Source organism: Lonchura striata, chromosome 1A (assembly GCF_050655825.1).
Source record: "Lonchura striata isolate lonStrDom1 chromosome 1A, ASM5065582v1, whole genome shotgun sequence".
Taxonomy (NCBI): domain Eukaryota; kingdom Metazoa; phylum Chordata; class Aves; order Passeriformes; family Estrildidae; genus Lonchura; species Lonchura striata.
Window position 1 is genome coordinate 49,847,887 of NC_140741.1, and position 288,358 is coordinate 50,136,244.

The 288,358-nt window shown below is 39.0% G+C and overlaps 6 protein-coding genes and 1 long non-coding RNA gene across 30 annotated transcripts; 2 read left to right on the forward strand and 5 right to left on the reverse strand.

The window, feature by feature from the left end:
• Positions 1-18,587: 18,587 nt before the first annotated feature.
• Positions 18,588-32,317, reverse strand: LOC146763478 (uncharacterized). Its single transcript, XR_014951984.1, has 3 exons — positions 31,109-32,317; positions 20,725-27,212; positions 18,588-19,025 (listed from the first exon to the last, which is right to left on the reverse strand). It is a non-coding gene; the product is annotated as an uncharacterized LOC146763478 (long non-coding RNA).
• A 28,231-nt stretch (positions 32,318-60,548) lies between these two features.
• KCNC2 (potassium voltage-gated channel subfamily C member 2) lies at positions 60,549-160,725 on the reverse strand. Of its 10 annotated transcripts, XM_021528160.4 has the most exons (6): positions 160,084-160,723; positions 158,651-159,408; positions 69,934-70,864; positions 67,395-67,562; positions 62,704-62,798; positions 60,549-61,671 (listed from the first exon to the last, which is right to left on the reverse strand). In XM_021528160.4, exons 2-5 carry the CDS (start codon positions 159,281-159,283, stop codon positions 62,737-62,739), a joined length of 1,794 nt encoding a protein of 597 aa, XP_021383835.1. In that variant the 5' UTR covers positions 159,284-159,408; positions 160,084-160,723; the 3' UTR covers positions 60,549-61,671; positions 62,704-62,736. The 10 variants fall into 10 exon arrangements, with proteins under 10 accessions (XP_021383835.1, XP_021383831.1, XP_021383830.1 ...); XM_021528156.4 differs by having other exon boundaries at positions 60,549-63,607; positions 158,651-159,404; positions 160,084-160,725; XM_021528155.4 differs by having other exon boundaries at positions 60,549-63,607; positions 160,084-160,724.
• Positions 160,726-177,399: 16,674 nt separating this feature from the next.
• Positions 177,400-210,864, reverse strand: CAPS2 (calcyphosine 2). Of its 12 annotated transcripts, none has more exons than XM_085569086.1 (18): positions 210,756-210,864; positions 206,145-206,254; positions 203,808-203,854; positions 201,790-201,835; positions 201,559-201,666; positions 198,692-198,847; positions 196,294-196,413; positions 192,325-192,392; positions 189,895-190,014; positions 188,756-188,830; positions 187,174-187,269; positions 186,975-187,068; positions 185,619-185,734; positions 183,494-183,570; positions 181,735-181,889; positions 181,112-181,231; positions 179,923-180,019; positions 177,400-178,677 (listed from the first exon to the last, which is right to left on the reverse strand). In XM_085569086.1, exons 2-18 carry the CDS (start codon positions 206,220-206,222, stop codon positions 178,502-178,504), a joined length of 1,749 nt encoding a protein of 582 aa, XP_085425212.1. In that variant the 5' UTR covers positions 206,223-206,254; positions 210,756-210,864; the 3' UTR covers positions 177,400-178,501. The 12 variants fall into 12 exon arrangements, with proteins under 12 accessions (XP_085425212.1, XP_077639648.2, XP_021383829.4 ...); XM_077783522.2 differs by lacking the exon at positions 210,756-210,864 and adding an exon at positions 207,364-207,943; XM_021528154.4 differs by lacking the exon at positions 210,756-210,864 and adding an exon at positions 206,928-207,217.
• On the reverse strand, positions 209,022-217,106 carry LOC110469426 (uncharacterized). The gene is made up of 6 exons (XM_021528152.4): positions 216,896-217,106; positions 214,245-214,450; positions 213,046-213,112; positions 211,983-212,073; positions 210,756-210,865; positions 209,022-210,143 (listed from the first exon to the last, which is right to left on the reverse strand). The coding sequence occupies exons 1-6, from the start codon at positions 217,062-217,064 to the stop codon at positions 209,854-209,856; spliced, it is 933 nt and encodes a 310-aa protein (XP_021383827.2). The 5' UTR covers positions 217,065-217,106; the 3' UTR covers positions 209,022-209,853.
• Positions 217,107-222,331: 5,225 nt separating this feature from the next.
• LOC110469438 (glioma pathogenesis-related protein 1-like) lies at positions 222,332-228,935 on the forward strand. 3 transcript variants are annotated; one of them, XM_085569663.1, is made up of 6 exons: positions 222,332-222,621; positions 224,795-225,040; positions 225,487-225,599; positions 226,308-226,390; positions 228,144-228,170; positions 228,255-228,935. In XM_085569663.1, exons 1-6 carry the CDS (start codon positions 222,481-222,483, stop codon positions 228,479-228,481), a joined length of 837 nt encoding a protein of 278 aa, XP_085425789.1. In that variant the 5' UTR covers positions 222,332-222,480; the 3' UTR covers positions 228,482-228,935. The 3 variants fall into 3 exon arrangements, with proteins under 3 accessions (XP_085425789.1, XP_031359562.3, XP_085425788.1); XM_031503702.3 differs by having other exon boundaries at positions 222,339-222,654; XM_085569662.1 differs by lacking the exon at positions 228,144-228,170 and having other exon boundaries at positions 222,339-222,654.
• Positions 228,936-230,310: 1,375 nt separating this feature from the next.
• On the forward strand, positions 230,311-241,111 carry LOC110469434 (glioma pathogenesis-related protein 1). The gene is made up of 6 exons (XM_021528168.3): positions 230,311-230,699; positions 234,873-235,118; positions 237,065-237,174; positions 238,927-239,009; positions 240,126-240,152; positions 240,236-241,111. The coding sequence occupies exons 1-6, from the start codon at positions 230,520-230,522 to the stop codon at positions 240,385-240,387; spliced, it is 798 nt and encodes a 265-aa protein (XP_021383843.3). The 5' UTR covers positions 230,311-230,519; the 3' UTR covers positions 240,388-241,111.
• Positions 241,112-242,922: 1,811 nt separating this feature from the next.
• On the reverse strand, positions 242,923-247,711 carry KRR1 (KRR1 small subunit processome component). 2 transcript variants are annotated; one of them, XM_021528151.4, is made up of 10 exons: positions 247,586-247,711; positions 246,938-247,113; positions 246,331-246,465; positions 245,900-246,025; positions 245,719-245,802; positions 245,074-245,130; positions 244,411-244,581; positions 244,165-244,242; positions 243,943-244,036; positions 242,923-243,553 (listed from the first exon to the last, which is right to left on the reverse strand). In XM_021528151.4, the coding sequence occupies exons 1-10, from the start codon at positions 247,695-247,697 to the stop codon at positions 243,411-243,413; spliced, it is 1,176 nt and encodes a 391-aa protein (XP_021383826.2). In that variant the 5' UTR covers positions 247,698-247,711; the 3' UTR covers positions 242,923-243,410. The 2 variants fall into 2 exon arrangements, with proteins under 2 accessions (XP_021383826.2, XP_021383824.2); XM_021528149.4 differs by having other exon boundaries at positions 246,938-247,116.
• Positions 247,712-288,358: the final 40,647 nt, after the last annotated feature.

Sequence of the window (288,358 nt, forward strand, 5' to 3'; positions counted from 1 at the left end):
TGCCAGCAAGCTGTAGGATTGCTGGGAGGAGTCCCAGTGAATCCTGTTCCCAGTGTTTTCCCTGTTTGTGTAAGTGTGAACGTCCATCAGGCCTGCCTCTTTTTTTCCTGGGTTTCTTTTTTTCCTGTTCAATTTAGGTTAAAATTTGAAACTGGAATGATCATGAAAAAGTTAGTCAGGAAATACTTCATAATTAAATCAAAAACATAACAGTAGAGGAGAGTAAAATAGAGCATCTTTTATTAATTGATGATCTGAGGCTGCCTGACTCCCTGTAAGATAATATGTGAATCAGTGGAATAAGCCCCAGCAAGCACAACAGAGAGATTCATTAGCCAGGGAAACAGTCATTATCAAGCTGCTGGAAAGCTGTCCTGATACCGAATCTTGTAATGAAGTGTTCAAACTTCTAAATTATTTGAAAAGAAAAAGTAATGCAGAGACCAAGAAGTCAGAGAAATTTCTGAATCTTTAAATGTGCAAATGCGAACATAAAATACACAATTGCTCCATCTTTCACCTTTCCTTTGTCACTTTATTTTTCCTCTGCCATCTTTGTGATCTTCTCCATTGTCTCAAACCAGTGTCATGACTACATAGAGGCTGTTGCTTTTCAAGGCTTGCTGATGGATGTCCTTTGAATCCCAGGGACCCTGTACCCAGTGGGGTTGCACCAAACAGGCTGCACAACCTGCAAGCCAGGCACATGTTAAGGAGCAGGATAAAAAGTGTCATACCATGGAAAAACCACTATATGATCCTTCAGTACCCATCCTCTACTGCAAGTGAAACTGCCCCATTTCAGAGTAGCATGTTCTAAGACTGTAAAGAGACCAATAGCTTTATTCTTCTCTGAGAAAAATTGCAAGAATATGTTCAGCCATAGTTTACCCCTAGGCAAAACGATTACAGTACTAAAAAAGAGTAATTCAAATCAATGTGGACAAACCTTAGTAGCATTTAGTCTCTTATAAGAACATTAACATAAAAAGAACACTACAAATAATTCTGATTATCATTAAGGCCATTAAGGAAACATGCACAGTATTAAAGCACATCTGTACACTTATGCCTACAAGCTGCTGGTTATCTTATTTTTGTGAAGAATATTACTTTTTTCCAATCTTTGCATAACAGCTGCTGCTGGAGCTTGTGCAAGGGCAGCCGGGGCCCAAATGCTGATGATATCTTTGTCCCTAATGGAGAATCAGGAAGCACATCATTCCAGCTAGCTGCTGGCAGGAGAAAGGGCATACCTAGATTTAGATACGTATCTTCCTGACAGAACAAAAGCTGTCTCCTTGCAAAAAGAAAACTTTCTTTTCTAAGCAAATATTATTATTTCACTTTCTATCAGGCTACAGCACTACAGAAAATGTTTCATAAAGACGGACAGGGAATTGTTACTCTCCCTCTGTCAACACAAAGAGAGTTATGCAGCCTGATTCCACAGAGGAGAGATGTGAGCTAAGCATGGATAATGCTGATATAGATACTACATATAAGTTTAAATAATTTGAGAAGGGAATTTATTAACCAAAGCCAGTTGCCAGCTTGGCTAGCAGACGTGTGCCCTGAGTGCTAATAGGAAAATAATTTAGTGTGTGCAAGTGCAGAGCACAAGGAAGCTATGTCACCACTCAAAAAACATGAGTTATATTTACCAGGCATGAAGGCAATGTTGGTGTCTTTGAAATCAAAACATGAAACAGATAACAGGAAAGAACCTGATCTCAATATGCTGATACTGTGTTCCCCTCCTTTGATTTGCTAGAGCAAAGCAAACTGGAGAAACATTTACAGTGTTAGTTCACCTCTGTGGGTTAGTGGTCCTACTCCCTGGATTGTGAAAAGACAGAACTTGAAAACAAAGAACAAATAGGTTTTGACAACTGCAGAAATTACTTTTATACACCCTTGGTTTCAACAGTGTTAAGAGGAAAATAATAATTTCATTTAATGCCCAAATTTGACTGGGGATCAAGAAATATCTGATTTTTTTTCCACTGGCCAAAAAAAATTTGTAATACTTTATTGATTTAACTGAAAGGGATGCTCTAATGGATTGTTCTTTATTGTCTAAGGATGTCCTTAACACTGGTGTCAGGGAAATGTGTCCCCCTTATCCATTCAGATAGGAAAAAACTTGATTTCAGGAAGCTCTGGGTTGCTAATGACCAGCTAACTCTGTTTTGCTTTACTATATGGTTATAGTTTGGTCTTCTTCATCATTGCCCTAATGAAATACTTTGTGTCCTTAGGACTACAAAGTGAGAAGTCCAGGTAGGCAATACGAGCACCTCCAGGTCAGCAACCAAGTGTTATTTATACCTTCAGCACTTGCAGAACCAAACCCAAAAGTACCAAAGAACTGCTGCAAGAAAAGCAGATAGCAAACCTGAACTTGTCTCTGGCTCAGAAAATGAGTACCTCAGAAGAATGTGAAAAACAAGAGGATCTTTCTGTTGTTCAACAGAAACTCAGAACAGTGAGGGCTGCAGGCCCACCCAGAATGAAACTCCAGTTGCAAAACAGAGCAGCAAGTGCTGGATGCTGGTGCAATTATGGGGCAGTTAGAAAGAGCCTTAGATCTTGAATCAGGTAAACAGCAGTGTGAGACTGGGCAATAATGGACAGTTAACACCTTCATGACTAAACAGAAATATTGACAGTATTGATTTTATTTGAGTTCACTTTATGCATGAGGTTTTTTGCTCATGGCATCAGGGTGCACAGGACTTAGGACCTGAATTTCTTTGTAGCAGTGATTTCAGCTCTAATTAACTATTATCTCTTAAGCTTTGAAGTTGGCACCATTTTTGGTTCTTGGACTTTCTTTAGAACAACATGTTATGCTGTCATCATAATGCAATTTTTGAAAGTTCTGTCTTTTGTAAGAAGTAGAATGCATTTTAACTCACTTTTGGATGTACTCATTCAGTGTTTTTTGTTTGAATCGTGAAAAGAATTTAAACCATTATCAGTTTTGATGCAGAGAAAGCAAGCAATCTATTAACATTCTTTTCCATACTTATATTAAAATATTAACACAATTAAATAGTTCATAAAAATAAATTATTATTGCAAATTAATACCAGGTTATGTTTACTTATTCTGAGCAGCTTTTTTTTTTTTAGCAGGGATATAATAAGAGTCACTCTTAACTGTTTTTCTAGCTTAGGCAGGTCATCACAGTAATATTTTAAAAACCCACACATGCTCAGAATTCTATTTCTTTTTTATTTCTATTTTTTTTTCCTGAGTAGAGCTGTAGTAATTGGATTTCTTCACTACTCCTTTTACATCGTTCTAGGTTAAACAAACTAAGGTGATTAAAATGAAATGGAGCAAGTAATTGCTAAAGAATTAGTATCAGCAGAAATGAACACTTTCACTGTACAGTGTATCCCTCCCACCACTTCAGGAGAGCTTGAAGTCTGCTGTTGTACAGAACCACTATGAAATTTGATGCCTGACACAATTATGATTATGTTTCAAACAGTGAGTGCTTTTGACTTATTCACAATGGACAACAGCCTCCACAAGCACACTAAAGGCTTTTCCAGGAGAGAAATCAGGTGATTTGCAATGTGGAAAGAACTCTGTTTGAAAGGACTTTAACACGCCCAAACATTCTTCTTAATTCTCCCTTTACTGAAATGGTGAATACTTTCTCCCTAGGAGAGTGTTCAGATTCTTCATATGAAAACCTCACTCAGACCTGGGCATTGGAGAATCTCTCTTGGATAGTCTTTATTTCCTGCATTTCAGACAGAATATGCCTTCACAAATGCTTTGTCAGAGATTCATTTATAACAATGTGTAAGAAAATTTTTATATTATGGATTTAGATTAGCCATGGAGATTTTGCAGGTTTCTTACAACTTGCATTGGATGCTTTAGGGAAGGGCAGACAGCAGCACCCACAGCCAGAGCAAACACTGCCACCCTCACAGGTTCTGCAGGATGCTCCAGCTGTGTTCCCCAGCAGTCACAGCTGTGGGTCAGTGGATTAACTTTCATTAGCAGCAATCTGGGACTAGCACAGATGTTGCAGGTCTTGCCTCTCTTGGTTTTGGTACTAATCCTTGTGTTACGTTCTGCTGCTCTAGTCCCATTGATAGCCAGGAGAAGGATCAGGTCTGCAGACTTGAGGATGTTGGGAGAAGAAATCATAGGAATACTTTGATACAAGGATTTTCTACTATTTCTTTCTCATTTTTCCATCTCCATACATCTCCACTGGATACACAGGATAGCCTCTCTATCTCATTATTTATTGCTGTCTCAGATATTCCAAAACAAACAAACAATCAAAACAAACAAAAAAATAACCCAAGTCTCAATTTACCTCTAATTTCTGAACTATGAAAAAAGACTGCTTAGGGATTTAGTCTGTTCTTTTGATCGACCGGTTGGATCTTCCCAGGACACATGCCAGCTTCTCTTTATCTGCACTCTCCTATTTGTGAGAGCCCTGTGACCTTGGATGGTACAGGACTGAGAGTACTTCTTGTGAAGGCTTCACCTTTTTCAAATACTTTACAAGCTATGTATATCAAATAACAAAGCACCAAAAATAGCACATCCCAAATCAGAGGGACGTTTACCAAGAACTGAACTCAGCTAAGCATTTTTTTTTCCTCTGATAAATGATCATTGACTTTCTCTGATAAAATATCTTTTTCTTTTAATCCATAATCCATAATATCCACTGAATAATAGTATCATATGACAGTCTCTACTGCTTAAAAGTTAATTTGTTTGTATTTATTTATTTGGTTTTATCCTGCTGGAAAATATATAAACACTAATGAGACTGTCAGCTGCAAAAAATCCAAGTTCTGTTCTTGATGCAGCAGGTCAAAGATAATGTCCAAAAGCAAAAATGTTGCTCCTCACCAAAAAGGGTACTTGGGAACTCTGAATATCTATCTTTTTTTTTTTTTTTTTTTTTTTAAAAAAAAAAAAAAGTAATACTTAGATGCTCAACGATCTAAGCATTCCTAGGAGCAACTCAGTGCTAGACAATCTTGTCTCTGAAGCACTGAAAAAATACATTTATTCAGTGATGACTAGAGACCATAAACATTAGCAAGAGTAGGCAACTGAAGCCCAAGTTTCATCACTTCCAAATGAGCGTCCCAACCATAGGTATAAAGAACCGTGGCCTTTGTTTTTTGCATCCATTCATATGATGTATGGTAATGACCCACACATGAAGGAATTAAGCAGAAGGAGAGGGCGTTATAATGCTGCTGTTTATATCAAGCTTTTGGAAAGTGGTAAGCATGAAAGTAAATACTAATGCAGAAGGAAATTCAATCTCCTGCATCCCACTATCATGCCTGACCTATTAGCTCATAAAGGGGCATCACCAGACAAAGGCCTAGGAACCTCATTTTGTGATGTCTTATGTATCCTGAGTGAAGTGCTAATATAAAGGCTCATATAATACACTCAGATCCAATTCTCTTCACACTTTTTATCCTTTCTGGCTAGTGCATATCTGCACTCCTGTGCTGGCTCTCCTGGGCTCCTCCCTAGTTTGGGAACTGTACAGCCACACCCTGGTTCTGAGGGGCAATGGGTGCTGATGCAGAGCCAAGTGCCTAAAATAAAGATGTTACAATAAAAAGTATTGCCTTATCCATTCTTCTTAATGGATAGAGCTCTCAGGAATAGATCCCAGATCCCCAGATATCTCATCACCTTAGAAATTCAGGCACTTCAGGGCATTGGCACTAGTAACAGCAACTGTGAGGGAATTTCTTCCCAGGAAAGGAGGTACATTACCTTTTATTTATTTGGGGCACCACAGAAAAGAGTTGAGGCTACAATAAGTGATAGCGGGAGCTTGCTACTGTAGAGGAACTGGTTTACATCTAAAAGCCTTTATTTTAGGATTTTGAATGGAGATCAAAAAGGCTTAGTCACAGAGTTATTTATTTTCCATTTTCAGGGAAAATGCACAAAGTGAGAACCTTAAGTGCTGCTACTCCTGTAGCCTAAGACTTCAAACTAAGAATAAATAACCTTCCAAATGTATTGTTGCACAGAGTTTTCACATGATTGGCTACAATGAATCTAGTGATCTTTTTGAAAGCTCATTGACATTTGCCACCTTCCACCACAAGAGAAAGCAAAAAAAACCCAGATTTTGAGATATTTTTTTCTTTAATATCATATTAAATGACAAAATTCTGTTTTCATTCCACACAAAAGTGTCCATCACTTTTGTATTGTATTCAGCTTTTTAATATTGTTTTTAATGTGATTTTAGGAGACAACATGAGGAAAAATGTATAGAAGAATATTATTTAAAAAGACATGCTTTTTTCCTGACTTAAGTACATTAATGACTGAGGAGATACAAAGATATATGCATAGACATATTTTGTATACTTGTATATATAATTGCACTGTTAATGTTCAAGTAATAAATATCACACAATCACATAGAGTATACATCAGTAAGTATTCAGAAGCAGGAGAAACTATGCTTGGTCTGAATAACATTCCCTGTCCATCCAATAGCCAGGAGGGTTGTGTGCCAGGTTAAGCAAACACATCTCATTAGACTATTTTGCTCTCCAGATTTTGCCAAAATTGGTTTACTAAATATATGTAAAGACATTGTCACTTGCTCAGATCAATGGAGAATGTGAGTATTGCCAGACACCTGGCAGGGGCACTCAGCTTTTCACAAGTGTCCAGCTGAGCCCTGACTTCCTGTCCATACCACAGTGGGAATCCCAGCACATCTGTAAAGCTGCCAGCTTCTTCTGCATTCCTGAACAGCTCTGGAGAGGGGCAGAGTGATGCCAAGTATCTGCACATGGGCCCTACCCAGCAGCCAACCATAGGGAAGAACTGAGCCCATAATTCAAACAAATGCACAATCACAGCAAAGACCTCTCACTGGCAGCAAGCCCAGCACTGCTCACCCTGCAGTAAGAGGGATGTTTCCAGGGCAGCTGGAAATCCAGCCTCCATAGGGTGAAGTGTGACACACGACTCCACCTTCTGTGGGTCCTGCCAACACTCCAGGAGGGAAGGCAAGAAAGCAAAAACACAATGATTTTTCCATTCTTTCATCTCACACCCATTTCTCATTTTTTACTTCTCTTCTTTTTACTTGCCAGACTAGACTTCTATGACATGCAAGGTGGACAGCTTTTACTGCTACATCACTGAAAGGCTGCTGGTTCAAGTTTCTAGAATAAGTGAGCATAGCTCAACAAAATTTAATTGAATTTTGCTGAAGTTTATGGACAAAAGCTTCAGTGCTGTCTTTGGACCTTATAAAATATCCCAGCATGCCCTCTGTTGTGGCCACTGTGTCTTAGGTCACATCACCATGGGATGCCCCTTTTTCCATCCGTACTCTGTATACCGCTGGATTTCAGTAGCTGATGATGCCTTCAAATATATTCACCTGCTCAAAGTCAGCTGAACCTATTGACACTATAATGGATTTTTAAAAAAGAAAATGATATTTTATGTTCTTCTGTTGGATTAATAAACTCTGGTGTTCTGTGGTTGATCTGAGATGATACACAGGCAGTAAGTGATCTAGCTAAGAAAATCATATTATGGTGTCTAAATTATTAAAAGGAAAATATAGCTATTGACATCACTTAAATAATTACCTGCTGCTGTTTCATTTCTATGAGAGGAAGATATTTTTATGCTCTACTGAAGAAAGTTATCACAGCTTTCTGTTCCCCTAAAATGTGAAGAGACTCCAACATATGATCACCAACCACTGTATGCATATTGGCATTAAAGCAATGACCCACTTGTACAGTAAGTAATTTCTGACCAGCTATGGAGTCAAAGATGAAGCGCTTAAACTAAGATTATACTAACAAGGTCAGCTTAGAGACAGGACACTGTAAAGGTCCTGGTGGATTTGCTGTTAACCTCTGTGTACAGTATTGCAATGAGCAGGCATGGGAAGGCAGTACTGGGAACATTTTAGCTCCTGAAGCCCAGATGAGAAATTCAGGCTCCTGCTGCGTGTACCAAGAGCAGTCATCATTCTACAGTTTTCCTCTGTTTTAGGTGTCCTACCAAAATTTTTTCCGGGCCATTAACCATTCATATGCAAAGTTCAGAAACATAAAATACTGTCAGGCACAACTAAGAGAATAACATCTGTGAGATGAATCCAAAGAAGGAATCTTGGCTGGCTGACGTCAGAGGTGAAAACACAGAGCTCATATCTTTATAGCACCTCTGCCAGCTACTGACAAGCCAGGGAGTTAATAAGGAAAGTACCAATTAGTTGATATTGCTAAAGATCTTCATGTTCCTCACAGCCAGCTTTAGGAAGCAAAACTGATTCCTTGTAATTTTTTTTTTAACTAAGGACTTGGATTTATCATTTTCTTGACTCCAGCAAATAGTTTAGCAACATTAGTCCCAAGGGAATGAATAAGATGGAATAATTTTCTGCAAGTGCCTGTGACTTGAAAGACTAATAAGCAAGAAAAGTACTCAAATGCTCTGACATGTCCACAGCACCTCCCAATTGCCTTCTCCAGCAGCTGGAATTTGTGAATCCCAGGTCACGGACCCTCACAGTTGGGTTTTTAAGTGCTGTATTGTGAGTACTGCTAGATGTTTACAATGTTAAAAGATGCTGTAATATGACACATTGCAACATCCACGTTCTCTCTATAGATGCTCTGAAATTTGTGTTATAGCCTTCAAGTAGTTCAACAGCTCTACCCATGCAATCCAAAATCCCTGTGAAGGAGTATCTTTCTCTCCATGCTTGCTGGCTGAATCCCTTCCACCTGTCTCTGTTCTTTGTGTCGAGCTTCTCCCATGTCCTCTCTGTCCTGAACACTTCTTCCACAGAATTAAACTTATTAGAAAACTTGAGATGTGCTTATGGTAAAGCAGTCATGTAGGTCATTGTCCTAATAGCTAGTTCAGCTTCAGAGCCTATTTGACAGCAGATTTATAGAAGGGTTGAATAGCCCATACATCTTGTTAAAAAATGGGAAGATTTCTTGTTGATTCAGAGAGAATATAATGAACATGGAAATTACTCTTCATTTCTCGTTTTATTTTTGTGAACTGGTTTGTGATGACCAGTCCAATATGAACATAGTAAAGTTTCCTGTCAGCTCCATCTTGGAAGTAGCTAATATCAGGGGAATGATGCTGGGGCTATAGGAGCACAAGTACAACCTCTTCAATTGTTACAGCATCTCTTCCATAAAGAACCAAAGCATATAAATGTTATTTCGCAAAAAAGTAATTCAGCAGTCACAAGGTAAAAGGGACATTTAAAAGGTCATCATGAGAGCTAAAAAAAGAAAAAATGAGGCAGTACTGCATTAAGAATACTTTTAGGCATTCAAGGACAAGTTAGAAGCCTAAAGAGATCCTTGGATCTGGGGCTTAGAGTGCTAAAAACAAAGGTGACGAAGGAGATAGGATTGTAAGTTGAATAAAGAAGCCCTATTTTGACCTAGAATATGCAAGAGCATGCTTGCAGGCAGTGGGACAGGAGCCAACAGAGTTGAAGGTGAGGCTGAGATAATGAGAACAGAAATAAAGGAGGAAGGAGAGCTTGAAATAGCAGGGACTGAAGCGATGAGAGGCAGATAATAGTCCACAGACCTCAGAACTGGAGACAGGCTGTGACAGGAAAGGGGAAATTAATGGTGGGGGATGGAGCAAAAGGATGGGGAGAGGTAGAAACTCTAGTAATAAAGACTCATTTTTGTAAGAGATAGTAGAGTAGTATGAGAGGGAGGCAATACTGTCTAGCAGCAAATATTGTCAATGAAAACTATAAGAAGTAATATTTGTCAGACAAAATACTTGCTCATAACTTACTGTATCAAAATATAATCTGTATCACCATCATTAGAAATAACAGTGGAAGGCAATTCGCTCTGATTATCTGACATGTGACGCAAAAACATATGCTCAGAGATATTTACCTACAAAAAGAATAGAAAGCTTTCTTGCCACAGACCATTTATATAGCCTCTTTTATCTACTCCCTATTTTCTTCCTTACAGACCTTTATTCTTTCTAAGTGTCTCATGAAAATCTTCTAAAATTTCCCCTCCCTTATTGTCAGAAATCCACATTATTCCAACCAGTGTTGACTGTAGTGATTTCCTGTCAAAATACCTTAGGGCCAGCTCTGAAGAGCACAGAGGTGACTGCCCAGTGTTGTATCACATAAGGCAGGTGTCTCAAATCGTCATTCAAATTCAGTGATTCTCAGGCTTATAATTCACTCAGGCACTTCAGAAAACCTAATGTCCTCATCTTTTTCCATCAATATTCACGCTGTGATGATTATAAATGCCTTTGAAAACATTCTGTTCTCTTTTCTTTGTATTCAATGTCTTTAAGTTGAGCAATTTGTCCACTGACTTTGAGTATAAATTTTACTTCCTTTCAGCACAGAAAATTATACCAAAACCAAAATAGGAGTCTGTTCTTCCCACTTCTCCCAAGGATCACCTATTCCCAGGCATGGAGGCATTTAAACTTCTCATTTATATATTTTTTTTTTCTTAACATAAACTAAACAAAAAAATGTTTTTTACTTTTTCCCTTATGAAATATTTGCAGTCCTCCTCTGTATTTTTACAAAAAAGGTTAACTAATAAGTATTTTGCTTATTTATTAAAGAAGATATTTTATATGGAAGACTTGACTACAAGATGATGCCCAGTGAAATTATTAACCATCAAACAGAACATTAGAAACCTAAAGCATAAATTATATTTTGCCAGATCCTGTTACAACCTGAGTTGAGACCATGACAGCTAAATGAGCTTCCAGAAGCTAAGCAGAAATATAACCCTTCAGGTCACAAGCCTGAGGCAACCAGGTTTTACACACAGAATATCCATCTTACTCCTAGGAAAGACTGGGAACTGTGTTAAAAAGCAGAATTCCCCTGGCTGTGAAAATAAAGTGGAATGAGACAAAAAAAAAAAAAAAAAATCAAATGAAATAAAAAACCTAAAACGTGTGAAGAATGTAGTACCTCTGACATAAACCAGGGATTGAAACACTGGATGTGGAATCCTGGCTCTGGTCAGATTGGATGTTGACTTCAGTGACTTGAGGCTTTTCTCTGCATTTCTACCACAAGGTAAGGAAAAGAAAGCATCTGCTTGATGCTTTGAATTGTTCTCTTTCAAGTTGTGTTTTGTTTGCTTTGTCTTTGATCTTTGCATCAATTGCTTGTTCAATTGAACCTGCTTCTCTTTTGTTTCACAATCAGCAGTATCCATTTGATGCAGGGCTCGCAGAGAGAGAGAGAGAGAGAGCAAGGCCGGTTGGGCACCTGCTCCTCCTGGGCTCTGCAGAGGGCTCAGAGAAGTTTTTGAGGCTTCCAAAGCCATGAGGAGTAAAGATAAACATCATACAACTCTTATTGTAGGGAAAGAGGCTTGAGAACATCATGGAGAACCGACATCAGACGGCACTACTTCACAAAATATAGTCTGGGAGTGCAGGTCCCAGCACAGCACCCATGCAAGAAAGCCTCTCTTATACCAGGGCATGAGACAGTGTGGGAGCTGTGCTATTGTCTCAGCCCACATTGCATGGGGAAAATGGAAGAAATGCAAGTAATTGCCTTTACCCAGAGACATGGATAGCTGGCGGGAGGGTGCTGCACCCAGGAGGTGCACGGAGCCACAGGCCAGATCTTCCCAGTCTGGACAGTGGGAGCGGAGGGCAGCAGCCACAGGCAGGCACTGCTGCAGGGCACATGCACAGCTGGAGAGTGCTGTTGGAGGGCAAACATCAAGAACGGGACTGGGAGAAGTGAAATAGCCACCTTGCATTTGAAAGAATGGAATGGAAGGAAGCTGAAAAGGTTTGGTTGAGCCTGCACATCAAGAAAAGTCTCTGTAGAGTTAAGGAGATTGGTACAATGATTTTTCTAGGACAGCAATTGCAGCCTAATTCCCAGAGACCATTCAAAAGTGGCATGGGGCCCTTTGTTATGGCTTAAGCTAATGGGCAAGTGTTTTAGGAAGGGTTTGTGTCCGCATCAACAGCAGCTTGGCCTCTGAAACTCAGCGAGAGTTTTCTGTGCCCTTCTACAGACCCCTGCCCTACCACAACAACCTTCTTTTAATAACATTGGCTAAAGTGTATCAATCCCTATTTAGTCTTTACATGATAATGAGCCTAAATAGGCAATCTGGTATTTACCTAAAGCTCCCACTGATTTCAGTGGCAGCTGGGATTGCTCAGCAGCTCTGAAAATCAGGCTACTTATATTTAGCTATTTAAATATGGAGTTAGAAATCTAATTTTAGGTGCTCAAATTTGAAAATTTTGACCCTAATATTCAAGACCAATTCATTTTCCATCATTTTCAGCAAAATTTTGAGGAAAAAATTAGAACATTATGAACAAATGATGAAATTATGTTTTGTTCTCAAATTATTGCATATATCACTTTGATGACTTTTAAAAATAGCTGCTTTCCAAACCAGTGCACTCAAATTAACCATATACACTGGTTATATTAAGGAAAAATATCCAGCCAGTTTTATTTTCCCAGGTTTAACTTCAGAAAATTTTAATTTATTTTCTGTGTAATGCAAGTTTGACCAGAGCTCCAGGCAGAGACATCATATCCCTTGGCTTTCAAACAGAAAATATATGATTATGATTTATTTCTCCCAGAAATTATGGTACCAATCAAAATGTAATACACGTTCTTGGTCTAATGCATCTTTTATTTTTTACTCTAGTGGCTTAATTGTATTATAGCTCAGAGAACATTTTTCATACAATAATCTAACTGAATTGTTGAGGCCCTCTTCTTCACCCCTGCGGCTTCACAGATATTTCATATAAAGACCCTGAAACAGGGATAGCCTCCTGTAAATGAGTTAGTTGTGCTGCAGTGCAATTTTCATTTGGTTCTCCCATGCTTCACAAACTGAGGATAAAAAAAAAAAAAGTATTTTTTCAATTCTTTCTTAATAAATGGATACAAAGTATGGCAACATCCTAAAATTGCTCCCAGTGAAGAAACATCTTATTTATTTGACTGGAATACCTCATGTCACCTAACAGACATATGAGTTCCTCAAAAGCCTCTGAATTGTTGTGACAGTTCATTACTAATCTGCCAGAGGTCCCCACTGTGCTGTCTGGTGGGACTTTGTACATGGACCTTATCTTCTGGACCTGCAGTCTTAGTGATGGTGCATGGACCTGTCTGTTTATTCTTCATGTGTGTGAACCATTTTTGCTTTACTCACTGTGTGCATGGATTGCACCTACTTTAGTGAGAAGTCATGTAGGTAAACTCAAGTTTATCACTCCTGGCCATCAAACCCAAACTGCCAGATGGCCAAAGGGATGAAGGAGCCCATTGCTGTTGTATCTGCTTTGCTGGGGCAGCGGGGCTGGGCAACTTCCAACAGAAGATGGTAAAAAGCAGCTCCCAGGCAGTAAAGTTTTAAATCACCACAGATCCTAAATAAGTAGACTTATCTTATTGATTCCTGTAACAAAAGAAGTACCACCATCAAAAGAACAATCAGAAGCCTTATATATTTTTCCTTTGGTCTTTCTTTCTCTTTCAGATTTGATATTCCCTCTACAGGGACTGCTACTCCTTTCTTCTATTTTTTGTCACATTCCTGATTTTCTGGCATGATGGGTGATCAATCAGCAATTCTTTGCCTCGATCTTTCATTGTTTCCCTCTCTTTTGAATAGTCCATTTCTTCATGTAAAACTAATCCCTATTTCATTATTCCTCTCATTCATCTAAATTTAAGACTATTGTAAGTCTTCCTCATGCACAAAAGGTACCCAACCTGGCTTCCTTTAAAAGTCATAAATTTGCAGGCTTCCCTTTACCCTGCCTGTAAACCCTTGTGTATCACTGTAAACCCTTGTGTATCACTGTAAACAAAATCCTGATCAGAGCTTTTCATGAAGCTCTGGATATATGCTCAGTCATGCAGTAGCAGTCATGAAAGTGGTGTGCATATCCAGAAAGGAATTGTTAAACATGGCTGGAGATGAGTGGAATTGAGGGAGAGAGGGAAGAGAGATGGTCAGTATGTTAAGAGCCTTGGTTGTCTGCTCAGAGAAGCAGGATTGCCCAAAGTCTGTCTTGTGAAATGGGAAGAGAGCAAAGCAAAGATGGGATCAGTTTCAGCTATGTATACAAATACACACAGAACTTTACCCACACCAGTCAGAGCTCAAAGACCTTCAGTTGTTCCCCCAGTTACCAACAATTGCCAGGTTCAGATTTCTAAGGTCATATTTTAAAGAAATACTTAATCTATTTTCTGCAGTGCATGAGGCAGTGAGAAAGAAGTTTATATTTTAGCTTAAACTAAGTTAACACCTTGACATGGAATTTTTTGGCAAAGCTGAGTTGTTTGTGAGCAACCCTGTGATTTTTGACGTACAAAGTACTTTTCTTCAGGTTTTTATAACTGCTTCTCTCCTTCACTGTCTTTCTCATGTTTTCAGTGTTTGAATTGTATAGAACCTCTAACACTAATTCATTTAACAAATAAAGAGAGATCTGACCTCTCCACTTAGCATATTTAAGAGGTAATCTCCACACAAATATGGCACAGGAAATAAATTTATAGAAAACAGGTTTATGCTAAATCACATTGAAAGAGGTATAGAAATTATGCATGTGATTTTCACTGAGAACATACAAAACAAATAGAAAATGTATGCATCTTCTTCCCAAACACATTGAACATAGGATTACCAACAGCAGAAAAGTGATCCCAGTATGACTATTTCATCTGTGGTACCTTCTCTCTTGGAAAGAAATCTCTTATTCTTAATGACTGGCTTTTTTCAGATGTATATTTAGTGAATAAGAATGAACATGTAATTCTAAATGAGAAAAGAAAAAATTATGTGAAGTTGCTCTACTTTCATGGGTGTATATGTTGTTTTTATGGGCAGTAAACAAAGTACTCATGCAGTATAAGATGTGTTGCTCTGTAGGTCCATATAATTACAGGAAAGAGGAACAAATATATTCTTGAAAGAGACAACTATTCTGGCAGCCCACAGGAATACAATAGCAGACTTTCAAATACTGGAGTTATAGGACTGCTCAAAGACCTATATTTTTCCTTTCCTATTTACAGAGAGTCAAAAGTCATCCACTTAACTACTCCCTACAGCTTTTTCTGCCTTCTCCAAGCTGCCAGACTGCAGTCAGCTGCCAGCAGTATAAGTGACAAGAGCATTCATGTTACAACCTTAGGCCAAGATTACAAACTCATCTTATGAGTTCCCTAGATGTGCTGATTACAGCCACAATGTTTCAATTGTTTTCAACACACAAAATGCCGCAAGTGCAGTAAAAACTACATTGCCACTCAATCACCTCTCATCCCTGCTGGCGTCGATCAAAGTTTTATTTGTAGCCATCTCCAACGCCGAGATGAGCAAAGGGGAGACAGCAATCACATTCAATCTGATGCGCCTGTGCCAGTCATATGTGTGAAGCTGTAGTGTCACTTCTCCAGCACTGTCTGTAAAGGTGCACAGTAAGAAATGCCAGAGTAGGTGAGCTGGTCATTAACTCAGAGTCTCTCTCAATTCAAGTTCGGTTAGATCCTGAAAGAGCACATAGGGTTTTAAGTTAAGGGGTTTATCCCTGTGGAAACAAACCTTACTTACTAGGTATATATAGAAAGAAATATGTGCACAGAGATGACCAAAATTTATCCTCAAGACATGATTACCAGAAATTTAGCTCAAGCTCTGTTTCTTAAACAACCTGTAAAATTGTCCATTTGCAGAGAAAGCTTTTAAATCAAGAGAGCAGAAATGTTAACTGCAACCACAAAACCTCCAGAAATAATTTTCTCAATGACAAATCACTTTAGATATTTCATCTTTTTACCACCCAGCAAGCAATACAAAGAAAAATTCAAATTGCAGCCTCAATGCCAAAGCAGCAGAAAGGCTAAGCAGTATCCTGCCTTTCTTTGCTGCCTACCTAGCAGAGTTTCTAACAATTGCTTTAAACATCTTCAGAGGCATTTTGGCACAGCCAGGGCAGAGCTGGGATAGCACAATCCTTTCAAAGCTTTCTAGCCAAGAGAAAAGTTTTATTCCATCAGCTGTTCCTCTTTGGAACAAAAAGGGGTTTTGCTGACAAGCCAAATGCTGGCTGCAGTGGCTGCTGCCTGAATTCCTTACAATGGGATTGATTGTGTGTGTTGAAATACATTTGAATTTCAGCAGACAGTAGTAAAGATGTATAAGAATACTGGTGTTAGGCTTTCTGCTATTGAAAGAGCAGCTAGTGAGGAGCAGCTGTGGTTATCTAAAAACACTCATGCATAGAAGAACAATTTTTGTTTCAAAATCTGAAAGAAATTTTAATGATGAATCATAGGCAGGCTATAAATAAAACATGACTATGGATTTGCAGACCCAGAAACATTCTCATTAGAGAATGTTGGGTTTAGGATCAAATTGCCTCCTTTTTTTTTTTTTTTTTTTAATCTATCAGGATCATTTTGGAATAATTATTTCTATGATGTCAAATCCTTTGTAATGCACAGTGAAGTTTGTGGCAAGACATGTGACAAGCATTAAGGTTAAGCAAATGAGCCTGGCTAAATATCTGTTAATCAGCATGACTCACCAGCCTGATATACATTCCCAAATTTACATCCTCTTTCTATAGATAATAAAGGAGGGAAGGCTAGAGTTACCAATCTCAGCCCTCTTTGTGTCTAAATGATGAACAGTTTCCTGAGCCTCATTTTATAGTCTGAAAAGTTGAATATAATTTCTGTGTCTAGTGAACAGGAAAGATTTGGGGAAAATGTAACAGTATGCTGATGACTAGTTTTAATAATTAATGGTAGTTATAATTAGCAATAGCACCCATTCTTCACAGAATCACAGAATCATCAAGATTGGAAGAGATCTTCAAGATCAGTCCAGCCATCAGCGCAGCACCACCATAATCATGCCTAAACCATGTTCCCTAGAGCCACATCCAGACAATTCTTGAGCACTTCCAGAGCTTTCCAACCCCACCACCTCCCTGGGCAACATCTTGCAATGCCTAACATTTCTTTCAGTGAAAAAATGTTTCCTAATATCTAATCACTTGTGCAACTTAACGTAATTTCCTCTCATGCTTTCATTTGAGACATGGCAAATTAGATTGTCCCCCACCTCACTAGAACCTCCTTTACAGTAGCTGCAGAGAGCAGAGGTTCTCCCAAGCCTCCTCATATCCAGGCTGATAAACCCCAGCTCCCACAGCCTCTCCCAAAAAGATTAGTGATCTAGACCCTTCACCAGCTTCACTGCTCTTCCTTGGACGTGCTCCACCACCTCAATGTCCTTTTTCAGGTGAGGGGCCCAAATTTGAACACAGGATTTGTGTTGTGGCCTCACCAACACCAAGTCAAGAGAGACAATCACTGCACTGGTCCTGCTGATCACAGTATTCTTAATACAGGCCAGGATGCCACTGGCTTTCTTGGACACCTGGGCACACTGCAAATTCATATGCAGCTGTGTAACATCATCCCCACAGTTGTCCCTCAGGCAGCTTTCCAGCCACTCTGTCTGCAGCCAGTAGTGCTGCATGGGCTTGTTGCAACCTAAGTGCAGGATCTAGTACTTCACCTTCTTGACCCTCATACAATGGTCCTGGGCTGGACAAGCCCATCAATCCAGCCTTCCAGATCCATCTGCAGAGCCTTCCCACCATCCATCAGAACAACACTCCTCCAGTGTCTAAACTGCAGACTGACTGAGGATGCCCTCAATCCCCTCACCCAGGTAGTTGATAAAGATATTAAACAGGACTGCCCCCAATACTGAGCCTTGAGGAACCCAGCTAGTGACTGATCTTCAACCAGAATTAGTTCCATTCATTACCACTCTTTAGGCCTGGCCATCCAGACAGTTTTTCACCCAGCAAAGGGTACACCTGTCCAAGCCTTGGGCTTCCAGTTTCTCAAGGAAAATATTTTGGGATACAGTGTCAGGCCTTCATGAAGCTTAGTTAGACAACATCTACTGCCTTGCCCTCACCATATTAAGTAGGTCACCTTCGTCATAGGAGGAGATGAGTTAGACAAGCAGGACCTGCCTTTTACAAATTCATGTTTTCTGGACCTGAACTCCTGGTTGTCATGAGTATGCCACACAATGACATTCAGAATGACCAGCTCCATGACCTTCCCTGGTACTAAGGTCAGGTTGACAGGCCTGTAGTTCCTCAGGTTGTTCTTCTGACCATTCTTGTAGATGGGCATCACAGTTGCCAATTTCTAGTCAACTTATCAATTTAACCGGGACTGGTGGTAATTGATTAAAAGTGGCTTGGCAAACTCTTTCCCTAGCCTCTAAATTGTTCTGGGGTGCATCTTTCTAGAGAATATGAAATTATACCCCATATGCTTGTGGAGAATCATAAAAATTGGGATGGATGGAACCTGAAATTCATCAGACTTTACGGGATTGGGTAGCTGGACGGCAAATGACTGAATTCTCATTCACTGCATGCATTTTAGCCTTGTATAGGACTCAGAAACAAGAGACCCAGAAATAATTTAATGATGTTTTGAAGACAGGCTTTTATTAGTGTTTTCCACCATAATTTGCATAGATTCCTTATTGCCCTCAGGAGGCCACCAAAGTCTTCAAGACAGTATACAGGTGCTGCAATGTGTGTATTCAGCATTTACTGCAGGCACAAAGTGGTTGCAAATAACCAGCAATGTGCTCAGATATCATGTTTAATTTGAAAGGAAAAAATTAAGCCTGAAAAGAAAGTTCTGTTCTCAATTTCTTTGATAATCCAGTCTTACTATAACTGGTTTATTCAGTAATGAAGTGTAGCAGTAAAAGCACAACAGTTTGACATCAGACTGTTTTGATTTTTTACAGGTGAGTTCAGGTATATTTTCTCCCAGACAGATTCCTTAATGTCATATGCAACCTTTTCTCCTTTCCTTGTTCCAAAGATGACATTGTCTGTAAAAGAAGACAGTAATTGTTTGTTAAACTGAATTAAAAATGTGGATGACTGCAGAATTTTTAATATATCTAAACTATTTATGTATAAAAAATTATATATTTATTTATTTATTTCAAACTATATATAAACTATTTATATTTAATTTGCCATTTCATCAAATATGCAGACACATGTTTATTCAGCTAAGAAATATTTAAACTGAGCTCTTTCTATTACTTTCTTTTTTTGGTTAAAATAAAGAAATATTTTTCAATACTTTGTATGTCAACAAGTGAGAGAGATTGAACTTGTCATCAATTAAATTCCATTAAAATAACGATCTTTCATATTCATACATCTTCTTTCTTTGTTTTCAAACATCATAGCCTTGCTATGCTACCTTTCAAAGGGAATGGAAACTTTCTGGTTTTAAATGAATGGTGAAAATACATTTAAAGTTTTCTCCATGGATAAAGTTGGCTTCTTCCCAGTTCTCCTGTACTATAAGACTTCCAGGTAGGCTTCCTCCTGTGTAAGCAGTGTGATCCCTGTGCCACAGCAGGTAATACATCCTCAGCTACAACCTTTCCTTTATGCCTGGAGTATCTCCGCTGAGAAGAGTTTGCAGCTCAGGAGCAGTAACCAGTGTGTGAGCTGAATGCTTAAGCTCTTGTGAGGGATCGATAGACAAGGGATGTTCTTGCTCTGATTCAGAAATCTTCTCTACCTGGGCACATACCTACTGTATTAGAGAAATTTCACATCCTCAGCAGCCTTTCTGAAATGACATGGGCTTTTTGCTACTGCACGACTCTGATGTCTGTCAGTGCTAATGACTGGGTGGTCGAGCAGCTTCAGTAATGGCATTTTCTCTTAGCCAGCTATTAAATTAGTAAACCGTTTATGAAAAGTTCTTTACTGGAGTTTGAATGTCTTTTTCCTGTTCTTAATTTCTATTTATTCAAACCCTCAGAGAGTTTCCGAACGTGCTGATAAGTTGATGTTTCTTCATCTCTTCCCTCTCTCTCTGGTTATTTGCAGCTAAAACCACAAGCTGATGGCATAAAACTGCTTATGTTGTCATCTGAAGCATAAGTGAGATACATAGCGTACATTCTTCAACTAAAAAAAATTTGGGTTTTGCTCCATTGGGATCCTATACAGCATTCAGATTCAATCTACTTGCTTGCCATATGGACAAACCCTGTTTAAAGAGATGCCATCTGTTGAGCTATATGCAGACATGTGCTCATACTTTCTATTTTAAGAATTCATCCCAATTTTTAATGTTTTTCTTTTGGCATTGGATTGGTCACCTGATCAGTTATAGTAGGTTTTATAAATTAGTCAGATGCCAGGTATGTTTTACCAACAATGCTATGGCACGCTGATGACATAAACCCTTGTGGGAAGCCTGATGCACTTGGCTCCTAGCAATGCTGGGAGGGCTGTGGGGTCTGTGCCTCTAGTGGTCTAGGTTCAGAATTTTTTTCATGAGCCAAAGTGAGTGTTTTGCAGGTGGACCAGTTCCTAAAATAAAAAAAAGTGACCATGAATGATCCACAGCATGGATCCGTTCTAGCTTCTGAAGACAGAAGGCATAACACTCAATATTGAATTTTACCTTGAATAAAAGCTAGCACTGATCTGTATTGTGAACCACCCAATTATTTCAAAAAGAGATTATATTTTACCTGTTATTTCATCAAAACTTACCAGAAAAAAACACTGACCTCTTGCTGTTTTAAAAATATCATTCAGTTGAGCTCCCAGATGTCCCATGACAGAATTTCTATTAAACTGCAGGCTGAGAAGGACTTCTTAACACAGTTAAGCCTTTCATGCTTTTTCATGTTGTTATTTTTGGAAAATGGGCTGTCAACTGGGACATGTCATTTTCTCAGCCAGTCTTAGAGGAGGCAGTCAATGGAACAATTAAATGTTAAGGGAAAGGATTTTACTTGATAGACATGTTTTGCGCCATCAGCACAAAGACAAAAGACAGGTTACCTGTGTAAAGAAAGAAAGCTAGGTTGGAGGGAAACAGCAGCATTACAAAGATCTCTAGGAATAAACACATACAATCAGCAAAAATAGCAACCTGTTCAAAAACTTCCAGTCAGATTTCTTCAGTGAGAAGAAACAAATAAACAAATGAAGAAGATAAAAACACATTAATACTTCTCTCTAATCGGAAATTGTCTGAAAGCATGCATACTGCAATGAATTTTGCTTTCCTCAATTCTGAATATGTTCAGATAATCTGGGGGACAGCAATTCTTCTAGTATGATGGTGGGTCAGCAACAGGATATCAGTTATACTTTTGGATGAACACAGGTTTCTGGATGGAGTTGCTGAGATATTTAGGAATCTACATGGATCGGGAACAAAATACCCAAAGGGAAGTTTAAATGCCACAATGCACTTATGACCTCTTGAATAAAAAGATGTCTTTCTGGCCCTCCTAAATTGAGTAAAATCTTTTGATGATCTATCAGCCTGAATATTACCAAAAAAAAAAAGAAAACCAGCAACATGTTCTTTGTTTTGTATTTCAGATCTATGATTTCTCAGATTCTTTGTATGATTTTTTTTCTGTCCAAATATTTGGACTTTTCAACCATCAATCTATAATTTTGAAGCATTTTAAGGAGTTAAAAAATTTTCTTAATAATTCTGGAGTTTTTCTGTGATATTAGGGAGGAAAAATTGAAAATTATGTGCAAGTCCTATATTGACTTTGTTTCCTTCTCTTTTAAATGCTTGTGTTTTTAGGGTCATGTTAAATCTTTCAAAAGCATATAAACCAGAGATCTAGGATTATGGTGTTCATATGTTTTGAGAAAAATGTCTCATGACCTTTATACAAAAAATCCAAGAGGAATCATTTATGTCACTAAAAAGTACAGAGACTTGGTGCTTAGTTCTGATATGTAACATGGTTTCAAATATTACCAGCAAATATGATTTTGGTTCATATTTATAAGAGTAAAAAGTAGCAAGACACTGACAAATGTTATTCACACCTCCATAAATTAAAACATGGTAATTTTGCCCTGCTATAATAATGAGGAAGATGAGTAGAATTAAGTGGATGACTAAGAATCAATTTCCTTAAACTTGAGAGATCTCAGGCAGGCACTGAAGTTTCCACCCAGTGTCAGCTGCTCCTGGAGTGCAGGAGAAACCAAGGTGTGCACAAACTGGGTGACCATGTGTTCTGTCACACACCAATCTGGCATGAACATGTGAACAGGCTGACTGAGAGAAGGGGCTACCTGACCCTAGAGAATTCTGTATTCCCATTTCAGGGACACATCTAGTATTTTGATGTTTTATTAGGATGGAGCTTTGTAAAGCACATTTGGGGCACATTTTCTCTGTCTCTCTATCTTCACCCCAGTGCAGTTACTCCCTGTAGACACCTCCTCATAATTACAAATCCGAAATCTTTCAAAGAAATTAACATGCTTCCAAAACATTCCACAATGTGAAGTTTTGCAGGCTGTAGAAGGACAATTCCCTAGATGACAGGGACTTCATAGAGAGGAGATTAATACATTTTAGTCTTAAAGCATGCTCCTGTATTCTCTGCTCTTTTGAGATTTCTCCACCTGTTGCCATGGTTTCCAGTGACAGTTACATCTTTGTCTTGTATTTCTCTTTTTCAAAATATATATTTTTAAAGACAGGTTTATGGTTCCTTGTTCTGGACAGTCTTGTGGGGTCCAGAGAGTCTCTTGGACTGCTCCCCAGACACACTTAGCTAATTAAATTTTGTCCTAATGAGGCTTCTGCAAAAAACACAAGTGTCTATATTTTTAAATGTGGCTATATTTTTAGCACTGCTGTTCATGCTGAAATACATTGCTGAAAAATAAAATTTCACATCAGGACAGCTCTGTCTAAAGCAGAATGAAAACTTCATTGGCCCTTGCCAAAACCATGTACCTATCCTGGGCCCAGCATGCTACTTCACTCCTTTGTCATGGAATCCAAGAAAACCAGCATAGAACAGACTAGTTTCTCCCCTTTCAGATTACTACATCCTGTATCACTCATTATAAGCTTATATTGAGTCAAAATATCTTTTTTGCCTTTAGGATTTTTCTGCATTAATTTCACAAAGAATTAGGCAAGATGAATATCATAGTTTATTGGCAGAGAGCTCAGCCTAAGAATTCTCACTGAACAGATAATAAATCTTCCTGCTCATCAGGATGATCTCAAATTCCCTATAGTTACAAACATTCAGTATAAGCAAGATCAAAATATAGCTAACTCCCTTTGACAGTTTCTTTTTTGAAAAACATTATAAATTAGAAACTGGATTGAAAGTCTCTTAAAGATGTTATTTACCTGCTGACAGGGGCCTAGTGAGGATTTGTTATATTGAATTCAGAAATTAGTACTAGAGAAATCCCACCAGCTAGAAACTGACCACAGCATCAGGTAGTCTCCAGACATATATATTTTCCTATTTTAAAAATATATGAATGAGAGAATAAAAATTATCTACATGGAAGTAAAAAAAGTTTGGTGAAAAAAGACTAAACTGCTGTTGGTCTCCATAATGTGCATTCCTACATCAGTTTCCTGTTCAGGACACCAAAGTATAATATCTGTACAAGGGTAGATTTTACAGAACTTAGGAGGTGAAATAAGTACAAATAGACAAGGTTTGTTATCAAAAGGACAGGAAAGTGGAAAAGGTAGGGGTGAGGTCGGAACTTGTTGTGAAGACCACATCTCTTAAAGTATAAATACATTTTTTAAAAAGGGTCTACAAACTAATGGCTTGAGATCAAACTTTCAGAAATGCAAATATATTTATCTGATATGTTCACACTTAAAACTGATTTTAGATGTATGTAGTGATCTGCTGTACAGCTGAAATTACTAATGTACACACAAAGATTTTAAAGCCCTAGTGGTGAGTCCACAACTTCATCTGAATTCATAACTAGTGTAGTCTTCTGAACAAATAGACATATGAATAGGCAAAAGAAACAGAGAATAAAAAAAGAGAAATAAAATCACACATGCCTGTCATAAACAGGCATTTTTTCAGGGCACGTTATCTTATCTGGTGGAGACGATATGTTTGATTGACAGGACTGAAAGAAGTCTAAAGGGTTACTGATACTTCTTGCGCTCAAACATCTGTATTAAATTATGTTTTTCTCTCTTTTTGTCAACAAGCTGGCAGGGTGCACACAATATGTCAGCTCTGTAACACCAGCACCACTGTTGGAAAAGCCCAGTGTGAATGCTTGTTCCTGTGAATAGGTGCCTCTAACAAGTGAAAATACAGCCAGTCATGAAGAGAATCAACAGGTGATGCGTGTCAAAATTATACCTAGGCCTTATAATGCACAAGTTCTGGCTTTGTCCAGATATTAGCTGGCAAGGAGGCATACCCACAGTCTCAATCATAGATGTTTGCACTCCCAGTACCAGGAATCCCATTCCCACAATGTTTTCAAGCAGACACTCTGTTCCCTGCTGCCTGGCTGGTTAATGATGCAAACAGCACACGCACCATATGTTTGCTGAGGCACTTCAGAATAGCTGTGTTGGTCCTGGCCTAAAACAAGGAATGAAAAGCCATGGCAAAAATTTAAAAGAAGCCTTACTTCAGATTGTTTACCTTTACAGCGGGTTGTTGAGACAGGTATTGTGCAATCATCTTGTGTATTCTATTTAGATACTTCTGTCCATTTTTACTCTGTCCTAATGCCTACAGAACTACCTTTTGCTCCCAGGAGTAGCTAGCCACAACCAAACTTAAAGAACACCAAATTTTGAATATTATGTTCTTATAGCACCTGCAAGACTGCATTATTAGGCTCCAGTCCAGTGTACTGAATACCTTCTTTGCACCTGACAGTGGTCAGTGAACACTCTCTGCAAGGTGCTCCTGTTCTCAGTTAACACTTAGGAGAAAGTCAGCACAAGGGGTTTTGCTCATTCTCAGTGAAAAAATGATAAAGAATCACAAGGAATGCAGCTCTGCAAGTATGGTGGGAGTCCTGGTAGAAAATGGAATAGGCACAGCTGAGAGAAGGTTAGAGCTTTTGCCATGTAACCATCATGACTACAGAGGAGGTGACTTCTGTGACAACAACCAAGAAGGCAACTGCATCTTGTTTCTGAACAGAAAACCTACTCTGCCCTCGATGGCAAAGTGGATTAAAAGGATGGCCTGAGATAAATGATCTGTCAATCAGAATATTTTAAACAGAATATTTTTTCTTGATGAAGTGGTATACACACCCACCATGACATGTTTTTAATATATGTCAGTATTGACAGCCTTTCATTTAGGAAAGAAATGCAATTATATAGATAAGCCCTGTTTTAGCATTTTTGAAAAGCTGTTTTAAAGTAAAAATTATTAGAGTATTTCTTGAAAATATGAAATTTAAAATTAATTGTTTTACCTCCCCAAATCAAAACCAAAAATTCAGTAGATTTATTACAGTTTTTGAAAAGCCTGTTGCTCTTCTGTTACTTCAAAGCAAGTGAAAAATCAGAAAACTAGAATTTTGAATGTAAAATACATTCCAAATTCAATTATTCATCTTACAATGCAAATCTGACAGCCACTTGAGTTCATGCATACATTAGCATAGGTTTTCACATATTCTGCATGCACATCTGGAAATATTTTGATATTGCCAAAGCTGTTTCACCTTCTCATAGACTATTATAATCTTCCCTCATGAAATATCTTGGAAAAGGAAATATTGTTGATATCTGAATTTTAGCTATCTCTCCCATGTATTAGATAACATGTGAAATTTTGCCAGATTTTTCAAAGCAACATTGTACACTTGGAGTATTTTTTTTTTAATTCCCTAGAAAAGGCACAAGAAGTTAATTTATAATAATAAACGTAAACGTTCCTTTGGTGGGTTAGCCTTGGCTAACACTCAAGCACCCACCAGATGCTTGATCACACCACCCCCTTGGTGATGTGGGGGAGAAAATAAGAAGGAGCAAAAAACCTCATCAGTTAAAAGACAGGGAGTTCACTTACCAGTTACTGTCAAAACAGACTCAACTTCGGGAAAATTAACTGAAATGTTAAAAAAAAAACCCAAAAAAACCAAACAAAAACAAACCACCAAACCCCAAAACATAATTGCTAATTCTAGTAATGGAAAAATGCAAACATTTAAAAACCATTTTTCCATCCCCTTTTCTCAGACTTAGGTTCTCTCCACCCTCTTCTCTATTGCTGCAAGCATCACAGAGCTGGGTTATTTTGGTCAGTACACAGCAGTTGCTCTCTCTGTTCCCTCCTTCTCATATTTTTCCTTTGCTGCAGTACGAATCCTTCACAGGCTGCAAGGGATATCTGCTCTGGCACCTGAAGCATCTCCTCCTCCTCCTGCTCATATGATGTTTTGTGTTCTCTCTGCTTTTTCTCACAACTTTGTTCCTTCCTCCTCTCCCTGAGGCGTTCTGCCCTTTTTTAGACATGTTTTTCCAGAGGAACTGACAGCTTGGCCATGTTTTGCCAGAAGGTCTGCTGGAGTCTGTTGGGATGGGATGGGCTGGGTAGCCCCTGATCCCTTCTCACAGAGGCCACCTCTCCAGCCCCTCCGCTCTGACATTAACACCCAACAGAGTGACTCATTTCAATCTGAGCTGTCATATTAATGAGATTCAGCTCACTTAACTTTCACCACTTAGAGGTTTGACTAAAAAAGATGTTTTTCTTTATGATGAGGATTAACATCTTCACAGAACAACACACCCCATCTTTCTGAAGTGTTGATTTGATCCTTTGGATCTTTCTGTATCTTGAAATGAGGAAACCCCAGATGCCACATCTTTCTTCAGTATTGGTTGAGATGAATCCCCTCCCTCAGCACAGCTAATTATCCAAACTCTCCTTCTCAACCAGAAGAGAATATATAAAAAGCAGTTTTGGACTCCAAAGATGGGAATTGTCTCATTTAATCTGGGGAATAATCTTATCTTTAGGGATCAAAAACCCAGACACATAGTGCAAACTTGTAATCTGATCTCCTCTACAGTTGATGAAGGAGAGTCATGCACCTTGAAAGGCACTTTAAAGCCCTGTATTTAGATGAAAGGCATGACCTACCTGAAGTATGAACTCTTTCCCTTGTCTGTAGAGGGGATCTTGGTGACTGAGATGACTAAACATCTCTTCATTGGATGCGTCATCCTTAAATTTCAAGACCATATGATGAAATTAATGTGCCATTCTATATCAGTCTTTGTAGTTTATCTGAATACTGTTACTAACAGAAGTGTCTGATAGGTGAAGAATAAAAGCATTTAGTAGAAACAAAATTAGAAATGGAAAGCCAGCTAAAGAGCTGTCTCTGCCATCAGGCAAAAAAGATAGATGAGAGCAGCCACTCTTCAAACCACTGAGCAAAAATACCTCATCCTGGAGAACCAGAATAATTTACAAATTTAATCTCTGTCTTTCCTTAATCTCTAGTCTTTACATGTAATAGCTAAATTGATTTGGCACTCTAAAATTTAGATATTCTATCATTCTCTTACAATCAGTTGAATATGCCTGACTAATGCTAGAATCCCAAAATAAAAATACTGGTATGTATCTGTGACAAGAGCACCTAGAAGACCTTTGCAAGGGATGCACTACTAAAAAAGATACCAAATCGGTAGGTGATGCTCTTTTTTCCTCTACACAGATATTCTAAAATCATATTTAATAATCTACCTAGAGTTTTGATGAGGAACTGTGTTAAATACTCCAAAGTTTTCTTGCCAGTGAACATTAAGTCCCTCTGTTGTGTTAGACCAATACCTGATGACACAGCTTTCACACTTTCAGAACAAAGTGTTGAATTGCCCCAATTGCAATTATAGTTGATAACGATAAATGGCAAAGTACTTGTTACCAAATGTTCCTTCTGAAGAGACAAATCCACAAAGCCTGCCATCCCAATGTCTGCTCAGCTGATTTTCACTCTTTTCTGTATGTCAAGGCAAACTTCCATGAACTGGTTTTCAACATGTTTATTTACACTATATGTTGAACAATGTATTATCTTTTAGTAATGTTTATGTTATTCTCCCCAGGATTTAATACCACACTTCATAAATTCTGTCTCTTATAATTAGCAAAGGCTAAAATTTTCACAACTCTAATTTTTTTGCTTTTCTCTACACACAAATACTCTCCTCACCTGTTAGATACAGCTGTGTTTTTTTTCTATTGCTCTATAGATATGTCTCACTATACAGTTTACATATTAGAAGTAAGCTAACATGTTTAAACTCTAAGATCACACAGCCACTCCAGCTAATGAAGTTTTGATGTTTCTCCTGTGCAATTATACTAATCAAAGGTGAATAAGAATACTAATCTATTTTAAACAATAAAAAAACCTGAAAACTACTTCAGCATATGTGAAATCTGTGCAATTTATCTCCTGTAATTTATTACTTTGACTCTCCTGTGGCTGATACTGGGTGCACCAAGCGGTTAAATTAGTGTTCACTCTCTCATAGGTATCTGCTTCTGAAAAAAAAAAAAAATACAGGCTCCACTCCATTTAAAAATATCTTCTATTCCACAGCCAAAGAATGTGTAATTTCTCAAAATCTTGGCTTATGCATTTGTTTTTTCAGGTTATGTAAAATACTGCTCCCTACACATAGCCCAGGATGGTGTCTGTGCCTAAGTGCACTGGGTCTGCCACTGACCAGCAGGGCTGTACAAATCATGGGTGGAAACATAGTGAATGGTATTTTACCCCATCTGATTCTCTGTCTACCAGAGACCTGCAGAATTGAACAACTAAAAGTTGGAAGACCAGTGACTGCTTTTTTCCTTCTTTTCTCGTGACGGTGCTTCTTCTTGACTCACTCCATGGTTACAGTTAGATGCACAATCTCTTTTTACTTCTTATTACACAGCATTTCTGTAGGCTGATAAACAGCTGTTGGATAGTTTCTATGCCAAAGAAGATCACAGCAGTGATGGGGAGAGTGTAATTCTTACAAAATAAATGAGACATTATGTAAATAAAACACTTTTAAAGCCTCCAGGCTGCAAGGTGCTATCCAAATAAATATCACCCACACCCTCATGTGCTGCTAAAAAAATCAGGGTTAAGTGTCAGTTTAGATGTGCATTTCAATGAGGGTTAATAGTTCCACAATAAATGACTCATGCAAAAGCATTTGTTTGGGGGCAAGGCAAGAAACACATGAATTTCATCTCCAAGGGAGATGTGTTTGGAGGGATTATTTTGTACATAAGCCTGATGCTTGAGCAAAAGAACTTAGAAATTGTCTGCATGATTGGAATAAATATCCAAGCAGCTTAAAGCATTTTTTTTCAAATACTTTTTCCAAAATACAATTTAAATAAGGTGGCAAAAATTGTAGCTCTTCTTAGAAGATGAGGCATAGGGTCGTGTATTTTTCCTTTAAACCTGCATGCAGTTATGTGCTCTTTCTTAAATCTTTTAACTTTTCTTTTTTCTTTTTGGTTCTCACTGAATGGCTTTGTCATTCTTATGTAAAGATTTAATTTTTTGATGCTTGTAAACACTATATGTTTCAATAGTAAGTGATCAGGCAGACAGAACAGAATACCAGTGTTGCACAAGAATGGGGCAGCAATTATTACCCTCCTTTGAAAATAATTTTGCAGTATAGATGCCATGTAAGAATTTAGAGTCATATCCTGGAAACACAGGTCAAGGGGTAAAATATTTTTAAATATGTGGCTGTTGGTCCTGTTTGTTAGATGCTAACAATATGAACAGTTTGAAGGCATAATAAAAAAACCCCATACTCTGAATAACTAGTAAGAGGAGATACAGTCAGAAGGAGGATCCAAGTGCTGGGTGTCAGCTGAGTAGCAACTGCAAAAAAGACCTTTACTTCCTTTCCTTTTTTGACTAATACAAGCATGTTATCTTGATGATGGAAGGTTTAAATATACCTAATAATTTACAAAAATATGTCTGTGGTACCTTTGAAGGGCTTTGATAACTCTATCATCTTCAAAGGAATCTAAAGCAAAATAGTATTCATTTCTATGGTTTACCCAGAGTGTAACCATGAGGTATAGCAAAAGTGAGATTATGCAACTTGGTGAAAAAGCATAAGGGTTCTGCTAAGGAAGCAGATTATATTTAAAGCCATCATGAGCTTAAAGGAAAAGCAAATCTGCATTCAGCCTTGTCTAAGGGTTGCTACTGAGCAAAGAAGAGGCCAGGAGAAACTCTCACACAGTAGGAAAAGGCTGTAACAATTAATCAGCAGGAAAAGATTTTGTTATTGCCATTTTCATGGGAATGTAATGCAAAGAGATCTGAAATAGCTTTTCATGGCATCCTGCCCTGCTGCCACAGACATCTGCAAGGTTTTCTTTCCAGGAGGGCACTAACACTGAGAGCAGACTGGGCTGTTAGCATTTTCCCCTGAAATAATGTAACACAGCCACATCTTTTTGCTAAGGAAGTATTTAGGTTTCTGCAAAATGTGCTTCTTATCACCCCGTTGGAAAACAGCTTTGCCGTAAAGGACCTGGGGGTCACATTGTACACCATGCTGAACCTGAGCCAGCAACATGCTGTTTCTGAAAAGGTGATTAAGAGTGTCTTAGATTTCACTAGCAGAAGTGCTGCTAGCAGGCCGAGAGAGGTGATTGTTCTCTCCTACACAGAGCTGGCGAGGCCAAATCTAAAACTCTCAGTCCAGTTCCTGGCTCCTCAGTACACAAGAAAAATGGACCTACTGGAGAGAGCCCAGTAATGAGTTACAAAGACAACCCTGGAGTGACAAACAACTGACAACTAAGTAGATCTGCCCAAATCCCATCATATTTCATAATAGCAAAAGTGTTATTTTTGGGAATTAAAAATAACTTTTTCCTTAACATTTTATATTTTAAAAAATTGTCTGACTGAAAAGCCTCCAGACTTTCAGGGAAGAGTGCTAGGGGAAGCAGGTATGAATATCTGAAGGAGTTAATAATTTTGACAGGAGTATTAACTATTATGGCAGAGGTTTGAAAGAGAAAGGAGAAGTGGGGCTGTGGTTTGCAGTATGACTGCAGTTTTAGCTTACCAGTCTGGGCTCTGGTCCACCAACTCCCTGGGGCTGCTGCCTCAGCTTGAGGTCTTGAAGAAAAACACCATAATTTTCCAGGTTGCTTGCAGAAGAACAGGAATATCAAAACAAACTTTTAATCTGTTCTGATGTTTGCTACTTCTGGGAGAAGAAAGCATTTCATTCACAGTTAGAAAATATGACTGGAATCAAACAGCTTCCCTCTGAAGTCTTCCAGAACAATTACTACTGGGGTTTGTTAGATGGTGACCTTAATTTCCAGGAGCAGGAACAACAGTGTAGAAATATAGAAATGCAACATGCAGTGTTGCACTGATCTGCCTTGCAAATTTGAAGTTTCTTTCTCTTCCTCATTTATATTGCCCATGTTTGCTGGTGTCATGAGTCCTGATTTAGGATCCTGCTGACTATGCCGAATTGTATTGGATGAGTGATCTAGATCACTTAAAGAACCTCCTTCACAGAGATTAGCAAAAGTTGTTTTAAGATCATGCTACAAAAGCATGATATAACAAATTCTGATGGCAAGGTTCACTCCACTCCTGCTACATGGAAGAAACATACAATGAAAATCAAGTTATAATCAAGCCAGAAAGATTTACACAAAGACCAGAGCTGCAAAAGTTCAATGCCCACTGTGTTATTCCACTTCTTTTTGGGTTTCCTAGAGAGGTTCTTGGCCCAGCTACGGAACATGGCTTTACCTCCTTTGGAGCTTGTACCAAAACACTGCTGGTTTTGTCAAGGGGTTGAGTGCATCCATCACAGCTGGTGCTTCATTAATACTCAGACACAGTCCTGTCCATCTTTAAGGACAGCTGACACTACAGACTGGATTTAATTCACTCACAGAAGACAGAAAGAAAAGCCATAAATTCTTCATAACAGCCTTCCTCTTGCACATTTATCTCTATTCTAGCACTGCAAATAAATACTGCATGCATCAACGAAGGGTTTTTTTGTATTGGATCACAATGAGAAACGTGCAATTCAAATAGATTCATGAATATTTAGGAAGTGTAGACAAACCACATACACAAATTTAAGTACCTCTTCCTTGGCAATGCAGTTTGTGTTTTGTAAACTGGTCCCAACAACCTGCTTCAAACACTTAAGCAATAAAACTAAAATTTTTAATAACATTATCTTCAATGAGATATCACAATATTTTTGCATTGCATTTTATCTACTTAAAACCCCTTAAAATTAACCAACCAAAGATTTTTGGCAGTAGAATTCTAATGAGTAATGCCAACGACTTCCATGTCAATTATCATTTAATTTGTGGGTTATTTTATATGGTTTTAAAAGTTTGGTTAGTTGGCAGGTTAAATTAAGTACATTTCAAATCAAAGAATTTTATTTTGGTTAGAATCAATTACATTCAGGACAACTTATTTAACATGATAGAGGGGAAAAGCCTAGATCAACCAATTAAATGACATTTCTTCATTAAATCAAAATAGTTTTATTCTATTATTTATTCCATAATTTTATTCCATTATTCCAAAGGAAATATTTTCTCCATTTACTCTAGGATCATCTCATTTAATTAAAAAAAAAAAAAAGAGATCCTGTCTTGGTAAAGAAATTGCATGCTTAATATGGTCTGCCTATATAGAGGTGATGTAATTTTGTTCACTCTTCACTTTTTTGAAAGGAAAATATTTATGAACATGTTTCAAAATATCAAAAAATGCATGTCAAATCTAATTTAATGATATGATTTATTTTTATTGCCAATGGTCAGGTTGCTGAATAGTAAAGCAAATTGTCAATGTTGTGTTGAATTGCCTTATTTTATCATGAGGAATGTTTTCTATTTTGAAGTATTTACCCTCAGAATAGTTAGAGTCTGACAACAGTGCTATTATATTAAGCACAGCATTAAGTACAACATTCTACCAATTAGAGCACCTACAATGTCTGAATCAAGGGTTGGGAATTTGTGAGGCTTTACTTTGGTTAAAACATTTTGACTAAGAAGGCCATGTAGGCCATTTTAGAGGTTCTCCAGCCAATACTAACTCCAAGTACCAAACCAGATATGCATTTGAGGGCTGGCTGAACACTGATATCCCCTATTACAAAAGCAGACTATTCTTGCCTTGAATGGGAGAAACCAGAAAGATTACCAAAAAAAGTACTAGAAATTACTCATTCACTGAGTAATAAATACTGCTTATTTAAAAGAACAGGCACACTGCAGGCCTATTTTCCTGCCCTGTGGATAGTTGGGCAGAAGGGAAGAATTTCTGTAGACAACTTCAATTCTCAAAGCAAGGACAAAAGTCTCTCAACATAGTCCAAGATGAATCCAAATGGAGAGTTCTCTCTGATCCACTTCTGAGGACTATACTACCCTTGAGCCAAATATAGTTGGCTCAAAAGGAAAAAAACCATTGGGTGATATGATTAAGTTGTTCCTTCCTCAGTTCTGCTGATCACCTAGGATCCAAAACAGGCATTTGCATTTAGAAGACCTACAGCCTGTGGCTTTACTTTAAGGGTTGCTTTTGCCATTTGTTTCAACACTAGAGAGTATTTTATTCCCAAAAAATGCAGTAGTGTTCATATGTGCTATTTTGCAAGGGTGGCCCACAGTCAATTTCTATCCACTAAGACAAGTGCTGTCACTCACTGTGGGATGCACATTTCCAGCTTGTCATACAAATGAACCAAGGGTGAAAGGAGTGGAAAAAATACAGCACCATAACAGAAAATGATGACTCATGACCTGATGAGATCAAAATATGTAGACTAAAATTGAAAAATCCTTTCAGAATAGTCACAATTAAATTAATTTGATTGATGTATGTGAACACCAGACATCAGCCTTGTGTTAAGAGTCTTGGCCTTTAGTCACCATCAGAAAGGACACATTAGTTTATTATTTTCCTCAAATGGATTCATGATATAGACTAACCCTTTAAATTTGTTTTAGGATATTACGATTAGTATTACAATATCTGCAAGCTATTATATGCCATTGTATTGGGTTTGCATGGCCAAGTTTTGGTAGCATGTGGGCTATAATGGTGGCTTCTGAGAGAAGCAACCAGAAGCTTCTTCCATGTCCAGCAGAGCCAATCCTTGGCAGCTCCAAAGACAGATGTGCTCCTAGTCAAGGCTGAACCAATTAGAAATGGTGATAACACCTCTGTGATGACAGATTTAAGAAGAAAGAGAAAGGTTATTGCACAGTTGTAGTTGTGGCTAGAGAAGAGCAAAGTGAAAACATGTGAGAGATACAACTCTGTAGACAGAAGGTCAGTAGAGAAGGAGGGGAAGGAGGAGCTCCAGGCACCAGACCTGAGATTCCTCTGCAGACCCTGGTGCAGACCATGGTGAGACAGCTGTGCTCCTCCAGCCCAGCCCATGGAGAACCACAGGGATGCAGAGATCCACCAGCAGCCCATGGAGAAAACCCACACCAGAGCAGGTGGATGCCTGAGAGGAGGCTGTCACCCTGTGGGAGGCCCATGGAGAGAGGATCCTTAGCTGGAGAAGCCTTTCTTTGCAGAACTGCACCCTGTGGAAGAGTGACCCACACTGCTGCAGTCTGGGGAAGACTGCTGCCCGTGGGATGGACTCCTGTTGCCACTATACATGGAGAACTGTCTTCCATGGCAGGTACCCCATAGTGGAACAGGGCAATGGCTCCCCTCCCCGAGCAGCAGGAAAAACAACAGATCATAAACCCCCATTCCCTTCTCCCTGTGCTGCTGGGGAAGGAGGTAGAGTTGGGAAGGAGGGACGGGTAGAGGGAAGGTGTTTTTTTACTTCTCATTATCCTGCTCCGATTTCATTAGCAATAAATTCAGTTTATCTCTAATTCAAGCCTGTTTTGCCCATGACTGTATTTGATAAGTGATCTCTCCTGGCCCTTATCTCAACCCATGAACCCTTATTCCTTCCTATTTTCTCTTCCTTGTCGAGCTGCAGAGGAGAGTATGAGAGTGGCTTTGGTGGCTCCAGCCAGGGTCAACCCACTACAGCCATCTATTCCTCTGCTTGAATACTGATAAACCTAGAACACTGTAAGAATTCACTATATCTCAGATTGAGGAAAATCTCATTGGTTATCAGTTTCACCAGTCCACATGTCACTCAGGGAAAAAAAAATTATATCATTTATGTTAGGCCTACACTCCTTTTAAAAATTCTGTGCCTACAGCTTGGTCTTTTCACCACTGCCAAGACCTACCTTATGAAGATGCCTTTGTACAACCCAGTGAAAATCTTCTTTCATGCAGTGGTACAGCCAGTACAGAAGTGTTTTGAGCTAAACGAGTAAGAAAGGAATCTCTACTTATAAGAAAGAATATTCAGTTATGAACATAGGAAAAACATTAACGTCAATATCATGACTCAATACTTTATGTGTGAGTTTAAAACAGATTTAGTGGTGGCTTTTGGAGCAATTCCTCTAGTGACTACTGCTGTGGTTGTCACTCATCTTGCTTCTGACAAATGAGACATATCAGAAACCTCTTATGTTGTTACAAATAATTTTGATGTTGGCCGTGAAATCAGCTAGCTTGTTGGAGAGCACTCTGTTTGGGTTCCAGGAGAGAGAAAGAAGATTGAAGCTAAGCCCTGGGGCAGTGACACTTGCACTTTGAACAAGTACACAGTGTGAGACAAACTGTTCCAATCTCTTTTTGAGGAAAATGGACTTACCAAGAAATGTTCTTCTACAATCTCAAGATTTTAGATCTTCTTGAAGAAAAGACTAATTTCACTAAAGCATCTTTCAGAAGCATCTTCAATAAAAGACAAGGCAACCAACAGATAAATATTTGCCAATAATGCTGGAACATAATGAACTACAGGAAATATATATGCATCCCTGCTGAGTTTTCCCGACTGAAATATAAAAGATGTGAGAAAATGCTTTATTTCAGGCATCCAAACTCATGTTATAAGAAAACACACTTCATCTGAGTCTAAAAAAATCTGCCATATCATCAATAACTACATATTAACTGAAATATATGGATAAATATATATGTTGCAGCATAGTACAATGTCTTAATATTTTGCATGCTTTCTCGTAACAACGTCTTCTGAAATCATAGATTAACAGACTGTCTATTTAATACCTACCCTCCCAAGCTGCAAATTAAAACTGGAAAATCCACAGGTGCATAATAGGAAATAATTAGCACATTTATTATTTTTAAGTACTCATTTTTAAGACATCATTCAAATGGTTTGGATTCTGATTGATGAATTCCGAATATTTGGCTAAGTTAACTCCAGGGCTTAGATATCACTTCATGTAGCAATGGGCAATGACTCCAGATGTCATTACTTCTCTCTACCATGTGTTTTATTCCAGCAGGAGAATAAGCAGTAGAAAAGATATGTGATCACTACTTTAGCAAAGTCATACATCTCAGAGGCCAGGTCAGGCCACCAGACTTCACAAAAACAATTGACAAGTGCTCACATGGCCACAGACTGCGCTGCAGGCACAAGTGCTGTCAGGGAGACTGGAACAAGCAGCCGCCGTGTGCCAGGCTCAGAAAGCACATATTCCCCTTGCTGTGTTGATGCAGTTGTAAGCCCAAAGAGAAGCATGAAAGCATGCAAAGAAATAAAAGCAGGATACCAGAATTTGCATAAGGTTTGTTTATCCCAATGCTGACCTCCCCACCATTAGGCTGAGGAAGGATACAGAAAACAATATTCAGAAGGCAGCTCATTTGTGAAAATAATGTAGTTACATATGATCCTCCAGTTAATGAGATCCCAATTTTAATACTCTGTAGTTTACTGTCATAACTACATGGTAGTAAACAAGGCTGCATTTCTGAATGCTGATAAAGAAAGCAGTAGAAATTTTACCATCTGAATCTGTGCTGAGCAATGTCCTGCTCCAAGATGCACTTCATTGCTGGAGAAGAAAGCTGCTTCTGCTATAAGAAAAACATCTTTCTCTTCTATTTCCAAAGTCATTGACTGGATGACTCAAAAACAATTTATTAGAAAACATTTAACACATTTTTAGGTATTTATATTATTTTCAGTCAGATAGGTAAGACTGATTTCCCAGTGCGTCAGGACAAGTGACATTTTACTCTAGTAACACTCTATGTAAAAGCTGAAAATGAGACACTGAAAGGCATGCAGAGCTCACCAACAGAGAGAGATTGACATCCAAACAGTTGCATGAGAAACTCTTTGCCATTACCTGTCTTCAGCATGTCTTCAGCACTGCTGCCATAAGCAGTGTCTGACTGTTGTAAAGTTTTTTCCATGAATGTAATTAACAGTAATGATGGCTGATAAGGTTGGACACCTAGCTGTCATCATCTTAAAGTCTGATATCTGGTCTAAGGTACACATTTCTGTTCTTTAAATTCAATAACATGGCATCTGAAAGCAAGTCATCCTGTTTAGCTTTCAATTCTTTTCTTAGGGGTGGCATGAATAGGAGTTGCCTATGTCTCTCCATTGCCTCTAAGGAGCACCTTGATAAGTGGTCATTCTCATTCTAGTATTATTTAGTTCATGATTAAAGACTGTTTTATTTGCTTAGTTTTGAATGTTTAAGCTTAATGACTTATTTTGGGTTTGATTTGTTTTTTTTAATTTCTTTCTTTTTGGGGGTTTTTGGTTTTTGGTTTTGTTTCTTTTTTTTTTTTTTTCTGAAAGGAACATTCAATGGCATTTGAAAATTAACAGTTAAATTTTGTTAGAATTTAATATAATTATATCTTTCAGTAATGGGAAGCACTTTTTCTAATAGATAGCAATAAAGCATAATTTTTGAGGCTGATGAAAGTACACAGACTGAAAAACAGCTGTAGCTATTTGAACTTCATTACTGTGAGAACACTATGATTATCTATATATTACTAGTATTTTGATTTTAGAGCCAGGCTAAATAAAATTTACTAAGGGAATGAGGACATGTAAAAAGAATGGTTGGCTACAACAAATAGCTTAACAGTAAGATGAAAAGTAATAATAAGAATTGCAAGCTCTCTTATGTCCTGGCATAGAGGAGAACAGGTCTGCAACATATTTCAAGAACTTAATCAGGAGAAACCAACTGCTGCGGGTTAAAATGCAGAGTCATCGTTTCAAGCAAGAACTGAAATTTTGGTAAACCACAGAAGTAATCTGTCATATTTAATCTTGTCACAAATATTTTTGCTATGATCTCATAATCATGAGGAATGTTTGAAGAGCAATGAAGGGGACGAGTTACTTTGTAGCCACTCCAATTTAGACTTGGTACATTCCCCAAACACATGCATTTCAGTTGGTTGCAAGTATAGGCTATACAAAGAACACCCCCAACTCCCAACTCTCTCCTTACCTTCTCTTAAGCCCTTGTAAACACTTCACCTTAGCAAACTTGGGATTTCCTCTTCCAGATAAATTGCTACAGCTTATGTATGTGTTCAGCAAACATGGGAAAAAGGTCAGCAGCTGGATAAAAAGACTGTCATTAATATTTGCTGTGCAAAGGGGAGCATGAGTACAGAAGTAAAAGTGAAGGTCTTTGTCCATGCCGTGTCTACAATATGAAGACGGGTGTGAGAAGGCCCTGCAGACCCCAAGTGGAGAAGAGCCCTTCTGGTCAGGGCAGTTCTCCTGTGCAGTGGCCATCACAGGGACTGTGGCTCTCCTTGCCTTGTGGCTCTCATGGGTGCTCTGTCCTGCAAACCTCAGCCCCGACAGGCAGTGGCTTGGCTTCTCTCCATGCTGAAAGAGCTCGTGATAATGGTACCTAGTTGAAAACTGGGCACACAGGTGGAGTTTGATGCAAGAGAGCAAATTCTCTCAATCGGAATATCACAGTTTCACTGGACAGATAGGCTTGATAGACAAACAACCTCCTGAAATCTCCTGAAATACTGTTTGCGACCTCTCCAAAAGCATCCCCTATGACGTGTGCTTGCAAACCAATAGTTGCTTTCAGCTATAGAATAAAATTTGCTGAATTTTTCAGTTAAGTTACAAGCTATACATTTTACTAAGTCTAGTTTTGCCTATTTTGTTTCTTACTTAAGATTCTTTCTTGGAAGGCATAAGCTTTGAAAAGTTCAGCCAATTTGTTTACAACCAGATACCACAACTTTTCTTCCAAAACATGGTGGTTTGTTGTGATTTACTAAAGAAATAATGTGTGACACTCCTCCTTCATAACAGAATTGAAACATGGACTGTTTACAATTACTGTCTCTTTTCTGCCTAAAAGAACCCAGATGAGTGAGTGATCCTCATCTAGACATGAAAAAATGAGGCTTTTCTGTGGCTTTGCTTCTTTAAATGGTCCAAATACTCTCCCTGTAAAATTAGAAACAGTAGATCTAGTAAGAGGTTCAGTTTTATGTCCAACTTTTTCCAATGGTAAAGAAATTCAAACAGCATTAGCTTGTGGCTTTCTAAATCAACTGCCTACAGAAGTTGTTCTCTAAGGTGTCTCCATGTTGCAATCTGGACAATGGTGAAGCTGAAGACTCAGTGGTTTCACTTTCAAAAGAGCAGATGACCAATTTTATGTTGATTTTCTGTAATTTTGCATTTGATCTAGCACTAATTGCTATTAGAACTTTCTTTTCTCTCTAAAATATACATAAAATTTTTGCTCATGATACCCTAAAGCAATTTACAAAGAAGACCTGAACCAATATCTCTGTTTTCACAGATATATAAAATTAAGGCACAAGTTACTTGTACTATGTAACTGAACATCTCAAGGCTGACACAAGCTTCCTGAGCATTTGAGATCGGATTAGATAAATCTGAAAAACAGAGTTAGCAATGTTACAAGTCATGACCCCTTGTCTGGAAACCAGACTTCTCACCTGAGGCATAGTATCTGCCCATAATTTGTGCACAGCCCATTGCCATGCTCAATAAAACAACTTAACTGGCTGGCACTGAGGATGGCTGAGGCTGGAAGGGTCAATACTTCCAGCTGAAGAGGCAGAAGCTCAATTAAAAGCAGTAACTTCATGGCTTGGGGCTTCTTGGTCTTCCTGAGCCCCAGATGCCCTGTGGTTTCCGCACTCAGAGTACTGCCTGCCCCCATGCTCTGCTCCCACCTCTGCGCTGGCATAGGTAGCACAGTGCACCTCCAGCTTCCTTTCTTTTTATTAACACTGCAAGTTCTGGTGCATATTTTAGGTTGTTGCCAACCTCCTGAATAAGGACAAATATCCTCCCTTTCCTAGCCAGGCTTTTCTGGCAAGATTTGACTCTGGACACATAAATGCAGGGGCTATCTACATGTAAGCTGGGTGCCAATTTATCTTATTTCCCAGTATAGCCAGTGAAGAAAAGACAAACTGTGGTGCCTAGGCTGCAGGATACAATTTCAAATTAATTTAACTGCTTCAACTTAGCCTTCTGGTGCCATCTGAGATGGCCTTGGGTCTGCCTTGCCTCCAGCAGTTACTACAGGTGACCCTGTAGATCCTGCAACCTATCTGACAGCCCAATGGAGACGTCTAGATTCCTCAAAGGCATTGTGAATGACATCTGAATCATGCCTTGTGTTTTCTTTGGAGATAACTGAATCATTCTCTAGGCTCCACTAACTGCTGACTAGTTCTAAATCCACCAGCGTGGGAGTTCCAGCACCCCACTCATATGCAAATGTCACATGAAACCCAGGTTTCTGCTGCCTTGTCTAACTCTCACTGCTCTGTTATCTTTCCTGAGACACGTACTTGGGCTTTGCTTAATTTATTCTACTGTTCTGCCGATAACAGTCAAGTATGGCTACTTTACTTATAAATAAATTTCAGGCTTAGTACAAAAATTTCTTCCAAAGAGAAGTAGGGCCATTAGAAGCTATTAGAAGCTGTGCCAATAGCTTGCTAAGACTTCACATATAAAGCCTCCACATTTTCTTCTCAGATAAAGGCTCTCTCTTGGTGTCTTAGTTCAAGAGGTCTGCATGTTCTGCTGAGCTATAAAAGTCTACTTTTCAATCCTAATACTCTTGCCTCCTACCTTTTCTTTTTCAAATTAAATGATGAAAAATCTTCATAGTTCTATAGGAGGCTGGATTTTTTTCTGTTTCACAAACACAGCGTTTGTGCGGCTCCTTTTCATCCCCTCTTCCTGGGTCAGGATGCTACTACCTACACCAGTGCCCAAGTCATTGAAATACTGAAGGAAATGCAGCATGGGACTCATATCACCATTTCTGCCCATCCTGACTTGACAGCTCCATGGCAGAGTGCTGAACAGAGGAAATGGGACTGTGTCACTGCGGCTGGACATCCAGGGCCGAGGCAGTTGTTGATGTTGACGCTCTCTCCCATCTCTGTGTTGAGGTTTTCTCCTGAAAACTCTACAAAGGTTAGCATTTTTTCTGCTTTGTTTTTCATCTAAGTAATTTACTTCCCTTAATTTGGAAGCAGTGTTTTCTTCCCTGCTCTTACTGTCTTTTAGCAGTAGAAAGCCTGGAAATGGATGACCATGAAAGCAGAATGTGTTATTGGCATGGGCGTTATTCCCCATGTACTCAATGCAGAAATCCAAGTGAGGGCAAAGTCAGGTCAAACTAACAGATAAAGAGAGCACCAAAAGGAGAGGAGGAGGCACAACCCTGCCTCTTCTGCATCCAGCTCCTGCATAAGGGTAGCATTTCTGAAAACAAAAATGGACCCTTATAATTGGGAAAGCATTCTCCCTGCCCAACCCTTTCAGATCCAAGTGAAAGCTGAGTGAAAATATCCAGAAACACTAAGGCAGGGAAGAAATGTCCAGAAAAAGGGAGCAAAATTCTTATCCTAGCAACAACAGCATCTGAGGGAGGAAAACACCTGGTTGAATGAGGGTGTCTTTTTTGAGGCTGGTGATGCTCCCCATGCTTGTTAGGTCACAGGGCCCTCTGAGTGATGTGGAAGCTGCCATTTCCTTGGCCTTTGCCACTCTCTGACCTAGATTTAGGGAAACAGAAAGGCAATGAATAGTGGGCAGGCATTCCAATAATTTCTATGGGCCCAAAGCCACCAACATGGCTCAGGCAGGAAGCAGGAAAGGAGTGTCCTGCCAGCATGAAGTATTCACACTTGGCAGAAGGGAGGTTACAATTCTTGAGGGTCCTCAAGCACTGTCTCAACAGAAAGGTCTGTATGTGGAAAGACAAGGACCAGAGTTCAGGTTCAGAACTGCAAAGCTGTTCTAGTCTCTCTGCAGTGAGAGGATCTCTACTAGAACTCACAGGGGGGAAGCAGGCACCTTTATCTCTGTTACCCAGAGTCCCTAGGGCCACCTAGCATGCTCCAGAGCTGAGTTCCAGGCTCTGGGGAGGAGCAAAGATACTTTGTACTCAGAAGGAGATTTTTGAAGATAACTAAGAATTTAGCAGTACTTGCACTCCAGCATAAGCAAATCTCCCTTTTCCCTCTTGAATACCAGATGTTGCCTGCTACCATTTCTCCTATTTCCAGGGCACAGGCAGATCTCATTAAAACCATCTCTGTACTCCTTACAGGCATGGTGGGTTGATCTCTGGTGCCCACCAAAGCTGCTCTATCACTGCCCTGCTCATCTGGACAAGGGAAAGAAAATATAATGAAAGACTCTTGAGCTAAGGACAGGGAAAGATCACTCCTGATTACTGTAATGGGCAAAGCAAACTTGACTTGGGGAAATTAGTTGAATTTACTACTAATCAAAAACAGAGCAGGATAATGAGTAGTAAAACAAATCCTAGGAGCACCTTTCCCCAACATTTCTCCTGCTTCCTGGCCTTAAGTTTGCTTTGATTCTCAATGTCCTACATCACAGCAGCACAGGGACACAGTGGGAATTGGGCTATGGTCAGTTCATCACATGTTCTTTCTGCCACTGCTTCTTCCTCAGGGAAAGGAGTCCTTATTCACTGAGCTTGGTGTCTGCACAGTTGTTTCTCTCACATATTCTCACTCCTCTCTTCTCTGACCTCTATTAAAAAGAAAGAAGCAAGAGCTTCTTTTTTCTTCCTTTTTATCACCCATAAACATGCAATCACAGAAGTGTTACTAACACCTCTGATTGGCTTGGCCTTATTTGCTGGCAGGTCTAGCTTGGAGCTGAGTGGCACTGGCTGTGTCAGAGTCAGGGGAAGTTTTTGGCAGCTTTTCATGGTAGCCACTCCTGTAGCCCATCACTACCAGTACCTTGCTACACAAGCCAAATACCACAAGAAAAGGATTATATGGAAGGTTTGGGACAAAGGGAGATCTGCAGGCTCTGAGGGAATCAGAGTATGTGCTGTTGTGACTACACCCCTTGTCTACCTCTTCCTGCCTTCTAATGTAGGAGGGAAGATTTGAAGAAATCCCTCCAGATACCACTTGCAACACATCATCCTTAAGGTTAAGTTCAAATATGAGTATCTAGAAAGCTTCCACTACTTAATTTATTTTTTATAAGATGAGTGGGTTGGATTTCTGGGGACAATGTGACTTCAGTTAGAGGTCTTTAATTCCAGCATCAACAGTTTTTCCTTTAAAATCATTGGACATATTCCTGGTGATTTTTGGACCTATAACCCACGGCATATTTTTTATTATTCCATCACCAAAGAGACTCGTACATCTGATTCTGAGGCTGGAGGGAAGTGCAGAACTTAGCAGTAGGTTGAGTTCCCTATGATATATCCTGTGTAAGCAGCCCTGTCATTGTTCATATTTTTTTCTCCACACAATTTGCAAGAGTAATGACAGTAATCTACATTTCCTCTAAAACTATTATCATTTTGCTATGGCACTAAAATTCATCTGCCCTCAAGAAATGTTTCAATAGGAACCTCCATGTATAATGCATGTTTTCAATTTATTATTAATGCACTTCAATCTGAATCACAAATTCAACATGATGTCTGGCTTTTTTCAAACTCGTTCTGTTCCATGTCAGCTCTTATAACATGTTCTTCATCATAGCATCTGAACAACAGACAATGCATTAAGTGATGGACTTGAAATTCAGTCACACACTGTTTAGCTTCTCAGCTTTGCCCCAGAGGTAGAAGTCTGGACCATCTGGAACATTCAGTTTTGAGGGGATTTTTGGTTTAGTCTGATGCATGTTTTCTTTTAAAAGATTTGTATTTGAGCCACTCAAAGCAATGGCCTTTAACATCAGAGTATGTGATGGTCAGGTTAGCGACAGTTCCTGCACAATTAACTTCACAGTCTTGGCTTAGTCAGGCCCGTGCCCAGGACTGACAGCCCTCACCCCTGTGACAAAGCACCAGTCATCCCTTGGCAGTTACCAGCTTTTGTCTTGACCCCAGCATGTCAGGACATTTTGTAGATGGGCATAGGCTCAAAATAAAGATTAGTCTAGCAATTAGCTGGAAGCTCACTGGTTCGTGTTTATCCTTGGGTTACCCCACGGCCAGGGGATGCTGCAGCAAACCCCCAGGCGAGGGATCCTGCAGTGACAACACAGAACACTCCATACACAAGCCCTGGAGAGAGGCTGGGTTTTGTTAGGACATTGCCAGCATTCCTCTTACAGACTGCAGTGCACGGTCTCATGAACACACAGCCACCACAGAGCTGCATCAGGCATTCTCACCACGTAAAATGGTTCCTAAATCTTCTTGGGTCCCTTCCCAGCACTACCCATGGAGTAGTTTTAGAGAGCTCCCATGGAGAGGAGTTTTAATAGCCCAGTTACCACCTGGAGGGGATAACAGCTGTGCCACAGGACATGCAGAGCCAGTGGGACTGTTGAGGGATTTCAACAAACCCCTTTGGGAAGCTGAGAAAGAGGGGGAAATTAAGCCAGAAGCAAGCACAAGGTCACACACTGTCATTTCCCTTTGCAGAAATCTAAGGAGCTATAGGGAATTGTAGATTTTAGAAATGGTTATCTCTTTTCAGGAGCACAGGATATTTTGCTGGTTTTTTTTCCATTTATGACTGAAATCTGGATATCCAGCTCCTGTGTGTTGTTCAAAAGGCACCCCTCAGACTACTTCCTCAGGCAGTCAGTAAAATAGTAAAAATCCCACAAGACACAATTTGCTACAGAAACACAGACACTATGAGCTATACAGCAGCTGGAAGGAGTCCATAAAATACATCAAAGCATCCCTTTTGAAGTTCTTTGAGAACATGAATGGCAAGCTAGTGCTGAACAACTTTGCATCCAACCATGGCAAATGTGAGATTGCTTTACTTGAAAGGAACAATCTAGCCAAATTTTCTTTCAAACCTCTGAAAAGAAAAAAAAAATCATGTGAGTAAGCGTTTCAGAAGAATGAGTCTGAGCCAAATAATCATCATTCTGACATTCATAAAACTCACTTTATTAAAGACATCAGCACATATTACAATACTAATGCAGCTATAAGAACTGGGGAACAGGCTGAGCCAAACATCTCCCAGAAAGTCAGAATCAAACCTGGGAAGAAAACTCAAAAACTCTAAATTGCAGGCTTCTTGTGTATCAGGCTACATCTCCCCTTTTAAAGAGCTGTGTTGCCATCTCTGCAATATATCCCTGGGTGTCACAAAGCAGACTGCAGGCCCCAAAAACCAAGGATGGGAAAGAAAAGCAGTTTGCACCCCAAGAGTCTGATTGCTTTCTCTAGAGGTGAGCCCATCAAAGGGCAACCAGGTTATATCTACCTTCAGGACAGACAGCTTCCAGGACCCCATCCTCATCACATCTGTGCAAACTGAGCCAAGATCTTGTCTGATCTGAGGCAAGGCATCATGAACAGATAGGAAGTTGAACTAAGAAGGAAAGAAAGAAGGAAAAAATACTACCAGTAAGGTAATAGTGCATTTACCACAGTGGACTGAGAAGGGGTGTACAGAAAAGCAGGTCTTGGGCAACAGATATTTGATAAGTATGGAATACAAAGTAAATTTTAAGAGGCTGTATTCCCCTTACAGGGTTAAATTCAGAATTGCACTCAGAACAAGGTAGAGAAAGCACAGCACCAGCTCTTACTTAGCTGCTGTAAAAATATTTCTAAGGAAGGAGATGGGTCAGTGCTCACAGCAGCAAGCCTGACACCCTGTGAGTTTCCCTTATGACTGAGATTTACATGCTTTCCATGCCTGTGAATCCCTTGTGCCCAGACAGCCTTTCCCCAAAATAGGCCAGCCTGATCACCTCTTTTCTCCAAGCTAAATTTCTGTTCATGAAAGCCAGCTGTCACTCAGGTGTTCCTATTAAATTTGCAGTTCAAAATGGTGTGAGTATTTAAAAAATTTACCAATGTTCTATTTGTGGGAAATAGCTCTATGATATTCTAAGGAATTGTATTTTGGTTTATAAATATTTTATTAATGCAGCTTCTGAAATATTACCTTATCAGCTTTTTCTCTGTGATACACACCCTTATCAAGATTTTAAGATCAAAATATTTAGAGAGTGCAATGTCTTTCTTTAGAGAGCATAATTTAGAGAGCAAGGAATCTCAGGGAAGTCTGAAAGGATGGATACTTGAGGACATGGGTGAGCCACTTCCATGTGCACAGAGGCAACTTATGGTCCTCAAGGTCTGACAATCATACCTCCATCAACAAATCTGACCACATGAAACTCTCATTGCAAAACTGGGGAAGGGTTTCAGCCTCCCAGTTGCTGCTCTGCCAAAGACAAAGAAAGCAACTGGCACACCCAAGGCAGTTGTGCAGGAAGCTGTACAGATTTACTCCTGGTAGTGCTGAAAAACTAGACCTCTTCAGGATTAGGCAAAATAGTGATGTCTTGGAGGCTCTGGCTGTTGGATGTAAGTGTTGATGGTAGAGGGGGCAATTCAGGTGAGTACCCAAGTCCTTTCATGCCCCTGAGCTACAGGTGAGACCAGAAAGGGGTATGGAACATTCTTAGGTGGTGGGTTTCATAAACTGCACATAAAGGTATGAGATTTCCGAAAGAAAAATTTTATTGGACAAAATCTTACATATAATTATGTTAATGAATAACCCAAAGATGTGCAGTCTCCAGAGCCATTCAATATTTAATGCTGCTATTTTCAGGTTAATTTATGCTGGTTGTTTTGGTCTTTGTTCTTGCTCTCTGACTATCACTATGCAGAGGTGACAGTAGCCTTTGAAAGACAGATTCAGTTTGAAACTGCCAGAATTCTCCTGAACTGGTTAAAGCTTTCCAGCAGATATTTGTGAATGATCAGAAGGAGCTGAGTCACCTTACTGAAGAATTAGAAATAAAATTAATCTTTAAGCAGTTTTTCACAGAAATACCTTACAAGATCTTAATCTGCTCAAAGGGCATTACTTTGAAATCTGGATTTTGATCAAAAAGGTGATTCACTAAGACACTCAAAGACATGGTTTAAGCACATCTGAAATCAATGGTCTTGCATCAGTGCATGCATTCAAGTGTACCTACTTACTCTGCTGGGAAGGGATCATTTCTCAGAATGAAGGTTTAGATATTAGCCTTGACATTCATCTCGGTGGTCTGCAGTCATGACCAAGAGTTTCTGGCAGAAACACGCACAGTGAAAAGCATTTACACATTCAATCTCAGAAGTAGGTCGCCTTATATTGGAGAGAGTTAAATTATGGATATGCCAAAACTTTACAAAAAAGGATAAAGCAGACAGCTTCCAGATTGGCTGCAAAAAACTGATAAACAACATGGGGTCAGGACTGCTGTGAAGAAAAACATCCATGATGGAAAAACACAGAGGTTAAAAAGTTAAAATTCTGGTGCCCTCACTAGAGCGTGTGTCACCCAGGATAGTGAAGGAAGGATGCCAAAGACTCTAAATATTAGAGAAGTGAGGGGTTTGGGGCTGACTTCCCTGCTCAGATTGCCAGCATTAAGAGCAATTACAAGGCAAAGGCTTTAAGTGGACTTGGAATGAAAATTTAAGCAAGTGTTCAAGAAGCTGAAGGAGTCCTGAAGTTTTGTGGCAGCAGAATACAGTGACAATGACACAGTAAGTGATAGCAAGAGGCTATAGAAATTCTATCAGGTGCTGGAGAACACATAATTGCACTATTCCAGTCTCCTGAACAGGCTAAATTTTGACTGATTTCATTAAATCTTACAAATGCCAGATAGAACTTTAAACACCAAGATGTGCTATGTAGATAAACTCTCAGCTTTCCATGGAGAATTGGACAACTTTTACAACACTGTGAAGAAAATTGGAGATCAGAATGTTTCTGGATACTTAAACATTCAGATAATGAAGACCTTTACAAATAATATTAAAAATACTGGGGCACTTCCTAGCAGAGAAGTATTACCAGGAAATGACCAAAGCATTCCCATTCCCAAAGGGCAGTACTGACTCCTGCACTTCCAGACAGGTGAGAGTTGAAAGTGCAAGAGGGGCTCAGTGGTCACAGGTACCTGTACTTCACGTGCAGCAAACAAGGACCAGTACAAGATTCTCTGCTGTCTGATGAAAACTGAGCCAGAGCTCAGATAAAAAGGGTGAGGCTTGGCAAAAGGAAACTGAAGAAATTAGCACCCCTACAGAATGCTGCCTGGGCTGTGTTCTCATCCTCTTGCACCAGTGAGAGGCAGAGTTCTTAGTAGTGGCATTTCTTTGATTTTTTTTCTAGAAGCAGAATGGTGCATCATTTCTAAATGCTTACAGAAAAAAAATTGCATTTAAAAGGCTCTGTGAGGGTCATTCAGGGATTGAAAAATTTCAGAGGGGAACTAGACATATTTTAGATTGACCTCAGTTGACCTCAGATGAACTGTGGCATTATGGAATGTCTAAAGGTTTTCTCAATGTGGCAAAATACAAGACAAGACAAGTGAAATAACCCATATTGGTGGTACAGAGAAGGCAAAAAACTTGCTGCCTGGAGCAAAGTAAGCATCAATTTGTTCAATCTGGTGGAAAAAAAAATGCTTCTTGTTTATAAATATTTTTCTAAACTAGCAGACACTCCTTTCTAGTCAGAACACATGCTTTCAAATATTTTGCATGAGTCGTCATATATTTTGTAATGCATTTATTAGAGTCATACCCATGAGCATTTTTGAATTGACAAACAATTTTGTCATTGAATATTACTGGAACCTCCATTTAATTTGAGTGAAACCCATCTCTGCACAGACTATGATATAAATTCAATGCACTATTTTAATAATCACAAAAGAACAACTTCTTTTAGGATTGTGAACATTTACTGCACTGGTCTTTGATGGAAAATGTTGTGCATGTAGACAACTGTAGAAAAACAAACTTTCAATTCCCACATAGTAATTTTTATTACAGAAATATAAGTCCAGTAAGGGATATGATTGTTATAATCAATCACAGATGACCACAGACAGATGAAACATGGGTCACTCACAGACACCGTAGACTCAACACTCACAATAAGCCATATTCAGATGTGCTTTCATATGTTAGATAGTATTCCCAAATTCTATAAATATGAATATTTTTGGAATAGGAGAAATCTTAGAAGAAAAATAATTAGGTCCAGAATATATGCCTAAATTTTAATTCATAGACTTTAAATACAGTAAAGAATATTTTTTCCCCCAGATCCACTCTCAGAAATCATTTTCCACATCTACTTACATCATCAAAAGCAGTAAAAAAAGACTAAGCTTTCTAGTTTAGTCCTGAATTATTACATTGCCATTTATTCCTTTACTGTTTTTCACTTGGGCAGATAATCTAGATTTCCTTTCATAGTTAGATTTCTGGGACATTAATCTTTTCAGGGCCAGACTTCAGACAAGTGGATTGCAGTAAAAATTTGAGACTCAGCATGTTATTCTTCTCTTGCATCTTTGCTGTTTTTTCCTGGTCTGCACAAAGACACCTTCATACTTTGAAAATGCCTACTCTTGGCACATTACATATTTACCAGTGGCTTCTGATATCTTTACACGAAGGCATTCACTAAGGCTTTTTCCATCAATTCTATTATTCTTAATCTTAAGGTTCAATCTTCTATTATAACTAATAGATAGTTATTTCATCTTGCATTAGGACTCTTCATACTTGTGCAATTTCAAAAGACAATTTCACAGGGTCACTCTGGTTTGAAAATATGAAGGCAGATGCCATTTTGCTGCTTTTTTGAGAAAAAAGGACAAAAATGTGCTTGAGGCCAATCTGCAAATCAGTGTGCACCTTCATGTGAGTTTTCTGGAAAAGTCATATTTCTAAACTTATCTTGCTGGTGGTGAGGCATACATGCAATGTGGGCAGAAGCTCAAAGGCTGCATGTAAAGCAATATGGAGTATTCACTGCTCATCAGTCTGACTGATTCTATCAAAACCATTTATATCCTTCCTCTGGTGGCCCAGAGAGCTCCATTTGTAAGTGTCTTCCATGCTGAGAGGCAGAGTGAAACATAAAACCACATAAACTGAAGAAAGATTATTGTCCTTATACTTCCCCTTTTTCTTATTTTTCAGTTGTTCTTTCTGCAGTTCAACTTCTCCTTGACCATGACCATGATGCAAAAGTCTGGGTCTTCTCACACCTGCAGTTAGAGGCCAAAGAAGGAAAGGAACCATGGGCACCCATGTCAAAGGCCAAGATGGATCTTAATCTGATGTGTGCTGCACCTGGTCTCCAAGTTTTCTAGTCAGTGGGCCAGTGCCAACTCTCTCCACTGGCCAGCAGTCACCAGGTTTCTCCTTCATCAAACTGCAAATGTACTCCTGCTGTATAAAATTTACATGATATCATCTTAATAAAGTTACAAGAATAAGCTGCATGGAGATTTGAGTAAGATCAACAGAAAAGCAAACCTTTCTAAAATTTTTCACAAGTCCCCAGGTGGAGGGCTGGGGTTTACCTTTTTCTCTTTTTACCCCAGACTACATTGACAGGTTTGTTGATATTATTCCATGGGAACAACCCCACCTATGGCTGATTTGGGGTTTTTGTTCTGCCCTGTCAAGTGCTCCCCTCATCTTTCATCCCTCCTGTCACTGAGAAGTGGGCAAGCATTGTGTGTTCTCATGGTTGTCGTACCACTTTCATCAGCAAATTTCAATACCTTATTTTGAAACTGTGCTCCCAATCCTACTTGGCAGGAAGAAATATCTTCCCTAAAATGAGACTGGTTATGATATGAATAGAAGAACATAAGTGAACATGTTTGTGTGTATCACACATTTTCAGCAGAATAATTTCTCTCTGTAGCACTCATTGTCTTCTCTCTGTGTGGAGGGTCAGTGTGACAAGTGAGGTTTAACCTCTGCATGCTGGAACAGGGCTGATGTGCCGTTCCTCTTCAGAATGTGCACGTGTTTGCAAAGGCGACCATGCCAGAAGCAGCTTACCCAGAAACTCAAGCAGATTCAGGAAATGTGTCTTAAGGACAGCCAAACATAGCCTCAATGGAAAGGACTAATAGATATGGAATCTGAAAGTAACTTTGTTGAAACAAAAATCTGACAAAAACTTTTTAAACAAGGTACTTTCAGCTTTCCATCGTAACTTGTTGTGATGTTAATTATATTAATTAGTTCATGGTAATATCACCTTACAATGGCATTCATTAAGTGTTTGAATTTGTATGAAATTGGGGAAAGCCAAAAGGTTAAGAACACTTAACTCTGAACAGGACACACACAACACAACAGCTGCCATAATCACTTTATTATTGTCCAGTAAAAATGTTCTGTTTTCACTTCTCCACATGCTAGAAGTACAAAATTAGTTCTAGTTCTAGTTAGTTCCAACATACAGTAGTCTCTGCACTCCACAAGAAAAAATCATATTTTGATAGTGTTAAAAGAAAGATTTAAAAATTTATATTTTTTATTGAGATGGGAAAAAATTAACCCAGTGTGATCAAGATGACAAAAACACAATATCAGTCATTTGAGATTATTATTGAAGAGATTTACTTTTGTTATTACTTTAGTTTTATTGTTTGTAAACAGTAAATATTAACATTTTTTATTAATGACTGAGGAAACAAAAAGTAAGAAAGTGCACTAATCAACATCCATTAAACTGTATTAATTTTTCCAAAGTATTTTTTTCCTGGGATTTACTTGACAACACTACTTTAAGACAGTTATTATATTAAAGAAGTGTTCTAAAGATATACAGAACTACTTTGTAAGTATAATAGTACTGCTTTTCATCTTTGTTGCTTTTTTTATCAATCCTTGTCCATTATTCTCCAGGAAAAAAGGAAAAAAGAGAGTGCTGGTAAATAAATTTGTAATCAACGTCCACAGACTAAGGCTTCTAAATGCAGAATGAGTGTCTGAATTAAAGGCCAGCAGAAGACTGTAAAGTGCCCATACACTGAGGCAAAGGAGCCTGGGGGGATGCTGCCCAAGAAACAGCATGATGAGAGAGCACTGTGCACACCAAGCCCCAGAGCCATCTAACAAACCTTGACCACACCATGTGGGCTGGTTGTGCTGACAAGTATATTGGTACCACCTTCGTTGTGACAATGCACTACATAGAGTATCAGGAAGAAAACTGCATTAGGACCAGAAATGCAGAGTTTTTTCTCAGTTTCCAGCTGCTGGGGATGTATGAGGTGCAAGATGGGTCAGGAAGAAGCTGATGGTAGTGGTGCCCAGGAAAGGAGGCTCTCATAGCTAGAGCACCCAAGGAGCAAATGCTTTTCTGTGCATGCATCCTGGGGGATGCTCTCTGCTTTCCTTCAGTGTGTAGGAGCCAAGACAAGCCCTAAAAGAGAAAACAAGGGGACTGGGAAGGAGCAAGGTAGGAAGGACATTGTGGCAAAGCGGCCAATGTCTCTGGCTGTGAGCAGGAGAGGACATGCAATGGGTAATGGTGCACCCAACCAAGGTGCCCCATACTTGTGCCCAGGCCCTGGCACAGCTCTCCCCACTGACCTGCCCCTCTGCAGTGTCTGCCTCCCTATGCAGCACAGCTCACTCACTCCCTGTGCCCCAGCATATAAGGACCAGCAGGATTTGGACACTGAGACTGATTTGGGGTAGGCTGTTTCAAGCCCTCACAGCACAGTCTCCATCCAACAGATCCCTTGGGTCTTGGTGCAGACAGGCTAGTGCACAGGCACAGGGACCAACCAGTCCACTTCTGTCCTCCTCCCACTGGGACCTGTATAATCCAAATCTACCCACCTACTCAACAGGCAAAAACACGAACTCCTCTATCTCTGAAAATAAAATCACCTACAGCTGAGCTCCCAAAGGCACACTCCCACAGAGAGATTTGGAGCAGATCCTCTGCCTCCCACTGCCTTGTGCCACGTGGTACAATTTGCAGCTTATACCAAGCACATGATATTGTTAAACACTGATATGTGCATTATACAAATATTTCTGTGATGATGTGACTATTCTGCAAGGCCATGGAGGCAAAAGGGAATGTGAAGGGGGCTGTGATATGTTTGGTACTCACTGCACAGCTCCGCTTCCCTACCAGCAGCCCAGTGAGTGAAGCCAACCACAAAGGGAGAAAACACCCCTGTGAAATCCTTGGGAGAAGGGACATAGACACATACTGCAGCACAGTAGCATGGTGGCTGTCACAGAATACTGCTTCTTGGACAGGCAGCGTGTTCCATCTGACTCCCTAAAACTTTTGTCAGGAATTGTACAGCTTAGTATAGAGGTTTGGATACTGCTATACTTACCCTACACACCACTGCTGGGTCCCAACCAAGGCAGCCAGCTGCAGGGCTGAAATCAGATCCAGAACCCAAAAGGGTGTTGGCAGTGCTGCTGGCAGTGCAGCTGTAACACCAGGGCTGTGTCCTGCAGAGAACAACCACACTGCCCAGTGGGCTGGGCTTTTAGGAAGACAGTGAATCAAATTCCAGTGCTGGCCATAGACAGATGCTTGCACCTTTCTGCTCTGTGTGCTGAAACTTCCATAGGGAATCAGCTGCAGTTCCAACCCTTGCCTTTAGCTTAGACATGGTAGTAACATCCCCACAAAGAAAAAGCCAGGTCCACAGATTTCCCCAGGGACCTACTGTGAACTACAGACCATAACCTGGAGCATGTCTGTTGCAAGCATATGCCTGCCTGCCCTGCCAGCTATTACAAAACATCTCATCTGAAACCTTGGATAAGCATATAACATAGTTTGTTTAGTATTTTTAAAAAGACACAGACAATGCAGGAATGATTGAATAAATAAATGACCTGTTACTGTCTAAAGATTTAAACACAGATAAGTGAAACAGGCTTTCCAGTAAGAAGGACAATAGAAGTCTACAAATTATGACCTAGTTGAAGGGTACTGAGGTATTGTAAATGCATTTCTTCCACTGGGAAGAAATTATGATGTCTGACTCCAGTTCAGAAGGCTGAATAATTTATTTATTATAACTATACTATAATACATTAATATACTATTTAAAGGAGGTACTAAACTACATACTGACTTTTTCTAACTACCATATCTAACTAACTCACAACTCGTGACCCTCTCGCCAGAGTCCAGACACAGGCGGATTGGATTGGCCATCAGGCTCCAACAATCCTCACCAGAATCCAATCAAGCAATCACCCCAGATAAACAATTCTCCAAACACATTCCGCATGGAAAAAACAAGGAGCAGAAATAGAAACTGTTTTCTCTTTCTTCTCTCTGTGCTCCTCTATGAAAAAATCCTGAGAGAGAGAAGAATGTGCCTGCCACACTGAGGATTATGAATAAAACTTATTTCAGAGATTCTGTCTAGGACTAGAATATAAAAATTTATCTTTAAGTAACTTCTTGTAGTTACCTTTGAGGAATATTTAATTCCTGACCTTAATTTAGCTAATGAACCTTTTTTGTTATATTTCTTTTCAGATCTGAAGGAAATTTACTATTTCTGCCCTTTAAAAAGGAAGAAAGAATCATGACAGTATTTGTCATTATTTTTGATAGTGTATGATATATTCAGCACTCCAATCGTTCTGCTCAGTACTATCATATTGATTGGTAAATGAATAGTTCAGTGAATATGTGGTTGGAAAATCTAATTTCTGAATTTGGTTTCTAAGCAATCATCTCTTTCTGTTGTTTTGGCATGTCCCTCTGCAGTGGCCCAGGCACTGGACATATTCCAGTTGCAAACTGCTTTTCACTGACAGCTGTGCTGCTTTTTAGACAGCATTTTGTGGTTACAGAATTTAATGTTCCCAACTGTGGCAGCTATACAAAAGATGCTTCAGAGAACTGCAAACTCATTCCAAGCTGGGCTGGACCTAACTGCAAAAGATGACATCTCCAAAAAGTTTTAGCTGGCTTAAAAAGAAGCCTCAGTCCTGTGCTCCTCTATCCTTGTGATTTTGGTGCAGATTCACTTACCTTTTCCCTTCCCAGCAGCTCTCATGCAGGCTACAGCTGCCCTGTAATGAGGACACAAGCAAAGGAGGCATGTGGGTAAGTCCTGAGTACACGATGGGCAGCGTTGAAGCTAGGAAAACTGCAGAAGACAGAAAGCAGTGAGGGCACATGCAAAGAAAAGGGAATAATCTACATAGTGGGTTCAGTAGGCTGCAGAAGGAAAAAAATAAAAGCAAACTGGTAATATGAACTCTGCTTAAAGCTTTTAATATAGCCAAATGCTTTCCCACTAAGAATTCTTGAAGTACACCTGGAGCTCACATGACAGGATGGTTTCACCAGAGATTTCCTGCAACACCAGAAAATGAGAAGCAAGCTCAGGAGTCAGTGTGGGAACATGTTCATCCCATGTGCACCTGAGCATGAGCTGCCTCTCAGACAGGCTCTGATTGCACACTCCTTTCTCAGAAGAGCATAAGTGCTGAAAATAAAACTGTTTCTGAGGCAGTAGAGGGGAAATGTCCATGTCTTGGCACTGCACATCTGCAAGAGTAAGCAAAACACTGTGAGAAGCACTGGAGCGGGGCCATATTACTTCTGTATTGGCCCTCAGTCCCTGCTCGAGGAGACAGATCTGGGTATTTTTCTGTTAACAGACACTCACAAAGATCAATTTATCAATTTGACCCATAATGGAAGAGGCATCTAAGACAAAGTTAACATCAGTTTATAGACATGAACCATCCATCTTCTTTATCTCTGGAGAAAAAACCCAAGCAGCTTGCTTAGAGTTTGCACCAGGTGTGCACAAAGCAGAGGTGCTCCCAAACACTCTGCAGTTTTAGAAGATGTGTAGAAGATGTGTGGCACTTAAAGTTAGTCTAGTGCTGGACTTGAACTTGCTGTGTAATCAGTTGGATTCAATGATCTTAAGGTTTTTTGCAACCTAAACTCTTCTATGATTCTATGATGTTGGTGATAAACATCCTGGAAATGCCCATGCCATAAGCCAGTTGCTTCCTAAGACATAGTCTTGCTTATGTAAGCCAAGGAAAGTTTTTCAATTCATGTTAGAGAGGTTATTTGACACTGGGACCTTGTTCAGATAATGTCCTGTACTGAGGAAACACTTCAGTAATTACTGATGAAACTATTAAATTTGTGTATGTGTTCTTCTCTGAGCACAGTTCTCATGCTCTTAAGGTCTCTAGTTGCTCTGTTACTCAGAAATTTAAAGCATAGTTCTCAAAGTTTAAGTAGAGGTTATAAACAGCAGTAACTAAATAAATTTTGTTGCTATAATGTCCAAACAAAACTAAGAGGAGTTTCAGAAATGTAAGAGTTACAGTCAATGTTATAACACTGACATAGGGAAAGGTGTGTATTTTTATTTCTATGTGGCCACAGCTTCACATGGCAGATTTCATAAGAATTTAAGAAAAGCATGTTGTTCAGTGCTCCCTCTACTCCCTCTTTCCAGTGTTCCAGCTCAGAAAAAAACTTATTTTTACACTAGAAAAATGAAAAAAATGCATCTAAACAATGGCATCATCTGAAGACAATCAGACTGCCAAACTTCATTGTACCAAAAATATTCAAAGGCATGAAGAAAATAAGATTTTTCTAAAGCCTTGCTGCTGCATTTAGTCACAAGCAAGGAAATCCCTGTCAGGAACTGAAAATCCTTACTATATTTAGCATCATCTTAATAGGATAATGTGGCTACAGTTTAGTATTCTTCAGATTGATGGAGTTTTGCATTGTTTCACTGAAAAGGCCAGGCTTCTTCAAGAAGTCTGATCTTGCTACTTTGGGAAATAAGCTGCCTTAAGATCAAGGAGAGCAACTTCCACTTTCCTCTTTTGATAGTTCATTGTCTTATGCAAGTCTAATACTGTTCTTAGGAGGCCAACACAAAATTGTCTGCTTTTCGTGTTTTAAAAAAGGTGTCCATACCATTCTGCAAAACAAAGAGTTGTTAAGCTACAGTCATCTTTTATAGCTTCAGTATTTCCCAGGGACTATCTTTTTCTTTCATGTTTGCAATCCTATAAGAATCATAGAATTACTATGTTTGAAAAAGACCTCTAAGATTATCAAGTCCAACCATTAACCCAGCACTGCCAGTGCCACATCTACATGTTTTTTAAATACCTCCAGGGATGGTGATCCCACCCCTTCCCTGGGAAGCCAGTTCCAATTCCAATTTAAAATAGTGTTCTCTTACTTGCTCTAGTATCTTATCACAAAATCCCATTTGAGGAGAAAACAGAGAGCTTCATGTGATAAGAAAATCAGCAATGCTCTAACCAGATGCAGAACATAAAAGGAAAACATCCTAAAAGTTTCAGAATTGCCTAGCTGTGCCCTGGGTTTAAATTGATCTCCAGTCTTCCACCTGCAAATAATACAAGAGATGTTAAATGAAATGCATAACATTTTTGTGCCAAATTTTCAAAAAATGTCCACCTCCAACTTCATTTTTTAAAAATATACTAGAATATTGCCATCTGTGAATGTGAAGCTGTGAAAGCATGAATCTGAAATCTGTCAGCTGTTCATCAACAAGCTGGTAATAAAAAAAATGCAAGTGACAGAAGGTTGAGTTTTGGGAAGGAGGTTGTGAAGGGTGAGAGAATCGTGCCTATTTTGCCAGAAGGCAATGAGAAGCCACACCTAGACCCAACTCAGAATGCTTCTGCAGAGCCAGGAGCTCTGCACCACTCACGCCTGGCTGAAAATCATCCCAGCCTCCCCATGGAGACAGCATGTGACAGATCCCTGTCTCTGGGGCTAGAAATCAGACACCTCTGCAATTTCAACATGTCCCAGGGATATGCACTGAAGTAGGAGAGAAATGCTCATAATGGCACACCAGCTAGGTACCCAACACCCAGCACTAACAGCTCAGTATTTGCTCTCAAACCAACTCTTGACTTTTAAAACCCACCATTGTTAAAATAACTTTTCTCTTGGGAAATTAAATAAATAAAGTTTCTTTCCAAGAGGAAGATAATGTATTATAAAAATATTAATAATTCTGATAAGTTTGACCTGGTAGAAACCTTTCTGCTTTTTTTGTCATTTCTTCTCATGCAGTTGGTGTTCAAAGGCTTTATTATGGAATTGTTCATGCCATTGCTTGTAATACAGAATATTAATGAATTAATTTTCTCTTTCTAATAGTAGTTTTCTATTCCAATTTCCTTTATCTGACTTCTGCATGTTTTTTTTCAGATGATAAAATGCTCTCTTTCATATAGTTAATTTGTTCATGACTTTTAAAATTCATATTTCACATAACTAAGCTGGTGAGTTTGCTCATGTTAGATTGATCCCTCTCCCCTATAGTTTTCAGTTACCCATCTGAAGAGAGTCCTTAAACTTCTCTCTCTTTTAGAAGCTTTAATTTAATTCAGGCCTTTTGTAAGAGAAGTTTTATGAATAGTAATTTTTTCACACATGAGAAAGCCCCCTTATCATTAGCTGCATGCTTCTTAGCAATTCTGGCACCAGTTTGCAGTACACACCTATAAAACGTCATAATGCAATGTCTCAAAATCTGCTGGAATAACATTTTCTCAGTGCTGAATGAGGCCTCATAAGAACAACTGCCTTCAAAGTCCAAACATCCCATAATCTGCTCCTCTCCAAATGCATTGCAGCTTTTGATCTCTTCACAAACCTTGCTATTGTATTAGCTCATCTTTCAAAAGGATGCTCACTTTTGACATCTTGACTTCACAAACTTAAAAGGTGAATGAGTAACAGCGTCTCCTAAATTGTCTTAGCAGATACATTGTTTGTGAATTCACAGCTTCTTTTCTAGTTTTGACTTCTAATCCTTACGTAATACTTAAACAAGGATTAAATAAGTTATTAGACTCCTAAGTCAAGTCCAGAGATGGCCACAAGCACCCTTTGGTGGGTATTTGATCCCCAGAATACCCACACAGCACCTTCCTGCTTCCACCAAAACTCCTCTCTCCTGGTGCAATTTTGCTTCTCATCATTCATCTATTTTCCTTTAAAACATGGCTAAAATAGAAGTGAATGAGAATGTGCAGCCCAGTCTTTACATTGTATCTGAGACGCTGCAGTACCCTGAAGAGTGAGGTTTACGTTCAAAGCCTTCCTCAGCCTGAGAAAGTTAAACCTTGATGTTCCACCTCATAAAAATGCCCTTTCACCCTTTTCTGGGCCCAGAAACAGGTGAGGAACAGGAGGGGGCTGGTGGTTAAGCCATCTTTTTCTTCTTAGAATAGTCAGAGTTGTGTTGTAGTTTCAAGACACATGAGCAGTTACCAGACTCACCATCAGCTTGTCCTGCAGGTGTGTTTTAAAAGAAAGCATTTAAACATGGGCTTGGTTCTCTAGCAGAAAAATTATACCGAGTCCAGGATATTCTAGACTCAAAGTCCTGAGTCGGTGGAGATCCATCCAGGCTTCTTACCACCCAGAGACTGTAGAAAATATCAGACACCATCAGTGTTTTGTACAATCTTGACCAACTAAATGCACCCCCTTGTCTGCATCCCATTTGGGGATCATCACTGTCCCTGTGTAGCACTGAGGAAAGTCAGGCACCTCTCTCTAGGTACTTGGGGCAGACATCACCCTGCGTGACTGGAACTGGCTGTGAGCCTTGTGCTGGCTGACCATTACACCTCTTCTTCCCTTGGGTACAGCTCACAGTCACAGTACAGGCAACTCTTAACCCTTGGGCAAACATCACAGTGAGCTTTCCTGACATATCATTATAACACATTTTCTGAAATTGAACACCTGTTTTCTGATCCTGTTTTCTGGAACCTTTCTTACATTACAGCACATATGCCAAAATACTGTGTTACAGCCTCTCAGATAATTTGTAAAACTGTACTAGCTGCCTCGCTGCTCTCAGACAATCTGTTTGTGTATTTGGGGATTTCTGGTTGCCACAAATACAGTATATTAGAATCTTAGGCAACCATTTATCACCTACTTTTTTAGGTTTGACTTCACTCCAGGATGCAACAAAACTCCCCTCAGATTTAAAATACCAGCCTGACAGAAACTTCCACATGAGGCAGAGGGTCGTTAACAAGCTGATAAAATTTCAATTGTTGCAGAATCCAGCTCATGTTAGCTTTTGAATTAGCTCCTCAGGCATTCCAGGAGGCTGATTTGAGAACTGGGATGGCCAGTAGCAGGCAGGGGACCGATACAGCTAAAGAAAGCTCATGAGCCAGTTCAGAAGATATGTTCCAAGTTCCTCCCCAGGTCTTTTGCCTTTTATTCTCCAATTCAGGTATTACATTTCGACTGGTTTCCACCAGGATTGTGCATGCACCTTGACATGTTCACAGAAGTTCCACGATACAGAGTTTCACAACTGGGATAGGTCCCTACAATCGGGACACCAGGGTGACAAAACAGATTCTGGAGAATTTCCCACTGAATAGGATGGAGAGAACATAATTACCACATTGTAGCACTATAATGTCTTATAAACATAGAATAGACTAGATCCATTTACCACAAAAATCACAAAAAATAACTTATCAAAGAATATATATTTTATGTAAAATATACATTTTTAGAATATAATTTAATACAATTTTTATACTTATTGATGTTGAGTTTGCAACACTTTGAATTTAAAAAAAACCACAAAATATTCTTGCTGCCAGAATTTTATTTCTGATAATACTTATAGTTTGAGGTAACAATGAAAGAAGACTGTGTGCTGTGAACAAAGTCAGTGATGTTTGTCTGCAGTCACATTTTTGTTATCAAAGTGAAAAGTAAACTTAGGACTTGGCAGGTACACTACAATTCATAACAATTTAGGTCATGGTAAACTGAGAAAGCAAGTACTTATGCAAACCTACTCTGTTCAAATTTGTGACTTTTGCAATATATGCCATTAGTATGACAGAAGTCAAGACAGATGTAGTTTACATCACTATCATTATTAAGCATGTTTCTTTGTATGATCCACAGCACAGCTTACTGCAGGAACCAGTAATAATAAACACGGGGTGGGGGTCTTTGCATGGAGCCTTAGCAATGATGACATGAATTCAGCTTTCCTTGATATAGATAAAAACTGATTTTCCATGCACATACGTTTTATTTACACTGACTCATCAACAGTGACTAGTCACCCCTTCCTCTGGCAGCAGTAATTATGAACGGTCTTTCATCTTCTTTAACAAGCTCTGCTTCGCACGCAAAGTCTCAGTGACCTCCTCAAGGTGTGAGTCGTTTATCAGGGCCCATTCAGCAGCAGCAGTCTCTTTCCAGTACAGTCCTTGGTATGGCTAAATTCCATTGTCCCTTTTTCAGCAGTCAAAAATCCATGATAAATTCTGTACAACACTGTAGTTAATATAACAGCAGCACCAGATATTATATTAATTAATTTGCTAAAAGCTGTTTGCAATTATCTCTATTGACAATATTTTACCAAAAGTAAATCAATGTACATCTCTAAATATCAGAAATGTATATTTGATAAATACATTATTTTACAAGAATTCTGACATGCAGGTCATGCTGTTGGGCTTAGCTATATACAGAAAAACATGTTACATGGTCAACAATAAATTTAATTTCTTTTCCTAACAAAAAAGTAAAACATGACAGTCAGGTATTATTCAACAATTTCAAGGATCATTTAAGATTTCAGTCATTATGGTCTTCCCCATGTATCTCTAAAACTCTACAGTTTTAGGGTAATTTTTCCTCACCAGCCCAGAACCTCAAATTTGCCATTGCATTTGTCCTGTTGTGTAAACAGAGGTTAGTATTGAATGAAAAAGCCATTAGAGGAGGAATAGTTTTAAAATTGCAATGAATGCTGGTTGCTAGGAGGAAGATTGATGCAATAGGCAACCGGTCAGTGCTGAAAAGCCACTCAAAAAATCTTAGCAGTGCACACGAGTTAGTCTAGACAATACTAACTGCACTTGAAAAATATGTATATTTCTATCTATATTTGCATGTGTAGTCCATATGAAAAAAAAAGAGAAAAGGAGAAAAAGTGTTCTTAGTTCAACTTAAAAGAGGGGGGCATTTTAACAGTATCTCTGTGCTTTATGGAGACAGATGGAGAATACAAGGAGACAGGTTGCAAAACAGACAGACAAACAACATATAGGACAAAGCACCTCAAAAAACATTGATTGAAGAAATTTTTGAAGCCCACTAGCCCAGAGGTATAAGGCTGGTCAAAAACCCAACTTGAGAACTACTACCCTCTTACAATGGTAAAAAAAAAACCCCAATATTTATTTCAATTTTACTTGGTACTCAGCTTCTGAAAATGTTGAAGAACCCTGGAGTAGAGAAAATACTACAGTACCAAGCAGCACTTGCTAGCTTAGAATTGCAAGTCTGGATGGCGTTTACCTTTCTTGCATGTTTTGTGCCTTCCCCAAGCCATTAAGAAAGAGATCTGGCTTCTGCTTGCGTGTAACCAGTAATGACAACCTCTTTGCAGTTATCTGTGTGCAAACAACCGGAGACATTCAGAACTCTGATACAGCAATCCAGTACCGAAATAAGTTAATTGCAAAATAAAGTCGTTTATCAACAAGTAGATAGTTAAAAAATAAAGGAAAAGGTTAAACACAGAAAAACAATCCCACATGCAGACCAGTTTATCAGTGCTTTCATTTCAGCAGGATGGTAACAATGTGAGAACACACATCCAGAGCCCTCTGTGGTCTCCACGATCCGCACACTGCTTGTCAGGTGATGGAGACAGGATGGTCCATGCAAATGAGCAGACCCTTCAGAGCAGACATCTTCAGAATGGATTAGAGTCACAAGAAATGGAGGTTCAATGGAGTGACTGATAATTACTTGGAAGCACATTATTTTAAGTAAATCTCCCTGAAAATATGCTTATTTATATGGACAACAGCATCCACTAACTGTCCTTTTATTGCCACAGGAAAGTAGGACAAGATAAAAGAAGAAATGCTACCTGAAGTATATTTAAAAGCCAAGACAAAAATCTTCAGGTACCCAAGTGGCTTTTCTTACTACTGACAGTTGTATCATGCAGGAGTTAAACCATATTTGTGGAGCCTATGCTTAATGCTACATTTATTTCCAAAATGTGGTAAACAGTATTTGATTTAGTACTATGTAGCCGATTGATGCCATCTGGTTTACAAGATGGAAGGGATGGGAGACCGAGAGCGCCTTAGAGGACAAGGTGAGCTGTAGGGTGATGTTACTGGAGACAGTCGCAGAGCATTGCCTGTCAAGCCAGCTATGTTGTTTAAGCTTCGAGATTTTTCATAGCCTTGTATGAGAAAATGCACAGACATCAGTTGAATTCAGTCAAAAAATAGACAAAGACAAACAGTACAATGTAATGTAATCCAAGGAGCTATCAGGGACTCAGAGGGAATCTGCCTGCAAAAGAACTCAGTGCTGAGATATATTACTACCAAAAGATACTAATAAATAAAATTATTTACAAATTAATGCATTCACTTTTTCCCCAAAAAAATTAAACAGACCACCACACAAGAGGTCTGACCTGCTCTTCACCATCCCATCTTGCACTTAGTATCACACTGTGGGCTTCAGCAGGGCTGCACAGAGAGCAAGATAAGGAATCCCACCAGGGTGACTGAGCTATCTGGCTAAGCATAATCAAAACCCCATTAAGACAGACTACAGAAACTGTCAGAATTACATAATCTCTGCTACATCCAATTCCTAATAAAGTACATTTTTTTTCTTTAAAATAAATAGACCAGAAACCAGATAAAATTTATACAGAATGTGTAAATCAGTTTTGCAGAGGACTGAATGAATATAAGAAGCTTTATCTTCAAAAATATTAACCCTTAGGCTTTGCTTCTAATTTTGAAGTCTAATAAGACTGCAGAGCTTGACGTATTTGTAAATGCCTCCTGAATGGCAAACTTAAAACATTGAATTTGTGCTTCTTTTCCGGATTTGAACAAAATCAACGGTATTAATCCATATAAGCAAGTAGTAAATTTTTAATCATTAAATGAGGCAACCACATAATGCTTCACAATTTGAAGGGAACATTGCACTTGCAGATATTCCTGTTCACATACACTGTGAGTTCTGGCTACTTACTTTTTGCCACTGTGGATTGTTTTCACTTTGTAGAGGCTATGACGTAAACCAACAAAAAACATTGCTATTCACTGCATCACTATCTTCATATTCAAGTATTTTCAGCAGCTGCTGAAAATGGAAACGTTAGGAAACTGATCTGCTTGTTGGCCTGAAGATATCAGCAAGGAAATACAACAAAGATTAAGCCAGGCAAGAACTTGCTCCTGAAGTACATGGGTACATGCTTCAGTGCAAGCATGAGAAGTCTCACTGATTTCAGTGATACTACTTATTTCCTTGAAGACAAGTATGCATTTAAGCATTTGTCAGGTTAAGATATTCAGATCTAAATGTCTTATAGGGAAATAATAAGACTTTTTCCCACAGAAACCTTAAAATACCAATGACAGTAAAGCTACATTCCACCACATGGAATGTCGGCAAACTTCTTCTTTTTTTTGTTTTTTTCTGATTGAAATGGTTAGTGGCTCAAATGCCAGATCTCTAGGTAACAGGCAGTTAATGGCATCTTTAGGAAAAATCATATATTAGACTCCCCCCTTATGACAAATAACATATTTTTTACCCACTGAAACCTGCATACTGTAAAACCATACTTAAAGCAAATGTATAACCTCATGTCTGCTAAAACATTCTGCAATGTTCTCTCCAGATGGCAAGGGCAGGCTAGACTGTAATACTACACAGAATTCAGATACATTTCTGAGACAGCCTCCAGTTTCTGAGTTTCTATCAGTATTCACACAGACTAGAAAGAATTATGTTTGAAAATGGAAATAAAGAGAAGCACAATGCTAGTTTATATATTTAAACTCCCCGTAAACATAAAGCTTATTAAAGAAAAATCAAAATAATCAGATAGCTTTTTTACATAGAAATTAGGAAAGTAGTTTTTAAGATTATTTTCTTGCTACTCTTCTAATGATAAAAGGAAATAACTGATAGAGGAAGATGGTAAAGATTATAAATAAAATAGAAACTCCTAAAAAATGTAAACCAGATACACAAGATGAATAGTGAAAGAGGCATGATCCAAAATCAGTATTTTTCAGGTATTTTAGGGGATCAGCTTGGAATCAGTATCATCTTGGAGACTGACATACAAAAAAGGTTAGAATAAATTATAATTGAACAACCAAGAATCAACCAAGGAACAAACCAAACAAGAAGAATGTACCAAAAGAAGGAAAGAAAGGGTAAAAATAAAATGTAAAAGTAATAGACTTGATGTGTGAATGACATTCAAGCATTCAAACCCATCTGTATATTATTTGAAGGTATTTTCTGCTTAGGGGCTAACTTTCCTACTCTGTATAAAATACACTTTAAAGCCAGTGACTAAAACATTTCAGCCTCAACTAAGATTATCATCAGAGCCAGGCAAAGATCACATTTCTCGTCAAAAAACTGTCCATTCTGAACTCAAGCCCCAGTTTTATAGTAAAAACTATAAAACCATTTTCTTTTAAATCTAGATTTACAAATCAAAATGTTCTAGGATAAAATAGGTTTTAATGTTATATAAATATGTCTTTAGTAGCTGATGGGTAATTTCTTTTAACTTTCTGAGTGAAGTCAAAAAGCTGGTCATGCAAGATGCCATGGTACTCTACCTTATCCAGGTGTTCTTGACCTCCTCAAAGACTCTTAGCATTAGAGGTATTTTAAATAATCCTAGTTTTTGAGAAGACAGTGAAATATACACTCAGTGGAAAATGTAGTAAATTTGCGCAAAAACATGCTTGCAATGATTTTTCATTTAAGCTAAACATTATATATAGGAGTACGTAAAGTGCCTGAGCATAGAAAGTCATACTCTGCAAATGCCATACACAGGGAACTGGTTGCATATCTGCCTTCACTGGTTTAATCTACTGAGCTTATGCTTTGAAGAGAAAAAAGAGCATTTGCAGAACAACCCAAGAGAATTCCTTTAGATATATGGCTGGCTGGGACAGCTATGTTTGCTATACACCAAGGAAGTTTAAAAAAAAAGCCAGAAAAATCTTGGACAAAAATATTTGTCCAGTGCCACAGAGCTACTTCAGATGAACTCTGAGGAGAATAACTACACTTCAGCACTCTGAAATGTAAAATCTGTCTGAATGATACCAAGTCAGAGGAATATAATTTGCCAAGAAACAAAAGAAGTTCCTGTCTAAGGAAATGGGAAGACTACCACTGGCAAACTTATGTTAAGGCTATGTCCTGATGTTAGGTTTGCAGCCACAGCCAGATGTGGCCTGCTGGGGCAGAAACAATCAGTCGTGGGAGATGCAAGCACGAAACAGTTTTGCAAACTCCACCTGGGCACTCCCATCCTACTGAGCAGCAAGTAATTACATTTGGAGAGGCTAAAGAACTAGAAAGACATTTTTAACACTTTGCAAGGTGTTAAAAGGTGCATTGTTTTACTCCATAGCTGAATTATGGCTGGGGTAGACAGTAATCTTTTAGTATCAGTGGCGTGTTTATTGCCAAGGAAGAAAAATATATTTTGGCATTATAAGCTCAAAATTTTTTTTGAAAGAAATCTAAATAGTGTCTCAGAATATGCTTTTTAGTGTTCAAAAATGTTGCTTACTTCTGACATGTCAATCTTTAAAATTTATTCAGCTGTAAATTTTACTAAGTTATAATATGATTAATTAGTCTTTTAGAATGACAAGTTATATTGAGTGATGAGTGGCTGAATGAGCAAGATCTGAATTGCAGGCTTTTCCACTAGAGATTACAGACAAATGAAGACACAAGTGCAATGAGGGTCCCACATCAAGCACGTTTTTTTGAAGACTAAAGGGGATGAGTGTTTCTAAAATGAAAAGAATGACTAGGAGTAAAGAAAAAAAGATACATTGTGAGTACAGTCTTTCCTCTTAGAGCATTGTGCACATCATTTTACTCTAAGATTGTTTTTCACAAGCACATTGCTGAGTAACCTTTTATGATCTAATGAAAGAAGTCCATACCTTTCCTGATCCCTCCATCAGTAGCACACGTGTAATCACCTGTTGTCAGTAGGAAACATGTTCCCCCTCTTCTGTTTTTGTCTCTTGTACTAGAACGTCTGATGGGAGGGAGCCTTTCACCAGGTGAGAGTGGCTGCTCACTTCCTGCACTGTCTTCACCTGATAACACTGGTTAAAGCACCATGCCCATTTACAGACAATAATGAATGAGGAAATGAGACATCACAAAGAGCTTATGCTGAATGCCAGATATTCCCATCACTCAAAAAGTAGATATAAAGTAAATCATTAGAAGAAAACAAGATTGCAATTCATCATTAATCAGTACAAAATGGCAAAAGATATACATTTTGTTCAAGAATAAATGATCCTTTGACTTTCCTGTTCTCCTAAAATTTGTATAAAATTAGATTAAACTAACATGAACTAAGAAATAATCAAACCAAGGCTCAGTTAGTCACCTACACTGAACTGTAACTTGTCAGAATACAGTCAGCCTTGGATATTTCAAATACTTATTTACTATTTTGGTTATCATTTTTGCTAAACAAGATGTCACATTAGGAATTTTTGTTTAGAATATATAGTTTAATGTTTTAAAGACAAGTCCTCACCCAGAAGGACTATATTTTCAATATTTGGCACTATACTCTGTTTATTAACACACTTAGCTTTCATTTCCATATGTATTACACTTGCACTGCTTGTCATCGTAAGTTTCCAACATTAAATGCTGTCTCGGTCTCTGCACTTTATTTTGTCAAATAGAAAAACCTGTACCTCTCCTGATTTGTCACTCCCAAAGGACTCTCTTTTAAAATTATCTACCATTTCAAATTCGGGCCACACTTCAAGAAAAAGATCTCTTCTCAGTACAGCACATGACTTCAGCTTTACCTTTGCATATAAACCTGAGCATGTTTTTTTTTCTGAACTAGGAATGCAAAGGGCAGAATTCAGCCTTGAAGTTTTGCATGTAATTCATAGTGACTCTAATAACATTCTCTACTAGAAATAAAGCTACAGTGCGTGATGTAAGTGGTAGCACTACTGAAAAGAAAGATAACACTTTGAAATGGCTCCTTCTTGCATGTCTGCTTTCTCTCTAAATTCAAGGATTATAACCCCTTGTAAATAAAGCTGTAGACACAAAAAACCCCGTGTCTTTTAGGGAGAGACACAGTGATCACACTGAGCCTTCTGCATTCACAATACCTTTGGTAGGACCTGATGGCATGGAAAAGCTGCTATCCTTAACAATTTGAAGATGCTATCAGTCAAAGCACTGAAAAACTAACTATATTTTACTGTCAGTCTGAGTCTTTTCAAGCATTTCCATCCTTTTAAATACATTTAGGATGTTCAAAAAACTGTTAATTTGTGAACAGTAACTCAGAGAGTGAAACCAATCTTATTTGAACATAAATGCTATTCAATAACAGAGCAACAGACTGAAGAAGGCTATCGTTCAGAGACGGATTTTCCAGACTCTTTTTTTTAAAAACTATATTTCAATTACTGAATTACACCAGTCATGAGTGGCTTTGTTCTTATTATTCTTTAGCAGTTTTACAGCTGGAGTCTCATGACTAGTATGTGAGCTTTTAAACAGATTGTGCTTGGCTTAAGAATAAATACACTTAAGAAACAAAAAATATATTCTTGCTGCTAAACTAATTATACTGAGAGGTAAAATTTACTCTTTAATTGCAACAGATTTGGAATATGGAGCAGTGGCTTGGAGGGACTGAGGCTATCATTGGATATGCAATTTCACTGAGTAAAGCACAAAATACTCCTTATTCATCATTTGGAAGGCTAACAAATAAGGTAATAGAAATCACAAAAATCAACTGTAATAGCAATGATTGTGCTAAGGGCTGCCATTTTCTTTTTTCTTGACAAGATTTACATCAGCTATGCTAGTGTAATTTAATGAATAGTAAATATCATGCAATGTCTCATCTAACACAGATGAAGGAGATTCTTTTAGCCAGGGAAGCAGAATGCCAAATGGAAAGAAAAGTAGAAAGAAAATTTCTTCCTATTTCCTTTGAGTGCTGGGCTTTGGATGTAAAGCACCTGCTCCTTTTAAATGACTGCTTCTTTGTAGGATCTTGCTTAACAGGCCACGATGTGGCACGGGCAAAGCTGACACAAGAGACAGACACTGAGGCAAAACACCATGGAGTCCAACAGGGTGGGACACGGTGGCTGCTCAAATAGTCACAGTCATGCAGAAAAACAAGAAACATCCATATAACGCAACAAACAACAGGCAAAAGAAAAGGTTGATATCATCAGCAGGAAAGCATTCTCAACAGAGCAAGCAAAACTGTATAGACCAGCTACATAGAGGTTTGGGAACATCACTATACCTATTTTTGTCCTCTATGAGACTGACACGCAAATGTTGGAGGGGAGAAGGGTGGGAGCTACAACTTCTCCTGGCAGAAAGACTGGCTGCTTTCTGACCCCTACCAAACATACTGGTCTATAAAGTGTTTTCAGAGGACATGCATTTCCAGTAGGGTCCTACCTGATGATCTGTTGTGTTCCATCAGCTGGTTGTCCTTGCCCAGGCAGATGTCACCCTGTGTGCTATTGCAGGCCATGTTCAAATCTGTCTTGCAGAAGGTGGGTGAGCTGGCTTGAGGAGCAGGAGGGATGTGCTTCTTTCGCTTCCTTGGCAGTTTCTGCTTTGCCATGGCCAGGGAGTAGTACATCCCAAAATTGTTAACTATCACAGGCACGGGCATGGCTATGGTGAGCACTCCTGCCAGTGCACACAGGGCTCCCACCAGCATGCCTGACCAAGTCCGTGGATACATATCCCCATACCCCAGGGTGGTCATGGTGACTACAGCCCACCAGAAGCCGATAGGGATGTTTTTGAACTGTGTGTGTTCACTCGCTGATGGGTCATTAGGCTGGGCTCCCACCCGCTCTGCGTAGTAGATCATAGTGGCAAATATCAAAACACCGAGTGCCAGGAATATTATCAGCAGCAGAAATTCATTGGTGCTGGCTCGCAGAGTGTGGCCCAGCACTCTGAGGCCCACAAAGTGCCGGGTGAGCTTGAAAATCCGGAGGATCCTGACGAACCTTACCACCCTGAGGAAACCAAGCACGTCCTTAGCAGCTTTGGAGGAGAGCCCACTCAGGCCCACTTCTAGGTAAAAGGGCAGGATGGCCACAAAGTCAATGATATTCAAGAGGTTTTTGATGAATTCAAGTTTGTTGGGAGAAAAAATAACACGTACTAAAAATTCAAATGTAAACCATACCACGCAGACTCCTTCCACGTATGTCAGTGCAGGATCTGTCTCAATCTCATACTGTAACACAGCTTCTGTCCCGTTGATGACCTGCTCAGTTTTGTTTATAATGGTGTTGAAAGCCTCGTGTGTTTCCAGGCAGAAGGTTGTTATTGAAACTAAGATGAAGAATAAAGAGGCAAAAGCGATGAACTGAAACACAAAGAGATAAAAGGGACATCAGAACCACACAGCTCTTCACATTAATACAAATGATGTCTGCGTTTATAGTAAAACTTTTACTCATTCTTTCCCAAATGGCTGACAAATTCATACACATAAAAATTTCCATCTAGGCCAGAGAAGAGCAGCAAACAGCTCTCACACACAGGTCAGGATCTAGATGCAGAAAAAGTCTTGGCAATGGATATCATGACAAAATGCAACTCATTAAGAAAGTGGCAATGAAATCTTTAATCTGTACTAAACTGTCTGAATTTGATTCAGATGTCAAGGTTCCTTTCAAGCAGTCCCCATAGACACCAAGCACAGCAGTATTTACACTGGTCCAGCTCTCACATGGTGGAAAATGTGGGCTGACACTAATGGTCTTGAGATTATGGTTCAGAATTCACACCTATCTTGAAAAGCACCTCACAGGGATCTAGGAGCAGATCCAAACTCAATGTTTCTTTTAGATTTTCAATGATTTTCAATGATCAGTAAATATCCTCTACAAATACACATTATCTACTGATAGAAAATGTCTTCTGTGTTACAGATAGAGTTGGTTGTGTAGCCTATTATGTTTGTAGTCATCCATCACTGATTCTCTAGGGCAGCACTAAAAGTAAACCTTGCAGAACCTCACACACTGTGGTGGCAGAACTTTGCCACAGCCTTAGGATCTACAATCTTGCTAACTACATTACAAATGTAAGGCAATCCAAACAGAAAGGGAAATACAAATTCAGTTCTAGTAGGGGCAGGTAAATTGATAAAATACAGGTAAATAACCTGGAAACAGCCATCACAGAAGATTGTTTAGGACTTAAAAAGCACATAGTGCCTGATCTTTAACTCAGCTATCACAGTCAAGCATTGAATAACAGAGAACATCCAGGACAGGGTCTCAAAAATTAACATTGACCCAAAGAGCTAGAGCAGGAGATAGATTTTCTTCCCACTAAGGACTATGCACCAAATGAAAAGGTGTTTTCATTTGTGCACATATATGAGGCCAGTTGTTCCTTTGCTACAATGGTCAACTTATTTTCAATGACATTACAACCATATTAGCTAGCATTCCAACAGCAGTGGCATGGTATATAAATAACAATATTTTTTTTATTTTGAATTTGCATCTTAATAAACATTTTATAGCCAGTATTATCCTGGGGTAAAAAAACCTTCTGGGGACATGAAGATTTTTGAATTGTTAGGAGCTCAAGGAGGCAAAAGATGCCTAAACAGGCTAAAATTATCGGGTATCTAGTTACCATACTGAAATCTTGAATGTCATTGATAAAAATCTAGTTGCAAGGCAGACAAAATAACAGCCATAAGCCACTTTAATCTAGGATACAGCATTGTGCCAGAACTGATTTTGTGTACTTCGGATATCAATGATTTAATTTAGTATTAGCATTCATATTTAGTGTTATGTGCCACAGGAACTTATTTGGGCTTGCACAATACTGAATGCTGGTATTTTTCTAACACAAAACACTTGTTAGACAACAAAATATTGTCTCCAGAACCTGTAAAGATAATTCCTTTTATTCTGGATACAAGCTTAAATTTGCAGTGCAGGTCTGGCAAATTTATTACATTCAGATTCATGAGCTGGATCTATGAAAAATTCCATATAACTTCCTATATCAGATATTTGTAGGTTTTTTATGGCTTCCTTTCCCCAGTCAAGGAAAGAAAATTTATTACACCATACTCTACAATTGCAAACACTAAATCTGTTGCCTTTCAAAAAGTACTGACTCAGAGACTGAACTGAACACTTATCATTCAGTCTGGACTTCTAGCCACAAGCTAAGCAAACAGTCTTACACTGTCTGATTTTTACTGAACAGGCTTTTCTGCCTTTGCCTTAACTACAAAACTGCTGCATGCTCATAGCTCAAAGCACCTGACACCAACACACACAAAAGAGCTTCAATCTTGTGTGAGACAACTAGAGTCAGCAAATACAACCAGATTTATACAACCTAAGTGAATTCATCTCAGCAGATCTTTGCAAAACTTCTCCACAAGAAAGACAGAGAATGTATCAGACTCTAAGACATTGGTGGGCTAAGAATGACTCTTGGGTGTCTCCTAGAGCATCCTCCAGAATCCTTCTACAGTCAAGGATGGAAAAAGCAAACAAATCAATGGAGTCCGAGTCACCAAAGCTAAGTCAGCACTGTAGTTTGTAATTTGGGAGGGAACTTTTGACAGATAAAATATTGGGCAACCTCTTCAACGGCAACACTGGTGATTTCAGAAAACTGATTTTTTTTTTTTTTTTTGTCTGAAAATAGAAGAAAACTACATTCAGCCTGACCAAAGTAAAATTTACCAACAACAAAATAACTTACCAACAACTCACATATGACAAGGATTAACTGTATATTCATCAGTGCAGTGAACCCAACAGTATGTAAATAATTACTGCAGTTTTCTGGACTGTATTTCAGAGCCCACTCAGGTTCAGAAATCTTCTAAAAAAATGTCAAATACTAAGAGAGTAACTACAGGTAGAACTGCCTGACAAGCTATTTATTACTGTTTTGCTTAACATTGACACTGCATTGACATTGCACTTGGCAAGGCAGATTGAAATTTTTAGCTGGGCACCTCCACTCAGTGTTTTACTGTCCCTAAAGGAAAAGACATTAAGTCATGTCCAAAAGCTACCCTAAAGACAGTCATGTTCCAGAGATTAGAACAAAGACAAGAAAACACTATCAATCTGGTGACAGATTTCTTGGTAAACCTGCAATAAGCATTCATAGAAATGTAAAACAATAAAATGTAAACATTTTGCCATGCATATGCATGCCATCACTGACTTTGAGCAAAAACACACATTCCTTTTATCTCTCATTGCATTTAGTTTTAAATTGCCAGTTCCTTGGATCAGGACAGAGCTTGTATAGCACCTAGCAAGATGAAGCCTCATACACAAGAGACCTACACTGTTATTGCAAAAATCAAAAGATTAAGAGAACATGCAAGAAGCAGATACAAAGACCAATGCAAGCAGACACATTTTATCAGTCAAAAAAATGCTTAGAGATTAACCTTATATTAACAAAGATGCATCCTTAGTATTATATTACATAATTCCAGGCAATGTATTGAAAAGTCTCTATCATGTCTTTTCATACACAGCTGCAATTATAGAAACAAAATGAAGTCATATGCTATCCCCATTTTTTTATTCATCCTAATTCCAGCTTCTCTAAAATAATTAGCCTCTAAAAATGCATCCATTTTTGTCATGTGGGCAAGCACCACATTTTGAATAAAGACAGTACAGTTTGTAACTCAGATTCTTTAGTGGATGTTACCAACCAAGTCCCATTCCTCAGTCCTGCAATAGTTCCTCAGTCCACAATAGCCAGGGTAGAACACACAGCTTTTTGTTTCCTTTTTTCCTTTATAAATCACAAAATTCTAAAAGGAGTTAGCCTGATCATTATTTCAGAAAGGTTACACCAAGAGACAATTTTCTGTTTGAATCATTAGCAAAGTTTTACTGTGAGAAGTTCTGCAAACTTTCGTTTTGACTAGTTGCAAGACAAGTTCAGCCAATGTATAGAACAAAACATCTTATTCACCCCTTTTTTAAACCAAATATTGCAGCCCTAACAAATTTTTTGAGAGTCTTCAAAAAAAAAAAAAAAAAAAAAGATGAAGAAAAAATTTTAAATAATATCCAATAATCATGATCTTTTCCTAAAAAGGGGCTGGTTTGGGTTTTTTTAAAATAATTGCTTCTTGTTTGCTTCAGTGGATGTGATAAAATTAACTTTCTTCATTTAAGTTTTCTTTTTTCCTCCTGAAGGAACTATCTTTCTAAGTGACAGAATGGTTGTAGACACACTCTGGGACCACTGCTTTCAAGACTGAAATTAACACAAATTGAATTAATAAAAAGTTCAGTCCATTTTTGCCAGAAGAGAGCAGTGAAAAGTTACAAAAATGTTCAGTATGTAATACACAGCATGTAGAGCACTCCTCATTAAGAAGTTAAAGCTCTCAGTAGGCTGCTGATTCCCTCTCCTCACAGTTTGAAGGCAGTGTGCACCCAATTTTGTTCTTGTGTGTCAGCATCACACGTTCAGACAGTAGTGATTCCATCTTCCAGCTTGTCTAGTTGACAGGATCACCAGCCAAGCTCTGTTCAGCCAAGTTCTACTAATATTCACAGTAAGTGGATTCATAATCTATAACTCAATTTTCAATGAAGCACATAAATCTAGAGTGTGAGGTGCCTGCAGATAACTTGCTGGAATTAGAAAATTTTATGGTTCATACTTTGAATTCAGTGTCTCATGGGGGACTGAGTAGCTCAGAGTTTAAGCAATTTCAAAATTGACAACCAATTCTAGAACACCAAATTGAGCAGTCTGTGGATTAGCAGAATTTTTTGAGTCCACAGTCATGTTTCACCTTGCACATAACTCCTTAAGCACCTTGAAAAATTAAGGTCACTAAAAACTGTGGCTGCAAATGACCTGGCAACAGTCTTACCTCATAGGCCATGTCTGGATTTCCCAGTAGAAAAAGAGACAAGGTCAGAGGATGCTGTGGCTCACATCTGACCCACACACACACATTTCCTTTCCAAGCAAACCCAGACCTGGACTTGTTGTTGTCCTGGGATGGAGCCAGGGCCTTGCTGAGCCATTCTACAGCTCAACAGCTTTGACAGAGCCCGAAGAAAGCAACAGCAGAGCTGGAAATCACCCTCATGCTCAGATGTATTATACATATTCATAAAATCAGACTGACCCTACTCATATTTAAAATAAGTTTCTTCTTTCAATCCCACGCCCTTAAATAGGCAATTTTTTCTACACAATTATTTAGTGTTCCAAAATGGACAGGTCATAGTCAGTGAAGAGGTTAATGCACAGCGAAGTGTTAATAGTCACAGTCATCCTTACTTCTTGCTTCACATTTAAGTTTTGAATAAAATCTCTCACCATATTTCAGCTTTTTCCCAAAAAAAGTTTGTATCTTGTCTGGATACAACTTGTTCTGTGGTTGGACAACACCTCCCCTTTCCCCTCGCTGTGTAATGTATATTTTCTACTGTGAGCACTTAATAGCAGCTTTTAAGAATCATTTAGTTTGAGTTACATTTCAGGACACAGAAATTTTGCCCTTGACATACTTGACAATGGAAAAAGAATATGACTGAATATTTAATAAGCCCTTGAAAATACAATACTTAATATTCTCTAATGCAGGTACAGAATTGCCTTTAAAGAAATGAGATTAAAATGTTGCTTTAAATAAATTTCTTCACAGGCACATTATGAGATTTAATACATGTGTGTTGCTAGAACTTAAAACAATTTTTAAAAATCAATATTCCTCCCCACCACACTCATAGACTAAAAATACAACTATAAAGCAGCCAAGAAAAGAGACTGTGATGTTTTTTTTTCTAAAGAAACTAACTCTGATGGCTTGCTCACTATTATAACTAAAATCCTGCTTTCATTACAAAAGGTAAGAGCTTACTGAATAACTTAATTTTTCTGACCAAAACAAGAGTAGAAGAGTTTCCACTCATGGGTTCTTTGCTTTCCCAGATCATTCATGTTAACCAGAACCCTAAAAACCAGGTAACTTCTGTAGGATAACAGAAAACTTAAAAGGAAATAAGTATTTTTTTATAGTGACATACTCATTTTGATAAATAAAAAAAAGTCCGAATTTTAGAGATTTAAAAATTATTCCCAGTGATATCTGTTCATATTTGCTAGTTTAAGCCTCATCTTTTCATATTTCAGAATATAAAACAAATTATTTGAAAAAAATAACTGATTCAGTTTCTTCCTCATACTAACCCTCTGACCACAAAAATGTAAGCTTCTCTATGCATTACATGCTCCACTCTCACTGACTACGAGAATTTAGTCATATATATGCATAACAAAATTGTATTTTACAAATTTTATTCACATGTATTTTAAGACTCATAGATCTATTTCTTAGGCTAAAACAGTTAAATAGTTTTTATACAAAAATTATATACTCCCATCATAAACATTATAAGCTGATATTGGTTTTTTTCTTTTTTTGTCTCTCTCAAGGTTCAGAAAATAAAAGTATTTTTTTCCTGTAACTCTTCCATAATTTTTTCCTGTAATATTTTCCAGAAGCCTTTTTATTCTTTCAGGAATTCAAACTGTTGGTTTCTGAAAGCCCCCTAGCTCTGTAGGGGGACTGAATGAGACACAGTCAAACAGGAAACAGAGCCAAAACCACATACTGTTTCTTATCAGTCCTAACTAACTTGCAATGCTGATTTTTTAATCTAGTTTTATAGCTGCTTAGCCATATAAAACCAAAGTCTCAAAAAAAAAAAATCCCATAAAAAAATCCAATAAATTTGAAGGATTTGGGTATTCAATGAGAATATGACTCAACTCTGAATGTTACTTATGCAGAAAAAGAAGCTGCATTTATAAAGTACATGGCATGCTTCACTCAAAGTAGCAACTAACCTTGGCAATGAAATCACAGAATTAGATCTCACTTCCAGCTTTAAGGAGAGTTCTTTTTGTTTAGATTTGACAGATTGTCCTCATTTCTTATTTCAACATGATAGATTTTTTTCCCTCTGTTTAATTCCATCTGGCTATCAGGAGACTGTTAAAATCATAATGTGATTTCAGAATGAGCTCTTGTGATGACTTACCTCTCTATATAGTTTAATGTTCTGTGTGGCAGAACTTGAACATTAATGTGCATTTTACATAAACCCAAATACCTCACCAAACATACCATCAGTCTCTTCCCAACTCTTTTTTTCAAATCTGCTATTCTTCCTTAGCTGTAAGTTACCTTTGCAAAACTATCATTTCATGAAAAAAAAGAAAAAGAAGGCAAAGTCACAAGTTTTTATGTCATGATGCATTTTCAGTGCACTGTATCTGGATATACTTAGTAAGAAAACAAATACCATCAAAACCTATTAACCAAACTACTGGCATTTAAACTATAAACTCAAGGCAAACATATTATCAATTTACTTCACCACTCATAAATCATAATCTCTCACATTATTCTCTCCAAAGATTAAGGAATTGATACAGACATAGTATTTTAAATAAACTATCAAAGGATAGAAAAAAACATGGTACATAAAGTGTGACATTCACAATGTGAATGTCACAATAAAGCATCAAGCACTAAGACCAATTGTATGTCTCTAGAAATCTGTAAGGCATCCTCCTCCTGGGGAATAATGTGGAATGTCAAAATTAAAGTGTTTTTTTAAATGTCTACATAAAGTTTTAACAGCCCAACCTTAGCATCCTAATTGGGAAACTCTGGCCATCATAATATCTCAATCAACATCAAGCCACAGTTAGAACGGTTCCTGCCAATATTTTTGTTTTCATACTACAAAAGATAAGTCTACTCTTTTCAATTTACCAGTACAGTTCTACCTCATTTTACCCTCTCCTGCTAACAACATTCGGCATTCAATTTAACAGTTAAACTGCTGCTGTTACAATTCTACACAAATTCATAATGAATGAAAAAAAAACAAAACTGTATGTCAATACATTTTTATTAGTATACTGTCTAAGAACTGCCTATAGCTAATGTTCAATATGTAGATTTATAGTGCAGTAGTATTTACAGCTGAGAGTGGCTACTATCTGTATGTAGTAGTGAGAACACAAATGTTCTCTTGCTTGCTCATTCTTTTCTCATTTGTTATAGTTTTAAAAATCTGTTGTTTTTCATTACCAGCTGGAGCACAAATAAAAAGGTTATTAATGCATCTTTTCATATTTAGAAATCCAGGCAAAAAATTAAGTCACTGTAACTAAGCTGTTAGGTAAATCAGCAGTCTAACACCAGTTTGACCCAGATACATGTCTGACTCAACAAATCTTAATCACATCTACATTTTAAAGGAGATCATAAAGAAAACCAGAGTTACAAATCATTCTGCATTTTAATTGCCTTTAAATGATATATATCTTTCTAAAGAATTCAAAACTGATTTACAAAGTACCCTGATTTAGACATATGTTCTCCTGATCAGCATGGAAAATTTTTTCCTCGGCCAAGTAACTGGAAAGAAGACTTGAGAATGAATTTCTGTGGCAGGACCACACCTCATGTAGTGGGATTCCTGGGGACAGGACTGATCTGCTGCCCAGGACATTCCCTCATATTCCATCCCTCATTGCCTACCATCTAAGAAGATTACTAATTTCCTAAATGACCACTGTTGTTTCCCAATAGGCAAATCAAAATCATCTGACTTTTTTGTCCCATGGAGCAGCTAAGTAAAACATGTCATACCAACACACAACATACATTGCACTGCATGCTATTGCCTCTTGGGGACTCAGAAGAAGTCCTTGAACAGCAATTACACTGCCTCCAGAAGCTTCTGTTTCCATTCACTTGAATTTAAGAAGCTTGCTTCACTTTTTTCTGGGCTGTGGCTGTTGCAGCAATGTTTTTGGTTTAGTTGTGTGCATTATTTTAACTAAACTTGGCATTTATATTCTAGCAATCATTTTTTAAAAAGGCACACAAGGCTCACTTTGCCCTTGTCTTACTGAAAAGGCTGCATGGCTATGTGGCTTGATAAGCAAACCACTGCCACTCATTCATTAAATATTGCTATAAATCAAGCAGGCAAAATATTTATAGCAGCTGCAAAAACGCAGTGGATGTTCTTCCCAGAGTTAAAGCAAAGGTGAGAAAAAGAGGAATTCACAGCTTGTATTCTGGCCTTGTATGAGATATTCAGGTTTCTTATTACTAAAAGAGCATATTCTAAAATGAGCTAAAATTGTCTGAAGGGAAGAAGAATGCAGATTTTGAAGCATGCATTTCAGCCAATCCCAAATTTACATAATGTGTCAAATTAGCCTCTCAGTGTGCTTTGTTGCCCTTCTCTAGACTACCTGCTGTTCACATCATTACAGGAAAGATTAGGCTCTGGGAGCTGGCAATTTGAAATACTACACAGGCAGTATCTTTCTTTCTGCACTTGATTTATCATGAGAAGTTCTCCTTTGGCTCAATAGGTCAAAACTGGAAAAAAATCTTCAATATAATACTATTTATTATTAATAGACTTTTACACCCATGCAGACAAATGGAGAAAAGAGAAACATTCTTAATATAAATTAATGAAAATTCTATTATAATGTAGTTTGCCCAGTACATAAATCTCACGTCCGTTAAAATTACAGAAACATTTTCATCTCTATCATCTCTGCCTCACTTAAGCACTCAGGCTCATTTATGTCTATGTTTCCTCTCCCTGAAAACAGGTCTGATGGCCTAATTTAAAATTACACTTGGGTGAATTCAGAAGAGATTTTGAGGCTTGACATCCATTAAGATTTGTCATAGAGCCGATCCCAGCTTTCATCAGAGAAACCTTTTAACCAACTCATGTAACCTCTTTTTGTTATCCTGAAGCTATTCAAAACATTCTGGAATTATTTACTAGTGTTCCAGGCCTGTGTCTTCCTGTACAACATAATAAGACTTCTACTGCCAGTGCTGGAAAGAAAACTTAAAGCTTTAACTTCTTAAAAATTGAAGCCATTTCCTTGCTACTCAGAAGTATATGCAAAGTCCTTAAACCACTGATTAACAGGTCTCTTTTGACTGGAAGCTTTTCCTTCTGTGCACTATATAAGTAGCACTGGGTTAGTTTTTCATACCTGCACCACAGTAATAAAATAGATTTGATAGGAACTAGCACTAGCACCTAGCATGATTGCAACTTAGTTACGGGAAAGCAAAACCATAAGGAATAGGATACCCAGGCTGTGGCATTGCCTAACCCTTAGTTGCTTGATAGGGTAGTCCAAAGGATGAGCTTCCAATGGAGCAGGCTTTGTGGAGTAATCTAGACTAAATTAAAGCAAATCATGAACACAGAAACTTCAGCCTGCGGCCTGAAGTGCCACGGTTGCAATCCCGTAGAGAAAACCTCTCTGCCATTCGCACTAGCATGGCAGCCAACAGCTGGAGTAGTTTCACTGGCTCATGGCAGAGCATACAGCTCTCCAGCTCCCTGCTTCTACCTTGAAAATCCTCTAGGAAGTACAGACTTTTTTCTCTCTCAGATGTCCAGAGTTTCTTCATTTTGAACTCCAATGTGTCACTGCCATGGTACTTTCTCTTCCTGTCTTTCCCTCCCTTTCTCAGCCCCAGCTCTGTTCCTCAGATTCATTGCTGGATCCCAGACTTTTTTCCTCTCTTCTTCTGAGCAACCTGTTCTTACATTATTTGCACATCCATGTCCTATACTTTTAATCATTCTATATTTCCATATGCAGGTCTCTTTCCAGAGCTGATGTGCCTCTGCTCTTCCAGGCCCCAGATTCAGCCTTTACCTCACAGGCTACCTGGCTATTTGTCCCAGGCCACTTGCTCAGTTAGTCTTCTCAGCTTGTTACTCTCTCTGTATCTTTCTACCTCACTCCACATTTCTGGACCTTCAAGCCCTTGTCCTTTGACATAAATCACAACCACCTTCCTGTTTTCCATCTCCAAAAGTAAGAGACCTTCCTTCTGCTCCAGTGCTGATAGCACTCCATGGTCCCCTGGTCCAGCAACGCACTGTCATGTATCTTTTCTCCTCATCTCACAACCTCATCAGGATTTTTATGCCAGCCTACACTCCCTGTGCAGTTTCTGTGACTTTTATATTTGTTTCTGAAGGGCACATGTGCCTGGAAACTCATCTGATTTTTCCAACCGAATTACTGGCCTAATGAAAGATATTTTTTCTTTCAAACCTGGTTTGACTTTGAGATGAAGGCTTCCTCCCCTGCATCAACTAGATTCCAGGAAAATGGAAGGGAGCATCTATGCTGACCCTAATTTAAAAAATCTACCTTCTAATAAAATTAAAACAGCTCCTCTTCAGAGAAATATTTACATATTTCTATCATTAAATCATTAGACAGTCTATAAAACAGAAACAGTAACTCATCTTTACCCTTTTCCTAGGCCAGACAAGACAGCGTCCTTGCAACTCCTCCATGATCTCACATGAACCTCTAGAAAGTCCTAGTATTTAAAAAAAAATTCTTTGAGATACCTAAATCAATGCACCTTAACACTCTGGTACAGCTGAAAGAGTGATGCACTTGGAGAAGAATTTCAGGTCAGAAGGGTGTTTTTATGAGAGAGAGAAGGATAAGACTGCTGAAACTCCTGGGCTCGATGTATGTGAGTATGTTTCAAGTTCACAACACAATCACATAGATCAAAGCTAAATTTAGAGACTGTGAATTATTCATTGCAACTGTTGTCAGCTAGGCTTATCTGAACCCTGAGGAACCAAGCATATCACCCAAGACATGGTATTTTTCAGACCTATCTTTTGGCTCCACAGTGCAAAAAAATTGCGTTGTTGGTCAACCAGTTACCCAGAATCTTGTTGAAGGTTTTTTGAAAGATAGGTAAATAACTATATGTAGGTTACTTCCACTTTGTAATACATTAAAATTCCTTTTAAATTTGTCTCCGGGAATGCAGAAGTGATAGCTCAACTGAACAGAGAAAGCAAAAATAAGAAAGAAAAAGGGCACCAGTGCAACAGTTATTTGGTTACCCAGACAACTGTGACATTCAGATTTCATTCTCTGTTCAAAGCAGACACTTGAACTGAGATGAACAGTAGTTCAAGGCTCTCCTCCAGAACCTGGGAGAAGCATATGAAAAAGATTACACAAGTTTATGAGAGGGATTATATGACATTGGGCCTGTGATAAAAAAGGATTGGACTTAGAGACTCAAGAGGTTCTCCTAGCCTCTTGTCCTATGAACATTTCCAAATCCAATTTACACATCTATTTAATACATAGATTATGTTCTAAGCTATTGCCATTGCAAACATTAGCACTAACTCTGTGAACAGCATCATTTCAAATGTATTCCTATTATCTAGCTTAAACATTCTCTTAGAGCTTCATCACCACTTTGCCTGAGGGACTGACACTCATACTTACATTCAGGGCTGGACTAACCAGCACAAGGACAAATATCAGCAATGTTGTGCATCATCCTGCTGAAGATTCCTTTATTCAAGAGCTTGTTGTTGACAAGCAGAAGCCTGCTAGCAGCAGAGGGGGAACCATACAGGACTTGTTTTGTGACCTCAAGAAAACCCAGCAATTGATCCCTGTGTCAAACCTGTCAAGACACCATGGCATATATATTTCTTCACAATCAGGTTCTGATATGGACAAGAGCATTTATCCCAATCCAGTAGGCTTCAGAAGAAGCCTCCCCAAAATGCCAGGGAAAGCTACTGTCTGTCTACTGCTTATGATAACTCATCTCTTTCAGAGGTATAACAGCTATTCAGAAAGTTAATATCTTTATCTTTATCCTTATGATTCCAAATGCCACTTATTTTTTAACTTACATTATTAGCTTAGTTATGAAAAAAATCAATACTGGAATATACACAATGGAGCCATTCCAGGATCTTTTAATTACATTCTCCACACAGAGAAGTGTGGGAAGAAGTATAAACTTAATATAATAAAAAATTGGATGATCTGGATGTCAAAAATTCACCTACAGTAAAGCAGCCAGCAGTAAGTACTCCAATTATCATGTATATGTCAGAGTGAACATGCCGTTGAGTTGGCTGGGGGAGATGTTTTTCTGTGCAACTAGGATTTTGGGCAAGCTAAAGGCAAAGAACTCTGCACTTGCTATCTTTACAATGGGCTGGTATTTTTATTTCTTTATTTATATAGTTTATTTCTTATTTGGGCTGATGTCTTTACAATGATTCTCAATGAAAAGCAACATTTGCAGCATTCAGTGGAAACTTTGCATTAAGGGAGTTCTCTAGGGAGCATTTCTGTGGTGAAAATGGAGTTAGGAAATCAGGATCTCCAGTATAAGTCTGGAGATCTTGCTGATGATTATGCACAAAGGGGACTATGGGAGAATGAATTGACACTGCTGCCACTACCAGGAAGATTATGCTCACTAGAGACCCTTCGTGAATGTAATCTGCAAAAGGAGTGGCATGCAATGCTGCACTGAGGCACATTTTGCAGTTTCCATTTCCAGTTTAAGATCTACATGGTATATTTACTTTTGGCACTTTCCATTCAAGACTAGTTACATCTGCCTGCGTACTTCTCTTTAAAAAAGAGCAAGTTACTTGTAGATGGAATTAGAAGTGTTGTCCCTGATGAAATATGCATGTGACATACCAGCAGAAGTTGGTCACTGGTGGTGTTTAAAAGGCAAACCAAAAAAAATTAGCAGGATGCCAGTGTACTTACCAGCCTCCTAAATCCATTTCTTAACCATTAAGATTCTTTGTTCCTTAAGATGTCCCTTCAGAACTATAAAAAAACTGCATTACAACATCAGCTGTGGGTTTTTTCAGGTGGAGTGGGGGGGTGTTTTTGGACTGAAACTACTTAGACAGATGATGATCATTAAAATAGTTTAAAACTTATCACTTGCAGTGTTCAGGATTACTTTGCCAAGCAAAAGCAGAGACACATTAATAGACTGTATGTAACAAACCAGGAAGATTGGGATGTGGGAAACAGAAGAAAACTTCAATACATCAAATGATTCTTTCTAGTTTGCAGCATATAGCAGACAGTGTTCCATTTTAGGAATAAAAGGCTGATTCTTCCTTTACTAAAGGAGATGCTATGATATAAATATTAGCCCAGCCAGTCAGCTAGTTCCCCCGCCCTCAAGAGATGAATAGCTCACAGCAAAATCATTCAAGATTTTGTGTGCACGATATACCAAGTATTCTATGTTTATAATTATATTTGCAGTACAGGTTACTTATACATCACTGTGTTTGACCTGCAGTTTTAAATCAGGCTGCTCTGGGGCATGTCTCTCAGTTCAATTATGAATTTGGCCCCTGGGGAAAGACAGAAGATGACTGGTACCAGGTGAGCAAGGTACCAAGGTTGAGAGTAGCATCTCTACCCAAGAAATTAAAGAATCCTGAGACAAATGGAATTTTTAGCACTGAAATAAATACATTCATCTGATTTCACAGCAACAGTAGTGACTCCCATCTGTGAACCCAGTCCTCTCCTCCAAACAATGAAAGGAGAAGTTACTTTCTAAATTAGTAAATAAAGAGATCTATACTGATACTGAATATTTTTCATCCTCCCCAGCTCAAGTACTCCAGAAAGATCCATGATACCACATGTACTCTGTGGGCTTGGATTTTGAATCCCATGTGTCCATAATGCTTCCTGATCCTGAGCTCAATTCCATCCCACCAGAACAAGAGCAGGCAGCTCTCAGGACACAACACTATTATAAATTGTCCCAGTACCAAAACAAGGACTATTTCTAGCTTCCTTATATAGAACAGAGATGAAAACCATCAAGTTCAGATAAAAATAACCTGTCTCCCACATCTATGCAGTTTGGTTGCTTCCCAGACCTTCAGGCCTCTCACTTCTCTGTCATTGCATTCATTTCATCTAGAAGTGAAAGCTTCCTAAACTGTGAATGACATCCAGTTATATGTGAGGGTGTTTTGATAAGTCACTGTGCTTCAGTTTCTTTTTTTTTTCTCTTGGTCCTTCACCTTCATTCATGTGAAGTTGAACCCTCAATTTCTGCATCAGTATCACACAGCAGACACAAAAGCAGTGCCTGGTGAAAGCCATTAGCAATTCCAGTACATTTCCAGTTTACTGTGAACGTTTGGAAGGACAGCACTCTGCATGGCATGCAAGGTCTTTCACTGCCAAGTTCTTGTGTAGAGACAAAGCTTCTGTCTCAGGCAATACAATATATGCCCTCCAAACCTACAGACAAGAATAACACTTTTCTAGTAATATCTTTCTTTATGCTCAATGTGGACATTGATACAGACTTAATGCATGAATAAGGCACTTAAATATTTCAAAACTTTCTGTGGCAGTGGATCTTCCAAGAACACTGAAAACTGTCAAACTTCTTCCCCCCATAAGTCTCAATATACTTCTGGGTGGGAGGACATAAAGAAGCGTTACACAATATCTGGAAATGTTCCAGTTTGAAAAAAAAAATAATGTCTGGTCACCTCCCTTAGTTCTAGCACATCATCCGCACACTGCTACTTTGATTTCTAGAATAATGTAATCCAAGATGTGAAAAGCTGCGATTATTAAGACAAGAACTGCTCATGACATTTTCATTGGGGATTCCAGTCTCTTCAGGAGAGAATTTAATTTCTTCTGTCTCACCTGCCATGAAAGAGGTGTCCCACCAAAAAAAACCAGTATCCAGGGATCCAGATGATCACAGGGGAGATGAAAGACCATGTTTAAGTTTCTCAGCAGTCAATGTGTGGCCAAACTGCAGCCTTGGACTGGTGAGAAGTCCACCCTTCCCTGCTTTCCAAAGGGCTAAACAAACTTCAAACCCCAACATTTATTAAAAAAAAGTTTTTGTTTTCCAGTCAGCCATAGCCATTATTTTATCCCAGTTCCCAGTGAGTAAGATTTTCTAACTGTAACACCCCAACATATTCTCTCTCATTCTTTTCCTTTCCATCTCTTCTTTCTGCATCAAGCACCATCTGAAGTGACAGACAGGCAGAAAATGCACCAGCCTTTTCAAATCCTACTGGGAAGCACATGTGAAAGGGAAGTATCAAAACCATCCAAAACCACACACAAAATATAATAGCACACAATTAATTAACCTGTCAAGAGAGAAGCAGATATTATTGTTCTGGTGAGCTTTTTAGATTGTAGGTTGTTTCCTCTTGCCAGGTGCAGCTGCAGTGATAGCAGGGGGAAGCTCACAAAAATACTATACTGCCAGTCCAGAACAAAACTGGCCTTAAGACAAATAGCCTGGCCAGGGACTCAACTCAACTCAATACCAGAGCTTTGCTCCAGAAGAAATCAGACAAAGCAAGGGTAAGCTTTTGGTATGGGTTTGGGGTTTTTATTTTCCATTTTGCACAGCTGGCACCAATATTATTTCTACTGAAAAAATAAAAAAGGTATCTGGAACCCAAATGGAACCAAATATATGTAGCTATTTAGGCTCAACCCTATGAAATGCTGAGCACCTCCTGCAGTGGAAACTGGGGATACTCTCTAGAGGGAGAGATAAGCAGAACACAGACTGCTCTGGTGAGGGCTGTCTGCCCAGCCTGCCTGTAGCATGCATCTGAATGTGAGAATCTTTGGCTTTATGGAAAATAAACCCAACAGAAATATCAGTTTTTTTCACTTTGTTTCAACTGACACTCTTGAGCTTTCATCTTCATTTCTGCATGGGATTTATAGCAAACTTTATGCTCCTCCTTCTAGAGCTTATGCCTTGTCACAGCTTTTGTAAGTTTTTTTCTCTTGGTTAATATTTCATGTTTTTCTTTGATTACATAATGTCCTAATGCAGCTCTCACTGTTACCCACATTAACATATACAGATTTCTCTTTTGGCCCAATCTGCAGAAATTTTCTGTGATTCAGAAAATTCTCTGTTACATGAGGTTACACACTACCAAGATTAAGGGGGTGTATTGAATGTGGCCATTACACATGCCTCTTTATTGTGAGGACTTTCTTGTTCATAAATTCACTGTAGTTTATTCATAAGGTAAGTAGGAAACAACCAATCCTTCAGATACAGATAGTTGTGGTGCAAAGAGCAGATTCATTGGTGGAGGGGGATGTTTGTTTTTGGTTTGGGGTTTTTTTTAGATTTAAGCCATAAAATTTCAGCTGAATATCAATAGGCATCCTGGGGAAGAGATACACAATACAGGCTGGGAAAATATTCTAAAAATTAGAAAATTATGGATAGCAAGAGCTTGGGAAGCAAGAAATATTGCTTCTCTTAGCAGACTACCAATATGGAACAGGTTATGAAAGCACTTTGGAAAAACAGGGTTATGACCCCAACTGAAATACATGTCAGGACAGCTAAGATGGAGTTTTGATCACTGAGTATGCATCCACATTATAGCACAGCAACAGCACACACAGGCAAGGATATTCCTCCCTTGCTTCTTGCAAATCCAGGCTGCCTGTAAGGCTCCCAGTATCAATGACACTCTTTCAAAAATATAAGAAATATAAGCTGATTCAGGCTTGTAGTCCTTTAGTGCTTGATCATCACCATAGAAGACCTGATTACAAATGCAACCGCACTGATATAATAACAAAATAACTTAGTACAACACAATGAAGTTTCATGCTGTTGGAATGGAGAACAGAAACAACCAAATCTCTAGAACTGGGGAAACTAGAGAGTAGGCTGGCAGTGTAACGACCTGAGACACTGACTGCACTTCAGAGTTTGCAACAAGGCACATGATTAAGAATCTTGCTAAGATAGCAATAAGCACATAGATTTTGGTAATGTGACACTGACTCCACGTGCCCACATATGCATAAACTCACTCAGTGTGTACTGATACTATACTGGTCTGCAGCTACGAGGTGCAAAAAAGTTATAGAGAAGCCATACAACAAAACCTGACATCCATTGCTCAGAACAGGGACTTTAGGATCTTTCTTTTACTCTAAATAAATCTGGAAAAACTAATTTAATTTCAAAGTACTTAAAAAATATATTCAGTACAGGCTTGTAAGATATATAGACACACGGCAAGATTCTGATCTATGTGACAGGATATGTAAGAAAGCTCCAATTCTCCCAGGTGCCGTTAAATATCTCCACTAAGCTAATGGCATGGTAGAAGTGTTAATTGAATTAAATCTGGATTATATGTATGCATCAAACCATTGGAATCTTTACATACCAAACCAGCCAAATTTAAATTACTCGGTTGTCACTATAAACCATGAGTAAGTGATGTAAGGCATGAGTGGATAGGTTGCTGTAACAGAAAACATCAATAAAATAAAACTTACCCATGTGTCCCCAAAGGACTTTTAAGACTATGACACTGACTTTTTAAAGATTACTAGCTGGAATGACTTATAGGAGACAAACAGTTGATGCTATTTCCAAACATTATTTTCATAAAGTGAGTCCTAATTTCTAAGAATAGTGCTAATAATTATGCCACATAATGTAGCTCAGTACAAATGAAAAAATAAACACAGCCTTATTCAACCTCTGGTGATATTCTTAACTTAGATACAACAGAACTTGATGAAATGCCAGCAGAAATGTTTTGAATTAAAGGCTGATTAGAAGCCTCATTTTGATCTTCAGCATGAATTTACTCTAAACCTCAGGCTAGACTTGAGAGCTGCTATCATATGTGGGCTGACTAGCTCATGGAGGAAACAGGAGGAATTCCCAAGTTAGGAGTGAAAGGAAGGCTTGCACACTTGATACAGAAAAATGAAACTTTTTTTCAATTCGATGTCCTTTTATTTACTTTTTAGTAAGTTATATGCAAATAGAGTGATTTATTTCAGAGACTTGCTGCCACCATGCAGCTAAGGAGCACTTATTCAGAATTTCCTGTTTCTCAGATACATGTAATTTGGATAGTTGATCTAAATCACAGGTAAAATCACAGTGAGGCAAAGGTTTAAGTTTTCTGAAGGTCTTCGTGTTCTGGGTGTGTAAGCGTTCTTGCGTGTGTTTGAATATTCTGTGCAATCGTAACAGATTTTAGATTTTCAGCCTACATTATCACTAAAGAGAAAATACTAAGAAATTAAGAAAATGTAAGAACCAAGAAAATAAAATAACATATTTCACGTTTTGACTACTGTAACAGAGATTTTCTTACAATCACAGAAAGACTAAATAAATCCCAGGCTTCAAAAGTTTATTTTCTCATCTGGTAGACTCAAGGAAGAAATAAAGAAGAAGGAAGAACCACCAGGATCTCCAAAAGTAACATTTGATATTGGAATGAAACATTAAAATAGGAGCCAGCCTACCTGAGGAACATATCAAAAGTAGGACCTGGAGGGTACCTTTAAATTCTTAGCCCAGCAGCGTAGAGGTACACCATAAATAACTGTAATTCCTTTTCTTAGAGCTGACCTTCAGTCAGATGATTATTTACAGTTTTAGCCCTGGGAGTAGTATCCTGATTCCTCAAGTAGGCAGCCTGGCTAAGGAAAAATAGGACATGGACAGAACATATGTTCTGATCACTACTACCTATTTAACATAATTAGCCCTTCACACAGGTTTTGGCAGTCACCTGTACCACAAACAAAACCAAGCTTTCCATAAACATCAACAACCTCCCACAGAAAGACTGGGTTTAGATGTGTAGTTTAGACTCAGACTACTAACTGTGTGTAGATGAGATCAGACACTTTTAGTATTGCACAGGCATGTCCACAAATGGTGAATTAACACTGAAAATTTGTGAGGAAGGAGCTGATCACAATTACCATAACTGGAAACCACTGAATGAAATGTTTCCTCCTGTTGGTGTAACAGTTTTGGGAATTGCTCTTGTAACAAAGGACAGAGAGAAAGAGCTGCTCCTTAGAAGACAGGGTCTCTCCCTGGCAAATGTACATAACTGAAAACATGCCATTTCTATGGGCTGCTCTGGAACTTCCTCAGCATGCTAGATCCTCTATTCAGGATGGTCCTAGATTACATTTAAAGAGAGACCATATTTTCACCAGGAATGTTAAAAAATCATCTTGTCTTTAATCTGATCATGCAATAGACAATTAATTTGCCTGTTTTCCTAATGAAAATGTAAATAACTATGCCATAAACATTCAACATGCAATCTTTCTCTCTTGCCAGTAGGTAGAAGGTTTCTCATAGCAATAACAGCCGTGCCATTGAGTTACAGGCCACTTGAATTACTGCAAGCCTGGACTCATTCCACTGAATGTAACAGTCCTGTATCTTCAGTCCTTCATCATAGCTGTGCCCCTGGTGCCAGCTGGAAAGGCTGGCTCATGGTGGTTCAAGCAAAACAAAGGGCAGCAAACAGCCCTGGGCATAAGGTCCTAGTCCCTAGTGGGATGCCCCAGTCCCTCTCACCTTCCCTGGCTCACCTCCCTTGCATGCTGCTCCTACAGGGATGCAGGAACAAGTGGAGATAAAAACAGATAGCTACATGTGCTCCAGAAACCACTGAACAGAAATATCTATGCAACAGTGAAAAACAAGGGCAACAGAAACCCAGGTTGGTTCAGCAACTTCAGAAGTCCAGATTCAAAGTGGTGTTTCAGGAGCAGCATCTGACCCACCATCAGCTCACTGTGATGATATTAAACCTTTTATTTGTAGCCCCTACTACATTCTTCCTTTTGGCCATCAGTTGTGTAAAGTACCTGATTTCATTCTGCAGATTATCAGACCATTTATTGGTGAAGCAATTTTCTGCCCATGACCTTCTCCTTAATATCTAGTTGACCTTGGTCAAACTCCCAATTAAATATTCCTCCTTCATCAGAAAACTCTTTATATACCATGTTTTCAGCATAATAGCACATCAGTCAAGATGCCAGCAGTCGTTAAATGCAGGTTTCATGCTCCACACTAGGTAGCTGTTTGTTCCTCTAGCTGCCTATAAATTTCACAGCAACTAATAATGCATGAAAGCAGCTAAATAGGAGGAAAATTATAACAATATGAACTATAATGAACATTTTATTGCAGTTTACATTGCCAATGTCTGTAATTCTAGAAATATTACTGATCAAAACACTATTATTTCAAATAATTGCACATAATACAGTGAATTATTCCCACTTAATATCTGACTGTAAAAGAAACTGTCTAGATAAACTACACACAGCATTCCAGAAGACACGGATTTAATCAGAAATCAATCAGAAGATATGCCCTTTGAATTTAATAATGAAGAACTGTCAGTACAAGCTGAAAATTTCCCAAGTTAGATTTCACCATAGTTACTAGCCTGTTAGAAGAATACAAAATATGATCTTAAAAATCCCTGTAACCAATTGACTACATGTGTCAACTTGCCTTGAAAGATTAACTTAATTATGTAGAAGGGGAACTAGAGCTTGTAGGATTGGCGGGATTAAAAACTCTTTGATGTATGTTTCTTATGTGCTGAAATAGGGCAGTTGAAACCACATATAATACTATGAAAATGTACTTTGAAATTCTTTGAGACTATAAAAGGCTACATAGCTGCTATTGCAATTACTGTATCTAAAATGTCTATGCACAAACCATCTTTGAATGGGAAATGTTACAAAATCCTTAACCAGGCTGGAAGTTATCTAAAAGAGGTGCTTTTAAAGGATGTTTTCTAACATCTTGTAAGTTTCTGCTATTGTTGAAATAATAAATCTCACAAAGTTAGTGGAAAAATAGGCTCACATTGAAAATCTAGTACTTCCCTATTTTTCTCAATTGGCATCTATGGGCCAATTCCTTCCAAGCTAAAGACCTCTACCTTTCTCAGGTTCCTAGGTTAATAAGGCCAAATTCAGAGGTAATAGTCACATGTGACCATGTGACTTACAATCCTCAAAACTATCAAAACTATTATATAAAAGAATCTCCTTATCTGTCCTCTGAGCTTGGAGGTGCACAAAATTACCAGCTAATTCTTCATTGTTTCTTCATATTTTCTAGGAAACATACATGTTCTCCTTATTCAGAGCTGTCCCACTTGTGGAATTTTAAGGTCTATGTTCTCATTAAGCTCACTGGGGCGACATAAAATAGATATTCTCTGACATTTGCAATGAGTCTGCACAGAATTCTTACCTTCTAGCCTCTTTTTATAGTCAACAGAAAGAGTGGGGCAATTCTAAGTTACCATTCATCTGGTCCATGAAGAAGTCTCCTTTAGAACAGAACCACAGGGCATGAGAGTGGACATTTGACTGTGGATTATTGAAGTAGATCAGTCTGAACAACTTTGTGCACACCAACATTTGAGAAAATGCCTCCCATCTTTACTTCTAATGCCCTTGGGATACAAATAACATTGAAACAATCTGAGGATGCTTCATATTCAGAGAGCAGATTTCTTAAGACAAAAGACTAATAGTGACAGCAATTGTACTTAGAACTGTTAGGCTTCAGTTACTCTAGTTTTGAGGAGAGGGAGATTATATATGTAAAGTCTGCATAACATGAGGAGATTCTGAAACACTGAATATGAGATTTTATATTGGAGAGAAGATTCAAAATGCTTGTAAAATTTCATTTTAAAAAATCAGTGAAATTATTTTACCGCTGAAATAATTTCATTATGACCAGATAGTATTCTTCAGATATCTTTGAAAGTCCATTATTTAAAAAAAAAAATTCAAATCTAAACTTTTGCATCAGACCTTGAAACACAACAGAATAATTTCTGCTTGCTGCACCTCAGACTATAGTTATACAATAGCTATAAAATTATGTCCCAAGAAATTTCTGCTAAGTTAGGCATTGATGGAAACTGTAATATAAGAACAGGTTTTAAAATACTTTTTTCCCTATGTACTGTTAAAATCAGATCAGAAGAAATTTTTAGCAAGAGAATGACATTGCAATTTAATCAGGAAACAAAGTGTGACATCTAAATTTGATCTTGAGATACAGTCTATTTGGTTGAATAACTGGCCAATTCCTTCTGTGTAAAAGCAGTTATACAACCTAGGGTAGAGAAAAAATCAGTTATTAATAAGTCTACAAATAAACTTCTATGTTAGGGCAATGATACACTGTAATGAAGAAGCCTTCTTACTTTAAATACAAATTGAGAAATACTTTGTTCTAGAGAAACAGTGCACAGGAAAGTTTAAGAGAAAAGTATCTCTGATACTTTTAAGTATGATTTCAGTATGATTTAAGGAGAGCCTATAACCCCAGAGACCAGTGACTTATCCTGTTACACTAGCAAAATTCTATTAAACAGAGGCAAACCCATTAAACCAGGGATTTCCTGGCTATTTTTCAAGCTAGACATCATGACTAGAAGAACATGAGTTCTGAAGGTCTCCGAGAGACCTACTAACAAGACTGGATTTTCAGAGATCACTTCATTGGAAATTCAAAGGTGTCTTACACACTCAGGTGAAACCTTTCAGAAGACTTCAGGGCTGAGGGTGGGCTCTTCAGAGGCACTGAGAGCTGCTGAGTGCAGCACAACAAACACAAACACACAAAGTGTTGTGACTGCAACACAACAAACCTTTTCCACAGACATTAGCTAACCATCACAGCACACCTCTTTTGCATCTTTCCCTTAAAAATTAAGAAACTGACACTTAATAAAGTGAAATGAGTTTACTAACAGGAGGTTGGAGTAAGAGTTTCTCTTCCATCCCATGCCACGCAGCCAGGTGTAGCAGCCTCACTAATCACTTATATAAATTTTCAAAAGAATGTCTCTAATTCACTGAAACTGCCATCACATTTTCTGCTTTACCCAAATCCAGTCTAATCTGGCTACTTCCCATTCTGAGTACAGAATACTAACAAAGCTTAATTCTCCCCCATGTTCCCAAGACAGAATGCCACTGAATTCAAAGATTAGAAAAGTAATTATAGACCACACAATTTCTTTTAAGAGAAAAAACAAAAAAAAAGCCACTTTCTTTTTCAAAAATATTCTTCATGTTTTCTCCATTGTATTAATGCTTTGAAGACATGCAATGCTACATAGCTGCTAATACAATTATTGTATCTAAAAATAAGCTATTACAGTATCATAGAAAAGCTAATTTAGAAATATATATATATACAGCACAATACTCTAGCTCTATAAAAAATGCACTCCTAAAAATTTTTATGAACTTGTTTCACAAAATACATATACACAGCCAGGATACATAGAGGCCAATGTTAATATTCCCCTTCAAAATATCTGATAAATGAGTCAATAATATTCACAACCAATGTTGTGTTTCCCAGATGCGTTATCATTACTACATTTTCCTAAGTTAGATATATTTTACTCTAGCATATTTTGCATTTCTTGTTTCAGGACTTTATATGTATGTAAAAACAGTAAAAATAAACAGATTAATAGAAAACGGTAACCACTTTGATACACCCAAAACAGGTGGATGATTATTTTGTTGCTTGTGGAACTTCTCCTGTGCAAGAAATAGCAGCAGGTATAAACTAAGATAAGCAGATTTATAAGCACTGAGTGCAAGCATTAACTGAAATAATGTCCCTGTGGATTGAAAACTTAAGTTTTCAAATTGCTGATCTTGGGAATCACTGATAAATTCATCTATTTATACCGCTAGGATTTCAGCATATGAAGAGAAAATCTTGACTTGCTGCTTGGCAGATGCACCTTTAGCCTCTGTGTTCTCTTTCTTGTTCCAAAAATATATGAAAAATAGTAATAATAATGAAAGTTCAAAAGAAGCAAAAATTGTACTGTAGATAGCTCTTTAAATCTTCAAAGCCTATAAATTATTAGCAATTAGGAATTAAAAGCATTTAAGTTAATGAAATTCAAGTAAAAATTAAAAAATTTTTATAGTCTTTGAAGGCATTATTTAACTTCATTCTCTAACAAATAAATATGGTTTTCATATACTTAAAAATATCTCTGATACTTTCCTTTTTGTTTTTATATCCTTAACTATTGCATCTTCCTATGGAATTATGAACTCAAGACAAAGCAAGGCAAAACAAAAATCTGGTAAATGCTCCTTGGTTAAAGAAAAAAAATCAAAGCAAAAATTCAGTACCTGATTAACTCCTTTCCCTATTGCTTCAGAAGTAATAGTGAAAAAGAAGGCAAACACTGTTCTTTCATTTGATTCCACCAGTAAGCGTCCCACTGGGAAGGGATGTCTGACTCATGAACTAACGCCTTGGGAGTTCTCAGAATTCTTAAAGTATTTAGTTGCCTTACTCTCCTCATCCTTCATCCCTCAACGTCACACAATGTTAAAAAATTGCCTAAGTACTAACAGGTGGGTTACAGCTTTCATTTTTTGAACTTTTACAGCTTTCATTTTTTTCTCTTTCACATACCAGAGATTAATTATCAATATGATGTAGAGACCTAGAAGCAAAGTCAATTTAGGGAAGTAAATGATGGTGCAACATTGTTTGGTTTGACTTCTAAATTTGCTTTCAGATAATGAAAAGTTCTTCAGTGGCATTTTCATTTTAACTGTAAAGTTAAGTTCCCATACATTTATAATTCCAAGAATTTTTTTCTATCTCCAAGAAGGATTATCTTTATCTCGATTGCATGAACTGTGTCCACCTGCTTACAAACATTTAACAATAATTAATTAGATATTAAACCAGGCGCCTTCCTTTTGCAGCTCAAAAATTTATCAAATTGTGCTTGCCCTTGAGATGTTATATGTCAAAGAGGCTCTTCAAGGACACTAAACAAACAAGGATCAGAATGTTCAGCTCACATTTCACATGAAGAGCAATGATATTTGCAGCATGCTTCATCAGCCCACTTATTATTACCTTTCTCAGCGTTCATGGGGTTGAAGGTGGTATTTCTGACTCACCACCAAAACCAGGAGGAAGCCAATGGAAAGGAAGAATTCCATCAAACATGTTCTCATATAATGTAAAACAGCATTCCTCCCCTTGTTTCATCTGCCACCATGCAGTTAGAGGGCTGAGAAGTCTCCATATTTCACTGATCAAAGCTCAGAAGATGATCATGGCAAAGCCCTCCCTGAACCTTCTCAGTATTTTCCACCTCTTTGAGTTAAAAGGGCAAATTCATTTGTTGCTTCACAGGCAATTTCTCCTTGCCTTCAGGCATCTGCCTCTTAAAATATGGAGGTGGGGGAGAGTAGAGGAGATGGAAACAATAAATTTTTCCTAACATTCAACAAAACTCTGGTTTTTATACAGCCCTCTCCCAGACTGTATTTTCCTTGCAGATCTTCTCAATGAAACATTGGGATTGTTGACAGTCAAGGAGCTGTGAAGAGTTAAAATAAGGACAGAGAAGCCAGTAACAAGTTAAAATGCATCAAAAGGGGCATTGTCACGAAGCTGGAGGGTGTAACTATCAGTACAAGTCCAGGACTGTCATTTTGAAAGTTTGTGCAATGAGCAGTCAGCAGCTTGGGGAGTGAAAAGCACATCCCATGAGACAAGTACACAAGAGGTGAGGCACACTTCAGCCCACAGAACAGCAACATGATTGCCCATGATGTGTCAGCAGCTGGCCCTCAGAGTACATTACCATGGGTGAGTAAGACAATTTAGCAGTAAGGTTTACACTTTACAGTAGGTGCTTCACAGAATAAGAACAACATGGGCATGACACCAACTGGAATTCCTTACACAAGAGATCATGGAAGTCAGGACATTGCCACTCTGAGAATAGCCTTTTGACTAAGGGGCTGAAACTGAAGATGTTAGATGGGCAAAAGAAGTGAAAGAAAAAATTTAAAGGAGGCAGGGAAATGTTTTTGCCATTGACTATGGATGTTACTTATAAGATACTATTAAGAAAGAGTTTAAATGACGACAGTTTTTTGCACAATTTCAATTCTACTGGACTCTATTGTGGATGTATCATTTGACTATTGTTCTATTTGTCATGTAAACAAGGAAAAAAGGAAGATATTTGAATAATTGCTTTGATTGCATTTCCTTTTTGGTATTGAAATTGTTGCTTTACCTAATTTCGTACTCCAGTTGTCTCACTATGATACTCATTATGAAATAAGCTATGAAATAATGAGTTATAGAAAACACACATTTCTGTAATGGTCTCTTAGGACACATGCTTGGGGCTAGCCATAAAATCACCTTTCTGTTTAGAAGGCTTTGGCCTTGAATACCTCTAAATTATTTGTTAAGGCATTGACATACAAACAACCACAAGGATTAGAACATTGTATCTCCATTCTTTCCCCATACCCTCTCTGTGTAAAAATATATAACATGTATTTGAAGTGACAGTATGTACACCATCTTAAACTAAATAATTTTAAATTACCATCTCTGTATAGACATGCATAAAGGTATATTTCTCACTTCTAAATAAATTTCTTCTGTATGTTCCAATACAATATTTGCAATCCTAAATCAGTATCCCTTTCTATATGAAACAATTTTCTCTCTATGCCTGTACTGTATTAAAACAGATCCCACAGTTAAAAAGGGAGAAAGTAAAGAGAGAAGAAATGCTGCTGGCTGATCTGAAATTGTCAAAGAATATTGACCAGGATGGACCCATAATTTCACATATTAAGTAGTTCCTATGTACCCTCTGCAACTTATGGAGTCAAAAGCAGTCTTCCTTCCTAGCAACAGATATTATAACATGCAAAGAAGTCTGCTATTGAATATGGGGAAGAAAATAGAGAGGAAGCTATATATTTTTCTTCACCTCCTTCTGACCATGTGGGAAGAGCTGAATCTGCTGGCTCTCAGCTGTGCTTCCAGCAGCGAAGGGTGCATTGACCATCCCCTCACCTTGGACAGCGGCTGAAAGCCACAGTTTATTTTTAAACACTTTAATAATAGAAGGCTGAAATAACCTTCTGAGGTCTGAGCCAGATCCAGCATGCACATCTGACGGCACGATAACTCACACGGCCTGCGCAGCTAGTCAGAGACACTTTGAAATACACTTGACTGAAGTCATCAGCCAAGTGCTAGGTGCATTTTGAAGGCAAACCCCCCAGGCTGTTCTCCCTCTCCTCTGCCCAAAGCAGCGGCTCAGTGAGCAGGCTCTGAAGCAGCTGCAGCCAAAGCACACTGACTATTAATTGCGAACAGCAAAAGCCATCACAACAGCCAGGGGACCAGGAAAATCTCAGAAGTTTCAGGTATGAGGAGCTGCTAAAGGAGAAACACAAAATAGCTTTAGGTTACGTTATTTCCTCTCAGAAAGCATAGAGAGAGCAGGCACCACTGAACCACTGAAGGTAAAATGAATAAATGCAAGAAAAAAATCCCTTTTGTGCTCAGGTCATTGGTAGTAACTTGGTTTGCACAAGATACATGACGCTACATATTTTGTGAGGAAAGGAAGGCTTGTTAAAAAAAAATTCCGTGATTACAGCCACCACAAAGCAGGGCAATTCATACTTAGGGCTCCTCTGCTGTTTTATAAAACATATGGACACCAGTTAACTTTCAGCCACTTCCCTCTGTACAAAAAAGAGAATTATCAAGGAATCACTCATTCTCTTCACATAAAACATAAGGTTCCTCAGAAGATCCTTTGAATTTGTCTCTGTTTTCACCAGAAACACTGCATTTCTGACTTAAATTTTCCCAGCTCATGCACTTCTTAAGTCATTAATTTCCAAAACAAATTCACAGCACAGCTGCACAAAGCTTTGTGGAAAACTGCAAAGGGAGCAAAGCCGGAAGGAAAATGATGGGTCCACAACAAAGCAGGAGTGCCATAGGCCAATATCATGTATGGCTTTGTCTGATAAACCCTTGGGCTGTGGCTGGTTATTGAAATGCCTGAATTTGGGTGATGAATTCTCCTCTCTTCCCCCACAACTTTGTGATTAGAGGTGGAAAATAACCTAAGGGCGAACAAGAGTTGCTGCATTGAGAAGCTGCTCCTTTTTCACTGTAGCCAACTTGTGCCTTTCCACAGCAACATGCATCCTGAAACACCCAGTGGTCAACAAAAAAGTAATCCATTTTCAGCAATAAAACTTCCAGCAATATTTACTAAAATAATCAATCTGCCACAGAATGATCCATACTAGTTTTGCAAAATACTGAGCGTAGTGTATTCCCTATATTTACAAGGATGCTAAACACTGTGTTTCCCCCAAAAAAGTACTTAAAGCCAGTGAGAAATTATAATTGTCAAAAGGAATATAACAGAACAGCATTCATGAACACACAAATGTAACCAGACTCTTCTTCCCTCCAAGATAAACCAGATACAATTGTGACCAGGAGTCACAGAGGTCTTAGTCCTGATTTAATGCAGTGAAAACATCTTTATCTTAGAAGGCTCTAAGCAGAAGAGATGGAAAGACAGAAAAACAAAAAAAAAAAAAAAAAAAAAAAAAACCCACCCTGAAAACTGTACAGGGCATCATGCAGTGATTTACAAAAGACAATTATCTTTCCCACTGCTTCTTGGGTAAAGCTATCTTTCCTTAGGTCTACATGTGGGGAGATAATGCTTACTCACACAGCTCCTCTGGTTTTCAGTGCTAGCTGTTAACACAATACACTTAACCTAGAGGCTTTCAAATGGGAGATGGATAGCTAAAGCTGCATCTTTTTAATTTTACTTCACACCACTTCCAGCATCTAAGGCAACACCTTAAAGGTTGTTGACTTGTCTTAGCTGTACAACTGGAGATGGGACAGAGGAGAGAAAGACTATTTTCCCTCACTAATGAAATTCAGTAATGCCTTCATTTGCATTAAACTGACTTTTCATTGATGAATAAAGAGGGAATATTTAAAAATCCAGCTCAAACAGCTTATTCCAGCAATGCAAAGTGACAGCATATGCACACATATAATCACATGGGAAATAATAATAGTACATCCCAGTGCACTGCAGAGCATAAGAAAGCCAACTGCCTAAGGGATATGTCAAGAATGATTTATATGTATACAGGGCTCTCTTTCCATGTGTCACTGCCTGATTTCTTCAGCAGAATTGCCAAACCTTGGTGGAAAATAGCTATAGTTTCTTCCCCTTATCATTTTTCAATAATGTAAATAGTCCTTTAAGAGGAATATAGGATCTCCCTCTGCAGCTGAAAAATTGGAGGGAGCTGTTTAAACTACTTTGTTTCTAACTTACATTCATATTTATAATATGATAAAATGTTTAGATTCTACTAAAAATACCAGTATTTTTATCTGAAAAACACATTGCTAATTCAGAAATTGATGGAGGGCTCTTCCTTTCTCTCCTGTACTTGTTATCTCATGTGACTTTCTGTCTCAATATTTGCCAATTTTTACAATGTGATTGTTTTGCTTCTGTATATCTATTATATTATTTCAAACCAATCAGATGTATGGGTAATATATCCATGCATAATAGTCAAAAAGTTATTGTCTTCTCACAAGACAGTAGACTCCTTACTATCTTCTTTTACTTCTTTGTTTCCCTCATTCTCCATCGCAATTTCCCTGAAAAGTTTAAAGGAACCAGAATCTACTGGACAAGGAAATGAAAAACAGACAACATGAGGAGTGGTAACATCTGGCTTTCCCTGTAATAATTCCTTCTGGAAGTGGGTGTTAGTCAGAACTTTGATAAAGATTTAACAACACTATCTGCAGTATGAATTTTATCCGATGCACAGGAGCGAGGTGCTTATGAAATAATGATACCTCATTCAGTCATCTAACAGATGAGAGAATATTGTGTTTTCAAGTGTCCAGTAGCATTAACACTTGAAATTGTCAGAATTCCTCCAAAGGCAAAGGTATTGCTGCTGGAAAGGGTCCTAAGTGTTCCCATTACATCTTCCTGTGTTCTTCCAGATGCCAAAGCCCTTAATAACACAATCCTGCTTCTAATTTCTAGACTTGCTGAAATTTTGAAAAACATACAAGTCCTCATCAGATTTCCAGGTGACTTTTGAAGATCAGTGGACTTTAACTTTGGCCTGGCAAAGTTTGGGAAAAATTAACAAAAGCATTATGAAACAAAACTACATACAACATAAAAGCAATGAGATTATATATCACTATGGTGAAACAGAACAGCCTGCAAGAAAACAAAATCAATTTTAACACATACAAAAGATGGCCTGTATTAAACACATCTATTGGTAGCATTGAATGGAACAGATGATAAATTCATTGAACATCTTTGTTTTCACTGATTTTCTTGTTACTTTTGGAGAAATAAGGATAAAAATTATACACAGACTCAAAAAATGACATAACATTGATCACATGTTAATCTAGTCAATGTAGATGAATAGAAATGTTCAATTCTTAATATCACACAGCATTTTTAAACAGACTGCATTTGGTATTCTTGTTGATTATCTGCCTACATTGTGCCAGAGATACAAGCAAACTATTGCTATTGTTTCCTTGACAGTTTCAAATTTATCATCAAAGGATTTTGTGGTCAATAGGAAAGAGAAAATTTGATTAGGCAAGATGCACATGTGTCTGAGTCTAAGGGAAGGAGCAATAGTGCTCCTCTGTGAAGTGAGACAGGTAAACACACAATTATGGTCCAAGCGCATGCAGTGAGCACACAAGGTATCTGCTGCAGCACTGAACACAGCTTATCCATGTGGGAGCTGCAGTTTCCTGACTCCCAGATCAGAATTTAAAGGCTTGTTCAGCAAGGGAGGAGGTGTGATTTACCAGAAAATCTAAAGGCAGAAGAAGTACAACAGAGGAGGACACCATCATGGCATTATTCAGAGTCAGTGCCAGGACATTGCTCCCTGGATGTGAAATGTATTGAAAGGTGGACGTGGGAATCTCTGCATAAGCACCTGCATCAAAAGTGCTTCTAACAGTACTTCACATATATGATCCAGTGTGATTAGGTAGTAACATATTCATTAAATTAGTAACTATCATTTCCATTCTCCATGCTACACCACAAAAAAGAAACCAAAGATATAAACAGTCATTCAGGCTTACTGATGAGCTAGAGTTGTGCAGGGTAAAAGATTTCAGTTTCCCTACAGAAAAAAAATATACTGCATTTATTTTTCATCAGCCAATTTACATAAAGAACAACAAAAGCATAAACCATTTTATTTTCAAAATGTTATGGCCACGAGCTTTCCTTGCAAATTTCATAACCTGAGTTATTTTCCACCCATATTAGATAAATGAGACAGGGATGACTATGCATTGTACAAATTACTCTAGATAAACCTCTAGAACAAACTATATGTTCTGAGCTAATGCTTTTTAATCACAGGCCTGCATCAGCAAGTAGGAAAAGTCACTCAGCTGCAAATAATGACCGGGATAGGCATCAGGAGACAGTCCACCAAAAGTCACCTTGCTTCTTGGACCGCAGAGGCTGAGCTGAAGATAGTGAGTAAACCTTCCCCAAGCCCCTTAAAAATGAGTGAGATGCTGAAACCAGCAGCAATTTATTTCTGCCAGGTTCCTGATGCTCTGCAGCCTCACAACAATCAGGCTGGGGTATGTTTTGCCTCCTTTCCATATGCCCAAATAACCTGAAAATGTTAGCTGAAAGCTTGAAAATAAAATAAATCCATGCAGCTCTCTTAAACATGCAAACATCACAGAGATTATGTCAAGGGTAGCACTAAAAATGTACAACAGTCAGGATGCAATCAGGCACAGGTTTGCCTTATTCATAACTGAAATGTCAGCACACCAGGCAAATTTGAGTTTATGATGAAGAGAGAGGTAGTGTGTACAGCATTAGTTATGCTTAATAAGTCATATCCCATTCTTCTTCAGCTCTTTTTAAGAAGTTTGGGAGACACATCTGTTCATCTTATTTGACTGCTACTAAGCAGACATTAAGGATTTATAAATACTCATAAATACTGCAGGTAACAGTTTCTCTAAATGTTTTTATGAACTGCTACCAATTCAGCACAGAAGGACTCAGAACCTACAATTCAACTACTACTAAATTCTTTATCTCTGTAACTACCAGAACTCATTCCAAAGTTAAGATGTGCACACCCAGATCATTACCTAAATAATTTCTAGGCTTTACATTCAGTTTCTCTGTTTTTTAATTTATATTGTCCTTGCATTTTAAAGGGCTTTTTATTTCCATGATAAATATGAAAAATTTCACATAAGGAAGAAAATAAGCCTGTATAAAAGAGACATTTATTCAGAGACAAGCAAATGTACAAATCTCATAATTTCACAACTACTACATAGGAAGATGCAAATTAACATGTCGTTTTCATAAAGTACTTGTGAAAATAAAAATAAGAAATGGCCAATTTTTATTATAGTGCTTGTAAAATTTGCCTTATTCAGGAAAAGCAAAGTAAAAACCTCAATAAATTACTTAATACATATCCTAAATCTATGAAATCCAAGGATTCCTACCTTCTGCTATTAAATCAGTTGTGGTAGTACTGAGCTTTAAATGCAATGACAGCAGAATTTCATAAATTCTGAAGTGACAAGTCCCTGCCCCAAGAGTTTTTAACATAATTCAAATCTAAGAAACCAGTAATGGCTTAATTGCTTCAAAATTTTAAATTAATATATCAATTTGATGTAAGCATGCAACAAATTTCTGAAAAAGCTTTGAGAAAATGTTATTTTGTTAATTAATTATAAAAATATAGCTTTGTGTACAATTATTTCTACTTGAATCAAGTTGGATAGCCAACAAGCCTTAATTAGTTGCAATTTTCACAGAGCATGATCTGCAGGGACATTGGAGTCATTTTACATTACAGCAATTAATCTGTTAAGCCCTGTAGCTTTATGCTTAAAAGGTACACCATATCTACTACTCAAGCAGAATGGAAGGAGATTGCATGGATTACGTGAAATTAAAACAGTTACACAGTAGTTGATTCTTTCTCTCTCTTTAAGATATACCAAAATTACATATTAAGTATATACACATTATAATTTATGTATTATAAATATAATGTTTTATAAATAAACACATGCATTACATAGAATTTATACACATACAACCACTCACTCATTGATAAAGACAATATTCCTTGCACTTTCAGTGAACATATATGCTCATAACATATAAGCATATTCAAAAACAAGAATTTAGGTTCTGCATGCTCATTCTAAAAACATATTCCTAGAACCTGTGTACATGAAGGTAGGCACTATGGAAACTTGCCTTCCTCCCAGCTACTTAAAAATAGGCTTTCTCTGCAGTCAGGTAAAGCAAGGCTTTGATAGTGCTCTGACACAGAATTTAACCAACAGTTCCTGCCTACCAGTTTCTTTCTTTTCATCCTTAGACCTCACCAGTGAAATGATACTAGAAGACTAAATCTGGAAGGGTTTTTCTCTCCTTTATTCTCATATCTAATTTTATGTGGACTCCAAAGAGAGGACAATTAGCATACACAGCATATGGCAGGCATTAAAGATTAAATGCAGATGCCTGAACCATAGATATCTAAATCTAGGTTGTCCTTATAGACAGTAGAGAGAAATAAGCAGTCTTGGAAGAAGCAGTATCTCAGCCCAAAGATGTTTTTCTGCCATTGCAGAAGGGTTCCAGAACATGTAAACTTTTTGACATACTCAGTTCTACAGAAAAAAGATGGGAGAAGTGGGAAGCTTTGCCTTTTTCTGTACGCAAAGGGTACAGAAAGACAAGTGCAAGGAAAGCTGACATGATGGAACAAACTAAAGTGCTTCCAGGAAAAAATTTATACCCATAGAAGCACCACAAAGTGCAAAGCACAATCTAAGTCCAGGTTTAACTTCACCAGCTGCAGAGGTTCTTATCTTTCTCCTCAAAGGAAAATGCAATACAAATACCAGCAACCACCAGGCAATGTACCTGCTAGAAGGAATTGAGGATTATGGATGATAAAAAAATTGGATCCATCAGCATTTCCTTCCATCCTTTAGAAGATTGACCTTTTGGGCCTTATTGTGTTTCAGACAGAACCAGACCAGCCAAATAAGGAAGGTAATTCCATAACACTCCTCCCACCAAGTAATGAAGCCAGGAACTATTTTGTCTTTTCATCTTACCTCAGAATTACCCTATGCAGCCACAACATCTGAGTGACAGGCACTCTGGGGGCTGATATTAACATTAGCTTCCTTATTTTTATGAACTGTGTTGTTAAGAGATGCTCTTGTGCAATTCGTACAGTAACGTTAGAACTTTTGTTCTTTAAGTTTTTTGTGAATTCTGTGAGTTCTCACTTGCCATTGGACCCATGCCATAAACTTCAGTGCTGGCCTTGAACTTCTCCCAAGCCACTGAGCTAACCAACTTTCATCTGGAAGCTTCTCTGCTTGATGTGCGTTAAAAGAAAAAAAAATTCAATAGACATTTTAATAAATCACTAGTCTTAATAATTAATTAACTGAAACCTTTAACTTTATTTGTTTAGCATGACCAATGCAGACAAGAATGTAGGCAGACATTGTGCTTTACAATTCAGGATGAAATGCTCAAAATCAGTAGGCAACCAAGGAATGGTTCCCACATTTATTTATTTTAGTCTGCAAACCAATGACTGGAGGTCAGTTATAGTTTTCTTGGGACATTAAGAAGGACAGAAAGTACAATGGAAGCTCAGCAACCCACTTTAGTTTCTGGTTGGATACACCACATGGCTATTTCAAAAAGAGATAGAAAACACTTGTTAAAACATGGAAGTACTCACAGTTCCTTTTTTTATCCACAGTACTTGGGCAAGGAGAGGAAATTATTTCTTAATTCCTGCAGTATTTTTCCTATAGAGTAAAAACATTGTCACTAAGGTCACTAAGATTACTCAGACTATGTGTATTTTCTTAGTGTTTTTTCTCCCTGGAAAATGAAATAGTTGGACCCATACAAATTCATGTTCCTAATGATTCTTGCCAAAAATATAAGCAGAGTCAAACCATGGGCTATGAAAAAATTATAATTGAACCATTTTTCTAAATTTATTGCATATATTCTTTCTGCATCAATTCCTACATCTTTAGGCTGTCTGACTGATACTTGATTTTGAACTAGCACATCACTCCAAAACACCACTAATTTTTCAAAATACTTGAGACTGTATGAGCCTGCAGAGAAATGGATACATATTCTAATAAATACTCATTGAAATAATTCCTAGAAATTTGTCTTTAAAGTATTTTCTTAGGAACAAAAGCATAATTTTCTGAAAATTATGAAGTCTACATTCATACATCTTTAACCAGTCTTTTCAATTGAGTTTCAATGTTTAGATATCTAGATGTGAAATCTGTCAGGAATCTGCATAGTGTATAGGCTTATCTGAGGGTGAACTAAGTATTTAGCATGGCAGACAGCCTCAGAAATATTAAGATGGTTATTCGCACATAACATTTACAGCTCATTAAATAAAATTTACAGAAGAGACAGAAAGTCACAGCTTCCATGTATAGTCCAAGCCTGAGCCTTGGAGCAGAATTTCTGCTAAAAGTAGCACTACCCTGCCTGTCTTTGTTTTCTCATTAGAAAGATTTTCTAGCTAGCAGAAATCCCTAACCATCATGTGTTTTTGCTTTAAGCTCAGATTTTCACGGGCAACATCTCACTTTGAGTCTAACTTTAGCCAAGGGTTACCTTCCTTGTGTTCTAGTCAATCTTTGATTTTATTTTTGCCACAAGGTTGCAGGCAGCAGCAGCTTTCCTCCAGCACTTACTGTCCTTATGTAGTATAGACAATTAACATTTTCTTAAGGGACTCAGCTATCCCCTTTTGCAGTCAACAACAGTTCAACTAAATATCATCCCTCAGGAAAGCTTCATAAAAGTAAATCCTAACAAACTTTTTTTCAAAAGAAGAAAATAATCCAGTTTGGTTTATAGGCTTAACAGTGTTTTAAAGGAGTCTTTCCCCTTTCTCAATAAAAGGCTCCTTCACACCATGTGGCTGAAGGTGGAGATAGGAATTTTTCTGAAATGGGTCCAAGAATCTGCTTTGACTTTTCCTGAAACTGTCATTTCCAGACACAAAATTGTTATCCCTTTTTCCTCCTCCCTAAGGTTTCCTTATGAAGGAAAGCCAGTGTTAAAGAAAGGAAGTGACTGCAAAGAGGGTTAGCAGCAGCTGGAATGACTAGCATGCAAAAGGCTGCTGAGAAGCCATGGAAAAAAGCCTAATTGATGCAAATAGGTTTCATTTTGAATGATCATGGTGTAAACCTCAAGTGTAAATCATGTCAAGTTCTTCCATCTAAGGAGTCAGGCACACATCCAAGCAACTGACCTTCTAGCCTGGATAGATGTGCAGGTAGGATTGTACTAAGGAACAGGATGGATTTGGGTCAAAGGACCTGAAGTACGACAACAGACAAGCTCAAATCAGGAGTAGGAAAGCAGATACTAAAGGTTGCATTTTTCATTGTATAAGTCCAGGTAGGACTAATATATACCTTTGGCTGTTTGATTATAAACCTATTTGCACATAATACAAGGAAAAAATTCAGTATAATAGGAGAAACACAAATACTTTTGTCAAACATCATTCTGGACTAGGGATGCCTTCAGGAAAGCAATATGACAGAAGAGGGATGTTGGATGAGGAATGCTGGATGAGGAACCAAGAGCAGAATTACTCTTTCAATATCCTTGCAGAGAGGCAATATTTCAGGAAGGAGATTCATCTTATCCTTTGGGAACTCTTTCCATGGACTGTTGTGAGAGTGAAGACACTAACTAAATACAGACAAATAATGTTTAGATGGATTAGGCCAGGCAAAGAGAATGGTTTACTCATTGACCATTGCCACCACCAGTACAAAGAATAACATGTCTGTGATCTACATGCACAACACTAGACAACTTATAACTACAAGCCATGTAATATGAGAAATTAGGAAGTAACTATCTACAAGAGAAATTTCCACTTAGTTTTATTTTCAACCAGTGTGTATGTGCATCATGACATCACCACTATCCCAAAGAGATTTACAAGAGATTTATGCATGTGACATTCCAATGAGAATACCCGCCTCTACCGAATAAACAAGTGTAGAGCTTCAGGAATACCTGCCAGAAGTTGTAATGGGGGTAGAACCTCAATTATCAGAAGGTCTAAAGGACAAAAGTCAGCACTTTTTTTTTTTTTCTGGAAAGCACAGTTAAAACCAGTAAGTTCTTTAGACTTCCATCTAACCTGACTGTTTCCCACTCATGTAAAATACAAAACCTGTTTATGCTTGGCCTACTGGTTAGGTACAACTACGCCACTTTGTGTACAGAACTCCCCTGGGACATATTCAAAGTGAGCAGAGGACTTTCTGAGGGAAGTTCTTTCTGAAAGGTTTGATAGGTTTCAGAGGTACTATAAACAATTTAGTTTGTTTCCTAAGATGACTCTTCACCCTGGAGAATCCAAGAGACCTGGTAATTCCCTTCAGACCCCCAGCTGCTAAAACTTCAAAAAAGCCTGACACATCCTGTTTCCCCATGAGGTTAACAGATACATGGTGAAATCACTGGCTATCCAGCATAGGTAACAACCCTGAGATAGCATAAAATGTTGTTCCATCCATTAGGAACAAAAAGGAATAAAGATAATTGAAAGCCCACATGTCTTTCAAGCTCAGTGTGAATCTGTTACTGTAATTCTGAAAGAGTAGGCGAAAGATGTTTTACAAGCTTGACATAAATTGCTAAGAATAATCCTACTCCCATTCATAAAAAATTTTTGTTTCCTATTTCCAATAGCTGTCACCCAGATATCTGCCTTTCAATTTTTGTGTTTAAATAGTGGGGGAAAAAAAAGCTTTATGAGAAAGCTGAAAATCTTCTGATGGATTTCTTCTAAATTTCTCTAGAGATACATCAAAAATGTAACTACAGGCAACTGCCTATGAGTTTAGATTATCATTCAGTTACTTTTCCATGCATATTCATACTAGATGACGCATATGGTGTTTTAAATCTTTCTGCCTGGATAGCCTTCTAAAGTTTTCTGTAACACAATAAAAATCAGTATGGTTTAACCTACACTTCATAACTACCATTTTTATGTACAGAGTCTCTAGAAAGCATTTTAACTTGTGTGATTTTCCATTTAAGTCATCACTTTCAAAAGAAAATTTAGATAAGAATTTTCCACACATGTAAGAAACCATATGTGACTAGCTAATAAAAACTGTTCTAGTGAGACAAAGACCTTTATGTGAAAACAAAGATTATTGTGTGCAAACAATCCCTTTTTTCTTTTTTTTTTTAGGAACTACAGCATTTCAAATTCCCATTTTGAAAAGCCAACTTGAAGTTCACTTGTTATGGTTCTTTTTCAAAGTCACTAATAAACAGGACAGAAATAAAAAAATTTAAATCCAAAATTTGAGGAATTTAATTTTTTCTTGTCTCAATTTTTAAGACTTTTCTGTCTTCTGCACAGTTAGATTCAAGTAAGAATTAAGTAAATAATTTCTTTCAACTAATTTTTACATAAATGAAACAAATGTCCACAGTTCTAAGAATAGAAGGAAAAGAGACAATAAAATATTGTAATTTATTAAGTCACAGAGCTTCACAACACCATCTTTAGCCTATTACCTACACCGTGATTCTTTACTTGAGTCTGATTTAGTTGCAGTGAGCAACTTAGCTCTGATAAGACAGCTTTTTGCATCTATGAAGGAACCACTTTTATCTGGGCAGGATTGTGAAATAGCTTTTGAAGCTGCCATACAAAAAGAATTAACACGTAGAACAGGTAAGATATTAATAAAACAAGTAGCTAAGGAAAAGCCTCAGATACACTTGATAATTTTTTTCTTTAAGAATTCACAATGTGGAAACATGCAAAACTACAGATGTGTAGGGATGCCTTGTGAAGGACTGATATTACTGTGTCAACAGATCTAATAATCAAAATCACAGCTTCTTTCCTCAAATTAAAAAAAAAAAAAAAAAGAAAGAGATTGGCAGATTCATTTTTATTACCACTATGAGGCTGGGCCCGTGCACTGGACTGATTAATTCCTGTCATTCCTATTCTATACATTGTAAGAGATGTGGACTGTAAAACCTAAAATTCATTCAAAGTTACAGCCAGGCATAAGGAACGCATCCTTTTTGATATAAAGGTACAATATAGAATCATAGAACCCTTTAGGTTGGAAATTACCTCTAAGATCATTGAGTCAAACCATTAACCCAGTACAGCCAAGTCCACCAACAAGCCATGTCCTCAAGTGACACATTTATACCTCTTTTAAATGCCTCCAGGAATGGTGAGTCCATCAACTCACTGGGCCACCTGTTTCAGTGCTTGACAACCCATTAATTGAAAAAACTTTTCCCTGATACCCAATCAAAACCTCCTCTGCACAACTTGAGGCCATTTCTATAATTGGTTGCCTGGAGAACAGACCAACTCCCACTTGGCTACAACCTCCTTTCAAGTAGTTGCAGAGAGCTATAAGGTTTCCCCTGATCCTCCTCCAGGATAAACAACCCCAGATTTCTCAGTTGCTCCTCATCAGACTCATGCTCCAGATCCCTCATGAGCTCTGCCACCCTTCCATGGACTTGCTCCAGCACCTCAATGATGGAGGTACAGAGGGGCCCAAAACTGAACACAGGACTTGAGATGCAGCCTCACCAGTACTGAGAACAGGAGGAAAAGGTGTAATGAATTTGGTTACTACTTGGTTTTGAATTCTACACTGATTTTGTGCTCAGAAAACCTGCACTTTGAAAGGCTGTGCATTCCTCTCTCTTGTATAATACCTTGCAAACAAGTCCCTTGAGATCTTGCAAACTTGAAAAGACACATTAGAAGAGTTTCCTTTCTGGATCTCAAATAACTTTCTTCGTTCACCTGTTTTATGTGTCCATATTTCTTAGCACAGAAAAATTATTAACTACAATAATATGTTAGGAATAAAATTTTTGAACATATGGTGCTTGTCTACCTTGATAAAAGCTTATCATTTAATTAAAAGAATGCTAATCCTGGTACTTTCAGTATTTTTTCCCAGATGAAGAACTAATTTGGTTTCAGATTTTTCTTGTCAGTATTTGTTCCCAGACAGGTTACTCGTGGCAAAGACAGTATCTTCCTGATGACTGATTTTCCACAAGAAAAATACACATGGTATTTAATTTTCTTTTCACTAAGGCAATAAATTCTTAGAGACACTTTAGTAAGTAACATGCATCTGATTAATTCATTATTCATTTATTTTTAGCTGTTTGTTTCATTTGCACAGACTGGCTCTTAAATATTTTACTGTGGGACAATAAATGTTCTAATCCTGAATAAATAAAAAACAGTATTTTTCTCAATCCTAATGAGATAGTTATTTTATAAAATAGGATAGCCAGGAAGGGCAGATCATCCATTAAAAATCTGTGAAAGTTAGTCAATTCAGGGGGTTCCAAATAAGATTTTGAGTTCAAGCTATCAGCATTTCTAAGTTTTACTTTCTTTGGAAATGTAAAAAAGTTTTTATTTTTAGATAATGCCTTAAAATTATTGCTTTTGCACATTTCTGATAGGAATTCCACATTTTTTCAGTGTTGGAATGAATTAAATATAGATTTTCAAAGTGGTCTCTCTTGTGTGATATGAAAATGACATTAATTTCTAGTTTTTCCACTATTTGTTATAACTTAGAAAAATTATGACTTAAAAAAATAAGCTAATCAATAGCTTTAAGCTCTAGATAAAAAAGTAAGTAGCATGGTAATCAAGTCAATTTGAATAAGGTAAATTTCTCAGGTTGAAAGAAATTGTAGTTGTTTTCATCTGACACATCCACTAGTCTCTAAAACCTCTGTGTCTTGAATTAACTAGGCTCTCCTGTACACCTTTAACATGCCATTTTACAGACATGGAAACAAAAAAATTCAGAAATATGAAATTACTTATTAAATCTTCTACTAGAGTTACAAATAAAGATCATTCCTGATTCTTATTTCTGTGTTTTGCTAACAAACCATTTCCTTTTCCTTCTAAAATAATGTTTCATGAGCATAAATACCAGCTTTATTAAATGTTCTGCCTTGCTTCTCTTTCACTGTCAACATCCCAGTTCAGCATTAGCCTTAGCATTTCTCTGTTTGGGGAGACAGGAATAAAAACCAACACAACTATCAGATTTTTAAAAAATGAGCCTGAAATGCACTAGCCTCATCAAAACCTCACAATTCAGTAATTGGAAGTAAATTGTCTCAGTGTACAGGGGAATAGAATATTTTATGAACATAAATCCAAATATTTTAATATAGCTTGTACTTGCAGATTTGAGATTAGTGTATGTCTTTACTAACTAGTAAGTCAGCAACAGCTAGATCTACAGGTCATTAGTACATGTCAAATCAAACTTCACCTACAACTTCTGTCTAAAGTATAATCAGTCAATATAAATTTATTTATATTACTTTGCCTTATCATAAAAATCCTTTACAGCAATATTTGCAAGCCCTTCACTGCCTTTATCTTTATGGAAAGTGCTCTTCAAGAAATGAAAATGTCAAAAAGCACTTATTTGAAGCCATTAGACTGAATCTTCTTAATTCTATAGGGATAAAGACAGTGCAGTGCAGTCATGGGTTTTTTTGAGGTCATATTTAAGAACAGATTAATTTTAGTTTGCTAGAGACAAGACTAGATCCAGAACACTTCTACATGTGGCCTGACACCACTGAAACTAAAGGCAAAGACTGGTCTGTCTACTAAAGAAGGTTGGGTGTCTTACTGAAAACACAAAAGCAGTAGCAGTAGCATCATTATCTTCATTATAATTTTTGCTGTTGTTTTTACTCTTATTTACACTATAAATCTGTAACTCTGATCAGTATATTTTCACCTTCCTTTATACACTCCAGAGAGGGCTTAAACTATTCCAGGCTTAAACCTTTATGTGTCTGCATCACATTAGAGTCATTTTTCTGGACACATGAAGTTAAGACTATGCAGATTAGTCTTATGTTTTTCAAAGAAATATGTTTCTTTTCTGAATGGAAATAAAATCTTTGTCATAGAGGAGATTAAATATTGGCAGACAGGGTATTGTTCATGTGTAATTTTTCTTTCAGCTATAGGAGCACATAAAAATGCTACCCACAGACCAAAAAAATAGTGAATTATGCACCATAAAGACATTTGAAAACAGCATCTTGCTTTGATACCCAGGAGAGGTCTTTAATAGACCAGATCACAGTCAAAAAAAAATTGATTGTAAAGGCAAAGCAGCAGTAATGAAGCAAAAATCTGCATTTCTATTTGGACAAAAACCTCAATACCAAAAAATATAATTTAAGAACTCCATTCATACTTAGATCATCAAATCTCTTAATTGCTAAAGGAGATGCTCCAAACAAATGAAACTGATTGAGCAATTATATGCACTATAATGAGCAAGCAGAAGGGTGGAGGAGAATTTGCTTGGGCTTTTTGAACTTTTGCATGCCCTGACTTTTGAAGTGTGCAAGCCTCATGACCTTCTGCAATCACACACAGCAGAACTCAGAGCATCCCTCTAGGGCTTGTGCATCCCTTTGAAGCATCACAGACCTTTCCGATATGTGGCACTATTAATAATTATTTCCAAATAGTTACAAATCACAGTGTAACTCCAAAACTGACAACTGAAAATAAGTTATCTGCTTCTACGTACAGACTTTATTAGAACAACTCAACAAATTCCATCTTACAGATCAAGATGACAGGAGCTTACCCTTTTACTAATCTGATCTGATCAGTTGCTGGTCAGGTCTTCCCCTCCAGCTCAGCACCTGTACTGGGGAGGCTCTCCTCAAAAAGCACCTGTGAAAATATTCCCACAAAAGACAACTAAAGCTGAAGCAGGAGTAGATTTTTTTTTTGGGGGGTAAGTATTCCTCGCAGACAAGATCTTAAGCTGTGTAGTATTACATGGTAGTTGTCATTTTCCTGTTGCTAAGAAAAAATACATTTTTTTTAAGAGATAAGCTTGCAATAGGAAAAAAAAAAACAAAAGTTTGTTTCCCTACTCTATATCTATATCTGACAATATACCATGAACTTTCACAGTCAAAAACTCATAGGTAAACTTTCTATATGGACTCAGGATACAGGCCAAAAAGTCATCCTTACCCTCACCTGAAAGGATTTTAGTTTAGCCCACACACCTGGTATCAAAGGTTTTCAAACCTAATATCACTTATCTACTTAAGCAGTTTTTAAAAACCACTTTGTAAGACCTTATATGCTTTTCATAGCTGGAAACCCTGACTCTACACCAGCAAAGAAAACTGAAAATAGCATTTGTTACTCTTGCTGCCTAAAAATAGAAACCTCTTACTTAATATCACAAAACTCATATATCTTTTATAAAAAGTCTAGATTCCTCAAATATTTATATTTACATCTTTCCAACTACTGTGTATTTTTGTTATGTATATATGAAATTTGTTATATTTCATGCATATAACCTGGGTTCCTCATGTAAGCATAAACATTTTAAAACACATCTTTCCTTTGCCAGGGAAATTAATGTGCTTGATTCGCCTTCTGTGCAGTGCAAATTAGTTTACTACTTACCAATGTGGAGTGATTTTGACAAAAATATAAGCAACTAAAAAAAAATGGAATTGCAATGAAAAAATAACAGATAATTTAACTGCAGGCTACAGCTATGAGTTGTTTTGGTTCTCACTGTATTCAAAGAACCTGAAATGATTCTTTGTACTCTGAAAAACTACACTGTTTGTTGGTAAATGAAAAGAAGGCGTTAAAAAAGGCTGCAATAAGAAAATACTGAAAAGAGAAAATGAAGCGTTGTAGACCAGAACAAGGGGAAGAGCTAATTATCAAACATGTCTGAATAAGTCATCAATTCTTCAATATTTGTCTGTCTATCCTATATTTCTTGTCCACAAATGGAAAAATATATTTTGCTGGTTTTAGAAGAGGGATAGAAAAGCTGTGAAAATGAGAACTGACATCTAATTGACTTACTGCAACTGCATTGTAAAAGACAGAAGAGAACAACTCTTCTTTCCAGGTAGAAAAAAAGGTGTGATCTCATGGCTTTTTCAGCTCAATAGTAAATATGGCTGAGATGGGAGGAAAGGAGAGCAAGTATGCTAGTACCTACCCATATCCTTTCTTTTTTTTTTTTTTACCCCAAAATCCCAAATAGCAAGTTTCCACATGGAACAGTAATGTGCAAAACAAGAACTAGTCAACTGTATCTATTTTGTGGGGTTTTTTTATTTTTTTCTTTGTTTGCTCCCTTTTCACTTTTGCTCTGGCAAAGCAATCATTCATCATTAGAAAATACCATGTATACTGATGTCATAACCCAAACTCTGATTTTATGGGTCTTAAGAGAAGACAGAATTACACTCTTTTGGAACATCCATGGAAACAATACACATAGAGTTTGGGACAAAAACAGGAAGTAAAAGCCAGCTTCCAAGTTACTTTCTACAAAAGCTCACCCAAGTCGAAATATACACAGAAATATTCTATGTTCTCTCTCAGAATTAAGTACAAATTCTCTCCACAAACTGGCCACTAAAGAGCATCAACATGAGAAATTATCACAACATTATTTTCAACATGCTATGCGCAGCTGAAGAGAAGGGATTTGAATAAAATATCTGTCTCAGCTTTAATTACGGTGTCATTTCCTCAAAGCTGTAAGAAGCTTCATTTCCGCACAAAGCCATTTTCCATTTTTCCCCTTGCTTATTTTATCTCAACATCAAGTGTACAATTAAAAATTTCTTAGAATCAGACCAAATGTTTCATGTTACAGAAAGATTTAACAAATCCTATGAATCATTTCTCAGGTGAAAATGAAAAGGGAAAATAAGAAGAAAACAAACCAACTCAACACAAAAGAAGCTGTTCCACTGTAACTGTTGAAACAGAACAGGTTTATTTTAAATATTCTAAAAGTACTAGAAATATACATTTTTCCTAAATATAAATGTGGCAAAATCACTTGGAATTAACCTACTTCTGTATCTGACATCCAAGGTCAGCTAACTACATTAGCAGAATAGTTCACACGTCAGTATTGGATGTTTCATCCACCTTTTTGTCCTAAATCCTTTCCAAATAGCAAGTGAAAAAGGCTTTGAAATACTCTGTTCATTTTAAGAAGATCTAAATCTGAATCATGAAGCCTATGTCTTGGCCAAAGGTCCTCCTTCAACCAGCACCAACCAGGGAAAACCATTAGAAGTTTGGCTCTTTTATCATGTCACAAATAGAGTGCTACATCCCTTAAAACAAGCTGAATAAACAAAGACAATACAGAATTTGAGGCTGAGCATGAAATTAAGCCCCAAGCTAACATGACTGAAGAGACTTCAAAGCTTAGGCATTACAGTATAGACTGCCACAGACTACTGAAAAATGTATCACACCCAGTAAGATGGTGTGGATATATATTCAGTATTAAAGTCAAGTCACCAACAGAAAAATACAGGTGGTCTTGATGCCTGAAGCTGACTTACTGAGTTTGGAAAGCAGTAAAAGATATTTGTATTATATACAGAAAAAGAAAACATAGCTGACTTGTAGCTTTCTGCCTCCTAGCAAAACCAGAAGAGTAGGGGAAAACCTAGATTTTTCAAGATGGATTAAGAGGAACCAGGAGAAAGGTTTGGCAGCAAAACATAAATAATGCAAGTGTGAACAAGGAATACTTTATGTCACTGTTAGAAATGGAGAAGAGGTTAAGGAGGAGTCTAGGCTTGGGGGGAAATCTGTAGCTGTTTGTTGGTGTGTGTACAGAACTGTTTATAGTCTCCAGACTGGACATACTGGATGTTAATACCAGGTGCTACCTGACTGTCTGGTCCATAGCTCTGCTCCAGAGGGCCAACTCTGCAGAACCTGAACTGGTGTCTTTGTACTTAAATCCTTAACACAAAACCTGCTCCCTCAGATAAGGGAGATCTGTAAACTGTAACAAAAAACATACTTATTTCTGATGCATTAAGCATTTGATGAAACAAAGTTACACTAAAAATTAAATTCACTGTTCCCTGCACCCATCATCTGGGACATGTAGTCACAAACTGTTCAAATAAAAATCCTTCTACTGCTCCATCAAATTGAATAGAGGTGTTTTTTTCCTAAAGTACAATGTGGCACAATAACTAATAAACATCACAGAACTGCAGAAAACCTCTTACTGGCTAATTTATTGCTCCTGGGAAAAATCTACACACAACAAACATTTTTATATGCATGATTATTTTCTATTTATATTTAGGTTTTGACTAAATGCACTAATCACATTTTAAGTAGCCTGTTATGAACAGAACGATTTATCATATTGTGTCACTGTCAACACAGAGCAGTAAACCTCTCAAGTACACAAAATTCAGCCCTTGCTTGTCTCCTGCCCTGTTTAATCACTGTGCTGCACCACTGCTGAGGCAGGCATCAGTGTTCTCTGATGACTCTTACACACAGGATGTGAGAAAAATTGAATTTTCAATATTATTTTTTAATCAAGAGTCACAGTCAATCAGTAATTTTGACTGAAAATTTTGAACATTACAGCAACCTAATGCTTGTGAACAAAACAAAATCCTCTTGCTGTAGGAAATGTCTCAGCTGTTGATCACTGCAGTATTACTGTATAATGGCCAATGTGGAATATTATCCTGCTGGGTTTAGATTACTGGTAATGTAGGTGCAACTTAAAAATAAGGAGACAAACTTGCAAAAAAGCACTTAAACAGCACAGATGTTAGAATCATAGAACCATTTAGGTTGGAAAAGATCTCTAAGATCGTTGAGTCCAACCATTAGCCTAACACTGGAGTTCGCCACTAAACCATGTCCCTGAATGCCACATCTATACCTGTTTTAAATGACTCCAGGGATGGTGACTCAACCACTTCCTCAGGCAGCTGCTTCCAATGCTAACAACCCTTCTGGTAAAGAAATTTTTCCTAACATCCAATCTAAATCTCTCCTGGCACAACTCAAGGCCATTTCCTCTCGTTCTATCATTGGTTGCCTACAGGAGAGACTGACTCCCACCTGGCTACAACCTCCTTTCAGGTAGTTGCAGAGAGCAGTGAGATCTCTTGTGAACATCCTATTCTCCAGGCTAGACAACCCCAGCTTTCTCAGTGGCTTCTCATTAAACTTCCCCAGCTCCGCTGCCCTTCTCTGGACTTGCTCCAACAACTCAATGTCTTTCTTATAGTGAGCAGCCCAAAACTGGACACAGACTCAGGGTGTGGCTCCAATAGTGCCAAGTACAAGGGACAAATCCCTGCCATGACCCTACTGGCTGCACTATTTCTAACACAAGCCCAAATACCATTGGACTTCTTGGTTACCTGGGCACACACTGGCTCATGTTGTTGTGCTGATTCTACAGCAACTGGTAACTGTCATTGGGACTTTTAAAAATATATTTAATTGGAATTTTCTCATGCATAATCTCTTATTAACTGGAAAAAGATTGATCCATCTTGTTTCCAAGCTACACTATATTGCAAAGTAAAGAACAGTTCTATTGTCCTGTTTCAGATCAGTCATTACTTTTCCTTCTATTCTGGCCACAGGATGCTTTCATTACTTATTTGCAGAGCTATACTGTACTGTTGTAAAAGCAATAACCAGGTCATCCAACATTTCTCCCAAATATAGCACTGAAAAACACAGTAAACATGGTATAAAAGCCACCCTGGTCAGTGGCAATGTTGGGAACAATTTAGATCATCAGCTTTGTTCTTCACTACTGAATGTTCATTTGGGAGCACAGCACCAGAAGCAAGGCATGCAAATTACCCAAACAAGGTGTACCAATTTTGTCTGAAAGCCAGTCACAGGAAGAACAAGCTGTGTCTGCGACCAGATGATCTTTCAAGCTCTGATGAAGCTCAGCCCAGCCTAGTGATTGATATTCAGCTGAGCTTCTCTGCTTTTTATTCGGACAGTGCCCATTTCTGGCAGATGGCAGTTTACATAATGATGACAAATGTGAGTGAGCAGCTGTCATCAGTACTCATCATATATGCATCCTGCAGTATCAGCAGAAAAATACTCCCATTTTGAAGGGGGGAAAATATTCCAAATCCCCAAAACCAACACCTAAAATCACTCTCTCTGGTATAAAAATAGCAACAGGAAATAGTAATCACCAAAAAGTAGTCACTGCAGAACTAGGAAAAAGATATCCCTGACTATTTTGGGACTACTTGTCCTCTCCTATGGCTTATCAGTCCCATAGGAAAAAAAAAAACAAAAACAAAAAAAAAAAAAAAAAACAAAACCTGTAAGTATCTTCATTTCATTTCAAAGCAAAGTTTTTAAAGCTTTTCATCTTAGCTCTAAATATCTTCCTAAAGCATTTTGTAAGACATGGATGACAAACAGATAAATTATTCTTCCTTGCAACTTATACTTCAGTCATAATAACCTCTATCCTGGTGGTAATACACAGGTAACTGTTAACATTGTCTTTGATGCCAGCAAGAAAGGGCATCTGCCTTTGCCCTTAGCAGTGGAGGAAATGGTTTTTCATTCAGGCTCCCTCCTAACAAACACATTTCAACATGTGCTACAGCTTTGCAGCCACACCAAGGTCAATGAACTGGCACTAGTGTGTATAAAAGCTTGCCTTAGCTCATCTTTTTAGTTTCTGACTCTCCTGCAGCATGAAGAAGAGGGACTATAAAACTAACCACTAAACATTAATTTGCCAATACCTAATTTTCCTGTTTCTCTTTAGGTACTCGTTCTTTTCACTAAGTTTACAGGGCTGTTAGTTCTACATATTTGTTTACAAGAAATCTCACAGTAATTTAACAGAGTCATTCGGTCATCTTAATTATTGACTTTTACTACACTACCAGAGTCTCTGTAATACGGTTCCCTGTATTTTAGGGTTACTACTTTGAAACTGGATTGGTGCAGTGTCTTTCAAAACCAAAACTGATGGGGATTTTTAAAATAATCTTGCATCAAACCTTGTCCAGCCACAAAAAAAAATGCACATTTTCTGTCTGTATGTAAGGTAAATGAAGTTAGGCAACAGCCAAATAACACACCTGTCATCTGCTGCCTCATACCTTTTCCAGTTCATTCCCTTTAAATAAAAAAAAAAAAGCATTAGAGCTTCATATTCTGTCTCTCAAAACATTAAAAAAATGGAATTTCGACAAACTGTCATTTCAAGCCAAAATGGGTTCTAACTCAATACAATCTTCAAAATTTAAAGCAGTGCTAATACACTACTGTCCTGGGTTGTAAAATAAGCTTGTATTCTATTTGCCATCTGTTGAAGGCAAACCTGTTGGACAGGTTTTGTTATCTCTCTCAGAGACAATGGTTTACCCCGTAGAGGCAATGGTTTGTTTATACACTATTGACTGACTCACTGCCGGGCTGGTAAATGTAACACCATCCTATTGTGAGGGGTCCCACCCAGAGGGGGAAGCCAAGCACTCTATTATTGTTTAAAGGGGTAGCTTTTGGGGAGAGAGGCAGCTCGCTCTCTCTCTTCGCGGGATTCCCGGAGAAGCAGCTCTCTTTGGCGGCACTCGCAGCGAAGCAGCCGGCGCGCGCTGAGGCGGCGGCGGCGGAGCTCAGAGGCAACCCCGGCGCAGAGGAAGACTGGCTCCACTGCCACCAGATCTTCAGAGGAAAACTATACCCTTCTAAAGATCACCACTGCAGCTGCAATTCATCAACCATTGCAAGGGGAGCAATTGTCCCAGCAGAACTGCTACTGGCACCCCGACTCCTCAGGTTCTGGACTTTTTCACTGGTTTTGTTTGTACCGATTGCATTTGCCTTTTTAAATTGTTGTCTAGTTTTCTCCTAGTAAAGAATTGTTACTCCCATTCCCACATCTTTGCCTGAGAGCCTTTTAATTTAAAGATCCTGGTAATTCAGAGGGAGGGGGGGTTTGCCGTTCTCCATTGCACAGGAGGCTTTGCCCTCTTTCACAGACTCCTGTCTTGTCGAACCAAGACAACTACACATATTTCTCTCATCTTCTTCTTTCAGCATACAATATGAAATTCTGTTTTCTAATGATACTTTTATTTCTCAACAAACAGTTGTTTCTATTATCAAGTTCCATGAAAAAGTGCTTTCTTTCAGCTGAGAAAAAAGCTTTTAGGCCTAAATTTATGGCCATTCTTTTTTGGTTTGATGTTTTTTTGGGTGTTTGGTGGTGGTGGGGGGGGGAGGCGGGGGGGGGGGGGTTGGGGTTTTTTGGGTTTTTTTTGTTTGTTTGTTTTGTTTCAAACCTGATTCCAAGTCTGATTCTAGATGGGAGATTTTCCAGCTGAGAGCTACAATGAAGAATAGGTTTAGTTGAAAGCACAGTTAGCAAATTGAAGCAACTGTATTCCATCTACACACCATGTAGTACCCAGCTCACCCATGAAAGACATTGGTTCATCTGTCCATTAAAATGCAGGAACTTGATAAACTATAATTTTGCATAATTCATAAGCAAAAAAATTCCATCTGTCTTACCTCTAGAGACAGTGTTGATTAGGGGGCATGAATATAATGAAGTAATACTTAGTGGTACTCTGCTGGTATAAACATATGCTGAGGAAAAAGCCTAAAGGCTTTGAAGAGTTGCAAAGTTTCAAGCTTATGTGCAAAAAGAAAGGCAATCAGGACTTTCAGGACCTGCAGAAGGAGTCAAGGAGTTCCTGCCTAGCTCACAATATCATGACAAAATACTTAATCCTCATGACCACCCTTGCATGAAAGCTAGACACACACACACAAGGGAAAAAATCAAGAAAAAGCAAGAGTGCAAATGGGAAAATGTAGTCACTTTGTGTCTTTCTAATTGCAATACTCATCTTTCCTAAGATCTGCAAAGCAAAGGTCCCTTCAAGGGAGGCAGGTGCAGGCCCATTTGTACAGCCTTCTTTAGATTATGCAAATTGGAAGAAAGGCAGCAGGTTCTGTGAGCTTCCTGTTCCAAATACAGTTCAACAATACGCAACCTCTTCAATAGGCTGTCACAAAACCTTCTCTTCTCATCTTCAACTGCTCTCTGTGTGAAAAAACACATTTTATTACACACAAGGCACAGGCACAAATTATCCTGAACTGTTCTCAAGTGTACACTAACCCGTGTTTCAAATCCTGAGTTTCAAATGAGGAGCTATGGATATTGTAGGTATTTTCTGCAATGGCTTACTCCTTTTAAGGGATAACACACTTAGAATACTATTGCATATTTTAGGATTTACAGAAGGAAAACACCAACTGATGACAACTCTTCACCTGATAGAAACTGTCTCTCTTCCACTGATTTCTGCCCCCTTCAGCAGCCATGAACTGCGCAGGTGCTCTTGGCTGTCCTACTGCACGTGTTCTGCTGCAAGGGACAGCTTTGGAGTTTGATACCAGTTACTAGCTCTTCCATTCTTTTTAAAAGACAGTAAGTAAGCTGATGGCCACCTCAGAACGACAGCTGTAGACTGATTGCCTGGTTTCAGCATTTGTACTAAATAAATGTTGGCAGCTGCTGAAGGGTTTCCTTTTCTCTGCCTCCAACAACAGTGCATAGAGATAATTTCTTTGTTATTTCTGAGCAAGCATTCCATTCTAGATACCATGCATATAACTTGACATCTGGGGAACTTGTGCTGGCATGTTCAGTTATCTTCCCTGATATGTTGCCACAGAAAAGAGAACTCTGATTAACAAAGAGAAATGAGAGCGAGATGTAAGCTAAGCAGATTTATTGGTAGGGGAGGGAGGGAGGAAGCGAGGGAGAGGGAGGAAAGAAAACTTCTTTTTAAAAAATGAGGGAAGAGTGCAACAGAATCAATAGTCCTTAGGAAGAAAAAAAAGACATAAAAGAGTATTTTAAAACTTCATTACAATAATTTAAATGGATCTCTGTCAACAAGCAGCAAAATACATTCTAGTATCGTGACAAAGTAATTTCCCAGACAAAAATTATCATATACCTATAGACTTAAGGAAAATCTGTTAGTCAGCAAATTTTACAAGCCTAAGGCTTTTCTCATCCAGATCAAACAATATGATCCATCACAGCAGCACTCTGCCCCACAGGTAGGAAGAATTCTTTTCTCTGACTTGTCTAGATGATCTACATAATTAAATTCATAGCAATTGTTATCAACCTACTAGCTCTGCTTTTACTGTTTCTCATCTGACAAGGGTTTAGACAGCCAAAGTTTTTCCTATTTCTTCCTTCTGTGCCTTCTGATCTCACAAAAGATATTATTTCTACCTGTAAATCATGTTTCTCTTCAATCTGTATTCTAGCTGAACTACAACAGCCTGAACAGCAGAACTAGGACAAACAGCTTATGTAAGGCAGCTCACTTCTCTCCAGCTAGTTGCTGTCAAAAAAACCATTTGCCAACATCCCAAGTTTCTGCTTCTCTCCTCAGTTCAGAAGGTTACAGAACATTACGGTTTGCAGCAGCAAAAAGGGTTCAAACTTATTTTAATATTGAAATCCAGCATTATAGTTTCAGAACTCCCTCTGTTTTTATTTGCCAAAAACTGCCCCAAGACTAAAGAAGCATTCATGCTCTGCATCTCAGCTCTCATCTTCACTAAGGTAAACTCCAGCCGATGAGGTCTGCCTCAGCAGCAAGCACTACTAAATTGATGGGAATAATTTTAGAAGCATTTTGGGAGATTAAATGCTGATTCATCCATATGAAAACAAAGCACACACAAATGAAAGCAATAAACAACCACAAAAACAACAACAAAAAGTCTTATATGTTTGCTACATAGTTACTTTTCATCTCACAGAATTAAATATTCATGGGCTTTCCAAAGCTAGCTGCCTACTACTCAGGAAAAACTGTTAAATATGTAGCAGGATGATGTGCTGTGTGAGCTTCATACACTTAGATATTCAATTTTTCATATGATGGCTTCAGGATTTCCATGTTTTTCACAGTTTTCTGCACCTCGGTTCTTTGCCAATGCCTGTCACAAAAGGCATTATAGCACATGGAAAACAGACAAAGAAGGCTGGTGAATTTCATCTGTCTTTCCAACTCAAGCAGAAACACTACTAAAAGCATCAGAGTTTATGTAAGACAATGGGTCAAAATGCAACTAAGGAAAGCATTTCTTTAGAAAAGAATAAATATTGTAAACTAAAAAATAAAAACCACATGAGGAAATGTAAGTTGAGAAGAAAATTTTAGCAAACATTTAGTTTGAAAAACTTACAGAATTAAATATCTTCATCCTAATTCTGATGTGAATTTCAATTGTATGAGGAATACAGGAGAAATCTGCACTTCTCCCATTACTATCTATTATTTATCCCTACATGAAGTCCATGATAAGTACTTTAAATAAACTGATCATCCTACCAATGTCCAGATTGATCTCAGGCCCCAAGGAAGGCCCCAAGAAGACCTGGCCCCACCTCCAACCCCAATGAAGGACCAGTCTCAAGACCCTTCCCAAGACATCTGCAAGTACAACCCCTGCAAATTCACATCAGCTCCCAGCACACTTCTTTTTCAGCCCAAGAGCTACTGTGATGCTGCCTCCCACGCCCCAAACACAGCAAGAGGTGATAGCTTCCAGCAGTTTTGTAGTTGGGAGTTCACTGCTATGGTGGTGTAGTGCAAACCTTCTGAAAGCAGCAGCTTTATTTCCAAACACAGCCTGGACCAGTGCTCCATTCAGAAGGTTTTGAAGTATTATTTCTCTTGGTAAAAGAAAATTTCTATAAAAAACACTCCCATAGCTCACAGACAAGTGATCAATACCGTTTAGGTAAACAATTCCCTCACTGATGTACATAAAAGAGCAATTATTTGTCAACTCTTTTAACAGCTGCAGTCTACGTAATGGCAAGAAAAGTTTAAAATAACTCATTGAACGTGGGAATCTGTTAATATGTTTGAATAAAAGACATATTGAATGAAAAGGTACAATATTTGTGGACTATGTCAACACAATTAAATTAGCAAATGCTTAAAGGGACTGAATATTAAATCATTAAAAAAAAAAAAAATACTCCACACTAGTGGAAAAAGTATTTTGAATCACCTTTTTAGGTATTTCCTACACATGAAAGTTGCAGGTTTTTAGAACTGAAAATAATTAAGTATTTTTCTATTTGTATTTTTCCAAAAATAAAGTCTTGCACAAAGCAATGTTCTGCACTATATCCTCCACTCACAAAAAAAGACATTAACAATATTAATGAGATCATAAAAATCAAATACTCAGAAGGCAGAAATGTCAGACTCACTCCAGCTCCATTCACAGGAACTGCAAATGTTACCACCACCATCAATCCTAAGCCCACAGGTCAAGTAAGCAAGTGTTACTGTTGCAGGCAAGCAAACAACTGATATTTATTTTATTTTAATTTTTTTTTTTTTAAGATGTGACCTCATGGTGCTGCTAACAAACATTTTACCATACTATTTTAAAAGAAAACAAACCCTTTCCAAACAAAAAAAATCTCACACTTCTGTCCTATAAGATACCTAAAAATCAAAGGAAGTGACCCAGGCCTCATTCTACAATGAAATTAAGATGATAACACACCAACCAACCAACCCACTCTTGACTTTCAAACCTGGGTCGGAATGCTCCCCTACCTTCAACAATGCTTTAACAATGAGCATGTGAATGTGACAAACTGTTCAGGGATCAATGACATACTGGTACTTCTCACAGCATCAACAGATACCACCAGTTTTTCCTATCTATCTACTTGCAGACATTTTTTTATGCTTAAAAAAAGGAAAAGGAAAAGGAAAAGGAAAAGGAAAAGGAAAAGGAAAAGGAAAAGGAAAAGGAAAAGGAAAAGGAAAAGGAAAAGGAAAAGGAAAAGGAAAAAAGGAAAAGGAAAAGGAAAAAAAGAAAAAGGAAAAGGAAAAGGAAAAGGAAAAGGAAAAGGAAAAGGAAAAGGAAAAGGAAAAGGAAAAGGAAAAGGAAAAGGAAAAGGAAAAGGAAAAGGAAAAGGAAAAGGAAAAGGAAAAATAATCCCCATAAAAAGGAAAATTAAAATAGAGGAAAAAAAGAAGAAAAAAAGAAAAATATAAAAAAGAAAAAAAGGGGAAAAAAAAAAAAAAAGAAAAGCAAAACAGGGAATAAAGAGAAAACCCCTGAGAAGACAGGATATACAACAGAAAGCCCAGGGACAATTCCAGTAATTCCATGTGGCCAATGACTCATACACAAAGGTAGAAATAAACACTGCCAATACCAGTCATATCTCCTTTGGATGTATCATCAAGCTGGACACCCATGAACTCAGACTAGTTGGTTCAATTTCTAGCAATGTTATCACCCAAGTCCATCCATAAATTTATCATAATTTTTTTCTTTGTTGTTGGACAGAATGAGTTCTAGTTTCAGCAAAGCCTAAGCTAGCCTAAATCAACACTGATTTTGCCACTAGAGTCCACAAAAAAAAGCTGTAACATATAAAAACAGTAACCAAAAAAAGGAAGACAAAGATATACAGTTTCTCCTGGCATCTGAGCATTTCTCCCTTTTAAGCACTGCCACCCATGGCTGTCCTCTCCATGAAAGATCCCCAACAATCCCCAGATGAGCAGATATTCAAGGAATGCACATTCTTGCTGACTTCCTCATAAACAGAAAGTTTTCACTCTCCTCTCAGCATTTACATACATGCATGTACAGTCCTGACCTGCCACAGGGGAATATGTTGAAGTGTAAGGGCTGTTTACAATTTACTTCTGGTACCTCTGCTCTTTGGAGTCATTTGCTGTAATCCCAAATCCTGACACAGAGTTATAATCAAATAGCAGGCAATTTAAAGGACCATATTTTCAGGCTCAGCAATCAGACTGGTTATAATCCAAGGCAATGCTTCATGATATCTAATCATACATTCTGCAGCTTCTGAAGAGAGGGGATTTTTATTTCCCAAAAGAACTGTAATTATCCTTCATAAAGCTGCAGACTTCTTACAGTACAACAGCTGCAATGTCCTGTTGCCTTAACTCTTGGACAGTCTGAGTGTATCTATTCTTTTCAGGGAAGAATCATCTCAAAGCACATATGTCCCACTAGAGCACCAAAAATTATTTATATGAAGGCTCATGCTCCTATACAAATCTGCAGGCTTAAAACAAGCAGACCATAATACTTCTACCTAATTCTGCTATTTCCTCTTTAACTAAATATCAAGCCATGATTTCTACTTATCTGAAAAACAAGTATATAAATTTTATTCATAACACTGTTAGAGATGCAGAATGATGTCATAAATAAATATTTTTCTTTTAGCAGAGAACATAAACTAGTTAAATCAGTGAATGAATGTGTTTAAATGTCTTAATAACAGAAGTGTTTTCCACTAAATTGGCCTCAAATTTCACATTTAGATGGAATGAAACTGTGGCTGTTTCTCTTAACTTAAGCACTTAGAGGAAAAAAGCCCTCCCAGCAGCCTTTTATCTTTTCACCACAATGCAAAGCCTTCCACAGGAAAGATAATGTATGGAAGGCTGGGGCCATGTGCTGGGGTGAGGTAACACAGCAACCCACAGGATTCACACAAGCTTTGAACCCAAGCCAAAGTCATCAAGAGCTTTCTGTCAGAACAAATCAATTAAAATTAAATCTTGTTATTAATATACCTTGTCAACAATATTTCTGAGCAGAAAGAATGTAGTGACATCCTGAAAACCTTGACAAATAACAGAAGTGCTGAGATATCCTAAAATGTTTGAGGACACAAGTAGCCATGTGATTGCTAAATAAGCTTTGAAGAACTGTTGTAGTAGCTTAGGAACAAGGGCAGAGAGTAGTGATAGAGTAAATAATGTCACCTAAAAAAAGTTTTCAAGACAGTATGATTTTTTTCTGACAATCACAGATGACCCCAAATACAGGAGATTAAAAGCTTTGGAAAGCTTTCAAGAGCTTTAGAAACAGACACTTGCAGAGTTCAGTCTGCTTCAAGTTGTTCAAATTTTCTACATAACACAGAAATTACTTAGCACTGAAGAAACTATAAGCAAAAGCATTTCTTATTAATCCAAGATTGGTTTTTATTGCTACTGTGCTGTGCTCATGGTTCAAGAAGATTTATTGAAATGTTTGCCTCTGTAAAACAGGAGATTTCACATGCATTGCTCAGAGTAGGCAATTATAAATTCATAGAGGCCACACAAGCTTTAACAGAGAAAAATGCTCTCACTCTTTGGTATGGCAGGGAAGATTAGTAAAATTCTTCCCCATGTCATGAAGTAAACATCTGGACTTTTTCTTTTCCATGCTGTATTTCTTCCTTGCTGAAAATAAAATACCCCACTATTCCACCAGCAGAAAACTATAACCAGCTGCTTGTGCAATAGGATGGTGCTGCTTCCTCTGAAACAGAAATCTACCTTTCTTCCAATATACCAAGAATTTATTTTTAATCAAGGGAGCGATAGTTTATTTTAAACACTGGAAAATCATCAAAATGCAACACTAGTAAATCACACCAAATGGAACATTATGAATACTGATTTCCCATATGGTGTTAGAAAAAAACTAGATCTTTATCTTAGTGCTTTAAGCCTCTCCATACAAAAAATCTGATGCAGGAAATCACAATGATTCAAGCCAAGTTTAGGGCTGTCCCAGCTCAGTCATGCATCAGTGAAAATGAACGATGATAAAAGCCTGATTCTTCTTATATCTGCCCAGAGACAGGACAAAAGAAACCGGCACAAATTGGAATATAGGAAATTTAATGCAGGAATGCTTAATGCAAGAAAAATGCATTTTACTGCAAGAATGGCCAAGCAGTGGCACAGTTTGCCCAGAGAGGTTGTGGAGTCCCCACCCTTTTATATACTCACACAGGATTACTGAGCAACCAGTTCCAGGCTGCCTTGCTTTAAGCATGGTTTTGGACTAGATGACCTCCAGAGGTCCCTTCCAACCTCAGCCATTCTGTGATTTGACTGGAATTTATTGGGATCACTGATTACTGTAGTATGTGTGCCATGACCTCAGCCCTCCTGCTAGCCTAAACAGAGAAGACAAAAAGCAAGCCTTTGGCTCAACTCTGCCTTGTAAGTACCTTCATGATCTTAACTGGACCAGAACTGTAAATACGGCTGTGTTACATGAGGAAAATGAAAAAAATATGGCTCAAACTCCTACCAATATTAAAAGAAAATAAGTATATAATTAGTATGGCAAAAAGACTTAGTGTATCCTCAAATTATACAAGCAAATATCAAGATAAAAAGTAAGAGCATGAAATCAAATTTCTAATCAGGTCTAGGAAATACTTCCATCAGTTGTGACAGTGACATTTAACAAGTTGATACTACACCTAGATTTGTTCAGAGTCTCATAAACAGCACCATATTTTGGCTTCCATCCCATACTAAAATAATTTCTAAAGGTTTGCAGATATGCCCAGCAGAACCCCATGCCAAACTCTTAACCAACTGCCTCTCATGCACTTTATTTTGGACTAATATAAAATAATCATTTCATGGCCCCTCACAAAATTAATACATTCTCCCAAGCAGATTTTCCATGGAATAGTCAAAAGAATAAATATTTTTCAACATCCGATCCACGAGCAAAAACCTAAGAACATGAATGTCTATCAAAAGTTTAGCCTTGAAATTGTTGTATACAAAACTGAGACTTCTTTCCTACTTAATACGGGATAATGATACTGAGGGGGAAAAATCCTGAAATAAATTAAAGTAATAACAGCTTTCTGATGCATTCAGTAAATAAAAACTTGTTCTACACCACAGGTTCTATTGTGGTGTAAACAAAGAGTTTCTCCACTAAACTAACAACTATCCATTATATCCAATTTACAGCAATTTACAAGAAGAGTGATAAATGACTATTGACCACTGTCAAGCAGAAATCACAGAGCAGTTTAATAAGCTGAAACATTATTGGCATTCAGTACAATTTGGCACAAATTCTGGGTTTTCCCCTTTGAAAACCACAACTCTGAACCATGGAGAACATCAGCAGAAAGAATCCAGAATATCATTTAATTCTTCCTTTGAAAAGAACTCATGTGTGACAGACAGCAGTTTTATTCTTTGCATGTAAGATAAAGACAATCAGGTGACACTTCTCTTAACTCCAGAAGTGTGGATGCAATAGATCCACAATATCCCTTCTCAAATATTTAATTTACAAACATTTCAGTGCTGAAAAATTCAAACCTATTCCTAATATCTACATCTGATCCAGACCAAAAAAAAAAAAAATACAACTACCACAAATCAGAAACTCATGCTGCATTCAGAACAGAAGCAAATAAAGCATGTGAACAATAATGTGATCCCTCCTGCAATTTCACTGGAGGTAGTACTCTTTTGACATGTTTCACAGACCTAAAAATAATTTTAAATATGGGCCAAGGGCAATCTCATGCAGTTCAACAAAACCAAGTTCTAGATGATGCACTTGGGATGGAGCAACTCTCCTATTAGGAAAGTCTAAAAGATTTGGGTTTGTTCAGCCTGGAAAGCAAAGCTTTCCACATGACATAAATGCACCTGAAGAGAGCCCACGTGAAAGATGGAGTGAGATTATTTACAACAGCAAGGAGTGACAGGACAAGGTGCAATGGTTTTAAACAGGAAGAGAGGTTTAGGCTGGAATTCTTGATTTTAAGAGTGATGAGGCCCCAGAACAAGTTGCCCAGAAAAGTTGTGAATGCCCCATCCCTGAAAGTGTTTCAGCTGGATGAAGCCCTGAGAAACCTGGTTTATGGCAGGAGCACTGGTACTAGATTAAGATCCCTTCCAACACAAACCATTCTATCACTCTGTGATTTTGGGAAGACCAGATCATTTGCCCCTCTATCAACAGGGGGCATTCAGTACTCCTTATGTGTGGACCTAACCTCACTAGTTGTCTGCTGATGAAAACCAAACAGGCTCTAGGCTTGAGGACAGTGATTAATAACATTAATTTACAAAAAGGGCTTCTCCAAAACTATTACCAATTCCAATAATCCCATCAGCTTCAACACATCAGATGTACTTACTTTGCTTTATAAAGCTTCGTGGCATCCCAAATGACATTCAAATGTGACAGTTTTAATTTTCTGCTGTCTTGACACACTTGGCACTTTGCATTAAACATTTCCCACCACATGGGAAAAGGACTCTGGCATGGTTGATCAAATATATCACATCACAGCAACTTGCCTTTCCCTCTCTCTCTGTTCCCTTGGCACATCATCTGCTAGTAACAAAAAAAAAAAAAAAAAAAAAAAAAAAAAAAATAAGATAATTTGGAAAACCCCAAATACCTGATCTGTTATAGTGGAAGTTTAATTAGACCTCAACTAATTTGAAAATGCCAACAATATCTTTTTTGAAGAGCATTTAGGTATACTCCATTTAATAATAACATGACATGAAGTAATGAAATTATGACCGTGGGAGTAAAAATTGTTTTAAAAGAAAGACTATTACTCATACTAAATACCACATGTTTAAGTGACTGGCATTGCATTAATAATTATAGTAGTTATCACTCTTCATTGAAGAGAAAATATATTCAGATTACTAGCTCTATTTAACACAGCAAAAAGAAAGATTTAACAAATGTTATTGTGGAGTTGGGGTAGTCATCTGACAGCCTCTATTCCCATCATTAGTAGCCAACTTGTCTTGAAGTCACTAAAAATATGGCTAAGGAAATTGCTATTCATACTAACACACTTTATTGATAAAATCCCAGACAGATATAAACAGAGAGAATTTAAGAAAAATGCATTTTTCATCTCTTTTTGGTTTTGTCACCTTATTCTATCTGTTCCAAATCAAGAAAAATTAAACATTTATTCTAGTTTGCATTGTTTTATGACAAGTGGAGTTTCCATATAGAATAGATGGACATAAAAACACCCTGCTGTTTCAAGTTCTATTTATTATCAGTAATAAATAAGCTAGAAGTGCTTTCACCTTGGCAGACTTCTTCAAATAATCATTTACCATGATTAACCTGGTTTCCTTAGGATTGAAAGATCTCTCTAGTGCTCTTCCCATTTGTCCATTAGATTGCTTGGTACTCTTTAAATGCCAGAAACTCATGATCAAAAGAATGTCTGTGTTGGATATATCCTGAAATTATACAAGAGCATTTCTACTAAGAAAATTAATACAAATCTATTATAAAAAAACCCTATTGATTGCAATAGCCAGTGCAATCTTGTATTCACTGGAGCAAGATCAGATTCTTCCAAAAAGAGTGCCAGTTTACAATCACACTAGAAATGCTATGAAGCAGATTCTGTCTAGCACTCTAGAAAATTGGCCTGGAATTGCTTGTTATTCCTGGGATGGCCAGAGGAGCAGAGGTGCTGTACTTGGCCCTTTCAACCACACACAGGCATTTTCCAACTAGCCTTTATGCTCTTTCCTCACCACAGCTACTCCTGCTTCTCCTTCTCTGAAGAAGTCTCCTCAACACAGAAATCAACCATGGTTAATTTTGCCCCAAAAGTCCCCCCAGGATGTATATACTGGATTCAGTTGAAAAAGATCTTTATGTGAGTCATTGCTCACCTCCTTCTCTAGTGCCGGTTAAATTGTATTCAATATCCAGATTTACCTGGACAATTACTAATTTCTAAGGCAGCCAAATCAGCCAAATAATACAGGACAAAAAGATAATGTTTCAAACCCCAGGCAGAAGACCACAAGCTTAATTATCACATTGCCCATTTCTGTATAGCTGTCAAAATAATTCTGGCACTGCTCAAACTCTGAGCTCATTTGAGGAATCCACATATCTGGTCATACAGGTATCAGGGGCCGCTTGATGTTTCAGTGCTTCTTTCCTCCTCCTCCCCTTTTGATTGCAGCTTTGATCATTCAAAGACCTTGTTAACCTTAAGTATTCAAGACATGTTCTTCCATTAGTTTAGCATTTATTTTTCCCTTTAGCAGAATTGCTCTGAATTTTTCTACAACACTGAGTACCAGGGAAACATGCTGTTGTATCTCTCCAATGAAAACCTTTCAGTAACATCAAGAATGTAGCACTCCTGGTAAAACATCTGCTGAAGACAGTTAACCTTGACAGTGCTGTGAGCAAAATTATCAGTAACAAAATGAGCCTACATGGTGGGCATATGTGTCTGCTGATGTTCCTGTGCAAGAGGCCTTCACCTCAGACTCTGTCCATCTTCATTGCTCCATAAAACAGATCACTGAACTGACTTAACTCATATTTCTACTCATACTACAGTGACTGAGAAACAGCACTCAGTATAACAATCATAAGGACTGGGAAAAATTCTGTTAATAATAAAAAAAAAAGTAAAATACTTAAGGATTTTTTAATAGTTATTCCTTCACACAACACAGCCTTTATGTCATACTTTTGTAAAAGGTTCCTTGCAGAGGGAACACATAGCATAGTATGCTATATATGCTATAGTATGAAACTGCAAGCAAGTTGTACAAACCCTTTCTCCTCAAAAGCTTATTTACCTGCAACCAGTGACTACTCTTACAAAGAACATTCTGGTCTGAATTTCTGACTCAATCAGAACTTTTTCACCTTGGTGAAAAATTACCATTTACTTGAAATAGTAAATCTCCTGCTTTGAGTTTTAAAGTGAAACAGTCATTCAACCTTTCCAAATGAGATTGAGACTGATGAGCTTCACCAACAAAGCCAAGTCAAAACTGAGTGCTGTGTAAAAGACTTCAGAACATATGTAAAGAGAGAGGACGTAGGCTGGAGTTCCTAGTTTTCCCTTGAAAGGGAAAGGAAAATCCCTCACTGCATGTCAACAAAGTTCTATAGAAGAGAAAGGTTCACACAGGTGTGCAAGCTGCCAAAACACCAGCCAGGTGGGACTCGACAGCAGAATCACACCACTGGCACCAGGTAACTCAGCCCACGCAGGACGACTGCCATTGACAGGGCAGGGACAAGACTACACACTTGGATAACAGCACAAATTCAAACTTCTCGGTGTAAAGGACATTCATCGTGTCACAAAATACAGGAGCATGTAAGAATAAATTTTGTGTAGGCATTCTGAATAGCAGAGATGACTCCTAAAGCTTTTTTTTTTTGTTTGTTTGCAATGGGGTTTTTCCTAGTGGTGTCTGTAAGGGTAATACTTACTTCTTGAAGAGAGAAAACTCTTCCCTTGCCTGCATGCAGTCATACTCCATTAATTCAGAATAGCTGCCGTAACAGCGACATTAACTCTTCTGATTTCTCATATTGAAACTTCTGTCATTCCCCTCCACTGAGAAGACTCTGAATTGATAACCTTTATTTGTATCTTATTTATACAAAGAAATTCTGATCCCTTTCTGTTGGCAATTGGACTATCTCTGTTAAAATTCACTTATTAATTCAGCAGAACAAAGCTTACCTTAGTAAGTTATGCATATTATTAGCAATCTATTATCCACGTTGTCTTCTCATGAATCAATTAAGTTTAATGTCCAAACTTCAAAATGAGCAGAAGAGACATATTTCTGCATAATGAACTCTGAGAAAAAGTCAGCAGATGTTCATAAAGTCTCACTACATCTATCTACACAGGCTTTTAATGAAATATATTCATGTTTATATAAGAAATCTCATCTATATTTTTCTAAAATTTGCCTCTACTTGAGCCTGAGATTTAATGGACTCATCAAGACCACCAACCATAACAGATTTTGGGTTGTTCTTTTTAAAATTATTTGCACATCACTTACTTCTACTGAAATTCTTAGCTCAGATTTCCACTCTTCCTTTCCCAGGACAGCTGTTATTCTGGAACTATTGAACCATCTCCTGACAGCCACGCAGAAGTTGTCTGATGTGCACATAGCTCAGGCATCCTGGTACACGTTTCAGGCAGCCTGAACCCACACCACCAGCTTCTCTGACTCAAGCAATCTGTTGGTTTTGCTTTGGGTGTTTGACATCCAAGCGTGGTTTGCCCTTTAATGCTGCTACTGTAAAAGTCCTCCAGAGAGCTCTAAATTCTGCCTGCTTTCTTCCTGCTTCCCCCAGAAAGCCTTAAATGCCTAACCAGAGACACTCGCCTCAACAACAAAAATAATGAGACTTCTCAGTTTGAGGAACACATAGAAAAACTAAATGTTAAAAGAGATCAGTCCATAATGGACATTTTTCTTGTTTTAGTCAGGGTTTAGTTTTTTGGATGTTTTTTGTTCTCTCAATATCAAAACACTAAAACCTATCTTACATTTTTTTTTTTTATTTTTAGTGAGATTTCTACTGAATATGACATTTCAGAATTAGTAGCTGATTCAAAAAACTTTAAAATGCTGTACCTTCCCATTATTTTTCCTTCCCCAAATTATCCAACAATAACAACACAAAATTTATGAATACATTCTATCTCCTCTGAGATGCAGTTTGAGCAAATTTATTACTAGCCAAGTATTAATAATTACCCAGCATTTCAGCTGCCTTTCATGTTTCCACCTATAAAAGACTGGTAACATTATAGCCCTGATTCAGAAAAGTATTTAAGAACATAAAAAAAGGAATTTTCTTGCATAAGCACAATCAATAAAAGACACAACATAAGAAGTCATGACAAATTTGGAAGAAGCAGTTGAACAAACAAAATATACAGGAGATAAAGTCTGGTTGATGTCAAGGTTTTGGAGGATATTTCAGAAGGTTTCTGTTATTATTTTCAAGTCTTTCAAAATGTGTTTTCAGATCTTATTTCAGGTAAAAATCTTGCTACCATTTTCCATAAGATGATAGATCTCTCAATTAAGATGAAGTATTTTTGGCACAGGCACAGACTATAAATGTTTCTGTTTTCCCTGCACTTACTTAGATCTCTCACTGGATTATTTATAAACTAGTGCAAGTCTTTCATATGGATTCTAGATACAGAGGTACAAATTGGCTGGCATCTTCTCTTTTGCTTAACAGGCTTATAAATCTTTATTTGTGTGACAGAAATCATAAATGATGACTCTGAATTTGATGTAGCCAAAACAACAGGATGCTCTATCTCCTTAGTCACCTTTCAGACTCATAAAAAAGCCTAAAGCTTGCTTCGTGACTAGAAACCCTGGAGCAGGAATTCATGACTGCCCATAGAGACTGCAGAGCAAAAATGTTCAACCTCCCAGACAACTCTTCCTGGTGAGCTACTACTCTCTTCAACATCACTATTTTTACACAGTTATTTAAATATGAACACAAATAACTTCAGTCTCCATTCTGACTCCATAATTCTCTTAGCTCACAACACTTCTCTCATAGGAGTCATAGGGAACTACTTTTGTCATTTTGTGCTTTTAGCAGTTATACAGATCAACAACATGGAGTAAGAATGCATTAAAAAAATAATCAAGACAACACAAAACCTAACCTATAATTTGAAACCACTATCTTATGTTACATACCACTGGCAAATACACATTTCTCAGATTTATGTGACTAGAAACATATAATCTCCTAATTATTAACAATTTCTACCTTTTTTTAATTCTGACAAAGTATTATTGCAATTACGAACAAAACATGAAACAAGCGTGGATGGGAATGAAATATGAAATTTCTCATCCAAAAAAATTATTTATTTATTCTATAAATGTCTGGCTACAGAACTTCAATTTGAATTTTAAATCCTAAAGTGTGTGGCAACTCCACAGAATGTGGAAAGATGCAAGGAGACAGGAGCAAAGTCATGCTGTTTAATGCTCATGGCTTCAGCTCAGTATCATCAGAATCTGTTCTGGCTAAACTAAAGCACTGAATTAAAACTAACCTAAACTTATACTAAATCCTTCCACCTCCTGTTTAATCCTACTATATTTTGCTCTCCTTGGTATGGGCACTAGAAAAGCTATGATGAAAATATAATATTCAACAGGAATTCAGGCAATGATCAAATTATTTATGCAGAAGATGCAATGAGCCTGGCCCACTCAATGTCACAAATGCCCTGGGAAGAAAAGCAGCATCACTAAAATATTCTTGTTCCTGGATGACAGCCACCAAGTCCTTATGAGATGGAACTTTGCTGTTGGCCCTGAAGAGCCACTCCAAAGAGGCTCACCAGAAGGAGGGCACTAATGCACTGGCAAAGCTCAAGGGACAGAGCTTTGTGTAATCTCAGGAGGGAGAAATACTGTGGTGTGTTTACAGCCCAGGGTAATATAAACAGGTATTTTTTATCATTCTCTTGTTTTGTTTTGTTTTTTTTTTTAATTTTTTTTTTGTCTGTCAGCTGTTGTTGAAAGGGAGTAATCAGGAAATATTTATACAGCTGTTCAAGATACAGTTTTTGTGCCCACTAAGACAATTTTATTTTACATAAAAACAACAAAACCTTGTAAACCACAACACAAAAGTCACATAGATTTTATAGTGTTGTCTTCATAATACTAGAATGTCACAATTTAATTAATGAAAGCAATATTTTTTATTATATCTCTCTATCTGAAGATTTAGTTTTAATCTTAGTCCCTTAAGTTACAATCTTTTGAAGTTAATGGACATACATTTTTTATAAGATTACATAACCAGAAAAATAAGATTTTTTTCATTTAATGTGTTAATCATTTTAAGGGTTAATCCTGTTGATGCTTATTAGGTCAAATCAGGGCATCAGCATCCACTGAAGCAAATGAGATAGCTCATGCCTCTTGACATTAATGTTTACCTTGCCTGACTCCTGACTAAACAAAATATTACTTTGGTCCCACAATTAAACATAAGCTCTGCAACAGTCAAACCTTGGAAGTTTGTATGTCCTCAGGTCAAAATTATGAAACACAAATTTCTCTAAGTCAGATCTTACAGTAAGCATAAACATTTAAAAATTTAATAATTCTTACTTTCCTTGGGAACAAACTTAATTAAAGAAATGTATCAGTATGAGGTTAATGTATCACATAAGCATCCACCATCCACTAATGCAGCAAACCTGGTCCTCACAACTAATCTCATTTCCTAGAAACTATAATACAAATCGGAAACAGAAGATGTTGAAGGGATGCTGAGCAGCTACACATTGCATGAACAGGTTAGGGTCCCACTGGCAAGAACTATTGCTTTGAAATTTAAATAAAGGATTTTTTTTCATATTTATGACATTTACAATGACATGTAGACAAGCAATCTATTTCTAGCAAACTAGGAGACAAGTCTTCTCTGAAATGGGTGAAGTCATTAACTGCAGTTAAGAAAATAAGTGTTGGCTTCCCTCCCTATTGCAGCTTCTGGAAATCCAAAGCTGCAATAGGGAGCTGTTCTTCAGAAGCAGTTTTTCCATGATAGTTTTTTATTTATTCTGGCAGTATTTGGAGGGCAATTGTTGGTCTTTGACAGAAAGTCTGCATTTGTATTCTACTCTGACACTGCTGAAAACTACGCAGCAAACTCTCCATACAGACCAGTGCGCACATTAGTAAACCTCAATAAAAAGTCAGCTTGGATGGATACAAATCATTCTGATGCCCACAGCAGTGTTGAGAAGGCAGCTTAATATGTGTAACAAGAAAACCAAGGCCATCTCTACAGCACCATCTTGTTATTCTTCATTAAATCACTGAATCTGGTCCTTTCATCTACTCAATGACTTTGAAACTTACAAGAATATTTTCATTTCCCACAGGGGTACAATAGATATAATCTAATGTAAGTGAAACCCTTTTAGCACAAAATAATACACAGTATTCCCAAATGAAAGCAAGTCCCAGTCCACACTAGGATCCTTGCTTTTCACACCAGATACTGAATCCATTGCAAAGTTTTCAAGGAAATATAAGGACATGAAAAACTAGTAACTACCTACCAATATGTCTTTATCATGCAATGGAATTTGGTGAACAAACTGTAGAGGCAGCAACAGTCATCACAGTCTAAGTGAATAGTATCACCCAGCACTACAATCTTGTGTCTTAAATGTGTACATAGGATGGTGTTACTGCTAAACACAGAATTTTAGCATTTCCTAATTCAGGATGATAACTGTAAAATTTTAATAGGTGCCTTTTATTGCAATTTCTACATTTCAAGGTTATATATTGTGAGTATACACAAGATCCACAAGAAAGTATGTGTCCATCACCTACAACAAGAAAAAGATCTTCTGAAGATCTTGGTGTTGCTGTTCCCCAGGGAAACAGACAGAGGAAATTATATAAAAGCTGCAATTGTATAACCTGCTACCTACTCAATACAGTGGGCCATATACATTTCCTCATAATGAACAAGGATACACAGCAGTGCAAAGGAAACAGTTAATGAAGAAGAGGGCAATAGGTAAAAATATAGTTTATTGTATCAAAAAGTTACCCAATAGTTCCTTGTGTCAAAATTTAAACAGCAGAACTAGAATTTAGGAATTATTCCAACTTCATAAAGTAAAAAGAAACTAAAGTAAGCTACCATGATGCTGCATTGTGCCTTCCACTTGAACATCACTCCAGCACTGCTGAGCAGGTGTGTGCCCACTGCAGCCTCCTCTCAGGCTTCCTGCTGAGCCCCTGCTTTATTTTCCTTTTGAACAGAGACTATTTACATACCTTTTAGAATCAAAACAACATGCAGTTTTCCATTTTGACTATGATTACCATATTTTCATGTATAAAAACAACTTCTATGGTTGCTGGTGTTTTGGTCTGTTTCTTACTCTGCCACCAAAAAAGGCCCAAAAGACAGAAGCAAGGCTGCACCTGCATGGACTTCCACAGGTCTACCCTGGCAGCTGTCCATGGCAGCCCTCCCAGTACTGCTCTCACTGCCCCACACAGCAGAGGGAAGCAGACTGTGATCCTTCTGGGTGAAATCCATCACAAAAACACAAGCCTGATATTTACTACAAAAATTTCTCTGCTGATTCTGAACAAATCCCAGCCTCATGTAAATCCTTCCATGTGATGCAGCCATCCCAGACTCTGCTCCCTGGCTTGGAAATGCTGAAGGTGGGTTGTGCTGAGGGGAATGGAAATCACCAATATTCAAGTAGTAGATTTAGAGGTCTGCTGCAACATGGTTCATGCAGCCAAAGCACATCCCAAGATAATTCAATGGCTCTGTTGTGCATTTGGGGGGCAAGGCAAACAAGGAGGGAATTCAGCAAGAATGTGAAGAGTCAATTGGTGGTTATGTGATATTATAAATTGCAATAAATTATGCTGGCAGCTGTCACAGTTTCTCCACGTTAACATTAAGAAGATAGGGTAGAATGGAAAGAAGATTATTTTACTGACTTGATGAAAAAAGAACATCCAAGCTCTCTAAAATATGCTAGACTTTGATGAGGTCACAAACTTGACAGTGAATTGCATTATGAATTCATTACTCTCCCTACCAGGGTTCATGCTGTGCAATCCAAAACACACATAAGCCAAATATGTGCAGACATATGGCAACAACAGTCTGCACGTATATGGAATCTACAGCTGGAAGAGGCTACAGAAAGGACTAGAAAAATAGAAGTGCTAAACACAAGCAATGAGTATCTCAGAAGTAGCTAAGAATCAGTTCAACCTGATTTCACTCAAATATTTTAACTTCAAGAAGACCATTTCTGGTTACATGTCTGTATTTCAGACATCTCAGGCAGTCAGAACCAGAGCTGATAGTTCAAGGCATGCAACAGTGGTTTCCTAGAATATCTTACGAGGGTCAGAAGACCTTAGTATCACAAGCAACCTTTACAGAAATCACAGAGAAATTTCTTCAGTTTAGCTAAACAGATTTGCAAAGTAACTAATTTACATCAGAGACAGCCTCTAGTACATTCTGTTAAGTGTGGGAAAATGGGTTTGGAAGCCAAACTATGCTGAATACTGGGCACTCTTTAATTGGTTGACCATGGTCGTGGAATCTTGCTACATGGATTTAGGCACATCGGCTTTAGCTAACAATTTAGTTAGATCAGTGCCAATTCTACATTTAGGCCACAAATACAATTTTCACTTTGCACATTGCTTAGTTCACACTAGTAGAGCTTATGGGAAAACAAATGCAGTCCAATGAAGTAGAGAGCACAATTGCCCATTTTAGTCACACATATAGCAGGATTATATTTAAAACACTCACAAGAGAGCTTAATGTGTCCAAATGAATGCATCTTTCTCAGCTATTTTCAATCATCTAGGCCTGTACCTCAAATTATTAAAAATATAGGGAACTTAGATTCCTAATATTAGATGCACTGAATTACACCTCCAGACCACACAACTGAGAAATTATATACCACAACACTTGAGAGCTTTCCAGGCAGACTTTGTGTAGAGGATTTTGTAACTCATCTGTAGATAGGATGAAAAACTAGATGCAGATTTCTCTGCAGTTTTAAGATTGTTAAGTCTAACTGTGTTTGAAAAGAAAATAATATTGTTCATTATACTTGACAGTGAGACTATCTATAGAGATTTATGGGCTTTTTTAACAATACTCAATAAAATGGAAGAAGAAGGGGGTATGGACTTTGCCCATTTATTCAGTATTACAGGATCAGATATTTGAACTCATGAGATACACCACTAGCTCTACAGATATAAAACCCACACTTACAGGAAGAAGCCTTGCTGATGAGTCCTTCTACAAAGGAGCAAAGTGTTACCTCAATTTATAGAGTCCTCAAATACTAAGGAGGAAAAAAAAAAGGGAAAAAACCTAGCAGAAAAATAAGTGAATTAGAAAAAGTAGAAAATAGCCTGAAGAAAATTAGTTTGTTCCAAAATGTAACAAATTCATGAAATAAGGATATGATTATTCATATGCTTTAATTAAAAAAAAAAAAGTAAAAAAAGTTAAGAAAAATCTAAATTTAATGAAGAAGTAGAACTGTCTCTGACTCTGCATATCTAGGCAGAGTTTTCCTTTCCACACAATTATCAAAGGCATTCTGAAGTGAATCTCTGATGAATGGTGTCATAAAATCATCATTCACACATACTAGTTTTTATATGGCTGGCTGTTCCATTTCTTCCTGTTTGTTCCAAAATAATTCAACTTTTCATGAAGTAGTCTGATTATGAACACAGACAAAGCAGATTGTCAAGATTTTCTGACACTTTAATTGATATCACTTATAATTCAGATAAAGGGGTATTACAAATCTCCACGTTTTGTTTTTGATTTTTACCGTTCTTCCTCTACCTGGCTCTTCATCTTAATTGAATGGATACATAAGTCTCCTAAACCTAGTAATAAAAATAATAAAAATGCATCCTTGAAGTAGAGGTTGGGATTTTGGGGGGCTTATTTGTTTGTTTTGGTGTTTTGTTTTTTGCTGTAAACTTCAAATACGGCAATAAGAATTTTTTTTTTTAATATAGAGTGTTTATGATTTTTAATGTCTTTTTCTATTCACAGAAGCATAGAAGAGGCAGTTTGCTTCATCATTCACTTGGCATGCCTCTCTAATTCTGATCCTGTGTAAAGAAGTTGTGCTTGTAAGTGATCTAGAACTGGAAGTCCTTTGCTTGGCTGTAGGAGTCTTACTTTCTTTTCAAAGGGAATTTCAGAGTGGACTGCTTCTGCTGTGGATTACTGCCACAAAAAGTGGAATCATCATTCAATGTTCTTTCAACAACAGCCCTAAAATAGGTTGTGAGACAGGAAAAAAGCCTTCATTTATCAGCTCACAATGTATAAGAGAGTCCCTTTAGGATAATTTTATTCAAGGCCATTTTGTAAAAACTAATGAGTTGAAATTAAAAATAAAACGCTGTGCTACTTAGTGGTTTTCCTAAATTTCAAATAATAAACATTTATCTTATTAGCCTCTCTTCTTCCTACATGACCTATTTTACTTTCCTGTGAACTGAAATAAAAAACAGTTCTGTTCAGTTTTCTTGAAATTCACAATTTAAATAATGATATTGCTACATACAGGTACACACAATATTGCTACATACACACTTAACTCAGTTTATCTAACAGTTACACCTCAATGACACATGCTATATATTTCACTTCAAAATCTCTTATCTAAAAAGCAACAGATACTGCACAACAGGCACCATGTTTAGTAGAGAGTTATTAAGCAGGATTTTGAGCTAGGGACTCTCAACTAAGGAAAAAGCAAGTGTATGTGAAAGATCCCATTCTAAAGCTTACAGAGGTACACAGAAGTTTCATGCAGATTTGAGTTCATAGTACTGTTCTTCAGATAAATCTTCAGAGATACGTGGTAAACACAAAGATTTAATATATTACTTTTCAAAGTAAAAAAAAAAAACAAACAAAAAAAACCCAACTGTTTAATTAAACCTAAGACTGTAGCTTTGTACAAATGGACACTGAGGCTTCTCCCTGCCCTTCTCCCTTCTCTTCCCTTGCCAATACTTTAATCAACTGAAGAATTCCCAAGGACTGTGATAAAAGCAAATATTCACCCTACAAAACTGTTAATGTTTACTATGTCCTCCCTAGGCAGCAGAAAAAAACAAATCCAGAAGCAACTATAACCAACACAACCTACATTTCAGGGCAGCACCAGTTCCTAATTTTTGGAGCCTTACTTAATTTATAGTGTTCAAACAAAACACCCCTCCCCAACAGGCCTTTTCTTTTCTCTCTCTTGACCTTTCTTTTTATTTAACTGCCATTTCAAATGTATCACTTTTCTTCAGTATCCCCCAATTAGATTTCTCCTCTAAGAGCCTCTCTTCTCAAGATCTTTATGTATTTTTGCAGATTGGTTTCCTATTTATAGGCACACTTCCATCCTCTAGCGTGCTTAACTTACCAGTCTGACAATGCTCACTTTGTTCAGTATTCCCTGCACATTCTAGGAAATCCTTTCCTGACTCAGAGATTGCCAGACTAATGCAGGAAGCAGTGTACTTCTTTTAAGTACAAGCAACCTTGACTCAACAGAACAGTACTATGAACTCCAATCTTCGCAAAAAGGAGGTGAGTATTTATCTAGGTAAGTCTTGAACACCCATCCATTTATTAGGGTTTTCACTCTAATAAATATCACAGGAGCGAAGGAGAGCCTTCTTAACAACTAGTGCCAAAAGCAGTTTAAAATGCACTGCAAATCATTATCATGGCTACCAGCTTGTAGCTTTTTCAGGGTCAAATTAGTCACTCGGGCCAGCAATTTGCAACAACTAGATATACACAGAACTATTTTTTCATGTTAAAGTCCTATAATGGAAGGTGTGGGGTTTTTTAAGATACGCAGTGAACATGAAACCAGATCTTTCCTTAAACTCCTCGTTCAGAACCAGCTTTGCCAAATTCAGAACACACATCATCAGCACAGTACATGAACAAAAGAGAAAGTGGGTTAGACAGACATGAAGTTATAGTGCTATAAATTTTCTCTTGACAAATACTTTACAGTTGGTTTACTGGCTGGAAATATGCACTGAATTCTAAGTAAAACATTGTATGTTGGTTTAAGTTTTACTCTGTAATAGGCATCAGTGCTGAAATCCAGCCCTGTATTACACAGCTATTAACAATACACTAGAAAAGAGTTTTCAAACCTCAAAAGCCTCAGAAGAAATCCCTACAATACAGTCATTCTCTGACAAAAGTATAGGTAGCCACCATTTCAGGTAGAAAAAGAAACTGGACTCACTTGTTTATCCTGCATCTTGTTTGTTCCAAAGCAATTAACTGAATGAAGAAATCACTTGCCTGTCCACAATCACAGCAGACTCAAGGCTTTCCAACTGCCATCTTCTGGAATTCATTCAGCTAATACTGTCACATGCTTTAAGCACATCCTCAAATCTTGGCCAGATACAACTAAATATTAGTTCTGTTTTGTTTTGTTACTCCCCAACAGAAAACACCACAGTAAATCTATTAATGAATTTCCTGTAGTAATTCAGTATAGCTTCCTTAAAATGTATTTCCTGATATATAACTCAGTATAACTTCCCCTTGTGAGGAAAAAGAGAAAAAAAAAATCAAAATATCAGTGCCCCCAGGAATCTTCAAAACAACATTTCAGTTTTGATGGCAATGCTCTTCCTCTTCATAGATTTCACATTAGATAACAATTCACGTCTGATCAGTAAGCAAAATGTTTGGTATTGTTTCATAATAAACTGTTAAACAACATGTTACACATCTTGCTCATGAAAATGCATTCACCATATAAATTCATCCATCTCTACAGAGAGAACTTACAGCTACAGCTCTTGTACATGAAAAGCAGCACACAAAGATGGGGATCATTTCAGAATTAAGGATTAACTTCTGTTGAAAAACTCTCATACCAAAATTTACAGTAACTTAATTACAACACTGCTGTAAGCTTAGCCAATACTGATCTACATAATTAAGTACAAACTATTAACCTATTAAAATGCAGCCAAGAATAGCTTTTAGTAACTAATGCAAATGCTCCTGAAATACAAAATTAGGTGCTACCATAAGTATTGATGACACTGACCGTGCCTTGGACTCTTACCCTCTTTTTTTTTAAAAGCCTGATGAAAGCATCCCCTAGAAAACAGCTAAAGAACACAATCAACAATCAACATGAGCTCCTTCAACATATTTATCATTCTAATATACTGCAAATCAAATTGACAGCAGAGCCAACTGTAAAGACTGAACAACATTTTTCACTTTGAGACTTGACATTCTATTGTGCTAGAATTTAACTGCATGGGTCGAATACCTAAGGTCTTTGCAGAAATTCAGTGAACAGTATCAGTGAACAGTGAGAAGTATTTTTTTACTTAATAAAATTGTGGAAGAAAAATTATAGTAGACCATTATGTGCCAACCTTCTCCTTAACTCATGATTTTAAAGATCTTTTCTACTGTTCTATGATTTTAATTCAATCTCCTTCTGTTTACATCCAACAAAGCAACTATTACTAACATGATTGAAGAGGTTTTTGCCATGTAGACTTTGCCTCAAAATTGTCACTGCTTTCTTACTGAAGCCAAAATGGGTTTTTTTTATTGTGTTCTTCAGGTGTAGGATATAAGCCTTCTTCTCTGAATACACTCTTCCAACTCTGCTCTGTAAACACCATTATCAACACATTGATGATTTCCTCCCATACTCATTACTGCATACATTCAAATTACTACAGTCACACTTTACTTCTACCATAGAGCCACTGAATGAAAAAAAAAACCCAACAACAGAAAAAAAGAAAGAAAAAAGGGACTGTTAAATGATTATATATGTTTACATTTTCAGGCACAGAAACTAGCAAACAATCCCCAACCTTCTTTAAAAATTACCTTAGCTCTCACTTGCACTATATTTTACAGTCACAAATAAAAATTCAATTCCTTCTTTTTTAGAAACCCTTGTTATTTGAACACTAATTGGTTTTTAATGTATTTATTTTTATTTTGTAAGGTAAAAGAGCACTTGTATATTTTCAGTTTCCAGTCAAAGGTGAAACATAGAAGACATAAACCTAGTTTCCAGAACTCCCCGTTAGAACTTTAGTTCCTGATCCCTCTTCAATCTCAATGTCCCTCCAAGGCTGACCAAATGAGTTCATTGTCACATAATCCCTACACCATTCCTAGCTCTCACTGTATTATGATATTCTGCATCTTCTGCTTAAATGTTGGTTTCATAGTTTTATGCTTCTCATTAGTTAATAATCCTCCTAAGAACCAGAGATGTATGAACTTAACTTGAACTGATCCTCTATTACTTTCAAAAAAAAAAGAAGTAAATGAAAAATAGTCAGATTAATAATAAAACAGGCTGTAATACTTCAAAGATGAAAAATCACTGTGTGTGCTATCAACATGACCCGATATAAATGATTCCCAAATCTCATTTTATTTAATGTATCCCCTTACTAAAGCTGAAGGAGGGAGAACTGTATCCCTGGGAGACATGGCTTTCTTAAAATGTCTTATAAAATGCCATAAAGAATGTATGTTTTGACAAACAAGAATAACTTTATTCAGCCCTGAGAGTCACCGATGAGATAGCAGTTCACAGAAAATAAGATGTCTCAAGTTATGCAACTCCTTAAGGTTTCTCCCACATTCAGTGACATAAAATTTATAACGAATGGAACACTACTCCTGTTATCGAACATGATTAATTACTGTATGCCAACATTGTAATATAGATGCATATCTAGTAAGATTGATCCATCATAGCCTAAAAAAGCAAGACACTCATGCAGTCCACAAAACTATTCCAACTTACAGCCAGGAACCAAATTAAACATGTAAAAGCAAGAACATTAAATTAATAATGAAATAGAAGATGCAGCCTTCTTCATTAAAATATTCAAGGACAAATTGGGAAATCAAAAAAAAAAAAAAAAGAAAAGAAAATCTTACTGACTACCATAATTACAGGTTAGAAACATCTATGTATTAGTTTGTTTATAATTGTATGTGTGCGTCTGTGCATGTACGTCCATCTATACACACACACAAAATATTTGCACCAACATTTGTATATATATGGATAAGAACACCTGAAGTCTGGAAGCACTAGGATCCCAAACATTCTACCTCCTGTCTCACACTCACATTTCACCCCATTTTCACATTTCTTCAGTGCACACAGCTGTCACACTATTTGCCTGAACAGTAGAATTGCAATGAAAAATTTAGGCCATACACTTTCCTTTAGCCTCCATTTTTTTTAAGACTTTCCCAACTACAGGCAAGGCTTGGGTTTCTGGAGGAAACATATTACTTACCCTGTGATTAGGAAACTGTAACAATTACCTTGTTATTTTAAAATTGCTTCGCCAGTAAACAAACAAAGCAAAGTTTGTTCATTGTAATTACTAACAGACACCTCCTGATCTTTATTTGCAAGCAGGATACAAACAGCAGCAGTACAGAATAGGATTTTAATATTTCTTCACATTTTAGAAAATTAGCTCTTCATACTTGAAGAAAGCAGGTATCTTTTCAAAGCGTAATGCCTTCATCTCACAAATCTGTCAGGACTGCATTGCAAGAGAGGTTGCTCTAATCAAATACAAACCCAACAAAAACTACATCTTCACTTCTCTAGAGACTAATGGGTACATTTCTGCTACCAAATACTAAATTTAAATGTCTTTCAATTGTTGAGAATACAAAGTCATTGAAATCATGCAGAGTTTTCATTTCAGTAAATGAGGCAAGCTATCACACTTTCAAAGAAAAACTGCTAACACAGCTACTAAAGTAGTATTTGCAGTAGATAGGTATCTACAGCTATCATTGCACTTCAAACCATATTAAAATGGTAAATTTTAATAAAAAAGCATTGGAAAGAGCATTGATTCAGAAGTGCTAGACCAGCTAGTCATTGGCTCTGTGACGTTGCAAGATGCTGAATGCAACACAATGCAGATGAAAAGTGAAGAAGCACGTAAGAACCAATTTTGGGAGCCTTCAATGAATAGTTCCGAGGGACACTTACTGCTGTCACAGCTCCTGGATGGAGGTGCAGACTGTACCTACTTACCATAGCCGTTTCAAAAATGTCATCATCTAGTCATTAGGGAAGTAATTTTGAAAAGATGGAAAGATCAAAACTCCCATCTCACTAAAAGATTAAGGAAATGACAATTGAAGCAAGAAGTTTAACTAGATAAACCTGCAGCTCATAAAACCCCAGCATCTTCCATCCTTAAAACAGTGAGCATAGTCAAAAGAAACACACATGCAGCCTGTAATATCTTTGCCAGTTTTAAGGTTTGGCTGGCTATATTTGACAAATCATGACAATGAAAACATGTTATTTACTTGAGTCCATAATGGCTCGGGTTTTTTTCCACAAGACATAATCTTCCCTGTTATTAAGTATCTATTTTCATGTTTAATTTCCCGATTTCATTTTTTTCTGCTATCCAAACGCCAACTTAAAAAATGCAATGACTAACCAAGGAGACCTTGTAGCTGCAATGCATCAAACCAGTTTTGTTGACCATTCACAGGCCACTGCACTATTAGTTTCACATGCCTGTTTTGGAGACAAATGATGACCACAGCCATTTCTTTCCAAACTGCACAGGTATATCACCTAGGCAATCAGGAAAATAACTCTGTCTTGATGTCAAGAGTCTCAATTTTCAAATTTGAAACTATATGCAAACAGTCTCTAATATAGCCAGCAATAAAATTCACTGGCCAAAGGATTAAGGTGCCTAAAGTGTTTAAATCAATTTAATGTGACGTATTTACCAGATAACGAGTTATACAGCAAAGCTGATGCTCAATACCTACACTGAAATCCCACCCTGTTTGATTTTTATCCTAAAAAATGATATTATTTATTATATGTCTTTTATTATACACATTTTTGTTTTTAAACCATGAAAATATGAAACACCATCATTACTAAATAAAAGGACTTGATTTTCCATTGTAAGAGAAAGAAGGTAAGGTTGGAAAACCAGAACTTACTTCTTTAAAATAGGATAGATTCTTTCAGTTGAAACGGTCCTACAACAATCCAATGGTCCAACTGCTTGATTGACCATTTCACAGCCAAATCCACAGGTAAAGCGTGGTTTTAAGGGCGTTGCCCAAATTCCTCTTAAACACTGACAGGCTTGGGTGGGACATTGGCCACTTCTCTAGGAAGTTTCTTCCAGTGTGTGACCACCCTCTCAGTAAAGAAAAGGTTCCTAGTGTCCAGCCTAAACTTCTGACACAGCCTTTAAACCATTTCCACATCCTGTTACTGGATACCAGGAGATCAGCACCTCCCTCTCCACTTTCCCTTCTCAGGAAGCTGTAGAAAGACATAATTCCATCCCAAATTTGTTATTTACTATTTTTAAAAATAATTTTGCAGACCAAGGGAAGAATGTTCAAGGTGAAATTCAAATGTGCTTATGCATCAATTACAGCCTCAAATTCAAATGAAAGATCTAGAACTGCAAATGCAAGAAATTTTATTTCCCAAATGAGATCAAAAACCAGGAAGACAAGTAAGGTTCTTCTCCAAACCATATCTGGATTAAACTTAGAATACTGAAAAATTCTTGTCACAAAAACAACATGTGTAACACTTTTGATGATACTAATAAAAATATCAAAAATATCTCTTTCAGCTTTTAATTATCCTGTGAAAATGAAGATACGCCAGAAATTATTAAACATAATTGCCATTCATATTAGTGGGATTACCAACTGCCAATAAAGACTATTTCTCACTTGAAAAGTTCAGAGAATTTTTAAATACCTATGTAAAAATAAGGACTATTGAGGACATCTCATTTGATATTGTCTAAGAACTAAATAAAATTTATACCCAGATATTGTGTATACTTCAAAAATATTTTTACACTTTCCTGTAATAATTTTAATATCTATATTAATAAAAATATTAATTTTTTTTACTGCACAGGCTTTATATAAAATATTAATTACTACATATTTGATTATGCCAAATTTTATAGTTCAGAGTACACAAAAGCCTAATATATTTTATGAATGACCACGATCTGAGAAATTACTTAGGCCAATAGGAATGTGACTAGAAGATATTGTTATTCCCCCCACCCCTTAAGAGTGCCCACAAGCAGCAGGGTGCTTTTTGGGATGGTTAAACTCTTGCTTGGGGCTGCAGCAGGCACCAACACAGTCCCCTTTCAAAATTGTCAGGGACTCAGCCTGTGCTTTGCATTATGGCAACAACATGTACCCAGCACTTCACAGTAGTGTTCTGCAGCCCCCTTTTCAATTCCACTACATTTCATCTTCTCCAATGCAATTTTCTCTGCCATTAACTGAGTTTCAGCATTTGATTTCTGTTGCTCTAAAATCCCAGGTGCTATCAGATCCTTATTATTGGAATAGCCTTGTGCTTTTATCAAAGCAAGCATTTTACTGAGGTAAAAGTCATTGCCAAAGAAGAATTATTTCTCCTAGGGTAAGATTTAAACAGTTAAAAAGAAGTTTACTGCTATATATCTGCTATATCTTTAGTACTCTAAAAATTATCCAAGCCAAATGCCAATCTTCAAGGGATACTTAGCCTTTTATAAAGACTAGGCAAAGTGGAAAAATGCAATTCTCTATGCTATACACTAATGAAAATGCAAACACTTTAAACTATGCTTATTTAAAATTATACTTGTTTCAGAAACAAGCTTCGATCATATTCTGTCATATTTCATGCATATTAATGAACTATACCACACTATTCTGCATTGGGCTAAGAGACTGTTCTCTGTTTGAAGCCTTTTGCTGGAGTATATCAAAGACCCAATACCTAAGTTTCACCTAGAAACACTAAGAAACTACAAAAGGCTGTCTGTAGCAAGAAAGAACTGAATTGTCACACTATTGAAATAATGAACCTGCTGGTAAAAAGACCAAAACCACAGCAACACCTCAGAAGTTTCCACTTAAAAGCACCAGGGAGAATAACAACACACTACTATAATACATAATTAGATTATTTGATTTTTAAGCTTCAAGCCGCCACTTCAGCCAGGAAATCTGTAAAGCAAATCACAAATCACAAGTCATTGTATTTCATGTGATTAGATGGCATTCTATTTTTAACACTTCCGATTAACAGATGGAAGTGGAGCTTTTCTTTCAAAACTGCTTTAGTCATCGTAAAATACCAACAAAGATGTTAATTAAACAAATTAGAAGAACAAAACAAAAAGCCCCAAAAACGTGTGATTCATGTTCATTCTCTATGGCTATTTCTATAGTATCTGACAAAACTACCATTTAGTTATATCAATATATACATGTGTATACTACTATAGCGAAAAAAATGTACCAAGTCATCACTACAACTTGAATCTCTTTTATCATGTTGATAAATATCACCAAGCTATATTTATATTACTATGTCCTTGCACATTACCCCAGGTGAATATTTCGTTCAATAAATTATTTCTGATGTGTGAAGTAGTCCCATGTTTCAGCCCTTGTGTCAGGGAGAAGGCTCTTTGGAAGTAAGAGCACTACGGGACGTAGTTCCCGTATTTCCTCTCCATATAAAATAACTGAATAGCCTTACTTAGCATTTCTGTAAAATAAAATTGTTATTCCTATGCAATTATTGATTTATACTAGGAAAATGTGTGCTTGTGAAAGAACAAGAGTATGTAAAGGAACTGCATAAGAAATACACTAAGTAGACTGACAGCTGATAGCTTGATATTCTGAATATTACTATACCCATATTTTATTTGTCTAATTTACTCACAATTAAACAAACAGAAAAAAAACCCTGCAGAAATCCCCACAATTTTTACACTGAATCAGTAATTTTTTATAAACCATGCTGTCAGAAGTGAGGTCTAAAGAAAAGTTTAGTAAAGAGAAATAAAAGGGGACACACTACCTCCATTGGGTGCTAAATATGGAGAGCATAAACCCTTTCTTTCCAGTAATGGCTGAAGGAAATTTTCCTTCCCTAAGATGAGCCACGAATCTGAATCACAGGACAAGCAGGAACCATCTCTGGAGAAATGAACAGTGCTGAAACAGCACTTGATCATAAGAAGAAATTGTTTCTTCCATCTTAAAACTACTGCACATCACTTTTATAAAAGATTATTAAAACATTAAAATTTTATAGAGGGAGCTTCTCCTCTTATTCTTCTACCTCAGTTGCAAGGCACCTTCATAGGAAGAGAACAATCGTGTTCTGCCAATGATCACTAAGCAGAGAAGGATAGGCAAATTTTACACAAACTTCCCTTATAGTGTATTAAAGTCCCTACACTGAAGGATATGGAATTTATCTGAATTCTGAACTTTTTTAATTATGACTTAACACAAATTCAACAAATCAAGCAAAAATGCTGATTTCTTCACAAGGTATTGATTGATATATTTGCTTTGGACTAAGTACCAAACACCTTAAGAATAAAAGAACCTTGAAGGTACCAGTTTTCTTGCATCACTTATTTTGTATTCTGACTGCATCACATGATGTCCATGATAATGTGATTCCTCATCTGACAGTAGCACTGAAACCTATACAATATTCCTCCCACCACCATCTTAATCAGTTTGAGAACAAATTATCATCCTCAAAGTAAACCATTTAAGAATTTTATCACTGTAAGCAAACATGACAAATACTACATTCTATATTAACTACATAAAAAAGAGAACATTGTCTGCCAGATTTCTCAATTTAAAATAGTTCTCACACTGTTACTATATTGGGCTGTGTCTAATTAGCTGTTTTCCACTTTCAGTTACACCAAAGCAAATTCAACCTAAGTCCATTAACCAAATTATTTTAGAGTCACTGAAGGACAATCTGGATGTATGCACATGCACATGCCTAATAGCATCTATTTCTGAAATGACAGGACAGATCATCTCTGTGTCATTTATGTCAGAACCATGACAAAATCATTTTCCCAGATGAATAAGTGACAGTGAGAAGGCTGTTTTCAATGGGAAGAGGAAGTGAAGAGCTGGCTTGTTTCCATGGAAACACTAGCAGCATCAGGCAGAACAGCTGTAGAGGAAGAGGCAGAAGTTAGGAAGGCAGAAATCTTGCTGATTTTACCTCACTGATGTCAGTACCGTCAGAAACCATCTACACTTAGGGTAGATCAAGCTAGTTGATTATACATCATGTATTAAGCTAGAATTTACAATCAAGACTTTTTAAAGCCAGCATGCCAGAGACAAATTAATAAAAATTACTTACAATGTGATTTAGGCAGCCCATATATACATGAAGATACAGAGTGTATGAATATCTGTAACAGTAATGCATCATGACTTTTGTCATTAGGAACCATCTTGATCTGTCTTTAAAAAAGACAGCTCCCATAGCATAAATGGGAGCTCCCATAGCATAAATGCTTCGAGCAGAACAACTGTTTCTCACTAATTTAATGTAATTTAATATTTTCCCACTTGTAAAAAAATCCAGTGCTTTGATTACAAAAAAAAAAAAATACCCTCTTTGAAGCATCAACCTTAACTATTTTCTTTGTGCTATTTTCAGACAATGTCTTCCTAAATAATAATTGAATGGTAAAATCTAAAGTATACCTGCTTTCCATATTGAATAAGAGACAGAGCAAAGATTTCCATTTAAAGGGCTTCCTATCAGTTAAGAAAGCTAACCTTTGCTACTCACTATTAATCTACAAACATATATTCTGAGATTAATGTATGTCCACCACTACATTCACAGTATTTCAGACTGCTGCAGCAGCGTTGTTTCCACCAAAACTAAAACCTGTCTTGCATCAGAACAGGCAAAGCCCTAAAAATATAACTCACTTCAGGCATTCACCATAGTATATGACAGGCTTCCTAAATCAAGGCTTTCTTGACAGGTATCAAAAGAGGTATCTAGGTACCTGGAGAAAACATAAGCAAGCCACCAAATAAAGACATAAGTTATCTTTGATAAGAATGTTTTCCAACATAATTTCTGTATCTTTAGCCTCTCAAGGGAATCTATAAAATCATATTTTTCCTGTCTCCCATCCCACTCATTTCAGCTGATTCTTCACCGCACCAAATATCCACAGCTGGCGTAGATGTAATGGGTCACTGAACGGAATCTCTGACAAGTTAACATCATACAAAGCAGTAGAGGGGAACTTTATTTCCCTCCAAAAATACCACCCACTGCTCAAATACAGCTCCCCATGTCACTATGAAGCATCATGAGTATTTTTAAGAACGCTTGCAGGATGAATCTTGATGCCTAGACTGCAAGGCTTTTGTGGATTTATTTGCATTGCAGTGAATATTTACTTACAGCAAACTTGACAAATACTTGCTAGTTAGGATTTATATTTCCTTGTAAACCAAGTAATGATGATCTTTCCCAGAGATAAAAACCATAGCTGCCTTCAGCTGCTGCAAACAGCAGTGCCAGCTCAAGTGCCCTGGGCCATGCTGACTGCCGCACTGCTTAACTACCCCATGTGGCAGGTGCTGCCCCTTATCCATGAAGAGATACACAGTCTTCCCAAAACATTAAAGATATATAGCTATGGACTTGGTGAATTTCAGGGCCATTTTTGCATTCCTGCACCCAGTACAAGGGTAATCCATTATCTTTAGGGAAAATCAATGACAAATACTAATTACTTCTTCAAACAGCAACATTTTTCAACTACTATTCAAAAGTAAAAAGGCTTTAGAGGTAATTACTTTGAAATATGATATCTGAGATGAGCATTGGCATTCCAGTTCTTTCTGAACATCTGCAGACACTTTTTGAACTCGGCACTAAATATTGCCTCTTGTGCTTTCTTCCAAACTACTTAAATGTATCTTTGCACTTTACTAAAGCGAACAAGTACCACCTAAGAGCCACTGGACACCAAAATCACTCACAGGTATTAACCAACAAATCAGTGCACAGGTTTTAGCCAGATAAGAATTTGGTGTCTGTTTTAGAGAGGTTTAAACCAACGCACAAACATTCAGTCGCCCAGCACTCCTCCTCCTATGACAGCACCTTATGCCAGTAGATTTTCATATCTACATTACAGCATTGTGTCAAGCAGCCTTTTGTGAATGATCGTTCTATTACGCGTGGAGCGAAAGGAGTACAGCTGCACTCTTTAATTTCATTTCACGGTCTATGACATCCAAAATGGTAATATGAAGCCAGAAATAACAATCAGACCTAACTCCTGAACTTGGGAAACAAAGGAAAGTGTTTCAGGTTTCAAAGCAATCATATATACATGGATTGTATTTCATATTAACAAGCCCCATGTTTATTAGATGTCGCTGACTATCAAATTGCATGCACTAAAAGTTGAATTTTTTTAGAATCTCAACTAAAGTAAACCTTCTTGTCAATAAACTAGTTCCACTATTTATATAACATCACTAGATGGTCTTGCTAGAATAATCTTGTGCGTGCACTATCCCCAAAGAGGTTACCATGGCAACTTATATTTGAATTTCTATAAATTTCTATTTTTAGAGATCACAGTTTCGAATAAAGAAAATCACAAATATTAAGTACCATTTCATTAACAGAAAATATCCCATTTTATCAGCATCTTAATTCCCCAAAAAGACACTAGTGAACCTAAATCAGTAAAGCTAAAAGAAAATTATTATCACAGTTCTTAGGAAAGTTTATCACTAAGAAGCCCCACCATAATCTAAGTGGTATATGAGTCAGTAACTAACACTGTGAGGCAAGGACTGATATTCACAGAGTTTTGTCTTTATTTCAGTAAGCCCAGGATTTCACTCAAATGTTTTTAGAGTTAGTCATCATCTCTGCTGACATAAAAAAAGAGTGTATTTGCCAGAATACTGAGAAAATAAGGGTTCTTGTTTCAGGTGTGGAAAAACATAATGTCTTAGTTCCAAACTAAGGTTACCATCACCTTAAATTACTGTGTTCAAGAGTGCTTACTAAGTGCATGCGAGTCCTTAAATACAAATTAACTTTAATGCTTTAAAACTCACCAAAAATTCTCAAAATTGTCTCCCTACCTGAAAGATCAAGTATAGAGCTTCAGAAAATGAAAATACAGATGTAGACATGGTTTATATGGTTCTGACACTGCCTCACTCTGGATGCCTGGGTTTGAAATCAGAATAAAATCTTTAAACAAGTTAAGTCATAACAAGTTAAATATCCTAAGAGATTAATAATTCCATGCTGCAATTTCCTACTATAGTGTTAATTATTACAGAATTCATTTTGCAAACTTGAAATGTCATCACCCAAACCACTAATGGTTTAGGATGACCTAGTACAGATGGAAAATTTGGAAAGCAAGTGCTTACAGGTTCTGTCAAAGACTGGACTGAAAACCCAACTTCAACTCCAGGGCATAAGAGCGTGCCTACCTTCCTACTTCTCCTGGTATCTTCCATTTAACATTTATTCCATACTCCTCAGTTGTCCAGCAAAGTTGACCAGGAAGATTCTCTGTCATAAAAGCTGCAGTTTTGACACTGTCAGCAACTTTCTGCAAGACAGTAGGTGAAAGAAAACCTGCAGGGCAGTCACCTCATACACTACAGTCTGTCAAGGAACTGACAGCCAAACTTTCTTTAGGATTCCAGCAGCTGAGATGCAAGATGAGGGTATGTCACTGATGAGCAAAGATTGACACTTCTGGTAGCTTTTCTTCAGAACCCATTCTTTATTTAAAACATATTTTAAGAATCAACTAGAGCCAGCTTTTGAGGCAAAACATACTGGTAGGCAACATTCAAAAACTTAACAACATTGGCACTCAATAAGTGACAGTAATAAGTGTGAGGACTTTTACTTTCTGTTTAACTTACCTCAATAAGCACATAGGGTAAGTGGGTAGCAACGGCATCATGCCATGGGGTACAATTCCAGAAGTCACTAAACCACACACTTATGTGCACACCTGTGAGACCGCCAGCGGAACAAGCGAACTGATTAGGAGATTACACCCACCGTAACCGCACTTTCTGCAGAATGAGGTTTAGCTCCAAATACTTTGTGGAAATCCTGATATACACTACAAAATACTTATTGACATTTTATAATTAAGTATTCCCTGTTACAAGTCATTTGTCATGGATTGCAGGGAGGATTTGCTGGTGGTTTCTGCTCTGGTTAAATCAGAGACACCATTGCATACTTCTCTCAAAGGAATTACAACCATTTGTTTGCTCCAAAGCCCTGTATTAGAACGCAAACCTGCATCATCACTGACAACTGCAATGAAAAGACAGAACTAAAATCCAAGTCATCAAAGTAAAAAGTAGTGAGCATAAAAATCTAAAATCCCTATCTAAGTATAAGAAAGTCAGTGTCATCACATACTGTTTTGTACCCAGTCCCTCAGTCACTGAGCCAGCCAGGGTCACCCTGAGAAATCAATGGAGGAAGAGCCAGGGTGACCCCCTGTCACATTCAGTTTGTTGAACCCGGATCCCGTACCAGTGCAGACAGAGCAAAGCTCAGAATGGACTGAGGTCGCTCTCCTGAGTCACTGTCACCACCTGATCCCAAGCCCAAGACCTCAGGCCAGCTGCCCCGGCCCCAAACGCACATTCATGCAGGCACTCAGGGAGGATGAGGGTGCCTTGGGGCTGTTCCTGCTCACACCCACACACAAACAGGTCCACCAGTTTGAGTCACCCCCTCCACAACCCCACACAGGGCAGGGGGGGACTATGGCTCCCTTGCAGGCTTCTCGGGGCATAGCTCCCACTTCACCCCCTATACTCCCATGGGAAGGATGCTGGCAGAGCGGGACCCCCGTGCTGCCTGACCGTGCCTGGAGATGTCAGGGGGCAAGCATCACCACCCCACGTGGACCAATGCCCCCCTTGCAGTGGCCCACCAAAGCATCACTTCCGCACGCACAGCCCGAGCGGGGCGAGCTCCCCCGTGATGCCGGCTCCCGCTCGGGGGACCCCAGCAGCCCCCCGGCCTCCCCAGCGCCCGGTGGGAGCGCCGGCCGGCGGCGCTTACCCTGGCGGCACGGGAGGAGTAAGGGTCCTCGAAGAGCGCCCAGACACGGGGCTGCAGCCGCCGCCAGCGCCCGCCCTTGCCCTCGGCAGCCGCCCCCACGTCCTCGATGCCCAGTCTCTTGGCGGCCAAGTCGTCGTCGTCGCCGTCGGGGGGCGGCTCGCCCGTCAGCAGGTCGGGTGCCTCGAAGATGTCGAGGGCCTCCTCGGCGTCGCGGTGCTGGCGGTAGGTCATCCAGCAGCAGGGCTCCACGTCGGTCTCGTCGATGCCCCAGAAGGCCAGCTCCTCCTCGAAGAGCGGCCCGCAGACGTCGGCGGGGCAGTGCAGCTTGCCGGTGCGGTAGTAGTTGAGTACATAGGCGAAGACCCCCGGGTGCCGGTCAAAGAAGAACTCGCTGGCGCCGCCGCTGCCCCGGGGGCTGCAGCCGCTGCCGGGCTCCGGGCAGCCGCCCGCCGGAGGCGGCGGCGGGTTGGGGGCCGGCGGCGGCTCCTCGCCGCCCGGGGACTCGCTCTGGGACTCGCAGGCGAGCAGAGCCAGGCGGGTCCCCGGCAGGGTCTTCAGGGTGCTGCGGTAGGTCTCGTGCCGCGTGCCCCCCACGTTGAGGATCACCCTCTCGTTGTCCTCGAGCTTCCCCATCGCTCCGGGTGGGACATGACTGGGGAGAGCGCGGGAGGCGGCGGCGGGGATCGGGAGCGGGGCGCGCCGGTCGCTGGGCGGGGGGCAGCCGGTCGCCGGCAGGTCCGTGGAGAACGAGCTTCTGCCTTAAACGTAAACAGAAGAAATGGAGGAGAAGCCCCACAAGCACCACCGTAGGAGCACCGTTCCCTGCGGTCACGGCCTGTCCCAGACCCCTCCCAAGATCTCCCGCGGACCCGCACTCCGGGGAGAGCCCTCCCGGCCCGCCCCGCCACCCACCGCCGGCCAGCTCCGCACGCTCCTCCGCGGAGGGCTGTGCCGCCTGCCCGCTCCGGGCACAGCTCCGGGCTGTCTCCCGCTTTCCCTGGAAGCAAGCTACCGAAATGGCACTGCTGCTGCTTCGACCGCGTATGGATCCGCCACGGTCCCCACCCCCTTCTCCCTCGCGGGGCTATGTGAACCGAGCTGATGGAACAGAAAGTGTACGGTTAATTATTTAATGGGTATCTATCTTTTATTAACCTAACAGCTTAACGACGGGGAAAAAAGAAAGCTTAGATATTTTTCTCTTCCTCCCTACCCCCACTGTAGGAGGGAGGAAAGGGTTGCTTTTTGGGAAGAAATACAGAGCACCCCATAAGCGCAGGCAGCAGGCATACGCTAGGAAAAGCTATCTGTGTGGAGCTCGGCTCTCTACTTTCTCAGACAAATCACGAAGGCGAGCGCGCATCTCGGGGAAGGGCAGGTGGGATCAGCGCTGCCGCGGGTGCCTCCCGCTCCCCCGCCAGCCCCGCCGCTACCTGTGCCGGAGGAGCGACAGCGGCTTCTGTTCCCGGGCGGGCTCCAGCACTAGCCGTTCTCCGTGCCGCCCTGCCTGGCGAGACTACTTGTTGTCGGTTCGGGTGTTTCTCCGCGTTCAGGTAGCTGTTTCACCTCCCTCCATGCCCAACTCCGACAGGCGTAGCAGCGGCTCCCGCCGCCCGCGCGGAGATCCCGCTCCCCTCATCTTACAGGGGGGATGTGGCCGTTCCACGTCGGGGCTGGGAGCGGGGACCACCGGCGGAGCGCAGAGCCATGAGCGGGGACCGCGACAGCCGTAATTCCACTGGCGCTCGAGGAAGACGAACCCAAAGGTGAAATCGTACCTCATTCGGGGCCGCAGCTCCGCCCCGGGGCGGGGGCAGGGGCAGCCGAGCCAGCCCTACACACCCCTCCGGTCCCGCGCTACGAGCCTGGGGAGCGCCGGGAGGCGGCGGCGACAGCAAAAGCTGCATCTTTCCGGAAAAGACACCACCTCCGCTGCTGATACACGGACATTTGGTTCGCTTAAGTAAAACAAGCGGGAAGGGAGCGGGGCTGAGAATAGCTCTTTTCGGAGAAATGCAGAAAAATCAGCCATAGCTACAGGTGGGTGCTCATCCACCAGGAGAGGGTCACAGAGCGCCCGCAGAGCGCCGGCGGGCGGGGCGGGGAATGAGCGGGGCGCCGGGGGACCGCGGCGGCGGCAGGAGTGCCCCGACTCGGGGGAGCCCAGAGCCAGCTCTGGCGCCGGCCGGCAGCGGGCTTTGGGGATCCGGCTTAAGGAGAGGGCATCCAGTTTCTATGTCGGCTAAGGAAAATAAAGAAAATCACTTCAAACTTCGTGCACTGCTTAGGTGTGTCAGAGGGGATGGAACTTGAGAGTCCCCAATAATATATGAGGGAAACCAATGCCTGGGCACTATAACATATGAGAGTCCCACATCTCTGCCTGCAAGCCAGCTGAGTTATTTTCTGCAGCCTACACTGCTACCTGGCTTCAGCTGGGTTAGTCAAAGGGAAAGAAGCTTCCAGCCCCAAAGAGAAGATCTTCAACATGAGAGGTGATCCCTCTTGCCGCTTCCTCAAAAGGAAAAAAGTCTTCCTCCACGCAAAGGGTATTCCCTGGCCTGAAGGAGGGCAATGAGTGGAATAATGGTATCTGAAACGTCCTCTTTCTGCATCAGAGCCTTCGGCTGCGCACTTGCTGGCGTCTGGAGGGCAAAGCTCTGCTGGAAGCAATGCTCTGAGGACACTCTACTTAGACCAGATTGCTTTAACCCAGATCTGAGATCTGTCTATATGTGGCATTCATGATGTAAACACAGGCTCCCAAAGCAGCAGCAACTTTAAGAAATTGGTTTTGGAAGCTTTCTCCAGATGTACATTTTGAAGATCCTAAAAAAAAAAAAAAAAGTAAAATCTATCCTGCCACAGCAGATATAACCAGTTTGCAAAAATCCTTTGAACCAAAATTAATATTCAGTTACATAGTTGTAACTGAATATTGTGGAAAAGATTCTGCCATCCTAATGCCACCTATGGCCTCTCATGCCATACTTGAATTTCTTTGCAAATGGGATTTTTCTGAAAGGGTGTTCCCTTTTCAGAGAGAAAGAGTAAGAGAAAAGGACTATTCATTGTCTTCTCTCTGACCTGTAAGAGGTTTCTGGAGAAATGCAACACATTAAAGTTCTGCAGCATTCATCCATTATGGAAAACCATAGGGTGGCAGTAGCTGCCAAAACACTACACAAACTGTACCATCAGAGAGTACCAGGACTTCCATCTGAACTGTCACCGTCTGCTCAAGTTCCACATCTGTGCCCAAGTTAACAAGCAGACCTCTCCAGAAAAAAAACAAAAAAACAAAAACAACCAAACACACAAAACAAAAAACAAAAGCCCCAACAGTAACAAAATCAAAATCCCCCTAAACCCAGCCCCACTAACCACCCTCCAAAAAAACCTCTCACAACCCACCCAAAATCCTAAGAAACCTGAGACTAACAAGTATGGCATCTAATAAAATCTTTACAGTCAGACCTGTAATGCCATTGCCATGAAAAAGGCATTATGAGCAACCAGTTGACACTTCAGACTTATGAAGCACATGGTGGGGTTTATTGCATGATAAGAATAGCAAGAGAAAAGAAATTTCTAATTGGTAAGAAAAGGAATGGTCTCTCCCAGAATATAATAGTCCTTCAGTAATATAAAAATTTTCACATTCTATAACTTTTCTTTTACTAAATATAATGCTGTTAATTTCTCTGTGTGTGATTCTTCCTCACAGTTTCATCATGATGCAGACTTCTCAATGAAGGATGAAATTATGTTAGATGTTTACTTTCTAGAGCTGAAATTTTCTTGAATCACAATATCCTACATAGACATAGTGACATTTATGAATTAATTTCCTCCTTCCAAGAGTTTGACCTGAATTTTGCACTCCTCAGTGCTTCCAGTAAGAGTGAAAGCATGAGACATATGTAAGAGAGAGAAATGTGTCTGCTGAGTGAAATATATCTTAAAAGGGGAAAAAAACCCAACAAATCAAAAAAACTATTTACACACAGGCTCAAACATATTCATTTAAAAGATAAGCGGAAACATTTCTGTAGCTCAGAATTTGGGGCTTTATTTGAGGAACTGAGTGATACTGAGCAATGTACAACTGATTTTCCCTGCTGGCTAATAATTCCTTTACAAAGAGAAATATCCTATGGACCCTTGGGAAAGGTCCCATGTTATGCTTTTCACCAGCAAAGCAATAAAATTAGATATAATGATCTCAGTGAGAAAACCAAGGCAAACGAACATTTTACTTACTAGGAGCAATCATTCTTTGTGCAAGCTTGAGTATTGTAATGCAAACACATTGGGTTACCAGTTGTCTAACAACAAGAGTAAATGGAAGTAGGGATTTGCCCAAAAGAAAAGCAAATTTGAGGAAAAATACAGTATACTTCAGTTACAGTCATGGTCTGAATCACCTTCTGGAGGAGGTCTGTCCCTGTTAAATAGTGTGTCCCTGGGTATCCTGGCCAGATAACATCTGTCATCCTGAGGAGGACATGAGAAGTTAAAGCCACCAAGTTTTTCTAGTGCAGATTACTATTCCATATTATTCATATGATGTCAAATTGGTAAACAAAAAATAATCAGTTTAATAATCAAAAATTATAACTGAAGACAATGCAAAGGTAAAATATGATCTATTTATAACAATTTTATCAATCATTAAGTAATTATTTAAAATATCCACTATCATTAACATTTTATTAAGCCTCTACTTGTTTCTTTCATGTATTTTACTATTTTCCCTTATTATTTATAAGATTCTCTACTATTTACAATTACATATACACATCTTGCAGAACATGGCAGCCACATTATACTGAAGTACACTGATGATCAGTCAGAATCTTACTCTGAAACTGCAAAAAACCCTGAATTACTAGATTAAGTGAACATCTCTGAAATATAACTGTAAGGAACCATGGTGTAGTTAAACTGGATGAAGCTCAAAACAAACCTAGCAGAAAGATGTCATTATTTTTAAATTCCAGTGCAAGATTGCATTTTTACTTAATGCAGCTGAGATATAAGCTTGGTTTGCTCAAAAATGCAGAATTATTTTTAAAAAGTCTTATTGTAGAGAAATATGAATAAAAGTAAGACTGGACAATACAGATGTACAAAATGTGAAAGCTATTATGAAGTCAGCCTGCTCTCATTCCCACGCTAGCATGCAGGAGTTCTCCATATGAGAGGCTTTATACAGACAGGTGTGCTTCATATGCTTTCCCCTAAATTTCAGCTCCTGTGAAATTCTGGGGAATGTGGTATCTCTCATGAAAAAAATGAAAACCTGGAAAAAAATCTTGTATATTACACTTATCAAGGAAATTAAAAACAGTGTACACAAGACTGGGGTCTTCTGAAAAGAGATGAGGCAGTAGAAAAAAGTACAGGTGGGCATTAATTGCATTGCCTAATTAGGAATCCCCAGTATGATCCAGGCTATGTCGTTAAATCTTTGCCTTCCTTAGTGGTGAAGATGAAATTCTAAAGAGTATGTACATTAAAAATGGCTTTGGGTTTCTCTCTTCAAAAGAAAGGCAGAGGTTGGTGTGTTCAAGGGTGAAATTCCCCACGTCAGGATTGTTTTGCCTAGGATGCTACAAGAACGCACATAGGCAAGTGCAGCCTTTCCAATAGATCACCTCCTCCAGGCTCATAAACGTTCAGATCCAAGTTATCTCTTCTCACAGGTACCTGCTCTCACCTGGTGAAATTCTCCCTTAGAAACTGTCACCATTCCACTGTTCCTTTAGATCAGGGGTAAATAGCACATGGCGTTTGCCCAGTGTCAACTTCACCAGAATCTTCAAGTTACTGCCTTTTTCCTTCATGACCCTGGGGTGTCCTTTGCCCCTCCCAGTACTAATGCCAGAGGTATTAGCAATGCAAGATGGTGGAAAGCAAGATTACTCACCTATTTCTGCTGTGATTCAAGTGCCTTCGTCAGTGCTGATTCATGTTTGTGGGATGCAGATTTTCTCAAGAGCTTTAGGATATTACATTCTGCTTATAAAAGGAGTTATTGCCTCAGGCTCTGTCCACACTTACATTTTTTAATGTCCAGTGCTAGAATAGTTGAAATGAATTTTTTATCTATCCTGAAAATTTCCTTCATTTCCAGGGAAAGGTCAGTGATGTGTTTTTCTCATGCATATCTAGCAGCACATGATGCCACTTCTGGTCTGGGACCTCTCAGGAAGAGTTTGTTTGGAAAGACTCATTAGGCAGTGAGAACAGTACTGAGCTTTTCAACAGCCACTTGCTCCTTAGTTCAAGTGTAAATACATGGACTGAGCTTCTTCCAGGTGCTCTTACTACTTAAAGAGACTGAAAGAAATAGGTCTTGGAATGTCCTCCAAGCATACAGAGTCGCAAGAGACAGGAAAATGAATGCAGTACCTCCAAACAGCTCTTGGGTACAAGCTTTCCTCATTCAGAAGGAATAAAGCTTTCTCTTTCTATTTGGAAAGCACAGGGAGATGGAAAATGGGGAAATGCCAAAGCCATGTATCTTGTCTTGCAGCATGGCCAGCAGAGCCAAGGTAGCCTCCACCAACTTGGAGGAGTTTCTGTTTCCTGGCAGTGTAATGAAAATTTTGGGAAACTCTGCTTCTAAAATTTGTGATTTTCTATTTTTTATCTCTTTCATTAATTTTAACTGAAGTTTTTGGGCAACACATAAATAATAAAGCTTTGTGTCAGTATAATGAGGGCCTCATCTGGTTGCAAGTCTTAAGTATTCATATAATATAAATAATAAACCATCACCTAGACTGCAGGACAATTAGGTTTCTTCAGGTACAGAAGAACATGCTCTATAAGAACTAAACTCATCTGAATAGAAGTGCACTATTATCTAATTTTAGAATTCTCTCCAGAACAGAGACCAAAAAAAAAAAATCCCAAACCAACCACATCAACAAAACCCTAAACAAAACAAAAATATCTGTAACACACTTTTCTCTGAAACATCTGTCAGTTTCATTTCATTGGCAAAGACTGTATTAAGAAACAGACAATTTATAGAGGACTGTCAACAACCTTGCAAATAAATTTCAAGTGGTATTTATTTTCTAAGTCTTTGAAATGATCAAACTGACTTGGACATATTTTGACTTGTAGAGAAAAAATGGAAAAGAAACCTTTACACTTTTATTTTGGTAAATTATCTATCCTCCAGCATACACTCTATCTAGTACCTAATTAATATTCAAACTGTTATTGAACAGCTAGTCTGTGTTTTTAAAAGATTAGGTCTATTCAATAAAATATTCTGGAAGCAGTCTTGTGTTTCAGTTAATGCTAACTTTTACTAATCTTCTAAAATCAGTTCATAACTGATACATAATTTACATACGACAGCGATTTATTTGAGGAAGTCAGCACACCCTCCCTCACATGCTCCCAAAAGCAATGAAAACACACTATAAGGACTACAGAGGTTTTCAAGTGACTAGCACTGTTACACCTAGTTTCTGTGTTTCACCGACATTCAACTGGAAACCTCATCTATCATCTTCTTCCTTCCCATCACTAGCAATCGCCATTCTTTTCAATTATTTTTAGGAAGAGACCATAATTCAAATACCTCAAGAATACTGGCTTTGTTATGCTTTAATAGATCATCTTCTGAAGATGTTTGCACTGATGATCATTGAGGCAACCCTGAAAAAGCAGCAATTTAATTGATTATCAGTGTATAGAGGATACTTTGTAATAATAATTTTCTACTATTAAGTTAAAGTTTAATAATTTTGTTTTGCAACACTTTTTGTCTTCCCACTGTGAATAGATTATTTGCCTATTAGAAAGGCAACTCCAAGAGTTCAAGGCACAGAAGTCTCCCACAGAGCATCACTGACTGAGGCAGGCAGATTTGAAATTAGATGCCTGAGCAGTGTAGGAAGCAAAGAGGTTTCTTCTTAGTTTCTGCAGTCTCATATGGCAGACCCAATCTCACTGCATGCAAGCTTGATTAATTTTGACTGCCTCCATTCAGCTGCAGTCAAGTTTTTCCTTTCCTATTTTTTTTTTGTGCTACTTTGCAGACAAGATTGCCCAAATCTGGACTGAGCTGTCTACTGCCATGGAAACAGAACAGCATTCTCAAGAGATAAACACTGCATCTCCTTTGCTTGTGCTTCTGTCTTACTTGACAAAGTTAGAGGCGCTGCTACAGATTTCTGCTATGACCCATAAACTGGAACCATTACCCTACCAGACCAGGGAGAGCCAAATAGAAATCACCAGATCTACTGCAGGTAGCATCATCAGCATTTCCTCCTCAGAGACAAGGTGCCAGTGAGCCTTAAACAGCCGTGCAAGGTGATGCTGAGGTGGGAAGTCTTGGCAGAAACAGCATAACTAACTGTGAGTTAGTGGCCCTTCTTAGTACTAGGAAAATAATGCAAGGTTGTAAAATTTTAGTTTTCTCCATGTCTTTGAACAAGTCATGTTATATACTTAGAGTAAAATCACATTTGGTCACATTGACTGTTACACTTAGCTGTCAGAGAACATGCCGTGTCCACGCTGGTCTTGTAAACATTTCAGCAACATGTGATACTCTTGAGATCTTTTCCCAGTTTGTTTTGAACCACAGTGGTCTAGAAGTATGCCTTCTTTAAAAGAAAAAAAAAGAGCTGATATGGGCAAATGTGAGGTAGGTGAAGGCTGAGGAGCTGCTGTTGCAGCAAATACTGTTAAGCACACCACCTGGGTCGGGGACAGGAGGTACAACAACACCAACAAAACACCAGCCACAGACACCTACCTGTCCTGTGCACATGGGTGTAAGTAGAGATGTAGAGAAATGTGCCTGGACTGAAGGAATGGAGCCATCGGGGCATAAGCAGTCTTACCTGAGGCACTGCACACCTCCTGAAGTAGGAACCCAGAAGGTGTTAGGTCCTGATCTGTCTAATCATAGAAATGGGAAATAGGGATTAACCTCTAACATCTGTGTCCAGGAAGAATGAATACCCACTTTAATTTTGCTAGTCACTATAGTTATGGTGATTCCCATAAACTTTTCTATATTCAGAAAGAGATTGATACATGCCTTAAAATTCTGGAAGACTCTGCTTTTTCTTTGGAATAAGCAAGCAGCCTAACGAGTGTGACAGCACAATCATAAAGCAGCTGCCTAAAGCAGCACATGCCTGCCAGGGACTAACAGAGACTCTGCCACACTCTCATGACTCCTTTTCTTGAGAATGGGCTGCTGTAAAACTTCCATCTCCCTACAGCTTGAAAGCACACAGGCTAAAATGTCCTGAAAGTTTAATACCCCTTTTTAAGAAGATATTTTCACGTCAAGATTACAGTGCATATGCAGCAGCATGGGTACAAACTTCCTATCAGCCTCTGGTGGGAATTCAAGGTGCCAATTTTGTAACTTTCACCCTTCTATTTAGCTTGCAATTCAGCCTTTAAGAGGACTGGCAGAGACAGAAGCCAATCAGCTGCAGTTGGGAACATCATTTAAATATGCAAGACAGCTGCTAGCAAAGTATGCACAGGGAAGCCCCTTGCTGTTTTTGTGTTCCACTCAGGTTCTCATCTGCTTTTTCTCAAGATCAAGGCTAACAACAGCACACACACAGAGCCAACAAAACCCTCCCTATTCAATTTTTTTTGCAAATGTTGACTGCCAACATGGAAGAAGCATTCTCATAGCATGTAACAATTGCTTTTTAAGAAAACTTTATCCAGCCAGGAAATATCACATGGGAGATTTAAAGGCCCTACTTAAAAGTAACAGGGTCTAAAGATCTGCTTGCAAATCACCTAAGCAAAGAAAATCCTCATAATATTTTAAATCCCTGCCAGTCTAGGGACCAACCTTAGTGTTCCTGCTAGATGACACAGAGTTGAAGATTTGCTCTGACTTTCCAATATTATTTTCATACTAATAATTGCTGCCATAGGTACTTGTTAAGCAAGATGCAATTTGAGATGCTTGCTGTTACATTAAAAGTGAGCTGTTTGTATAATTGACACAGTATTCCCTGTCTCTCTTCCTCACGTATTCCTGGTCTCATTTTTTTCCAACTCAAATTTTTCATTTTCTGAGGCAAGGATTATATCCCACTGTAGTAGTGTGCATTGTGCCTAGCTCAGGCCATGACATCTTTTAGGCTCTTCAAAGCTAGAAAGCACATTAATGAAGCAGTCACTGACATGTCCCAGCTCAAAAAGATTCAGCAGCTAAAAGGGAGGCAGAGTAAAAGAAAAAATGCAAAAAGAGATGCTCTGAGAGCAGAGGTACTGACTTAAATATATCTTTAAACCTCTTCCACTACTGTGACTAAAAGATTGGTATTCCTCCTCCATATAAGGAAGCTCTAATTTAAAATCTAGCAGTATCATAATTAATGTGAATATTATGCTAATCTTGGGGGGGGGGGGGGGGGGGGAGGAAGACCACTGCTTATCAGGTTCATTTGCATTTTTAAATAACTCCTTGGCTTAGGCTTCTAATATTAATTTTGAAAATTTCTTAGGATGTTCCATGTACCAGCTGCCATTCTACAGCCACCCAGCCCTTCTCTTAGGCAAAATGCATTCAAGAATACAGATAGGCCAGAAGTCCTATGGTTCATCATCTCTCCTAAAGGGAAAAGCATCTCCACATCTTGTTTTGGTGACAGGACAATCAGCTGCATACTACAGAGTGGACAAAAGACATTTCCAGAAGTACAAATATGACAGCAACCTCCATTTACATTTTATTAGATCACTAAACTGACCCCTACCATGCCAATTATTGTTTGATGCTTCTGAACACTTTTTATCAAGACAGATATTAGAAACCAGCATGAGATATGAGTTAAGAATGCACAGCCTACCTTCATGCTGCTATCAAATAGACTGTACAGCCCGAGAGTACAATTCAATCTAACAAATTATCAAAAAGACTGTCTTTGAAGTTGAAATGCAAAGGAACAGTTTGTAGTCCATGTTTTTTTGGAACTAATACTGCTGCAGTTTTCATTCTAGTGAGAGAAAAATGCAATTAAGCCAAAAGGAATACTAAAAAATTAGTAATCTTGACATAATCCTGACTAGTGTCTAAAGCAACTTTGTGGACTGCTCCTTCAGGGTGAAAGGCAGTTCACAGTTTTATGTATTATTTATGGTAGTAACTTCACAGGGAAGGAGGAGGAAGGCACTGCAGACATTAATACAGTGGCAAGTTAACAAGGGGACTGAAGAAAAATCTCACCTGGAAACAGCAGTCCTCCACTATGGTTACTGAATAAAACCTTTCACTTCACCAGATTAGAGGCAGCCTAACTTAAATAAAAGAGAGGAGCAGGAAATAATAGACACCCTACATCTTGAACATTGTTGTAGAGAAGCAAGCTTTGGCTTGTCTTTCCTGCATTTCTATGCATCAGATTGCCACAGAGATTACTACACATCTCAAAGTCTAATAAAAATATTTTCAGCTGACACAAAGTATTTTCCATAAATTCTATTTTAATATGGTATCAACAATAAGCAATAGTAAAACTTATTCTAATAAATACCTGCATACATAATCATATTACATTTAATAATGCATAAGAGCCTACTTACAGTGTCTGACAAAAGCTGCTGTTAAACACCTTATATTTTGGTTCAGCTTCCTTTTACCCTTACCCCTGCTCTTAAGAAAATAAGGATTAAAAAAATGAAATTGTTCAGTTCTTCTTTATTTTCCATTAAAGATTGCATGTTTATTCTGTGGATTTCACTAACAGGTATCCTATGAAACACAACTGGGAAGGAGAAATAATACTTCTAGTCAGGTAAAGCTGATGCAAACCTATTAGGAGCCTGAAAAGAAGCATAAACACAAAGCTCCTACAGAACTGAGACACTCATGCCAAATTTTCCAGGAGGAACATCTCCCCATATCTTAAAGCATAGTAGAACTTTGCCGTTTCACTTTAACTGAAACGATGCAAGAAAAATCAGTTCTTGAGAAGAAAATTTCTGAGTTAAAACCACAATGTCAGCAAGACATTATAAAATCAGGTTGTGAAAGGAAAGAGAAGGAGAGGAAAGACATCTGATATAAAAGTAAGCTCTATAATGCAAGAACCTCACTAGCAAGACCTTAACCAGAGCACTGCACCTCATGTAGAACATTGAATTCAACACAAGTACCCATTGGAACTTATGGGAGAAAAATGAGAATGGTCTTCTGAATGTCATTAACAGAAGGTCCTGTTAATGCAATATTCCTAAACAGCCATATTTAGCAGACTTCAGATCAAAGGGGATGTAATAATAGTTTTCAAAGCCATTATATAAGGGAAGGACAGGCTAGTGGAAAGAGTAATCAGCTTAAACCATAGCAAGAAATATTCAGGTCAATCAGCAGACAGTTTGTACCAGCAATACAGCAGATTACCTGGGAATGTGGAGGAGTCTCCATCACAAGTGAGAAAGCAGCATAACTGGTTGTTTTTTTTTTTTTTTTCAGATAATACAGAATAATGGAGTAGACAACCTTGTAAAACCTCCTTCAGACAGATCTCTTCTGACTTTCTTTATGTGAAGGAAGAGTATTTACATGGACCAATAATACTACAAGGTAAGCTTTGCTTCAATGACTGGTGTTCCAGAAGGAAGAGGGAAGTCAAAAGACACAAATGAACAAAAAATATTAAAGACTAAGAATGCCACTGCAGCTACTATTTGTTTTTATCTGCCCTGTCTCCTATCCTTTTTCCCCAGAGAATTTTCTTGCCGGATGTTAGTTCATATTTTGATTTATTTCTGAACATATTTTAGCATTATGGTTGTTACCGAAGAAGCTCATTTCCAAGAAGGATGCTCCCAAAAGAAAAGTTGGGAGGCATACCAAGATATAACTGTAAAGAGAACTTAGAAATCATATAGTCTCAAACAAGGGAAAAAGTATCAAAAAATAAACACAAAGAATATGGAAAGTTAATTATCTGGCACTGACAACTGATTCCCTTCTCACTGCACTGGTTTTAATAAATAAATAACAGAATTTTTGGAGTGCCTATTTCTTGTGGTTACTTGGATCTATGCAACAATAATATCTACAACAGATACCTCTCAAAAGTATAAACCCATAAAAAGCAGAATATCTTGGTTTAAGCTGTGTTGCTACACCAGGCACTTGCAAAATGATTGGTCTAAGAGAAAAATAAAAGCATTGGTTTGACTTCTGTTGCCATTTCCTTTGGTCATGAAACATTGAGAACAGAGAAGAATTCAAAATGTCTAGAGGATGAAAACTTCAGTATTCACAACTGAAGCCTACAGTTAATCACTGCATCTGCAAGGCAAATGCTATTGTCAAAAGAAATTACTTCAGGGGAATAATTTTACCACTGTGAGTGCAGGATTTAATTCATGCCAAGACAAATCATAGGATCCCAGAATTAGACACAGGAGTGATTAAGTGTTCACTTACTCAACACAAGTTGCAAGAAAAAAAAAGGAATATTGCTTTAAGATGTATCTCCAAAGCTGTTATTTTAGCTTCCACTGTTATCTTCCTGTGCTTTACTATAGCAGAATGGAGTTCCCCCATGTGAAGTATAGAGCAGTGCAAAGCAGTTATCATCCAAGGATGCTTGTCCCAAAGCAAGTTTTGTGACCCCCTCATCTGGGCCACCCAGGGTGCTGAGGAACTCAGCCTCAGCCCCCAGCCCCCATTAGGGTTAGTGCTAGGGTTTAGAGAGTTACAGAGCCTACAGCTCAAGGGATACCCTGGCTGGACATGGCATGCCAAGGGGAGCATTTCTCCTTTCACACCTTTCTCATTTGGGCCACCCATGTTCCTGAGGTCCTCAGGCTCAACCCCAAGCTGACACTATGATTAGGGTTGACTATGGTTGACTGCACTGGAACACATTGCTAGAGAGGCTATAGAGTCTTCCTCAATGGAGATATTTATATAAGATGTGGCATAAAACAGAAATATGTGGAAAAATAGAGGTTGAAGTATTCAAGGCCAGGCTGGATGGTGCTTTGAGCAACTTGGTCTAGTGGAAAGTGTCCCTGCCCCAGGCAGAGGGTGTGAGAGACTGAAATGTTATGGCTGATGGCCTCAACATTGTTATGAACGACTTTTTGCCCATTCTGCCAAAACTATATAAAGAAGTTCTGACCACTGAAGCCCACCCCTCCCCAAATATGCCCCCTGACAGGAACTTTGGAGTGTGAGTTAAGCAACCTTAGGGAACTTAAGATAAAGGTGCCACTATTGTCCAATCATCTCAGGTCTAGACAGAAGTAAACAAGGCTGAGGGAGAAGAAAATATCCATGAAGATAGGCAGGCAGCTTCACCTCTGCCACCCACCAGGGCAGCCCTTCTCACCAGTGCTTGTGCCTGCCAACTTCAGCTGTCCCATAAGAGAACTTCTCAGGTTTTTGTCTTCTGGGAAAGAGCCCATGAAGGAGATCCTTTGAGAAGATTCAAAAGGGCAGTCTGAAAGCAGTGTTGAGTGCCTAGAGGGAGAATCCTCATTAGTTAGATACCTAGACAGCACACCTTCTTAAAAACCATTTTGCTTTCCTTTTTCAGAATTTCTCAGGTTTCTTTTGTCTCCTAAAACTGGGAGTGGGAATGACAGTTAAAGGTCAGAATACAGGAGTTTTAAAAAGCATACACAAGCCAGAAAAAGCTGTTAAAATATTAAACATCTTTCATGAAAATGGAGCAAAAAAATCAAACCACAAAGAAATTACTATTACTTTTCTTATCTCAAAGCTCTTTCTCTTGGGAGACTGGACATACCAAATTCTGACAGTTGCAGTAAATGCTGATACTGACGTTTCTGTGCACATATCTAATTAATTCCACCCAATATGCAACACATGAGAGAGCAGGAAAAATTACCCAGAAAAGAGGTAGTCAGATACTACAAATTCCAGGTAAACACAACAGATGCTCTAATAAACATTAAAAAACCTGTGATAAACATCTATTTTTTTTTTTTCTCTAAGGTATTTTTTATCATCTTTAGGCCTCAGGTTCCTCACAGTCAAAAAGGGACACCACAAAAGTACAGGAGTAACAAAATAAAAATATTTAATAGGGTCATCATGCAAGTAATGTCTTACCAAATTTCTTTCCTAAGTACCTTCCAATCTGGTTAATATTTTGAAATGTCTCCTAAACAGACCTCTTGTATCACTGGAGATGTCTGATGTTTACAACAGAGTAGTTCTGACTCAGCTTCTCAAAGAGAAGATGGTTAACAACAAGAAAAGCAAGTACTGAACTATCTCAGTCTCTGAATTGCTAAGTATGAAGAAGGATAAACTATTAGAGTAATAGAAAGGAAAAAAAAATGCATGTGATTTTTCTACATTCCTTTTTTTGTTCCACAGAAACTTACCTGTTTTCTTCAACACATCAGAAATCAGTTCTAGGCTTTTCTACTACATAGAGATAGCATGCTCAAAACCAAACCAAAAATAAAGCTACAATAAGAAACAAAAACAAGCAAATAAACAAAAACACAAAAAAACCTCTTGCACAATAAAAAAATACACAAAAAAACCCAAAGTAACCAATAACCAAAACCCAAATAACCAATGCCCATAAAAACAAAAACCCAAACTCCACAAGTAAACAGCATGTCCCTACAAACACACAGTAGTAGATACATTTTTAATATTTTTGTTGTTCTGGCCACAAAGATGCACACAATTAGATCACCTGGCAGTAACCTATGGAAGAGAAATGAGTTTTTGAGTGTGAATCAGTAAAAATGCCAAGCCTGGTGAGGATGCTGTATTTCCATTAGCAGACAAAGTGAAGCTACTGTAGGTTTGATCTTTGTGTGCCTGTGCTTCAATTTTTCAAAGTTCTCTTAAACATTCCAGCTTACAGTGTCAGTGCATATTCATTTCATGAAGTAGTAACCAACCTTAAGAATAAGGAGTTAAATCACTTAACTAATTTCTACTTGTCTTCTGGGAGCCTGCACATCTAACAGGAAAAATACATTCACACAATAATGCACTTCTGATGTTCTCAACTACAGCAAATTGCTATAACTTTTTAGCAGAAGTGTAAATCATGGTAGCATGAAGACAACTAGTTTATTAAGAAGTGAGTTTCAGTGAAGAATCTTCTTTGAGAACCCCCCTTTAACTAAGAACACACTCTAACTTGGAAAGCTTGGGCAATTCTTAAAAAGATAGCAAATGGAGAAAGTTCTGAAATGCATTTAAAGGCAGCAAACCTAGTAGACATTTCCAGATGGTTTTAAACCTACAAAGCATTGATTAAATAAAAGGATTCAGGTTCATTAAATGTTCACAGGTAAATAAGAACAAGTCAAAACACAATTAATCAGGCCATTGAGACAACTCTTAAGGAAAAATCAGATACCATAGATCTTGGTTTGAATAGCTCCTGTGTTTTTCTACTCACAGTAAGCATGGTGGACAAACCTTGGGAAGAATTTGGTTTGAATTTTTTGCCACCATCTGAAGTTCAGATAATGAGCAACTGTGGGCAGATAAAAGTGACTTTTGTGAATGCTATTAAAAATTCATCATAGACATCGCATCTGATGAGGCAAAAACTGATCACAGAATCAGTAAGGTTGGAAAGGACCTTAAAGATCTCAAGGTCCAACTTTTGACAAAACACCACCAGGTGCTAAGTAATTTCTTGAACACTTACAGGGATGGTTACTCCACCACCCATCTGAGTAGCCTGTTCCAATTCTTGATCACCCTTTCAGTGAAATTTTTTTCCTGATATGTAATTTTAACATCCCCTCGTTGCAGCTTGAGACTTTCTTCTTGTCCTGTTGCTGGTTACCTGGGAGAAGAGGCCAACCCCCACCTGGCTACAGCCTCCTTTCAGGTGGCTATAGAGCGATAAGGTCTCTTCTGAGCCTCCTTTTCTCCAGGCTAAACAACCCCAGCTCCCTCAGCTGCCCCTCATATGATTTATTCTTTAGGCCTTTCACCAGCGCTGCTGCCCATCTCTGGACACGCTCCAGCTCCTTCTTGTAGTGAGGGGCCCAGAATGGGTGAGCTGTGGCCTCACTAGTGCCCAGTACAGGGGAGCAGTCACTGGCCACACTATTGCTGATCCAGGCCAGGATGCCATTTGCCTTCTTTGCCACATGGGCACATGCTGGTTCATGTGTGATTGCTGCCAACCAGCACCCCAGGCCCTTTTCCACCAAGCCACTTTGCAGCCACTCTGTCCCCAGGCTGTAGCGCTGCATGGAGTTGTTGTGATCCAAGTGCAGGATCTGGCATTCGGCCTTGTCGCACAAGTGTAGGACCTCACACAATTTGCCACAGTCTATTGATCCAGCCCTACCCTCCAGTGGATCGATACTCCCACGCAGTCTGCACACTTACTAAGGAGGCACTTGATTCTCTCAATAAAGGTATTAAACAGGACTATCCCCACTACTGAGCCCCAGGTAAAACCACCAGTGACCAGTCACCAGCTGGATGTAACTCCATTCACCACCACCCTCTTGGACCCAGCCAGTTTTTTCACCTAGCAAACAGTGCACCCGACCAAGCTATGAGCAGCCAGTCGCTCCAGGGGAACGCTGTGGGAAATGGTGTCAAAGACTTTACTGAAGTCTAGGTAGACAACTCCCAAAGCCTTTCTCTCATCCACTAGGCAGGTCACTTGATCCTAAAAGGAGATCAAGCTGGTCAAGCAGAACCTGTGTAAACAACCTTGCATTTAATAGAAATTACATAGGTAGCAGATTTCACATAATTACCACAGTACTGCTTTCACTTTCAAGAAAATTTTGACCTTTAGACTTTATCTTAGATTATTCTGTTAGGGATATGTCTTCAGATAAAGAAAACAACACAGGGCTACCAAAGCTATGTTCTTATAACAGCACCTCATTTCCATGATAACAAAATAAATTTGCAGTAGATACGACATATACAGCTTCTTCTGACAAGCAGATCCACTTAGTATACATCTATTTGTCTTAAATTTTTCCATTCCATAGGAAGATGTGGAACAATTTTCCTAAAAGCTTCACAATAAAAGTAAACATTGCATAAAGAAATATGTCAATACCTCATTTCACAATCACTTTCATTCATTAAATTGAGCTACAGTTTTATCTGTTGGTACAATTCTCCTAAGTGAAAAAGTCTAAATAGAGCACATGATTCTTTAAAAAACTAACTAAAATGCGAATTGATATTTTTTTCAGCAATTTGAATGGACACATTAACGAGCAGATCCCTCTACAATCAGCTAAAGTTCCCCTCCTCAGAACTACCTGCCCTTCTCAGAATCAGCAGTTCCAAGAACACTAATTAACAAAACCTTTCCAGAGAGAGAAATTCCAGCAGGAATGGGGAACATAAAAATCATAATGAGTCAGAATTCTTGCTTAGAATACACATTGACAAAATCTGGTTTTCCCTGTAAAAAAATACATACAGACTTTTGCAGCCCCAAAAGAACCCCCCAAGATCCCTTATTTGAGGATTTAGAATAGAACCTTCAATACTTGTTACATTTGAGGCTACGGTCAAACATTCCAGACGTAAAAACACAAAAGTTATTAGAACAAGGAATTACTATATCTAGACTATGCTAGACAGCCACAGGGGACCAAAGTCCCTCCTTTCAGCATCCATTCCAGCACTACCCTTTAATTCCTATGAAATACAATTTCTGTCTCAGATGAAGATTGTTTTAACAATGGACTATAAATTCAAAAACAGGCAGACAAGCTTAGAGGAAAGTTATATATTGTAATTGCACAGGCTTAAGAAATGCAGTTCAGCATACAGTTCATTTCAGAGATAGGTGTATGAAAATCAAAGTCTCTCCTTAACTACATATTTTTATTTCTTAACACAAATAATTTTACAGAATTAGCAAGATGTATTATATTGAAAAGTGTACATGTCAGAACATTTGAAATAGCAAAGACTATTTTAACTTATAATTTAATTTTTGTGGTGGAAGAGGTGGTTGTTTTGGATCTTTTTAAAACACTTTTCTGTTTTATGCTTTCAGAATAGATAGGAAATGCTACATATCAGTTTGACAAAATACATAATTGCTATGTTTTAGCTAAAAAATCCCAGCAATATAAAGAAAACATATATTTAAATATAAATTACTGTTTTGAAAACAATTTAGCAAAATACAGAAAAGGAAGATATGCATTACAAAACACATGTGTGATTACTAAAGCCTTTGAGATTCAAAGCTCAGCTTCAGATGCCTGATCAAAATGAAAAAATAAGATCAGTCAAGAGGGTGCAAGGGGCAAGGGGCTAAATGCTGTGAATATCTCTGCACTTTCAGTGCACCAGACATCCTCAAAATTGGAAAAGGATAACCTGCTCTCTTTCAAACTAAGTACCAGCATAAGAAAAAATAAGCAAGATTAAGAATGTTAAAAGAAAATTTCTTAAGGAAAGCTATTATTCACATTTATGCAGTCAAATCTGAAGCTTTTCACAATGCATCATAAACCGAATTTTTTTCTTCTACATACCCCTTCAGGCATTTTAGTATTCTAATTCGCTCTTATTTTAAAATAGGTGACTTTATTTTGATATTAAAAAATGGCTTTGTGTGTGGGATACAGTTTTAAAAATTTCCAGTGAAAAGACATGAACAGCATTTTTATTAGAAGAGTGGCTAGCATAACTCAACAGACACTCCATGAAATTTGCCATGTATTATTATGAAAGCATCTAAAGTTTTCTGTCCCTGAAATCAATTTAAGACACTAATTATAAAGTAATGCACATCAAGATTAAATCCTCTCTTAGTCACTCCTTGTTTAGAAAGTGTTCCTTCTTTTTTGTCATCTTCCACTCTAAATTCCCCATGAATTCTTTAAGATATTAACAAAATCATCATCACCCACAATTCCAAAACTTAATCCTTCATAGAAATCTTCAAACTCAGAATAGGACACTTCATTGGGGTTGATGCAGGACTCCCCTAATGCTTCTAGAAATGACGATTTAATTTCTTCTTCTGGAGTTTTGCCTGTGAAAGTATATTTTTCTATTAAATACATTTTAAAGAAGAGTGAATATGTAGCATTTAATTTACTTCAGGAAAGAAACTTTCAAATTTTATCTTGCAAATATTGTTTTAATGAACAAATTCAATATTATGATTTCAGAATTAAGCCATTGGCTCACATATTACCACCTGTAGAAATTACCTTACTTTAATAGCATGATATAATTAAGTATCAACAGAAGACATGAGGTCAGCCAATTGCATGAATTATGAGAACAGGAATTTTTTTTCTTCAAATGACTGCAAAAGCCAAATAATAAATTTTTAAGCTAAAATTCTGAAGTTATCTTGTAAGTGTATATTTACTGTAATAGAGCTTCAAAGTTCTAGGAAAATTTTAAGAAGGAAATTGGCATCTGAAAAGTGTTCTGCAATTTACATCTTTGTCCTAGCAATTTTATAAAGATAATACTCAAAATTATTTCATTGAGAAAAAAAGTGCAAAAAATACGGCATTACAGCATTGGGAAAAAATCCACATATTGTATCCCTATACCCCCATGTGACTTCATGTGTTACCATTAAAATCACTGGTAATATAAAAAAACCCCTTCTCTTCTTCAGGTACGAAAGGGTCATGACATCATGGAGACTTTCACAATGACTAGTTTGGTACACTGAGGTATTGTTTTCTAAAACTGGCATGTAAATATTTAAATTTCTATTTTTTTCAAAGGCATACATTTTTGAGAATGCTGAAAAAATAATGAAGAAACCAGCAGTCTTCTCTATAGGATGACAAACCAGTCCCAGAAATAAAGTTCCTTCTGAATAAATTATTCAAGTGCTGACTACATTCCATGTCAGTTGGAATCCTTGCATATTTTGATGGAAAACAGCAATGTGAAAATGAGTACCCTACTAAGTGAAAATTATTAATATCATATTTGCCACTGATACCTTACAGCTGAAAGCTGAAAAATAACTGCTTACAGAGGTAGGGAAAAGAACTGCTCTGCATTCAGGCAGTATTAGCAGCCTGATAAAGGGCAAGTATTAAAATTGTGTATATGAACTCCATTACTACTTATAGACATGTTCTAAGAGACTTATTTTATGTCCTCAGATGAAGAAAGTTCCCTTTAACAGCTCAAATCTAAGTAAATATGAAAACAGTTTGTATGTCCAACCAGTTTCTGGATCTGCTATCTCTGCTAACAAGATGATTTCCGTAGTTGCAGATTTTTGTTTGTTGACACGAGTTACCTGCCAATACTAGAGGATGTTTCTTTGCACAGTAACATTTCCTGACATCTACCATAGGCACGCTCCCAGTTTTGTTGAAATCTAGTTTCATATAAGCCTAAAGGGGAAAAAGAAGAGTTTCATATAAACATCTCAGGGAGAAAAAAAGTGAAAAGATGAAATGATCAAATAGACTAAACTATCTAGTACATACTTTTAAACATACTTCTAGTACATACATTTGCTTTTTGTGCAATTGCTTCTGTCAATGTACCTACTTTATGTAAGGCACCAGATACTAGAAAGTCATTCTAGATTATACAGTTTCATGATTATTTTACCTCAACATTTTTCACATCAAATGTGTGTCCCCTGGTCAACACAAAAAAAAAATTGTCTTCTCTCCCTAATTTCTAGCTCATCCTTATAATCAGAAATTTAGCTGCTTCCCTTCTGCCTCCTCCAATTATTAAGATTCCACATCATTCTGACAGAAACCTCCACACAGCCTCTCTAGCACTGCTAACAGCAGCTTCATTTGCATTTCAATTTACTCAAATACACATGCTTGATATGTAAAGCTAGGAGAGTCAGATCCTCCATGATTGAAAGCATCAAAGTATAGGTCATTTTTCTTGATCTTGATATCCAGTTGCTACTCCTTTGTCTAGTTTGTGATCGGTGTCTGATACCACAAACAGCTCCACATTACATTATAGACAAATAACAAGTGGCATTTCACATATAACAGGTCTCACAAATATAATGACTCTGACTGTTGGTCTCAAAGAAGACAAGTATGACTGCCTCCTATTTCAGGCACTGTGGGAAGAAAATCTACACATGTAGATTTGCCACAATTTGTCATTTGCCAAAATAAGGAAACAGACTTCTGGAAGAGATCATCTCAGGGTGCCAGACACTTCATACACAGGACTGAATGATAAGAACAGCACATATACATGAAAACTCAAAATAATAAAGGAATGAATTCTAGAATTTAAAATTAACTAATTTAACAATGGAACAGCATGCAGTCCACTAATTTACCTTTCTGTGGATAAACTGATCTGAAACGTCAAGAAGTAAATTTCCAGGTACTGAACATAAGAAAAAATAACAAAACCCAACAACTGGAATATGATGAGTGACTAACTCCAAAGTTAGACTGAGAAATATTTACACTTAAAATATCTGCAATAAAACTTACTTTTCTTACAAATGTTTTCCTATATTCATTCATTTCTCCAAATATGGCATGAGTAAATTCTCCATAGTCAACCTTATCATTCTTGCTATCATCAAGAATAAGCCACAATGATTCAAAGTCCTGAAATTTAAACATATTTTGCCAAAGTTCTTCACTAGATTCTGAAATTACAGTATTCTCACAAAACCCCCCAAACTTCTAGATTTAAACTCACTGAAAGATTTGTAATAATAACGCATGTCACTGGTGACCATAATACACATTATTCACAGTGCTGATAGCTGGGAGCTACTTTTACAACATAATATATAAAAAAAAAAGAAAAAACCTAAGAGCATAAACAAAATTATTTTTTTAAGCCTAAAGAGAAAAAATGGGTTGCAATCACACTTGCTTCCTCATGTCATGATATAAAAAAAGACTGCATATTTTAAAATACTTTTTTATTTTTAAGAACTTCACATAGAATTTAGTGCAGGAATGCTAACATACCATAAGGGAAAAAAATACCAAAAGAAAACTTGCACAACCCAGGTATTAAACTATAGATTTCAGCAAAGAAAATAAGCAATTTCATAAATTAGAAAAAATTATACCCACATTTACAGTTCAGGTAGACTCACCCCTTCAGGCATTTCCAAGTGGAATACTTTTAGAGCTTCTTTCAAGGCTGCCTGAGAGAGAAAACCATCTCTGTTCTTGTCTATTTGTCGGAAATACTTTCCTAAGCCTGTTATAACCCGAACTCCTCTTTTACTTAATGTTTCTCTGAATATACCTGAGGATTTAGAGAAATAAAGGATACAACATTTACCTGAAGTTGTCCACAGACAATACAGAAGTCAAGAACACCATGTCTACACATGATGGTGCTGGTTAGAAAGACATACCCTTGCATTCAGGCTCTCTCATCTTTGATGAAAAAATGCCAGTCCAAAAGGAAATCATCTGTTATTCAACATTTGAGTGAAAATCATATATAGTATGTTTAACAAGCAATACCAAACAAACTTTTTTCAAAGAGACCACATAAGGAAAGAAAAAATGGCTGTTGTTCTCAGTATGTTCAGACTGTAAAACCGCCTACTTCTGTGAGATTGGATTACATGGCATGATTATACATACAAAGTAACTTTGGAACAACTGCTTCAGAACAACATAAAAATTCTATTATGAGACAAAGTTGTTTCTTTATTCTACAAACTTGTTACATATATGTGGGAATGAGAACAAACATGACTAATTTGGCAAAATCATTCCCAAATGATACATAATTTCTATGGCAAGACTTATGAAATACTTCAGCTAGCATATTCACTTAGGGATGTCCGAGTTTCTCAGCATACTCTATTAACATTAGTCACATGCTACTACCTTCAAATTACTTATATCTACAATTTTTAAGACAAATAGGGGCAAGGTGAAAGAAGGAAATTTTTTCCAGTGATGCTGAAACTCAGCTGTTTATTAAAAGGTGCCTTGAAGTACACAAGTACACACACACAAAATTCTACCAGGCCACACCAGCAAACCTAAGATACAGTTGGATAACAGAAAAGTCAGCTTGTGTCTATTATGCAAAGGGAAAAATGGAATAACTAGAAGATTTGAAAATAACCATAATTATTCTAACTGTTTTTTGGGAAAAGTAAATGTCCAAGCAGATTCTAGTGACCAAAGAGTGCCTACTTAAGCAGGTTTAGTTAATGACAGTAAACAGAGGAGATTATACAAGCTGTGAGCTGCTGAGGTCAACCATTTTTGTTAACAATGTTACAAAAATAATGCACAACACTGTACAAACATCCTTCCATAATCTTCAACAAAATGCTATGCCTTTGTCCTAAAGACTGTAAATAGGAATATGGTAGAGTTTATTTACATATTCCAGAGTACAGTACACAATTCTACTCATGACTTTTAAAAATCAAAATAATAGAGAATATCAAATGCAACTTAACAATGTATAGAAACAATGGCCAAAAGTAGTATCTAGCACAAAATTACTGGAAGAAATGAGATGGTGTTTCTACACTTGGCCAATAACAAATTTAATGCCAGTGTAACATAGCATCAGCATTATGTTTCAGATTTTTTTCAGTGATTATGTCAACATGGAGATTAATGTTTTATTGATTACATTCATAATTACTCTGTACATTCTGCACAATCTTTACCCAGACTGTTTATTTGAAGAGATAGGAGAAAGCTTTCTTATGACTGATTTGTCCTGGTATCAGATTCAAATAATATTCTGATAAATATCTAACTTTTGTTTAACTTCAGTTACACAAATAAAATCTACATTACATCACTATTATCATTGCCCTGAGCTGTAAAGATAGAGAAACTAAAATTGAATGGGTGCTGGTAGATACAAACCTTGAATCTTCTTAAAAACTTTGCTATCATCAACCACTTGCCTGGAACACTCTTCCCTGAGTTCCAAAGAAGAAGCTCTAAAGAAGTCAAAATTAATGTTGATTAGTGAAATTACATGTAATATGACTATATTCAAAGCAGATGTAGCAAGAAATCTCAAAATACTTAACTTTATATTTAATTTATATTTAATATACTACCCTTATAAACACAATATCCAATTGCTTGAATTTAAGAGGGCACTCACAGAAGTCCTTGCTGACCAGCTGTAGATACACAGAATTTTTTTCCTAACAATATTAACTGAAATCTCCTCTACTAATTCATTAGCCATGGATAATTCCTCCTATGCATAAAATCTCATAAAGTTTAGTTCAATCCTAATCTCATACCACTGGAAGAGTTTGCTAAAGCAACCACATTTAATCACCAACAGCAAAATAACATGAAATACTTTTCAAATCTCTGTTTAGAGCACAAAGAGCAAATGTGTAGACCAAAAGTATATCTCAAAATTATGATTAAATTTTGTGGAGTTTTTTCTGCTATTCCCACAAGCTATCAGAAATTACTATAAAGGTTGATAAGAAAATATTGTAGAAGAACCTACTGGAGGATAAAAAAGCCAAACCTAACCAACAAAGTCCTACAATTATTTTATTCAGAATATTTAAAAAAATGGAAAATTATTACTGTCAACTCTGAGCTGCTTGCTCACCAGTGTTTTGCCATGATATACTCCTGCTTTCTGAGGCCAAAGGCTTATCTCTGCTGTCTAGTAGGACTTTTCATCTCCACTTTGCATACCTTCCATTATGAAGTCCCTAAAAGCTTACCTACATCAGATCACCTAAATGCAAAGTCAACAGCCTCCTGCAGAGGACAACGTACTCCCTCAAGAACATATGTAAACCAAAATATTCATGGCTTGTGACAGAAGGGCATAGCTGCTCCTGGGAACCTGCAGTAGACCTATTGGACTGTAGCTGAACAGGATTTTGTATCAATAAGGGATTTTCTGAAGGTAAGAGGATTCAATTCAAGAGTTATGCATCAGAGACTAGAGAGCTCAATAACATCTTCATACATAAGAAAAAGATAGACTGAAACTTAGTCACTAATGGAAAGAATACAGAGAGTATAAAAAAGGAAATAATCTATTCCACCACAGGTAGCAAAAAAATCCAAAATTACAACCCATTGAACAGCTCTTTTTATGGTTCTTCTATTCAGAGATAACACTGGCGCAAATCCAAATTTCACAGGTATAAGATTAGCCACAAATGAAAGAAAAAGCTGCTTTATTTGAATGATAGGCTTCTGAGATGTAAAATGTCTTACATCAACTAGCTGAATTATCAACTATATTGTGTATTATTTCACTGAAACCTTGCCGAGAGGGAACAATTAGCACTAAGCATCATACAACTACACAGTTCTAGAACCAATTAAATTTGAATTTACTGTTCTATGCACTGTTAGCTTTCCTTTGCCAAGCTTTCAGTCTAAAGGGACTTTAAGTGAATATTACTATATCTGAGAACAAGCTTCCTGTGTCTAAACATTTGCAGAAAGAAAATAACAGTCAAGTTCTGCTAACAAAGTAGTCTTTAGATACTGAACACATTTAATTGAGATTAAAATTATTCTCTTCCTAACCAGGAAGGGATCAAGGTATAAGATATATGAGGAGAGCCTGGGAGAGCTGGAACTGTTTAGCCTGGAGAATAGAAGCCTTGGGGATCTTACCCTCGAATATGTATGAATACCTGACAGAAAGGAGTAAAGAAGACTGAAACAGGCTTTGCTCAGTGGTGCCTGTTGACAAGACAAGAGGCAATGTGCACAAACTGAAACAAAGGAGATATATGATTTGTATATAAAAACATGTGACCTCAACCAAAGCAAAAGAACAGCATCACATTTCAATTCTTTCTTTAAAATTACTCCTTACTATTCTAGGAAGTCACTGAACTATGCAAAGTTTTCTAACATCTATTACTAATTTCTCCTAACAACAGCCTAAATAGCAGTGTAAGTAATAAGGCATTAGGAGCTAATTTTTTTTTTTTTTTTTTTGCTTAGGGAAGGAAAGGTAATTTGAAAAGCAGTTAGCAGCACTTACTTCAGATAATCTATAGCTGTTTCATCAATACTTATCACACGAAGGGTGAAGAAAGGGTTCTGCTTAATACTTTCTGGAAGGTTATGATCAGCACTTTGGAAAGTCAGATTGGCTCCCTGTTGGTAAAGCACACAATGATTTAAAAATAGGTTGTGTATTTCATAAATAGAGGGGAAGGGGAAATAAAGAAAAGTAGCAAACTAAAAGCAAAGAATGCTGAGAAGAATAAAAAAATGCAGTCGCTCTAACTGTAATATCTGAGCAGGCTTGGTTTATAAAGTCTCCAAAACTCATGAATTTGGAAGAAGGAGACAGAGACACTGCAAGGGTCTCAACCACTTGGACTTTGTGAGAGATCTGCACATCTTAATGTCAGCGCAGAAAGCATGATTGCAGGTATGGAGATTCACAGACATAGCATCATTCCAAAGAGGTACTGAACTCCGTGCAGTACATTTTCTGGATGACTTTATGATGCATCTTTATTTAGAACACATTTCCATCTGCAGGCTTCAAAAATACACATGACAATAAAATATGAAAATTCCAGCAAGTAGCTTTATCCTCCATATCATAAACTCATCTATTTAATCTTCAAAACTGTTAGATGGTTGTGTAAGCAGTTAGGATAGGCATGTGATTATACAAAACACATTAAAAACTAATGTTGACGTCTGTTACTTTCTACATTTTTCACATACATAGTTTTTCCTCTAAACTTCAGATTTGCAGGAGCATTTGAAGAATTTGGTGAAAATAGTCTGTACTTGAAGACTTGCTCAAGTATTTATAAACCATGAACACTTTATCTAGTACAGAACTACAGCAGTACAGAAGGTGCAATATGATTTTTAATCAGTCATCAGATTAGCTGGTAGACAAAGCTTAACATTGTTTCATACACTTGCTCAAAGAAACTGGTTGTTTACATTTCAAACTGTAGTTTAAAAACAATTAACCTGCAATTTCTTCATGTTTAAAAATATTTAATCATTTCTTCGAGTTAAAAATGCCAGCAGACCTTGCAAAGATTATTTACTGTCAAGTACTTGGGTCTTCTTTAGGACTCTCCTTCCCTATGGATCACTACGTCCAAAAAAGCTCCACTCTGTCAGCAGTGTTATGCCCTCTAGGGGGAGAACCGCAAAGTACAGCTTAATTGGAAACTTAAATTGGGAACCCCTAAAACATGGGACAACAAAACAATCCAGAACTTCTGAAAATCTGTAATTCAAAAATGTCACTTAAAGGGAAGACTTTTGGTCTTCCTAGAAGGCTAGTTCACAATTTACAATTCAAATATCCAAATATTACCTCAAAATAAAATAGTATTACATTAATCAGAAGAATACTTACAACATAGAAGTCACCAAGATCATAAGATTTTCCCTTTCTTTGACCACGTTGATGTTGATAAACTCCCTTCTGAATGAAAGGCAAGGCATTTGTCCTGTGAAATAATTCAAAACTGGTACTAAAACACTAAATTTATTTAAGCTTCTTGGATACAGTGAAATATTTCCTTAAACCTTTTTAAAAAAATAATTAATCCTACCTGTTTTTTCCAAACTGTCGAAATTCATACACAGTAAGGGATTTGTCACAGGCAAAAAAAAATCCAATCAACTCCCTACAAGCATCATGACCATTTCTAGAAGGAAAATTGAAAAGCACTTTTATGTTTTTCATCCATATAAATCCAATTCAACCCAAACATAAGTAACATTTATTTTGAAATCAGAATGGCTTGAATTGGAAGGGACCTTAAAAATCACTTAGTTCCAAAACCCCTGGCCTTGAATGCTTGCAGGCATGGGGCATCCACAGCTTCTCTGTGCAACTTGTTCCAGTGCCTCACCACCCTCACAGTAAAGAATTTCTTCCAAATATCTAATCTAAACCTGCCTGCTTTTAGTTTGAAGCCATTCCCTTTTGTCTATTACTACACACCCTTTAAACAACTACCCTCCCAACTTTCCTGCAGCCTCCTGTAGGTACTAGAATGCTGCAAGAGGGTCTCCCTGGAGCCTTCCCTTCTCCTGCAAGGGACAATTCAACTCTCTCAACCTATCTTCCAAAGAGAGGTGCTCCATCCCTCTGACTATCTTTGTGACCTTCCTGTGGGTCACTGCAATGGGCCCTTCTCATGCTGGGGACCCCAGAGGTGGACAGAGCACTGCAGGTGGGGTCTGACAGGAGAGAAGCAGAGTGGCAAATACCTTCCTTCACCCTGCTGGCCATTTTTCTTTTGGTGCAGCCCAGGACACGGCTGGTTTCCTGGGTGCAAGGGTACACTGCCAGATCATGAAGAGCTTCTCATCCACCAGCACCACCTAGTTCATCTCCTCAGGCTGCTCTCAGTATCCATTTTATTTCCAATGATGCATGCGGTACAATTTTTTAAAGAGCTCTTTGACTGTTTTCTCTAACCCTCCATGAAATTCAAGATGTGGATTCAGTCATGTATTTTAATTCAATATTCTATTCTCCATAATGCTTAAAAACACCTCTCAAGGCTTCATGTTTTAGTATGCCAATATAATTTTCACTGATTGACTAAAGGATTACATACACCAGGACTACTGCATTCATTGAGGTATATTAAAGTAAGTTGCTGAGTTTTCAGCTGTGTCTTACAAGTATACAGCTCACAGCTGCAGAAAAGCATCACTTTCAAAACTGAAAAATACATTTATGCTACCACTACTCAAATCAGAACAATTTGAAAGATGTTCTAAAATTTAATATATAAGGAACTATGAACGAGTTGCAAAGCCATTACTACTTAATAATAGTTGCCACATCTAAGGCTAAAATAATTTTAATCAACTGATGATGAAACTGAGCTAAAAGGTCTATTTTACACAGCCCCTGTAGTAACTGTCCTGAATAGAGCTATGGGTATGATGGTAACATAACATTGCTTACAGATCTTAACATTGTACAATGGGACTGTTAAGCCACTATCCATTAGCCACATCAAAATTTGTACTACACACAGACACCCACATGTGTAGTACATGTGGGTGTCCTTCACACAGGGAAGCAGAAACAGTCAGTGCAATTAATCAGTTCAAGAAAGTAATCCTCATTCACAAATTCAGAGCATTGAAAAGCTTCCCAAGATCTGTGATTACCTCGATATAATCCTACTATCAAAGCGTAGCCTGTTGGAGAGCATGTTCTCAGTTAGTCCTGATTTGGTCCTTATTCTGTGAAAATAATGCAGCATGTTAATGACACCTATATCTGCCCAGATAAGTGTTACATAAAACTCAACCATTTTCAAACAGCAAAAACCATGAAACACAGTATCCTTGGCAACTGGCTGAGGAGATGATCCTCTGTAGTTGAATTAGAAAGCAACTCTGAGCTGTAAAGTGTTCTGTTATTATATAATATGACAGTACATTCACAGAGGACATAGATATGAATGGGAAATTTTGTTTACATACACTTATATAAAGAATTAACCATCACTTCTACTACTCACCACACTTCCATGAACCAATTCATTCTCTTGCAAAAATACTCAGGTTGGGGCATTTTTTACCACATAAATATTTTATATTGGCCCTATTACTAGTTTCAGAAATGGAGATTTGTCTGTGTGATGGATGTAAGAAATTGAGATTGGTTTTGTTGTCTTTTTTTCCTTTTTTTTTAAGAATACAAAGATGACATTTGATGTGAAAGACTTTAGAGTGGAATGTTAAAATGCACAAAGCCTGGATGTTTAGAAAAAAAACATAACAAAACTCAGACCTGCAGATTAATTTAGTTTTATGGATCACAGTGTTTCCTCAGGTTTTCTTAAGTCCTTGGAGCAAATAATTCAATGCTGACATTCCAGGAATGTCATTTAAATGCCAATAGGGTTAATTATTGCAGCAGAAATCAAACATGAAAGAAAAGTATGATTATTGTGAAGATCTACATTAGCATTTACAGATACATATTTATGCAATTTATGCACCTAAGGATATGAATTTCTAAAAGGATTGCAAGCATCCAGCCACTTGGAAAAGGCTGGCAAATCCTTGTGATGAATAACATCAACATAAACTTAACAGTGTTCTCCCAGTTTTTATAAATTCTATGAATCAATCATAATACACAGAGAAGTCACATAAAAAGGTCCCTTTTATCTCACTAGGCAGTAACAATCACAGGAAAGCTGGTGGATCCAAGCCAAAAACAGAATATGTGGAAAAGCAAACAATTCACAGAGCTAAAAAAAAACCATACTGCAGAAAAATTATTTTTATAAACTTACTTTGTTTCATGGAGTGTCCTTTTTCTAAAATGCATTGGTGCCATCCCAGCCTCCCGAAGCCCTCGTGCTTCCTTGCAAGCATCAGAACATGTGGACTGCTCTGGATCACTTATAACAGCTCTGACCACAAAGAGCAAGGAGAAGCCCTCTAACTTAGTATGTCTGGATTTCAGGTCTTTCATATTTTTATGCAGGAAAGAAAACACCCAGGAATAATACAGTAATACAAATTTGTGGGCCTAATTTTTTGTTTATTTTTACAAATTCTGAAGTCTATTTCTCAAAATCAAACATATAAATTAATATTCTGGCAGTACACTGCTATGTAGTAATGTTACATGCAGATACATATTATTTAAAGTATATTTTATCTATCTTTGTATAAAATAAATCTTAGTATTATGAAGGCTTGTAGGGTTTTTCATAATTCCTACTATTTCTGTTAATATTCCATCAGTTGATATTCTTTAACCACAGCTCCCTCTAATATCAATGATAGCAGTTACTAGCACTAGGCAGTGACATCTCCTCAGAATCACAGAGTAGCCTAGGTTGGAAGGGACCTTAAAGATCCTCTAGTTCCAACCCCCATGCTGTGGGCAGGACACCTTTCACTAGACCAGGTTACTCAGAGCCGCATCCAATCTGTCATCCAACAAAAACATTGGTACTTCCTCTCTCAAAGTGCTCCCTTTGAGAGGTGAGAGGATCTCAAAGTCCCAACAAGCAGAAAAGGAACAGATTAACTCGGTTTTCAACATTTTGATAGTCTCTATATCAGTTCAACAAGTAAACAAGAGAACCTTTAAAAGTAAATGAGATGCTTGTTATGCTTTTGAAATGGTTATCACAAGGGAAAAAATAATTGTTCATGGCTATTACAGTTTTCTAAACTTGCTCTCTGATCTATACAGATACATCTTTGTACACATCAGTTACACTGATTTAACTGCAAGATTTGCTCTACTAAAAAATATTCAAAATAACTTTGTATTTCCTTAAATAGCTTTTTTCATGCAACAGTTTTGAACTAATCTTTTCTGATTAACATCCTGATATCTGATACCAATTTGTTTAGAAGTACTGGCAGAGTTATATTTGAAACATACACAGAGAGATTTTTTAAAATTAAAAGTTCATCCTGATGCAGCTGCAGCACTACTGAATATTGTTTTGACATTATCAACAGAAGGGTTCCGAGTAGGAGAAGGAATACATGGAAAAAATAAGGCAAAGCAGCAGAACGATGATAAACACAGAATGGGCATCCATGATCCAAGATGCACAAAGCTGTACATTTAATACAACACCTGTAGTACCGAAGCACTTCAACATAACCAGTGTATTTAAGATGACCTTTGTAATAATCTTTAAAGGGATATGACACAAGCCTAGCACTTATCTGAAAACTGGGGGACTTCAACCCTGTATAGTTCCATAATTTTAATCCTGCTAAATGAGGACTAAAATTGGAATTTAACATTATGTTTCATGTGAGTCTTGTTTCCCTCAGGCAACCTTCTTGTCATGTAAGCTTTTAAACAGTGTAAAAGTCTTAATAGACTTTTAAACAATATAGGTCATTTAAACTTCCATTGTAACAGAAACAAACACTAAAATGGTGCAGTGCAACAACATTTCAACCTCAAAATCTTAGGATTTGATGGGCTGAAACACCAATGCAGATAACTCCAGAAAATGTAAACTATGCACAGAATGCAAAATAATCTAGACATACCCACAGATAATTTTTTGCAAGTATAAAGTAACATGAAACTATATTAAACTAGCTTTCATATTCTTATATTGTCATAACCAGACAGCTTGCATAAAGCCCTGAATTATTAAAGCATGCTTAAAATAGAGGGATCCTTCTGCACAGAAGCAAGGCTAAAGGGATAGCAATGAAAGCAGATCTTACTGCACAACCTGGACCAACTCAATTTATAATAGTGCCATATAATATTATTACACCAGCATTGGTATAATACTCCTTTATGCCTGAGAGGTGCTGTTTCAGTATTAATAAAGGATTAATAAATATTAATAAAGCTAAGATTTCTAGAAGGGACAAGAAACATTGAGGAGGTGTTATAAATAAGATCAGGCATCCATATATTTTCTTGAGGTGCAAGAGGGTTATTTTCAAAAGTTAGTACTATTGTAAAGACCTTAAAAAAGGCTCAAGTATAAAATTAGGAATTAGATCCACAAAAAAACCCATACACATGGCACTTTAAACTGATATTTTAAGTTACATTAAAAAGTCTTTCACTTAAAGAATTTTTGCAAATAATACTACTACATAAGACTTCATAAGACTTGGAACAAGATGATCAAAATAACTCTTAAGCAAGAAAAACCAAACACTAACAGATCTAAATTCCTCTGTAGGGAAAAATAGAGATTTTACATTATAAATTTATTTACCTACATAATTGATCCACCATAACTTGTTCTACAACAGCCTGTTTTCTCCTCTCTGCAGCAACATCCTCCTGCAATGAAAAACTGGCTAAGAACAAGTGAAATATATAATAACAGGCACTTCAAATAATAGGTTACTCTGTAAGCATTCAGAGGTCACAGACTTACCCATGCCACAATTAATATTTTTTACATTTTTAATAGTCTCTTTGCATAAAAAATGACATATAATATTCTCTGATACATACTCAATTTGTCTATGCATATTAATTGTAACAAATATGAGAATTCTAGTATTTAAGTTTACAGACAAAATCCTTATTTCTGTATTGTTTTCAATACATTCTGCAAGTACCAAGTACAATAGAGCCTGAGGAGACTCACATTATTCCAGGTTTTTCAGGTGACATAGATTCCAACTAAGATAATAAAACTTTACCTCCAGCAATATTTAGTCCAAAAAATTCTTAAGACAGTCTCAGGTGTAAGATTTTCCTTTCCTGCATGCCACAATAATTTTCTGCTGAGACAGGTCAACCAGAAAAACCTTTCAGGAAATATAATCCTAAAGGGGAAAGGGGATTTAACATGATCATCTTATTTTTATTAGAGTGTCACTGAACCATAACCTGGCAAAGTGTGCAAGCATTGACCATAACCTGTTACACAGAGAGAAATCAAAACACAAGAGAATGTCCCAGGATAGTATGAAGGCCACCAGGAATAACCAGGCCTCAGCACTTCTCTGAATCTTCCACATTTCTGATTTTTTTTTTCTTTTGCTTTTTATTCCAAAAAATTAATTTTATATGTGAGAAAATAGAGGTTATTGTTACTGAGGGGGTTTATGCAACCTTTCATTTTTTTAGATATTCTGAAACTAAAGAATTAAGATATTTTTCTAATGGGTCTTGTGTGCAAACCAAATTCTAGAGAGATCTAGCCTTTGTGTGGATGATGAACTGAAGAGTTCCCAGGTACCTATAAGAGATAATTCCTAATTCCACAGAGATGCTTTGGGTAAAATTCACAATCTTCAAATAAATACTGACTGGCACTAGCCAGAAAAAAAAAAAAAAAAAAAAACAACCAAAAAAAAAAAAATCAAAAAAAACCCAAATAACTAATGCAACACCAGATCAGCTGTTGGTTATTCCAAACTGATTTTAAGCTTTAGAAGACTCTAGAATTTTTGCATCTATCAGAACTACAGGGTGCTTTATTCTGAGTTATTGATTTTTTTACCCATTAACTGTTGCAACATATGTATTAAAAAGAATGATTTAAAGGAGGACACAGTGATATTATAGAGCAGTATTTGTTACAACTTATTCCATGGACCTGGGTTATAGACCCAAACACAACTTCAGGCGTTTTCCGGGGTCCTGTCACTGGTCATGAGAGTGAAGAGATTGGTACCTGCTGCTCCTCTTCCCCATCTTCATGAGGATGTTGAAGACCACACTGAGGTCTCCCCTCAGTCTCTTCCAGGCTGAAAATAACAAGTGAGGAGATCATCTGCTCCTGATACAGCTTCCCCTCTGGACCCTTCATCATTTTTGCTGCTCTCCTTTGGAGAGTCTCTAAGAGCTTCATGTCTTTTTGATACTGTGGTACCCAAACCTACCCTCAGAATTTGCAGTGAGGCTGCTCCAGTGCAGAGCAGAGCAGGACAGTCCCATCCCTTGCCTGGCTGGAGATTTCTGTGCCTGATGCACCCCAGGACAGGGCTGGCCCTCCTGGCTGCCAGGACACTGCTGACCTATGTTCAACTTGCCATGGACCAGGACTCCCAGGACCCCTTCCACAGTACTGTTCTCCAGCATCTCATTCCCCAGGCTGTCCTTGCATCCAAGGTTGTCCTGTTCCAGGTGCAGAATTTGGTACTTTCCCTCGTTGAACTTCATGTGGTTGGTAATTGCCCAGCCCTCTGATTTGTTGAGGTCTCTCTGCAGGGCCTCCCTGCCTTCAAGAGACACAGCAGCTCCTTACAACTTTTGTAGCATCTGTGACCTTGCTCAGTATCCCTTCCAGTTCTGTGTCCAATTACTTAGGAAGATATTGAAGAGCACAGGGCCTAAGATGGAGCCCTGCAGAACCCCACTAGCAGAATTTCATCTTAAAATACAGAAAAATCAAGAGAAGTTCTACTTAAACATTTGACTTTTTGGTAATGATTACAGTAAAAGGACATGTTAACACTGTATATTCTTGAGCAAAATTTTCAAGTAGATAAAACAAAATGCCAATAATTGAGGCAACATACACAAAATGGAATTAATACACATGCAGTTACTACTACCAGTTTTTTCCGGTATTCTACCACTATCAGAAGCTGGACCTAGGAGAGCCTGAGATGGTCCTCAAAAGAGAGAGTGAGTCAGCCTATGCTGACCATGAGTGAATAACAAAAGGGTTCTGAAGAGCTTCAGTAACACCTTGCTCAGACATGTGCAGGCTTTATTTTAAAGCACAGCATCTACAGAATATCTTTTGTTTTGTGGTTCTGCACTGCTCCCTTTATCAGGGCTTTCACCGTACTTGCTTTAGCATTAAGTAGTTACTCTAGGGATACTTCAAGACTTTTTTCCGTTATCTTTAGCTGATAGTATAGATTTTTTAATTTATTCTAAAAATAAAAGCTTAAGTATTGCCTCAAAATATTTTCTTGTCATGAAAATTAACAGTGACCTCAGTAGAGCAACATCTGCATTCATTTCAACAACACTAGAAATCAAACAAATGGTTGCAATGATGCAAAATTCAATGCATAGTGACAAGCAAATAAAAATTAATTAAAATTACTATTTACTTAAAAAAACCACCATAAAATTTCTCATGGCTTATTATTCCATGAGAAAGTTAGAATGCACAACCCTTTTCAGCAATCCCATCAAAAACTAGTTATAAAAGCCATCATTCCGCATATGCAAATACTGATACAGCAAATATGCAATATCAAATCAAGGTTCTTCATCCCTGTAAATTATCCTAAATTCACGACCTGGCCTCAGATGGGCAAGACTCCTATTGTTTAGTCCCAAAAAGAGTAAAATTCATGTCTATGTAATAAATTAAAGAAGTATACTTGGTACATCTATGTAAGGAAAGTTTTAATTCCCCTCTCTGCATGCTACTGAGTCCATGGTAGTTTCCAGATTTTGGGGCTCCCTCCTTCCCACAAAAAGGATCTGACTAAAGACCAGAGCAAAAGCAATTGAAAGGAGAGGCTAAGGGAGCTTGGGTTTGTTTAGTTTGCAGAACCAGCAGCTATGAGGCATTCTGAAGAGAAGTTACAAAAAAAAGAGACCCAAACTTTTTTTAGCAGAAGTCAACAGTATAACAGGAAGTAAACGTTACACACAGAGCCTTGGGAGAATTGGTGTGGACAACAGGAAGAACTTCCTCACACAGAGAATAGCATGCCACATGAAGATGTTGCTCAGAGACACTGTAGAAGCTCCATTCCTAGAGCTTGAAGACACAGCCAAAGCTGCTGCTGACTCAATCTAATACTAGCTGACAGAATTATTGAATTCATGGACCATTGAATACAGGTTCAGCTAAAAACTACAGATCAGAGGAAACCATAGAATCATAAAATATCCTGAGCTGTAAGAGACCCACAGGGATTATCAAAGTCCAGCTTCTGACACTGAATGTAACATTACATTTAGGTTAGCTCAACTATCTCAGTTATTCTTAGTTGTATGAATGTATCTGTAGATATTACTCATAATTTGTGTTCTCATTTATACAGATTACTGCATAAAATACCAGCACTGCAGAAAAGGTTTTGAAAATGCTCACTGGATTGCTCCCATTGAAAGAAATGTTTAAACTTGCATGATTTCAATAGGTGCAATTACATACTAGACCCAAATCCCCAGAGGCATAATTTCTGTTGAACATCTGGGTAGCCATTCTTCTCATCTAGGTGGTTAGCAGCATAACACCAGTCAAAATACTTACAGCTTCTGATTTCTTTATGTTGTGCTGCATATTATAAGGCTTGTTTGTATAGCATTGTTGTAGGAGAGCTTTCTTATCAAGGGCTCCAAAATCATAATGTCCATCTTCAAGCTGTGTACCCTACACAAAAATACATCCTTATAACTCAAATTTAATGAATTGTAATAAAAACAAACTAAAAAGCCCACACATTTTCCTCAACAATTTATTTAAAAGTACTATTTTCTTTCTTCCTTACTTTTTAAATTGTCTACTTCTTCCATTTTATGCTAATTAAAAGATAATATTTTTAAGCCTAGCTTTCTACAGAAACTGAACTTAAAAGGAAAGACTAGAGAGCAAGATTTCTATCTTTTGAATACTGACCAGTTTTCATTCATACTGAAATAAATAATAAATTTTTAAATCTTAAAAACACTGTGTTCCTACAAGCTTCATGAAAAAACAGCAGCAATCAGAGAAAGCAGACTAGCATCTCTGAGGAGAAGAAAAAACTCATTGTTTTTCTGTTCTGCACAGGAACAGCCAAGTGGAAGCAGAGGATTTGTTGTTAGGTATAAAGCTCAAAGCTCACTGTAGAGATACTGCTTTGTGGCCAATGAAGAAGTTAAATACAGGCTATACAGAGAAAAGCAAAAGCATGCTACTGGTTCTAACAGACTTGTAAACCAGTCCCAGAGTATTATGGAAATATTTCCTACATGGACATTATGAAAAAAAAGATACAGGAATTTTTGACAGAAAGAGTTTTAGCAATCTCATCCATAAGCACCTTCTTTACTGAAAAGAGAAGTTGTTACAACTTCCACTAATCAAGGAAAACAAATGTATTGAAATATTTTTATTTATTCACCTATTCAGGTAGTGATAATATGTAACACAAAAAAATTGTTCTGATAGACATTATATTAAAATCTGTGAGAATTAACACACATGCTTCTAGTGCTTAGCAAGTATCTTTCTGGAACCCAAGGTCACCACAGGAGAAAAAGCCAGCCCTGCTTTTTATCTCCCAGCATACATTTGCCATCTATTTCTTCATTTTCAGATAACTTAGCTGCTCCTGTAAATACCCTTTTGATGGGCTTGCAGTAGTGCATATAATGTTTTTCATTCCTTGAAAAACAGATTATATGAGTTCAGACCAGTACATTAGAGTGGAATCACTAGGACAGGAAAAAAAACCCCAAAAATCTATAACAAATCTCCAGAACAGAAAACCTCATCTGCCACTAAACATAAAACTAAACTACAAAATACCTCAACTTTTTTTTCATTCACCTCTTATTCACAGAATGTTTTAATAGGTTTTTTCAGGTTCTCCTTTATTTGGATCACTAGAAGCACAACTATGAAGAGAAAGCTTTAAAAGAGCTATCTATAATATATGAAACAATCTGTCTTTTGAAAAACCTTCCCTTTTCATTCTACTGAATGCTAAGAAAGTAAAGCCAGTAAACTCATTGTTATTCATCACAAACCTTTTCTCTGAAAAGCAATGAGCACAATATGTTCTATCAACATCTGCATACTTAACTTTTCATTAAGATTCTTAAATGGTCATTTACCCTCAGAAGAATCCATCATTCAACCAGTCCTCACAGCTGCTACTTACTTAGGTTTCCTGCTTCCTTACACCTACAATGATGCATCTTTCCCTGTTCAACCACCCTTCTCCACTACCTCTTCCAAACAAGATGAAAGTTGGGGTTTTTAATCCCTTTGTTTTTCAGTTTCTCTTCACTGATCTACCCTTCTTTCCACCTTAATTTGAAAACACAAAAGAAACTTGGTAGAATTAGTACAGCTTGCAGTCCAACTGTACTGACTCTTACACCTCATCAAAGCAAGAAGTACAGATAATATCTTTCATTATTTTAACCCCATATTCCTTTGCATTTTCAGTGTTAATAGTTCTCTAAGGAACAGACTAAGTCTTTCATTTCTCCTTTTTAAAGTCCCAATTTACAGAATAGTAATTAAAGTAATTCTAGATTTAAAAAATAAAAAAGCTTGAATGAATTTCTGGTTTTGGAAATAACATTTTACCAAGATCTTCCTGCTGTCTCTCCTCTTCTTATAGACTTAGGTTCTTCCTTATCAATCATGCTAATCTTCAGGCTCAGGCTAGAAGTGTACTAGGAAGGCCAGTGTTACTTTTTTTACCAGAGAATACAACCATACATAAATTCTCAGACCACTTCAACTTCCTTCTCTGCAATAGCTGAAACAACTTACCTACAGTTTATTTCCTCCTCAGCATTACAAACTTACATGGTTTTCTTTACAATAAAAACACGAAATTAATAACATATATGTGCAAACCTTTCCAAACAGTATAATTAAATAGTGATGTACATTTACTGATTAAAAATGCAATTTCTACTTTTCCAGCTACCTTTATTGAATTCTCTGGACACTGGAGGTATTCTTTTTTCTTTTCTGCAATTCTCGGAGGCTGATGCTTATATTCTTCCTTTGTACCTCCTTCATACTGACCATGCTTTGGTTTGGAGCTGTCTTTGAGGGATAATAGACTTTCTGATCTTGTCTTCTGCTCCAAAAGAGAATGTTAAAACAATGAGTATTCAATATAAAAGTCTCTGTCTGGTCTATTGAATGCAAACAGCATTTTTTTAGTTCCTATTCAGTATAATGATTGAAATTTCTTGATATGATGCTTCAAATTAAGAAAAAAATGCAAACAGGACTGCACATTCAGGCTTAACTTCCATTAAGTTCTTCAAATTCCACCATTTTTAAATCTAAAACACACATACTCAAATGGGTTTACATTACTTTTAAAAAAGAAGACAGATTCAGTGGTTCTGCCTTATAACATCACTAAAATGGAAATTCTGACATTTGAGTTCTGGATGGCTGAAAATAGATGGATGGAACTTCTGACTTTTGGTCAGAAGTTCTAACACACTTGTATGGCCAATGAGAACTGGGACACAGTTCCTCAGAACAACATCAGCTGCATGGCTGAGTACCTTTCTAACCTTCCACCCATTTCAGGGCTCTGCACAACAAAGACTGGCATCAGTAGAAGCAGCAACAAGGACAGAAGTCTAATACTCATTCCCTTCTGTCTCCCTGAATAACTAACACTTTCAATATTTAAGTTATATTCCTTCAGTGCTAACAAAAAAAAGTAAGGTGGTCTTCTCTTGCATCTCTACTCAACACTTGAAACAACGTTACAGTCCTGCTTTAGAAAACCATTTCTCAAAACCCAAAAAGATTTATGTTTTTGAAGAGCCAACTTTCTCCCTCAAAAGAGGATTCACATCCCTTCCCCTGGTTAATTCCTGAATTATAAGAGTATATTTAAATTTTTCTTCCAAAAGTGACCTATTTTATGAAGATTTATTTACACAGTTACTGAAGAAGCTGGAATCTATCTGGCTCAGCGAAAGCTTGCTCAGAGCCCCAGAAGCAGGAAATGAAGAAATAAAGGCCTCTCAGAGGACTACATTAAAATATTTTAAAACAGCTTAAAAATCTAATCCAAAATAAAAAATAAATAAATAAATAAATAAAAAGATGGGGAGCAAGTCAGGCAAAAAAGGGAGAGGAAGAGGGAGAGAGACAAAGACTTTGAGCACTCAGTATTTAAGAAGAAAAAAGGAAGCCACAAGAGATAAAAGAAAGCAGAAAATATAAGAACGGCCCTGAGAAACAAAGTCACACCAACCTTCTACTAGCACCCCTTGAGCTTGACAGAGTTATACGTACAAACTTAATTTTAAAAAATGGTAAAGCAAGCAGTGTAATCATAAGCACCCAGACCTAAAAAGGCCATAACAACTGAAGCATGCTTGCACTGCACATTTACAAGGCAGTAGAAAGGAAAACAACCTATCTGGAGTTATATGTTTACAGTTACATCTTGAGACACATATAAATACCTATGCATTCTAAAAACTAGTACATTCTCAGTACATTATTTTTAAAAGACAAAACCACTCACCATTTCAGCTTTTACTTAAATGAAATTGTTTTTCAAGTAGAGAAGCCATTTGGTTATATAGGGAAACATACAAAATAGTGATCTTGGCAGATTCACCTTGAACTCCAGCCAATCTGGAGTTCTGCCCTTCAAGTTACTTTATTATTTGTTTCAAGGCACACAGGTTATGTACAAATTAATTTAAAATTCGTTTTCCTTCTAGTTAAAATCCTGGGGTTTTTTTAAACACTTATTTGGGTATTTCTTATGTTTAAATAAAATAAATATTATTAAAATAATGGAATTTTAATCAGTGTATTTTTAATACTTTCTGCAATAAACTATCTCCTATCACATAAAATTATAACATAATACATTTTCATACCATATACCACAGTACTGAACTGATAAGACTTTTTGTCAGTCTGTATTTGTTCAACATCTTTACCTCCATTTTTTCTGACACAATTTTCTAGACATCTGTTTAAAGAAAAGCAGGAAATAAGATGTATCATGATAAAATAAAAAATTGTCACATTTATTTTGTTCATACTTAATTCAAATGTAAAAGTTCAAAACAATTCTTTTCCTGCATTCAGGAAAGCAAAAAAACTGAGTAATTAAATTAACTCTTAGAACTTTTATAGTGGATATTGATCCTGAACAATGTTGCATGTACTGCAAACCAGACTATTAGCATCTGGGATACTGATTTTGCTTAAAAATCACCTAAGACTAGTGATGATTAAGAGTCTTAGTCATCCAGAGGGAAAAAGCTAACATGATGAGGATTTTAACAATGAAAAGAGCATCAACAAATGAGACAGAATTCCAAAGTTTTTGTCACGGTTCTGTTTTAAAGACAGCAGCCCTAAGAGAAAACACATTAAATGGCTGCAAGTAGTTCCAGAAGTTTTCCTTTCACCAGAAGTAACTACTGTTCCATAGAAATAATACTTAGGGTTTGTAAACAGATTTTTGTCTTCAGTCATACACTTACTACTACTAATCTTTGTTATTTCTATTATTAATATAGCTCTTAAAAAAAGTACAACAAAAGGGTAAGGGCATCAATCAACAAAGAACTAAGATATGTAATAATATCATTTTTTCTACATATTCTAAAGAATCTCAGTAAAAGGACTTTGCAATAAATATTTTGGACCAACAGCACTTGGGGGATATGAGCTTAACCAAAAAGGAAAAAGAAACAAACAAAAAAAAAAAAACTTACATAAAAGTATACACATGCTTTTCTAAATTACTGCTAAAGTGGTATATTATAAAGATATTTGTAGTGACAGACTGACATGTTGATGCTGTGCATATGGAGTCTGTAATGGCATTCTCCACTCTGAAGATGAATCTGGTTGGCACCTATGAGAACTTCCAGTGTATGGTATGTAATAGTCCTCATCCTAAAACCACAGGAAAAAAGGACAAGTAATCATAATTGGTTTATATTCAAAGTGATACTTTTCTAAATTAATGAAAAATGTGAATTCTAAAAACTTTTTGAGACAAAATTAATTTACAATTACCTCTTCATCAGAATCTCCCAGCCTCCCTAGATCTAGGCATGGCACCCTGTAGGGAGTTAAAACAATTTTAACAGCAATACATTCCCTTACTTTTTATCTATAACAAAAGCACTGTCTATTAGTTATTATTAGGTCCTTCACAAAATTTCCCATGCAGCTGGATATGGCTTACTCAGCAAATCTCTATTAGCCCCTCTTGCTTCAACTCAGCAAGTGGCCACCGAGCTTCTCTTCCCCAGCAGCAGAGTACCCCAGCAGCTGAAAAGGAACCTTCTTTACTCCCACACTGGCTTCTCTTCACTCCCCAACAGGAGCTACTGCAACAAGATCATAAATCAGGGATACCTTACTCTTGTCTTCCGCAGCACATTTGTGTCAACATTCCTCTACAATCAGTCAACAGAGAAGTAATAAGGAAGCAATTGCCACTTGGGATGTAAACCTGAACTTTCCATAGGATATTAACACAGTAAAAGACAATGTATTTTGTTTTGCTTAAAGAAATGAAAACATCTCCAATTCATAAAAGCATCTCTGTGCCTTCTGCCTTTAGTCCAGGTACATGATTATGTATTTTTTTTGTATTTTACCACCAGTATTTCCAAGCAATTCTATTATAACTTCTTGGAATAAGAGAGTTCCTTATTTTACAGTCTTTTTTATTACATAATGACAGACAGGACACAGAAACTGGAATTTTTTGACTTTGGTTGGAAGAATCAAAGGTCATAGTCACACACACTTATAAAATAATTACATACATTTGCTTTAAGGCATTTCAGTAAGCAAAACTGGCTAAACTATCAATCATGGTCCTTGGAAGAATAGATATTATAAGGTTTTAAATTTTAAAAGCACAAACAACATTTCCCATTGCTTGTAAAAACCGTTCACAACAGTTTCTCTGTATTTTTACTGTAATACTTGTAAAAGCAGTCAACAGTTAAAATACTGTTTTTCTCCTTTTGCAGACACATTAAAAATATTCAAGCAAAACAATGTATAAATATGTGGCTCTGAGTGTCACCCTCTGAAGAGGATGGAGCCAGGTTCTTCTTGGTGATGCCTAGCAATAGGACAAGAGGCAAAGGGCAGAAACTGATGGACAGGAAGTTCCACCCAAAAAGAAACTTCTTCACTGCAAGTGACTGAGCACTGGAACAGGTTGCCCAGAGAGTCTAGTCTCCCTCACTAGAAAGATTCAAGAACCATGTGGATACAATCCTGAGCCATGTGCTCTGGGTTGACCCTGCTTAAGGAGGGAGGTTGGACCAGATCTGTCAGAACTCATCCCTGTACGGGCCACCAATTGTTGGGGTCAGTGCTTGGCACCAATGGACAGTGGATAGAAACTGCCATCACCAGTTCGTAATCTCACTGTAAGACTTTCATCCCTCCTCTCTGTGAGTTCTCATGGGCAGCTCCTCACAACAGTGACTCCTTTTTGCTTCCTTCCACAAGGCTGGCTGACTTATTCCTATCCCTGTCACAACTGCCTAACCTTTACTGTCCCTAGCATGACTGCCTAACCCTTACACCTTGCAGCAGCACAGCCAACTGACTCCAACTCTCTGCTCAGCTTGCTAACCCACTCTTTTATAACACCCATCCTTACTGGACATAGCTGTGACCTATTAAGGGCAGGGCTGTTCCTACTCTTTGGTAATTAGCACAGCTGCAACTCCTCAAGGGTGAGATTGCCTTCAGCACTGTCTCTTGTCTCTTACAATCCATGCTCCCACACAGATGGACCAGTGGGTTAGACCCAATGTGGTCTCTTCCATCTTTACCCATTCTACAATTACACCTCCACTCAGCCAAACATAAATCAGCTTAATTCCAAAGTAAATAATGCATCAAATATTCTACTTCATATATAAATCACAGAAAACAAACATATGATAATAAATTTCATGGAATACCAAGTTGCATGTCACTACAAATGTAAATGCAACTTGCAAGCTTTGCAATTTGCAAATACAATTAAACAAGCTGAGCAGAAATAGAAGCAGACTTACTCTGGTGGGTGAGGACTGTATGTAGCCTGTCTATTTGGTCTCCAGTCCTAAAAGAATGACACATTATTACATACCTAGGCAATTCAGATTAAAATACATAGTTCTCCCTTTCAATTTCCTCTCAAATATTTAAAATTAGAAGCTTAAAGTATCAGTCCAACATACTTGACTAAGACACTACTAACAAGGGGAAAAACCAAAAACTTCTCATTGAAAGCTAATTCTTTCACATCACGAGACTAGCAGACTGAATATTCATCATGACAGGAAGACTTCTTGCCATTAAGAATCTAGACAGCATCCACATCAGCTATTAATAATACATTAAAAATAATCTGTGCTCCTGAGGCTTTGTACCACCACTGCTCACAAGGCTTTAGGTCACATTGTCCTTGTCAGTTGGAAACCAACCCTTAAACCAAAACCAGAAGACTGACAGCCAGGTGGCTCACAAGGAGCTAGCTCAGACCCCAAAGAACCCCTGATATTTGGTGTAACTGTTTCATCTCAGCCTTACTATAGCAGTCGTTATGATGATTAGACAGCTCACTTTATTTTGCAAGGCTGAATACCACACAGATCTCAAAATTCAACTAAGTAAGAACATAGCAAGAAAAAAGACTCAAGCCAAAGCATCACCTATCCCCCTATGACTTTTTAAAACAGCTAGCAACAAATCCATAGGGCAGGCTGCTTGGGGCAAGCACAAAGTACCAATTCACCTAACTGGCCTCTCAATCTCAAAAAAAAAAAAAAAATGGTTTGAGAACATTCAGAACCAGGGCTAACATTTTTGTTTTCACACTTTTCAACTCATAAATCTCAGCATCACAGCCTAAACTGAGCAGAATCCTATTTCCAGCAGTACTCGAACATCCTTCACGATCTGAGAGCAAGCACAAAACTGTAACTCCTTTCTTGCCATACAGCCTTGCAGCTGCTCGCGAAGCAGAAATTCGGCAACACTACCCTCTAGTGACTCCAGAACGAGCCCGGGTACCCAGGTTTGAGAGCCCTCCGCACCTAAAAATCACCGCCACCCTGTGGTCACCTACCTAAGACCGTCAAATCATCAAAAACAAGGCATTACATACCACATTTATCTTTTTTCTGTATCATGTTAACTGTGGTGAGGTAAAGAACACAGCTAATTCTAGATGTTTAAGCTTTAATATGATTCCTTTTCTAGAAGTCAAAATATCAGGAAGAAAGCAAACAAAAAACATTGTGAACACTGGGGTAAAGCACATTATCTCAGCATAGTTTTAATTTAAGATTTACCTTTGCAAACTACCAAAAATCATGTGGACCAGAGAGTCTAAATTTGGAAACTTAGTTGCACAAGAAAGAAAGAAAAAAGGGAGGAGAGATTAGATAAAAAAATATATATTTCTTTTATTTTACAACCTACACTAAATGCCTCAAATGTTCTTGTTATCCACAGAATTTAATTTTCAAAAATCTGGTTAAAACATTAACAGTAACATTATAACACTGATGTGTTATCATTTACAAAAGGTCTTTTTTCATTCCAAATCAAACTGAAGACTAGCCAATTGGCAGCCAAACTCCAAGAATTCCTAATGGGGTCATGCAACAAATAAGGAAGTAAAATGGGTGCTTAGGGGCTGAGGGAGGATTAGCAATTAACTTTAGTTCATGGACATAGAGTACACAGTATCTGTGAGAAAAATCAACTGTTACTAACAATATTAACATTTACCTCAGCAGTAAGGAGAATAATGGCACTCAGAATCCAAGATCATATTCATAGGGACTATCAAAAGCTGGCCCTAAAGTTTCTACTACAGTGAACCTGTGAGGGTTGCACACCTACCCTATCTCAAAGTGTAGACTATTAGGAATACCTGGAAAATGTAATTTCCCTCCATACTGAACACAGAGCACAGAGATTCATTTTTCATGTTGACCTAAAATCATGCCTTTTCAAATTATATTATGGGGGCTGCTTCACTGTATTGCTGTCTTACAAAACAAAAACACAGACCCACTTGTTGCCAGTTTCACCAATAGCCTGAGATAGCTCACAGTTCACGCCTCTGTTGCTCATAACTGCAAGTACTAGTTCATTCTTAAATCCCCCACATTTCAATTAAGTCCTCAGAGTAGCAGTTATTCTAGGATAGCTGTTTATATTGTAATTTCTCACCTTCATTTGAGAAGCTGTGGTACTAAACCATCCCTTTCCAATAAAATAATTTCTTTACAAGGTGTCTTCTTTATAGAATGGGTTTCAACCTCAAATTAAAATATCTGAAGTATGATTAAAATATCAAAGTAAGGAAGAAAAACAATCACAAGCCTTCCATTGACTACCTGACATTTCTTCCCCCTCAATGACAACTCAGCCTTCCTTTGAGGGGATGCAGCAACTCCTTTAACTTCCAAATCCATGCAAATTCAAAGGCAGCTTTCAGAAAAAAAACCTGAAAAACAGAAAACACTATTGAGAAAAACATGCATTATTTTATCTAAGTACTTCTGGGGCAAAAACAAAGTTACTGCATTAGAAAGAATCTTGGTATTGTCTTCAGCAAGCTATGAAATGCTGTCGGTTTCTCTTTTTCACTGACTCTTAATTTCAGTCTTTTATTACTAATGCTTAACCATATTCCTGTTCAAATTTATGTTTTTGCCTGAAGCTTAACTCCCTTTTCCCCTTACACTTATCAATACATTCTCATTCCAGTAATACTGATTTGTTACCCCTTGGCAACATCAAACCTTTTGTACTCTCCTCTTACAACTGCTGCCTGGCTCTCCATCGCTCAATGCCCTGGGAACATTTCAGAAAGACGGACGGGCCGTCCCGGCACACTGCCAGGCTCCGAGAGCTCCAGGGTGACATGCCACCACGCATTCCTGCTCCGCTGGCTTCTCCTTCACGCAGCCAGTTCCGAAGCAAAAGCCCCTCAATCGGACACCCCATTTCAATCGGAAGGCTGGCGGCTCTGAGCAGCTCCCACTGCCAGGCTCCCGAGCAGGAGCAGCGCTGCAGGGGCTGCTCGGAGCCCCGCACGGCCCTCCCGCCCAAGCCCTTCCCAGGGCTCGGAGCCCAGCACGGCCCGGAGGCGCTCCCGGAGCGGAGCATCCTCCCACCTGGGGCGCACACGGCGGTGCTGCACTTAATGGCTCACACGCTGCGATTACTTTTATCAAACAACAACGCTGCAAAAGGCGGAATAAACGATGAGCTCAGCAGCTCCATGGAAACGTATTTTCGCAAGAGCGGCGCGGGCCCCGGCGGGCAGGGGCTGTGTCTCCCCGGAGCGGTGCCGGGGCGCAGGGCTGGGGGCCGGCCCCGCCCCGCACTCCCGCACGTCTCCACGCGGGGCTGCCGCTGCAGCAGCAGGAGCGGCCAGCCCGAGCCAGGCCTCGCACCAGGGCTGCGCAGGGTGCGCCTGGGCGGAGCGGGGAAGCGCCGTTCCCCATGGCTGCTGCGGAAATACCCTCTCCGGGCCCGGCCGGCCCACCTCCCCGCGCCCACGGGCGGGTCTGCCGCCCCGCGGCCCCGCCGGGACAGGCGGGCGCTTACACATCACACGGGCTCTGTCCCGGCAGACGCCGGCAGCTGGGGTCGCAGACCTCCGCCGCGGCGAGAGCGCAGCGGCACGCTCGTAGCCCGGGTCAGAAACACGGCGACCAGCCCGAGGCAGCTCAGGGCCTCTCGGACGGCGGCTTCAAGTGGCAGCCTCCGATGAGTCGCGGAGGTGAAAGGCACCGCAGGGATGATGCAAACACTGCCCCGGGCGAAGGACACCGGCACCGGGGCCTGGAAGGAGCAGGGCTGACCTGCACCCCGCACACACCTCGGCACCGCAGCACACCTGCCTCCCGCTGATCAATGGCGTTAGTTGACTTTAATACATTTGATATTTCAAAGAAAAGCCTCAATGAAACTGATTTTTCTTCAGTTTCACTCGCCCTGAATGCCCAGAGCAACATCAGTTATTTTCTAAAAGCAAATTGTATCCAAGTATCAGTTCTGATTCACCCCTTCTGCCTTGGGGGAAAAATCTGCCACCACTTGAGAAACCCTGGCTCTGTTGTCAACCAGTTTTCCAAAGTTAGGCAAAATCTCACTTACTGCAAAACTACTAACACATTGCTGCTAAGAATGTATTTCTGGATGCTGCTACTTCCAAGCCTGTGTAATCCAGTTTTAGAACAAAATACAAAATACATACCATGTGTCTACACCAGAATGAACAATTCATTCCATTTCAGTGAGTGACACGATAATAAATTTAGTCCCTTTAAGCACAGCACATTTCCTCCATAAAAACAAATTCACATGCTATTCTCCTGTAAGAATAAGGATGCCAGAAGAGTTCAGGCATCATAACTGGCCTACTTAAAAGCTATGCAATTATAAAACAAAATGTAACAGTGCTGTACTGTCAGACCTACCTCTAAGGCAACTCCTGTCATTAACGGCTGGCAGTACCATAGGTGTGAGCAAAAGAAGTATTAAACGAACAAAAAAAATTAGTAAATAATGAAACAGTGGACAAAAATTATTCTGGCAAAGGAAAATAAATGCTTTTCCTAATACTGACCTCAAAAGGCAGCTATCAAGTTGGCATAATGTATTGAAAACAAGATCATACACCCCACACTTCTTGAATGGTACATAGAAACACATCTGTTAATTGTGATGTAAAAAAAATAAAGGGTATTAAAATGAATCAAAAGGTCAGATTCTATGGTATTAAAATAAATGTCAAACAGAGATACAATACTAATGGGTATTAATCAGTTATTAGACAGCTGCTGAGTTTAACCAGCGACAAGTGGGGAAGAAATTAAGTGATCCAGTGTAATACATTTGGGATTGCATTGACATACAAAACTAAACATCATTATTCAAGAGACTGCAAATTCAGCCATCATTATTTTCATATAGTGTCCATGGCTAAACTTCTCTCTCCAAATAAAGAAACTTAACTATGAATGAGTATCAAAGACTAAATGCATTCTGCTTTTCACACTATCACAAAGTTTTTCCACAAAGAGCTGAATTCAACAGTGCATGCTCTTTAATGAATTCAAGAAAGTCACAGTTCAAGTGGCATAATGCTTTCTAGTTCCAAAACATTTTCTCAGGGGTCTGGAAGTCGAGGTGGCCCCAGGAATGCAAAAGTCCTTGCTTCCCAGCCTGCACAGCCAAAGAAGAAGTCGGAAAGCATAGGGTCAGCTTCTCAAGGTTGTTTATTTTCTCTTATCTGTAACATGCTTTCTCAAGGAGCTGAACTCTGTCTAGCAGGTCAGCCTGCGACAGACTCCAACCCCCCTGGGGTGTTACCATTTTATACTAAAAACTACATTACTATGTTTACAATAACATGCCAGAATCTATCATTTATGTTGGACAGCGTGTCTCTACCTTAAACAAATAGAAAAGTGTTACCATCACAGCAAGACATGGAAGGCAAGAAGAAGAAGGTCAGGACACGCCCAAATCCATCCATCCTGTCCCCTTGAACCCCTTATTTTAAAACCCTAAAATTCTACTTTTTCACCCTGTGTTAATTCAACTACCACACTGCTCAATCCCTTGTGGCTTGTACTTCTTCATACAAAGTTGGCAGTTTTTTCCACAGGCTAAAATCAAAGCCACGGGTGTTTTTGACTTTGTGCCAAGGCCTCCAAGCCCCCTGACAGGGTCTCGAGACAGCCAGGGCAGCCAGAGGGATGTCCTGGGTTCCCACAAACATTTATGGAACATCTGTTCTTTCTAGTCTCAAGAAGATATTCTAAAATTTTAGTGAAGCATCAGATATAATTACAGTGCATTATATACAGAGTACAGAAATATTTTTATAGGGAAAAAATAAATAGAAAAAATATGTAAACATCCTGAGTAAAATTCTGCTGCCACTCAAGTCAGTTACAGAATTGTCATAGATACAAGCAAAGGCAGTATTTCACCCCTCTTTTTAAAGCATATAGCAGTGCACATAACTTCATTTCAGTTTAAAGTGCATACAACATTATAAAAAGATTTCATAAGCTTTTGGAAGTTTTACATATGCAGATTCCATTCATATCTATTGCGTCTCCTCAGTCCCATCTCTTCTGATTCAATGACATCTTTGCTTATCATTTCTTCGTCTTCCACAACATCTGCCTCCAACTGATGTATTTCACATTCACCATGTAATTCGTGCTCTTCTATTTTGTAATCATTATCAATATCCTCAAGTAAATCTTCATTACATCCATCTTCTCTGTTATCCATTTCTTTCTCTTGAGAATGTTCGGCAAATGACTGAATGAGATCTTCAAGTTTCTCATCACATATGTGTCCAAAATCTTAAAATTCCCAACAAATAATCAAAATTAAAGTTTACTGGTAAGCTCTGAATATCAGTGTCAGTTTAGAAGTAGAGTATTTTTAATTTTTTTTCTCTTTTATTAAGACTTGAATAATGCAAAAAATTACCAAATTTCTAATGGACCATTCTTAACATTTAAGATTTCTCTTGGCTACTATGCAGCTCTTGGGAGTCTCCAGTTGAAACTAACATACAATTTGCTGTATAGTGTTTTATGTAAGCATTACTCACAGCCTCTGAGGTCCCCATCTGAACATCCTTTGCCTAAAGTTAGTCCAGCTAACAGACTACATAGGAACATTAGTTCCTATGTAGTCTGTTAGTAGTCTGTTCCTTTATCAAAACAGGATGTGACTCTGTGGTCCGCCCCAGTTCAATGTCTTGAGCACCTATTCTTAAATAAATCACGATGTATCAAAAATTTGAAATGGGATACATCTCAAATAAGAAAAATGGTATTCCTCCAGGATAAAACTAATACCACACAAATTACCTAAGACTCAGAAGCTGAACATCATTATAGTAAGATCTATCTATTATTTTAAAATATAAACTACTTAATTATCTACCTGTCTGAAAATTAAATTACCTTTCATCTTGTTTTCTGATTTATCCAATCCACTTTCTTTCATCAGTCGTCTAATTGATTGGAGCTGTGTCATTATCTCATCTTTCTGCTCACACGCTAAAGCATTGACACTAGGAAAAAAAAAAGACAAACATTAACAGCTGAAAGATTATCTTGGAAGGTAGTGCTTGACAATAATACACTTATTGCAATATTTATTTTTGTGCATAAACACCATAGTGAAGTTTGTGAAATGTTTAGGTCAAGCTTTCCCTTGAGAACTGTCTCTTGAGAAGCTGGAAGGCCATTACATCATACAACCAGTCAATGTCACTGAACTCTAACTGTGAAGTCCCGAAGGCCAAGTTCAAGTAATGACTCCAAATTAATTACTCCAGTAATTATCCAAAGTACTGTTATTAGTAGTACAACAATGCCTAATACAGAACTTTAGAGTTTGAAAGCTTTTCTCACTCAAGGTTTTGTTTTTTTTCTTTCCTCCCTACCACTACTAGAAATTTGTTAGGCAAACTGGCCAGTGAATTTACTGCTTAATAGTTTCAGCACATACCCAATTCAGAAGTACACTGCAGAAACAATCAGGAAATTCTGCACGTTTTAACCTGTTTTGTGAAGTATGTCAGTCTAGAAAATTAACTGCACAGATACTTTTTTTTTCTAGTAGGTAAGTAAGGCTCTAGCTTCTTAAGAAGAGAACTTCTCTAAAACTATAAGGAGCTTTTATATTACTGATTCCCTTGACATATTAAAACAGACAAGTTCTATTTCACTGAAATGCACACACTTCAAAGATGCACTTCAAAACACAAAAAAGCAGCTATGCCTTGATAACTATTTTTTTCTTATAATTACATCTAAAAGAAGAAACTCACTCTGCTACCAAAATCTATTTCCCACAAGGGCTTCCATATGCTACTGAGTTTAAATATATTTTCACTATTGGTCTCCTTGGTAAATATAAAAGTTCATCTCTGTTAAGACACAGTAACATGATCATATCTTCTGCATTTATGTTTGGTGAACAAGAGATGGGTAGTGTCTGTGAAAAAGTTCACAAATGGCAGAATTGGTATCACCTGCAAAAGGCTACAGAAACAATAAATAATCAAAGAAGGTTCCTAAAACTGTTCCTTACCTATATATAAAGATAATTTTAAGAACTCGTTAGCATTTTGGTGAATTTCAATATGCAGGAAAAAACACTGAGATTTTTTTAGAAACACTCACCAGTTTGAAAGTGGATCCAACTGAGTCAATAAAGAATTTAACATTTTCTCTGTCTGTGCTAGATGTTGCTCCAGTTCTAAAAGCTGATGCTCTAACAAAAACAAACAAACACAAACAAACAAAAACAACACAACAAAAAAAGACAGGTGTGGGGGGAGGGAGAGGGAGATGAGGAAAGAAATAACATTGTAAAAAAAAGTCTTTACAATATAATTAGGATATTCATTTATATTTTTCATTGGACAGATTCAAAACCAGACAGCTTCTTTGACATAAAAAATTTGACAATATGAAAAGGAAGTGGTGGGGCTAAGAACAGAACACTTCTTATGTGTGAGCAGTAGTCCTTTCCAGCCAGTAACCTATCTCCAATAGTGCCCGAACAGAGAACACCTTTGTAGAAACTGAGCAAGAATGTGGAGCTCACCTTCCCAGTCTCAAAAACCATGCAGCTGCAAGAATTCCTGAGATATAAGTACTGTATTTATACTTTTCACGTGCTTGTCTATTCACACCTTACAAATATATTTAATGCTTAATGCACTAGAATCAAGAGGACTTACTCCTCCTACAATACAATTAAACTTTGAAGAGAGAAGAATGCAACATACAAGGATGATGAGTAGGCAGTGTAGCAAATCACTGCTGAACCTCATTACAAACATGGTATACACAGACACCAAACAATGCTGGTAGTTGTTTAATTCACTAAAAATGTCTCTGTACAAGGGAGAAAAAGGTATGAAAACAGCATCCCACTTAAACTGAAGAAAACTGAACAGATCTTAAGTGAGAAAAACATTCAGACATTTTAGAGGCAAAGAATCATACAGCATTACAACAGCTGTTTTAAAGAGCATTACATCTGGAGAATTAAAACAAACCTCAAACAAGCATTTAAAACATACAGAATAACAAAGTGGGTTTTTGTAGATTCCTAACTGCTCTCAGTAACTTGAGAGATTGTCTTCATTTAGATAGATTGCATCAATGAAAACATGTTTTTTTCCAGTAGGAAATAAGCATTTTTGTTGAACATATGCATTCTAAATGGGTATCTTACCTGTTTCCTTCGCCTTGTCTTCTGTACTCTTTTCCTTTTTGGACTGACTTTCTTCATGTGACTTCATCTTTTAAAAATACAATCTAGTTAAACAACCTCATCACTACCTGTGTACTAAAAACAAAACTGCATTTAGAACTTAAGTGAAAGTAAACAGCAACCATGAAAATGTGCTACACGAATTAAACTTTTCTTCTGTGATGCCTCATCCTGTCTTAAAGTAACACTTCTGATTTTAAGTAAACACGACTGGCAAAAGCTGTAAAAGAAAGCAGTTGCTATTTCAAAAAGAAGCAGAAGAAAAAAACCTTCTAGGTCACTGGATCCAGTCTCCTATCATTAATTAGGATATAGAATTTATTTCTTAAAGTAATAAAGATACTATCATAAAAATACTTACATTTTAATCCCACAAGCCCAAGTGTATAGAATTGTAACACCCAAAATATGGTTTTCATGCTTTTCAAATCTTGTACTAAACTGGGCAGCCCCTATACTCATTTTGCTAAGCTGTGATATTTTTCTCATACACAAGATTAACGTGAAGTGACTCCAGAAATGAGCATGTTGTCTCCAGTCTTACTCCTGTTCATTTTTATTTTCCCTGAGGGCAAGCAACAATATTCCACATGCACTTTCAGCTTTGTGTATCTCTTACTATAAATAATACATTTCAAGATTGATTCCTTTTAAAAAACAACCGATCATGTGTTCTCCTTTTTGAATTTACAAATGGTAGAAAAGGTATCCCATAACACAAATAAAACTGCATGTTGCAACTGCATGATCACAAAAGAAGTCCAAACAAAAGGTCAAGTCTACTCGCTGCTTTACCTAACTGCTAATCTAAGATCACTGCTCTGCAGGAATTGTTCGCCTCCTTCCCATACTCAATCTCATTCTGAAGAATGAAAAGGAAGTGAAACACTGATGATACTTAGGTTACAGACTCAGGTAGCAGCACTGTTTAGGTTCTCAGATTCTCATTTGAGGCTGCAGGGTGAGTAAGATTCTCACTTCTTCAAGCGTTTAAAAATACCTAAGCCAGAAGCCTTCATATGGAAGAATTAGATACGCTAAAAATTTAACTTTGGACTTCAAAGTCAGAGCAAGACTCAGAATTAGAAAAACAAAAAAACAAGCCAAGCATTTACACTTTCTCCTAACTATAATAATTGAATGCTTTTCCTATGGCTTACCTTAAGAAGTTTGTAGACTGCAAACATTCCCACTCCAAGAGCATACAACGGCATGAGGGTGAATGCTAATTCTCGACCATTTCCTCTCGTTCTCTCACTTTTTATCTCTTTTTCCATTGCATTTCTCATCTGTTGAATACTCTGGTAGGTATTACTGTCAGAATTTCCTGGATTCCGGTGCACTTGATAAACTGTCTGAGGACTACCTTAAAAATAAAATTGAAGGAAAGACAACAAAGTAAGAAATAAAATCAAGAGTCCACAACTGGAATGAAATTGTTTTCTTCTTCTGTAATCATTGTTCATCACTCTTCTAAGATGCTGTGAGCAGCCTTGTAGCCTCTTAAAAAACGAAAAAGTATTCTTACATTAGCAGGATGCACAGTTAAATCTAGGCAGCAAAATCTCTCAAACCAAGCTTGGTTTCTTTAATGTACAATTTTTAAGCTTCTTCACAGCAACATTGGCAAACCCTCAGCAAACCACAGAAAGATAGATGTAACAAGAAAAAATTTAGATTTTGAAATTAAAGCATATTCAGAGAAACTATTGATAATGCTAAAAATATTAATTCTTTTTCCTTTGCATCAAAAGAACCAAGTTAATTACAAATTGAATTGTCTAATCCCATAAAAAAAACCTTTTTTTGAAATACGCTGTGTTGCTGCTTTTATTATTTTGACAGTAAATGCAGTTTTACATGGATATTCCCACAGGCTTAGAACTACTGTACCTCTGCAAATCAAATATTTAGCAGGAGAAGATTATACAACACCCAAGAGATGCAACCTTGGAAGTCAGAAGTGTTTTTGCATGTAATTTGCCTACCAGAATAGGAAGCAGATGAGAAAACAGCCAATGTTATTGTTCAACTTAGGAAACAGGTTATTTGGTAGTTAAATCAAGGGTTCATGGGACATGCACATATGGAACACCATCATCAGCCAAAGAATGCAAATGCTTGCAGAGACAGACAGCAGGGGATTGGGGGATTGTGAAGTTTTACACTGATGTCTCAACTGAGTGCTTAGACTTAAAACTTAATACATCAGGACTGAGTATGGGTATGGCAAGGTTCACGTTCTATATAATAAACTCCTAAACAAAATACCATTATCACTACTTATCAATTACCACCGTAACAGTGGCATTTCAGGAACTCACAGTTACGTAACTCAAGTGTGCAAAGTACAGCCACAATCAGATAGAGAAAAAAATTAATGTCACACAAAACCTAAATGCTCTAGCTGATACAATCAGAATTCAAGCTACCTTCATCATTCAGTGCAAATTCAGGCAGGGGTTGTCCTTTCAGTAAAAGTAGGTTTAGACTTGCTAAAACTGCATTAACTAATCTGGAAATCACATATATTTTTTTTCCACCTTTCAAAATGTTTAATATTTATTCCTAGTTTTACATTTACACTCACCTTTTTTTCCCTATTTTAAGTACTAGTTGTTTTTAAAGTAAATTAGTAGTTTTACTAAAATAGTAGCTATCACAGATGAACAAGATTTCTACAGACCATACAATACGAATGTGGCAAGGGAAACACCTCCAGGGTGGAGGAATGTTGAATCCTAGTCCACTAGTGTCCTGCACTAAGTTTATGCCAAAGAAGAAACAGCAAAGTGATTTACTAGCCAACCAGGAAAAAAGAACCATACAAAGAGATGAGACTAGGAGATCTGTCTGAAATTTATTTTACTCAGTGCCGGGCCAGTAGTTCAGTAGAATCACAGGCATGTGAAGTGTTTCTTTTTTTTTTTTTTGGCATTTGGTTTTAAAATAATTTGATCTATAGGGAATATACAGCTACCTTATAAATAAAAAATAATCAGGCGAAACAGGACAGGCAAGAGCTTATGAAGCACAGTAAGTTTGACATCAGGTGGGAAGAACATGGTAGCAGCTCAAGCCTCCATTTTTCTGCCAGCAGGGAAATGCACAGACACATTTGGAGGATTGCAGCAACTACCTGTTTCTTGGTTTGAAACACCTTGGAAGGCATCATCAATGAATCACAGAGCTACCTCGCAAAAACAGGCTTTTAATGATTGTCAAAAACAAAGGCTACCTTTTCACCTTGAGCTAAATCATGACATACAGCGACATGGCTTAACATACATGGATACCACTATATAGCCACAAGTAGTAAATTCTATAACCCATTTATTGATACCTTTTCTAAACAAGCATCTTGAACTCTTTTAATACACTGCCGGACAGAATTTGTATGACTGTGCGTGTATTTACTGACAGCACCACTCGCCTTCATTACTGCAATTGACTTTCCCCTGTGACACCTCTCGGCTCATCTGTTCGATTGTGTCCCTGGCGGCACTGCTCCTCACACCGCTCCGCACTTCCAACTACCGCGTGTTTCCTGCACTTAACAGCAGTTTTGGAAAGACAACACAGACAAAACCCAAAGCAAAACAGCGCAGGAGGTGGGGGTGTTGCAGGCCAGCTCGAGGAGGTCTGAGCAGGCCCGGTCCAAGCCCGTGCGGAGCGGGAGCTCCCGCCGGAGGGATGTAACGCGCGCATCCCGCATCCCGCATCCCGCTCGGATCCCGGCTTCCCTCCGAGCCGCCCGAGCCCGCCGCGGCTCCCGCACGGCACCCGGCCCCGCCATCGCCCCGGCTCCTACCTCTGCCCTGCTGGCGGGGATCGTAATGGCCGGGGCCGGCCTTGCCGCCCCGCGGGGCCCGGCCGGGCCGCCCGCCGCCTCCTCCCCCGAACATCCTGGGCATGACGACGAAGACGCAGAGCACCAGCACGGCCGAGACCAGCACCTGCTGCACGGCCGAGAGCGCCATGGCCGCCGCCCGCCCGCGGCCGGGCCGCGCCCCCGCCGCAGCGCCCCCGGCGGCGGCCCGCGGCACGGCACGGCCGGCGCGGCGCGGCCCCGCGGCAGGCGGGCGCTCCTGCGGGAGCGAGCGCGTGGCCGCTCCTGGCGCTGAGGGGCGTTTCCGCCGGCGCAGCTAAACGCGCTGGAAAGGGTCACGCAAAAGGGGAGAAGATGCAGAAAAAGCAGGTGTCTGATGTTTAGTCCGCCTAGTGCCCCAAGAGGAGCATGTTAGCAATGGGCAGCTAAACGATGAGCATCCTGAACGCACTTGGAGCAGGCATTTATTCAGCAAAGAATGTCCTTTGCTAGGGTGGGTTTTAAGCTGGATGGGCAGACAAGGGGAGGGGTGGTGATTTGGGAAGTGATGAAGTTTGCAAAAGACACCATACACGGTTTTAAATGCTCAAGCATAGGAAACCCAGGAAAAGTTATGACTGAAAGTATGGCTTGAAAAAAACCAAAAGCCTTAGGGAGGAAAGAGTGTCAGCAGCCAGTGGAATTAATTGTAAAGTCCAAAAAGAAAGTAAGAGTGAAGTGGAACATATGATCACCAGTAAGCCTAAGCAATAAATCACAGCATCTTCTGTTAAGATATAAAAATGGAGTACTTTAATGGTAAACTTTCTGAAACAGTATGACTGGAAGACAAATACAAAAGATCATTCATGTTCAGGAATGAGCTCTAAAGAAGAGGTAGTAGAACGAGTTACTGGCCAAGAATTGGCACATTTACCTCATGAAGCTGTCTTTGTAAAATGCCCTGATGTATATTTAAAGCCATACCGTAGAAAGAATAAATATTTGTTTCCAGAGGCTCTCTTAAAAAATACTTAAAATACTTATACTATTGAATCTACAATATCAGTGCATTTTACTTTGAATCAATCTTTATGTATCAAATCAAAATCTTTAATGACCTGTTCAACAATAAAACACAAAAGGTTTTGTGTTTAATTAGCATGCCAGCTATTCTTTGCCTGAAGATAAAACTGCATGTCGACTTTTTTTTCAGTTGCTAGCAAGTGCTCTTACAAAGTTAATTTTCAAAAGTGAAGGGAGGAAAAACTTGTCTCATTAAATTAGTTCGTATTTCTGTGCTGCAATAGGAAAAGTCAATTAAAATAAACCACAGTACTTGCCTAAATAAGGAAAAGTATTTTCTTATGAAGCTCCAGTGTTTGATATTTATCTGCTTATTGCTGATTAGCTTTATCTGATTAAGATTTTGTTGCAACCCAACATTGCACAACCATTTCACCTTTCATGCTTTGTAGACTTGGGATGCACTTTGGCACAGACTGCAAGGGCATAGAGAAATGAATGCACTTAAGTAAGAAATATCTGTACCATCCTAATTTCACATCTGTTGGAGAGAATATTTGGATTGGAGGTCATGAAGTTTTTTGATGTTGCTGATGCCATTAAATTGGTATGGTGAGGTCAGATTTTTAATTTCCATAGTGCAGAGCTGTACTAAGGTTTGTGGTTGTTACATTCAAGTAAGAGCTGTCTGTGGTAAAATGTCCTGGTTAGTGCCTGCCATGTAAATCAGTACCATGTGTACATAACACAGAGGTGTACATATGGTAGCAAGTGGCAGCTCACTGTCTTTTTTAACATCAAGCAATATCTGTACTGCATTACCCCTGCACTGGCTCACCTCAGTACCTTGTGCAATAATTCTCTCTTCTTGTCCACAACATCAACCTCACTGAAAGCCTCACTTCTCATTTCACTGCATGATTACTACATGAGATTTATAAAATAATGGTTTCCAGTTCCCTAGTTATCAAGCCACACAGTTTAGCATTCTATAAAGTCTGGAGATGCTGTTCAAAGTAATCACAGTAATTGCAGAATATCTGTGGGTATTACTTAGTAAAAGTGTTGATAAAAGGAAAAAATACAGCCAAAGTAATTTTTTTCCTTATACTTCTCATAAAAAAGAAAAGAAAAAAAATCAACAACAAAATTCACTATATTTTGATTTCTCAGTGGTAATTCAGAGAAACATAATGCTGTTGAGAAAGTAAAGGTTTCTTTTGAATACTTAATATCTTAATTATTCATTCCCATCTTGAAAAATAAGCTTTGCAGTAGAATCAGTTTAATCTATAAACAAATACATGATATTTCACTGATCTAAAACAGATGATAATTTTAATGCCAAGTAGATCTTATCTAGTAAAAGCAGCTCTTAAATTTCTTATTTCGGTGTTCAAAGATGCTTAGACTGCTCTCCATGAAAATGACAGATGAAAATACTGCGCTACCATTGTGCAACCAGACACAACGGAATCTGTGAGATTCTTCTTTAGTAAGCTTTGGATTGTGAAATGAAAAACAGCAAAAAGTTACCAGAATTATTTATGGAGCATTTTCCTTTCAGTTCTTTTTGTCTTTTCTTACTTATTTCTCTTCAAGTGTTAATTCTTGTTTTCTGCCCCTGGTTCTGCCTATAACAAAGCCAAAAGCAAGGCTGGAGGATTTAAGTTTTGCTGTTTATTTGGCAGGAGATTTTTTAGAAGGCTAGAAGTAGACAGTATCATAGGAAAGTATTTTTTATTTTTTCTGTGGCACAATAAATTATGAAAAGTTAGCTATCAAGGTAGTTTTTACAGTGAAACAACTACAATTCAACCTTGTCTGCATAGAATTCTGGAGAGTTTTGCACATTTCTCTTAGAGTGATGTTCACATCTAAACTTTCTTTTCCTTGATTGTTTGCTCCTTTCCTGTTATACACAGTTAAGTAATATCAAAATGTTCATGCATTTCAGGCAACATTACAAAGGAAACTAACCACCAGAAAAAACAAGCAGTGTATATGTATGTATATTAAACACTATGAACATCATAATTGATAATCAAGGACCATGCCTGATCCAGGGGCAGTCGTGTTCTTGAAGGCTCAGACACCAAACTGAAAATGGGTAAAATTTATGACCCATAAATGAATGGGCTGTGTAGACCTGTTGAGAGCCACAACACTGGAATCTCAAAATGGTAGAAATCTCAAACAAATATGTGAGGCTGTTACATAAAGGTCTCTGAAATGCTTAGTCTTTAACCCAGTATTCAGGTAACACCACTTTAAATATTAAGATCCATTTTTTAAAAATTGTTATGTTTTATGTTTGATGAACACAACTGCTTCTTTCATTTATAATTGAAGAGATGAAACTTTTGGGAATGGTCGAGTCAGTTTGTCCACCTGAGGCCTCTACCCTTGCTACTGGAGAGACACTTTGATACTGACTAAGTTACCATGTCTGCAAGTCTTTCAGAAATGGAATGTATGATTATCCAGATGTTTTAGGTATAGAATTAAACATTTTTACCTGAATTCAATACAGTTTGGTTAATCACGTGCAGAAGGTATTGGAAGAATCTCCTAAGACAAAGCAGATGCCTAAACTGTAATGCCTGTCTTAAGTTTGGCAGGTAAATCTCTTTGGTCTAAAAATATGCAGTGCCAAAACTTTTGCACTTAAGTTTACAGAAGTAATCATCCAGATAACTTCAAAATTACAGTAAAACTATCTGCAGTCCAGCCACATACTAAGGGCCACCTCTGTTAATAGTGAAAGTCTTTACAGCCTCATTATTACAAAATAATTTTAGGATTTTTTAGCTTTTAATGAATAAAAAATGACTTCTTACAGGGTAATTCTTGAGGAAATTCAATATCACCACTGTCCTTGTCCTGTAATCTGTTTTCTGCCCTGAGGTGCCATTGTGTAATAGCAGAAGCAATGCATGTCAGAATATTAGTTTATTCACAGGTCTGGAAGACCAAGTGATCTTGCAGCTGCCTAATCCTATGGATAGAATAAGAAAACCAAGACTATCCACCCCATTTGTTTAACTCAACCCAGTAAGTCAAGGTCAGACCTTCTCTCCCCAGCAAAAGGAACAATACTGTGGGGAAGCTGATGATTTGGGAACAAAATTAAATGTGATTTCACAGATTCCCAGGCATCATGGATATCTATAATAGGCTGTAATTCACCAGGTTTTAGTCCTCTGACTAAACAGAACATTAGGGAAAAATTTTAAAATTTAAAATCTGAGGTTTTATTTTTCCAGCCATTTTGAACTAAAAGCAGGTCAGAGGTGCAAAAGTAAACATGGGGATTTTTTCAAATTCATGAGTCACTAGATGGAGCCAGAAATACAAGAAAGCATTTTATAACCTGGACTATCCTGAACCCATCAAAATTTCCTACTGCATAAAATCACCGATCATTTTCCAAACAGAATTTAAACTGCATGCATATATAAGTGCAAGATCACTGTACTGTTAAATTAATGGTGTAGTTTTAGTGTGATGGGTGTTTTTGTGCAAACTGCATGTAGTTGTAATAGTAATGGTTTTACATTAAGTCTGACCGCCAAAACTGAGCAGGGAGTGAGACCCATTAACATATTTTGCAATCTATTTGCAACAAATTTTCCCTGTAAATCTACCTAAAACTGGATTATAAGACCTTAGCTCTTAAAACATATGGTTCTTCTTATGCTCTTGCATATCTGTACAATTTGGCTTAGGTTTGAAAAAAGAAATATTCAAACAGCTTGTAGAACAGTTGGGGAGACAATACAAATGCCAACATATACCATCCTACTGCCCTGAGAAGTTATCTGACTTGGAATGTTATACCAGGAGTGCTAATCCTGTAGCTGCTCTCCAGGAGCACAGGAAGCTGCTCCAGTGATTTCAGGCTAGCAGGTAATAGCAAATAATTAAGGAGGAGAGAACCAACACATACTCAAGCCTAGCATTTTCAAATTTTATTTTTTGTTACACACACCAAACCAGGCAAGAATGTCTGTTCTGCAGCAGGGTGCTGTTCAGGAACCCTTTTTTTCCTCCTTCTGAAGCACAGAATTCTGTTTATTTCTTGAGCAATTTTGATATGGAAGCAATGTTCTGCCACTAATTGTAGCTAAGCTGGTATGACTAAGCAATACTATTGGAAAATCAGCTGAATAGTCGATTTCTGTTTTGTCAAAGCTGCATTTTTTGTGATTGATGCAGGTTTTAAGAAAGCTGTTCAGCAGCATGTCTTCAGATAAGACCAAAATCACAGAATGGTTTGGCAGTCACCCAGGATGGAGCACATTCAAAGAAAAGACAGAAGTATACTTGGAGTGTTGCTTCTTGCTGATATGCGTGGCAGGCGCCTGTTTCATGCTTTACCCTTTGACTGCCAGCTATGATGTCAGATAGAGTTGTACCTGATTAAGCAAACACTCTTCACATCCTGTTTGACACATTTAAGTGCTTCCACACCCAGAGGACAACTTCTGCAAAACTGCTTGCCGGTTTCATCTCCACCTGCGAGATTTTTCATTTTAAAACTTACGATAAAACACTGGAGAATGAAGAAAATCACATTCTTCTTTGATGCATTGTTCTTACTGGATTTTTTCTCTTGCTTTTGTGCTTATCCCTTGCCTGACATAGAAGATGCAAATTTTATTGAGGATTGTGTGAGAGCTCACAACACATTTCGATCCAAAGTGAGTCCACCAGCTAGCAATATGTTTCGCATGGTAAGGTGGTGTTTGTGATCTTTTTGAAATTATTATATTTGGGCTGCTGATTTAGCCCATCCTATTCTTCATTTGTACTGTTATTCTTTCCATTTCAGTTAATGATTTCTGTAACATATATGTTGATTCTTTGTATGAAATAGAATATACATTCATTTTCACAGTATTGTTCAATTTTAATAATTTGAAGGGAATTTCATTTTTAGCACAAGATTTAGCTACTCAACTTCAGCCAGAGCAAAGGGCTTTATTGCAAAAAATAGTGTTCAGTTCTCATATGTCATCTACCTCTTTCTAAGAGAGATAGTAATCTATTTTATACCAGGTCAGGTTTCATATATGGAAGCTGTTTGACTTTTTAAAAGTTTCTGAGTAGGCAGTCTGCACCAGGATTTGTTGAAAATCTTGTTTCTTCTAATCTAGAACATGTGTTGAATAAAGGGATTTTCCAGGACATCCATTTAGATACCTGATCTTCATTTGCTGTAGCAGGGTTTGAAGAGTAGGGATAGTGATATCTAGGCTGAAAAGCAGAGCTTGCTACAAATACAGTGGATATCAGAACAGGTTATGTTATGGGTAGGTCACACGCTGTTCAGTGGAATACATAAGAAAAAATGTGCATAGCTCGCTGAGGGAGGTAACTCCAGCCAGTGCACGTCACTTCTCTGAGCCCTCCAGCAGTGCTGCATAGCTGGAAAGCAAGTTAAATGCATAACCACATGCAGAGTAGGAATCATTTCTACAAATGTAATCTCACAGTAAAGGAATGAGATTCAGAGTACCAGTGACTTTAATTTCTTGCCATGTTAAAAATTATGTTTAATTAAAAAAGCTAGTGCACAAGAGCAAACTTACTTGCTCAGACCAAAGACCCAGTAATTCTGGAATAACAGCAGGACAAATATATTTAAACCTCTTGAATCAAAGGTGTACTTGCAAGGTATACCAATCATGGTGTTACAAGATCTTAATGGATTTTTTTAAATTATTTTTTTCAGCCTTGAGGTCATAAAAGTTTTTATAATTTCTATCCTCTCATGGCAAAGGGTTGCACAGCCTAACCACAGGTTGTGTGAAGCTGTTTCCTTGTGTTTGATTTGGGCCTGTTAGTGCTTAGCTTCATTTAATAGTGTCTGGCCTTTTTATTGGAAGATGCAAGTTAATGCTGCTTATTTACCTATTTCATACAAGATGTCCAGATGTCTCTGATTGAAGCTGCAAAGCACTCTGTTGCTGTATGAAAGTTCTCTGAACTTGAAGATGATCATTCTACTCCAAGTTCTCTCTGGCCTTTCTAGTTGTAGTGTACCTTTCCTGAGGTGGGGTGCTGTGCTGCACACACCATTTAACAGGACTTCTGCAGAAATGTGATTATATATGTGGTTTTATTCTCCATTCTTTGCAAAGAGCTTCTAATACTTTGTTTGCTTTTTAGTCTACTACTTTGAAGTGGTAATAGCCATCTCCAAACCTGTTACTAGGAACACAAACTCAATTTTTTCTCACATCCCTTAACTTGAATTTCAATGTGCTGAACTTTACTTGTCAGCATAAAATCTGCAAGTCTGCCGGACTGGTTTGTTAAATTATTACTTTTGCCTCTTTGGATGGGAGTGTTTCCTTCTCAGCCCAGCAGAGATGAGGGAGTCTTTTATTTGCTTTGTTCGTCTGCTGAGGAGGGAAGAAAGAAAATAGACAGAAGGAGCTGAGGAAGGGAGCAGCCGTGACTCTTCCTTCTGTCCTGGCCAGCAGAAGAGAATTCCTATCTGGTCTGGTAATAATTGCCAAGTGCAAACCCCTGGACAGCCAACATCTTCTAGGCACAAAGTCCCCCAAGCCCCTCTACAGCTGGAAGTTTTACACTGTTATGCCCTCCAGGTGTAGCAGCTTAAAGATTGCACTCCAGCTGTAAATACATTAACAAGTCAGATACAACTGAACAGTGGATAGATCCTGCATATCCTGCAATAGCTAAGGGAGAAAGAAGACAAAAATTTGTTATGGGAGCAGAAATGTCATGTGAGAGAAAGAAACTGAAAGCAGGGATGGGAATCAGAAAAGTTTCTGTTTAAAAATGTCTGAATTTGGCGAAGTTACTGGTGTGCAGGTTATAGTATCTTTTCTTCCTTTTCTACAGTCCTGGGATGCTGCTTTAGCTAAGACTGCCAAAGCATGGGCAAAGAAGTGTAAGTTTAATCACAATACCTACCTTGAAATGCCAGGAAAAATGCACCCCACCTTTCACTTTGTTGGAGAAAACATCTGGACTGGCACAGCCCACATCTTCTCTGTGGATGAAGCTCTCAGGTCCTGGTTTAATGAAGTAGGCAGCTATGATTTCAGCACCAATACATGTACTGACATGTGTGGTCACTACACTCAGGTAAGTCTTACATGCCCAGTGCTTTATAGTCTAACATATGAATAGTCAAATACATATATATAGAGTCTAATTTCACTGAAGATCTGAGTACAGGCTTGGAACAGATTGCTTTGGAACAGGAATTACTGCAGGGCTTTGCACCCCCCAGTTTATTGTTGCATGAGATTGGAAATAAATATTATGAGCCCTAGGGATGTCAAGTTCTACTTCCAGTAATGGTGGAAAGGGATTATCCCCTAGCAATTTCACATTTAAAGGGTAGCCAGATAATAAGTGCAAAAAATAGCTATCAATCTGTCATTTTGTCCCAGCTGCCCTTCGGGTTAAGTTGCTCCTGTGTCAGCTGATTTAAATTTCCCTGAGCTACTTCCCCTCTCCTCCTTCTCTTGATGCTGTTCTTTGATAGTATTTGAACAGTGCATTACATACTTCCCTTTGTCCTGCAGGTCGTCTGGGCAGAGAGTTACAAAGTTGGTTGCGCAGTTCACTTCTGCAACACAGTTGAAAATTTTCCAGGACTATTCAAAGCAGCACATTTTGTTTGTAACTATGGGCCAGCGTAAGTTAATTGTGGCATTTGAGGGTTTTTTTGTTTTGTTCTTTAAATATCCCAACTGATCTGGTATCAGATGCCAACTGATATGATGGATGCAGTTGTAACAAATTTCAGAATAAGACCAAACATCCTCATGTTACTGTTCCAAGGGAAACTTCCCCTGGCCATTGGGAACAGAACCTACTGGACATAGCTGGGACTGCAGAAAATCCCATTCTAAAAAAAGCAGGAAGCTGACACCACTCACTATAATGCAAATGGTAGAAGAAAATCTGTTTTGATTTCAGTCTTTGCAGGAAATGTGGGAAAGGTGTAATGTTCCCACTTCAGAAAGATTACATCTTTCTCTGGACCTACATGAATTTCAAACAAGACATTGCAGTTTAAGAAATAAAAGGAAGACAGTCCTCTAATTTATCTGGTACCTTGCAGTATTTCTACTTGCTTTTTACATGTTTGCTTTTTAGAATCCAGGTGGGTAATGATAGGCTAGAGGCAAATTCTTGTATGTTTTCAATAATACAGTATTGCCTGAGAGGTCTCATTAATATTCAGTGGCAGGAGTAAACTGCTTCTCATGCCAGTGAGAGCTTTAATCTGATCTAAAAAAGAGTTTCAAACAATTGCAATAGCCAGTTTTTTGATTAGGGTAGTCCCTCCCCTTGACAGCTTTTCAATGACAGCTAACAAAATACTGTTCCTGTTTTGCAGGGGGAATTACCCAAGAAAACCATATAAAGAAGGACAGCCATGCAGTAGATGCAGTAATGAGAAGTGTGTAGACAAGCTCTGTGGTAAGACCAAAGTGATCATGTAAGAAAATTGCACAGAAACAAAAGTAGCATAATTAGCAGTGGAAAGACAACAAGAAGTCAATTTGTACAAAGTGCATAGTAGGTCTGTAGCACACCACACAACAGCACTACCAAACTCTGGGAGAATACTGTAATAAGGAAATAATTGAAATACTTTGCAGTTGAAGACTTTCAGAAGAAGAAGCAAGAGTTTCTGATGTAGAGAAGTCTGAGTTAGACTATTTTCTCCCTTTTATCTGGTCAGGAAGTCAAATTCAAAATTTTAGCCCCAACAAATATTTACTGTCTAGTTCTCTCTCAGCAGAAATAGGAAATGGATCTTCTGCTTTTCTGCTTATTTAGCATGTCCTAACACATTTTCCAGACAACTGTATTTCTGAACTAATAACAAGACTGTATCAAAAAGCACAGTTATTTCTAACTTCCACAGTTTTCTGAAAAACAGCAGTGAGATCTTGTTTGTAATCTTCTTCCCTACTATGCTCAGTGTTATCAGAGTGCTGGTGGTAAATAATTAAATGAAGAGTTGTAACAGAGCTTGGAGGCTCAGGGCATGAGGGGATTTTAATCAAATCTCGAGGAGTAATTAATAAAGGACTGGTAACCCCTTTGGAGCAGGCCTGTGGCAGCTATGGGACATTTGGCCAGGAGCTGATGTGGGGCTGAGCTGGCACAGCTCATTCCCAAACCCTGCAAGAGATGCACCAATGAAAGGAGTGTGGTTGAAGTAAAAACCTCTCTGGGTTGGAGGTGTTCCTTGCAAACAAGGTGTTCCTGGGTCTGGGAGAGAAGTGAGTGATGGCGAGGGGCTCAGCCTGCTCCCTCCTCCTTGCCTCCCCTCCAATGAGCCAGAGTGACTCTGTGCTGGGTCTGTCTCTGGTGTCAGGGTGTGGGCGCAGCAGGGAAACACACAGCCCGTACCCCATCACTGAGTCTGCTCCAAACAGCAGTGAGCCTTTATGTCAATTTACCTAGTCCCAAAACTGGACAATGTTTTTAATAAACATTGCCCAGTTTGGGACTTATTAATTAAAGGAGATCCAGCAATGTCTTAAATCAAATATGAATTTTATACAGAGGTTTGATGGGGATGGTCTTTACTAGGCAGACTCTAGACAGCTTCAGCTGTAGAAATGATTGAGCATTTGGTACTCTTATTTTCTTCTGTAAAATCCTGGCTGACTCATCTGAAAGCCACACACTGACACATCACAGGAAAACTAGAAATATCTCAACGACTAGGGGGAGGGACAGGAGGAACAGGGAATTTAAAAGTTAAGTGCTAGATCCTACCACCCACATTTACCATTTTCTCCTATAGGGCAAAAGAGGAATTTCAATAGGATGCACATAAGTAATCCTGCAAATGCCTCAAAACTTTTAGTAAAGGTGTACTTCTGTGATAAATTAGTAGTTGTATTTGTCCGTCTGTAGCTACTTAAATTTGGTATACGTAACAATTTTAAATTAATTCCATGTTTTGTTGTTATTTTTTATTCCCTCATCTTCATGACACAAATTCTTCCTGATACAGCTGTTTTTTTCTGTTTCTCTTTCAATTCAATAAAAAATGTGAACTCCACACCAGCTGGGAGCCTGCTCTTGCTGGCCTGCTTCCCCCTTGTAGGATGTTCTAGGCATTAGCTGGCCTCATCAGTGCAAAGGCTTACCTCTTTACACGAAGAACCACCATTGAATGATACATTACTTTCCTCTTCTGATCTCTTTGCAGAAAATACAAATTGTGAGAAGCTGATAAGTACGTATCAAATTGTTCTTAATGGCTTTCCTGTAAGTATGGCTAAGACTAGGTCTTAACACCTGTTTCTTCACTGACTTTTAGGTTATGACAACTGGTATCCGGAGTGGGATACACAGCCCCAGCCACCACAGCCCCGTCCCCCCAGGCCTCCCATGCCATCACACGTCCCACCTGCCGAGCATCCACGACCCACTTGTGACCAATACTGTCTTAGTGTTTTAATTTTAAGGCCACTGTTTATTGTATTGAGCACTGGTGCTGTACTTCTAGCACAACAGCAATTTCCACACACTTTTTTTTATGACTAAAGGTCAGTTAAGATACTGACTGTGATCCTACTGCTGTATTACTCTCACACAATTGGCACACATTTAAAAAAAAACCAAACATTTGATCATCTTTCATTATCCCTGCAATGTTTATCCAGCATGGGAAAGGCTGCTTCTTCACTCAAGGCAAGTGGCTAGTATAATTTATTGTCAGTAGCTGCAACATGCTCCTATGTCTATACGAGCCTTTTAGCTCTAGGGGTAGGTTGGTAGAGGGACCACAGAGACTAGACTCCATGTGCTAACAATCCTCCTGGATGCCTGGGGCATCACAAAAACACATCTGAAGTGGCACACTGTATTCAAAAGAATCAATAATTCATCTTCATTAACCCTCAGTTATCCCAGACACAAGTTCCCCCAGATAATGGAGGAATTACTGTATATATTACTTTTTATGAACAGGAATAAAGCTTGCCCTTTGCTATATTTAGCCTATGTGTGTCAGTTGTATATTCAGTTCTTCTCCTCTCAAATTAATACTTGTTCTCCATAAGTAAAAGAATACCAGGGAAAGTTGACAGAGTAAGGATTAAAGTGGGGTGTCAATGGGGAAAGCTTAATTTTAGGATGTGAGATGGTGAAAATATGCAGAGTAGATGGCAAGCATCATGAGTTTTCAGGTAGCAGGAAACAGAGATGGAAAATGAAATGGGCCCAGGACAGATTCTGGTTTAGAAATTGAATATTTCAGCTTCATTTAAAAAGCCCAAACCTCTGATGGATTCAGTTTGTTTTAAGAGACATTTAGCCCTCAACCTGCCCCCCGTTGTTCCAATATATGTTTGTTAGTGAGGGGAATCTTTCAAGCCAGGAAATACTGACTGATATTAGCAATGCAGAGCTGTGCTGCAATATTTAAAGCTGCTTTAAATATTCAATATTTAAAGCTATTTTTTTCCTCTTTTGTCTTTGTTCTAATGTTTTAAGAACACAGTGACTCAAATTCTGAGCCACATTGCAGCATGTCATCCCACAGAATAAAAATGGGCCCCAACCAAAGTTCTTGTTAATAGATCCTTTGGGGTGGATTAGAATTGACACCAAATTAGCAGTCTATAAACAAACAAACAAACAAACAAGGCAGCTTTATTTTATAAGTATTTGGTTGTAGTGGAAAGGAAGAAAATATGTAAGGAAAAGAAAGAGAAAAAGCAATAGCCTTAACGGCATATAGTTTCATCGAAATAAGAAAATTTGTCCAAAACTTTTTTGTAATACATAAGGATTGCTATGAACAGGATTACAGGGGTCAAACAAATAGTAACAAAGAAGCCTAAAGGACAGGAGACATTTGCCCACCATAATTAAAGAAAGAAGAAAAAAAGAAAGAGACAAGGCTGCTACAGCTCAAATGTGAACTTGTAGCTCAATTTCCTTATTCTCATAGCAGTGTTCTTGAAATACGACTCGTTTCCTGTGTCTAGCTTTGTATTCAATTACCACAGCTAAGGTAAGTCCAGCCCAAAAATCTCCCAAGCAAAATGCAGGTGGTAGAGTGCAAACCACTTTGTACAGCTGAAACACTTTGTTTTTAAAGCTAGGAAGACCAGATGTTGAGAAGCATGACTGTAAGGAAAGAGCTAATGACATTTTCAGTGTTCGCCTTGAGCAAGTGCTCGGTGACGGAACTGCTTGAAGAAAACTTGCCTGGTGCCTGTGCACAAACCGCAGAAATGAGCCGGCTTTCAGCGCCGGCCCTGCGGGGGCAGGACCGACTCTGATGCTTTTCCCGGCGGCGGTCCCTTGCGGTGTGCTGCTCAGCGAGTGAGCAGCAGCACAGGCACCGGCAGCGCGGTCTCCCCGGCACACCCGGCTCTGGGGCTCGCCGCCCGAGCCCCGGGCAGCCGCGGCGGGCCGGGCCCCGCCCCGCCGCCCTCAGCGCCCCGGGCCTATAAAGGCGGGCCGGGCACGGGCCTGGCGGCTGGCCGCGCCGCCGGCTCGGGACATCGGGGCACCCCTCCATCCGCTGTGGTGGCTTGCTGCTTGCACCTCCTCTCTTCTTCTCCCTGTCTCAATGACAAGCAGAATTTCTACTTATGTGGTGGCTTTACTACTCTTTTGTTGTTCCTCTGATTCTTTTGATCCGTCCACACTGCCTGATCCTCGGGATCCAGAGTTTATTCGGCAATGTGTGCAAACTCACAACGCATTGCGGTCCAAAGTGGATCCACCAGCCAGCAACATGCTCTACATGGTAAGGCAATCTCCATGACTTAAATACAGATCTGTAGAATTGCGATGCTGTTTGTGATTCTCAAAGATTGCTTTTATGATCAAATGTAAAAAATCAGAAAACAACCCCACAAAAACCTGGGGTCATAAAACTGACCGCTTTTCAAAGCAGAGAAGAAGGCTCTAATTATCAGCTGGCTTTGTGCAGTCGGGTATGTGCAGTTTAGCTCTGATTGAAATTGCACATTCGAAGCCGAAGATGCCAGCCCTCAGCCGAGCCTTGTCGTTGTGTTGTGTTGTGCTGTGTTGTGCTGTGCTGTGTTGTGCTGTATTGTGCTGTGTTGTGCTGTGTTGTGTTGTTGTGTTGTGTTGTGCTTTGTTGTGTGAGAAGCCTCCTGGTTGCGAGGCACCCCACGCAGCTCGGCCGCCGCAGGTGTGGGGTTGTGCACATCCAAGCACAACTTTCGTGCTCGAGTCGTCGAGGGCAGATCCTGTTGCCAGACAGCCCTGGAGAGCTTTCCATGAGCGTTCTCTGCAAGGCTCTCACCGACTGAGGGGCTGGGCCTGCAGGGGAAGCCAAAAAGCACCAAGTTCATTTTCCATTTCTAGTTGTCAGACATTAAAAGATAAGTGCCCCATTTGGGAGGGGTAACTGCACAGTAATAAAACTTGAATTGCAAACATGACAGGAAACTTATTTAGTTTCTCTTCTAGATGTATCTTTTAGATCAGCTTTCCTCAGCTCTACATCCTGGCCTTCAGAACATGTTCTTTGGACGCTTTTCTACATTGCTTTACTGGCCCTAAACAAACAAAATATTGTTAGGATGTGTTAAAAGTGCAGTATTTGTGTTTTAAATTGTGATATTTTTCTTTGGAAAAAGTAAAGAACTGAAATCTGAAAAAAAAAAAAAAGGCAGCTTAAGAAAGAGACAAGTAAATTGCATCAAAAACAGGAACTGAATCATGGTAGGTTTCTTTCAAAACACTGCAAAATCCCTAGTCTTAAATATGACCTTTCCCAGGAACTATTTAATGTGGAGATAGCAGGGCAATACGTGATAAAATCTATTACAAAAGTAAAAGCATTGGAATTGAAAACATTATTTTGAGTGGCCCTTGGCACTTCAAAATGGCAGAAAAGAAGATAGTGCTTTTATTTCACAGGGAATTTCATTTTTGCTGGAGGTAACTGCCCACCTAGATATGTAAAAATTAAGATTGAATTCAGGGCATTCCTATATTTTGGAAAAGTAGTTTTTAAAAGAAAATGCAAAATGGAAACTCCTTTAATTGCAAGTAGCAAAGTTCAACCATTGATATTTGTAATACATGTATTATAAAATGAGAACATTGATCTAAATTCTTTTTTACCTGACAAATGTGAGCCCTTTTTCATCCACCAAAAGTACTCATTCTGTTTTAAGGCTCCTCAAAAACATCAGTCTCAACAGTTTTATCAGGGCTTCACAATTGTCTCCTTTGAATTAGTGCTGCCTTCCATCACTTTTCACATATTATACATTAAATTTTTCCTTCTTAAGTCAGCAAGCAACTTGTTAAAAAAAGGAAAACTGACAATCAGTTCATGAGGGGGAAAAGAAAAGTAAGTATTGTTTCCTTAAACCACAGTGATGTCTATATGCAAATCTCCCTGTCCTTTGCATTTTCTTTGCAAGCCATTTAGTCCAATCTTTCTGTTTAAGTGCAGTATTATAAGCAAATATGGAGTGTAACTGCAGTTAAACTAAAAATCATTGTGAACATTTCTGTACACTGCTTTTCATCTGTCAGCCAGATTAAGCATTCACACAAAATGGAAAGTATATTTAAACTTACTATGGAACTTTAAACTTAGTATTATTCATACCTTTATCAAACTTCAAACCTATTATTACTGTAGGATGAAGGAGAGGAGGTGCATGCACTCTTAAAAAGCAGAATGTGAAAAAAAGACCATGAAACATTAAGTGTATTCCCTACTGTTGTACTTCTTTCATGATGATCATCTCAGAGCCTTGACAAGATATAAAATGAAGCTTCTGTCTTAACTGGCAGAGTTATCATTTCCCCACTGCTGTTCAAGGCCAAGTCCTTCAGCCAGAGTAGTAGTACCTCTAGGATGATTCATTCAAGAAGGGGAAAGATTGTGCACAGGCAATTGGAGACAGAGAAATTAAGAGCATATGAAAGGAACAGCTCTGCAGACACCAAGGTCAGGGCAGAAAAGAGCAGGAGGAAGTGCTCCAGGCCCTGGAGCAGATATTCCCCTGCAGCCCGTGGTAAGGCAGGATGTGACCCTGCAGTCCATGGAGGCCCATGGAGGAACAGAGATCCACCTGCAGCCTGTGGAGGACCCCACACTGGAGCAGGTGGAGGCCTGAAGGGGGCTGTGACCCTGTGGGAAACCTGTGCTGGAGCAGGGTCCTGGCAGGAGCTGTGGCCCCATGGAGACAGGAGCCCGCACTGAGCAGGTTTGCTGGCAGGACTGTGACCCCATGGAGGACCCACTCTGGAGCTGTGTGTTCCTGAAGGGCTGCACCCTGTGAAAGGGACCATGCTGGAGCAGGTTGGGAAGAGCTATACCCCATGAGAAGAAAGATAAGTTTGTGGAGGACTGTCTCCTGTTGGAGGGACCCCCACACTGGAGGAGAAGAGTGTGAGGAGGAGGGAGCAGGAGAGACAGTGTTTGATGAACACAGTATAACCCCCAATTCATGTCCCCTTGTGCTGCTGGGGGGAAGGAGGAGGTAGAAAATCAGGACTGAAGTTTTGTCCTGGAAGAAAGGAGAGGTGGGAGGAAGTTGTTTAAAATTGTAATAAATACAATTAATTTCCCCAAGCTGAATCTAGTTTGCCCATGACAGTAACTGGTGAATGATCTCTCCCTGTCTTATCTCAATCCAGGAGCTTTTGGTTGCATTTTCTGTCCCCTGCACAGCTGAGGAGGGCAGATAAAGTGGCTTTGGTCAGTACCTGTCCAGTGTCCACCCCACCACACTGGGAAAATACACCCTCCAGAAACATTAGGCAAAGGAGGAAATGGACGACATAGGTTAAAAAATATTTTTAAATCTCTGTAGATGCATTTTGGCATGATCGTGTGATTTTAATTACTAATTGGTAGCATAAACAATACATATTGTTTCAGACTTAGCTATGGTACAAAAAAAGTTACTTAGGTAAAACATAGACATAAACTCAACAACCTACCTCTGTTAGATTCTACCAAAAAATCTACAAAAAGGTAGACTGTAAAATACACCTTTTCCTTCATTGTTTCTGATCTATTCAAAACAATTCCCTTAGTGTTTCCATCATTTGCAGAAGCAAGTAAGCTATTTTAATTAATTCAGAAGAGGGCAAATAAAAAGTTTATTTTTAAAAAAACAACTTCAGTACAAAATAGCTCCGTGCTGGACAACTTCATTTACATAACACAAAGTATAACTAGGACTACAAGCATACATTTGTGGTACTGTATCTACCAGGAGGTACAGTAATCGCTTAATCAAGGTGTATGCACAAGAAAACCCAACAGAGCAGACACCACCTCCAGTCCAAACAAAAGACATTTGCATGACTCAGGTGCTTAAATAACCACATTCTCTAAAATTGAATAGCAAGTGAATGAGTCAGTCCACAAATATGAATTCAGCACTCAGGTTTCAAGCCACCAAACACCATGATGCTCACCAAAGGGTTGAGTTTCAACTGTCCCCAGAATCCCAGTATGCTTGTGAACTGACCTGCAAGCCATGGCCTTAAGCAAAAATGAGGCTACACAAGACTTTTGCATTATTGATAGGGTAAACATAACCCTCATTTTCCTGATTCCATGTATATTTAGTTTAATTTACATTAATGTTCTGTCATGGCCAGCACAGCCTTGAAATGCTCATTGTGCCACAAACACTATTTGACTGATATATAGCTCTTAGTGTCCAACAAGCCTGTCAGCCCAGATTATATACCACCCCAAAAAATTTCCTCAAGCTTAATCAGCAACTTAAGTTCAAATCAGAAACAAACCTGCAAACTGATCTGCCATGTAGCTCTGTAAGTCTCCACAGAAATAAAAAATTAATGGACCAAAAGCATCTACACTTTTGAGATACAGCTTTTCCTGAGAGCTGCTCTGAATTACCGCACTGCCAGTATAACAAAGTGATTTTTAATTGTCTTTATTTTGCAGAGTTGGGATCCAGATTTGGCAAAGCTTGCAAAAGCTTGGGCAAGAAAATGCTTATTTAAACATAATATACACCTCAAAGAGCGAGGGAAGGTTCATCCCAGATTTGCTTCTGCTGGAGAAAACATCTGGACTGGCTCACTTCCTGCCTTCACCGTGAAAGCAGCCCTTAACTCTTGGTACCACGAGGTTGAATCCTACAATTATGACACCAATAGGTGCAGTAAAGTATGTGGCCACTATACGCAGGTAGGCATTGCATTTCTCCAGCTAAACCATGAACCAGGTTTGCCATTTTGATACAAAACCTCTACATTTCTGTTAAAGATTCAGAGAATCTTTCCAGGGTCTGTAATCTTACTATATGTCTGTGTGCACAAGATTTTCTTATGGTCCAAATTACATGAGGAAAAGACTTACTGTGTTATTACTTTAAATGTGGCAGTTTGTGGGTTTTTTGGGAAGAAAACAGTGCAGCTGTCAAGCAGTCAGATTAGCCAAGCAATGGCCAAAAAACAGGCAACAGCAGTGGCTGTGGGCTGCAGTGCATGAGTGGAATGAGGTCCCAGCTCTGTCAGGTATACTTCAAATGTCAAGGGCTGGAGAAGTACCATCATGAAAAGAGATATCTGCAGTTCTGCAAACATCATATGTGCACTTCGTTCAACTGTTATTCCCAAAGGAAGCAGGCAAAGGGAGGAAAAGGACTGCAGCTGCCATGCAACCCTGCAGTCACTGCCCACAGCTGTAGGAAAGCAGAACAGCTTGCAACAGCAACTCTAGGGTTAAATTTTGACCTGAGGCTATTTAATATTTTTTGCAGAGATACACACATGCATTTAGGACTTGAGTGGATGAGGTAAAGCTGGTGGGCTTTCTGAACTTGTGTGCAGAGAAGATACTTGGATGCAGGAGCTGAGAGGTGATCGTGCTGCTCTTTGAGCTTGCTCTCAAGAACATTGCAAGAGTCAGCACCTGGAAATTGCACAAAAACACAACTTACCTGGCACTAAAGCACAGTGCTGTTGACCATGGCCCATGCAGTTTTTTGGGAGTAGAATAAAAAAATAAGATTATTCTCACTTGGAGTTAGCAGTGATAGTGATTGTAACTAGAAGATGTATATCATACAGCCTCAGGAGGCATCCTTGTGTCTTTACTGTCAAGGAACTCATCATTTCTCTTCTCCTCGGCTGTGGAGAAGACAGTTTTCCCTGGGCACAATTACTGCAGTTGCCACAAATCACTGCTCAGTCAGTGGCCTCCTGGAATAGGGAAGGTCCTTTTATTCCGTCCTTCACAGTCCTCAGGAATGAAGTTGTCTACAGCTGGTGCCAGGAGCAACCTCTGCTCTGACACTGCACTGAGAAGACCCTCAGGAGTCTGAGGATTGTCCTATCTTCCCAGAGCTGGTACCAAACAGGCATAAACAGAAAGGGCCAGATTTCCCCTTTAAGTCAGTGGAAGCACATGTTGCTCATGTAATCAGTCATTGCTTCTGCTTATCACCCTCAAGTATTGCTGTGCCCTTGTTTCCCCTCTGCTGCTGTCATGGGACTTACTTTTTCAGGACTGCAGCATTTGGCTGCATTCTGATAGGATGCTGGGTCCCACAGAAAAGCTTCTGGTAGAGAGAGGATCAGTAAGTGAAGTAATGGCCTTGCCTCTAGATTATTTTAGTCATGGCTATGATGTTAAAAGGCAGGACTGCAGCCCAGACACAATCCTCCTCCCAAGGCACCAGTGCCTTTTGGCAATTTACTTTATGTCCTCACAGGATTTAGTAAAGAGGCAGCCAGACTTTGTAAGAACTGTAACAGATCATGCAGCCTTTTCTGCACAGGTGTGAACTCAGCTCCCACCACAGGAAAGACAGAATGCTAATGGATTAGGTTGAAACAAAGGAGATGAGCTTCACCTTTCTCCTTTGCAAGAAAGGAAAACAATCTATTACAGCCAGTTGTCTTCTTTCTGCATAGTTTTAACAAATAAATGGTGAATTGGGTAAAATAATCAGTCTTTTGTCAGAACAAACCATGATTTTGAGATTCATTATTGCTACTTTTCCCTGTGAGGCCTGCCAAAGGAGTCCTCCTCATCCCATTTGTATGTGATAAAACATGAGAGCAGATCTTCTCCTAAGTCTTCAGGTGCTGAATCAAAGCATTTGTCACCAGTGTCATCTGTCTTTGCAGGTAGTCTGGGCTACAAGCTACAAGGTTGGTTGTGCTGTCCACTTCTGTCCCACGGTGAAATACATCTCCATACGCAACGCAGCACACTTTGTCTGCAACTATGGGCCACCGTAAGGTTTTTTGTTATTGTTTTTATTTAGTTATTATTTTTGTTAGGATATTTCACAGGGTTTGGGTCCTACCCCTTCCCTTCCACAACATGTTAATTTATTAGATCAGTCCATTTAGTCCTGTTTTTTTGTGGGAGGAAATAGTCTCCAAAATAGAAAAGAGGTAGATGTTTGTCCAACCAGCTTTTTTTTGTTAGCTAGATGAGGGCTATATATTGGAGATAAAAAGCAGTGGTACTGGAAGAAAGAATTAAATATAAGATGTTGACATGAAAATACTGAAGTGATCATCTGAAAGTCAATCCCTTGCTCCTAAATGCCAAGATGGCCCAAGACAATTGCCAAGGTGCAAACCCAAAGTCTGAGGATATTCCCATACATGCCTGAGGATTTAAGCCCCTAAGTCAATGGCTTGGATAAACATTGAAGTGTGCAGTGCTGGCAGCCTGCAGTCTTAGCAGCCGAGGGCCGCTTAGGCGGCTGGGGCTGCTCAAGACAAAATTTGATCCAGAGATCCTTCATGTGCATAGTCAGTAGGATATCCAGTGAGGATGGATGTATATTCTCTTCTTCAGATAATTAATACCACCTTGGTATAAATGCAGCTTTAAAAGCTTTACATGCATACATACCATGTTGGGCTAAAGCAAGAAGCCCTTGAACTCAAGAAGTTTGGCATTCCTTTTCCTCATGCCTCATCTTTGGAAGGATATGTATCCCTGACTAGATACCTTGAAATGACACAGCTGCTGCTCTCCCCAGAAGCCCCACACCCAAAATCCTACTGGATTTTTTGCCCTGTGTTGGCATGGGGAAGATGTGTGGTCCCTTCACCAGCACCCAGCAAAGCAGGCAGGGGGGCTCTCTGGAGAGGCAAGGTGCTCTAGAGAGGCCTTTAAAGCTGGGCTCTTCCCTCCTGGGACCACAAACGGTCAATTGCAAGCTAAGAAGTAGTGTTACATGCAGCTGTTGATTTTGAGAAGCAGCAGCTTCATTGCTTTGTTTCAGCTCTGCCAAGGGCCCAGACAAGATGCATATACAGTTACCTCAAGTGAACATACTCTTCAGCTTAGACCAAGCAATGAAAGCCTTGCCTTGCTGAAAGTAATGGGGTTTTATCATGAAGTTTCATATCATTGCTGAGATTTCATACTTACAAAATCCCTCTCTGTGTTCATGGGCAATTTGAGGCATGCCAGAAGTCTTGCTTTGGCCGTGCTTTGAGCAAAGCACTGAGGCTGTGTTTGGTGCAGGATCAGCCTGGGCAGAGGTAGATGGTCCCACTCACACCACTGACGGAGGGAGCAGGAGAGAGACCTACATCACTCCTAAAATATTAAACAACAAATGCATGAAATCACCACCTATGATTCTCCAACACCAGAGAATTCCTCTTCAAGGCTGAATACACACATACATACACAGTAACTGAACCTGCTCTTGCTTCCATAGCCAGAGCCAGCTATGAGATCCCAGAGTCTGCATGCACACAAATTACCTAACTCTGAGACTGCTTCAGTTCCCAGGTTTGCAATACTGCTGTCTCCAAGTTCTTAAAAAGGGTGTCTTATTACACCTAATCTCTTCTAATCTCTACTGCATGTCTTGGTCACAGGGCACTCAGATGGGAATCTTGAAAAAAACATCATTCTATCAACAAAGTGAAGCAGAACTCAGGTTAAAACCTAATTAGCAGTAGGTATTAACATTTTCCCAAGGGCTGTTTGAGAGCAGTGGTATTTTCCTTCGCAGTGGGAATTACCCAGTGCGTCCATACAAGACGGGAGGAGCGTGCAGCGAGTGCGGTGGTGAGCAGTGTACCATGCAGCTGTGTCGTAAGTAGAAGACAACCAGATATCCTCCCCACATGTAGAAAGGGAAAGAGCACACAAAAGATAGTGGCAGGAGGCAGGCACATCACTCTCCTGTTCCTAAATATAGGCTGAAAAACTGCAGTCAGAAGCCAAGTGGGTAGTGATTCACAAAGAGAGGGAATGAGGGCAGAAGGAGCCTGTTTTCTACCCTAGGGAGTGATGGAATGGGGTCTGCTCTTCAGGTGCTGGAGGCTGTGTTACAGGAGATATGGTGGCTGCTGTTTAAGGTGTTACTATCCCTGCCAGAAGTTCATGCAACAGAAAACAGAGAATGGGATACCTGTTCTGGGGACTCCATGTTATCCACACCTGATGTGTGAGCTGTGGCTGGGCTGGTGCAGGTCCAAGCAAGCTTTGCCACTGCAGGTGGGGAGAGCAGCCATGGCACTGCCAAGGTTGCTTACTCCAATGACCATCAGCCAGGCCATCTGGTTTTCCCTAAGCACTGAGAGAGAAGAAGGCTGACATGTAAGAGCATTCATAGAGATGCAGTGCTCAGCTCAAGTCTGACAGCCTTCCTGATATGCCTGTACTTGGCTTTGTAATGGCTGCATGGAGTCAGGAGGGAAGGAGACCTGAAATTTCCATAAAGACAAGGCACTGTGCTGTGGCCATTGGCATGCAAGGAGCTGAGGGTATGGTCACACTTTTCTCCAGCACTCAAACATTGGTAAACTTAAAGGAGTGGGAAGATTCTGTCAAAACACCAGTACCTAAGGAATTTAAGGAAGTTGTTTAATATTAAACAGAGCTGTTTAATGTTATTTGCAGGCTCTCAAAACACAGGGCACAGGGCAAAAACTACTGATCTTGGGAAACCCACCCAGGGGGGAGTCCTCTCTACACCAGCCACTGGCAGTAGAAGTCAAAAAAGTATGATAAACCACTCCTCAGCAGAATCCTGGGAGTCTCTGCAGGGCTTTCCCAGAGTCAGTGGGTCTTGGCTTTTCCTGAGAAGAAACACATCAGCTGTATTTATAAGCCTGTTGTGATACTCACATTTCATTCCCCTTTGGTTAGAGTCAAATTGTTTCTAAATTATGAGTGTGCTTATGTTTACTTATTTTCTCTCCCCAGAAAATGCAGAGCGTGACAAAGTCATTGGTAAGTACCACTGGAATTACTACTTCTTTTTGTTGTCCTTGTTGCAGTTATACTTGAAAACAAGTGAATTTTTTTGTTTATAGAGGATCCCAAGTGGCATCCAGAGTGGGACAGGCCTGCATGTGATGAGTTCTGCATCTCCGTTACTACTTTAAGATCACTACTCCTTGTACTGACAATTGTGGCGTCCTGGCTCTTACCAAAATACTGGCCTCTAGTACCTGCCAGTGGGTAACACACATGTAGAAGATCATAAGAGCACTTGGCTCAACTCATGTGTTCAATTCACATAAGTTACAGGCAGCACATTGGTAGAGACATTGTTTGCATCCACAGGTGATTTAGAAGTACAGAAATAACATCTTCATTGCAGGTCATAGTTACAAGCACTGATAAGTAGCTTTCTCATTGCTCAGAACCAGTTAAAAGTTAAAATGGATTTAGATGTTAAAATTGCTTTCAAAGTTAAAAAGCTAAAATATTTGTAAAGTGGAGCAGTGTGCATGTGATCTGGTGAGTAGAGGAGCACATTGTCCAGGCAGCACACTAAGGTACAGGCAGCTGCCCAACACACTTTAGGAAGGGCTAGAGTGTCCAGCCCCAGAGCCAGGCCCCAGCCCACAGCCAAGGCACAGGCAGAGCATCATTCCTATTGCACTCTTATTCCTAAAGCAAGATGCAGAGTGGTCTGTATAGTTTAAATTTTTTTAAGGAATTTTTGGATTCCTGTGAGCTCTGGCATTTGCATCCTGGGGCAGGCAGCACATTTCCCAGTCTCACAGCACTTGTCATTGGTACTTTGCTTAGAATTAGTTTTCATACTCATGGCATCTGTGCCTAAACAGTTTCACCTGTGTTTACATGGTTACGTATCACTGCACTCTTTCCTATTGTGGTTTTTTATTTTTTGAGCAAAGGGGTTTTACTGCTGTTTCAAAGAATAAATAATTATTTCCTGCTTCCTGTGTATGGCAATCATGAATTTGCAACATGACCTACAGCTTAACTGCTGGTGCACAAAATAGCCCCAGATTCAGCTCCAACTTGCACAACACTAGAAACAATACTGGGAAAGGTAGAACTCCAAATAAAATCACACTGTGCCCATAGTTACAAGATTGATTCAACAGCTGCCAAAGAATAACTCTCCTGGAACCTGTGCATCTGGAGGAGGCAGAAGGCTGCGGGGACAGCTGCCGTGTTCAGCTCGGTATGTCCTCTACCAACCACAGTCACTCAGCTCAAGCAGAGTCTGGAAACAGCCAAGCTGCAAAACTTGCAGCTGGACCACAGCAATCTCTGTCTATACTTTTAGAAGCTTCTGCACCCTGTCCCTCTGCACACACTGCTGTAGAGGAAGCTGGTAAATTCCCCTCACCCCTTAATTTCTTCAGTATCTGTCACCACAATACCTGTCAGTGTTTCTGCATGCCCACTCCTGATCTTACTGCTGGCATGGATTTTAACTGCAAACACTGGAAGTGGGGCCCAGCATTTCTCACATTACACTCCCAGATAGATAATCTGCTAGTACTGCTTATACTAGAATAATTTCAATATTGTAGCATTCCTTGAATAAATAATTTTTTTAAATGCAAATATGTCTGGGGACAAAATTAGAAGTTTCACGTTTGATATATCTTTGCATATATATATTTTAGTTTGGTGACTGCTGGAGCCTCCATAGCCAAGACAGCACACTCACAGTCTTGTGTGAAACCTAAGCCTCAAGTTCCATGTACTGCAAAGTCCCATCTAAAAACAGCTGGCAAGTGACACACGGGGAGCAGCACGAGGGCAGCAGCACTTAACGTGCGAGCACTCCTGCACAGGACTCCATAGCAGACCGTCCAGCACGGTCTCTGCTGCCCCCATGGGGGTAGTGGCCTACTTTTGGAAAGAAATGCAAGGAAGGGAAGCAGGTAACATTGCTGTGTCCAGGGAGCTTAAAATGAGCTCAGCAGGAGTTCTCTCGTTTAGTTTAATTAATGCCTGGTCTCCAGGAGAAGAAACAGAAGCAATGCAGAGACCTTAAAGTTCAAAATGCTGACAGTTTCATCTAACTATATACTAAACAGCTCTTACAAAATCCTAAGACCTTCCCTTAAAAACCTGTGGGTGGCTATAGGGGGATTAAATGCCTTAACTTTCCAATGTGGCACCTTTCAAACAAACAAACAGTATGTGTTTTCACCTACTACTTTCAAATAAAAGGTCACTAACTTAAAAGCCATTTTGAGCTGCATCTTTTTAGGAGAATCATTTCCACTGCAGTGCAGTGATTAAAATTCCAAACACCAGCAAAAGCACTCAGAATCATGACAGTGTGGCTCTAATCTACCCCTCAATAAATTTGTTTCTTTAATCTCAGATTTATGAAATAAGCAACAGTTGCTCCGCTGGTGCACTTTATTTCATCACATTTCACAGTTTCAGGAAATTGAAAAACCTCTAAACTTCCGTTAAAATAGGGGAAGTGCCAAAAAAAACAGGAACACAATTTTTAAAGACATTTTTGCAAGAACTAAGAATATATTTCAAGGTAAATAACAACTTTTTGCCTTCTTTGCAGCACAATCCCTATGCAAAGACATTTACTTTGTACCATATTCTGTGTAAAAGACCATCAGGATAATGCTAAGATATGACAGTTTATCAATGGTATGCAATGAAGATTATGGTTTGTCTGATTTTCAGATGAAACTATGAGTTTGTTTCCTGGACAACACAAGGGAAGTTGTGCAGTAGATTAACTAAGGATTTAAGAACATTGTATTAAAACAGTTTATTAACATTGAGACAAGACACACAAAAACAATCAGCTTTTACAAAAATAAAAGCATTATATAGTAATAAATCTTACCTGTTTAGGAAAAGTTACCACCATAACTTGAGGCTGCATATTGTCTGCTAGTCTTTTACAGAATTAATTTGAGCTTTATCTGGCCCAAATGTTTAACACTCCATATCAAACTCAATGTTTCTATTGTGAAACCTTCCCTTTAGACAGATGGATATTATCCAAATACATTCTCTTACTATATCAAACAACACAGTAGCACAGATTTTCTTCACCAGCCTCACCAAGCCTGTACTGCTATTGTAGGTTCACTAATTAAACTGTACTTAGGAAAAGAGAATGATCATTTACATAGTCTTTTTCTTGTCCACATTATACTGACAGCAAAAAATCTCCCATCTTCAGAGTGTAAAAATGTTCATTATCAGAGGTGACAAGTTAACATCTTGGGTGGTGAATTACTTCTTTTTCTTTTTTTTCTTTTCATCTGCTGCCATTTTTAACTTTACTTCTTCCTCAGGGAGTGCTCCTAATTTCTTCTTCTTTGCATTCTTTACCTTTTCTTTAATCGCTTCAATATCAATCTTTTTCTCAGTGGAGGCTACACAATAAGAAATACAAAGATTGTTGTTTTGCCAGTGTATTAAAAAATAAAACATTTGAGAACATTAAGTTCTTACTCTACACATAGTGTGGTTTTACTTTAACTTTTAGAAAAAGTTAGAACTATCAGAAAAGGTTAGAACTATTTACCCTGTCTTGTACCAAAACTGTGATGTAAGTTTTTCAAGTAAGTATTGCTTTCTGTTATTTGAATGTAAAAGTCATAGCAACTTCACTGTAAAACTGCAAGGTAAAAATTGATGAAGCTATAACAACCAATTGAGATTGACTCTTCAATGGATAATTGCCATTTTATAGGTGTAGAATTATTGGCTAGATGATCTTTCTACTGTCCCTGGCAAACAAAAAAAAAAAAAAAATTGTTACCTTTCTTTGTTTTCACAGCTGGCTTTTCCTTTGGTGGGATAAAGGCTTTATTTCTTTCTTCTTGTCTTCTCTTGACTGCATCTGCTTGCTTTGCCTGAAGTTACCAATAAAAAGGTCAAGCAGGAATAGAGCAAGGCAAAAAATGACAAAAAAAAAAAAAGTCAGATTCCAAGTCAGCAATCAAATGCTTTTTAACTGGGCCCTGGATTAGTACAACTTTACCTTTATCTCTTCCATTTGCTTGCGTTTCTTCTGTCTTTCTTTCAAGAAGTACTCGCCACTTGCCAATTCTTTATCAACCTGTGGAAGACAAGCAGCAAGAAGCCTTAGTTAATTATGCATTAGAAGCCAGATGTGTAATATCAAGGAATCAGAACATGACAGAAAAAGCTTCCCCATCTCTTTTTACAAAGACCACAATTTGAGGTGTGCTACATTCCTGCATAACCAAATAAAGTTTCAACTGACCTGGCTTTCTGGCTGTGGAGGTGGGAATGGTGTGTACTCCTTCTTAGTATTTTTCTTCTTGGGCTCCTTGCGTTTTTTCAAGTTCTTCCGCTTGAATTTAGGCAAAAATCTTTCCCAACTTTGTGTCCTCAGTTCAGGATCTTTTGCTAATTCTCGTTTGATCATCAAAGTCTTCAGTGGTTTCAGAACATCACAAAGTTATGAAGACAAACAGTATTACAGTAGAGGCCAAGAAATCCAAAACAGAAGTTTACGTGACTTTCTTAGAGGGAATATGCTACATTCAAAACTTCCACATCTCACTTCAGTAAGAGCAGAGGGGCTTAATTATGAACAGCAGAACCAGAAAGAGGTCTCAAAACAGGGACAGAATGCACTGGAGAAGGCGCTTCAGTTTAAATGTGCAAGTATCGAGCCAAGAATCAAAGTAGAAAGTTTGTATAAACTCTTCCTTTGATTTTGCAGATGCTGCCATGATGGTGTTATGGCAATGCATTCTAGTACAATGAAGTTTATCAAAGTCACTAGTTTTTATAGAGCAGCACACTACAGAAATCGTCAAAATAGATTACCACACAGAAACATCTAAATTTTTAACATACAACACTCTGGGAATAAATAGCATTTTCTTGTAAATAAAGATGCACAGTGGACCATGCTAACCTTGATGTTATATATGGGATGTATATTCTTCATTGTGTCCAGAACAACTTTTCTAACCTGTATTAAATACAAAAGAAGAACAGAAAGCTCATCAAGTATTTCATATGCTAATCACTTAAAATATCACCTATAAAATATTGTGCTTCCTCTTCCTGCCTCTGCCTCACCAAAATAGTAAGAATTAAAATTACAGAACCATTATGGCTGGAGAAGCTCTCCAAGATCATTGATTCCAGCCTTTAAAAAGCTAAAGCACAGGGTTTAACCAGAAGGAATTAAAAAATGCCAATACTATTGTCATGCTTCTAATAGACTCCAGGAGGCCCCACAAACATTATTTTCATGTTACCATGGATCTTATGGTGTCATGAGAAACTTGCTTTTGATAAGCATTCTTCTCCCACATAGTTATTAAAATACATACAGATGCTTTTTTTTGCCAAGACAGAAAGATCTTGGAGTCTAAAGAAAACTCAGCAGCTAAGATGCTAATACTATGGACGTTCATGTAAATGTAGCTTACTAACAGACAGCTGAAAAGTCAGTGAGATACCGCTGAGGTTGAGAGATTTTGTGTATCGTCCACCCTCGAGCTTGGCACAGAAATTTGTTTGCTACACAAATGGCTCATCTACCTCAACTTACCTCTTTTAGCCCACTAAAGGGTCCAAGAGCTGAAACAGTGTTGCCTTGCACCATAATATAACAGTTTGTTAACAGTTCCAGGGCCTACACCAAAAAAAAGGAAAAGAAATTAGTATTATATTAAGACCTAACACAAATTTGGGTCTCAATATTGCGTGGTTACTACACCTATAGGAAATACCTTCAGAGTAGATCCTTTTGGCCCGAGAAGTCGTGCTCTTCTTTTTATAAAAGTCTCTCTCTTCCTCACCAAAGAGCCTATCTTAATGATGTCACATGCAACATCATCCTGAAGGATACGAACTGCCTAAAGAAATGCAGGCAATGTCATCTGAACTCAAATGTATTAATCAAAAGAGTCAAGAGAATACTTCAGTTTATTCTTCTTCCTTTACTTTCAGATATATTTACTTTTAATGTTTTCTTTTACTTGACTCACTTTAAATGCCCACATTTTTAAAACGTAGTATTTTATAAGTACTATGATAGAATTTAAGTCTAATATTATAATAGAATAGACAAATAATATATATAATATAGTAAAATAATATAATATAATAGACAAAATATAAGCATCATGATGGATAAAAACTTTCAGGATTTATTACTGACCTGCTCAAATGGAACGCTTCTTGCCAGAAGTTTTATTAAGTCTCTAGCCCTAATGATTGCATACGGATCAAAAGTCTTCTTAGTGGTAGTGACAGTCATGCTTCCCTCAATTAGATCCAGCGCTGCTTTCACATACTACAATATTTGAAAAGAAACACCAGTTCAATATCACAATTCAGCTTTGGTAGTAAGCAGTTAACTAACTGAATGCAGATCTATTTTCCAAGATTTCTAAAGTGACTTTTAGTTTAAGAAAATTCACACAGAGAGACAAAACCCTGACTTTATATGTGTCATAAGGCCCCAAGCACCACCTCTCTCATCTTCCTGATTTCAAGCACAATAAAGCTGTCAGTACTTGGATGATGAGATATTTGCTACTGCAAATACTTTGCTGACAGCATTTGTAAAGAACTGCAAGTCTGGCTATGCAGCTCTTCACCGATTTTGATGACAAAAAATGACACTGCTAATTTAAGATGCAAGCACAGTAGAAATTTACAAACATGGCATGAGAAAAGCAACTTGCACCGTTTTTATTAGCTTAAGTAAGACCTGTATGTCCCAAAATGTAAAGTGCAGTACCACAATGATTAAGAGTTCATACATGTTCACCCAAGGCTTTCTGGACAAGTGGCCAGCACTCTTTCAAGTATGCTTCTCTATACTTTGGGAACAATGTTGCAAAACTGCTTTCTTCCAGTAGCCCTCTGGGATTATCCTCTCTTGTAAAGGCTGGCTCTTTCCATCCATCTGGCACAGTGAGGAGTTCAGATTCATCAACTGCTATTTAAAAGAAAAAAAAAAGTCACTGCTATAAGAAGATTATTATATAAAAAAGCCATTGTTATAAGAAGATTATATCACAGTATAGTTAATGTAACTATATTAACTATACTGTTAAGTGAGGTTTGCATATATCTTCTGATCTTAGAAAAATTACTGCCTTAAAGTCTTTATATTGAAAAAAAAAAAAAAAAAAAAAAAAAAAAAAAAAAAAAGAAGAAGAAGAAGAAATCCGCAGCTGAGATATGCGCTGTTGATCTGGCATATACAAGACGATTACTCAAGTATATTACACAGGAACAAGGCACAGACTGAGGCGAGGAAGCCGAGTACCTCGACGGCAGGAGCACCGCAGCACGGCACCGCCGCTGCCGGCCCCAAGCACCCACCCGCCTGTACTCTCTGCAGCGCCCCACGGAGGCCCCCGCGGCCCTCCCGGCCAGCCGCCAGTCCCGCATGCCGCCCTGACCTGGCGCCGCTTTCTTCTTGTTCTTGTTCTTGTGCTTGTCTCTGCGCTTGGGGCCCGGGCCGGGCGCGGCCTCCTCCTGGGGCTCGGCCTCCTCCTGGGGCTCGGCCGCCATGTCCGCGCGGCGGAAGGGCGGGGCGGGGCGGCGCGCGGAACTGGCCCCGCGCTGCGCGACGGGCGGGGCGGAGTGCCCGCCTGCTCCGCTCTCGTACCTGGAGAAAAGCGCTTCCCGGGGACACCTGGCTTTCCAGATTAATTACTTACTGTTCAGTCGATTAATCTGGATAGTAAATAAGTAGTTTAAGGTTTTCTGGGCGATGCTCTGCATCCTCCTCCATGCCTTTTCTTGTACCTGTAACTGAGCGTTTCCTTCAATGAAAGAGCAAGAATGCGCCTCCTTCGCTCTCTTTTGTGGAGGCCATGAAAAGCCAATGGGGTGAAAAACTGGCGGATCTTTAAGAGCAAGAACACTCCGAGACAGGACGGTGGTTTCTTTGGCAGGTGTTCACCGCATCTGTTCATAAAAGCCGGCACTCTATGACATTTAATTACCTAAATGATGAGAAAGACATTTCTATCACCTGATCTGTACCTGAGTAAAATATTAATTTAAAAATCAGTTTTGACCCTCCTAAAACCTTTCCTACGGAACTCTTTTTCCTTGCCTGCTCCATCTGCCAGCCCTTTGCGCACCCCCATCTCCCACAACAAACAGGACCTGCCAGGTCCTTGCTGTCTGCAGCTTGACATCGAATTGATGCAGGCTTTTAGCCATTGACGTTAATTTCTGTCAACATCCTTCGAGCAGGGGCGGGAGCGGTTCCCGAAGAGGAAAGAAGCTGAAAGGGGAGCCCTGGAGGCCGTCGGCAGGGGGTGCCGGCGGTGCTCTGGGAGCAGGGTGTCCATCCCCGCTCCCGCTAGATGGCACGGCCGCCGCGCTCAGCGGAGCGCCCGGGCGGGACCGGGAGCGAGGGATGGAGGCGCTGGGGATGTGCTCCCCCTCTGCCCACGCAGCCCCGCCCCGCCCGGCACCGGGCTTTGGAGGCCGAATGCCATTGACACCGAAAAGCTCCGTAGCCCTGGAGGAGCTCGGGGAGGCAAATTTGCCCCTCTCACCTCTTGGGCACAGAAGCTTTCTGGGGCTGCTTGCCGGGTATTCCCCAGCGCTGCAAAAGCCTTTGAGCACAGGAGGGGGTTCTGCCCGGCTACGGGCACCCGGTGGATGCGAAGGGAGGGGCGGGGATCCTGGGGGTGCGGCGCAGTGAAGCGCACAGTGCGCGTCTCTCCCACCTGAAACCTGGCCACGCGGTGTGAAAGCACAGCAAAGCTGATTTGGAAATAGTTTGAGGGGGGATGCTTAGTTTACTTCTGCTCCTGTTTAGTGCCTGGCGACTCCTGTGGTGCAGCCCGCCAAAAAAATCACGGGAGTGGTCTGTGGAAGGGGCATGCCCTCAGCGCTGGGCAGTGGGAGTAAGCCTCCTGATGGGATGAGAGGAGGGAGTTACAGAGGCTGCTATTCACACTCAACATCCATAGAGTGTTGAGTGTGAATAAAAATTACAGGCTGCAACCTCCAGCCTGCCAACCTCCAGAGTAGTGTCTTGCTGCACATGTACATCCCACACCTCTGAGTGGCAGCGACAGCCCATTTATGTGCCCTCTCCTCTCCTGCATCCCAGCCCCTTGGGCAGCTGCTGCTCCAGGGGATTTACCGAGCCCCCGAGGCCCTGTGCTGGAGGAGAAGTGAATGGTGTGTGGGGTAAGGGGCAGGGGACTGGGGCCTTGTGAGTTCTTTTCTAACGATGGGCAACCCTCTGTTGTCCAGTGCTGCCCTGAAATGTCTCTTTGCCTGATTAACACAGATACACTGAAAATAACAGAAAATAGAGGCAGTAATGCTAACAAACTTGGAAGATGTGATTTGAGAAGGGTCCTCAGGTCCCCACTTCTGATTCTTTGAAGGAGACAGTAATTTCTCATCTCTCCTCTTACCTCAGTATCTGCAGTCTGGATGGATACAAGGAAGCCACTTCCCTAAATTCCTAATAGGATCAGGATGTTCCCACAGACCTGCTCTTCTTCTCCAGACAATGCATGTGTATATAATTTTTACTGTTCACAGCTCAAATGCAATCACCAGCTACTGCTCATTCAGTGGGGTTAGGAAGCTGATGACAGCTAGCTACAGGGACAATGGGTACTGAGGGGACAGGGACTGACACTGCTGTCCAGGTGACTGGGACGAGGATTCTGCAACCCCTCAGGACCAGGGTCCTCTGCACACTGGTTTGAAGCTGAGCTCCCAGGCAGGAGGGACAGCGTGAGTGCCTCTGCAGTGGTGGGGCACAGTTACCACATGTGGGGGGAATGCTGTGCTGCTGCATGCTGTAAATCCCTGCCCTCCACCACCCCTTCCCCCAGGGTCTGCATGCCCTCCCAGGAGCAACGTTTTCCAAAACCACCTTTCACTGACAGCACTTATCATGTTCATTGTTCTATCCAGCTCAGTGTGGGTAGAAGATGGAGAGACCTTCCCGAAGAAGGGCATGGAGAGACCTTCTCAGAGGTCTCGAAGACCTTTGTCTGAATAGTACAAATCCTAGTCTAGCAAAACCCAACACCTGCTGGAGCCATTGCTGTACCTGGGAGGAGCTGGCTCAGCTCTGTGTGTGTGTGTCTATGTGCAAATGTTTTTTCCTCTTAAAAAAAAAGTGAAACAACACAGCCTCCCTTACACACATTTATATGATACGATAAATAGGGCAGAGCACTGCTGTTAGAAGGAAGGTGCCTCTTTATTATGCAGCAAATTATTTCCCAGTCAGTAGCTAGGACTCCAGCCACTTGGCACTTTCTTGTGTGCCATTTTCCAATCCAAAAGAGCAACTTGGGATTTTTTGATAATTCAAGCAATCAGATGAGCTCCTGCACATGGCATTAATTTGCTAGAAACATCACACAGATCCCATTCAGCCTTAGCATTCATAAATCCATGTGACACTTTTATCTATTTATCAACTTTTAACAGCAGTTTATGATTGTTAGCAAGCCATTTTCTAGGGATTAATAAGTAGCTTTTGTTGATGGCAGCAAGAAGGGCATTTAACTGCTCTGGGATAGTCATGAATCTGTAGTAAATGCTAAGCATCTGGATAATTTCTATATAATTAAATAATCAATACTGCCTTTTGATTCAAATAACTAGACAATTGTTTTCGAATAACTACAGATTCAAACAAATAGAGAATTGGCTTAGGGTGTTCTTAATTCTTTTGGTTTACAACAGGGCAGGAGACACATGGGTAAGTGAGATTTTCTGCTGGTGTAACAGGATCTTAAATTACCAGGTATTTTGTATAAAACCTGTCAAGTGGTCAAAATAGTATTCAAACTAGCCACCAAAACCAATTCATTGGATTGGATGGAAAATAAATAATCTCATATAATTTCTTTTTCATAATACTTTCATTATTGAAATAAAATTAGGTAACCTGACCCTGGAGGTAGCCTGGAAGAATTAAATAATCAAACAGAAACTCATCCTGCCCAGCCACCCTCAGCAAAGTTCATTTTGTTTAATTCCCTGGCTAACATGACCTCTGTGCCCTCAGGCAGATGAGGTTGTGGTGTCATTTCTCTGTCTCCCTCTCTTTCTTCCTTTATCTCTCTGGGCACTGGTGTGAGTCACTTCTCTGGTTTTGTTTTGTTCTTGTCTTTGCTGTGGAATCCATTGATCTGCAGAGGTGCTCATAGATTATGGTATTGGTGTCCACTGCAAACTGGCCTGGCAGGAACACACTGAGGTGGGGCTGCTGTCTTCTCTGTGGAAAGCTCAGGAAATGCCCCAGCAAGCAGAGTTCATCTTTCCCTTTGAAAGAGAGCAGAGAGGACAGTTCCTGCTGAACCCTAAGAGTAACAAGGATCTGGAAAATTAGAGGACTGTAAACCATAAATGCATCTTAAAGGCCTGACTGGAATAGCAAAGCAAAGATAATTTGTGGCAGAAAGAAGAACCCAGAATAAGAAGAAAGAACCTATGGGTAAAAGAGACCATAGCTGTGTCTGGGAAATTACTTGCTTGCAATAAAATTGCTGTCAGTTTAGGGACAAGAAAAGGATGAGAGCCAAACTGGGAAAGGAATTTAGTGTCATGAAATCAAACCAGCAAGTTTAGATAAGAGGTCTTTGGAGCAGGGAATGTGCCTAATCATGTATTCATACAGTGACTGACAGAATGAGGCTTTTGTCTTGACTTGAGCCTCTGTGAATTATCAGAAAGCAAACACCAGACCAAGGCAAGCTGCAGCAGGACCTCTGAGATAGACACAGGGGAGTAAAAATGAGAGTGAGGGTGAGTGCTGGTCAGGGGTAGGTGTATTGGAGCTAGGGAGGACAAAGGCAGGGGCCTGAGGAGGACAGTGGAAGAAAACGGCTAAATCGTTATAGTGGTCCAAAGCCTCAGAGGGGAAGAGGGTCAAGTAGGGATGAGAAAGCATTTGGTCCCATCAGCTTTAGAAATTCTCCCACACAGTGTGGAGAGCAATCACAAGTTCCCAAAGGCCCAGTAGGGACAGCTAGCAGATTTCTCCAGCTGTTGTTGTATCCATCCGATCTAAGTAATGCCTAACATGGGCTGTGCCTGCCAGGGCATAGCTGGTTTAATGCCTCTTGACTCCCCAAAGGAGCAGGTGTCCCTCATCACCTGTGGAAGGTCATGGCAGTAGAGCACCAAGTGGAGACAAGATGCCCAGAGGCTCGAGTCTGCTGCAGCACTGAAGTGTTCTCTCTGCCAGTGCCTCTCCCAGCCCTTCCAATGGGGAAAAGGGATGATCCTTCCTGAGTGAGGGCAGGAGAAGCACCCCCAACCCCCATCCTTCCTGACAGAGAGCTGTGCCAGGGCCCAGCCAGAGCAGCACAAGAGGATCTGCTGCACTGCTCTCTGCAAGCATGCAAAAAGCAAACCCATTCTTAGAGGCATACAATACCCCAGGGCTGTGGATTGAAGCTGAAAATTCCCCCCCGCAAAGGTTTTTTAATATAATTTTAAAGTCATACCTGAGAAAACAGAGTCTGAGCATGGTTTTTGTTTAGGAATTTGCCTGCTCATGTGCTTTATTCTGAAACACTCCAGCAGTCTATTTTTCTCTTGCACTAGAATCTGGGCATTATTATGCAGATTTCCACTATAGCAACATTACAGCAGAATAAATAGCTCTGCTATACACGAAGGGGAATCCTATTACATCTTCAGTAACTCTCAGTAAGCATTATCGCTATTATACCAATTGAAGAGACAGAAAACAATTTTTAATTAAAAATATTTATAGCAGGCATAATACCAACTGCCAGTTTCACTATCCAGTGAATGCATTTTGCAGCTGGTACTAATTCTCTCTTATTTCTATGAGGTTAGCCAATATCAGCTGTTCATTAAGCAGAGGACATTTCAGGAATATCTGTATTATATGCTGTAACTAACTAAGAAGTTCTTCCTTTGACAGATATTAGGAAATCAAGATTGCTTGGCTATGTTATTCTGGGACTTCATAATAGAGAGGTCATTTCCCAGTGATCTGAGTGGGCTGCATCATCAGTTTTATTCAAATCAATCCTACAAAACTGCTTTCCAGCAGATTAGAACATTTTAATTAGCAATATATCTTTTGTCTTCTATCTGCAGTGGAATAGGGGGTTGGAAATTTATTTCGGTACACCCTTTCTTTTACTGGGAGAGCAGCCTAATCAGAAGGTGTCAGCAGAACCACAGGCAAATTACTTTTGAGATACAGAGCTTTCTACAGCCAGCCACACTGCTTCTCCTTGCACTGAGTTGGTCCAGGTTGCGTGGGCAAGTTCACTGCTGTGTCGGTGCCAGACACTCCAGGGGGCAAAGTCTGATAAGGCTGACTTCACAGCAAGGGTGAAGGGCATGACAACAACCCACTGGCTCACCCTGAACATTCTCACACTTTCTGTGCCACAGAGCACATAAAACCTCAGTCCTTGTCCATGTTAGATGTATGTATCAGTAAATGTGCATATGTGTAGCTGTAGGTGATGGACAGCTGTCCCTAGGAGCTGTAAAAGCACCTATCTGCTGCAGCCATAAATAAGGCTCAAAGGAAACCAGCAGGCAGAGGATGAGCCACAGAGAAGCCCTATTCCCACATATTTTCCATCCTCCTACCTCTCTGTGCTATAGGACATGTGTCTGAAATATGGAGCTGGAATATTGCCTCCACCAGTTTTGTATAAATGGAGAGTTCTTTCCCCGTAAATGCAGGGATTAATGAGAGTCAGTTTGTCCTTGGTTCACATTCATGTGGTTCAGAGGAATTGTGGCATGCTGAAGGTTCCAGCCCATAAAATCTAATACAAAGTTCTTGTTCCCTGTATTCACCCCAGGATAGCTGGCAGCCCAGTCAGTGAGGAAATCCCCTGGTTCTTTTTCAAAGGAGCAGCTGGGAACTGACAAACCAAGCAGCTCATCATAACCTGGCATGCAAATTGCTAAATCCCATATGGTTTTTGTTTTTCACTTTAAAATATTAGCAGTGAGTTTCAAAACACAGAATTTAGCAAGCTGTGTTTAATCACTGGAAAGATCAAACCCCATTTGAGTCTGTGAAGCCATTTACAACATGCTTATCCTTCCACCTGCAATAGATTTCACAGCAATTTCCCCTGGTCTGTGTCCACAGTGACAGCAGAGGAGCCCAGGGGAAACAGCTGGAAAGATGAATGATGTGAAATAGTGGAGATGGGCATCTGCAAGGGGAGTAGAGGCTCTCTCAGAAGGTGATTCAGAGCAAGAGTTTAATGTAGGGATGTGCTCTGAGTCATTTCCAGGGGAGCTTCCCTCTGCCCACTGCCTGCAGACTGTCCTGTGAAGAGCAGCTGCTGTAGCTTAATTAGCCTTTGTGAATATTCTGCTTTAATCCATCTTTAAAGCTCTCAAAAGCCTATCATGTCTGTTTGCTGCTCTTGCAAGATTGCACCACTTATCAACAGCTTCAAGAAGTTGAGATTCACCAGCAACATATGGGAATGTCCAATCTATTACATCCGACTTCTTTTACCTACAGGGAAATAAGTATGTCAGCCAACTAAAGAACAAACTCTTTCTTCTTTGCACAGATGGCCATGAGGGCTGCCAGAGCACTTTGGACTGAGCGTATGGAATGCAGCAGTCCTAGATGTGACTTTCTCAGTAGTCCTAGGCTAGCTCTGATTTCAGCCATTCCCCTTGGTATTTCATGGAAGTCAGAAGTGTGTATTTGAGGAAAGTGCCATTTGTCTTCTGGAGGTAGCAAGCAAAGTTTCAGTGAAAAAAATTATACTATTCAACCCTCTGGAAAGGAAGTCTGAACAAGTGGAGCAGCAGAGTATAAAGCATTCCTTCTTGTCTTTTTCCTTACCTTTTCATGAAATGGCACATAGAAAGACATAATGTAATTTCTCCAAAATGTTTTTTCAGGGTTAAAGCAGAATTTGTACGTTGAATAACAGTTTGCACTAGTCCTGGAAAAGGGGAGTTCATCAGTGTAGTCAGCCCTACAGTGTGCCTGAGAACCTGAGTGTCCACTTCTAGAGCTGCTACTATGCTTGGAAAACCATTTTCCTTGCCTACACTGTAAATTTTCAAGGTCACAAACTTTTTATAAGTATGTTTGCGCAAGAGAGCAATCCAAGATAATCCTGTATGAGGTACTACCACAATGCAGACTGCTGGCTGCTCAGTGCTGAGTTTGTCATGAAGTTGTATCTAGTGCAAAAGGAAATACAATGGACCTTCTGGGTGATAAAGTAGCTGTTGAAACAGCCATTCCAAATGAAATGTCACAGACTGAAGTTTGATGGATAAAATTTCATTTTTGCATGCTACCGGGTGGAAGAGTCCATCTGTTCTCCAGGCATTGCACATTGTTAAGCAAACTACTCACAGCTTGGCAGATCAGAACATTAGAAGAAAAAAAATTTTAGAAAAGCCAACCATAGATGAGCATGAATACAAGATGAGTCATTGAAGTTTGCCCAAAAGCAACATAAAAATGATGGTTCTTGCCAGGAAGTTAAGCCAGGGTATTCTCATGGGCTTGGCTCGCCAGGACAGGCGGGTGGAGAGAGAAAGAGGCAGGGAATAGGGGTGCATTCTTCCACTGCCGGCGCTGGCGAGGGCCGCTCGGCTGCTCGCTGCGGGGAGAATGCGTGTGTTTGTCTTAGCAGACAAGGGGCACCATTATCACATACCTCAGCAGGGTTGTAGATGTCAACCAAATAATTGGTTTTAGTTAGAATATGACATCCAAGTGGTGAATAAAGCATTTTGGGTGTCCTGCAAAGACTTTATATACAAACCAGCTGGAATCCCATTGACAGGAACAGCCTCTTCCTTTCCCTTTCCTCCTCCCCATTATTTTGAGCCAGACAGAGCTGGAAGTGACTGAGAGGAACTCCAAGAAGCCTGTGCCTTTGAGCAATAAAGTCTACTGATGCTAAACATCTGACACTTGTTCATTAAGAGAAACCCAGGCAAGCATTTCATCATTGAGATGAGTATTTAATACATGAATGGCTAACGAGAAAACATATTTGTGGCCAATTCAAAAGGCTGTCATACAAGGAGACTCCAAGTCTGAGCAGGTCGGGAAAGCTGCAGGGTGCTTTGGAATTCTCTCAAGTGAACTCAGACTTGTAAAGCACAAAGTTGCTGCTGCAGCCTCCAAAGAAAAGTGGAAGTAGAATGGGCAGACAGTCATGGGGCAGGCAGCAGGTGCCAGGCTCCAGCCTTCCTTTAGCACAACCATAAGGTTATAGGGGAGAAGGAACCTCACAAAGCTTCCCATACAGAGCATCATAGCTGCACCCATGCCAATGTTCATCCCATCATTCCAGAGCTGCATGACTTATGTGCTACAATGTTCCCAAGCTCAGAGAAAGTCTGTCATGGTAGCCCCTACCATGTGTCTTATGAACAAAGCTGGATAGATGCATCTTCTTACTATGGCAATCTACTATTTGTTTGAGGAAAATTATTCAAGGTAGGTTTACTCAAAACAAAAACATATAATGACTGAAGGCCTCCAATAGATGAAGATTAAAATACATTTCAAATGAGACAATAAAAGGACAGAAACATTCAGTAAAGTGCTTTTTCTCAATTTTTGGAAGATGTAGGATGCTGACTCCTGTAACAGGACCAAAGCATGTCATACACATCCCAAATGTCCCAAAATATAAGGGAATGATTTTTTTCAGTAACTTCTTAAGTACTGGAGGCATTATAAAACATTTTAAGCAAGATTGTGATTTGCTAATTAAAAATTACAAGTAGGAAGTCACTGGTTGAAAGATTTTCAATCTGAGTGAAACTATGGAGCAGCTTGATGTACAATTCAGGGATCAAGAAGATGTACATTTAATCACTGAAACCATTGTTTCATGAGAACAAGGTGACTTTGTTTAATATATCTCTTACTTCTCTGGTTTATAGGTTTTGTCTGCAAAAGACAATTGTGGACATGACAGATTGTTAATCCATACTTGTTATAACAAGCTAGCTGGGTGTTATCTCAGAGAAACCCCACCAGAATCAACAAAAACTCCCCCCTACATAATACAGGACAGACCCAGTGGATTAAGCCCTCAGTGATTACCAGTGAGGAACAGTCATGAAATGGACTGCTGTGTTTCTGAGTCAAGCAGCCTAGGACCAAGGCACTGGTTTTTTTTTCAGCACCTGAGAGTAATTCAAGAACCCTGCAAAGCCAGTGTGTGGAAGATGCCCAGGCAGCAAGGGAAATCTTGTTATGACATGGCAGTCATGCAGAGTGAGCTGGAGCACTTGCTCAGCTCAAGTCACCCAAACAAGAAAGATTTTAACACCAGGCAATGCAAAACCACACATCTAGGGATGAGGAGTGCTGGATCTGCATGGCAGGAAATAGGATGCTGGGAAGAAATTACTCTGTAGAGTTTTTGAATTAAAAGAAGTCAAGAAATGAAACTGAAGTGCTAAAAACAATGCTGTGAAAAAATAAATTAAAAAATATATGGACAAGAAAATAGTGAGAAACACAGTGATGTCAATGCTTAAATGCAGCATTGGTGAGGTGATCCTGAGCACCTGTGTCAAGTTAGCGACTACATTTCTTACAAAATTAAATTAACTTTCAGAAGAAACCTTCCAAAGAATTGGAGCATAGGAAAATTGCCAAGAGCTCTGTAAAAAAAAACTTCATTTTTTTGTCAAAATCTTTAGACAATACTTCAGTAGTGTCTTAAAATGCCTAGTATTAAGAAGGTATTAATAGTTCAGATAACTGATTCAGTGGTAATATTTAAATTATCAACAGAAAATCATTATCAGGTTTAGGTAGCAGAAATAAGAAATGAATTTTTTTTACACAAGTACATTTGTACACAAGTACAAGTGTGGTTAAAAAGGGGCAGAGATGTAAATTGTTTCTCAACTTCTTGATGGCATCAGCTGATGGTTTGTTGCCCTTCTGGGTGATATGCTTTAGTCTAACACAAGGTGTTGATCTCAATATATGAACACTCAAAATTAAATTATCTGTTCCTTGTATATGTGCTTAATTTCATGATTCTTTCTTGCCTTAAGATTGATGACCCTCCCAGTTCTCTCCCCACTTTGTTCTGCACATTAAAGTTTGCACCATGGAAAGCATAAATAAATTAGAAAAATGTCAAAACTTATAAAACACTGTGGTAAGCAGCAGCTCTTCCTTAGTACTTGAGACCATTTACAAATCAGGAGAGAGGGAACAAAGGGGGTCAGCAAGATAGACAGGACATGCCAATTGCAGTACTAAGTGCTAGGATCATTAGGGTTGTGGTTAACCAACAAGCTCCCTGGAACCAAAGGATACCCTGTCTGTGGGTCAGGTGGCCCCACTTCAGCATGTGCTGGACTGAGAATCCTGCCTAAACGTTCTCAAAGCATTTCACTGTAAGCCTGGGCTGTGTGCTGATCCTGTTATCAAGTCTAAGAGCAGGAACTGTGGTCCTGCCAAAATTAGATAAGGGTTACAAAAAAGGAGAAAAGGGCACCAGCAGACACTGCTATCAAACAGAGTGCTTGCTTGTGCTCTCACACTGCTGGAAATCATCAGCAAATTAGGAATAAAAGGAACATGCAGGCAGTATGTTCCCAGCTGAACTGCTGTAAATGTCACAGCATTTGCATTGACACCACGGACTGCTTCATTACTAAAAAAAAAGAACAGAAAAAAAAGGAGGGGGAATAAAGATAATATTGCAATGAAGATTGTTCTTAAATGAGAATAGTCAAACATATTTAGTTAAATCTACCCTGGAGGAATCTAAAAATCGCTGTAATTGAATAATCATCAAAAGATAATAGACTAAACAGTAATGATAAAAACTACTTAAAACATGTTAAATATCTTATACCAAAGAATTAATGGGAATGAGAGAAAGATGTGAAAGAGTTTGAACTGTTTATGTTCATGTTTATGCATCATGTTTCAGAGCAGACCCTGGGTGATGCACAGAGACTCAGGAGTCATTGAGACTACAAAATCAAGAGGGATAAGCACCATGGGAAATACTGGAAGCTCAGATGAAATTGTGCTCTTGAGTGCCAGCAGTATTCTACAATCACTTGAAAGCCTCCAAAGTACTTTAGCATCTCTTGGCCTTTTGTGAGAAAAGCAGGATGGAGCTGGTTTCTGCATACAGCAACACCATTTGGAAATGGGATACCAAGTTGCTAAAGGGATTTTTTGAAATCTCAGCAAGGAAACACCTGCCCATTTGACAATGCTCTTCATAGTTAGAATGACTCCTCTGATGTCTTGAATACCACAATGCATCATTTATTCCTTTTCATACAGGAGGAAACTTCTCTTCTTGTAACTCATGAGACTGTGTTTGGTAATAGCCAGTCTGTGACATCTCTCTGGGGAATGAGGAACCTTAGAGCAGACACCACCTCATGAATAATTCCTGTAGCACACAAGAAAGACCAGCAAGAACATTCCACATATCCCTTCAATCATGCCTTCCAGAGGGACCGTAACAGTTACCTTTGCCTTGGGGAAGTAAAGTCAGGGCATACATTGCAACAGGACAAGATTTTAATTGAGGAACCTTTTCATACCATATCCTTAAGCTGGGAGAAGAGAGCATGACTATTCTTGCCCACTTTTACAACAAGAACATTTCCTCTCATGGCACTCAGTTTGACTGCCTTGCCTAGCCATCAGGTCCTGCTTCAGATTTGGTCTTCATATTATTCCACTTGCATCAGAAGGCTCAAGGGTAACTATTTTTTCCTCAAAGTTTCTCTCCACCAAAATCAATGATTTCTAGTTAAAGGGAAGAGTGAAGGCATCTTCAGAGAACAATGCATGTGAATAGACTTATCTCAACTGAAGGGATTATAATCAGTATCTTTACTTACAATATAAATTAGCAGCAAGAAACCTTCCTTTAAATAATTACTTTTAATTTTGTTACATTTCTTCTCCTTGATTCTTTTACAAGGGAGAAGTAGACCTTGCTGATTACGAGTCACAAAAATGTGTTTATTTGAAGATTTTAAGATACCGTATTGCACAGAATTTGACTTTTTTTTTTTCTGCTGTACAGAGTGACACATGGTGAACAAGTTTAAGCCATTGCATAACATACCCTGTTTAGGTTCCTCATTCTGTGTAACAAAGAGCAGCAAATGAAAATTGATAAAGCTAACTATTTTTTGCATCCTTCTGTTTCTGGATGGAAAGTGGAATTTAGTAAAAGTACTGACATTTAAAATTATGGTAAATTGGTAAATTGGTATGTTTCAGTAATTCTTCTCAAACTGCATTTTGGACTGGAAATTATTAGCTTGATTACTGAAAGGCTTATTCTTAGTCATGTGTTTTAAACAACTAAAGCAAAACAAAGTGGGTAGTATTTCTGTACCTGGAGAAGTGGCTGCTGCTGCTTCTGAGAGCTGGTGCATCTCCTTGGTGAAACTCTGGTTCAACAGGATCAGCTCCTGTCCTAGAGGTCCAACTGTTTCAAGAACTTTGAGAACAAACAAGTAGTGTTTGAATACCAGTGTTTACTCAGTTCAAGCTATTTTATTCAAGCTATATGATAACCTTAAAATGGACACTCATGACTGTGAATTAAATATCAAATATATAATTACTTCAAGAAAAAAAAAAGCTAAGTTTAAAATAATATGTGAGTTGGTCCATATAAATTTAAATTTATATTTAATAATATTTGGTAAGAAATATGCTGTATTTGTTCAAATACTAAATAATATTTAATTTTATTTATCATCCTTCTACATTATGAATTTCAGAGCTGTGTAGCCCCACTGCACCACACAGAAAAAATGTAATGAAATTTGTGACCCAGCATGCTCAGGGAATGGAGGAGGACCAGGCTTGGCTAGCAGAGAGCTGGATCCACAGTTATAGTAAAGATAGGGACCATGTGAAGGGTGCTGAACGAGTAGGGTGTGGGTATTTATCACACTGTGGGTGCAGCAGCTTTCCCAGTTGTCCCACTTCTGGAGAGGGAGTGAGGTGCTTCAGGGCAACAATTCTCCCTTCCTGCCAAGTGCTGGGGCACTTCAGGGAATATTAGCTGCATCCAAGGCTACTGGTACCCACTGAGAGACCTTATGGCCCAGGGTTTCTCTGAATCTCCATGCCAGAAGATACCAATTCATGTATTTATCAAATCCAGGGCAGACTCACAGCTTTAGTACTGAGAAATTTTATTATATTGTCATATTACCTAACATTTTTGTTCCTAACATTTACAGTCCCCTCTCACCAGCTCTTCAGGTTATAACTGTGCTGTAGCAGCATATGGGATTGTGAAAGGACTGTGCCATAACAGCATATTATTCTGACAGTCATTTACCCTCAGCTGTAGCCAGAGCTATGAGCAGGAGTTAGACCTATACTCCATCCTGGTCATTTTATATGCATCACTGTTTTATTAGAGAAGGCTTTTTGGGTGTCCCTGCTTCTAAAACTGTCAGCTTTACTGCTGCATTCACTCAGCCTCCCCCCAAACACCAGCTTCAAAGCCTCAGTGCTTTATGAGTGCCATTGAGCTTTCAAATACAAAAAAAAATATTGCTTTTTGCTAAAAGATGTGCTTTGTTCCTTTTGTTGGGTAAGCAGAATGTTCCAGCAGCCTCAGCACTTCATCATTAACTGCAGACCATAATTCACACCCAGCTTGGAAGAGAACTGGAGCAAAAAGAAAAATGGTTTGGCCTCCCTGCCCCTGACCCCATGCCACCGTGTTATTTGTTACAAGATTTCTAGGCCGTTCCTGAGTATAAATCAGTATCATTCAAAACCAGTGTCAAAAAAAACAATGAAAATCCCAGGATTTTATGAATGGGAGGGATTGTCCTGTGCTGCCAGACTTGGATCAATGCAAAGCTGGCAGGGGACGCCACTGCAACGCAATAAATACTGCCATCTGTTACCTCTGAGCTCCTGGAGCGTGTAAAAGGCACCAGTGAAAATCAGCCCTGCCCTGACATGAGATGCTAGGGCAGTTCCTTCCCACCTATGAGGGCAGCAGGCAAAGCCAGCGTGTGGTGGCATTGGTGACGCTTTGTCACCACAGGGAAAGGCACCTAGGGGTGCCGGGTCTGTTGGGGCATCCCATGGTGGAAAGCCTCCAGGAGCTTTCCAGCACCATGGATGTTGGATGCTTGTCTCCCCCACAGCACTGGCATAGATGAGTGCCTCGGTGGCACTGGGGCCCTCCTTCTCTGCCCAGGAAGATCCCATGTGCAGCACACTAGGAAGAGCTTTGTGTATTTTTGTGTACATAAAGCAACCATTCCCACTACAGCACCTCTTCCGAGGTGTGAGGGTGATTCAGGAGAGCATGCTGGGCAGGGGGGCTGCTTCCCTCCTCCCCAGTGCCCTGCAAGCACTGGTCTACCTCCAAGTGCACAGGACATGTTTGTCAGGTTCTGTCACCCCTCCACAAGCATCTCCCCACTGTGGGGAATGAGGGCTGCCTGCCAGCATTTGCCATGGGAGCAAATGCCTTCCCACATCAGCCCAATGCTGACTGCTTGGCTGAGCAGCAGTGTGTTGTTTCTGCACACTCGGGCATGATGTGGTTGGGATTATTTATACCCAAAGTACCTGCAGCTAAGGTCTTAAATACAGAGGCACCTCAAAAGATAACAGCCTGTTGTTCTCTGCTCTGCAGAGAAATCCGTGAAGCCTAATAACAGAAACAGAAAGAGAGACACCTATGTGCAAAAGCAGCCTGCTCAAAAACTACCCAGTTATTTTTGGTGCAGAGTACTACTAATGTTTGCAGACACATTTTTTTCCACACCCTGTGTTCATGCATAACAGGGGATAAAAGTCTGCAATAGCTCAAAATTTCCATTTGCTTTACATTCAGATGACATATTTCCAAATGTAGAAACTGTGTGGACAATACTGGGTACCCGAGGAACACTATTGAAAACAGTGCATGTATGCTTATCTTTAAGAATCTGGCCCCTGGGGGCTGTGTTAATTTCTCTCATTATTTTAGCTCGCCTCTCTAAAGCCTTACCCCTTCAAGGCACATGGTTGCTTGGAGGTGAGGCCACATGCCCCACAAACACATTGGGACCTGCTTACCATATCACAAAATCACTTGGATGCTACAGGGGGGACCACCTATGCGTGATCATGGACAGCAAAGCAGTGTTCCACAGCAGGGACAACCTCTCAAAAGATTTAATTACATAAAACTGATTTCTATTTTGAAATCCTACAGGATTTGTATTTTGAAAATTAACTACTCAGAAAAAAAATACTTTTTCTGTCTATTTGTGTCAAAATATTTGTGTTCCTCCCACCCTACTTTCTAGTTTGCTTTGTATTTTCAGTAAACGTTGCATGGACTGTGACACCACCCATGTTCTGAGCAGCACTTGTCCTCAAAATCAGATTCAGTGATCATGATTAAACTGGGATGTGCCAGAGTTTCTTCTGAACATGAATAAATGGCAGTTAGCTCCTTACCTCTGAGCTTGTCAAACAAGAGTGAGTAGAAATAAGCAGTTAGCTGGAAAAAACCAACATAGAAACCCACGCAGCTATACAGAACAGCCTCATAAGTTGATTTTTAGCTTACCTGGTTTTCATCTAGCAAGAACTTCACCAGTAGGAAAGTAAGACTAGTCAGACAAGAAAAAAAAGTTCACATTAAAACCCTAATTCATTTGCCAACTAGGTCTCAAAACACTATGAGCAATGACTCATAGGTGCCTGGAACCAAGCTACCCTTCCTAAGCAATTGCTTATATGGTGCTATGGCCCAGATATTGTTTGCTATATCAGCAGATAATTGCATTTGATTAGAGCTTTTAACTAATTTAGATAATTCACATTCACATTTAGATAAGTCACTACTCTGTATAAGGGAGTGAAGGGATCCACAGCACCTTGGTTTGACTAGGAACACTCCAGTTCTAAATCCCAGTGTGAGATACAGATGTTGTAGTCTGCTGGTCATAGCACTAGGGCAGAAATTTAGAAATGCCCTTTCCCCCCCAGTCACACTGTAGTCGAGGTGGTTCCATGAGGAGATGGGCTCATGGGATTAAGAGAGATGAGCTGCTGGCTGAAGCCTTCCCCATCCAACCCAAACCTGTATTTGCTGTGGACTGGTAGCTGGAAGAGGGCACAATGAGGGCATGTGGGGCAATGGGCAGCGGAATGCCTGCAGCCTGTGCCCTGGTGGGGACATGTCTGAGCCAGAAACAACTACATCTGTCCAAAGACGGGCATTCAGCCTCCAAGCTGCTCAAACACTGGCAAATTTTGGGGTTGGGGAATGGCTCACAAGACACACAAGCCGACCTGCACAACAAGGTCTATCCTGGTTCTGATGGGGGAAGCACAGAGAAGGTGAACCAGCAGCTGCAAGGAGTCCATGTGGCTGTATGCACCTTCCCAAGGCCCTTTCAGTCCCTCTTTGCTACCAGACACTTAGTGGGATTCTGAAATCTGACCACTGAAAGCAGTCCCAATGCACAGATCATTGGTTTTTTTTACTAAACATGGGAAAATGAGTGATGGATTTGACGCCCGCTGGGTGCTCCCCTGGTCCCAGCCCGTCAAGGCCATCCTCCCCTTTCCTTTTTGTGGGTGCTGTGATCCTTCAACAACTTGCACTTGTGGTCTCTCTTAGTTTTGCCTGCATGATTACATGTGTTTCTTTCAGCATCTATAGAGGAATGAAGACATGTGACACAACTGTGCAAGGACAGGCAGGAAGAGCTTGGATCAGAGAGATGGTGTATCCTGCCAAACAGAAACAGACAGCACAGCTTCCCACCCACTGCAGAGGGAAGGGTGCAATGCTGTGGCACCCCAGGCTAGGCTGTGATCCCAATGTGTCTGACCTCTCATTGTTTCATTCCCACAGCATTATTCTGGTCAGGGAAGGGCAACAGTCTGTGTCTTGGGCAAAGTGTGTTATACAGGATCATAGAGGACAAATACCCCAGTGGTGCCAGCTCAGCCTCCCTGAATGCCTTTTGTCACGGCCCGTAAGGTTTCATATGACAATCCCGTCTCTTAGCTTTGGTAGCAGATAGCAAGTCTGCATCTCAAACCACAAAAATCAACCAGAAAACACAGATTTGGATAATTTCCCTAACATAAAATTCTATGTCGTTTTCTTTTTGTGCACATCCTGAAGATGTAGAGCAGGGGTCAGATCTTCAGTTCACAAAATAATGGTGTGTACAAATGTGTGGCCAAAAAGCTGGAAGCAGGCCAGAGAGCAAAATATTTGACTCAGGCAAGTGGGTGCGAGGGCTTCTGGTCCTGAGTAGCTCTGGTGTGGATTAGAGGATCACAGGGTGACTCAGGTAGGAAGGGACCTCAGCAGGTTGTGGGTGCAGCCCAGCCTCCTGCTCAGAGCAGGAGCAGCCCATTTGCCATCTGCCTTTGCCTTTCCCTAGTCCTACTCCATCACAGCTGACCCTGGGGATTGTCTTGCAGCAGATGCAGCCAGGTCTCTGCAGTGGTGGATCCCAGCTGGGGCTGCTGCTTCCTTTCCTGGGCAGTGAGGAGCAGCGCTGGGCTGCTGGGGGACACGATATAAGGGGGGAAGGATCGCCTTCAGCCACTGCCTCGGGCAGTGAATGACCTGAAACTGCTTTGCAGGTTTCAACAGTCTTAACAATGGAGATCACAGTTTTATTAAATTTTGCACAACCTAGTATCCTTATTGATGCAATTTGAATATATATATACACACACACACACATATCTACAGGGCGCTGCAGAATATTGTAGAAACCCTATTTCCATCAGGCTGCCTGCAGAGGTCGGTAGGGGGGACCAAGAGATCGGACAAGCAAACATGAAGAAAAAGCAGCCTTTATTTGGATATGGGGCTGAGAGAGGTCTTGTCCCTGGATTAGTAACGGTGAACTGCCACTAAGGAACCTGTTATGTTACTAGGACATGTTACAAGTCAGCAGACAGCCACATTTTTCTAACTCATCAGCTGATACTAATTAATGACTTGGGAGCACACCAAAAATCCCCACTGGCCTTCCCTCCTTCCTTGAAAGGCTGTGATTGTCTTTCTCCCCTTCCCCCCCAGTGTTAGAAAAAAAATCACATCAAAAAGCTATACATTTTAAATATGAGGAATTACCAAAATAGCTCACCAGTCCCAGCATCACCCCAAATAAAGATGCAAACCCTCCAGAGTGAAGGAGGCAAAACCAATACAGAATATAAAAGATAACACAAATATTTTTTTTTTTTTTCATATGAAAATTACATTTTCTGTTACTAGAAATGCCTGGTTCAAAGCAGAAGCCCATGTCTGTGGGCTGCTGCATCTCTCTGCCAGCCAGGCTAGTAATGCTGAGCAGCAGGATTTCAGGTATATACATTGAAAATGTCTTTGTTTCTCTGAACAAAGGAATGAAGCAAAACTCCATAAACCCCAACACCATCCTCCTTCAAAGTAGGTAGGTATGGTCCCTTGTCTCCCCAGGGGTACAGCCACCTTTGCTTATGCCACATCTGCATCCTCAGTGGGGCCAGCATCAGTTAAAATCCAGTTCCTAAAAGGCAAGTTTACAGGCGGACTCCCAGCACCTGTATTTCTCTGTCCTAGAAAACAGAACACAGATCTTATGTTCTCCTTGAATCCTTCATCCCTTATTTAATGCCCAGTTTCTCATTTAAATAAGCAGTGTTGATTTGAAACAAATTTTTTTTTTCCAAATTCCCCATAAATATTAATCATCAGGGGAATGTATTTTGACAAAATGTAAATAGTTTCCTTCACATGTAATTTTATTTGGACAGAACAACTGCCACCTAGATATCGTGTGATCTCTAGGGTACCATGAATAGTGCTTTCATACTTTTCTGTCACTGGGGTATAATTAAAAGATCTGTCTTTTTTTTTTTGTCTTGAGTCATTGCTGCATAAATAAAGCTTCCCTGTGAATTACCTCAGTCTCCTTCAAAGAAAGAAGAACACAGAACAAAGCTGTGTTTTTGAATTCTGTCTGATTTTAATAGATATAACCCTCTCAGAGCTAACCATGTCTTTACAGACACAGATGCTCGATTACATCTTTACTTTGGTTCTTATTCTGCTATACTGCTTTGTGAAACATGAAGGAGCATTAAATGCACTTGACATGATTCCTAGAGGACAATTAATTGGATGGATGTCCTGATGAAATAATTCCACCTTCATCATGTACATATCTAACTCCAAATGAAATATTAACAAGTCTGAGAAAGATAAAGATTAATAAAAGGGTCTAAAACAGTTATTTCCCACAAGTACCCTCACAATACATAAAAGTGTCTCCAACAGAAAGCTTGAGTATAACAATCTTGAGTGACTTGCACCCCTGCAGAACTCAGTCCTGTGCAAAGTTGTACCTCAAATATACATTCAATAATATTCCTCTTTATATCTCTAAGGGCTTCTCAGAACCGACTATCTTGGGATGATATCTTTGTTTGCCTCTGCTATTCTTCCTGCTTTCACATTTCAGTGGCTGGAACGTGCAAAATACCATCCTGGCATTTTCTCCTTCCCCTGAATTCAAGGGGTCTAAAGCATGTTTGCTTGGGACTAATGACTCATACACACTGAAGCTCACAGCAGGCACTATCTGCACATTGACACAGAGCTGCCTGCTGCTACAGGGACTCCCAAAGTGCTACTGACTGCCCAGGGCCAGAAGCAAGAAGGCCAGCTGGAAGGCAGGCTGAGAATGAAATCACACCTCCATAAGTTTCATATTCAGAAATATGGAAATATGGACAGCTTCTCATTCAGAGCTCATTCAGAGCTATTTAAAAGCTGATAAATTACAGAATGAACACAGGCATCTATTTACTTTATCCCTTATCCTTGTTAATTCTGCAGTGCAGCCTTGCTCATCCAATGCTTATCACTGATTTGGTGTCAAAAATCCAAAAGCATTTGAGTGGACAGGCTAGAACAAGTTTGCTAGTAAATTAGCACAGAATTCTCTTTTTATATTTTATCTATATTTAATTTATTTAAGGAAAGGTTTTGGTGTGGGTGTTTTGTTTTGTTTTGTTTTGTTTTGTTTTGTTTTGTTTTGGGTTTTTGGGTTTTTTTTTTTTTGTTTGATTGTTTTTGTTTGTTTGGGGGTTTTTTTGTTTGTTTGTTTGTTTGTTTTTTTAGTTCCCAATGGGTCATTTATATCAGAGGGAGGTGGATCTGATTAAAAACTCCAGATCTTTATTTGCCTTCTTCACAGGGCAGCCATGACTTTCTCCTCTTTCCCACTTATGACCTGTAGTGGGGAGTGTTGCTTTGAAATACAGACAAGGACAAGGCATCTCTTACAGAAAGGGAAGAAGAAAAAGAAACAAAAGCAAGGAAACATAAGCGTCACCAAAACCACATCTGTTTTCCTGCGACAAGACTAAAGAATCCAAGCTGGACTGGTAACTGACATAACAAAACAAAGTTGATTCTGTGATTTTTTTCTGGCAGAAGACTCCATCTCAACCCCCACATATCTGTAGACCAAATTTGTCTCAAATTCTGACTCCAGGATGTGTGTGTTTTGAACATGTGAGGCTTCAGTCTTCACATAGAAACAGAAATGCAGGTATGAGCCATGGCTTTGAAGTGATTTCTAAAGCAAGCATGGAAACAGGGTATGAAGATCTCTTAGCTGAATTTGTCTGTGTTTTCTTGTGCTTCAAATTATTGTTATTTCTACGCAGAGGGTTTGAATTAGCTGCATGTTTGTACCTGGTAAATCTGAAAAGGGACTTTGACTTTAATAATGGAGTTCATAGCACTGAAACATTGACTCTAAAACCCTGTAAATAGCAAATCCATTTTTTAATGCCTGCTAGGTCCAGGCAGTAATCCATGCTGTTTGCATTGGATTTTTCCTTTTGCTTCCTCAGTTTTGGTAAAAATACAAATAAAAAGTTAGCTGGTTAAACATGTGAGCTTGCCCCATCCATATTCATGGAGAAAATGTGCTCATGTGAGTTCAGTGTCCCAACCAATCCACCTGATCTGGGTTATCACTCTGTGTTGCACATACCACACTAGTTAAAAATGAAACTAGAAGAGATTTGGACCACTCCACATCAAGAGCAGAAAAGTGAATTGAACAATCTATTCAAACAGACCTAAGAGAACACATTAAACTAAGTCTAATAAAAATATTCCATTCCTCAAATTTTGCATGCAGCATCTGGCAACATTTTCTCCTTAAACACAGCTGTTTTTCTTTTTTTTTTTATTTTTTAGCATATGCATATGGCTAATTCGTAAATGAATTGTGATAAAAATGGTATGGGTGTTGTGTCCATATGCCATGGCTTTGTAAACTCTTTAGGTAATAACAGTAAAAATTATTAAAGTATCACTGTAATCAAATTGTGATAATGGTATGCCAGTGGATGATGTGACACAGAAATCCCTCAAAAAAGGAAACTTTTGTTCTCTTTAACACAAGGCACAGGCAAGGTGTTGCAAGCAGTACAATAGCTCAGATACTTGTTCTGCTCTTCTGCCCCCCAGAAAACAAATATAAAATATTCATCCTATAGCTCAGTATCTTCTAAAACCCACCTGGTTTGGACTTTGCAGCACACAAGGATAGGCAATCAAATTAGAGAGATTCATTTCAGCAAGCTGTGCATTTAAACAATGCATCACATCATGTCAAAAAATGTCATCAGGCATCACACAAACTAGCAATGCAAGATTTATTTTTTAAATTATCTGCTTCTGAATACTTATCTACAATACACAAGTACAATAAAATATGATGATAGGAAATACATAGGGTTAGGGTGTTTTATCAGCCTCCACTTCAGAAGCCCTTGGCAAAAGCTGTGACTATTCTTTTTAAAAAAATAACTGGATTTTGGCTGAAATTCCCTCAGGACAGAGAATTAGAATCATAATCTAATAATTTATTCTCATAACTGGCTGCTATGTTATGGAATGCTTCTGTGAAGCTTTGAATATTGCAGCCCAGTTGTTATCTGCCAGCAATGTTTATGCACACAGAGCTAAACATCAGCCAAAATTTCATTACAGGAAATAAAAAACACTGGAAGACAAATGCAAAAACCATTTGTTAGAAATTGTAGATACTGGAATAAAACCTTTTTCCCATATTAAATTAGGAATGGAATTCATAACAGGATTCAAAGGCAGAGCTGGAAGAGATGGCTGAGAATATTTGGTTTGAGATTTTGCAGAACATCAAACTCAGATTTCTCTGTTAACCCCTGTCCTATCCAGACCATCTCTTTGAGCAGGAAAATAATGCAATCTATGGTAGTTATTGATTAGCTTAATTCTTAATTGCTCCTTTTGTTAAGCACTTACACCTTATTTTTAATCTGAAGTGTTTCTGTCTTTGACTCCTCTTGATAGGACAGTGTTCTATATTTGTTGGGCTGAAGAGTTATCTACTAACAAATTTTTCTTTCCTCTATAGATATTCACAGGCTGAACTAGCCTAGTTTTTGATAAGATAAACAGACTTCTCTCCTTGAGACTTCCTCATGGGGTTTTTTTAATGTTTTTGGTTGTTTGTTTGTTTGTATGTTTTTACATTCTGGTAGTTCTTACTTGAATCCTCTCCAGTTTTCAATATTCTCCTTGAATTGCAGAAATGGACTCATCTGGCCAATGTGCTGGAGCCAAACATGGAGGTACTTACTCCCACTCAGTATTCCCTTGTCTTTAATCATTTGGCAGAAGGGCTGGCTTAGCAGCTCATATTCGTTGTGGTCTCCAGCTCTTTTCCAGTCTGTCACACTTTCCTTGGAGGAAGCACTGCCCTTTCCCTAGAAGGATGCTCTGCACTATCTCCCTGTGTGTCTGGATTTGAGCTTGGCTGCTTTTTTTTAAGTGCATGTATTTTAACAGCAACCAGACTACCAGACTATCAGGCCATGCAGTCTGTTGTGTGCCACTGCCCTGTCTGTACCTCATTTGCTGTTTCTCCTATCACTACATCGCTGTCAACCCTCAGGAATATGACAAAGCTTTAAAATCTATTTCATGTTCCTTCAAAGCAAGGGAACATATTTCTGTCACGGGCTCTGTGTTCAGGGATCTCTTCTCTCCCAGTTTTATTTCTGCCTAACTGTAGGTCCATTGGCACCAAGCTATACACTATCACCAAATAGCAATAAGCAAATGCACCAGCTTACATATAGATTAAGTTTAGCTCTGCAAAGGACCTATTCTAGTTAATGAGAATGCTTAATCACAAAGAAGTGTCTAACAATAACTGGCTGGGAAATTAAAGCATAAAAACACCACACTGCTTTTCTTCTCAAGGGATGTTTACCGCCTCTTGACGTTTTGTGGGGAAGTACTGTTGCATCCCCTCAGTGCAAATGCAGCACATGAGACTGTATGTGCTTATTAATAACAGCTTTCTTCTGGTTTCCTCTTATTCTTCTGGCACTCGTCTGTAAGCTTTCTAAATGTGACTTTCCAAACTTTGAAGGGCAGTTTAAAACTTGTCATTTGCCCATAGATGCTGCAATTCTACTCAAGTATGCCTGCACACTGCAAACCACGAATGACATTCATGCTGGCACCACACTGCAGTACCCTTCTAAATCCCACTAGAGATGCCCCAGCCAGCCTGGCACCAGCCTGCGCCTGACCCGCTGCCCGCCGCACTGCCCAGCGCTCCTGTCCACAGCCCGTGCGGCAGGCGTGCCAGAAACCAAGGGGGACACTGCCACCTCTTCCAGCACGACCCAGAGCTGCCTCGCTCTGTGCCACCGCGCTGTCGTGCCACTGCCACCCAAGCCCTCTGCCAGGCTCCCCAAAAATAGGATGCTTGAAGGTCGGCAGCCTGCTGCCCCTCCAGCTGGAGGCAAGAGAAGTCTCAGGGAGTGGGATGAACCCAGTGAAGTGCAGCTCTCAGGACAGCCAGTGAAAATAACCCACTAGCAGCGATAAGAAAAGCAGGGCTCACTGTGGCCCATGCCAGAAGGGAGTCCCTGCTGGAGCTTGCCCGGCGCTCAGAGGCAGGGCACAGGACCCAGGGCAGCGTGGGCAGGCCAGACGAGCCGGCAGAACCCGGCTCCGGGACGGGCATTGGAACCGCGGGGGGAATCTCCCTCCACGCAGCCACGGCCGTGGCAGAGGGCAGCTCCATCAGCACACTGAGCAGCTGCACCCAAATTCAATTGTTTCTTTTCCTGTTCGTCTGACTGACAGCGAGCAGAAGGGCTGCTTAGTGTTAGGGGCAATTTGTATCATATGTTTAGGCAGCAGTGGTGCATTGTATCCCCGTGGTGCCTTTGTTCTCCCCCTTCCTAGCCCCTGGGCACCTGACATCACTCCGGCAAGCTGCTGTACAGCAGGATTTTTCCAGCTGGCGCTGGTTTAAAAGCATTAACTGATCCTATTAACTGTCTTTGGAGAAACCCACCTTGCAACTGCAATGAGATCACGACACCCCTGACGCCTCTGGAGACCAGACGCTCCATTACGCGATGACTAATGGAGCAAAAGCCTTTTCTTTGCACATGGAGATAAAACCCCTGGAGCCCACTCCTCCTGCTCTATCCCCCTCCCTGCCTTCCCACCCTCCCCACCCTTCCCCCACAATTTTTACACTGTTTTTAAAACAACTGATTCCTTGGAAAAAAAATACATCTCATTTCAAGCTTCAGTGGAAACCACCCCTGCCCAGCACCCAGAGAAGATGCTCAAAGATCCACTGTGGTGCTGAGCATGACACAGGAGCAGACTCCAGAGGTGGACTCAAATCTCTGCAGCCATAGGAAGTGAAGCAGCTGTGCCCCTGCACAGCCTGGGTAAGTAGAGCAGGAGACATTTTCCGGGCTGGGCTATTTCAGACAACATGGTATGAGAAGAAGGAACAGAAATTTATCTCAAGCCAGGAAGCAGATTTAGGCAGGCTGTGTGACTCAGCATAGCCTGCCCATGGTCAGTCCCACCCCAATGTGGAGGGCTGCTCTGTGGGGAGCTCATGGCACCACACCTCTGTAGTGGTCACATCCATGCAACCTTAGAGGTCTCTTTTCATGCCTGCACCAAAATTAATACCATCTCCAGCTGATGCCAAGCTAAGGAGGAAGTTGAAGTGGCAAAAATGCAAGTTATAATCTTCTTGGGCACTGCCAGGGTATGGCTGGGCTTCAGTAGCTCAGCTCCAGAAGCCAATGGTGCAGAGGTTCACCTGTGGGGGCTTTCAGAAGTCAAGACCTCTGCATCGTCTTCATTTCTGGTCCTGTTTGGTCTGTGCCCAGGGACTGAACAAAGCATTTTTCTGGACACTGGTGAGGATCGAGGAGACCAGTGTGTCAGCCAAGCCCATCCAGGCATTCCAGTATCATCTCCTGCACTTCATAACAGAGCTGAGCTGATAAGTGCACAAGCTCTCCTTGTCTTTCTGGCAATCCTATTTAACTCACAGATACTTGTATTTCTCGTAACTCTTGCTGCCATCCCTGTGTCTCCTGAATTATTAATATTTAAAACAATTAAGTAGCCATGAAACTGCATTATAAAGCAGATTCATTCTTATTCAAGTGACATGGTGCGATACTGCAGGGCTCTTTCACCACAAGCTCTGAGATCGATGCCCAGGGATTCCTGGACCAGAAGGGCTGCTCCAGTTAATGACAGTGTGAAGTGTGCCAGAGAGCCTCTAGTGATTTTTTTTTCCTCAAAGGTGAATGCACTGCTCTAAATACACAGTAGTTTTTAGCACAGCTGGCTTGCACGTGCAAAAGAGTCATGGACACTCCCAATAAGCCTCTGTTTAAAACCTGAAAAGGCCAGGAAGTGTTTTAATGTAGTTATTCTCTGCTTTTTAAAAAGCACACAGAGGAAAGCAGGCTGCTTTCTTCCATTCCTTGGCTGTAAAGAGCCTTAACAACTCCTCTGTCTAAAGTAAGGGAAACTGAACAGCAGGTTGAACAAGATGAAAGGGACTGAAATATTACTAGAGCTACAGCAATCTTCTGTTCTTATAATTGTTTACATTCATTCTCCTTTGCCACTGGCCTTTACTAAAAACATGTATTGATTTTTGTTATCTGTTCCTCTGCCTGCTCTCCCCTGAGTCATTTAGATGCTTACAGGAATTTAAATAGACTTTCAGAAATGGTGCTTCTAGATCTGAAGGTTATTTAAAAGGATACTGTCAAGACATTTCCTTTGTTTTTATTTTTAAAATTTGTTGAGCTAAAATGTCAAGGTATTTTATTTTGACAGGACTGATGTTTATCCAAGCATAGGTCAGATTCAGATTTCTCTTATTACCTGGGCTCTACTGAGCTAATATTTTTCCTTCATCAGAGAACTGCTACCAACATAAACATTCCTCACACTGTTACATAATAAACTCATGTCTTCTGCAGAAGAAACTAAAAATAGAAAAAAAGTATTGTGTCATTAACTTGCTGGTTTATTTAGTTACAGGAATTAATGCTGCAGTATGGTTTTTTTTTATTGTTATTATTCCTTTGATACCAAGATGCATGGGGAGAAGGGAAAAATCATCAGCAAACCCAAGCTTTCATTTCCAGCACTTACCCACACAAATCCATGGGTTTTTCCCTGTGAGTCTGTACAATGGCAGACACAGTGGAGGGAGACACATCCTGCAGCCCGTGGCTCAGTTGCATAGCGTGGCTGCAGCCCCTGGTGCCCCCTGCAAGGGGCACACGGGCACTGACACGGGGGTCCCCAGGGTGCCACTGAGGATGGAGATCCCCAGTGCTCCCCCTGCATTCTGTCAAACTAGGAACCTCCAGGCTCTCTCCCAGAGAGAATAAAGGTCTTCCATGGGGTCTTCCGTGCTTTCCAAGATTTCAAAAGAGAGAGGAAATCATTTTCTCTGAGAGTTCCTTAACTGTGTCCTCTGCCAGCCTTATGCTGGGGACATCTCTTCCATCCACATAGCTGGGTTGTTTCTTCCTTTTTCGGTGTAGGGAATGAATCACACACACTTTCCTTGATCCCATTCAAAGGAATTTAAATATCTCATTAAGCACCCAAATGGTCCTACTCTCCTTTCAGCAGAGAGAATGATAGCAAAAGTATCTTAAGCATGGGCTTAGCAAAGCATCAGACAAGGGGCTTTTGAGCAGGCCCATAATTTGTGACTCAAAAGACCTAAACATCAAACAAAATGTAAACAACCCACTGGTGGTGGGCCTTTAGTCAGGCTCAGGAAAATTAAGGTTCATCCTTGAAAATAGATGACTTAGTATTACTACAAGAGAAAAAAAAAATGAAACAAATAGGTTTTGAGGTGTTTGTGCTCTGGTCATCAGGCCTTTTGTTGAAGAAGCTGTTACTAGTTACACACAGTCACCTCTTGGAAAATAAAAAATCCTTCAAAAGTGGCTGCTCTGCCAACACAGTGAAATGCTGTGTGCCCATATCAAAGGGTAACTTCTCTAGGCAGAAGTTTGCCCTGGGCAGAGAAACCACACATTTTGCTGTAAACATGCATCCACAGCAAGTGTCTGTGTCTTGAGCAGCAATTACCCGCTCTGCCCTTTCCATCCCCAAAAGAAATTAAAGTGCTCACTGCTAATAACCCTGTAGGAATTGTCCAAAAGAGCTTTGTGTTGGTTTGTAATTTTCCAGACATGAAACACTTCCCTCAGCCGGAAACTGAAAATAAAAGAGAATCTGGCCTGATATGCCTGTAAGGAAACCCAGGGATACTTTGGATGAAGCCAAAACTGGCCAAGAATCATGAGAATGAACTACATGGCAAGTAGCTGTGGATTCACTGCAATTTCTGTCCTAGAAAAAAGCAGTCATAGGCAAGTCAGTAAAAGAAATTGGTTGAGAGAAAGGAAGGAGAATCATGACGATTTTAACACCAGCCAGCAGTGGAGTTTGCTTGAGTAATGCCCCAAAGAATGCAGTGAGTGTCCACCTCTATATTTCTCTCTGTCACTGATGGGCTTGTGTAAGGTTTTGTTGATTTTATGCCTGCTTCTAAATGTTACAGCACATTTAAGATGTTAGCATTTGAGCATGAACAGAATAAGGCACTTAGTCTTTTTTTTTAAAGGAATTCACTTAGAGAACTAGTTGATATCTCCTTGCTGCTGTGGTACAGCACTGAAGTACTATCATTGCAGAGAACATCTTTGAAGTTATCCTTTCAAAGGGAACTAACTGAGATAAAACCTGTCCTGCAGAGAAATCTATACAATTGTTGCAGCTTTTGCCTTTATAGATCAAATTTTTTTCCCTTCTGAGCCTAGCCCTTTTGAACTTTACTTCAGTAACAGGCCTTCTTGAATACAGTCTGAAGCAACCACAAAAACAATCTTTAAAAATCCCTTCTATGCAGACACTAAATTCCCTTCCACTGTCTTAAATAACCTTATTCTAAATTCAGTGAAATAAGAGCTGATCCAGTGTCTCAACAGTGGTATTTTACAATCAGCATGTTCTTTTCTCAATCTCCCAAGAGTAACAAAAAAGCCCCCAATGTTTAAAACCTTTGTTGGGAAGACAGTCTCTTACACTATGTGCAATGCCAAGACAGAGGGATGTTCCATCACTGGAAACCCACAGGCTCTAAGCTAATATAAACAAGAAATTACCATTGTAAAAACTAACTGGCCATTAATTCAGCCGGAAGGTTGCTCAGACTGGTGTACAGCAGCTATTCTATTCACTGGTCTGAAGTATTACAACTGTTTTTTAGCTGTTAATGGTAACAATGGTCCTAGTTTACAGCATGCTTGAGTGACACAAGTTGTTAGTTCAATCCTTATTAAGCACTCAAAAGTCAGTTGAGTAAACCTTTTTATTTTCTCACTTCCTTTTGGGAGATACTTGCCTAAAGACAAACCCAAACTAAGTCAGCTAGGGGGTTGCAAGTGAAAAGATGCCGCTAAGTGCGCGTCCTTCTAATACACAGTGTCTTCCAGAAATAGTTTGGAACTTCATTTTCACCTTAGATGAAGCTAACCAGGCCTGCTGGCACTTTAGGCAAAACCAGGGTGGGTCAGAGACAGATGGAAAATTAAAGATAACTTCAAAGGAAACAAAGGCAACATGCATGATTTTGAGACGCTTCAGAAACATAAATGCTCACATAATCACTGCAGAGCTACTAATGAAATCCTGTTTCCTTGAGCAACAAAAACATTTACTCCTGTGAAGAAGTATAATGAAACATTTTCCTCACTTTTACAAGACATTATCTCATAAGTATGTATATGTATAAAGTAAAACAAAAGAGAAAATAATATGGGCTTTTTTCAGTATCAAAAAAAAACAAACTTCCAGAGCTCATTGAAGAAGGATGACTTCCATGTGGTTTCAATCAGTTCCAGGGAGAAGAAGGAATTTTCTGCATCTCTTCTTTTTTTCTGCAGCATGAAGCAGTACAGGCAGATGATACACTCGAGATGTATGCATTTATAATTTTGGAGCCATTTGTGAGTTTTCTGCTAGGAAATGTACTGTGTGCCTGCTCCCAGGTCAGTAAATGGAGCTATGTGTAATGCCTAGTGGGTGACTTCAAAGAGGATTCCCTCCACCTTTTTCCCTCTAATGGAAATGGGTTCACAGGATAGGTGTGAATGCCAGCATAAGCCAGCCTGTGCTCTCTAAGAGAAAACGAAAATAATGTCTCATCAGCTGGCTTTTGTAAATACTCTGCTGATACTACATTTGCTGCCAAGGTAATTTTTGTGAAGAAGTTGGGACAGAGGAACTGTAGCTCAGACACTGCCTCCACACTCTTGGCAGTAGGTGACCTTGACACAAATGCTTCTCTGTGTGCTCAGTGAGGGAAACGTCCTCACATGCCTGGAAGGCTGTGGAGGTGAGACCCAGCCTGCCCCACTCCCAGCATGGCTGACCACAGTGCCCAGCATCAGAAGTAAAAGCCTGTGTTTCATCAGAAATTCTGTTTCCTGGGTGATATTTTTCTTTGCAGAAACTGATATGCTCTAATCTTAAAAAAAAAAAAAAAAAAAAAAATTCCCTGAACATTCTGTGCAATTTTAAAATCTCTCAATTGCATCTGAAATGCAGGGGTTTTAGTTCTAGTAAGCAGATACTGTTTTGGCTAGCTCAGGAGACTGTTCTGTAACTTCATCTTTGCTACTGAACTAGATGTTCCCTAAGTGGGAGGAACTGATATCTGAATTTCAAAGCAGTTAATAGTCTTACTTGCACTTCTGCAGTATTTGGAAAATTGTAATTAACCAGCTTCCCTAATTTACGTTTTTAATATTTAAATGTTGCTTGTTCCACAGAAGCTGATTGCTGTAGTAGCTTCATTCTGAAAGCTCATTAGAACTGCTAAAATGTTTAAATACACACAGCTGAAGAAATACATGCATTTTTATAAGGCAGGTATTATGGCAATACTTTGAATTTCATTGGCCTGAGCAAATGTGCCAGACTTCTACAGGATTTTTTAATCAAGCTTATTTCCATTTGCTTGAAAAGGTACATTGCTGTTTTTCTGAGCTAAATACTTAAATGGCACTAGCTAGCAGGCATTTTAAGTTTGTGTTTTGCACTATCATTAACCTTCCATTATGACACAGCCAAGGAAAATCAGACAGGGAGTCTTTTGTGCTCTGTGTGATTCATGCAGGATGTAGATAAGACATGGACAGGAGGAGCAAGACTGGCATCTGAAAATTTCTTTTAAAGCATACCAATATTATTTAAGCACAATATCTCTTTACTTAAGGATGTATGCTCCTGAGCTAGATTTAGTTTTCCTGAGCTGGGATGAAATTAATTCCTGTGGGATATGAAGACCTCCTTATTGAAAAAAGAAATTCGGATAAAAGTGTAAGAAACGGAAACCAGAGAGGAAGGATGTGACAGGAACATGTTTCTGCTAAGTGGTGTGGCGTGACCTGACATGAGCATAAGACAGAGACCTGAGACAATAAAGCCTCTTGCTATTTTCAGTCATGTGTTCCAGTCCTGTCCCAGCCAAACCAGGGATGCAGATCACCCTGGCACCAGGGCTGCATTGCATTTGCAAACTTATTACCATCATGTGTGATAAAGCTCTTTGCTCCTGTGGTAATGCACTGAGAATTTTCCTTCTATTTCCTACCCCCTCTGTCATGTTTTCCCTTTTGTGGTTATTTTTCCTGCTCTAGTAGCTTTCTTTTCCCAAAATATAACTGATTCCTGTCCATAAATATCCCACAAATGTGCAGAGTGCCAGATTATGATGAGGAAACCATCAGAGGGCACATCTGAATGTGTAAATACCCCGCTGCAGCGTTTCTGTCTGTTCAGCTAGTTGGGAAAAACACCTCAGAAGCCAAAAGCTATATATACATATATCAATATAGACAGATAGATACACATGCAGAATCCTCCAGTCAGCAGATCTTGTAAATGAACTGGCATTACCCCACCAGCATGAACTGTGTCATGCTTAGTGCAGCAAGCTGAAGCACAGGGAAAGCCTTGTTCTGGGCTTCTTAATCCTCTTCATGTTTTCCTGGCTCTGCCAAACTCCTGCTGCTGTCCCCTCATCCTTTTTCCATCCCTCTCCAAGCCTGACTTTACCTTCTGCCCCTTTCTCTCACACCTGGAATTTCTCTGGAGTCTCTGGTACAGAGCCCAAGACAATGGAGTCCTTGTCCGAGTGGGGTGCACTCTGCTAATAACTGCACACCTCAGCACTTACAGATGCTGGTCTTTTGGTCCTTCAAGTGATACAACAGAGGAGTAAAAGACAGAGCTACACTATCTACTGAATCCCTCAGGAAAATGTGGGAGGAATCATCAAGTACAGAAGCTGTGGTCGGGAGAACAGAGATGCAGCATGAGGCAGTGCCACAGACCCCACAAACCAGAGGTGGGTATGTTGTGCATCTCAGGAAAGCTGTACTGAAAAAAAAAAATTGGTTGGCAGATTTCTTCAATTGCTAATGTGCTGTCCTCACTTCTGAAGGGATCCAGACACACCCACTATTGGGCTGAGCTGCCTAGCCTAGGTGTGCCCATGCTGGTGAGCCTTACTGAAAGGGAGCCTGAAAATGTGGTGCTGCAAGGCAGGCAGAAGAAACCTGAGGTTCACCTTTTTGCAGGCAGGTGTTCTTTTCTGTCTTTCTAACTTTCCTCACCTGCAATCAGAACCCCAGCTGACCATAAGCTGGAGCTAGAAAAACAGACAGGCTGCCTTCCTTTCAGTTCCCCACCAAGAACAGACTCCTCAGGAGCCGTGCAGCTGTACAATGCCTCCTGCTTGGCTTCCACACCCGAGAGTCTCCAGGTTCACTACTCCTTCGGGTAAGGAGGACACAAAAGTTCTCAGTCCCTACATTGCAGCTGAAGGGCTTGTTTCTCAGGCTGCTCATGCCTCTTGATTTCCTCTCCATGGCTGAGAAGAGAAGAAAAAGATAATTCCTGCAAAACACAGGGTACTGAACATGACCCTGATGTTTGTGTCCTGGCCAGCCATAGGCACAAATGCTGCTCTTGATGGTAGCCACGCTTTTGGAAGGTGGATAGAATGACCTCCAAGTCCCCCAAGACATCCCCCAAAGTTAACAGTGCTCTCAGACCATGGCAGAGGTCTGAGACTGCTTCAGATCAGGATTGGTTTGACAAAGTCTCTGAAGAGAAAAGGGGTTAATGTTTATTTGTCTGAATTGCTTGTCACATCTGCTGCAGCACTGCAGCCAGGCTTCAGAAAACTGTCTGTCACACACATGGATCATAATGCTGGTAGTAGCCTGGATGAATTTTCTCTTTCCCAGCTGCTCCCAAGGGTGCTGCTCATCCCAGGAATGGGATACTTCATTCCTGCTCACTGACTGTGGCACTGTGCAAGCAAAGTCACAGCTGTGTGATGACCCTCACAAGCCATTCTTCATGTGTGCATGGAAAGCAGACACACTTTCCTTCTCACAGGGCTCAAGTAGCATGCAATAACTGCTTAAACCAAAGGCAGTTACTCACAGTCCTAATGATTCCCTTCCTCCTCTCCCGTTCTGCTGTGAAGAAGATCAAGTTACTTATCAGGGGCTCTCATTACTTTCCATTTCTTTCCCACCAAATGGTTCACCCATCTAGACAGAAACATGCTGATACCTTCCTCCTTTAAATTTGGATGGAACCGTGCAGGGGGTGAATCCTCTTGAAGGGCTGCTTGGGTGAGAGCCATTCAACTGCAATGGAAATGGGTGCCACAGGATCAGAGTGGCACCAGCTTTCATAGAATAATATACACAACAAATAAATATTGAAAAACCCAGAGCTGCTGACAGCCAGCCTCGTAGTTTTCAATAGCTAGAAGGATCTACGGAAAAAAATTTGGCCCTGCTGAAAGAAGGGGTTTCCACTGATCTCAAAGGTGCCAAGTTTTCAATAAAATTTCTTTTTTTTGATGCTCACTTATCTATATTCAGTTTCTATGTATTCTGGTGGCATTCACAGAAGTACAAGTCAAACATGAAGAAATCAATCTCTGCCCCCACTTTGTGACAGTGCCTTACAGGAAAGAGATCTTTTTAATAAGTAATGGAAAAAGTTTAATAAAAAGGGAGATTTTCACCAAAATCTGCACAGTAGCATAACTACAGCCTAAAGCATGTGAAAATACCAGAATGCAGTATTCAGGTCTGAGGGGAAATCTCTTTCAGAGTCTCAGTCTCCATAACTGAGTAAAGAAGAAAATTTAAAAACAGTATTCACTGCATCTGTTCTCTGTCACATGCCCTCTACAACAGCCTTTTACTAAATTACAAGCATAGTTAATCTATTAAGCATAGCAAGAAAGAAACCATATAGCATCATATTTTCCCTTCTAGCATACTAATTGCCTGCCTTTTTTTTTTTTTTTTTTTTTTTTTTTTTTTTTTCCTCATTACAAGGGTCATTTTCTAGTTTGTCTTGGCGCTGTTGGGAGGGGTAGGAGGGGAATCCTGAACCAGAGGCAAGCAACATGCTCTGGACTGAGTATTGCAGAGACATACTGGCATCTTTTACAGGAGGAAGAGAGAGAGAGAGAGAGAGAGAGAGAGAGAGAGTGTGTCTGTGTGTCTGTGTGTGTCTGGAGAGCTCCACTGCTCACATGCAGTCTGATGCAGCTTGGCAAGCTGCAAGCATCGTGCCCATGTTTCACCTGTGCAAATGGTGTTAATTCCTGTGGACATCCCTCACAATTAAAATTGTGGCAGCTGATAAACAGCAACGTTTACGCAAGATAAGTCCCAGTAATGCTTTCAAAATAAATGCTAGAAAGCTGGACCAGCATCAAAAGCAGAGTGATCCTGTGCTTTAATGTGGAAAGGAAAAGGTCTAACCCTCCACAAGTAACTACTCACATGTCTTTTGTGTCACAACACTCACTGATTTCATGGCCTGTGTATTTCATTTCACAAGCAGCCTATGGGTAATACATCTGAAAATAGTCCTGCCAAATGAAGCAGGGAAAAGAGTAGAAGTAGCTCAATTCCTGCTACTGAGCTCCTTATCCTCCTCAATAGAGGAATATGGCTCAACTACCTGTCCACTGTTTTGGCAGGAGAGTGGTATATTTTTCTACTACTTTAATTTTTATCATCACCACTGATAAGTTCAATTAAGAGAGTGATATGGCAGTAAAAAAAGGGAGAGGTTGAAAGACAGGAGAGAGGAGTTTAGGGAGGGGCATGTTGGAGTGATGCTGAGGTGAGAGGAGGGGAAGGAGAGGATGGCAGCCAAAAGCCATGCAACTTTGAGGATGCTTCCCACCTCCACAATGAAAGCAGTGCCAGCTTGACTGTGAGGATGTCACTGAGAGGAGGGTTTTGTCAATGTAATTTATGAGTCCTGCTGCTAGAGATTCCTCCTTGTAATTTTCTCCTTGCTGCGTTGTGCATACCAAATGCTTCCTCCACAAAAGCGGGTGAAGTGCTTGAATGCTGCAGAGGTTGAGATACAGCACCTCCTGCTTCACCTCTGCTGCTTCCAAAGCTTACCTGGAAAATTATAATGTAGCACTTTGTCATCTATACATTTTAAAATACTGTCTAAATAAATCAACTTTCATTAAGTAGGAGGACTTAAAAAACAGTGTTCAAAAAAAGTGTACCAATAGTTATTCTCAATGTGTCATATAAAATTACAGTTTCATCAGCTGTAACTGCACGAGTCTAAGATATAATTTTACATCTCTAAACAATTTTTCATGTAACATGATACTTATGTCAATTAATAATTCAATTCAATAAATATCTTAATTGATGTTTAATTAACCCACTGTGGAATGCAAGTATATTTATAGCTGCTGGTAAAGACACATTTCTAAACAGTAAAATAATGCTATTTTATAGAAATTTGGTACATAATAGCAGAGCAATTATACTCCTAGCTTCAATGTGCATAATTTGTGATCTTTTAGGTTAATTCTGCCAGGCTGCACTCCAGTACTCAGCAGTAGCAGGCTATGAGCAGCAGTATCTCCCTGAGGCAGTGGCTCCCTCTTGCTCCTATGCACACTCCTTCAGCCAAAACCACACACAATAAAGCACAAGTACACCTAAAAGGAGAATCTCAAGTTGCCTGTGGGGTGTAACTGTGTGAAAACAACAAAAAAGCCCAGTTATGGCACTCAGCTGAGGGCTGAAAGGGAGCATCAAGCACCGAAGTCCAAAAACGTGATGCCAGACTGCAGCTGCTGCCTACGACTTTCTGGCAGGACCAGCATCTCTGAACATTTGGCTTTTTTTCCTTATAGAGGAACTGCTGCTGTTGAACTATCAGGGTTGGATGATGCAGGGCAGTCATCTCCATCCTGAAGTGTGTGCATCAAGGCCCCTCTTCTCCCTTGGGAGCACCAAAACATCCTTGTGCTTCCCACCTGACTGTTTGAACCAGCATACACCCTGAGAGGAGACACGGGGCACTCTCTCCTCTCTGTGAAAGCAGGTCACCACTCAAGGAAGGAGTGATCTGGGGCTGAGGACACACTGACGTCCTAGCACAACCTGTGCTAGGACGTCAGGAATGGGCAGGTTGGAAGCACAGGGCTCCTCCATGGGTTCAGCCAAATAAAGAAGACAAGGATCATAAAACCTTGTATTATGTTCCCCAGTGTTGTGGGGAGCTGGGTGAAAGCTGTTCCTTCTTTGATGCACTGACACATTGGGTATTTGCAGTTCTGGCAGCTTCTACCCTCAGCATTAGGGGTCAATGACAGCGAACACAGGTGAAAGTGTGTGAGGGTAAGAGGGAGAGGAGGGAAGCTGCTCCCTCTGGGGAGGCAGAGGTTGAGAGTGGAGCCTGTTCCACCAAAAAAAGTCAGTCATCAGACAGAAAGGAAGCTCATGGAGAGCTTGGTGATCACTCTTCAGCATCATTATGGAGGAACATGCCTTGCCCTATCTTGTGTTGTCTGGAGATGGCCAATTAAACACTGCAGTAAAGAAAATTCCCATTTGCTCCATATAATGAGACTGTCCATCTGTGTTGTGAACTCAGTAATAACCTCACCAAATCTGCCTGCCTGAGCAGTGAAGATCATTTCATGTTACTTGGCTTGGGGAAAATCATATAGGACTTATTTTCAAAGGCAAGATTTTTCTAATATTTCATCACACTTCAGGTAAACATAAATGGGGGATCACAACAGATGCACAACTGTATGCATAATGTCATTGTTGATTTTTTTCCCCTGTATTCTCTCTGGAGCTATTCATATTTTCTATTGGATTGTAAAGATGTGTTGCTACCTTGTTAAAATAATTCTGCTCAGTAGTGACTTGAAGTGTAGCTGTCTGCACTCTCCCAAGCTGCTGGCAGCTATGAATTCCCAGGTGCACTGCCTGTGAAACTGAAAACTCAGAGTTATGGCCTTTTGTTATTCATGGCCATGAAAGTGGGCATTGCATGTGCTGACACCTATTGTGTTCTGCTGCAGAGAAATAAAGGAAGAAAAAACCCCAAAACCTTACTGGCTCCAATTGAGCAACACTAATTGAGCAACACTAATTGAGATTAGTGTTTTGAATAGGAAACAACAAAATCTAATTGAACATGTTGGGTTGTCTGCTCTGATGGCTTCTGGACTCCTGGTGTCCAGCATTTAAACAACAAAGGTAAGCAGGCAAAAAAAGAGGCAGAGTGTCTGTGTAAGGCAAAGGATAATCAGGTAGAATTGCACAGGACGATACAGAGGACTGTTACAATGAAAATATCCATGCATTGTCAACTGGGTGTCACATCCCTTCAGGGGGATGCAGTATCTCCAATGTGACAGAGAATGAGGATGAAGCCCTAAGCAGGAATTTTAGACAGTATTTGGATGTGTGCCCATCTGGGTATTCTGTGAAGAGAAGCAGGACATCTCTAGAGTGGCTGCATGATGATTTGTAGCCCTGACAGAGCTCAGCCCCTGGCCTGAAGCAGCCAGGGCAGAGGGAGCTTCAGCACTGAAAGCAGCATAGATGATGGTTTGATTCAGAGAAGGGACTTTTTATGCCCCAGGTCCATAAGGGCCACAAACACAACCTGGCTCCAAACAAATCAGCTCTGCAAAGGCACTGCAGAAAACAGGACTTGGCTTCCATGTGCATGAACCTTCAGGTGATATTTGGCATCTCCTTTGTTAAACTGAAGGTGAGCCCTTGGAGAGAGGAGGTACCATGCAGAAGAATGCTACTGTGGTGTCCCAGGAATGTCCCTCCCTGATTCAGTGGATGCTGCTTTATGTGCCCCATCAGGCAAAGCAGCACCAGCACAGCCACCAAGCCGATAGCCACCCACTGCAGCTGCTCCACTGCAGCAATCAGGAGGTGAGGATGAGATAACTGGCCTTTAATTATAGCCCAAAGAAGAAGAAACTGCATTGATACTAATGGAGTTCAACATGGGGCTGAATTTCACCCATTGTTCACCATGCTTGAGACACAAACAGGCTTTTCTTGAACAACCATAATTTCTTATATCACTGAATTGTAAATATGTTTATTGTGGGCAGCAGTAAGAAAACAAGTCACCATTTATAATCGAATTTCCTCCTATCCCATTTGCTGTAACAACCTTAGGTATTCATGGGCTGGGACACATACAGTGAATGTTTACATCTTTGGTCTCCCAAGGCAGCAGGGCCACACCACAGCTGGTAAGACTTGTGCTATGTTGTGCCAGTAATTGTGCCTCCCAGGAAAAGCCTCTCCCACTGTCCATCAGCAACAGAAAAGACCAAGAACAACAATTATTTGTCATTTACTATTTTTTTTGTAAAATGTTTCAAACAATAAGCTCCTCTACTGTATTAGAAGGGGGTAAAGAGTCATGCTATGTATTCTTTAACAGAAGGGCTATATACATGTTGTCGTGATAGAGATATTGAAAGACTGGGAAAGTAAAAATGCACTCAGGATTGAAAGAAAAAGAAAATATAATTGGAGAAGAGATAAAGTCTGAATAGAGAGATGGAAAACAAGCTACTTTCATTCATGGAAGCACATGGAGATTGTCAAAAGAAAAGAAATATCAAATTTAGTCTTATAAACTTTGTCCTTGTGGACAAGAAAAGGGCACCTCCTTTGCACACAGCTTTTTAGCTTTGGATCTATTAGTTTATTTTGCAATTGCATTTTTAACCTACTTAGGGAATATCAAATATGGAATTTCAAGCAAGCCACTCAATTCTTTCTGAAAGGCAGGTGATACTTTAACCTTGTCTTTGTCCATATTCTGCTGAGTGTGTAGCTCTAACTAGATTCACAGCTCATATTAATACTGTGGAACCAACTTCACATCAATATTTCTCAAACTTTCCATATGAAAACTATTCATAATTCAGTGTTCATTGATTTTTAAGACTGATGACATTTGAGTTGCTGAGCAAGTAAATGGGGTTCATTTGGGGTCATGTCCTTAATCCCTGCAGGTAAGTAATATCTGTCTTCTGCTGCTCCTTCCCTCAATTCAGAGATAAGAAGGGAAACTTAGCTAATTGCTACTAATGACCTAATTGCTAATTGCTACTGTAGTCCTGGGAGCCAGAGAAATAACATGTATACTTTTAAAGGAGTTCTTATACATGCCTCCTGTGCTCCATGCAGAGGGACATCAGCTAGCTCATACATGGCTCATACCACCTTGGTATTTTGGACTTGCTGTCCAATAATGGTGGACTTCAATTTGATACTGTGGATGGATGTAAGGAAAAGGGGTTTAAAAGAAAAAGGCCAAAAGCATTGTAAACAAAAAATATGATTCTTCTTGTTGTAAGAGTCTTTCATTTTGGTGGGTTCATGAAAACTACTCCATAAATCACCATTAGGGAAGAGAAGATGACATTTCTAAGTCAGGGAACCTCCTTTCAGTTCCCTAATGCACTTCTTTGAGCTCAAATTTGATTTTCAGACATGGTGAGTCTTCCCTAATACTGTCTAAATTTAATCTGAGTGGCAGGCAACCTGCATCCTTGAAGATCACACACTTGTTTAGGTACTTAATGTAGTTCTCCGTAGATGTCATTCTTCTTGGGCGACATGAAAGAGCTCCACTGAGCCTCATCTTAACAGATTGCAACTGTGCTCAGCATGTCAAGACTGGTTATCCTGAGCTTGGTCCTCCCTGGGACCAGCTGCTTCTCCTAGGCCACTGAAAGATTTTCCTCAGCAGGAAAGTGCCAGGCAAAGCAAACTAAATACACTCCAGCCCTGAAAGACTTTTTTCTTCAAGGATAGACCAGCTAGGGAAAATCAGACCCTTCTACTTCTTGCTGTAGTTATCTTTGAGGGGGGAAATAATTCCTTAGCACTCTTAACCTCCCAGGAAATAATTTCTTAGAATTCTTAATCTCTCATGAGGTCTTATTCTCGAAATGTTTAAATGTGCTACTATCCTCCTAGCGACTCAAATTATGCCAGGAGTACTGTGCTACAGGCAGTAGGTGTTAAAGGCAGCCACCTGCCCACAATAACACAATTTCAAATTACACTGAGAAATAAGAGTTGGGAAACATGACTGACATGAAGAAGCAGAGGGAGGTTTGCATGATTTCCATGGACTGGCTGCGTATACAGTTTTAGGTATGTTTGTAAGTATTTAAACAAATACTCAGTTCAACAAGAAGGGTGAGAAATCCAATTTAACTGTGTAAACATGCAGTCAGATATTGTGTCTAGAGAAGCAAGTGATTTCTGATGCAAGCATTCATGCACAATTTTAAGTAATGACTGATTTTCATGTTATGTAAATTGGATTTTCTAGATA

Coding starts and splice junctions, on each gene's coding strand:
- KCNC2 (XM_021528156.4), bottom strand. CDS start 159,283: ATGGGGAAGCTCGAGGACAACGAGAGGGTGATCCTCAACGTGGGGGGC. Junction 70,865..158,650: donor ACTCCTCCCGTGCCGCCAGG/GTAAGCGCCGCC, acceptor TTTGTGTTTCAG/TTCATCGCTTTTGCCTCTTT. Junction 63,608..67,394: donor TGATGGAGGGATCAGGAAAG/GTATGGACTTCT, acceptor TTCTCATACAAG/GCTATGAAAAATCTCGAAGC.
- CAPS2 (XM_085569086.1), bottom strand. CDS start 206,222: ATGGATTTGGAAGTTAAAGGAGTTGCTGCATCCCCTCAAAGGAAGGCT. Junction 192,393..196,293: donor ACATAAAGAAATCAGAAGCT/GTAAGTATTTTG, acceptor TTTTCATTGCAG/GAGGATGTTGCTGCAGAGAG. Junction 187,069..187,173: donor CGACAGTTTGGAAAAAACAG/GTAGGATTAATT, acceptor ATTATTTCACAG/GACAAATGCCTTGCCTTTCA.
- LOC110469426 (XM_021528152.4), bottom strand. CDS start 217,064: ATGGCGCTCTCGGCCGTGCAGCAGGTGCTGGTCTCGGCCGTGCTGGTG. Junction 213,113..214,244: donor CAGTCTACAAACTTCTTAAG/GTAAGCCATAGG, acceptor TATTTTTAAAAG/ATGAAGTCACATGAAGAAAG. Junction 212,074..213,045: donor AGACAAGGCGAAGGAAACAG/GTAAGATACCCA, acceptor TGTTTTTGTTAG/AGCATCAGCTTTTAGAACTG.
- LOC110469438 (XM_031503702.3), top strand. CDS start 222,481: ATGAAGAAAATCACATTCTTCTTTGATGCATTGTTCTTACTGGATTTT. Junction 225,041..225,486: donor TGTGTGGTCACTACACTCAG/GTAAGTCTTACA, acceptor TTTGTCCTGCAG/GTCGTCTGGGCAGAGAGTTA. Junction 228,171..228,254: donor AAATTGTGAGAAGCTGATAA/GTACGTATCAAA, acceptor ACTGACTTTTAG/GTTATGACAACTGGTATCCG.
- LOC110469434 (XM_021528168.3), top strand. CDS start 230,520: ATGACAAGCAGAATTTCTACTTATGTGGTGGCTTTACTACTCTTTTGT. Junction 230,700..234,872: donor CCAGCAACATGCTCTACATG/GTAAGGCAATCT, acceptor TTTATTTTGCAG/AGTTGGGATCCAGATTTGGC. Junction 239,010..240,125: donor GTGTACCATGCAGCTGTGTC/GTAAGTAGAAGA, acceptor TTCTCTCCCCAG/AAAATGCAGAGCGTGACAAA.
- KRR1 (XM_021528149.4), bottom strand. CDS start 247,697: ATGGCGGCCGAGCCCCAGGAGGAGGCCGAGCCCCAGGAGGAGGCCGCG. Junction 245,803..245,899: donor CAAAAGGATCTACTCTGAAG/GTATTTCCTATA, acceptor TTTTTGGTGTAG/GCCCTGGAACTGTTAACAAA. Junction 244,037..244,164: donor AGCAAATGGAAGAGATAAAG/GTAAAGTTGTAC, acceptor TGGTAACTTCAG/GCAAAGCAAGCAGATGCAGT.